The sequence below is a fragment of the Bos javanicus genome, chromosome 17 (genome assembly GCF_032452875.1).
Source record: "Bos javanicus breed banteng chromosome 17, ARS-OSU_banteng_1.0, whole genome shotgun sequence".
Lineage (NCBI taxonomy): Eukaryota > Metazoa > Chordata > Mammalia > Artiodactyla > Bovidae > Bos > Bos javanicus.
Genome location: NC_083884.1, coordinates 63,377,900 through 63,599,048, shown reverse-complemented (window position 1 = coordinate 63,599,048; position 221,149 = coordinate 63,377,900). Strand labels below are relative to the sequence as shown.

Sequence of the window (221,149 nt, the reverse complement as noted above, 5' to 3'; positions counted from 1 at the left end):
AAGCTGTGGGGTAGTTATGGAGCAATACAAAATAAAACTGGCGATAGTAAATGTGTGGATTAAATATTAAAAAGGCTTGTCTCCATTTCTTTAATGCATATAACAGCAAACATTTCTGACATCGTCTGGTAGACACTGTATGTGTTGTATGCTGTATAAAGATGAAATACCTATGACTTGGCATAAAATGTGTGCCCTTCCCCATACAGGACCCTATGCATCTGTCTCTCTGGCTGTTCCTGAGTTAATCTGCCTGTCACAACCTGTGTCCATTGATGGTGAAAGAATTTTAAAATATGATACACAGTGGAATACTACTCAGCTATAAAGAAGAGAAGTGATATTCTGCCATCTGTGACAGATGAATGGGCCTTGAAGGGAACACACGGTTGAGATTTATTAGTGCCAGCAGATCTTGACTCTTCAGGCAGATGGATAATGTGCGGGCTGAGGAATAGCATCTTGAGTTCACAGGTTCAGGAAAACTTGTCTGATTATCATGTAAGTCTGGGGGTGAGCTTTTCCTCCCAATGCTAATTCATCACACTGACCTTATCAAGTATACTACTAAATGAGATGCTAAAGAAATTAGCCTCTAACAATCTTGAGATGCTCCCCTTTGTTATCTTCCAACTGTTTTATTTCCCTCTGTCTTAACTACTTAAGTATAAATAATTATTTTTATGGAAGATAGAGAGAATAATAGCTTCAAGCAAAAGAAGATGTGAGGTTCATAATATTAAAGAAATGTATGGCAGCTATCACACAAGGTTGGAAGAGAGGAACATCAACATTCTTTATTACATATGAGGTAATATATTGTTTGAAAATAAACTGTGATAAAGAGGCATACTGTAAATCCTAGAGAAACACAAAGTCAGCCAGTGAAGGAGACAAAATGGAATCATAAAAATAATCCAAAAGAAGAAATGAGGCAAATAGGAAACACAATGCAGGAGGGTGGATATATAACGAAACATAAATATTCACATTGGACTACTTATATTTTAACACCCCAATTAAAAGGCAGAAGTTCTCAGATGGGATTTTAAAAGCAGGGTTCAATTATATGCTACTTTTGAGAAACCAACTTTAAGCATAAAGACATAAAGATTAAAAGAGTGGAAAAACATTTTCATGCTAACACCAATCATTAGAAAGATGGAGTGGCTATACTAATACGAAAATAGATTTCAGGACAAGGAATATTATTGAGACTAAAGCAGATCCCTCCATAATAATAAATTGGTTCATTTATCTGAAGTACATAATAATCCTAAATGTTTATGTAGCTAATAGTAAAACTTCAAAATATTTGAAGCAGAAACTGATATAAATAAGAAAAATAGTCCAACCCACAAGTATGGTTGAAATTTCAATACCCCTCTCTCACTAATCCATAAACGAAGTAGATAGAAAATGAGGAAGGACATAGAATTAACGTAGTCAAACTCCTTGACCTAATTAACATTTATAGAACATTCCAACCAGCAATAGCAGAATACATATTCCTTCCAAGTGCATGAAGAACATTTACCAGGATACACCATAGTCTGAGCAGTAAGATAATGAGAAAGTACTGAAACAATACGAAGTATGTCCTCTACAACAAAACTAAAAATAGAGAAAATCCTCAAATATTTGTAAGCTAAATAATGCACTTCTAATTCCCAGGTGGCACTAGTGGTAAAGAACCCACCTGCCAGTGCAGCAGACATAAGAGATGGGGGTTCGATCCCTGGGTCAGGAAGATCCCTTGGAAGAGGCCATGGCAACCCACTCCAGTATTCTTGCCTGGAGAATCCATGGACAGAGGGCCTTGGTGGGCCCCAGTCCATAGGATCACAAAGAGTTGGACGTGACAGAAGCAACTTGGCACAAATAACTCACGGCTCAAAACAGAATCACAGGAGAAGCTAGAAAAAAATACTTTGAATGGAAAGAAAAACATGACATGTCAAGCTTGTGGGATACTGCAAAAGCAGTGCTTACAGAGAATTCACATATGTGTGTGTCTGTGTGTATGTATATTGTACAGATTTTTTTCTTTTGGCCACCCAGCTTGGGGGAGTCTTAGTTCCCCAACCAGGGATCAAACCCCAGCCACAGCAGTGAACGTGCCAAGTCTTAATCAGAAGACTACCAGGGAAATCCCTGAAATGGACAAATTTCTTGAAAGATTAAAACTACCAAAGCTCAGTGAAGTGGAAATAGATAACCTGAAAAGCCCTAGATCTATTAAACTAAATTTCTAATTAAAAACCTTCCTACAAAAAAACTCCAGGTTCAGATATCATCAATTGTGAATTCTAACAAATATTTAAGAGAAATATTATCAATTCCGCCCATGGGGTTGGAAAGAGTTGGACACGACTGAGCAACTAAACTGATTATCAATTCTAAACAAATTCTTCCAGAAAATTAAACAAGGAAATACTTCCTCTATTAGGGAAGCATTTCCCTGGTAACAAAACCAGACAGATGGCTGCAACATCAGAAAACTACAGATCAGTATCCTTTATGAACCTGGACATACAAATCCTTAAACTTTTGGCAAACTGAATCCAGCAACATATAAAAAGGATAATGTATCACGACCAAGTGGAGTTTATTCAACAAATGCAGGTTTGGCTTAACATTCAATTATTCAGGGCTTTCCTGGTGGTCCAGTGGTTAAGAATCTGCCTTGCAAAACAGAGGACACAGGTTCAAGCCCTGGTCCGGGAAGATCACACATGGTGTGGAGCAACTAAGATGGTTCGCCACGACTAATGAGCCTGTGGTCTTGATCCAGCATACCACACGCTGCAACAATGACCCCGAGTGCCCTGGAGCCCGTGTTGTGAGCCCACACTCCATAACGGGAAAACCAGTACACCATATACTTTTTAAAAAACATTCATATCAACAGACTAAAGAAAAATTGCCGACACCCATTTAGGCATTTAACGAAATCCAACATCCATTCATTTTCAACGGTTTTGGCAAACTAGCAACAGAAAGGAACGTCCTTGTTTGCTAACAGCACCTACAAAAAATGAGTTATGCTTCATATCTATAGTACTGATACTATGTATAAAATAGATAATTAATGAGAACCTACTGGGAAGTCTATTCAGTACTCTGCACTGATCTAAAGGGAAGAAATCCAGAAGGAGAATATACGTGTACATACAGCTGATTCATTTGCTGTACAGTAAAAACTAACAACACTGTAAGGCAACAATGCTCCAATAAAAATTAATTTGAAATACGAGTCATACTAAATGTTGAAGGAAATCAACAGAAAATAGGAATCTGAGAAAATGTTATCCTGGAATTCATGTTTCTGGATGTGCACAAATAAGTGTTTCTCATGGTTTCCATCAGCATTGCCTTAAATCAGTCAACTATATAACTGTTACCATCAGATGTTTTATCTTATACATAGTTGTACTTGTGTTCTGGGAAAAACTTAGGCAGCATTAATCAGGGGGTAGTGTGAAAAATAGGAAAGTGAAGGTCAAGTGACTGGCAGTAATCCAGGAGGGAAAAAGTCATTTACTAGAAGAGAAAGTTCATATTCGACCAAAAAGATAAATCCAAACGCTTGTAAGTGACTCAATTCCAAAGTAAAAGAGAAAAGATACAGCAAGCACACACACGTGAGAAGGAAGGCCGTGACAGTCACACCCAGAAGAGCTGGAATTCAGTAACAAGCATGAAGCACAACAAAAGTTTCACAGTGTGAGGACCATACTCCACTCAGTATTTCATCATTCAGCTCAAGCTGTGAACCGGCACGATTTTCAGAAAGGGGAATGGGGCTGGGGGGGTGGCACAAATATGGACTGCCCATAATTTCAAATATTTGGTAACAGTCTCAGGCATTACTACAAGAATTAAATATAGAAATCTTAAGATCTGACATCGTTATGAACCTTAACTGTCAACATATCAAACTCTAAGAAGAAAATGCAAGACAAGAAACTGATAGAAATTAAAACGTGGTTGAAGAATTACATAATCTCAGTCCTGGACAAGTCAAGTAGGGATTGAGGAATAAAAGGAGTGTGCATTAAAAAAAAAAAAAAAAAAGTGTGCATAGAAAGGAAAAGCTCATCATGTCTGAGCCAGGTCAGTGCTCTCCCCAGCTCCACCTCTGACAGCTATGTCCCTCTACACAGCCGGACGAGCCCCGCTACCCCCATGACTAACCAATCCATCACTGAGTCCTGTCCACTTAACCTCCTGAATGCCCTTGGAATCTGTCCATTTCTCTCCATCACCTCTGTCTCCACTCTGATACCAGACACTAGGGTCTTGCCCCTAGATTATGACAGGAGCCTCCTAACTCACTCTGACAAACCTCCCCTTCCACCTCCCATCACCTGCTCTGCACCCCACAGCCAGAGCCATCTTTACAAAATGGAAACCTTTTACCACTCTGCTGGGTCCACGAGCCAAGGACTTGCCCTTGCTCTCAGGGTATGGCAGAAATCCATCCTGCAACCCTCAGGGCCGTGTCCACCATGGCCCTCCCTGCCTCTCCAGCTCCTCTCACACCAAGTATCACTACTCCGTCCTCTGGACATCCTTCCACTCCTTCAAGACCAGGCTCCTCTCCCACCTCTGGGCATTCATCTGCACCAGCCATATCCTGGACCTGGACTGCTTACCTCCGGCTCTGTCTCACTAAGGCCAAGTCATGCTTCAGATCTCAGCTCACCTGTCACCTTGCCAGGAAAGCCTTCTGTGACCTTCCATTCCAGCTCAGATGCCTCTGTGTTATGCCCCCAGAGAGCACGGCTCCTTTCCTGTGCAGGACTTCTCCCATTGAGGCTATTATCTGGTTAATGTCTGCCCCCACCACAACCTCCACCACCAGCCTATGAGAGTTCTGAGTAAAGGAATCCTGCTTTTGCTCACCTACCATTTCCCCCAGTGGCCTGCACAGTATCTCAAATATAGTAGGTGCTGCAATAAACATGGGAGCCGTAAATGAACCTGAATCAAAGTATCAATACTTATTAGATTGATCTGATTCAACTCATTTACTGTCACAGAAAACATAGCCTTCTTAGTTTCCCATGGAATAGCAATGGAAACTGATCATAAGTTAGACCCTCACAAAATCACATATTCTGTAATGTGCAAACAACTGATTGCTTTCTCTCCAAAGCACTAGAATATGCTAGCATAATTGCTTTGGAATATCACTAGAAACACATAGGAAAATTAGAAACAGCAAGGGCATAGACTTATTCACTGCTGTATCGCCGGCACTTAAAATAAGTGTTGATACATATTTGCAAATGAACACAAAAAAACATGGACATGAAATTGACAACCCCCCAAAGAGTAGGATGGAGAGACAAGAAGGAAGATAGGAGAGAAAATCAGAGGTTCAATCAAGAAGGAATAATCAGGAATTTTAGAAAGAAAACAGAATAAAATGATCAAAGAAATAATGTAATTTTCTAAGAAGTTGAGAACATGGATCTCCAGATTGAGAAAGCCCACAAGCACCCAACTAAATGGATAAAAAAAAAATGTGACATACACATACACACAATTGAATACTGCTCAGCCATAAAAAGGAATGAGATAATGCTATCTGCAGCAACAATGCTGGATCTAGAGACCATCATACTAAGATGGAAAAAAACATACATATGCTATCACAGGCAGATCTAAAATATGACTGATGAACTTGTTTATAAAACAGAAACAGACTCACAGACATAGAAAACAAACTGCTGGTTACAAAGGGGAAGAGGGGCAGACAATTCAGGAGTTTGGGATTCACAGATACACTCTACTATATATAAAACAGAAAAAGAACAAGGACCTGCTGTACAGCACAGGGAACTATGTTCAATATTATGTAATAACCTAAAATCAAAAATAACCTGAAAAAATGTATATTCACACATACATGTATGACTGAGTCACTTTGTTGTACACCACAAACTAACAACATTGTAAATCAAATATAGGTCAACTTAAAAAAAGGAAAATCACCCACACCCAAAATGACCACACATCGCCTTAACATTGCAGACACTGGAAACAGAAATGCTACAAGCTTTCCTAGAGAAAATAAAGGTCACCTACAAACATTCGAGAATCAAAAGGACTCTGCATTTCTAAGTCGTGTTCAACTCTGCAACCCTATGGACCCTAGCCTGCCAGGCTCCTCTGTCCGTGGGACTCTCCAAGTAAGAACATGGAGTGGGTGCCATGCCCTCCTCCAGGGGATCTTCCTGACCCAGGGATCAAACCCACATCTCCTATGTCTCCTATATTGGAAAGCAGGTTCTTTACCATTAGCGCTGCCTGAGAAGCCTAAATGGTAAAGCCTAAATGGTAAGCCTAAATGGAAGCTACGAGACAATGGATACCTTTAAAATTCTGAAGAAATATAGAAAACTAGAGTTCTACACCCAGCCAAACATACAAGGGGTTAATAAAGGACAGAATAAACACTGATACACAGGAGTTGCTTTTGCTTTTTTGGCCACACCATGCAGCTTGTGGGATCTTGTTCCCTGACCAGGGATTCAACCTGGGCCCCAGCAGTGAAAGTTCCTAGTCCTAACCACTGGACTGTCGGAGATTTCCTGAGAATTTATCTTTTAAATGCTTATAATTAAATGAAGAAAAGTCTCAAATTACCTAAGCTTCTGTCTTAAGAAAGTAGAATACAAAGACCACAGTCAGCACAAGAGGAAATAACACAGATAAAGGCACACAAATCAATGAAATCAAATACAGAAAAATAATAGAGACAGGGGTTAAACCAAAAGCCAATTATTTGAGAAGATCAAATTAAAATTCATAAACATCTAGGGCTTCCCTGGTGGCTCAGTGGTAAAGAATCCACTGGCCAATTCAGGAGACATGGGTTTGATTCCTGGTCCCAGAAGATTGCACATGCCACAGAGTAGCTGAGCCACAGCGCTACAGCTCCTGAGCCTGTGCTCTTGAGCCTGAGCCCCGTGACAGGAGAAGCCACCACAATGAGCAGCCCACACGCTGCAATGAAGAGCGGTCCCTGTTTGCCTCAACTAGAGAAAAATTCCTCACAGCAACAGAGACCTAACACAGCCAAAAATAAATAAATGTTAAAACTTATTAAAAAAAATTAATCTTCAAAATACACAGCTTATGCAGCTCAATACCCACCCCCCAAAAAAAACACAACCCCATCAAAAAATAGGCAAAAGACCTATTTTTTGCCTTAAAAAAAGTCATTTTTCCAAAGAGGAGATACAGATGGCCTCTTTGAGGCGCATGAAAATATGCTCAACATCGCTAATTATCAGTAGAATGCAAATCAGAACTACAGTGGGGTACTACCTCATGCCAGTCAGAACAGCCATCACCAAGAAAATCTAAAAACACTTAATCGAAAAATCTAAATGCCGGAGAGGCTATGGAGAAAAGGGAACCCTCCTGCACTATTGGTGGGAATAAAATGGATCCAGGCACTATGGAGAACAGTATGGTGATTCTGACTCCGGCGGGTAAGGGGCCCAGAGCCCGGCACAGCACATGGCCGTGAAGGAGCCACCTCGTGGGATGGCGTTCAGATTGGACACTGCCCAGAGGCAGCCGGAGGGGGGAGACACTGGAATAGCCTAAAGGCACAGCTGAAAGGCCAGCTGAGGAAGTGCTCTCATAGGATGAGTGCTGTCCATCCGGATGGGACTGTTTTATTAAATCAGAGGTTTCTACTAGTTCCTTCCCCCAAAGGAAGGACACAAGGCTCTTGGCTGAAACAGAGAAGGGCAACAGTGGCCCCACTCCCATTTCGCCACAACTCTGGGCTCTGCAGGGCTGGACGGCCCTGGGACCAACAGCCCGGATCCTATCGTGCTGCAAGCTGCAACTCCCGCCAGGACACGGTGGCTCCTGCTGCCTGAGGACGGGCGGGAGCAGAGAGGAACTGCCACGTGGGTGGGGGTGACCCTCAGCAGGCGGGGGGACGGGAGACGACGTGGGTGGACCTCAGGTGATCCACCTGGACGCGGCTGGTCTCCCCTCACCCCACCACAATGGCCAACAGATGTGCAGAACCCCCGCCGGAGACGCACGGTAAGTGTTCAGAGGCTTCAGAAAGGAAGGTCTGGGCTGCTCGTCCAGGCAGGCCCCCAGCGCCTGCTCGGGTGATGGCCGGGGGGTGAGAGGAGTTTGAAACGGACAGTGGGGGAGGGTGAGGATGAGCACACTTCAGGGTGTCCCCTGAGGAAAGAGGACCCACGGAAACCACGGGGTTGCAGCTCCCCAAACCTGTGGAGAAACGGAACTGAACACATGCCTCAAAGCCCTCCGATTTCACGGAGGATCCTTGACCAAGAGCCCCAGCCACTGCGGAGCTTTGAAACCCACCCTTCAGTCTGTGTCGAGGCCATGCCTCCCACGGGCCTCCCCGCTGCTGAGACCACAGGACATCAGGGATGCTGAGGCAGGCTGGTTGCTGGGGGACCCAGGACGCCTCTGAGCCAAATTTGGTTTGAGAACTCCCTGGCAGCTTTGCGGAAGCTTCCTGGGAGTGCACGGCCGTCTCGGGAGCTTCTGTCCACCCTTCTCTGCTGCTCATCTTCCCTGGAGTCCTTGCAGCCTTGACCAGCTCTTTCCTTGTCTCTCTGGGTATTTCCCCAGATAACCCACCCCCACCAACCCCGCACATTTAGTCTCACCCTGGTGTCCCTTCTTGAAGGTCCTGGACCAACACAGGAGGCCTTCTGAAGGGAAGGTACCAAGAAAAACTCAGATCCTATAGGACAAGTGATGTGTGTGAATATGCAGAAAATAGAATCAGAAGAGCTGTTTCCTTCTGATGCAGAGATGGAAAAACTCAGTGACAGATACACAGAGCTAATGAATGGGAAAATGAGGCAATTACTAACTCCAGGAAAAAAGAGCATTGTTTTAAAAAAAAAAAGGAAATCACAACTTGGTTCAGTGTGACAAGGGTTGACGCTGAGTACTAGCTAAGCCAAGAGTAGAGTCGGGAGCTAGACAGCGAATGTGAGGGAGAGGGTTGGGAGGATGCTTTGGGGAAAGAGTGCTACAATTTCAACCTTTACAACTGGGACACGAACAAGGAAATTCAAAAATTATAAATCCAGAAATGGACTAGGGGACTTCTCTGGTGGTCCAGCGGCTAGGACCATGTGCTCCCAATGCAGGGGGCCTGGTTCGATCCCTGGTCAGGGAACTAGATTCCACATGCTGCAACAAAAGACCCCACGTGCCACAGCTGCTGATGAGGGTAAAAGAAGAGCGGCAAAGCTGGCGTGAAATGCAATATCGGAAAAACCAAGATCGCAGCATCCAGTCCCATCACTGCATGGTGAACACAAGGGGGAAGTGGAAGCATTGACAGATGTTATTTTCTTGGGCTCCAAAATCACTGCAGCTGGTGACTGCAGCCATGAAATTGAAAGGCACTTGCTCCTCGGAAGGAAAGCTATGACCAACCTAGACAGCATATTAAAAAGCAGCAGAGACATCACTTAGCTGACAAAGGTCCATACAGTCAAAGCTATGTATGTATGTACAAAGTAGTCATGCATGAGGAGAGTTAGACTATAAAGAAGGCTGAGCACTGAAGAATTGATGCTTTTGAACTGTGGTGCTGGAGAAGACTCTTGAAAGTTCCTTGGACTGCAAGGAGATCAAACCAGTCAATCCTAAGGGAAATCAACCCTGAATATTCATTGGAAGGACTGATGCTGAAGCTGAAACTCCATTATGTTGGCCACCTGATGCAAAGAGCTGACTCATTGGAAAAGCCCCTGATGCCGGGAAAGACTGAGGCAAAAGGAGAAGGGGGTGGCACAAGATGAGATAGTTTGGTAGCATCACTGACTCAACGGACATGAATTTGAGCAAACTCCAGGAGATAGTGAGGACAGGGAAGCCTGAAGTGCTGTGTCCGTGGGATCGCAGAGTCAGACCCGACTTAGCGACAGACAACAACAACAAATGCCACGACTAAGACCAGATGCAACCAAGTAAATAAATATTTAAAAAAACAGCCTAAATGGAATAAATATGTAAACATCAGCATTCACTTATTTTTAAAACGCATATGTATATCAGTACGGAGCCAATCTGGGAAAGTGAGAAGGTGAGACAGGACACCGAGGGTTTTGTTTTGTTAGAAGACTTGCAATATGATTTAATCTTTGCATATTGTATTTTGGGAAAAAATTACTATAAAATGAAAACAGTATATGTCAAAACCTGTAAGTTACACCTGTGAAATTTTAAATCTACATAAATGGTCTATTTTCTGGGGAAACAGAAATTAACAGAATTTATCCTAGAAGAAGCAGGGGGGCAGAAAAAAGGACTAGACCAGTTAGTCTAGAACAAATTGAAAAAACAGTTAAGAACCTGCCCTCTGAGGGAAAACACCATATGATACTATAAAGGAGGGTCCATGTCATTATACACTTGTCCAAACTACGTAACACCAAGGGTGAACCTTGATATAAACTCTGGACTCTGGGTAAGTGTGTCTCACCCTAGGGCCGTGACTAGTGACAAAGTCCCCATCTCGTGGGCACAGTGACGATGGTGGAGGCTGCGAGTGTCGCGTTGGGGGGAGGGAAATGGGAAATCTCACTACTTTCCTCCCCATTTGACTAGGAACCTAAAACTGCTCTCAAATAAAGTCTTAGGTTCAGTTGTGCTTGCGGTTTGTTTGTTTGTTCATTTTTTACCACTAACTGCCTGTTCTCCTTTGCATGGCCCTGCAATAAATCTTTCTCTGCTCCAAATAAGAATAATGATAATAGGACTTCCCTGCCCTGATGGTCCATGGGTTAAGACTCCATGCTTCCAATGCAGGGAGGGCAGGTTCGATCCCTGGTCAGGAAACTAGATCCCACATGCCATGCCGTGAGGCCATAATAATAATAAAGTCTTAAAACTGAATTTTAAAAAAAGACCTGCCCCTTGCCCTGAAAAAGGCATCTCAAAACAAGGGTCAGCTGAGACATGGAGCCGCTGGAATTGTCCCTCTTGTGAGCAGGGGAGTAAATAGGTAGAACTGCTGTGGAGAAACAGTGCCCAGTAACCCCTAAACATATCCGTGCCCCGTGACTGGCAATTCCACCCCACCGGGCATACATCCAACACAACTGAGAGCTGTGTCTCAAAAGACACAGGCAAAAAAATGCTCATATCTGCATGACCTACATGAAAAACTAGGAACCACCCAAAAACCCATCAACGGTAGAATGCATAAACAGCTCATGGCATATTCACGCAGTAAATACACAGCTTGGAAAAAAGAATAAACTGCTCACCATACTTTGACATCACAGATGAATCTCACAGACAGTGCTGAGTGAAAAAAGACTGCAAAGAGTCCACATTGTACCGTAATTTCATGAAGTTCAAATGCAGGCAGAGGTCATCTGTGGTATAGCAATTAGGTTTTGTTGGTGGTGGTGTTCAGATGAAGTGGTTTTCACTTTTAAACCAACCGAACACATTTAATATAAAAACCTGAGGAGGGAAAGGCTACCCACTCCAGTATTCTGGCCTGGAGAATCCCATGGACTTTATAGTCCATGGGGTGGCAAGGAGTCGGACAGGACTGAGCGACTTTCACTTTGATGGCCCAGGGCTAAAGAATCTGCCTTGCAGTGCAGCAGGCATTGCTATCTGGTCAGAGGACAAAGATCCCATGTGCCTTGGAGAAACGAAGTCGACTCACGACAGCTACTGAAGCCTGAGCAGTCTCGGGATCTTTGCTTAAAGATCCTGCCTGACATGACCAAGATCCTGAGAGCCACAGCTAAGACCTGACACAGCCAAATAAATACAGTCATTTTAAAAAATCCACAATTATCTCAAACGCTATTAAAACATCCCTCCTTGGACTTCCCTAGTGGTCCAGTGGTTAAGAATCCACTTGCCAGAAGACCTAAACAGACATTTCTCCAAAGAAGACGTACAGATGGTTAATAAGCACGTGAAAAAATTGCTCAACATCACTTATCATTAGGGAAATGCAAACCAAAGCGAAAATGGGGTATCATCTCATACCAGTCAGAACGGCCTTCATCAGAAACTTGGCAAACAACAAATGCTGGAGAGGATGTAGAGACAAGGGAACCCTCTTGTACTGCTGATGAGAATGTACATTGATACAGCCACTATGGAGAAGAGTATGGAGATTTCTTTAAAAACTAGGAATAAAACTACCATGCTGCTAAGTCACTTTAGTCGTGCGACTCTGTGCGACCCCATAGATGGCAGCCCACCAGGCTCCCCCGTCCCTGGGATTCTCCAGGCAAGAACACTGGAGTGGGTTGCCATTTCCTTCTCCAATGCATGAAAGTGAAAAGTGAAAGTGAAGTCGCTCAGTCGTGTCCGACTCTTAGCAACCCCATGGACTGCAGCCTACCAGGCTCCTCTGCCCATGGGATTTTCCAGGCAAGAGTACTGGAGTGGGGTGCCATTGCCTTCTCCATAAAACTACCATATGACCCAACAATCCCACCACTGGGTATATACCCTGAGAAAACCACAATTCTAAAAGACACGTGTACCCCAATGTTCATTACAGCACTGTTTACAATAGCCAGGACATGGAAGCAACCTAGATGTCCATTAACAGATGAATGGATAAAGAAGTTGCGGGGGAGGTGTGTGTGTGTGTGTGTGGGTGTGGGTGTGGGTGTGTGTGTGTGTGTGTATGCAATGGAATATTACTCGGCCATGAAAAGGAATGGATTTGAATCAGTTCGAGTGACGAACCTAGAGCCTGTTATACAGAGTGAAGTAGGTCAGAAAAACAAATATCACTGAAAAATACACATTACCATATGTAAAATAGATAGCCATTGGGAATTTGCTGTGTGACTCAACGAACTCAACCTGGTTCTGTAATAACTTAGAGGGGTGGAAAGGAGGTTCAAGAGGGAGGGGACATATGCATACCTATGTTGATGTATTACAGAAACCAACACAACATTGTAAAGCAATTATCCTCTGGTTAAAAACTTTTTTTTAAAAAAAGAACCAAGTTCAGTTCAGTTGCTCAGTTGTGTCTGACTCTTTGCAACCCCATGAACCACAGCACGCCAGGCCTTCCTGTCCATCGCCAACTCCCAGAGTTCACCCAAACTCATGTCCATCGAGTCGGTGATGCCATCCAGCCATCTCATCCTCTGTTGTCCCGTTCTCCTCCTGCCCTCAATCTTTCCCAGCATCAAGGTCTTTTCAAATAAGTCAGCTCTTTGCATGAGGTGGCCAAAGTATTGGAGTTTCAGCTTCAACATCAGTCCTTCCAATGAACACCCAGGACTGATCTCCTTTAGGATGGACTGGTTGGATCTCTTTGCAGTCCGAGGGACTCTCAAGAGTCTTCTCCAACACCACAGTTCAAAAGCATCAATTCTTCAGCGCTCAGCTTTCTTTATAGTCCAACTCTCACATCCATACATGACTACTGGAAAGACCATAGCCTTGACTGGACAGACCTTTGTTGACAAAGTAATGTCTCTGCTTTTTAATATGCTATCTAGGTTGGTCATAATTTTCCTTCCAAGGAGTAAGTGTCTTTAAATTTCATGGCTGCAATCACCATCTGCAGTGATTTTGGAACCCAAAATAATAAAGTCAGCCGCTGTTTCCACTGTATCCCCATCTATTTTCCATGAAGTGATGGGACCAGATGCCATGATCTTAGTTTTCTGAATGTTGAGCTTTAAGCCAACTTTTTCACTCTCCTCTTTCACTTTCATCAAGAGGCCCTTTAGTTCTTCACTTTCTGCCATAAGGGTGGTGTCATCTGCATTATCTGAGATTATTGATATTTCTCCCGGCAATCTTGACTCCATCTTCTTCCAGCCCAGCGTTTCTCATGATGTACTCTGCATAGAAGTTAAATAAGCAGGGTGACAATATACAGCCTTGACGTACTCCTTTTCCAAAGTGGGGGAGAAAAAGAGTCCACCTGCCAATGCAGGAGACACGGGTCTGATCCCTGGACCAAGAAGATTCCACATGTTGCAGGGCAACTAAGCCGTCACCACAACTACTGAAGCCCCTGCCCTAGACCCGCACTCTGCAACAAGAGAAAGCACTGCCATGAAGAGGAAGGTAAACTTCCAAACTCATTCTATGAGGCCACCATCACCCTAATACCAAAACCTGACAAAGATGCCACAAAAAAAGAAAACTACAGGCCAATATCACTGATGAACATAGATGCAAAAATCCTTAACATACTTTTAGCAATCAGAATCCAACAACACATTAAAAAGATCATACACGATGACCAAGTGGGTTTTATCCCAGGAATGCAAGGATTCTTCAATATCCGCAAACCAATCAATGTAATACACCACATTAACAAATTGAAAAATAAAAACCATATGATTATCTCAATAGATGCAGAGAAAGCCTTCGACAAAATTCAACATCCATTTATGATAAAAAACTCTCCAGAAAGCAGGAATAGAAGGAACATACCTCAACATAATAAAAGCTATATATGACAAACCCACAGCAAACATTATCCTCAATGGTGAAAAATTGAAAGCATTTCCTCTAAAGTCAGGAACAAGACAAGGGTGCCCACTTTCACCATTACTATTCAACATAGTTTTGGAAGTTTTGGCCACAGCAATCAGAGCAGAAAAAGAAATAAAAGGAATCCAAATTGGAAAAGAAGAAGTAAAACTCTCACTGTTTGCAGATGACATGATCCTCTATATAGAAAACCCTAAAGACTCCACCAGAAAATTACTAGAACTAATCAATGAACATAGTAAAGTTGCAGGATATAAAATCAACATACAGAAATCCCTGGCATTCCTATACACTAATAATGAGAAAATAGAGAAATTAAGGAAACAATTCCATTCACCATTGCAACGAAAAGAATAAAATACTTAGGAATATATCTACCTAAAGAAACTAAAGACCTATATATAAAAAACTATAAAACACTGGTGAAAGAAATCAAAGAGGACACTAATAGATGGAGAAATATACCATGTTCATGGATTGGAAGAATCAATATAGTGAAAATGAGTATACTACCCAAAGCAAGTTATAAATTCAATGCAATCCCTATCAAGCTACCAACGGTATTCTTAACAGAGCTAGAACAAATAATTTCACAGTTTGTATGGAAATACAAAAAACCTTGAATAGCCAAAGCAATCTTGAGAAAGAAAAATGGAACTGGAGGAATCAACCTGCCTGACTTCAGGCTCTACTACAAAGCCACAGTCATCAAGACAGTATGGTACTGGCACAAAGACAGAAATATAAATCAATGGAACAAAATGGAAAGCCCAGAGATAAATCCACGCACATATGGACACCTTATCTTTGACAAAGGAGGCAGGAATATACAATAGATTAAAGACAATCTCTTTAACAAGTGGTGCTGGGAAAACTGGTCAACCACTTGTAAAAGAATGAAACTAGAACACTTTCTAACACCATACACAAAAATAGACTCAAAATGGATTAAAGATCTAAACATAAGACCAGAAACTATAAAACTCCTAGAGGAGAACATAGGCAAAGCACTCTCTGACATACATCACAGCAGGATCCTCTATGATCCACCTCCCAGAATATTGGAAATAAAAGCAAAAATAGACAAATGGGACCTAATTAAACTTAAAAGCTTCTGTGCAACAAAGGAAACTATAAGCAAGGTGAAAAGACAGACTTCAGAATGGGAGAAAATAATAGCAAATGAAGCAACTGACAAACAACTAATCTCAAAAATATACAAGCAACACCTACAGCTCAATTCCAGAAAAATAAATGACCCAATCAAAAAATGGGCCAAAGAACTAAATAGACATTTCTCCAAAGAAGACATACAGATGGCTAACAAACACATGAAAAGATGCTCAACATCACTCATTATCAGAGAAATGCAAATCAAAACCACTATGAGGTACCATTTCACACCAGTCAGAATGGCTGCGATCCAAAAGTCTGCAAGCAATAAATGCTGGAGAGGGTGTGGAGAAAAGGGAACCCTCTTACACTGTTGGTGGGAATGCAAACTAGTACAGCCACTATGGAGAACAGTGTGGAGATTCCTTAAAAAACTGGGAATAGAACTGCCTTATGATCCAGCAATCCCACTGCTGGACATACACACTGAGGAAACCAGAATTGAAAGATGTACCCAAATGTTCATTGCAGCACTGTTTATAATAGCCAGGACATGGAAGCAACCTAGATGTCCATCATCAGATGAATGGATAAGAAAGCTGTGGTACATATACACAGTGGAGTATTACTCAGCCATTAAAAAGAATGCATTTGAGTCAGTTCTAATGAGGTGGATGAAACTGGAGCCTATTATACAGAGTGAAGTAAGCCAGAAAGAAAAACACCAATACAGTATACTAACGCATATATATGGAATTTAGAAAGATGGTAACAATAACCCTGTATACAAGACAGCAAAAGAGACACTGATGTATAGAACAGTCTTTTTGACTCTGTGGGAGAGGGAGAGGGTGGGAAGATTTGGGAGAATGGCATTGAAACATGTATACTATCATGTATGAAATGAGTCGCCAGTCCAGGTGCGATGCACGATACTGGATGCTTGGGGCTGGTGCACTGGGACGACCCAGAGGGATGGTACGGGGAGGGAGGAGGGTTCAGGATGGGGAACACATGTATACCTGTGGCGGATTCATTTTGATATATGGCAAAACCAATACAATATTGTAAAGTTTAAAAATTAAATTAAATTAAATTTTTTAAAAAAAGCACTGCAATGAGAAGCCGCAACCAGAGAGCAGTCCCTGGCTCGCCGCAACTAGAGAAAAGCCCACGCAGCAGTGAAGACCCAGCACGGCCAAAATAAATAAATAAAAATGCCCCTCCCTTAAAAAAAAACCCTTCAATACACAAATGGCAATCATAACAGCATCCCCATGGCAGCCAGGAGCATGGCGAGGGGAGGGGAGGTTTTTACTCTCTCCTGCTCCCCTTGCCCACGCTCTGTGACCTGTGCGAGCATGAGGTCTTAGCGGAGGGCAGATCAAAGCCAGAAGAAGCATGGGAATTCCCTGGCGGTCCAATGGTTAGGACTCGGCACTTCCACTGCCATGGCCCAGGTTCAATCCCTGGTCGGGGAACTAAGATCCCTCAAGTGCTGGGGCATAGCCAAAAAAAAAAAGGGGGGGGGGTCAGCCAGAAGTAGGAGGGGTGGTTCCTGAAACTGATGTTGAGACAGACCAAGCACAGCAGGTCCCTCCAAAATGCCATGTCCCCACGTGGCAGCCTCCAGGGAAAGCCAGATCCAGTTAGGAGGTAGCGGAAGGTGGCTGTGATGGACAGGAGACTCAACCACCATTCCTCAGCATCCCGCTGGCCACATCTTTGGGGAACAGCGCTTTCCGAGGGCCTTCTGAGATTAGTTCCCTCTGTCAACCACAGACATGTGAGCTATCTGCCCGAGGAAAGCCGCTTAGGTCTTGGAACAGAGCTCTTATAAGAAGACAGGTCACACACAGGACTTCCCTGGTGGTCCAGCAATTAAAACTCCACACTCCCAGTGCAGGGGGCACAGGTTCGATCCCTGGTCAGGAAACTAGATCCTGTATGCTGCAACTAAGACCTGGAGCGACCAAATAAATAATTTAAACTTCTTTTTTTAAAAGAGTCAAGCTTACCAAAAAAAAAAAAAAAAAAGACTCACAAGATGGTCACACACACATGTTCCTGCTACATGACCAGCCGTGGTAACTAAAATGCAGGGCTCCAGAGCAGACATCAGGTGCACATTCTAAGTTTTAATGTTTACATGAAACATTCTGATATCTGATAATCTGCTCCATTGTACCCCTAATGCCCTAAGCCTACACAGTAACATCATTAATCAGGAGGATCCCTTAGACTGCAAGATCAAACCAGTCAATCCTAAAGGAAATCAATCCTGAATATTCATTGCAACGACTAACGCTGAAGCTGAAGCTCCAATACTTTGGCCACCTGATGCGAAGAGCCGGCTCACTGGAAAAGACCCTGATGCTCGGAGGGACTGGTGGCAGGAGGAGAAGGGGACAACAGAGGGTGAGATGGTTGGATGGCATCTCCGACTCAATGGACATGTGTTTGAGAAAGCTCCGGGAGTTGGTGATGGACAGGGAGGCCTGGAGTGCTGCGGTCCATGGGGTCACAAAGACTTGGACACGACTGAGCGACTGAACAACAATAACAACAACAATGAACATTCCTTGAGCTTAGTCTCAGAGCTGGTCCGGGTTAGGACCAGGGCTCCAGGTGCCACTGGAGAACAGCAAAGACAGTGAAGCAGGCGGACTGCATGAACTCTCCGCCTGCAGCAGACACGCAGACTGTGGGAAAGCCCTGGGCTCTGCACTGCTCCGTCTGCCTCTGCAGACGCCGCTCCACCCCTGAAGGACAGAGAATCATCCGAGGGAGCCCAGCCCCAAGCCAACACTGCGAAGGGACGACTGTGTAAAGAGTAGACAAGAACAGGCGTAGGAGGACGGTGCTGAGGCCATTCGATGGGGGGAAGGCAGTCTTTTCAATGATGGTGCTGGGAAAATTTAATATCCACAGGTGAAAGAAAGTAGCAGGACCCTTACCTTACACTAGACACAAAAGTTAACCCCAAAATAGATCAAAGTTCTAAGTATGAGAGTCCACACTACAAAACTCTAAAAGCTTCATGACACTGGATTTGGCAACAACTTCATGGATATGACACCGAAAGCACAGGCAACGGAAGACAAAAACAGGTAAGTGGGACTTCATCAAAACGAAAAGTTTTGTACATCAAAGGACACCATCAACAGAGTAAGAGGACCCTCCCTGGTGGTACGTGGCTAAGCCTCCATGCTCCCAGTGCAAGGGTCCCCAGTTTGAGCCCTAGTCAGGAAACTAGACCCCACACGCTGCAACTAAAAATCCTACATGCCACAGTGAGGATGGACGATCACACAGGCTGCAACCAACCCAGGGCAGCCAAATAAAGAAATAAATACAGACAACAACAATGCAAAAGTAAGAAGGCAGTCCACAAAAAGGGAGAAAATATTTGCAAATTACATATCTGATAAGAGATTAATACAAAGAACTCCTGCAATTCAGTGACAAATGATCCAGCTGAAAAATAGGCAAAGGTACTGAAATACACATTTCTCTGAAGAAGGTACACAAATGAGTAAGCACACGAAAGGTTGATCAACGTCCAGTGATGAAGGAAATAAAAATCAAAAGCACAGTGAGAGACCACTTCAGTCTATTAGGATGGTTATTATCAAACGAACAGCAACAACAACAAAACAAAACAGAAAATACCAAGTGTTGACGAGAACGTAGAGAAATTGAAACACTGGTGCATTGCTGGTAAAAATGGGAAATGGTGTAGTCACTATGCAAAACAGTATTCCTCAGAAAAAGTAAACATAGAATTACTATGAAAGTGAAAGTGAAGTCGCTCAGTCGACCCCATGGACTGTAGCACCCAGGTCTCTGGCATTGCGGGCAGATGCTTTACCATCTGAGCCACCAGGGAATGACTCAGCAATTTCACTTCTGGGTATACAAACAAAAGGACTGAAAGCAGGGAATCAAACAGATATTTATACAATCCACATTCACAGCAGTATTCTTCAGAATAGCTAAAAGGTAGAAACAATCCAAAGTCCATCAATAAATGAATGAACAACATGTGGTCTATTAGGAATTCTCTGGCAGTCCAGTGGTTAGGACTCTCACTGCCAAGGGCCCAGGTTCAATCCCTGGTTGGGGAGCTAAGATCCTGCAAACTGCTCAGTGTGGGGGGAAAAAAACGTCTATCCAAACAAAGGAATATTAAGTTCAGTTCAGTTCAGTCACTCAGTCGTGTCCGACTCTTTGCGACCCCATGAATTGCAGCACGCCAGGCCTCCCTGTCCATCACCAACTCCCAGAGTTCATTCAGACTCACATCCATCAAGTTGGTGATGCCATCCAGCCATCTCCTCCTCTGTCGTCCTCTTCTCCTCCTGCCCCCAATCCCTCCCAGCATCAGAGTCCTTTCCAATGAGTCAACTCTTCACATGAGGTGGCCAAAGTACTGGAGTTTCAGCTTTAGCATCATTCCTTCCAAACAAATCCCAGGGCTGATCTCCTTCAGAATGGACTGGTTGGATCTCCTTGCAGTCCAAGGAACTCTCAAGAGTCTTCTCCAACACCACAGTTCAAAAGCATCAATTCTTCAGTGCTCAGCCTTCTTCACAGTCCAACTCTCACATCCATACATGACCACAGGAAAAACCATAGCCTTGACTAGACGGACCTTTGTTGGCAAAGTAATATCTCTGCTTTTGAATATGCTATCTAGGTTGGTCATAACTTTTCTTCCAAGGAGTAAGCGTCTTTTAATTTCATGGCTGCAATCACCATCTGCAGTGATTTTGGAGCCCCCAAAAATAAAGTCTGACACTGTTTCCACATCTATTTCCCATGCAGTGATGGGACCAGCTGCCATAATCTTCGTTTTCTGAATGTTGAGCTTTAAGCCAACTTTTTCACTCTCCTCTTTCACTTTCATCAAGAAGCTTTTTAGTTCCTCTTCACTTTCTGCCATAAGGGTGGTGTCATCTGCATAACTGAGGTTATTGATATTTCTCCCGGCAATCTTGATTCCAGCTTGTGCTGGAATATTATTTAACCCTAAAAAAGAAGGCAATTCTGATACTCACTACAACACGAGTGAATCTTGAGGACATTATGCTAAGTGGAACAAGCCAGTCACAAAAGGCTAAGTACTGTATGATCATATTACATTAGGTTCCCAAAGGAGTCAAATCCATAGAGACAGAGAGTAGAAAGGTGGTTGTTAGGGGCTAAGAAAGGTAGGGAATGGGGAGGGATTGTTAAATGTACAAAGTTTCAGTTCGAGGAGAGAAGGTTCTGGAGATGGGCAGTGGTGATGGTTGCCCAAAAATGTGAATATGAAACTGCACAGCTCAGGTAGGACTCGAACTATGGCCAAAACCCACACTGGGACTTGAACCCAAGGGCTGGGATTCAAATCCACTGTCTTTAAATAAGATCACAAACCTGATCTCGGGACTTAACAAAGTTCAGGTTCTTTATGTCTCAGTGTAGAAGGAAACCAGTGAGGCAAAGTGATAAGAAGTGATGAAAGGTACGCAGTTCAGTATTTGCAAATGAAACAACTGACAAAGGATGAATCTCCAGAACACAGAAGCGGTTCATGCAGCTCAAGATCAAAGAAACAAACAACCCAGAACTTCCCTGGTGGTAACTGTGGTTAAGAATCTGCCTTGCAATGCAGGGGATATGGGTCTGATCCCTGATCAGGAAACTAAGATCCCACATGCAGCAGAGGAACTAAGCCCACCTGCCACAGCCAGAATGTTTGTGCACCTCAATGAAAGAGCCTACATGCTGCAACCAAGACCCCACACAGCCAAATAAATATTCTTTTAAAAATTTAAAAATGGGCGGGAGAATTAAATAGACATTTCTCCAAAGAAGACATACAGATGGCCATCAAACACATGAAAAGATGCTCAACATCACTAATTGTTAGAGAAATGCAAATCAAAACCACAAGGAGGTACCCCCTCACACTGGTCAGAAAGGCCATTATCAAAAAATTAGCAAACAATAAATTCTGGAGAGGGTGTGAGAAAAGGGAATCCTCTTACACTATTGGTGGGAATGTAAATTGATGTAGCCGTTATGGAGAACAGTACAGAGGTTCCTTAAAAAAAAAAACTAAAAATAGAACTACCATATGACCCAGCAATTCTACTACTGAGCATATACCCTGAGAAAAGTGTAATTTGAAAATATCCATGCACCCCAGTGTTCATGGCAGGCTTCCTTTTGTGGCTCAGTGGTAAAGAATCTACCTGCCAATGCAGGAGGCTTGGGTTCAATCCCTGGGTCAGGAAGGTCCCTTGGAGAAGGAAATGGCAACCCACTCCAGTATTCTTGCCTGGGAAATCCCATGGGCAGTCTGGTGGGCTACAGTCCACAGGGTCGTAAAAGAATCAGACATGACTTTGTGACTAAACAACAAATGTTTGTTGCAGTGCTATTTACAACAGCCAAGACATGGAAGCAACTTAAATGTCCATCAACAGAGAAATGGATAAGGAAGATGTAATACAGATATACAATGGAATATTATGCAAACATTAAAACGGAATGAAATTGGGTCACTTGTTGAGTCTGTCATATAGAGTGAAGTCAGGAAGAGAAAAACATCATATATTAACCCATATATATAGAATCTAGAAAGATGGTACCGATGAACCATCAGCTTGGCAGGGATACATGTGCAGACGTATGGACCCAGAGACTCGTGGACACAGAGGGGGAAGTGGATAGTGGGGCAGATTGAGAGAGTAGCCTTGACATATACACAGGACCATGTGTAAGACAGCCAGCCAGTGGGAAGCTGCCGCATAGCACAGGGAGCTCAGCTCAGTGCCCCGTGATGACTTAGAGGGGTGGGGTGGGAGGCGGGGTGGGCAGGAAGTATGTAGACATACAGCGGATTCACTTTGTTGTACAGCAGAAACTAACACAACATAGTTATACTTTAATTTAAAACAGAGAGAGACACACATTTCATAGACAGAATTCAAAAGGCAGGAGTGTCCCTGGGAGAAACAAACTTTGCAGACAGGGTGTGGGCCGTCTCAGAAGGCAAGAGGCCCTGAAAGAGAGGGTGGTAGTTTTTATGGGCTGGCTAATTTCATAGGCTAATCAATATGTGAACCGTGAACTTCCAGATGTTCAAGCTGGTTTTCGAAAAGGCAGAGGAACCAGAGATCAAATTGCCAACATCCGCTGGATCATGGAAAAAGCAAGAGAGTTCCAGAAAAACATCTATTTCTGCTTTATTGACTATGCCAAAGCCTTTCACTGTGTGGATCACAATAAACTGTGGAAAATTCTGAAAGACATGGGAATACCAGACCACCTGACCTGCCTCTTGAGAAATTTGTATGCAGGTCAGGAAGCAACAGTTAGAACTGGACATGGAACAACAGACTGGTTCCAAATAGGAAAAGGAGTACGTCAAGGCTGTATATTGTCACCCTGCTTATTTAACTTCTATGCAGAGCACATCATGAGAAACGCTGGGCTGGAATCAAGATTGCTGGGAGAAATATCAATCACCTCAGATATGCAGATGACACCACCCTTATGGCAGAAAGTGAAGAGGAACTAAAAAGCTTCTTGATGAAAGTGAAAGAGGAGAGTGAAAAAGTTGGCTTAAAGCTCAACATTCAGAAAACGAAGATTATGGCAGCCGGTCCCATCACTGCATGGGAAATAGATGTGGAAACAGTATCAGACTTTATTTTTTGGGGCTCCAAAATTACTGCAGATGGTGATTGCAGCCATGAAATTAAAAGACGCTTACTCCTTGGAAGAAAAGTTATGACCAACCTAGATAGCATATTCAAAAGCAGAGACATTACTTTGCCAACAAAGGTCCGTCTAGTCAAGGCTATGGTTTTTCCTGTGGTCATGTATGGATGTGAGAGTTGGACTGTGAAGAAGGCTGAGCACTGAAGAATTGATGCTTTTGAACTGTGGTGTTGGAGAAGACTCTTGCGAGTTCCTTGGACTGCAACCAGTCCATTCTGAAGGAGATCAGCCCTGGGATTTGTTTGGAAGGAATGATGCTAAAGCTGAAACTCCAGTACTTTGGCCACCTCATGTGAAGAGTTGACTCATTGGAAAGGACTCTGATGCTGGGAGGGATTGGGGGCAGGAGGAGAAGGGGACGACTGCTGGGGTCCAGCCCCAGCTGATCCAGGGTATTCGAAGCGGGGACGGCGTTGGCGAGGATCAGGATACAATAGCTTCAGTTAGATATTAATTAGAGATGTAAAGAGTAATAGAATGAGGATAGCTCAGTAGGAAAATTCAGTGGAGAAAAGAGGCTGAGTAGCTTGGTTTACGCGGGAGACCAATAAAACTTCAAGACAAGAAGCTTGCACCACTTACATAGGCCGCAGGCATCCTTCCGTTCTCCTGAAGGAGAGGAGACACTGAGGCCTCCCCGGTCGGATCTTAGAAGCCCAGGCATAATTAGTAAGCATGGTGGGTTCCGTGCTCCAGATGGAGACTCAGCCAGAGTGAGAGACAGAGCGACATGGGGAGACCAGTATTTCGAGAAACTGATCCCAGTTCTTTATTTTCCATGGTCTACTTTTATACACTGAGATGTTATGCAAAAGTCACGTGGGGTCAGCAGTCCTGACTTTTGTCAAAGTCAGGTGCTTCATACAAATGTATACAGAGGTCTTAGGGGTGTTACATCATCTTCTGGCCAGGGGGCCTGCTGACAATTTATGACCCTCTCCTTGTGACAGCGGTCAGTCAACCAGGACACTTATTTCTCCAGGGGTGATTATTCTTAAAACAGACGCCACCCAAATAAAGTTACATTCCTATAGGGTGAGGGTGTAGTGGGTTTTAGTTAAGGCAAGAATTTATTTAGCCTAAGGTCTAACGTGATTAATATCAAAGGTTAATACTTATTTCTTCTATATATTCATTAATGTGTGTAAGAGCAGGGGATATGGAGACTTAGCAACAAACATTGGCTCAACAAATGAAAAACCCTTCACCAATACAATTTCTAATCAGCCCATTATACTTATACTAATAGTTTTCTAACTTTTCTAAGGAACCTGTTTTTAGAAGGTTTAAAGCATCTCGTGCCTCTCACGGTTGGGAGGCTGTGAGCAATCACATGTGGCCGGACAAGCCTGTCAGGCAGGCTAGAGAACCTTCAGAGGAGTTTGTAAGTTAAAACACTCTTGTCATGCCCAGGAGTTTTTATTAACTGGAGCTCTAAATTAACTCCTTCTCTGAAAGAGGTGGTGGGGGACAGCCCCCCATAAAGTCAGGGGTGTAGGTGGGAGCACAAAGTAGTAAAGTAGGCAGGCTCTGGTTATGGGGGTAGATGCTCGAGAATTTCCAGGGGGACTCCTGAGGCTCGATCCCACCTTTGCGTATGTCGAGCCTCCTTCCTCATGACCTTTGCCATGGGCGGAGTGCCTCACTCTGGCCCCCAACAGACGACAGAGGAGGAGATGGCTGGATGGCATCACCAACTCGATGGATGTGAGTCTGAATGAACTCTGAGAGTTGGTGATGGACAGGGAGGCCTGGAGTGCTGCGATTCATGGGGTGGCAAAGAGTCGGACACGACTGAGCAACTGAACGGAACTGAATGAGTGGGAAAGTGCAATTCACTCATTCATGTCAGACTCTGTGGCCCCATGGACTATATAGTCCATGGAATTCTCCAGACCAGAATACTGGAGTGGGTAGCCATTCCCTTCTCCAGGGGATCTTCCCAACCCAGGGATCGAACCCAGGTCTCCCTCATTGCAGGCGAATTCTTAACCAGCTGAGCCACCAGGGAAACCCGATGAGTGGGAGGATTATTCCAAATATTTTGGAGAAGAAGTGGAGAGTTCCAGAAATGGGGCCACCACCCACGTTTTGGTCTTCTGTGGTTGCCCTCGGAACTGCCGTGGCACTTGTGGGTGTGTTGTTTAGTATATGCTAATATATTACAATGAGCGTATAATAAGGCTCAAGGTCAAGTTAAATCTTCCACCATCTAGGACCCCATCAGTTCTGACCAGTTTATGTCATTCTTTTAAAGGCTATGCCCTGCCCTTTTCCCTCCTGTTTCAAATATACATAAGGCCACTGAACTGAACACTTACAAATGGTTAAAATGGTAAATCCCATGTTACGCATATTTTACCACAACCTTTTTAAAAAGGAATATGTGTAGACAAGCTGGCTGGTTGGTTCTCTCTTTAGTGCTAGGCAACTCCTAGATCAGGGCGGAGCGGGGTGCTGGCAGGTTGTATATGTGTGTACGCATGTTATACATATGTTATACACATGTTATAACACATATGCCTATGTGTTATACACATATAGGCGTAGGGGGAATCTTTGTCCTCAGGAGAGGTACACAGGTCGCCTGGTGTAAAGGCCACATGATACCCAGAGCATTCATCCCATCTGCTGCTGCTGCTGCTAAGTCGCTTCAGTCGTGTCCGACTCTGCGCGACCCCATAGACGGCAGCCCACCAGGCTCCCCCGTCCCTGGGATTCTCCAGGCAAGAACACTGGAGTGGGTTGCCATTTCCTCCTCCAATGCATGAAAGTGAAAAGTGAAAGTGAAGTCGCTCACTCATGTCTGACTCCGAGCAACCCCATGGATTGCAGCCCACCAGGCTCCTCCACCCATGGGATTTGCCAGGCAAGAGTATTGGAGTAGGGTGCCATTGCCTTCTCCACATCCCATTTGAGAGGAAAGTAAATAACTGATCCTAGATGCACAGGAAAAGGTCTGGAAAGATGTACCCAAACTGCTCCCCAGAGGGAACCTGTCACTTTTTATCATGAAATGAGTGTCTGAAACATCTAGATAAAACTTCTGAAAGGTTTTTTTTTGTTTTTTTTTTTTAATTTTCAAAGTGGACATTAAAATGTAAGTGAAAATCACTCGGTCATGTCCGACTCTTTGCAACCCCATAGACTGTAGCCCGCCAGGCTCCTCTGTCCTTGGAATTCTCCAGGCAAGAATACTAGAGTGGGTAGCCATTCCCTTCTCCTGAAGATCTTCCCGACCCAGGGATCGAACCCGAGTCTCTTGCACTATAGGTGGATTCTTTCTCATCTGAGCCACCAGGTAAGCCCTTAAAATGTAAAACCACTTTAAAAAGTTTAAGGGTGTCCCTGTTGGCTCAGTCATAAAGAATCCACCTTCCAGAGTAGGAGACACGGGTTCCATCCCTGGTCCAGGAAGATTCCATGTGCGACCTCAGAGCGACGAAGCCCGTGCACCACAACTGTTGAACCTGTGCTCGAGAACCAGAAGCCACAACTGCTCAGGCCCTGTGCTCCAACCTCTGAAGTCCATGCACCCCAGAGCCCCTGCTTTGCATCAAGGGGGGGTGCCCTGCAACGAGAGGGCCGCCCACCGCAACTAGAGAAAATCCCCCACAGCAGCAAAGACCCAGCGCAGCCATAAATAAATATAAATCCATAAAAAAGTTGAAGTCACACAAGGAAGGAGTCTTTTGGCAACTCTACAGTTGGCAAGTGATTAGCATCCAAAACATGCACACGGAGGAACCTCCCTGGTGGTCCACTGACTAAGACCCTGCTCTCCCAATGCAGGGGGCCTGGGTTCGATCCCTGGTCAGGGAACTAGATCCCATGTGTCACAACTAAGACCCTATGCAGACAAACAACTAAAAATAAATATTAAAAAATCAACAAGGAGAAGACAACCCATGGAAGAAACAAAGGATGTAAATGGCAATTCACAGCAGAAACCAGAATAGCCAATAAACAGTGAAAAGCTGGGCAATTCCTCTATCGACCAGGGAAATGCAGGTTAAAATCACAATGAGGATGAAGAAAAATCGTCAAGTCTGCTGGTACCAAGAGACAGACACTCTCCTCCCCTGTTAGGAGGCTGTGTGCCAATGGAAGAACGATGCAGAGCAACCTGGCAGGCGCTGGTAAAGCTGAAGCAACCAACAGCGTCAGGCCAGCAAGCCCACTTCTATTTAAACACTCAGAAGCTCTCACACAGGAATAAGGAGACACATTCCAGAATGTTCGCCACATCATGGTTTATAACAGAGAAAAACCGGAAACTACCTAAATATATTTGCACAGGGAGACACCATAGAGAAATCAAAATAAACGAACTGGGGCTAAATGCACCAATGTGGGGAAAGAATCTTAAAAAAAACATTCAGTTTTTATAGAAGATGACTGGGGCCGTGACACAAATCTCAACATATTTCAAAGAATTAAAATAATGCAGAAAATGTTCTGAGATTACAATGCAACTAAGGTAAAAATCAGTGGTGATGGAGGAATTCCCTGGAGGTTCAGGGGTTAAGAATCAGTTTCCACCACAGGGGCAGGGTGGGGGTGGGGTGGGTGTTCCCACTCCTGTGCGGGGAGGGGAACTGGAGAACTAAGATCACACAAGGGGTCAAAAGAAAAAAAAAATCAATATCGATGGGTATGGGAGTTGCCCTCTGTTTGTTTTTTACTTTTTGGCATTCCAGCTGAGCTATTTCAAATCCTAAAAGATGATACTGTGAAAGTGCTGCACTCAATATGCCAGCAAATTTGGAAAAATCAGCAGTGGCCCCAGGACTGGAAAAGGTCAGTTTTCATTCCAATCCCAAAGAAAGGTAATGCCAAAGAATGTTCAGACTACCGTGCAATTGTGCTCATTTCACATGCTAGCAAAATAATGCTCAAAACCCTTCAAGCTAGGCTTCAACAGTATGTGAACTGAGAACTTCCAGATGTACAAGCTGGATTTAGAAAAGGCAGAGGAACCAGAGATCAAATTGCCAACATCCACTGGATCCTAAAAAAGACAAGGGAATCCCAGAAAAACATCTCCTTCTGCTTCACGGACTACGCTAAAGACTGTGACTGTGTGGACCACAACAAACCACCTGACCTGTCTCCTGAGAAACCTGTAGGCAGATCAAGAAGCAATAATTAGAACTGGACATGGAGAGACTGGTTCAGAATTGGGAAAGAGGTACGTGAAGGCTGTATATTGTCACCCTGTTTATTTAACTTCTATGCAGAGTATATCATGAGAAATGCTGGGCTGGATAAATTTCAAGCTGGAAACAAGATTGCTGGGAGAAATATCAATAACATCAGATACACAGTCTGCAAGATTAACCAGCCTGATCTACTTAAAAAAAAAAAAAAACCTATAATATACAGTGGAACTATTATGTAACCCTGTTCTGTATTTTCCAAGTCTCCTGTAAATGTGTTACGCTTTCATAATTCAAAAAGAAAATAAAAATTAACCTGTCTGTACACTTCAAAAATGCCAATGTCACAAAAAAACAAATTCACTCTGAGAAACCATCCTAGAATGAGAGGCACACAGCGACATGTTTGCAACCCACCTGTGTAGTTCAGGTTCAAGAGGACCTCACGTGGACTTCAACATTCAGTTCTGAGCTGCAGAAGCTTCCACTAAGGAAGGCCTGCTCCCTGCTCAAAACTGAGGGTTCATGGTTGACTCTCCCCACAAGCTGGAATCAAGATTTCTGGGAGAAATATCAATAACCTCAGATATGAAGAAGAACTAAAGAGCCTCTTGATGAAAGTGAAAGAGGACAGTGAAAAAGATGGCTTAAAACTCAACATTCAGAAAACTAAGATCATAGCATCTGGTCCCATCACTTCATGGCAAATAGATGGGGAAACAATGGAAATAGTGACAGCCTTTATTTTGGGGGGCTCCAAAATCACTGCAGATGGTGACTGCAGCCATGAAATTAAAAGACGTTTGCTCCTTGGAAGAAAAGTTATGACTAACTTGGACAGCATATTAAAAAGCAGAGATATGACTTTGCCAACAAAGGTCTGCCTAGTCAAAGCCAGTTTTTCCAGTAGTCATGTATGGGTGTGAGAGTTGGACTATAAAGAAAGCTGAGCACCGAAGAATTGATGCTTTTGAACTGTGGTGTTGGAGAAGACTCTTGAGAGTCCCTTGGACTGCAAGGAGATCCAACCAGTCCATCCTAAAGGAGATCAGTCCTGGGTGTTCATTGGAAGGACTGATGTTGAAGCTGAAACTCCAATACTTTGGCCACCTGATGCAAAGAGCTGACTCCTTGGAAAAGACCCTGATGCTGGGAAAGATTGAAGGAGGGAGGAGAAGGGGACGACAGAGGGTACGATGGTTGGATGGCATCACTGACTCAATGGACATGAGTTTGAGTAAATTCTGGGAGTTGGTGACCGACAGGGAAGCCTGGCGTGCTGCAGTCCATGGGGTTGCAAAGAGTCGGATACGACTGAGTGACTGAACTGACTTCTGCCTTCCCCCACCCCCAACTGGAAAGGGAGACCCGAGACCTGTGAGAGCTTTTGGAAGCCCAGGAGTGCATACACTCCTGGACGTTGGCTCAGAGACCCTGGCTTTTCACCTGCGCAATGGAGGGTGGTATGGCTCTATCTGGCCCTGTCGCTGAGGTTCTTCCCAGCCCCATCTGAGAAGAACACGGTCAGCTGGGGTGGCCACTGGACAAATCAGCATACTTCCCAGGTGGGGCTGACTCTGCTGGCCCAGCCCTGTGCCCTGCAGGAGCTCTGTGGCTCTGGCTGCCTGGCCCTTCAAGGTCTGGAGCCATTTCAGCAGGTAGGCCAGGCGGGCTTGATGCCAGGCCAGGAGGGGCCAGAGTCCAGAGCAGGAGAAGCAGGTTCCTAGCCTGGCGTCCCGCCTGGGACCGGGGCTCAGGTTGGGCCCCCTCTGTTCCCCTGTGAACCTCAAAGCCCCCTCACACTCCACCACTGCCTGGAGGAAAGGCCCAGAGACCGCCTCAACCTCGTGCCTGTCCCCACACCCTCACAGGGGCCAGGAGCCAGGGCTGCCTCGTTGGAGGCGTCGTGGTGTCATCTGGACGCCTGTGGTGCCCCAGTCACTGAGTCGGGGAGAGACCGTCCTTTCCCAGCCTCCCAGGTGGCTCAACCGTGGCTGCTCCGGGGCAGGAGCCCTGAATCCCAGGCTGTTCCCCGCACCTTCAGCTTGCCATCCCAACCCAGAGCCCCGCAGAGGGGTGCGCTGGCCGCTTACCTGGAGTAGGAGAAGGTGCAGCTCCGCAGACGCCGAGGCGGCAGCGAAGCGGTCCGCGCGCTCCTCGCGGCCGCATCCGTGCGCCTGGGCATCTCGGGATCCCGGGATCGCGCACCTGTTACCACTCACGCCCCGCCCGCCTGCGCAGCGGGGGAAACACGCCGCCGCCGCTGCGTCTCCCGGCCCAGCACTGCCAGGCTCCTCCATCCCGCGCACCTGGACCAGGTGCCCCGCCCCGCCCCCAAGGAACGTGTGCCCAGAGAGCCGCTCTCTCCTGCAGGAGCCTCGGCTCGGGCTCTGCCCGAAGGTCAAAAGCAAGGCCGGCCCTGGGCGCCCGGGGTCGGCGGGCTGGAGGCTGCCTCCCAAACCTGCACGGAAACCGCGCGCGGCGAGAGCCCGCGTGGTTGGGCGCCCACTGCATGGTGGCTCCAAATGGATCATGTCCCCATTCCCTCTGCCCTCCAGAGACCTCAAGTGTAAGTCTCAGCCCTTCCCGCTCGGCGGCGGAGGGCTGTCCCCACCTCCTCTGAAGCTCTCTTTGCGGGCTCTTCTCACCCCCACCCCACCCCCCTTTTCTGTCTTCTCCAGCAGCTCCACTCTCTTCTCTGCCTTGGGCCACAGCGGTGATCGTCGCGTGCTCCCCCGGACCCCACAGAGGTTCTTCCGTTCCAACGCCAGCCCCACAGCATAGGGACTGGAAACCCAACCCTCCTAAAACCCGTTTCCTTGCTGAGTTTATGATTAATCTCTCTCTCCAAAACTTTGCGCTTCCCTAGTGGCTCAGACGGTAATGAATCTGCCTGCAATGCAGGAGTCTCTGGTTCGATTCAGCCCGCCCCCCGCCCCCCACCCCGTCTCTCTTACACACACACACTCACACAGTGTAGGGGTTTGTAGAGAGCAGGCTAAAAGACCATCGTTCCCTCCCCAGCAGCAGCACTCAGGCAAGGACACACAGGTCAGGGGACAGGTATCCTTTATTACTCGGTTCCCACATATAATTGTCCCAAAGCACAAGTCAGACCCCTCACCTGTACTCATTTATACTTTACAAAGGTTATCGGTGCGCAGGAAGGCTTCCATAACGACCCAGCCCCAAGGCGGCGAAGGCCTCAGAGAACACAACTTCTGCGTCGAGATGTGGTCGTTCGGGCCTCCAACCCACTCCTCCAGACCCTGAACTCAGAGGAAACGGCAGACGCTGGGTCTCCTGCTGAGCGCCAGGACCCACAGGACGGAACCGGGGAGTCCCCGGGGGAATCATTTCTCCCTTCCCACGGCCAAGCCCCCAGATGAAGAAAATAAGGCACGGTCAACGGTGGAGAGGGTACAAAGTCAAGAAACAGCTGGAGATGGGCATCCTCAGGCCAGGTCGCAGCCAGCCTCCGCTCTTAGGAAGCCGGCTCTGGGGTGGAGAGAGGTAACGGAGGGCAGCAGGCCCACCCAGGAGCCTGGGCCTGGGAGGTGGGAGGGGTCCTGGCAAGAGGGGGCGTGGCCCCGCCCCGCAGGCTGCAGCGGGGGAGTCAGTGGGAAGGCCACGTGACTCCCTCCCCCTTTCCCAGGGTCCTCCGGCCAGCTCGGCTCCTCGGCCGGCACGGTCAGCCCTCCAGAAAGGGCTCAGCTCCGGTAGCTCTTGAGCAGGTGCCCGGCGACCACGAGCCTCTGGATCTCACTGGTGCCTTCATAAATCTCGGTGATGCGGGCGTCGCGGTAGTGCCGCTCGGCTGGCATCTCCTTCACGTAGCCCATGCCGCCCAGGATCTGCATGGCCTGAAGGGGAACGGGAGGGCTCAGGAAAGGAAGACCAACCCCCACTCCCCAACTCGTGGGGGAAAGACAGGGCAGGACCATCCACGCATAAGGGCCAGCGGGGAGGAAGAAGCAGCCGGCACACTCCCGCTTACCCAACCCTGGGGAGCTCACCCAGGCAGTGGGGACTCTCACCTGGTGGGTGATGGCAGTTGCGGCCTCCGATGCAGCCAGCTTGGCCATTGCCGCCTCCTAACCACAGAGGACGGTGGCGTCAGAAATTCTTAGCACCTGGCCTGTTCAACACGGCGGGCCTGGGGAAGCCGCCCCTTGGAGCGATAAACCCACAGGCTCAAGGAACTGGAACCCCGCCCAGACGGCTCCCTCAGTGCCTCTGCCGCCATAGAAGCTCTGGGCTGGGCCCGGGGAGACCCCTGCCCCACTGGCACCTTGGTGAAAGGCTTTTTGTTGTCCTTCAGCATGGCAGCGCGCCAGGTCAGCAGCCGGGCACTCTCCAGGGCGAGGGCCATGTCCGCCAACTTGAACTGCAACAACCCAGACCCGCCCCACCGTTGGTGCAGGCCCGCCCTCCCCTCTCCCTGAGGGGCGGGACAGAGGAGGGCGGAGGACGGAGCCGAGGCTGAAAGCCGTCTGGGAGGCAGAGAGGAAAGGCCGAACTCGCGTCCCTCTGGCGTCCAGGCAAGGCTGCGCGTCTGTTACCTGGATGGCCTGCAGCTTGGTGAGGGGCGCCCCGAAAGCACTGCGGTTCTCCGCGTAGGTCACAGCACAGTCCAGGGCGGCCTGGGCAATGCCCAGGGCCTGGGAGGCGATGCCGATGCGGCCCGTGTCCAGGGTTTGCTGTGAGGACCCACCTGTCAGGGGCCAGCCGTTCCCCAGGGCCTCACCCTAGGGAACCCCCACCCCCCGCTGCCAGGCTCACCATGGCGATCTTGAAGCCCAGCCCCGGCTCCCCCAGCAGGCTGTCCTTGGGGATGCGACAGTCCTCGAAGATGAGGTTGGCCGTGGACGAGGCCCGGATGCCCAGCTTGTCTTCCTTCTTCCCCAGCGTGAGGCCGGGTGTGGGCATGGGGACCAGGAAGGCACTGATGCCCTGGAGGCCGGGACACGCCCCTGACTTGCTCACCGGCCCGAGGCCACGCCCCTCAGACGAACCACCCAAGACTCCCATTCCGGTCGCCACCCCAATTTCCACCTCCCTCAGAACCTCGCTGTGACGTCCTCTGCTGGCTCCTCCCGGGACAGCGCCGCCCCGGGGCCGGAAAGAGTTGGCTGGCAAGAGCCCCAGAGCCCAAGCGGCTCGGTCAGACCACAGAGATGCAGCTGGACATACTGAACGGCTTGCCGCCCCTCCCTTGCGAGCCCCTCACCTTGTTATGCAAGGATCTGTCGGTGCTGGCGAAGACCACTACGGCCGAGGCCTCCCAGGCGTTGGTGATCCAGGCCTTGGTGCCACTCAGGACCCACGAGTCACCGTCTGCCCGCGCGGTGGTGGCCGCGGCCCCTGCGTCGCTGCCGTTCCCTGCCCCACACGCAGACTCAGAGTCCACCGCCGCCAGCTCGCCCAGGACCCAAACTCACACTTCCCACCAAACTCACACTTCCCACACCAAGCACCCCCCAGCCCTGCCAAGCAACCCCCCCATTCTGCGCCCCCCACCCCCCCAGCTGGTGAGCCAGACCCAGGCGCAGGGAATCAGGGTCTGGCTCCTGAGAGAAGGGGCTGGAGGGCCACACCAGCTCCCTCTCTAGAGGTGTGGGGACATGGCACCTGGCTGTCTCCAAGCCAAAGGGACAGCGGGGTCCAAGTCCCTCCGTCCCAGCTCAGGCAAGGTGGACCCCGGGCGGGGTGGGGGTGGGTGAGCCACGGTCCCAGGTGGTACCTGGTTCACTGAGGGCAAAGCAGCCAATTTTGTCACCACTAGTGAAGGGAGCAACCCACCGCTGCTTCTGCTCCTTGGTGCCGAACTTCAGGATGGGCCCTAAGTAGAGGGACTGGGGGGACCGTGGGGGGAGGTCATCGCAGGCCCCAGCACACCCGCATGCCCACCCCCAGGCCTCTTCTCTCCAGAGGCCCCATGCAAAGGACCAGGCCTAGCGGCGGTCAGGGGCGGGGAGCCAAGGGAGGGCTGTGCCTGGATGTGGGGCCGTCTGGAGCCCCCTCCCCCTCTGCCTGTGTGTCCGAGGCCCAGGCGGGAGGCTCACATTGTTGACACTCATGATGACTCCCGTGGAGGCACAGCCCCGGCTGATCTCCTCCATGGCGATGGAGTAGGCCAGGTAATCAAGGCCGGCTCCGCTGAGCTCCTCGGGCACATTCATGGCCATAAGCCCCAGCTCGCCCATCTTCTTCACCTGGCCCCAGGAAAGGATGTCATGGCAAGGGCAGCCCCCCGGGGGAGGGGGGTGGGGGTGGGGCCACAGGGCCCACCCTCTCCAACCCCAACCCACCTGCCCCCAGGCTGGTGCCCACAGAAACTCAGGTCGTGTGACCCTAACACCCACCCCGGAACCCCCAAGGCCGGATCTGTATGACAGCCCTGTTGTCTCAGGCAGTCCTGCCCCTGTACTCTGCCCTCACTCATCTCTGTGTCTACAGCCACGACCAGTGAGCATGCAGAAGGCACAAGGCTTCAGGGGCCTCCGAGGTGAAGGAGCAGGGCAGCACAGTGCCACACAGACCTTCTTCAGCCCCTAACGCTCACCGCACAGCCTGTCCTCCCCACCACAGGGCCCTTGCACATGCTGTTCCTCAGTGATGCCCTGTATCAACTGCTGTAGTCTCGTGCCAGTGAAAGATTCGATAAAGGGGAAGAGCCTGGAATGTTTGACTTGGAATCCAGGAGTGGCTGGGGTTAATTATCAAATGCCTTTGACATGCTCAGTGCTGGAAAGTGCTTCATGTGTATTCTTGGTCCAGTCTGTCTGAAGCTTGAAGCTTTGCTGAGTCAACCTCATGTCACAGGTGAGGAAGCTGGAGCTCAGGGAGGTGGAGCGCTTTGCACAGGGTGGACCTTGTAAATGGTGGGGCTGAGATTGAAACCTACCACTGACTCCAGGACTACAACCAGCTCAGTCTGCACAAGGTGAGTGATCCATGCACGGCATTTAAAAGAGAAAGTCTTATTGACCGCTAGTTGATCTACAATGTTGTGTGAATTTTCTGCTGTATAGCAAAGTAACTCTGCTATACGGATTCTTTTTCATATTCTTTTCCATATGGTTTACCGCAGGATCCTGAATATAGTTCCATGTGCTGTACAGAGGGCCTTGCTGTTTATCCATCCTATATACAATAGTTTGCACCTGCTAATCCAAAACTCCCAATTTGTCCCTCCCTCACCCCCTTCTCCTTGGCAACTACATGTCTGTTCTCCCTGTCTGTGAGTCTGTTTCTGTCCTGTATTAATAGATAGGTTCCGTTTGTGTTGTATTTTACATAACACATGTAAGTGATATCTTGTGGTATTTGTCTTTCTCTTTGACTTACTTCACTTAGTATGATAACCTCTAGGGCCACCACACTACTGCAAATGACATTATTTCATCCTTGTTTATGGCTGAGTAATATTCCACCATATGTATGTGCCACGTGTTCTTTACCCGTTCATCTGTCCATGGACAGGTTGTCTGCATGTCTTGGCTATTGTGGATAGTACTGCTATGAACACAGGGGTCCATGTATCTCTTCAAATTATAGCTTTGTCTGGATATATGCCCAGTACTGGGACTGCTGGACCATATGGCAACTCTACTTTCAGTTTTCTGAGGAGCCTCCCACTGTTATCCACTGCACCAATTTACATTCCCACCAACAGCATAGGAAGGTTCCCTTTTCTCCACACCCTCTCCAGCATTCATTATTCGGAGACTTTTGAATGGTGGCCATTCTGACCAGTGTGAGGTGGTACCTCTGTAGTTTCCATTTGCATTTCTCTAAGAATTAGAGTGGCATTTCTTATCATTAAGTGACTGAGACGTTCTTGACTCGACAGTGATGTCTGGGAAGAGGGGCATCGGTGAATTTGCTGAACTTTCACAATGATTTGTGTCTCTCTATGAAACTGGGTGTTTGATTCCACCTTGAGTTGTTCCCATGCGAGACAATTTGCAAGACTCTACGCTTGGGGTGGGCCTGACCCACCTCAGGGTCTCCCCTGTAATACAAGGGAGGAGATGGCCCGTGCGGAGGCAGAATGTCAGCCTCACAGGGACAAGCACACCCTAACCCCCAGGTTCAAAGAGACTGAGTATGTTCAAAGAGACTCTGCCAAGGAGATTAAGCAAAGGACCCTGAGGTGAGGAGGGGCTTCCCTGGATCATCCAGGGAGGCCAGTGTCCTCACAGGGTCCTTGTAAGGGAAAGAGGAGAAACCGGAAAAGGCCAGGCAGTGATTCTCCCTGGGGCCTGCCCAAAGGCCTGTCCACACCTTCATCAGAGCCCAGAGAGCCCAGCTTTGGATCTCCGCCCTCCAGGAACGGTCAGGCGCTAAGTGTGCACTGTTCTACGCCTGGAGAAGGCAATGGCACCCCACTCCAGTACTTTTGCCTGGAAAATCCCATGGACGGAGGAGCCTGGTGGGCTACAGTCCATGGGGTCGCTAAGAGTGGGACACAACTGAGCGACTTCACTTTCACTTTTCACTTTCATGCATTGGAGAAGGAAATGGCAACCCACTCCAGTGCTCTTGCCTGGAGAATCCCAGGGACGGGGGAGCCTGGTGGGCTGCTGTCTATGGGGTCGCACAGAGTCGGACACGACTGAAGCGACTTAGCAGCAGCAGCAGCAGCAGCTCTACGCCACTGCTTCTGGGGCCTGGTGCTGCAGCAGCAACAGGAAGCTAGTACACAGTGACGAATGGGATTCAGGGCCACCAGGGACGTGGCATTTCGAGAGTCACTAAAAAAAAAAAGAATTCTGTGGTCACCGCACACCTGGGGGCAGCAGGGGGTGACACTGCTCAGGAAGCCGGCGGGGATCGAGGAGTGGGTGAGGGTGGGAGGATCTGAGAGTCAATTTCTAGGTAAGTTGATAAGAAGTCAGTGGTCCCCGAGGAGGAGAGAGGGGTCTGGAGTTCTCAAGGAGGAGAAAGGGACACATTTTTTTTCCCCTATATTCCTTAGTCTTAGTCACATACGATGTTTTTTTCTTTAAGCCCAGAGCTGATAAAACAACTCAGCTTCAACTCTGTACTAAGGATTTTATATATAAAACAACAATGTATCCTGCTTGAGGATGTTTCTCTTGTCCGTGATCCTATTCTCTTGAACATGATGTTTCTCAGCCCTGTCTGACTTTGCGAACCCATGGACTGCAATATAGACTATATTATAGACTATATTCCATGGACTATCCAGTCCATGGGACTCTCCAGGCCAGAACACTGGAGTGGGTAGGCTTTCCCTTCTCCAGGGGATCTTCCCAACCCAGGGATCAAACCCAGCAGATTCTTTACCAGCTGAGCCACCAGGGAAACCCAAGAATACTGGAGTGGGTAGCCTATCCCTTCTCCAGTGGATCTTCCCAACCCAGGAATCAAACCAGGGTCTCCGGCAATGCAGGTGGATTCTTTACTAACAGAGCTATGAGGGAAGCCCAAGGATTACATGTATAACAACAATATATCCTGCTTGAGGACATGTTTCTCTTTCTTGAGAACCTTCTGACTAATCCTGTTATCTTAAAATGTATATTATGGGAGAGGCATCTAGTAAAATCTTTCTATTGTTAATTCTAATTCTGTCATCTTAAAATGTAAATTGTGGGAGTGGGTCTAGTAAGATCTTTACAACCTTGAGACATTCTTATGATTTATTGTAATAACCAATTAAAAAAGTATATAGCTCCCTTGCTAAGACTAGCATTCTCCGCCCCCTTCTGATGTCTGTGTCAGAAGCTTCCTCTGTCCCTTTTCACAAAAAGAGCTCTGAGTGGTCAAGCCTGGTCTCTGGTCCCGAAGCTAAATCTTCTTGGGAGGTCACTGAATCTGACATGGTTCACTGTAAGCTATCAGATCAAGGAGTGGGCGAAGGTGGGAAGTAGAGTGCAGTTGAGGCGCTGTCTGTCTCTGAGCACGACCTGGGGACTTAGAGCCCAGAGCCAGCCCCGGGGTGGCCTCAGAACAGAGCCCCTTTCGAGCCCACACTTAGGGCCTCTGGCAAACCTATTCCAGAGTGAGGTGGTGGTTTATTGGGGAGGCCTGTGCTGGCTTACCAGCTAGGGCTGCATTCTACCAGGAGCCAGAAATACGCAGGGTCCCCAAGATTCATGCTCAGGCCCAGACAGGAACCCCACTGGAGGGCTTTCTCTGGCCATTGAGCAAAAGAAACTGAAGTAGAAAAAAAAAAAAAAAGCCCCATTTGTCTCACCCTACATGCACCATCCAGCTTCTCTAGGCATTAAGACACACAGCCCCCTCTTTAGTCTCTCTCTCTCTCTGTCTCTCTCTCTGGTCCATGACCGTGGGATAAATGACACATCAGCCCATCACACCAAGAAGACTCCATTTCACCCCAGGAGACAGAAGGGGAACCGAAATTCCCAGGTGGAGTACCGGCAGGACAAGGATGACCCCGCGTTCCTGGGACGGGTGGGGCCTCTTGCGCAGATGGTGACGCTCCTGGGAGACACCCAGAGTCCGATGAGAAAGCCAGGGCCCCTGGCTCTCTGCCCCTCACCCCACCCTCTAGTGCTCTCTGTACCAGAAGAGAAAGCTGCCCGAGTCCACAGTGACTGCACCCAAGTGGCGGCCTCACCAGCATGCTATTTTCCCCCAACCTTTCTCACTCTCAAGTGTATCTGGAGATTGCTGGCAATACGCCATGGCCAGCTGCAGGAACATTCCAGGGAAAATGTGGAGACAGAAAGGCAGTGGAGAGAAGATGGCATGATCAAGAAGAAGAAAGTGAAGACAAAATAAAAAGCAGTACACACATACAAAGACCGTGTGTCCGGCTGTAGAAATCATTTCTGATCACGGCATGTTTAATGGTAACTGGCTAACAGCAGCCAGCCTCCCTAATATTTTTGCCAATATTTTTGCCAATTTTGAGCGATCTCAAGGAGAACCTCTCAGAGACACCACCCACAGTGGTTACTCTCCATGCCTGTGTCTGTGAACCAGGAGTGTGGACCTGCAACCCTGACCGGGCCAAGCCTAGTGGTCTCCAAACCCGCAAGAGAGGGACTTCCCTGGTGGTCTAGTGGTTAAGACTCCCCGTTTTCAAGGCAGGGGCTGCGGATTCAATTCCTGGTTGGGGAATTAAGGGTTCCCATGTGCTGCGTACATTCTCAGTTACTAAGTTGTATCCAACTCTTTTGCGACCCCATAGACTGTAGCCCACCAGGCTCCTTTGTGCATGGGATTTTCTTGGCAAGAAGACTGGAGTGGGTTGCCATTTCCTCCTCCAGGGGATCTTCCCAACCCAGGGATCGAACCCGCGACTCCTGCATTGCAGGCGGGTTCTTTACCACTGAGTCACCTGGGAAGCCCCACTTGCGTGGCCAAAAGTAAATAAATAAATATTTTAAATGCATGAAGTTTATTAAAAAAAAAAAAAAAAAACTCCCAAAGAACATGTGAGAAAGAGAAAGACCCCTTTCCTAGCAGAGCAAGCCTTCAGCACCTGCTGCCTTCATATGTGGGACCTGTTTTAGAGGGTGCTTCATATAGAAAGCAGTGCTTTTAAGTCACTTCTAAAGCTCACATTTCTAAAAAGTCACATTTGTCCTGAGTTTGCCGATGCTCATCAGAGTCCAAACTAACTCCCTTTAGAGAATCACACCTCCTTACTTGTTGAAGATCTGCTGCTTTATTCATGAGAAGGGGCCACGGGAAGCCACCCAGCTTCTACTCTGTGCCGGTGTGTGCCGAGTGCTGGGACAGTAAGAAATTCAGGATGACTTGACCAAAAAGTTCAAGTCCATAAATTCAGCAAACGTCTGCTGAATGCCAAGTGCTTACTTGGCAAGGAGGTGTTTCGCTGGGCCAGGAGGCAGGTGTTTGAACAAGCCTGGCCTTCAGGAAGGCAACCTTAGAAAATAACTGGGACACAGGACACACACAATAGCGTGATAAGCACACCCAGAGACCCAGGGATTATGAACACAGTGACAAATTCTTGGTGGGAGAGGTGAAAGGTGATGCTATTCAGGGGATGCCACCAGGGTGGCGTTAACAAGAGTCTGTGCATATGAATAAGAGGGAAAATGGAGTATGGTTCAAGAGGCTTCTATGTGGTAAACGATCATCTGAGATTAGGGCAAGAGGAGGAAAAGCAGATTTTGCACCCAATAAACTTACTCAATTCTTCTCCCCTTGACTCTTCCTCAGAAAACCCACTTTTCCTGGGAGAAAAAATTCTTCAGGAAAAAAACATTAGAAAACACTCACTAAGTATCTCCTGCAGGTTGGACAGAATCTACATCTGGCTCCTCCGATCCTAGCTGTCTGGCTTTACTGACTGAGAAATGTAATTCCTGGCTTCTGTTTCCTCATCCGGAAACTGGAGATCAGTGAAGAAACTGCCTGAGTGTTTTGTTGATGATTTAAGGGTAAGTACATGAAAATCACCAATTTAATGGACATGAATTTGAGCAAACTCCAGGAGGTAGTGGAGGACACAGGAGCCTGGCGGGCTACAGTCTGTGGGGTCGCAAAGAGTCAGACACGACTGAGCAACTGGACAGCAACCTGGAATATGGTAACCCCCAAATAAGAGTTACTCCTGTTATTATTACTACCGTCATTTTAAAACACGACTGGTATTATTTTAAATTTTGCAACCTGTCCTATTACCCCTGTGTCTACCGTTTTGACCCTTCTGCTTGTTTAAGTCCTGGATTTCCTTCTGTAACTATAGCTGAGCACCACCCATAGTAACAGAGACAGTGAGAAAAACAATGAGCCAATACGCTTCGATCCTCAGCGAAGGGACTCCCTGGGCAACCACCGCATCCCATCAGTGACCAAAATGAGAGCGTCCAATTCACGCGAGGCAGTGGCAAGATCAGAGATCAGAAGATTTACCGCTCTCTCTCCCCAAGCCCTAGAACCTCAGGCGATTCTTACAACTGTTCCTTTATCCTCTGCTGTTCAGTCACTAAGCCTGCAGCACGCCAGACTTCCCTGTCCTTCACCATCTCCTAGGGCTTGCTCAAACTCATGTCCATTCAGTCGGTGATGCTATCCAAACATATCCTCTGTTGTCCCCTTCTCATCCTGCCCTCAATCTTTCCCAGCATCAGGGTCTTTTCCAATGAGTCAGCTCTTCGCATCGGGTGGCCAAAGCATTGGAGTTTCAGCTTCAGTGAATATTCAGGGCTGATTTCCTTTAGGATTGACTGGTTTGATCTCGCAGTCCAAGGCACTCTCAAGAGTCTTCTCCAGCACAACACTTCAAAAGCATCAATTCTTTGGCAATCAGCCTTCTTTATGGTCTAACCCTCACATCTATACATGACTACTGGAAAAACCATAGCTTATATAAGGACTATACAGACCTTTGTAGGCAAAGTGATATCTCTGCTTCTTAATACGCTGTCTAGGCTTATCATAGCTTTTCTTCCAAGGAGCAAGCATCTTTTAATTTCATGGGTGCAGTCACCACCCACAGTGATTTTGGAGCCCAGGAAAAGAAAGTTTGTCACTGTTTCCATTGTTTCCCCATCTGTTTGCCATGACATGATGGGACTGGATGTCATGATCTTAGTTTTCTGAATGTTGAATTTTAAGCCAACTTTTTCACTCTTCTCTTTCACCTTCATCAAGCGGCTCTTTAGTTCCTCTTCGCCTTCTGCCATAAGGGGGTATCATCTGCATATCTGAGGTTACTGATATTTCTCCCAGTAATCTTGAATCCAGCTTATGATTCATCCAGCCCAGCGTTTCTCATGATGTACTCTGCATATAAGTTAAATAAGCAGGGTAACAATATACAGCCTTGATGTACTCCTTTTCCTATTTGGAACCAGTCTGTTGTTCCATGTCCAGTTCTAACTGTTGCTTCTTGACCTCTTTACAGATTTCTCAGGAGGCAGGTCAGGTGGTCTGGATTTCCCATCTCTTGAAGAATTTTCCACAGTTTGTTGTGATCCACACAAAGGCTTTAGCATGGTCAATGAAGCAGAAGTAGATGTTTTTCTGGAACTCTTGTGCTTTTTCAATGATCCAGCGGATGTTGGCAATTTGATCTCTGCCTTTTCTAAATCCAGCTTGCATATTTGGAAGTTCTCAGTTCATGTACTGTTGAAGCCTAGCTTGAAGGGTTTTGAGCAAGTGAAATGCTCGCAAGTGAAATGAGTGCAATTGTGTGGTAGTTTGGACATTCTTTGGCATTGCCCCTCTTTGGGATTGGAATGAAAACTGACCTTTTCCAGTCCTGTGGCCACTGCTGAGTTTTGCAAATTTGCTGGCATATCGAATGTAGCACTTTCACAGCATCATCTTTTAGGATCTGAAATGGCTCAGCTAGAATTCTGTCACCTCCACTAGCGTTGCTGGTAGTAATGCTTCCTAAGGCCCATCTGACTTTGCACTCCAGGACTTCTGGTTCTGGGTGAGTGACCATACCATAGTGGCTATCCAGGTCATTAAGACCTTTTTTGTACAGTTCTTTTTCAGGCATGACCTAAATCAAATCCCTTATGATTATACAGTGGAACTGAGAAACAGATTTAAGGGACTAGATCTGATAGACAGAGTGCCTGATGAACTATGGACAAAGGTTCATGACATTGTACAGGAGACAGGGATCAAGACCATCCCCATGGAAAAGAAATGCAAAAAAGCAAAATGGCTGTCTGAGGAGGCCTTACAAATTGCTGTGAAAAGAAGAGAAGCGAAAAGCAAAGGAGAAAAGGAAAGATATAAGCATCTGAATGCAGAGTTCCAAAGAATAGCAAGGAGAGATAAGAAAGCCTTCCTCAGTGATCAATGCAAAGAAATAGAGGAAAACAACAGAATGGGAAAGACTAGAAATCTCTTCAAGAAAATTAGCGATACCAAGGGAACATTTCATGCAAAGATGGGCTTGATAAAGGACAGAAATGGTATGGACCTAACAGAAGCAGAAGATATTAAGAAGAGGTGGCAAGATACACAGAAGAACTGTACAAAAAAGATCTTCACGAGCCAGATAATCACAATGGTGTGATCACTCACCTAGAGCCAGATATCCTGGAATGTGAAGTCAAGTGGGCCTTAGAAAGCATCACTACCAACAAAGCTAGTGGAGGTGATAGAATTCCAATTGAGCTATTTCAAATCCTGTTTGAAAGATGATGCTGTGAAAGTGTTGCACTCAATATGCCAACAAATTTGGAAAACTCAGCGGTGGCCACAGGACTGGAAAAGGTCAGTTTTCATTCCAATCCCAAAGAAAGGCAATGCCAAAGAATGCTCAAACTACCACATAATTGCACTCATCTCACACGCTATTAATGCTCAAAATTCTCCAAGCCAGGCTTCAGCAATACATGAACCGTGAACTTTCAGATGTTCAAGCTGGTTTTAGAAAAGGCAGAGAAACCAGAGATCAAATTGCCAACACCCACTGGATCAACGAAAAAGCAAGAGAGTTCCAGAAAAACATCTATTTCTGCTTTATTGACTATGCCAAAGCCTTTCACTGTGTGGATCACAATAAACTGTGGAAAATTCTTCAAGAGATGGGAATACCAGACCACCTGACCTGCCTCTTGAGAAACCTATATGCAAGTCAGGAAGCAACAGTTAGAACTGGACATGGAACAACAGACTGGTTCCAAATAGGAAAAGGAGTACATCAAGGCTGTATGTTGTCACCCTGCTTATTTAACTTATATGCAGAGTATGTCATGAGAAATGCTGGGCTAGAAGAAGCACAAGCTGGAATCAAGACTGCCGGGAGAAATACCAATAACCTCAGATATGCAGATGACACCACCCTTATGGCAGAAAGTGAAGAGGAACTAAAAAGCCTCTTGATGAAAGTGAAAGAAGAGAGTGAAAAAGTTGGCTTAAAGCTCAACATTCATGGCAGAAGATCATGGCATCTGTTTCCATCACTTCATGGGAAATAGATGGGGAAACAGTGGAAACAGTATCAGACTTAATTTTTTGGGGCTCCAAAATTATTGCAGATGGTGATTGCAGCCATGAAATTAAAAGACGCTTACTCCTTGGAAGAAAAGTTATGACCAACCTAGATAGTATATTGAAAAGCAGAGATATTACTTTGCCAACAAAGGTCCGTCTAGTCAAGGCTATAGTTTTTCTAGTGGTCATGTATGGATGTGAGAGTTGGACTGTGAAGAAAGCTGAGCACTGAAGAATTGATGCTTTTGAACTGCGGTGTTGGAGAAGACTCTTGAGAGTCCCTTGGACTGCAAGAAGATCCAACCAGTGCATCCTAAAGGAGATCAGCCCTGGGTGTTCATTGGAAGCACTGATGCTGAAGCTGAAACTCCAATGCTTTGGCCACCTCATGAGAAGAGCTGACTCCTTGGAAAAGACTCTGATGCTGGGAGGGATTGGGGGCAGGAGGAGAAGGGGACGACAGAGGATGAGATGGCTGGATGGCATCACTGACTCAATGGATATGAGTTTGGGTAGACTCTGGGAGTTGGTGATAGACAGGGAGGCCTGGCGTGCTGCGATTCATGGGGTCGCAAAGAGTTGGTCACGACTGAGTGACTGAACTGAACTGAACACTTGGGAGTATGAATTCTAGCCCCACAAGCTGGTAAGCCTTGGAAAATCACGTCCCCTCTCTGTGCTTCAACTTTCTCAACTGTAATAAAAATAATAATAGTATTAATAGCTTCTGTTTTTCACATGCACCATGGACTTAACATACACAATCGCCTACAATCCTTACAACCATTCCAGGAAGCCAAATGGAGATTAGACCTGCAGCTGGGGATGCCTTTAGTACTAAATGCGATGAAGACAACTTCAAGGCTTACCACATAAAAGTTGCCCAACTCATTTTGGTGCTCAGAATGCCACCCACCTACTACTTTGAGCTCTTTAGATGTTATATCCACAGTCCAGGCACAGTGCCTGTGAACACAGTGCACTGTGAGCACACAGCATGCACTAAGATGGGAAAACTGGCCCCAAGGCTGAAGAAGCATGTTAACAGCAACCACAGGTTCTGAATTCCCCAGACGGGCAGCCAGGGTGTGAAGGCCTGACAGAACCGCTTTATCACAAGTCATCTCAACAGCATCTACTAAGTGCAATCGTGTGCCAGACAGCTGGTTAAGTCCCACGGGAGGGTACAGCAGAAGCACTTGTCCTCACAGGAATGATACAGTGACACAGGGTGGACAGGACCGACTGGGATCTCAGCGGCTGGCAGAAGACAGATGTGGGTTGGAACCTTAGCTCTGTAACTCATTAGCTTCATGACCTTGTGCTCATTATTTAAGCCTCTCATCAATCTGAGTTTCATCAACTACACAACAGGATACGTAATAATGGCACCTTCATCTCATTGGACAGTTTTAAGAGACAGATAAGCCAGGCACTTCCCCAGTGGTCCAATGGTTAAGACTCCGAGCTGCCACTGAAGGGGGCATGAGTTCGATCACCGGTCAGGGAACTAAGATTCTGCATGACACATGGTGCAGCCAAAAAAAAGAAAAGAAAAGAAACAGGTGTGCTAACCCATCAGCACTTAGGTGAGTACCAAGCACATGTCAGCGTTTTATGTGTTAACTATTATTATCAACACAATGCCTGGTATACAGTAAGCATAGCAATCATCCACCATGACTACTGTTATTTCAGAAGTTATTATCCTGGCTACAGGCCTCATGCTGGACAGTGGAAACCTCCAGGGCATTTTCTGGCCCCCAGGACCACACACCCTGAGGGTTCCCTGACTGCAGTGTCACTGTCACCGGTTGTCACTGTCACCAGTTATCCTGGAGCAGAGGGCAGATTCCATCACTGGGTGCTGAGGTTGGAATTCTCACCTGAGCTGCTGGGAAGCGATGCTCCTTGTCCACCTGGGCTGCGATGGGAAAGAGCTCCTTCTCGGCAAAGTCGCGGCACGTCTGCCGCAGCATCTGGTGAGTCTCGGGCAGTTCAACAGACTGGTAGACGGTATGTAGGCGACGCCAGCCCCAAGGCCAGGGGGCTGCCAGAGAGAAAAGGAGTCAGTGGAAGAGGAATGCAAGAGGTCTCATGTAGTAATTAAAATAATAACAGTGATCCACTTACTGGGTGGGCTTCCCTGGTGACTCAGATGGTAAAGAAACTGCCTGCAACACAGGCGACCCAGGTTCAATCCCTGGGTTGGGAAGATCCCCTGGAGAAGGGAATGACTATCCACTCCAGTATTCTTGCCTAGAGAATTCCATGGACAGAGGAGCCTGGCAGGCTACAATCCATGGGGGTCACAGAGTTGGACACGACTGAATGATGAACACTTTTCCACTTTTTCACTTATGAGTGGTTCTCCACACAAATGACTCGTGTCCCCCAGGGGGACATCTGGCAATGTCCAGAGACATTTTTGGTTGTCTCAACCGAAGGGTGGTAGGGAGTGGGTAGAGGCCAGGAAAACTGCTAAACATTGTACAGGACAGAACCCATGATAAAGAACTAGGGGCCCAAAATGTCATTAACACTGCTGTTGAGAATAGAACGGAATGTTCACCATGCTTGCTGAACACTGTACAACAGTCCTCCTCAGTGGCCAGTATAAGACCAGAGACGTGAGAGCACAATTCTGTGACCTCAGGCCAGGATCTTAACTTCACTGGTTTCTCTAAATGTGGAGGACAACAGTACTCTGCTCCTGGGCTAGAACCATGAAAACTAACTGTAGCACTTAGCACTTAACCCTAACCTTGCTGAGAGCAGCGACAGCTCTCAAAGAGGGCTCCCTTTGTTATTATTCAGGGTGAGTGGGTCTTGACCAGGCAAAGGAAGCCCTGGCCACAGGTGCCACTGCTGCCACAGGGTAGAGAAATTAGAAGATGGGAAAGAGGATACCAGTGAGCTCCTGTCATCTGCCAGGCACCTGTATTTTAATCCTTGTTTAACAACTCTATGATTTCTGGGAGACCTGGGTTTGAACCCTGGGTCGGGAAAATCCTCTGGAGAAGGAAATGGCAACCCACTCCAGTACTCTTGCCTGGAAAATCCCATGGACGGAGGAGCTTGGTTAAGCTACAGTGTGTGGGGTCGCAAAGAGTCGGACACGTCTGAGCGACTTCACCTTACCTTCACCTTACCTAACAACTCTGAGAACAGCAGTATACTGTGGTCGTTTCACACAAGGGCCCAAGGTCACAGATGTACAGTTTGGGTTCAACCCCAGACCTGGCACCCTAGGAACGGCGTACCTTGAACCTCCTCCGAAGGTGCAATAAGTTTCGGGGTGAGAGTGGTGGGGTGGTGCAGCGTGAGAAGAGGGCCGGAGCAGGGGCCGCGGCCACGCAGGCGCAAGGAGCAGCCTAACTGGGGCAAAGGCCGCCCGGCCGCCCGCCCTGCTGCAGGGGTGAACCCGCTGCCCGGACCCATGCCCACCCGGACCCACGCCCGCCCCGCCCGCCGCCCCACCGTGCGGGGTCAGAACGCACTCACCTCCGCGGACAAGGCCACAGGCCCGGGCGAGCAGCATGGCAGCCATGGAGGACAGACACGGCGGGCCAGTACTGGGCTTCTTCCCGGCGACCTCCGGGCCGCAGCACGGGTTCCGGGCCGTGCGGGGAGGGACCTGCGCCTGTCAGGAGCCCCGCCCCTCGGGCCTCGGGGGCGGGCCCGGGGCCGGCCGCGGGTGCCCTGCCTCAGCCCGCCACCCCCACCGCGGAGATAATCCAACTCTTTAGGCAAAGTCTCCCAAGCTGGTTCTGTTCCGCCTGCTAAGTCGTATCCCGCTCTGCGACCCCATGAACTGAAGCCCGCTAGGCTTCCTTGTCTTTCACTATCTCCCGGAGTTTGCTCAAATTCATGTCCATTGAGTCGGTGGTGCTGTCCAACCATCTCATCCTCTGTCGTCCCCTTCTCTTCCTGCCTTCAATCGCCTTCAGGCTTTCCCGGCATCTGGGTCTTTTCCAATGAGTCGGCTCTTCTCATCAGGTGGCCAAAGTATTTGGAGCTTCAGCTTCGGTCCTTCCGATGAATATTCAGGGTTGATTTCCTGGTTCTAGGCTGACCTTAAAACTCTTCAGGGGGCGAGCCTGCTGTTGCTGCTAAGTCACTTAAAATCCAGTTCCGTGATCTAAAAAACTCCACTTGGCGTTCCCCGGCCCCAAACCCACCGCGCCCTCGCTGTCACTGCTGAAGCCTCACAGTGCAGCTTTTCTCCAGGATCTCTAGCTGCTTCCTGCCTCAGGACCTTTACAGTCACCATTCCCTCCGCTGGAAGACTCCTTCCCATCAACACCTCCCTGAGGAGGCTGGTGCTTCCCTTCACAAGCTCTCCATCCCATTGTTTTATTTCTGGCAGGTAGCATCTGAAATCTTATCAAGTCCCTTACTAGCCTGAGTGCCCAGTGGGGCAAGGGTCTTACGCTGCTGCTCATTATCTTGGCATAAGGAGTTGGGGTGCCAGGAGGTTGTGAAGGTGGGGTGACACTGCTGCTTCCCTGTCCCTCTGTGGTCCCGCGTCTCACTCCCAATTGTGGAGCAGAGAACCCCACCTATCCCTCCAATGGGAGCCTTGAATGCTGTGTCCTAATGTCCTGCATTTTGTCCTTAGTCAGGACCCCTCCACCCTGCGCCCCAAAATTACAGCGATTTCTCTTGCCTGACAAGCATCTTCCATGGGCCCAGGTGTGAGTCAGACTTCCACAGGCTCCAGGCACTGCCCACATGCACCCAGGAACCCAGTCCCTCCAGCTGCCTTTCTTCACCCATTAACTCAGCCAGGCGTCTGTCTCCAGCACAGACTGAAACCAGAACTTGATCTGATTTCTGAAGATCAATTAAAAGATGTGGCAGTCTTTCAAATGTTTTTTTCCTTAAGTCACTAAGTCATGTCCAATTCTTTGCAACCCCATGGACTGTGCCCACGAGGCTCCTCTGTCCTCTACTATCTTCCAGAGTTTGCTCAAATTCATGTCCACTGAGTTGATGCTTCTATATTTGCATTTAGAAGAAATGCATTCAAAAGCAAGCCTCTAAACCGACAGTACATTTACTGTCGTTGGCAAATGCTCCTCTGAGGCTTTCATACCTTTTACTACCGCACGTGGGCACCAGCCCTGGGTAGAAGAAAAGGGGGAAGAGAAGGGGAAAATCAATGAGTGTTTGTAGGCAGAGGCCAACAGACCTTCAGGTGCCACAAACTGTCTAAACCAGAGTTATTTTTAACTTGCATCGTTTGTGACCTTAAACATGAATGTAAGTGTTATATTAAAAATATGCATGTTTTCCAAAAAAGACAGGAATCAGAAGTTGGTTCCAAGGGGTTGCGTGGAGGGAGGGAACTGGCTGCAGACAGCAGGAACTTGAGGAAATTTTCCAAGGTGATGGAAACGTCCTTTATCATGACTGTGATCAGGTATCCATTTATCAAACTCATCAAACCATACTCTTAAATGGGTTGAATTGACTCTTAGATGAGGTATGGTTAAAACACACCTCAATGAACCTAACTTTAAAATACATATGCATTTAAAATTCTCAAACCATTTCATTAAATTGCAAAGCAAAGACACATGAAACCTAACACACAATACTGTGTCCTATCACTCTAGAAACCAGGGCTACCCTTTAAACCGAAAGGTTTACAGAAAGGCCACGTAAAGAAACTCAGAGCCCACCCCCACTCCATACCTACTCCCCCTGCAAAGCAAGAGGCCCAGTCAGGAGACACGAGAGGGCACACATACTGTGAAAATCTTTCTTTTATTACTGTCTCTTGTGGCAAAATAACATTTTATACAAATAAGTCACCTAGTTTACTTTGGACACAAAGACAATAGAAACTGGAACGAGGATCTTAGGTGAAGGAAGGGGAAAGGGAGGAAGGACAGATTTGGTCATTGACGTTTCTTGTATTCTGTGAAAAATAGACTTACAGGGGAAAAAAATAGACTTTCACAAGTTCAACGACTTTACGTGATCCTTTGTATACAACAAGGGGTAAATCCACCTCCATCAGATCCTTCTTGTGCCTAAGACGTTCCGTGACATGGAATGTGAGAAACAGGATCGACGCTTAGGTTCCTTCACCAGTAGACTGGCATCCTCTCCATCAGGGGTCCTCACCCACAGACACTGAGTCTGTGCTATAATTCTGAGAATGGTCCCCATTCCCCAATCTGAAATCATGGTGACAAAGGCCACCAGGAAGAAACTGACTTTACAGCAAAAAACTAAGAGGACACTGGGAGTACTCAACTGAGAGGATCAGGGTGGCAAGACACACCAGAGCAAGACACCCAACTGGCACACTGGACACAGCCTATTAAGGCTGTTCCAGAAGTGAGTTCCACTTCGACTAAAAAAACAAGTTGAAGATCCCCCCAGCTACTGCCGCATCAAGACTCTTCAGTCTAAGGAGCGCTCCAAGACCCCCAAATCACTGCCCGTATTTGAGAATCGGGTGGTCCATACTTTGAGTGCCTTCAGAAGTCCTGCAAAGCCCTGAATACTTGCGTTCCCTGCGAGACAGCTACGAGCTGATACATGAGGAGAGGATGACCTACTTTATCCCAGAACGACTTTTACTTATTTCCTGTTTACTCTTTAAAACACAGAATAAAATAAACCATGGTCTTCTCTGCAGAAGCTAAAAGGGCATCTCAGCCCAAAGGCGCCACAGGAAAAGAAAGGTGCTCTCCCAGGAGCCTCCAGGGCAGAAGGACAGGAGCGAGACAGGAGGAGGAGGGGTGCAGGCGGCAGCCCTCTGGCCACAGCTGGGTGAGCTGGTCTGCTGGGATGTGTTCCCTTCAGGAGCTGCCTCGCCAGTGCCAGGTCTGAACAGAGGGAGGGCGTGTCTCCCCGGCAGGCAGTTTCTGGCTGGCTGCCCCAGTGCCCACAGGTAACTGCTGCCCATAGTCCAAATTTCTCAACGCCACAGCCTCCTGATTCAGCTTCTGATGAGTTCAGCTACTTTCAGAGAAAGTATAATTTCCAATTCTCTCCCCAGTTCGGGTACAGAAGGATGAATTTCAAGCTTATCCTAGTCAACACCCCAGAGGCTCCTCAAGGTTTCCTGAGTAGCTGGACACAAGTATCTGGAGTCCCAGGTACAGACGCCAGACCTTCAAGTGCAGAAGGGGACCAACCCCTACCCTGCCTCACAGTGGTCTCCAGTGAAACTAAGGCAAACTCCTGGGAAAAGGGCGCAGCACTCTTCAAGCCAGAACACCCGCTTCCCCCTGCCCTCCTCCCAGCAACCACTAACACTGCAGCTGAGGGACAGCCTACGAGCCCACAAGACGGGATCTGTCTGGGACACACTCTCCTGAGCAGGGCTCTGGACAGCTCCAAACCATTTCCTAGATAATAATTAAACATCAAATAGTGGAAACTCTCCCGAGTGGGCTTGTCGCAGAGAGAAGAGCCCAGTGAACACAGATCTGTTGAAGGTGCCCCAGCGAGAGAGAAAGTGAAGAGGCAGCGCCGCGTCTGTCCGCCAGGGACGGGAAGGAGCCACACCTAAGGCACCTGGATTTGCAGCCGACTCCAGTTCTGGGGCTCATCAGGTCTGGGGTGAGCAGCCTGCCCTGCAGGGAGCCCAGTTTCTTCTTGCCTCGGGAGCTGGGTGCAGGGCTGGCACCCACGATGAAACCAGGGTGCTCTCAGTGAGCAAGTTGCTGGCCTCTGGCACAGCCCAGACTCTGGCCTGGCACAAAGCACTGGACCAAAGTTCAAGGCCACTCATGCTCTACAAACCAAACAGGGTGCAACACGGGGCAGCGAAAGGCCAGGTCCACCTGCGGCACAGCGCGGGCCCTCCTCTCCTGGCCCCGCCCGGCCTTTCTCCCCAACACCGGGGAGGCGGCGCTCCTGTCAGAGGTACCACGTGCCTGGGCCCTTCCTACTGCGACCTTCCTATGAACGCTGAGCCCTGGCCACGGCAAAAATCTCATCATAAGGACAGGAGTTAGGCCTGAGCACCTGAATCCACCCACACAGACAGCAGTTAGGGAACTAAGGCGGGGCGAGTCCGTCCAATGAGGGCCTGAGGGAAGTGCAGAGAGACACGTTTTGGAGAACACATGTCTCTGCCAGGCCACCTCAGCCCATTTCCCCCTTTTCCCAACACCGAGACCATTCCGACTAGCGGTCCACAGGACCAGAATCCGCCTTACTCAGGTGGGACCGGCCAGGATGGTTCCAGAGCAGCTTCAGTACAAAAGCAGAGAGGACAAGATCCAGAGGAGCCGTGGGAGTCTGATCGGCACTCGGGAGTCTAGCCACACATCACGTACGCTGGGAGCACCCCTGACATTTTGTAAAACCTCCCCACAAGCCTAGAAATAAAAAACCAGAACACAACGAGGCCTGTGCTGGCCTCGAGCGACACTACAGTTCCCAGAGAGAAAATGGACACATTCGATTTCAGGAGACACTCAAAAGGCAGGAGCTAGGAAAAGCAGAGCAAGCTCATCTTCCGTCTGGAAGGAGAACGGGAAGGCACGGCCAGGCTGAAACCTCGGGGGTGCGCCAGGAGCAGCAGCCAAGATCCCGGAAGTCAGACAGGTAAGGGCTCCCTAGGTTCGGCAGCCTTGCCCATCCCCGCGCCTCAACTCCTGGCCCCATCCTCTGCTCCACTCCGTTCAAGGTCCTCTCCAGCAGGTTAAGGACAATGCTCAGGCTGAGGTCTGAGTGTGCTGATGGCGGCCCTGCAGGTGAGGGAGGAGTCTCAGCTTCACAGAGGGCCCCTGAAGCTACAGAAGAGCCTTCTCTCCCTAGTACAGCTGTGCCTGCAGAGACCCAGGCTCATCAGGACATCCTGAAGGAGCCGGGAAAATAAACTTTCTTTCTATCTGGATTCCAGGAGTCTTATTTTAAGTTTGACTACCTCTGCAACCTAAGGGGCAGGGGGAAAAGGGAGGAAAAAATACAGGGGGAAAGAGACACAGCACTGCTTGGCACCTCTCTTGGAGCACAGGAAACTACCACCCCGGCCTCGGCTTCCGGGGGCCACGTTCCAGATATGTGTCAACAGACAGCAGCTTCAACCACCTCCGTGCGCCAGGACCTCGGGCCACAGCAAAGCACCTCCCCGTCTGCTCTGGCCGCTGCTACTGGCCCCCATTATAGGCATAGTCGGCCTTGTTGTGCATTATCAGCTTGTTGTCGACGAAGTAAAAGCTGTCAGAACGGGTCTCATAGGGATTTTCAATCATCAGACGAACTACAAGTTAGAAGGGAAAAAATGCAAACAGTTATGTGTGAGTCTGCCCTATGGACCAGGTGGGAAAAAACTCAGCATCCCCTCTAAATCCCCAGGTAACTCAGTGGTAAAGAACCCGCCAGCCAATGCAGGAGACAGAAGAGACGCAGGTCCGATCCCTGGGTCAGGAAGATCCCTTGGAGGAGGAAATGGCAACCCACTCCAGTGTTCTTGCCTAGGAAATCCCAAGGACAGAGGAGCCTGGTGGGGCTACAGTCCATGGGGCTGCAAAGAGTCAGGCGTGACTGAGCACCCACACACAAAAGTGCATAAACCAGCCCTTCCTGAAATGTGAGCGTGTGCTATCAGAATAATGAGGTCAGAACAGAGGGAGCCAGGCCTGGAGAGCTGGGGAGACCTGGGACCACAGAGGCCCCCAAACGGTGCGTGCCATCCACTTCCACAGCAGGAGGCCACAAGCGCTGGGCCTGGCCCTCCGTGGCCATCATCAGCCTGGTGCTCAGTCAGAACCCTAGGGAGAGGAGCTCGCCCGTCTGCCAACATGCATCAAAGCAGCTGACTGATTGGTGCTTCTGGCCCCCACGTCCAGACATTCTGGTCCAAATTTAGAAAGTGGTGCCTCACTGGGCCCACCCACAGGCACCCCTACAACAAAGGAATCCTAGGTGTGCAGGGGGGCAAGGTGTCTTCTCCAGAGATGGCGCGTGGTTGTTAACTCGCCAACGATCCTGCAAAGGCAAGCCTGCCCTGGGACCCAGACTTGAATTTTCTGTGTGTTGAGGCAGCTGCCCCAGGTCTTTAACTATAAATGGAGGGTCAAGGGACCTGCGAGCCACCACCCCTGGTTGATTCTGAGTCAGTGATCATGCGCTATTCTGAATCCTCTGGAGGAAACGCTGTCGCTGACCACAGTTCTCAAAAGGTGCGTTGACTGCTTCAAGTTCTCTGAACTCACCAACGTTATTTAGCTCACATCCAGAGGACTGACCCCCATCCCCTTTTAGCTTATCTGGTTTCAAGGAGAGAAAGTTAGATGGCTGGCCTTTGATAAAAAACTTGAAATGCTGTACTTAATCTCTTGCAAGTATCAACAATTCCAGCCCAGCTTGGGGAGCAGGCTTTATAAAAACAGGATCATGATGATAGCAGATATAGTTGACACCCTGCCCACTTCTCATCAATCCTCACTTTACCTGTGAATAGGACTGCTGCACAAGCACAGAGCACTTGTCAGAAAACAACACTCTCAAGGATCTGGGACTCTGAGAAAACTGGTCAGTGTATGCAGACCCTTGCCCACAATTCAACTAAACTCCACCACTACTCACAGATCCCATTGTATCTTCATTGCTCTAGAACAACTTACCCTCACGACTCACAGGCGATGCTAATGTCAAAGAGCCAGATGGAAACCACAGGACTACACATCCTGTTCGTCCTGTCATCGAGTCCATCTCCTCCCTGGCCTGGCCTTCCCTGCTTGGTGCCTCCCCCAGGTCTCCCTCCCCATATCTCTTCCTAAGACCTTGTTTCCATTCTGTCACTCCTGCTCCCACACCTCGACCAGCTCGCTATTTCCTGCCTGATCTATTCTGACAGTTTATCTCATGACCCTTCTACTGGCAGAGAATGAGAAAGAGGTGGTCCTCAGATTGAGAATCCCACTCAGCTTAGTTTCACCAGAGCTCTGATTAAGGAGGAAGCAAAGGGCCAGTGCAGTGCTGAGCAGGAACTGGGGTTCAGAACAGTGAAACCGTGACTGGCTGTGTATGGAATGGGCACCCCGGGGAGGGCCGGGGTCTCCTCTCATCTCCCTCCATTACACCCTTCCCTGCACAGGCTTCTTAAAGGATGGCCTGTATCAACAACTTCAGAGTCCCGCTGCCAGCAGAGCCAGAGTGTGAAACACGAGACAGGAGCGAAAGGAAATGAGAAGCCTGAGGTCAAGTGACTGGAAACCCATCACATCCCTGGTTCTCTGCCAACGAGATCGCCAGACCAGATGGATTTCACTTCAAGGTCCACTCCTGCTAAGCTGAAAGATCCAAAACGTTGCACAAGTCAGGGGATACCTACTGACATCCTCAGAAAGTTGGGGAAACTCATAGATGTGCTCGCAAGTGTTCCTGCTGCTGGGGATGCAGAAGCCGAAATCAAAGTCAAAATTTTTCAGCAGCCGTTCCCGGAAGTAGTGCCGCTCGATCATGCGGAAGTTTGACACAGGTTTGTCTCCCACGGTGAACTCCACCCTGCGAAACACAATCTCCGTAAGCTCGGCTTTGTTGCCTCCTCCCTCCGCTAGAGCCAACCCCAATCCAACACAGGACATTCTTCTCTGTGAACCAGAAGAAGGTGCTCCCCTCAGGAGATGCCGGGACTCACGTGGCGCCCACGGTGCGCAGGCGGAGAAACGCCGGTGTGAACTGGTAGCGGACGAAGCGGCCTGCGCTGACGTCCACATCTCCGCCTGCCTCCCCTTCCTCCTCCTCTTCCTCCTCCTGGTCTGAAAGGGCACACGGAACGCCAGCTCAGCAAAAAGCACGACCAGTCCGGGGTACCGACACCCGCAGCAGGACGGCCGTGCTCACTGAGCACCTGCTGAAGATTCCTGGCTCCATCCTGCACACCTCACAGGGTCCTAACAACCCTGGAGGTGTTGTCTGCATTTTATCTCCACTTTACAGACCCAGAGAGGTGAGCTTATGGGTCCAAACTCCCCCCAGTCTTCAATCAAAACCCCAGGGTTGAATCCCTGGTCAGGGAACTAGATCCCACATGCCACAACTAAGACTCAGAGCAGCCAAAGAAGTAAATTGAATAAATATAAATATTAAAAAAAAATTAAAATGAAAATAACGCTGCCGAGAATTCCCTGGTGGTCCAGTGGTTAGGACTCTGTGGTTCCACTGCAGGGGGCATGGGTTGGATCCCTGGTCAGGGAACTAAGATCCTGCAAAGCCATAGCAAAATATAAATAATGCTGCTACATACAATATCCTGTAATAAACCATAATGGGAAAGAAAATGAAAAAATATATAACTATACACCAGAAAGTAACACAACACTGTAAATCAACTATAAATTTAAAAAACTTTTAATGTTGTTGAAAAAATGGAGCCAACAGACTTACTCAATACAAAACTGCCATGAACTTTCAATTTATAAAAAAACACACTATCTCAATTTATAAAAAAACACACTATCTGTGAAGTTCAATAAAGCGAAGTGAGCCTACAGTAAATTAAGGGAGCAAGGATGTAGATCCAGGCCCATCAGACTCGAAGCCTATTCTTAAACACGAGGCTATTTGCCTTTTATATAACCTGAGGCCTTGGGCCATGTCCTAACGCTGAAGCCTGAACACCAGGTGGGTACCAGGCCCCTGAAGTGGTCTGTGCTTTACAGACCAGGTCGGCTGTTGACCAAGTTAATGTGCTTGCTGCTAAGCAAAATAAAGAGGCTGCAAAAGTTGAAACTATCGAGAAGGCACCTCCAAAGAATGCAGAAATTTCTGGCACAGCAAAGACAAATCCCTAGAAATAATTCTGCTATTTAAATGAAAGACAGTGACCTTCAGCCTTGGGGAACTGCACCTCCTTGGATTACTACCTATTCCAGGCCATACCAGGCCCAACACTCTGACCATCTGAGAAAGAGTGAAGCATGAAGCAGATGGGCCATGAACCAACACGCAGGACCCAAGAAAGAAGACGGTCCACACCAGTAATGATGGGCTCTGGTCTAGCCCATTCCTGAACCCAAAAGGAACTGGCAGACATTCTAATGTGAACCAGGAGTTAGCGCCCTCTCTAGCAGCCACCCAGTGTCCAGCAAGAGCATTTTTTTCCAGGTCTAGGCTGACCAATACAATAAGAGAAGTCTTTTTTAGCATCAAATATCCCAAGAGCAGTGGACAGCCAGACTGAGTGGGAGTTCAAAGGTAGACTCCAGAGGCCCGGCTCCAACTATGGGATTCAGAAAGAAACAGAGCAGATCTTCTTGGGGATTCGAGCTCATCAGAAAAGTGCTGCAGGAGGGCTCTGGTTCGGCGTGCACCTTAGTCAATCAAGGTCCTTAAAGGCTGGACGGGCTGAAAATCAAGGTATTTTTACAGTGTCTGGTGCTGACCTTCCTGTGACAGTTCAGTTTTGTACTGAAATGACCATTCTCAGTCCTGTCTCATCCAAATCCATATACCCGAAGTAGCCCTGGTGTTCCCTGGGTCCTGGGAACATCTTAACACAAGGACAGGAAGCTTAGAGATGCGAATGGCACAGACCCAGGAAACTAGGTGGCCCCGACCCTCCCAATACAAGATAAGTACCTACCAGCTCGAGCCTTAGTGCCCTGGTCAGTCCAGGATTATGGTAGCAATCTCACGTTGGGTCAATCAGCAAGGAATCTCAAGTGGGGTCAAGAGACGGATGCCTTAGTCTGGCTGAGACTTTTTCATGAAACCCTTTGACTTACTTGGTTACTAACAGCTGTCTTACCAAACTTACAGGCTCCTTCTGAATAGCAAATAGATGTGAAAAGCTTGGCAAAAAGAGGCATTAGCACAGACTGGCTGCAACTCTGGACTATCTGGGCTGGAGTTCTAAAAACAAACTCCAGGGGGCGCTCAATCTCCAGTGACATGCTCCCCAGACCTACAAGTGGTCCCCTAGTCAGAAATGAAGTGCCCTGGAACCACATCACAAGTACGAGCAGTATTCATTCAAGGCTAACTGAAGGGGTCCCAAGCAAATGAGTTCACAGGCCTGGGCCTTCTGATCATCCAGAAAATGCTGGAGATTAAAATCCAAACCGGGACTAACTAGGAAATCTGAGACACTATTCAATGGAAAGGGCGTGAGAAGAGAAAGAAACTGCCTCATGATGTGGACTGGAAGCCTCCCTATCGCCCTTCCAGAGAATCCCCACGACTCAAGGCTCGGGCAGGCTTTCCTCATTATACTTTCATTTCAAGGATTCCTTCCTAAGTGGAGGTGACGCGATCAGATCAAAGAGCATGGGACCTTAGGAAAGTCACTTGGAAATTCTGGGCCTGTTTCCTTATCTGGAAGATAAGGATAATAACTCCTCACAGAGGTGTGAGGATTCCATGAGATGATGTAAACAGAAAACCATGGAACTGATAACCAGTGCAGAGTAAATACTCAGCAAGCACAGCTTCAAACCTGTAGGCCAGGCTTTAGGAGGCGGCTCAGAGGCAGGCCTTGCGGCGTCCATGATACAGGATGCAATGGCACACAAAAACTCAAGCCTCAAAGACTCTGTGCTCCGACAGTCAACTGACTACTGTTGATGCGATACTGAGACCTACCTGAAACACAAGGTTTGGCAATTTCAAAAAGCACTGTCCCTGTCTCCAAATCCCGAATTTTGAAGCGGGTAAAATCAATACTGTAGATGTTGTCTTCAGGTTTACATAAATAATCTGAAAATGAAAGAGAGAGAGAGAGACCAATGCTGTTAAATAATCCTCCGAAACTACCATTTCCTTCTCAAGTTGTGAAGCAAACTCGGGTTGTTTTTTTTCTTACATAAAATATACCCCAAAACTTCCTCTTATGTTATAGCCAAAAGTTGCATGCAGAGAATTATGGGATCCAAGAAAGGAGAAAAGTGCATGGACTTGGTTTAGATGGAAGATTACCGTAACACTTAGAAACAGGAATGGTAGAAGGGAATTTCTCTGGAAACACTTCAAAAATGACCTAAAAACCTTTCATCAGAAGTCAAAACACAACAGAACTTTTTTAGAAATCCATTTAAAAACATGCTGACCCAAAAGTCAGACACGACTGAGCGAGCACACACGCATGCACGCAGTGGTGAATGTGGTGCATGCCTGCTGACCGTATCACAAAGCAGAGATCAGCCAACTTTCTCTGTAAAGGGTCAGAAAATGAGTAACTTAGTTTTTGAGGCCACACACTCACTATCAGAACTACTCAACTCCGTCACTGTAGCACAAATGCAGTCACACAACTATTTACAGACAAAAAAATACAAATTTTATATAACTGTGTGTCCCAAGAGATTTTTTTCCCCAACCATTTGAAAAGGTAAAAATCATTCTTGGATTGTGGGCTGCACAAAACCAGGCGGTGGGCCCTACCCACCCAGGTGGCAGGACAGATTTGCTGGAGAGGGCATGAGGCCAAAGGGAGATGGAGCCGCCAATAGCTTCATCTGTTAATCAAGACAGTGCTGACCAAAGATGATTTCATTTCTTTCTTTCCACCATGACTCCTGAGAGCATCATCTCCACAGTTCACTTTGGTACTGTATCTTATACTGCCTGCTGTGTTCGCTGTTTCATGTTTTACAAGCTGACTCTCCAATAAGATGGCAAAATTGAGAGCTACTGATTATTCCATAACTTCCCAAGGCACTGATATTGGTTCTGCACCTTTACAGGGGCCTCAATCAATACCCTGCTGAACGGAAGAGACTTTAAGAAAAGTAACAAACTCCAGAGGTCACCAAGCTGACTTATGACTTTCTCCAAGAAGCTGCGGAGGTGTTCTGAAACAACGGCACCAAGCTCAAGTTCCTACACAGGGCCTGAGTGCCCTCTGAGCATGCCACTTAGCGTCAGGCACTAGCGGCTAGATTCATCCTTGCTATCAAGAGAAAGCAGGAGGTGAGAAAAGGTGAGGTGGTGAGCATTTCCACACTTTCAGAACCCCTGGTGATAACTGGGTTGGAATAGAAGCAGCTTTTTCACAATGTTTCTATGAAACAGAAGAGCAAGACCTTCTAAAGCCACACTCAGGATAGTCCCAAGGCAAACAGTGATTGAAAACGGACACGTGACAATACTCAGAATCAAATTAAAACTGTCTTAGAAGATGGGAATTCTATTTCACACAGGTTGAACCAAGGCCTCAAACTGCCATCCTCAAATCACTGGGATGGCCTCCAGCTTCCTGAGGGCCACCTGAGCTGTGGACCAAAGCAAGTCAACAGATAAAAGGAGAGCAGCCTTAATCCATCAAGCTGGTGCTGGGGCTTCAAAGTTAGAAGTCCAGAGGATGGAGCAGGTGGGTGGGCTGGGCAAGCAGGATCTAACCTATGGACTGGAAACTCAGGGGGAAACAGCGGCAACAGAAAGGGCATCAAGTAAGAGGATGACCTGGAAGAGAACAGGAAGAGGGAGGAGAGCCAGGACAGGTGGCGGGCTATGTATTTCTTCTATCAATAAAAGGTGTAAAACCGTTGCATCCTATGCAAGAAATGCATCTCTGATACTCTGACATATTCATCAATCACTAGATCAAGTGTCAAAGGCAGGATTCACATTTAGGTTTTATACGTGGAACTGAAACTTTATTAATATATACATTACATACATATAAATGAGGCAGAAACTCCGCGGCAATGTACTTAAAGAAAAGAAAAGCCCACCTGCACACAAAAAGGGCAACGCTTGGGACCCAAAAGAGGCAGGGGGCCGAGGCAGGGAGCCACAGCAGGCTGGAGCCAGGAGGGGCTGTCCGGGGGGCCGGAGTGGAGGGAAACGCGGAGAAAGCAGGTAGGGTCTGGGCTGGCAGAGGGCAGCAGAAGCTGGCTCAGGTCGAGGGGGCCAAGCTGAGCAGGAACTTCTCTGATAGCAGCGAGCTGGGGGCTAAGGGAGTCGGGGAGAGGCAGCGGCCCACTTGCCAGGGTCAGGAGGAGCTAGTTAAGAAGCCAAGAGAGGGGGTCCCCACCCAAAGAGATCCAGCTGAGGAGGAGTACGGTCGGCCGGGCCTGAGGGCCCAACCGGGACGGGCCACAGGGAAGCCTGACGTGGCCGGAGTCAGGGGAGGGCAGTCGAGCTCAAGGGGACCCATCCCCTTGAGGTGTAGGTGAGGGAGGGGAGCGCCGACTCGGTCGGGCGGAGCAGTGGGCAGCGAGGCCTGGCCAGTCGGGGACGCCTGGGTGGACCCCCTGGGCCAGCCGAGCCGCGAGCGGCCGGCTCCGCGGAAGGCGACACGGGGTCCGGGGGCCCGGCGGCCCGACGCCGAGGGGAGGACGCGGCCGGCCCCGTACTCACTCTCGGTGACCTGGCTGAGGCGCAGGACGTGCTCGGGCCGGATGGTGTCCAGAGCCAGCAGCTCCTGCTCCGTGACCGCTGCCCCGATGCCGTCGTCTGCCGCGTGGTGGGGCGCCTGCCGCCGCCCCTTGAGCCTGTTCAGGACGCCGCCGCCAGCCTTCTTCTTCTCTTCCTTGCCAGTTACCAGCCCCGCGGGCCCAACGGCCGACCCCAAGGCCGCAGCCTTCGAATTCGACCCGCTCATCGCTCCGCCGCCAAGATGGCCGCCGCCTCCGCAGCGCCGTAACTATGGAGAGAGGGGGCGGGGCCGGGCTGGGACCTGAAGGCGGGGCCGAGGTGGGCGGGGCCTGCGAGCCGCGTCGCTGGCGCCCCCCGCCCCTACCCTCCCCCTCAAGCCCCGACTCCAGCACTGGTCCAGCCAGGTGGGCCGCCACGTTAGTACCCCGGACTCTCCACTTGGCCCCCGAAGTCACCCCAAACATCTAGCATATATTTCGTACGGTCAAATGACTTTCTAGCACATAAAATGCAAACAAGGCATCTTGAGAAAATGTGGTTTCATCTGCAGTCTAGAAGGTAAGTTAAGACTGTGTTTGCTGTGCAAAAGCAGCTGTCCGATTAGATTTCCATTCTTAAACCCTACTGCGTCAGGCTTTGGGCTAAACATTGAACTGGGCTGCAAGGAATATAAGAATATGAAAGGGGGCAGGGATTGAGTCTGCTGTATTCACCACTGTATTTGGGCAGCCTATAAAGAAAGCTGAACACCAAAGAATTGATGCTTTTGAACTGTGGTGTTGGAGAAGACTCTCGAGAGTCCCTTGGACTGCAAGGAGATTCAGCCAGTCCATCCTAAAGGAAATCAGTCCTGAATATACATTGGAAAGACTGATGTTGAAGCTGAAACTCCAATACTTTGGCCACTTGATGCGAAGAACTAACTCATTTGAAAAGACCCTGATGCTGGGAAAGATTGAAGGCAGGAGAAGAAGGGGATGACAGAGGATGAGATTTGTTGGATGCCATCACCAACTCAATGGACATGAGTTTGAGTAAACTCCAGGAGTTGGTGATGGACAGGGAGGCCTGGTGGCTGAGGTCCATGGTGTTGCAAAGAGTCAGACACGACTGAGCGACTGAACTGAACTGAGCTAATGCCTGTTGTTCAGTGGCTAAGTCATGTCTCTCGGAGACTCCATGGACTGCAGCACTCCAGGCTTTCCTGTCCTTCACTGCCTCCTGGAGTTAGCTCAAACTCATATCCATTGAGTTGGTGATGCTATCCAACCATCTCATCCTCTGTTGCACCCTTCCCCTGCCCTCAATCTTTCCCAGCCTCAGGGTCTTTTCCAGTGAGTCGACTGTTCGCAACAGGTGGCCAAAGTATTCGAGCTTTAGTCTTTCCAACAAATATTCAGGGTTGATTTCCTTTAGGATTGGCTGGTTTCATCTCCTTGCTAAGGGATTCTCAAGAGTCTTCTCCAGCAGCACAATTTGAAAGCACCAGGTGCTCAATAATGACTGACTGACAATGAATGAATGAGTGAAGGAAGGCTTGCACAGGAGGGTGCTATGGAAGAGCTCCCACTTTGTTGGGGAAGACTGTGAGGTACATAATTCACTACATGGCCCTTCCTCTTGACCAGCCTAGTGTAAATGAACTAGAAGAAAAACCAGACTGCTAACTGTAGCAGCAGAGGTGCTACCAGAGTACACAGGAGAGGTCTGGGGGGTGGGAGAGAGGCTTCAGGGGTAACGTCTGCACTGAAAATTGGAAATTCACCATTATGTCAACTGGAGGTGAGTGGGAGGGGGGAAGACGCTGCCCTCTTACACCCCAGGTGGCTCCTTTGCTCGAGTCAGGATCCACTTTCTTCTGTGTTGGAAGGCCCCCGGCCTGAGTGCTGCAAAATGTGTCTGCAAGGCTGATGTCACCTGTTAGGCTCAGGCCAAAGTGAAACTCTACCCATCTCTCTACGGTTAGCCTCAAAAGACTGGATTTATGCAGGACTTGCTGAGTCCTCTAACCTGATATGAGGGGTTTGGGAGCAGCTGATAAGCCTCATCTAGTTTCTGGATAAAATCCAAACCTGACTCCACCTCAGTTGCCCAGCAGGGTGAAACAGTATGTGGTCAAGTTCCTGTCAAAATACTGTCCTGTCTTGGAGAGATTACCCACCCCCACCTCTTCCCCCCACCCCGGGTGGGACTTCTCAAACAGTTCAGGGAATTTTAAGATGTGTACAGAGAATTAAGCTCTTTCCCTTTGCAAACAATTCTTTTCAAACTACTCAGCAGTAAGTAGCTACTGAAGAATTTCCTAAAATGTTAATATGCTACTTGATTGTGAATCACTAAGATGGTGATGGGCGGGGCGGGGGTGAGCATACAGCCACTTCCCACAATCACTTGCTCCATGAATCTTTGTTCTCAGAGCACCAGAACTCGAGTTACCTGGATCCCGGCTTTTCTCTTTTTAGGGATGATGACAAGCGTGTTGACCACTTTATTTGCAATTCCACATCCAGGAATTTAGCCGATATGTGTTCACAAAGATGAGGGACCATTCTAACACTGAAAAGTTACAGTAAGTTACAGTTGCATCTATTCATGTCATACAGCTATTAAAAAGACTGAGATCGGTCTCCATGTACTAGTATGGAGAGACCTCAAAGATAGATTAAGTTTGTGGGGGGAGGTGGACAAGGCATATAATCCCATTCACTTAAAATTTAAAAGTACATGAGTATTTGTATGTGACTGCAATGGAAGGGGTTTGGATATAATGTATTAAGTGACGTTCCCATTGGGAAGCAGTGTATCAGAAGGGACTGAAGGGGGATATATTCTCTTTCAACACTCTTGAGCTGCTTCTATGCTATTTTATCACAACAAGCACATGATCACGGGCTGCTTGTTTACTTTGAAATAAATAAATAACTTTGGATCTGTGTCTGGAAGGTAGATTCTAAGTCAAAGTAGCCTTATTATCTCTTAAAAACTTGAAAGCTACCTCAGACTGGATCACTTTTTTCTGTTCAAAAAGAAATTTAAATAAATACTGCCATATATGGGAGCTGAGGCCTGTACTCTTTCTGATCACTATCTGTAAACTGTGGTTAAAAAGATTATGTCTTTAGGAGAACAGTAAGCACCCCAAAAAGAAAGAAAAAATATCTGTAATTATTCCTTTTTAAAAAGGAGTTGGAAAAATCAGGGCTGTAAACTCCAATCAGCCTCTCCTCACCGAATCTTCCTAAGGTATGTCAAAAGGCTCTTAAATAAAAAGTGTTTTTTGAAAAGTACGTCTTCTCATTCCATTTGGTGGAAAAAGGAAAATAGAGATTTACTGCATTAAACAACAGCCCCCTTGTCTGCCTGGGCCAGAACATGGGAACACAGGAGTGGAGAGGCTGACCTCCCTTTCTTCCCGACTCAGTCCTCTTCAGGTCCCTCTCCTTCAGTGGGTTAGTTTCTTCCCTGTGAGAGCTGTGCCAGTGGCTGTTTTCCAGGACAGTCTCAGAGTTGCCAGGCAGTCGGCCTCAAATCAGGCCAGGCAGGTGGGGCCCAGAGCTGGTGCAGCCAAGGTAAGCGGGACATCACAGGGCTTTTTTCTGCTGAGACAGGGAAGTTCAGTCCTTCCTGCTGCCTCCCTGAGGTGGCATCCATTGAATCCTCGGGTCATGGCTGGGACTGCAGGCGGGCCTTGTGGTCTGGGAAACTGAGAGCTAGTAATTTCCCTAGTACCCAAGTCACTTCTCTCCCTGGCTGAGGGCTCTTTAAGTATTCATTTATTACTTTTATCCCACCTGCTTCCAAAAAAGATTCATGGTATATTCCAAAGTCATACAGCATAAGACTGGTGGGCAGACATTTGTGTAGTTTTCTTGAGGGCAGAAATTTCAGCATTTTAAGTGCATATATGGATTTTGGTTTGTACCACATGGCACACAGGATCTTAGTTTCCCAACCAGGGATCGAACCTGCAGTCCCTGCAGTGGAACTAAGGAGTCTTAACCATATACTGTTTGCATATACTGTTTTCAGTAATTCCTTAATGGAATTCAAAGGCACATTTGCCCATGTGCAAAATAAACACATACGTAAATATGTGTATGCATGCATGTTCAGTCGCTTCAGTCGTGTCTGACTTTTTGTGACTCCATGGACTGTATATGTACATATATAAATACTTATAAAATGGAAGATATAAACCAAACATAAACATGTGTATTATCCTCTAGGGATTAAAGAGGTAGGGCTAAGACCGATGAATATTTTTTACATCCTGTACCCCATATAAAATTTTTAAATGTACCTTTGCACTTTGTATCACTAAGCCTTAAAAGGTTACTTTTCTTTTTCAGAGAAAGAATAATATAATAAACCTCTGTGTAACCAACACCCAGCTTCCTCAGTTATCTACCCTCAAAAGGTTCCTTCTTAAAACTAGTACATCATGTTTTATGTCCCTTGATATGTTCCAGCGTATCCTGGTTTACAGTCTATGGGAACTTGAATACTGTATAAAATCTCAATTATGTGGAACTGGTTCACAGTGCTTTTCAAGTCCACTATATCCTTCTACTTCTCTGCATATTCATTCTATTAATTTTTGAGAGTTTGATACTGAAACAACAACTAAAAATCTTAAGTTTATCTACTTAAAAAGATAATTGTAATATGTAGAATGATATGTAACCTTGTTCTGTATTTTCCAAGTTTCCTGTGAATATTTTATCATACTTTCATAATTTAAAAAATTAAAAAAAATTTTAATAATAAACTCCATCTCAAAAAAAAAAAAAAGTCATACATCGATGTTAAAAGAACACAGGGTAGGTCGCGTATGCCCTCTGACCCTTTGTTTTCTTATTTACACGTCAGGCCAGTGACTGGTCTTTCCTGGGGTTGAGAGGAGATGAAAACAGCAATGAAAAGCACTGTGCTGGCGTCAGGGAGAGTGTCTCATGAACAGTCGCTATGGCAATACATTTAAGTGCCCACTTTCTCCACGACCCCTCTGCTGAAGGCAGGCACCCTGGGCAGGGAAAAGCCATGGAGCTGGATGGGCGAGTGCAGTGCAGTGACTAAAAGAACAGTCATGTCAGCACAGAAAGGAGATGTGTCAGGGACCAAGGTTTAAGGAAGCAACAGGTGGGAGGTCAAGTAGAAGCCATGAGAAAACCCACAAGAGGGGCTTCCCTGGTGATCCAGTGGTTAAGACTCAGCACTTCCAAGGCAGGGGGCTCAGGTTCAAACCCTGGTCAGGGAACTAAGATCCCACATGCCTCATGGCTAAAAAGTAAAACCCAGGAGAAGGAGTCTTAAGGCCCAAGCCAAAAAACAAGTGGGTTTGTTTTTCACTAATTAAGTGGTTAACAACAAACAAAACTAAGACTCTTGGGCCAAATAACTGTGGTGAGGTGCCTACCATTTCCGGTTGCTAGAGAGCAGAGGCCGTCTGCTCCGTGCTTCGCCTCTGTTCCGCCTTGACCTCTCGCCATTGCTATGGCAACAGGCATTCCAGTAAATGTTGGAAAAACTCTTTTCTTTCTTCCTCTATGGGGGTGGTGGAGGGGCGTGGGGTACTAAGTATGGAGAAAGGTCCGACACATCGGCTCCAGCCAACCGGGAGCCTGATTTCCTCAGCGAGATTAAGATCTGGACCCAAGAGTGGTTTAACCCAACCCCCGGCACTTGGCCCAAGACCTTCTGTCAGACAATTTCCCTCCCTGTGAGTCCCTAGAGTAGGGCTTCTTCAGGTCTCTTCCCCATTTGGCAGCTCACGCGAAGCTACTTGAAATAGTAACAGCCAAGTCTAAATTAGTCAAGAACTCTAGTTATGGGTGGGCTCAAGCTAAGAATGAGGCTCTGTGGGCCTCCTGGCTTATTTGAGCCCTGAGAACAGACTCCATCAACAGTGGTTTCATTCTTGGAGCTGAGCGCTGAATTCTGCCCTTCAAGGGATAACTGAGGGGAGGCAGGCCACACTCTCCCTCCCTCTCCCCATACCAGCAGCCTTGGTTCCTGCTTGGAGAATCACAGAACATGGCGTCAGGGGTGGGGGCGGGGGGGGGGTGTGTGGGAGAGTCATGGTCAAGAGCGAGAGAGTCCTGATTTAAAACCTCAGCCCTGCCTTTTGCTGGCTTTGTGACCTTCAGCAAGTCACTTCACCTCTTAAAGGTGAATACCAACTCGTTTGTTAAAGATTAAACAGATTAACGTCTGTGGAAGTGCTGGGCCTTCCTGCCAGGCCCATCTCAAAGGCTCAGTCAAAGGTATCTGTAATGATTATTGCTATAGCCTTAGCAAGATCATGGGCTTTCCAGCCAGACAGACTGGGTTTGAATCCTGGCTTGACCATTTACTGGCTAGTCTGGGGTAAATTTCTGAAGTTTTCTGAGCTTCGTGTTTCTGAGCTTATCAACACTGACAGCACACTATAAAAGGAGAAAGCAGAGAAAACCATCTCATGGCCGAGTCTGTCCACAGGTTATTGTGGAAGCTGAGGGGAAAACCGGAGGGGAAGCAGCAACGGGCTCAGTGTGTCTTGGAAATGAGAGTCCCGGCCTGGTGTTCCAGTGAAAGTGGAAACAAAACAAAATAATTGTTTATTTTTCCTTGAGAGAGCTGCTGCCAGTTGAAAAGGCCCAGCGGCATTTCACAAAACTTCGTTCCCTTAGCCAAACATCCTGGTGAAAAGAAAGCTCCCTGACACATCATGGGAGAACCCTTTGCAGCCAAGAGAACCCCTGGGTCTCCACCTCACTTCTTTGCGATCAAGTTCAAACTCAATCCCAACACTGAGTGTCACTGCAAATTGTTTATTAAAACACAAAGCAATGGACAGTGAAAAACATTCTGATTTTTTTTTTTTTCCACTTTTTGGTGGGAGTTGGGTGGGGGCATGGGAGGGGTAGGGCAGATGGAGAGAGCCCGGAAGGAAAGACAGCTCTGTGCGCCCCGGCAGCTTTCCCGGGCCAGCCAGGTTCAAAGCTCCTCAGTCACACCCCGCTGTGTTGCTATAAATGCATGTTGTGGCTACAGACAGAGCAGGTTTGGCCTCCGCAGGGAGAGGATGGGCTTCTAGAATAGGAGCTACAAGGGCTACCATGAACTGGACACTGTGGCTCCAGCACTTGGTACAGAATCGACCGACCAAGAGGGGCAGGCTGGTGTCCTAACAAGCCCAGCTTAGGCCGATGACAGTTGAAGAGGCTGCCCTGAGCTCTGAAGGGACAGCTGGTCCAAGCATGGGAGAGCTTGGGGGAAGGAAAATCCTCGGAGGGGACTGATCCAGGGTCCAATTTCTTTTCATTCCCCGGATCACGACGCAGCAGGGAAGAGAGGAGTCAAGGGTGTCTCATTCCCCGGTCTGTCCTCCCACCTGGCCCTGCAAACTCCCCTCTCCCACCTGACAACTCAGCCCTCCTTTCCTGACAGTTGTCCTTTGAAAGGACGGAAAGCGCACTTCAGATTGTTGTTGATTTTCCTTGTACTGAAATAAAGGCCCGAAGCTCAAAATAGAGGTGAGAATGGAGTCCTGCTTTTCCTGGTGCTGCGTGCCCCCATCTCACAAGACTGCCTGGATGCAAGAGGTGCCAAGCGCCTCTCTGCCAACTCCAACAGGCACTACTGTTTCCCTGGCTGCCAGCACCATCCTGGCTCCTTGTTTTTATACTCCTGGGGCGGGAGGGGGGGGGGGTGCGGGGCAGGAGCAGGGAACCCGTCCCAAGAGATCCATCTTGCTCTTTCCCTGCCAACCCAGCCAGGCCCCAAATTGCCAGCCCTCATCCAAATGGTCTGGCAGCTGAAAGCCAGCTAGCCAAAGGCTGCTAGGCAAGGACACACCAGATCGGCAGTGAGCCACCCACGTAACAGAGAAGAAACCACCCTCGCCGGGCAGTGGACCCATTGGTGCCAACCTAGTCTTGTAACAAAACGGGGAAATCTAGCCCTCTTGCCCCAGGAGAGGTCTAAATACAGAAGGAGCCCTAGCTCGGGCTGAAAGGGAGAAACGACTCCGATCTCTCTGAAGCTTGAACGATAAGGCTTCTTTGCAATTTTCTTAGAGCTCTTTCATCCCTAATCGTCTCTTCCCACAGAAGAGGAGCAGATTCCTTTTCTGGTTTCTGAACGGATCCCAGGTGTCTCTGGTTCTACTTCTGCACCATCCCTTAGGCTCCTTCCCCAGGGTCACAGCAGGAGGCCCTAAGCTTACCCTCCCTCCCCACCTTGTTTTTGTGACACAGGAGTATCTCTTATTAGTCTCTCATTCTGGAAAGCTCACCTGCTCTTCTAAGTCTTTTTGGAGAGGCGTGGAGGATAGCATTATATGTTGCCACTTGATGCCATTAAGGCTCCCCGAGGCAAGAAGACACTTGGACTAGGTCAGAGCCAGCCAGCAAAGGGGAAGGGAGAGAAGGGACGGGGAGGCAGCCCCACGGCAGGAACAGTGAGACCCCCTGCCCAGACCTGAATCTTGTGGGAACACCCATCCTGGCTCAGAGCAGGAGAGGAAAAGGCACTGTGCTGACCGGCTGGGTCTTTCCCCAACCCCCAGGGAGGGTGGAGAACCTACTGATTCTCCCCCTGGGCTTCCCAAGGTGAGCCCGTTTCTAGGAAAAGGAGCGTAAGAGCTAGGAAAGGGAAAATACTGCTGCTGCTTTCCGAAGTTCAACTCAGATCCTAGAAGCCACGGCCAGGCTTTCCCAGGAGAGCGCAGAAGCAGGATGCGAAGGGCGAGAAATTCCTTAAAACAGAAGCTTCTCCAAAAAGAAAAGAAGTCACAACGCGATTCTAAAACTGGATTAAACAGTCCCCAGGCACAGAAAGGGGGCGGGTAACGTAACTCAAACTTTACCCCATCTCTTCAAAGCCTAAGTGACTTCTAATATGATCCTCCAATTTTGGGCCAGTATCTCTTAGGCAAACGGTGGGAACGGGAAAACAAGATCACACTCTCCAAGCGACAGGTGGGCCCACAGGCCCTGTGGTCCTCCTGCGAGTCTAACACCACTGAAACAAAGAGGACCATCTTTCAAGTCGCCAAAACGCAAGGTAAACATTGAGCAGCTTCTTCTCGATCATACAGGTTTTTTTCTGTTTTGTTTTTCCCCCCCAGAACAACATATTTGGTTTAGGGTACCTGGGTCCCACAGACTGTTTCCTGGCATGATGTTCCCATCAGGGTTGAGTGAAGCCCCCTAAAAGTCTGATTGGAGGCCAGCTGGTCTCTGACCCCAATCAGGGCGACAATGCAGACTCAGCCCACCTCCCACGGACATTTGTGCCTGGTCCAACTGGAAACTGGACCTGAGCCACACTTCTGGCACCAGGAGTTTCATCTCAGTTAGCGTTTGCTCTTGGCTTTGGCCAGCTGGGCTGAGGAGGATCTCAGAAGCTCGGACAGAGTGTGGATCCCGTAGAGAAGAGTCGAGGTCTTTCCTTTCCCACCCCTAACAGGCCTGACTTCTCACCTCCCCAACCCCAGCCAGCAACTCCCCTACCGCGCAGACTCTCAGCCCTAGCACCAGCTCAAGACACAGACACAGGGACAAACAGTGCAAAGAGCAAAGGATAAACAACAGAGTAATTCTTGACACGCACAATACAAAAAATAAAAATAAACAGTACCCCGTTCCCACCCCTTTAACCTAAACTTCATGTACCTATAACATCTTGAAGGAGCAAAAAAAAAACAAACAAACCAAAAAGCTTTCAAGTTCAGCATCCCAAGCCAACCGTGACCAGCCCTGGGCGGCTTTGAGAGCTGGGTGGGCTTGGCTACAGGGTACTTGACCCCCGCCCCTGCCATACTTCTTCCTGTTTCCTCACTTCCCCTTTAGCTTTTATGAGCCACAGAAAGCTGTTCCTTCCTTTCAGACACGACCAAAAAGGAAAGCGCCCATCCCTGTCCCTGAGCTCAGGGAAAGGGTGGGCTGGGAAACAGAGGCAGAAGCGAGGCTGCTTGGCTTACAGTACCGTGAGGAAATGGCCCCAGGAGTCAGGGTTTCCTTCTGAGACTCTGAGTCACTGGAGGGAAGGGTTGAGGTGAGGAGGCGGGGAGCCCTCCTTCCTCAGAGAGACCCAGCAAACGAATGGACAAGGCAAGATGGCGGCCGCAAGCCCTCCCGCATCCTGTTTACCCCGTGGCGTGGGCAGTGGCCTCAGGAGAGCAGCGATGGGACGGGAATCCAAGCCACCGTCAGAAGCCTGAGTGACCGTCGGGACGCCCACTGCCCCAGGCAGGCGGTCCCCAGGACAGAGGCTTCAGGACGTCCCTGCGAAATGCAGGAGGCTTTGTGATGCACTCCAAGTGCGCCTCTAGTCATAGCTTCAGGCCGCAGCCACCCGGCAGCCTGACTCTTGCCCGAGGACGGACGTCTAAGTCACAACTGAAATGAAGGGCTTTGACTCTCTCGAAGGACTAAAAGGCGGACCTGGAGTAACTTCGGTCAGAACCCAAAACCCAGGATGGGAGCCCAGGGGCTACTTCCTTTGTCCCAAAACTACCAGTTCAAATATGCAGAGCTCTTGGAAACCAGAAACAAAAAAAACCCTCAAAATTCAACAGGTTCTAAAGATGGGCCTGGCCTGAGAGTCTGTGCTGTTCCAGCCCCAGCAGCGGCTCATCCTGTGGCTCTCCATCCACAAAACTCCTTGTAGCTTGCCTGGGTCCCAGCTCAGTGCTCCGCTAATGGGGAAAAGGCTGACTGGGATCAGAAAGGTGGGCAACAGGGGAGCCTCACTTCCCTCAGAAAATTTTCGCAGGGAATTCAAGACAGACATATCCGGGGCTGCCAGGCCTAGGGCTGCCTGTTAACCTTCCTGCCCCATCACACCAAGAACTTGGCAGTGACCTGGACAGGGGAAATGAAAGGTCATAAGGGCGCACTCTTAAGGTCAGTGAGAGGCGTCACTGGGCCAGATACAATTATTCTAGCTCCTTGGGGCAGCTCTAGCCTTAAGCCAAAACTGGCTGAACCATGACGTAGGACGAGGAGGGAATCAATGAACGTCGGATACTAGATACTCTCAACAGTGGTCAGTCACTTAGTAGGGCTCAGGTCTCTGAGGTTGCTCTTAAGTTATGCTAACGTAAGCCTTTTCCAATCCAAAGACCAGAAGAGACTTTTAAGGTCAAGTGTTCTGTGTCTGCAGGCTGGAAAGCCTCTGTGTCCCCTGGCAGCAAGCCCCTACAAAGGGGCCAGTAAAAGAGCTGCTCGGTCAGGTCCTCCTGGCTGCTGGCTCAGAGATCCAGGGAGGGAGGTACCAGTAAGGTGAGGTGGTGCAGGAGAAGACATTCAAGCAGAGGGAACTCCAGATCCCCAATGTCTCCTTCCCTTCTTGGCAATAACTTAGCAGGATGGTTGAGAGAGAGCGAGAAGAGATTTCCAAATGGGCCAGGTTCAGAAAAATAAGAGAGAGAGAGGAAATCAAATCCCCAACAGGCACTGAAATCAAAATGATCTGCTGTGGTAAGAAGTCATAGGCAACTCGAGGACCTGATAGAAACGAATCGCCTTGGATACCAGACAGTCCTCTAACTGGCGCGTGTCAAGGAGAAAAGCGATGACAAAGCTCAAACACTTAAGGTGGAACCGTCACTGGGCTAAAACCAGACAGGCTTCCATGTAAGGAAGTATTAACTTTTCCTCTTTTGAATCCCCCTTCCATTTTTGTCTTATCATACAAATTATACACCTTCACACACACACACAGACCACACACCCACTTGGAATCCCAGGACATCTGAAAACTTCTCTGGACGTCACTTCAGAACATACCCAACTCCCAGCGCTGGTCTTCTGGAGTAAGAAGATCGTATTTGCCTGCTGTTAATTTCTAACCTAAGAAAAGGAACCAGGTCAGCTCTGAGTTCAGAGTTCCTTCCACTGGACGAAGACCCTTGGCCAGGTGGGATCGAGTTTACCCTCCGTACCCGAGAGAGGAAAGAGACAGCTGGGGGCTGCCCCAGGGAGAGGATGAGGACTAGAGCAGGTCTGGGACCAGGTGGTGGATGAGGGCTGCTCTCTAGTCACTCTGCCTCTTTTCATCTCCTTTAATTGTGTGTGTGTGTGTGTGTGTGTGTGTGTGTGTGTGTTTTCTCACGTTTTTGTTAATCACTATAAAAAATACAGAAACCCAAACCAACACGTTCGGTTTCTTTCCCACACCCCTCCACCTGTTCAGGATGGTGATCGGTTCTCACAACCGGCAGAGGCAGAAGAGGGTTGGAATGAAGACTCCAAAGGCCACCAGGATGGGAAACATGAGGCTGCTGTTGTCCGAGGCGTAGGGGTTGGGCGTGCGGGGGCCCGACTGCACTCGGTTCTTATTGGTCTGTCTCTTGAGATTAGACCCTTCATCGTATTCTTCTTCCTCCTCCTCTTCTTCTTTCTTTTCCAGTCCTGGATGAGGCTGCAGCTTTGGCACATCTGACACGAGAACAAGAACACCTTTTAAGTAAGACTCACGGCATTTAAATGAGGCCCTTAAGGGAAGTAAATGAGCCACAAGAGACCCTATGACCTAAAGCAGGATCCACAGGAAGGAGCAGCCACAGTTCCCAGCCTGGAGAACAGCAGATGGCTGCAAACATGGGTCTTCCTGAGATTTAACTAAAACGGAGTAGAAGTCTTGCACCCTGAGAGACTCCCTGTCTCCCTTCCCTGTCCTACTTCTTTAGAGCCTGGGGAGAACCAGACTGGATGAGGACAGTGACCCAACATCCCAAGCTTAACCTTTTCAAATCTCTCCTTCTCCCTCCTCCAACCCCACATTCCCTTCTGATGCACACAGCAACCGAGGAAAAGCTGATCCACGGAGTTCTGGGTTCTCCGCACACCCTCCCCCTCTGTTCACTGTCCCCTCCCAAGGGATTCTGTTTACCCATCAGTCTGGGAGTAAGACATCCTCTGGGATGTGCCTCCAGATGAGGTGGGGAAAGGCATGGAGGTGGGATGGGGGAGCAAAGTCACCGAGGCAGATGCCTTCCCTGCAAAAACCGGCCTGGGGAAGCTGGCAGCCAGGACCTTCAACCCCAAGAAAGAGATGGACTTTGGGGCTGGATCCCAGAACAAGGAGACATTAAGTGAACTTCTGCTAAGTGCAGCCCAGCAACAGTGTGCTCTTAGAGCACACCACTCAGGGCCCTTCCTCTGCCTTTTTCCTCTTTCTATCTACCTGCCCCGCACCTCATTCACAGAAGTCAAAGAAACAGAATAAGAGTAAGGTTTAGGCAATTCCAAATGACTACAAGGGTCAGGGCACACCCAGTCCTGATTTACAGAGCAGTTAAAAGGATTTTTGTCTAAAACCAACTCACTGATTAAATGGTGACAGGAAGATCTGAACACAGACCCTGCTGCAAAGCTTAGGGCTAGCACCGTGCTTGCTACACTTCAGCCTGGGCCACCTGACTCTGGGTTCCTCATATTAAGGCTTTAAGTGTTAGGGGTTTCAGAACAGTGATCAGCTAAATCACCCCTAGCGGTTCCCTCAATCATATCCTTCAGCTCACGTCAAAAAGCAGATCAGAGGAGCTGCCCAGGTGGCTCAGTGTAGAGAATCTACCTGCCGATGCAGGAGACATGGGTTTGATTCCTGGTCCAGGAAGATCCCACGTGCTGGGGACAACTAAGCCCCTGAGCCACAGCTACTGAGCCTGCGCCCTAGAGCCCAGGAGCTACAGCTACTGAGCCTGCGCCCTAGAGCCCAGGAGCCACAGCTACTGAGCCTGCGCCCTAGAGCCCAGGAGCCACAGCTACTGAGCCTGTGCCCTAGAGCCCAGGAGCCACAGCTACTGAGTCCACCTGGGGAGCAACTGCTGAAGCCTGAGTACCTAAGACCGTGCTCCATAAAAGAGAAGCCACCACAATGAGGAGCCTGCATACCACAACTAGAGAGGAGCCTCCGCTTGCCCCAACTAGAGAAAAGCCCTCACCGCAATGAAGAGCCGGCATAGCCAAAAATAAATAATTAAAAAAAAAAAAAAAGCAGACCAGAAACACAACTTACCATCCACTGTCCCAGCCATGATGTAGAGTGCACAGACTTTGGGGTTGTCATAGTATCCCTAAAATAAGGGAAACAGCGGTTACCGCCACACAGCAGCAAATAGCTTCCCGCTGCCCCTGGCACCCATCCTTTTGAGCTCGTCCTCGGCTGCAAGGGGGCAGAGGAGGAGCGTTACCTTGACAAATTCGATGTAGAGTTTGCCTGTGAAGGTGGACACCTCGCCCTGGACGCTCAGCTTCCCCTTCCGGATGCTCATCGGGATGATCTCATCATGGGCAGTACTGTGCCCTACACGATCAAAGATATCCAGGTCCTTCACCACCACGTGGCCGTTCAACCGCACGTCAAACACCTGCCAAGATGAGACAAGCAGACTGTCAAAACCACCTGCTTCAGACTTTAAGGCTCTGTGCTTCTAACGTACGGGTTGCAGGTTCGACCCCTGGTAGGGCACGTTCTCCATGCCACTCGACACAGCCAAAACAAACAAAAAACCATCTGCTTCACACTCCTTCAGCAGCTGGACATTAGCCACCTGCCTGGGCTTCAAGTTCAAAAGTAATTTAAGGAATGACAGGCAGGGCTGGATAGACTTCAGGGTGGCTAGAGACCTTTACCTGAGCCAAACCAAAGGCACATTCCTTCACTGTCAAGGTTGCTAACTGGGAAGAGTGCAAACAAAAAACTCAAGGCAGAAAGAAGGAAAGTCAGAAGAAGGGACAGGAAAATATCACAGCGAAAAACAAGAAGGTGCAGACAACCAAGAAGGGAGAGGTTATAACCAGGAGGACCTTAAGAAGATTAGTTAATTGCTAAGATCTAGGATTCTGGCATTGCCTTCTGTCAGTTCAGTTCAGTCACTCACTCGTGTCTGACTCTTTGCAACCCCATGGACTGCAGCACGCCAGGCTTCCCTGTCTATCACCAACTCCCGGAGTTTGTTCAAATTCATGTCCATCGCATTGGTGATGCCATCCAACCATCTCATCCTCTGTCGTCCCCTTTTCCTCCCTCAATCTTTCCTAGCATCAGGTTCTTTCTGTCACAGGTACCTTCTGTCAACCACGAGGCAAATGCAGCCTCGTGGTTACGGGACACAGCTGGGCAAGAGGAATAATGCAGCTTTGGGAGTTCCCTGGTGGCCTAGTCATTAGGATTCTGGGCTTTCACTGGGGTTCAGTCCTTGGTCAGGGAACTGAGATCCCACAAGCCACATGGCGTGACCTTAAAAAGAAAACCCAGCTTTTCCTCAAACGTCAATTATTCCTCTCTCCTAAGCACCTACATTCTCTGGGAGCTTTCTCCCAGAGTGGCGGGGTCCCACTGGTCAAGTGGGGGCCTGAGCCACCTCACCTTCTGCTGGGACTGCGCGAAGTAGACCTCAGCAAACTTCAGCACTAGCACGTAGTCCCCCTCCTCCTTGATGGGCACTTCGTAGCCAAAGGTCTCCTCGTTGTACCGCTCTGTCTGATATAGGATCTGGTCCTCCGGGTTGGAACGCAGGATTGGTAGCTTCATGCCATAGTCAGAGGCTGGCGACAAAAGATACAAGAGAAACCACATCAGAGGCCAAACACAAAAGCAGACTGGAGACCCCAGAATGGCCAGGGGCATTTCCCCGGGCAAAGCTAATAACCCTCCCCCATTGCACCTGGCTCCAAAGAGACCAGCCACAAAGGCAGGAGTCAGGGAGCTGTTACCAAGGAAGAGTAAAATGAAAGAAACCAACACAGAAATCACCCCAACAAGCTCCCATCACCCTCACAGCAAAACTTTCAAACATTCATGAAATTGACTTTTCCCCAGCCATATTCAGAGTGATGGGAATGGAACAAGTCTAACTCATTATTACAACAAAGCACTGCCCTACAGCTGCTGGGCTTCAGAGAAACCTCGTAAAAGCAGGAGGATGGCCAGGAACACTGCAAGATGATTAAGTTCAAAGAATTTTTTTTCCTCATTTGGAAGAGCTCAGTCTAAGTAAAAAAAAAAAAAACAGGATATGTGTTAGGAAAGTCATTCTTCATTGTCTTTACTGCAAATAAGAAACCAGCTTTCGTTGCTTTTTACAACGTTTTCATTCAAAAAGTTCCAGGGCTGGTCAAAAGCAACAAGGTCGTTAGAAAGAGGATGTGATGCTCTCTAATTTCCTCTGGGTCTAACACCTTACTTCCCACAGACTCACGAACTCAACCTCACCCGTGGTCTCAAACATGCCCCCAGACAAACTGAAAGAAGAAACAAGATTCCCGCTGTATCCCCAGGACATAACGTCGTCCTGGGCACGTTCATCAGCGCGCTCAGTGTGATCCACTGAACAAACAAATGGCAACAAAGGAGGTGCCCGCAGCGTAGTCAAGTCACATGCTCCTCTCCACAGGAGAGCCATCCTAGCAGGGAAGGAAAATGGTCCACGGTCCCGTTGCACCTCTGGCCTCAGATTCCCAGCTCCAGAAGGAGCCACCTTCCCCATTTGGGACAGATGAGGAATGTGTGCATGCGCGTGCTCAGTCACTCAGTCGTGTCTGACTCTTTGCAACCCCACGGACTCTAGCCTACCAGGCTCCTCTGTCCAGCTAACAATACTGGAGTGGGTTGCCATTTCCTCCTCCAGAGGATCTTCCCAACCCAGGGACTGAAACTGCTTCTCCACTGGTGGGCTGATTCTTTACCACTGAGCCACCTTTCCCATTTTAAACAGATGAGGAAGAAGGCAGAGTAAAAAGTTGTTTTTTGTGGGTGGGTATCAGAAGAGCCAAAATCCTCTACTGCCCTCAGCTATGACTCTGTGTATGTTTTTCTTTCTCCCACACAACAAACTAACCCGGGTCCTTCCTCAAATATGCTTCCACACTCAGGGCCAAGACGTGAACACTATGCCTTCCAGAGCTCTATCCATCTACCTTCCAAACCACAGACTCGGCAGTGATTTTGGTACACGGGCCTAGTCTCTCCTCCACCTGGGAGGAGGAGTCTTGGAGCTAAGATGTCAAGACCACCTTCCAGTTTCACACGGTGGCTCTGAAGACATCTGGCACCTGGATCCCCAGGGTGATGTTTGAGAGCGGTCACTCTGGCAGCTTTATCTTCCGAGAATCCAAGAGACAGGATCTTTTATCTCCACAGGAGGTAAGAGAGTAACTAGAAGATCCAGTGGCTGAGGTCAAGCCTTCCAGAAAAATAAACAGAACTGTTAACAGTTCCTGTAAGTGAATAGCAGCCAGATCAGATGGACTGATGAGACAATGAACAGGAAACTCATTGCACTTTTGTCTCCAGACATTTTTTCTTCCTATTTCTCCTTGAAAAATCAAAGGGGCTGGGGTGCTGAGTAGCTCTACAAAGGATGTGCTGCCAACTGCCCCAGATACAACCCCCAGGCTCAGACCACAAACCTATAAAGATATAAAGATTGCCGATCCTCTTCCAAATGAGTTCTAAGAATCTCCCTCTTTCACAAAGACCGTGATCCTTACAAATTTGGAATGGTCACTCGATTTGCTTTTCGGAGACACAGAAAATGTTATGCATGTGTGGAGAATCTATTTTCCCCCCTTCTGGCATGGAAAAAGTGAGAAACTGACGGTAACATAATCTGTGGCAGTCTCAGTCTCACAGCTAAGAAAACTCAGCAAAAAACTACTCAACAACCTTGGAATTACCTTTAAAAGCTTTTCCAAGTGGCTTGCCCACGAAATTCCCCACATGCAAAGCTGAATTTGCCCAAGTCTCAAGAGAGACAATAGCAACTTCCCCTCCGAGCCTTTATGCCTTCATGGCTACCTTAACAGTGAAGTGAACACGGGGAACATACAATGGCAGCTGGAATTAGAATTTCGAGTTAGCCCGACAGAGGTCAGACGGTTAACCAAAGATGGAACGGGGCCAGAGGGTCCACACTCTGTCCACAGCTTCTTAGCTCTAGACAATAGAGTCACCAGGCTACTTGAAAAACTCAGTCCAGGTTTGAGGGGAAGATGGGCCTGGATTTGAATCCTGGCTCTGCTACCTACTATGTGATGTAGAACATGTTGTTGTCTCTAGGCGTTTTTTCATCTGGAAAACAGGGTACCATCTACCTAAATTCTCTGCTAGTGAACTGCTCCTAGGAGGGCCTGCAAATGAAATTGGCCTCTTATGTAGCAGTATATTAAAGTGCTAGTCATTCAATCATGTCTGACTCTTTGTGACCCCAGACTGTAGCCCGCCAGGTTCCTCTGTCCATGGGATTCTCCAGGCAAGAATACTGGAGTGGGTTGCATTCCCTTCTCCAGGGGATCTTCCCAACCCAGGGATCGAACCCAAGTCTTTGCACTGCAGGCAGATTCTTAACCGTCTGAGCCACCAAGAAAGCAGTATAAGAAGAGAATTTTAAACAAATCCCTTGGCCTTAAGCAAATGAGAAGTACCAGTGTCTCTCTCACATTATCTTTCAAGCTCTTATTTCCCCAAAGCCAGATCCTTCCCCAGCCAAAAGGGAAGAGTCTTCTTTGTTGTTCTTTAATTGCTCAGTCCTGTCTGAATCTTTTGCAACCTCATGGACTGTAGCCCACTGGGTTCCTCTGTCCATGGAATTTCCCAGGCAAGAATACTGGAGTGGGTTGCCATTTCCTTCTCCAGGGGATCTTCCCGATCCAGTAATCAAACCTGCATCTCCTGCATTAGCAGGCGGATTCCTTACCACTGCCACCAGGGAAGCCCCTGCAGGGTCTTCCTTAGGTCCTAGAGAATTAGTAATCTGATGGGCTCAGACCCCTGGCCAGCTTTTTCCCCTCCAGAGCCACATTCTGCTCCACTTGTAATTCCTTGTAAAAGATCTTCAAGCAAAGAAAAAGACAGACACTTAAACCTACTCTGGACAGAATTTTCAGACTCATGTCACTGATTCCTAAAGCATGACAAGTTTTATGAAGGAAAACAAGGTTCAGAGAGGGAACGCAAATTCATCAAGGCCATACAAATAACTAGCGGGCATCTTTCTATGAAGAAGAAATAGCCTTTTTCCTAAAACCGAGCCAATCTCTATGCCTTCAGGCCAAATAACCAAGTCTTTTCCAGAAGAGTCCAGAAGAACCCACAGAGAGCAAGTTACAAAGAACCTGGGATGCAGAGCACGCCAGAATCCCACACAGAAAGCTTCTGAATCACTCTCCATAGTGGTACCTCTGTCTGCTGAAGCACACAGGTGAAAAAAGCCTTTCCCAGGCTGTCAGCATCTTCCATGAGCCCTAGCTATCCTCAAGGCAGAAATGAAATTCAATACACAATGTGAAGTGCCTTTGAAAGCAAAACCCACTAGGTGCCTTGGGCCACTCACAGTTTCCGAGAATGCCAAACTACAAAGACACTATAGAGAGACAGCAAGTTCAAAAGCAGGCCAAACTCTTATCTGGATTAACTTGGCAACAAACATCTGAATTCATTAAACACAAAAATGGACTTTCCTTGGGTGCTGAAAACATCACGGGCGTATGGAAAATAAAGACGTTCAGCTCCAAAGGAAATTAGTGTAAATAGCAGCAGGGTTCGGGGGGTGGGGAGCAAGGGTCTCCAAATACTTGGCACACCCTTATCCAAACAGAAGGAGCAGCTGCACTTCCCTTCGTGGTACTGACTCCCCTGCACAGAAAGAATCTAAAGAGCTGCTTTCCGAGAGAGAAAGACTAATCACTTCTCAGCCCGACCTACAGCCAGCAAAATGCTGCTCTCAGGAGCCCTCCAAGTGCAACGTCGCAACTGGCTGGGTCAAGCTACATCAACCTAAAGGCTGACAACCAGCCTCCACCCTCATTCAACCCTTAACACTGCTGCAATTCATACCCAAGTGGACTACCAGTGTGGAGCAGGGAACCTCCATTTAGAGTGCCAGGGTTCCAGCCAGGATTCCAGAACAAGTGAGCTTTCGTAATATGGTAAGTTGCACAATTTTACCTGCTACAATAAATTCTTCCAAAGGCACTGCAACTATGATCCAGTAACCTAAGGACAGACAGCCTGACTGACTGCTGATCAGACTCAAAAAAAAAAAAACCAAACCCACTGGTACCAGCAAATGAAAACCAGGATTTCTGAATAAGGGAAGTAAAGTAGCTGGGGACTAAACCTGTGTGCTCTCAGCTCCCTCCTCCCCACTAGGGACCAAAGAGAATAAGGTCACCTATGAAAAGCCTGGAATTTGTTAATTGAAAAGGAACCATCTGTACATGGCCTCACCACAGCTATCTCTAGAGGCGAAGTCCACAAACGGTCTCTAATTTCCTCAAGGGCTTCTTCCGCCCTGCCCACACCCATGAAGAAAGAGGAAGGGTCCAGGCTGAAGATAACAACCACCTCCTGCTATTAAGTCTGCCTTTGGCTGCTGTGATGGCTGCTGAAGACCAGGGCCCTGACTCAGCTGAACCCAGGCTACTGAGACCTACATGCCAGGGCTAAATAAATTCCAGAGCTAAACTGAAGACAAACGTGGAGCTTTGGAAAACTGCTCTGTGCCCCAACACCCCCAGGTCTATGGAAGCAATAAACACCCCCCAATACAACAAATTCCAAGCAGGCCAGGGCAATTAATTTGGTTGAAAGAACCAAGTTAAACCTTTTAGGAAAAGCAAGAGCCAAATCTGGGCATCGTGGAAAAAAGAGTGAGAAAGTCTGTTTCCTACTTTTCTGGAGATGGCCTGTTGCCAAGCTGGCAGCCTCTGAACCCAGCCGACAGCATAAACCTCCTTCCAACACATGAAACGGGGAACTTCCTTCTTAAACCTGTTTTCCAATCCTAAGAACAGAAGAAACAAAGTCTAGATTTTCCAAAAGAGTGGTCTGCAGATGACCTACATCAGAAGCCCCAGGGGTGCAGAAACCTGGGTTTAATCTACAGGTCTAGAATTTGTATTTTTAACTAGCTCCCCCAGCAATTCTCACACTGAGAACTGTGCAGCTCTTGCAAAACTACTGTTGCTCAATCAGTTAAGCCAAAAGCAATTTTCCCATAACCTGGAATCACACCTCTCAGGACCACTGAGGGGTAGGCTCTCCGCACAGGCAGGCAGAATATTCAGACCTTACGCTGCTGACACACCACCAGCCCCGTGTGCAGTAGGGTTGGCGACATAACCACCCTCTGGGAAGGGCCTTAAAGCTTCTACTTTTAAGCACACATATGCCCCGCTCCAAAAGGGGGGGGGGGGGGCGGGGGAGGAGGCTACCATCAAACTTTCCTGGCCCATCCTCTTCGAAGATTCCTTTCCATTCTGGCTAAGAATCAAGACCCGCTCCTGCAGAGAGGGTAAAGAGAGCGGCCGATTTCTGGGTCGGCAGAAATCTACCAGAAACTGACCACCAGGCTAGGAACAGCGAAAACCGAAAAACCCGTGAGGCCTAGAGGTGGCAATAGGCCGCCCCCGACTTTACTTTCCCAGCGCGGTTGGAGGTGAGGGGTTAAGAAAATACAAGATGCGAGGTCCAAATATAACTTCTCGCCAACTCTCTGCCTCGATGGCTCTTGGCTGCTTCGAGCCAGTGCCAGTCTCTAGGCTCTGATCGGGTCCCCGAGGAAACTGTAGAGAGAAACTTCGCTCCAGAGACGTGGCCCCGGGGTCGAGGAAGGGGTTCGGGGCCCGCAGCCCTCGGCGCGCTGCGCCCGGCACGGCAGGCCCGGGATCCCGCGGCTCGGCCGAGGGGCTCTCACCTCTGCCCACCCGGCCTTCCAAAGGGTCCTTGCGGAAGTGGATCCCGTGCACGTCCACATGCGCCTCCCCGCCCGCGTTGACGGCCCAAATCACGCTCTCGGGCAGCCCGGCCCCCGCCAAGCGGACCACGCCGAGAGCCGGCAGCAGCAGAAGCAGCAGTCGCAGGAGCGCCACGGCGGCTCCCTCAACCGCCCGAGCGCCTAGCATGGCGGCCTTCACAGCGGGGGCAGCCTCCGCCGAGTGTTGTCCTCAGCCGGCCGCCAGGCCGCCCCAGACTCAGAAAAACAGCGCCACGGGCCGCTGTGCCTCAGCCGCCGGGGACATGTCGCTCTCAGGCCTCCTTCTCAGCCACGGGTGCCGCCTCCCACCTTAGGAACAACCTACCCCACCGCCCAGCCCCCGGCCACGACCCCGTAACCAATCAGCTCCCGGCCCTCATTAATTACCCACCACCCCGCCGGGAGGCGCCCGCCCATTGGCTGCCAGGAGCAGGAGAGGGCGTGGCTACTCTCAGGCGTCGGCCCAACCATCAGGCATGAAAGGGAGCGCGCGCAGAGGCTGGGAGTTCGGTTGAAGCGGCGGTTCAATGCGGAAGTGGCGGGGTGCAGCGCCGAGGCGGCCCCGGAATCCCGTATCTGAATAGGAAAGGTGGCCTAGGGGGGAAGGTTTAGGATAGGGCGCACTGACACGTCGCCAGCACTTCCGGTGCTCCAGATTTTGGGGGCCGAATAGGCTCTCGAGGGGGGCGTTACCGACTTTCCCGATCCCCGCTTTCTTTCTCAGGGAGAGGCATGAACATAAGATCTAGTAGGAGAAGCAGTGATCACGCTTCCGACCTGATACCCAGCCTTTGTCCCCACGCCAGGCAGAGAACCCATCCTCCCCTAGAGAGGCCACATGAACAGGTTTTCAGGGCAAGGGTCCCACGAGGACAAGATCCCGCCCCCACCCCTTAGCGGGCTCTGGGCTGGTGGTAGCGTCCAGATGGCCGTCCAATCAGGAGGCTCCAACGCAGCGGAAACGCGTGGCCTGGCGGGGAGGGGCTCCAGGCTACCGTATCTCCATGGCGACAGCCTCAGGCTAGCCCCAGCTTGGAGGGGCGGGACTGGGGCTTCCCCGGCCCCGGCAGAAGGACTTGAGAGCGCTACCCAGTCTGGAGGTCCAGACTGTCCCACACAGAGGTGACGCTAGCTTCCTCCTTTTCTTTGGCAGTTCACACCACGCTCTCCTGCCTTGGCGATCCCTGCGCTGTGGTCGCTGCCCGAACTCCCACCTGTCAGAGAAACGGGCCCAGAGAGGGACCGAGCATTGCTCAAATGGTCAAACCACAAGTTTAGGGCGGAGCCAAGGCAAAACCTCCTTTATCCATTTGTTCCACAAATATTTATCGAGACCCTACTCCTAGGGTTGTCAGATTTAGGTAAAATACAGGAAGCACAGTTAAATTTGAATTTCAAATAAATGAACATACACTAAAAATAATTTATTGCTTGTCTAAAACTGAAATTTAACTGGGCTTTTTGGGTTTTTTTCTGACAATGCTGCCTACTACCTGCCAGGCAATGAGTTTTTGGCAGCAGTGAACAAAACTACACTCAGGATCTCACATGAGAATCACAGTCCTTACTCAATTATTTAGTTAGACCAGTGATGAGTACTCTAAAGGAACAAAGTGAGGTACCAAAGTGAAGTATAGTTGGGGAAATTTTTCTTTTTTGACCCGGCGGGTGGAATGCCTGCCGGGAAACACGGCAGGTTCTTAGTTCCCTGACCAGGGATGGAACCTGTGGCCCCTGCAATGGGAGAACAGAGTCTTAAACACTGGACTGCCAGAGAAGTGCTCGGTAGAAAATTTAAATTCACCTGAATTGCTTCCCCAGCCCCTAAGAGCAGATTCCCACAGAGATAATTTTTGAAGTATCCTCTTCTTAGTCCTATTTTTCCCCCCTTCTTTTGCAAGAATATGAACTTGTTTCCTTCTGGGGACCTGTTTCACCTCCCAAGGCCTCTGGGGTCCTGCTCTGGAGCTTCTAATCCTCCTTTCCTCTGAAAACTGTCATCTTTGGAGGAACCTGACAAGTCAGAGCTTATAGAGCCCAGAGAGCAGGGTGTGGTGCAAGTGGGGGAATACAGGCACAGAGAGGTGATGGGGACTTCTTCCCTTCTGGGCAGCTGACCTGTAAAGCCCACGTGCTGGCCATTTACTACACTGCTTCCAGAAACTCATGTTTATTTCATCCTCAAGGCAGTCTAGCCTAGAGGAAACTATCACAAAAACCATTAAACTTTTTTTTTTTTTAGAAACCGTTAAACTTTTTTTTTTTTTTTAACTTTTAAAGAGGACCCAGGTTGCACAATGGTAAAGAATCTGCCTGCCAACACAGGAAACACAAGAGACTGGGGGTCGATTCCTAGGTCAGGAAGATCCCGTGGAGTAGAAAATAGTAACCCACTCCACTCCATAACAGCATTATTTGTTATTCCCATTCTTGCCTGGGAAATCTCATAGACAGAGAGCCTGGTGGGCTACAGTCAATGGGTTTATGAAGAGTCGGACATGACTGACCACACACACACACAGAAAGCCTAAACGTAAGCCTTCTCTCAGTACCTTAGATCCTTGGTCACCCCAGGCGATGAACAAGATACCTGATTTTTCTCCACCCCAAACCCCTCCCCAAAACTAGGCTCTTCAGAGTTCATTCCTGGCTGGGCTATCCTAGTACGCAGAGGCCTAGCCCCATTTTTGAGATTCAGATGCTTGTAGTTGGGGCTACCTCTTAGGTGAAACAGAAGTTCTAAGACCCTGAAGGTGGGATGAGAAGCATGGGATCTGAGTTAGACTGCCTGAGTTCCAAGTCCTGCTCCACCATTCACTCACCATATGGTCTTAGGCAACCTCTCTGAGTTTCAAGTTTCCTCAATTGTGACTTAGAGATAGTTTCGACTTCAAAGGGTAGATGTAGAATTAGAGAAGGTAATGCAATCATTTGACTCAGAAATTTCACTCCATTTCACCCAAAAGAAATGAAAACACATGTTCACATCAACAGTTGTACATGAATGTTCATAGCAGCATTACTCATAATGACCAAAAACTGGAAGCAACCCAGAGGCCCATGAACTAATGAAAGGGTTTTAAACGTGGTATATCTATACAATAGACTGTTCAGCCAGAAAAAGTAACAAAGTTCTGGTACAGACTATAACATGGATGACCCTTGAACACATTGTACTGAGAGAAAGAAGCCAGAAAAAAGAAAGGCTATAAAATCTAATACTGCATTTATGTAAAATGTCCGGAATAGGCAAATCTATAGTGACAGAAAGTAGATTAGTGGTTGCCTGGGGCTGGGGAAGCAGGGAGATTGGGGTGTGATAACTAAAGGGTATGGGGTGTCCTTTTGGGTAACAAAAATATCTAAAATGGGTTGTGGTATGGTTGCACAAATTCTGTGAATGTACTAAACCACTGATTTGTACATGTTAAACATGAATTGCCTGGTATGTGAATTTATATTTAAATAAAACTGATACCAAAAAGAAGATGAAGGAGGGAGAGGAGGGGGCAGAGGAGGAAGAGGAGAAGGTGATGTACTTTAGAGTAGAGATTAGAGTAGTGCCTGGCACAAGTCAAGCACTCAGCCAATTGTTATCCTGGAATGAAAGGGTCCCTGAGTTCTTGCTTTCTGCAATTTGTACCCCGACCTGTCCTGTGAAAGGTTGCCAGTCAGGCTTTTTTTAGGAATGCCAGGAGTGGTAAGTATAATCACTGAGGCTGCAGCCTCCTCAAATTCCTTTCTGCTGAAAGACCCTATGCCCCTTAAGGGTGACCATGTCTTCTGTAGGTGACACCCCATAACCAATTTTGGTGAAATCGGTGGTACTATTTAACAGGGGATTTCCTAACAGAAGTATTGGGCCGCTTGACTCACCAAGCTATTTCTCTTTTCTTATCTCATGAGATTCTTGTTGTTTAGTCGCTAAGTCATGTCTGACTCTTTTGCGACCCTATGCACTATAGATTGCCAGGCTCCTCTGTCCATGGGATTCTCCAGGCAAGAATACTGTAATGGGTTGCCATGTCCTCCTCCATATGATCTTCCTGACACAGGGATCAAACCTGAGTCTCCTGCATTAGCAGGCTGATTCTTTACCATTGAGCCACCAGGGAAGCCCTGTGAGATTCTTACAGCGTTTGAAAGCCCCATACCTACTCTCCTCATATAACTGAGGAAGCAAGCCTGCAGGGATAGGAGCCAGCAGATTTCAAATGGCAGACATTGCTTCTGCAAGAAGAAGCTGGCACCTATACAGTGGGTCTCATCTGAGATAGTGTGATTCAGGGGCAGTTTTATGGGAGCAAGTGGTGATAGAGGTTGGAGGAGTTAAGATTCTAAGCAGCTGAAGAGTTATCATGAGCGGGACTCAGGGCTGGGATGCCAGTGGTGGTGAATGAATGCATTAGTGGCTCAGTTGTGTGCGACTCTTTGCAACCCCATGTACTGTAGCCTGCCCTGCTCTTCCGTCCATGGGGTTCTCCAGGCAAGAATACTGGAGTGGATTGCCACTCCAGGGGATCTTCCCAACCCAGGGATCGAACCCAGGTCTCCTGCATTGCAGGCAGATTCTTTACCATCTAAGCCACAGGGAAGCCCCCTGAGATGGGGGTAGTGGGGGGAGACAAAAGTGTTAGGGTCCCAGCTGCCAAGCCAGACTGGAGGGCCTGACTCCGAGGCAGGATTACATCCAAAGTCTCTGACCTAGGAGTCCCCAAATAGCCCTGGACCTCCTCTCAAGGCTGGCTGTCCACACGGCAGGGAGTGCGAGCTCTAGGAAAGCAGAGAAGGGTGTCAGTTCCCTGGTGGCACCGGGCCCAGGCAATCCTCTCCAGCTTCCAATGTCTCCTGCCTGCTGTGGAAGGTCAGCCCCATCTCAGAGCACAAGGACTCTCAGAGTGGCTGCATCCCCGCCCCCTTTAGCTGGGGCTGGTTTTCTCCAAAAACTGCTTCAGCTCTTCAGAGGAGGAGAAGTGCTCATTCACTGCTGGTGAGAATGGTAAGCCGCTTTGGAAAACAGTTTGGCAGCTTCTTACTACTCAGCGTGCTCTTACTGTGATATTCAGCCATCAAACTCCTGGGTGTTTATCCAAAGGCGGTGAACACCCACATCGACGCAAAAACCCGCACACAGATGCTGACAGCAGCTTTGTTTATAACTGACAGTATGTGGAGGCAACCAAGATGTCCTTCAGTAGGTGAATGGATAAATAAACTATGGTACCTCCAAACAATGCAATACTCTAATATTATTCAGTGCTAAAAAAGAAATGAGCTATCAAGCCATAAAAAGATGTGGAAGAACCTTACATGCATAGTACTAAGTGAAAGAAGCCAATCTGAAAAGGCTACATACTGTATGATGCCAAAACTATGGAGACACTAAGATCCGTGGTTGCCGAGGGTTGTTGTGGGGAATGGAGGAATGAATAAGCAAAGGACAGGGAACTTTTGCACGCATGCCTGCATGCTAAGTTGCTTCAGTCATGTCACAGCAGCGAAACTACTCTGTATAATATTGTAATGGTGGACACATGTCATTATGTGTGTGTGTGTGTGTGTGTGTGTTTGCTAAGTTGTTTCAGTCCTGTTCAACTCTTTGCGACCCTATGGACCGTGGCGCTCCAGACTCTTCTGTCCATGGGATTCTCCAGGCAAGAATACTGGAGTGGGTCGCCTTGCCCTCCTCCAGGGACATGTCATTATACTTTTGGTTAAAGCCATAGAATATACAGCACTAAAGAGTGAACCTCAGTATAAACTGGACTTTGGGTGATAATGACACGTCAGTGTAGGTTCATCAGTTGTAACAAATGGACCACTCTGATGAGAGATGTTGATGGCAGAACAACTGTGTATGGAGTGAGGATGGGGAGTAATATGGGAACTCTAAGTGCTTTCCATTCGGCTTTGCTGTGAACCTAAAACTGCTCTAAAATATAAAGTCTATCTAAAAAAACAAACAAACACTACAAACCCTCCAGAACCTTCTCACAATGGAGAATTTGCCCTCCATGGAGTGATGTGCGTGGAGATTTGACGGTCAAACAGAACTGGGCTCCCTTGCTTCCTCAGCAGCTCCCAGCTGTCACTCCTTTTCCTTCTAATCGCCTCTCTCCTAAAATGCAAAAAAGAGCATCCATCTCATGGCCGTTGTGGGGATTGAATGAGATGGTTTAAAAAAGGACATAGATTATTCTTCTCTGTTCGTGGAAGAAAGATACACATTTTGTTGGAAAACTCAGAAGAGAATTTCACAAAGACAAAATTTACCACAATTCCATCCAAAACTGGGATAAACTCAGGCCCTGAGGGAACAGTTCTCAAGAACCACTGTTTCTGAGCCATTTGATTCTCACAACCACCACAAGAAGTTAGGAAAACAAAATGTCCCCATTTCGCAGATAAGAAATGAAGTTCAGAAGGCTTAAGTGGATTGCCCATACAATGAGGAACCAAAATCTGTGCGGGGTTTTGGCTTCTAATCTACTGCTTTTCCAAGCTACCTATCAGACACAGCTCGGTGCAAATCACAGCTCCACCATTGATTGCTGTGTGACTTTGGGTAAATGAATTCACCTCTCTGAGCCAAAGTTTCCTCATCTGTGAAATGGTGAGAATAATTATACATGCCTTGTAGGACTGTAAGAAGTAAAAAGAGAGGTTTTAAACAAGGAAAGTAAAAAGGACATGTTTTAGACCCTTGAGCCCAGAGCTAAGCAGTCAGTAAAATATTAGTCATGGGTGTGTGGAGGCATGGAGCCTAGATTCAAAGCCAAGCTCCACATCTTAGAGTTGTGCAGCGTTGGGAAAGTCATTTTTCCTCTTTGGGCCTGTTTCCATCTGTAAAATGGAAATAAGATCTACCATGTAAGAGTGTTAGGAGCCCTTAACAGAGTAGGTCTTCAATGCACAGTAGCTATTAATCACATGAGAAGAAATAATTGAAACATGTAAGACTAGTGATAGGGTAAAAAGAAAAGGCCTTGGTGAAATCCTTAGGCGAACGAGATGAGAAAAGCCTTTCCACCCCAAGGAGGGAAAAGCCAAAGGGTCTCAGAGTTCAAAAGTAGAAAATGAAGCAGCTGTTTGGAAGCCCCCAGGGGTAATTTCACCTTGACCCACAAAACCAAAAAGGGGTGGGTCTTCCTGTACGGATAAGGATCAGAAGAACAAAGCATGCTATTAATTAAGTCTTGCCTATTTTAAGTTTATGGAATATTTTTCCACTTTAAAGATAAGCTCACAATAAAAGTTCAAAAGGTAAACACAGAGAGGGGGCGGGGGCCAGCCCTGCCTTCTGCTCAGCCCGCCCTGCCAGCCCTTGGTCTTGGAGGTGGGTGGTCTGGTCCCAAAGCCAAGTTTCCACGCTCAGGGCCTCCAGCAGTTAGACAGCAAGGAGACCAGAGCCACCCAGAGAGGAGGGGAACCAGCCCATGGTGTCTCCTGGTCCTGTCCCAAATAGGCAGCTTGGACCAAGAGAAACCTGGCTGGGTCTCCAACTTCACGGGAGGGAGTATGGACTTGGCTTTTCTTGGCTTCCCCCAGGAGGATATGAGTCACGGGGAAGTTGCCTGGGACAAGGTCAGAGACAACAAGCGTCTTCCCATCTGGTAGCCATGGGCAAGTCACTTCCTCTCTGCGCTTTTAGCTTCCTCACCTGTAAATGAAGTGGTGAGAACGCTCAGCCGCCCAGGGTTGGGATGAGATTTATATAAAGCGAATTTCCAAGAGAGCCTCACACGGCCATCATCAGCGCTTCCTACGTATTAGCTGTTCTTACTATCTCCCAGACTCCTCTTGTGTTAAGGACACAATTTTTTGGAGTTGGGAACACCAGGGACAGTCTTGACAGGTCATAAACTCTCTTTGAACCCCAGTTTCCTTGTGGTAAAATAGAGTGGTTGTATAGATGGAGTGAAATAAGGAATGGAAAGGACTTAACATACCCAACAACACTGTAAAGCAGCTGCTGTATCCTTTCCACTCCTTCCCCATGAGATGGGCAAACTAGGGAAGCAAGAAGAAATGTAGTAACCAGTGCTTGCATGCCAGTTTACTTGTCAGCTGTTCCTTTAGACTTGAACTTCCCACCGTGATGGAAATGTACCATATCTGCACCATCTAACACAGCGAACCCCTGCCACACGCGGCTATTGAACACATGAGATGTGGCTAGTACACCTAGGGAAGTAAATTTTTACTGAGTTTGCCTTCACTTAAATAGCCACACCCTATTGGACAATGTTACAGATGAGAAAACTGAAGCTTCAGCAACTGACTCAAGGTCCCAGAGACTGTTAGTGATTGATCATCAGAGACTAGTGTCTAGGTCTGCCCAACTCCCAATCCTCTGTCTGTTTTCCCAATATAGGGCACTGCCTATCACTTTGAGGGGCCTGCAGCACAAAGAAATGGTCCGCAAAAATGCAGCATTGGAACAGAGTGTGGCCTAAGTCAAGAAGCCACCAGGGACAGGGCCTGGAGTGCTTCCTGCGCCTGAGAGCAGTGCTCACAGACGACTGCCGCCCTCCACACCGCCAGCCATGTTCCCCTGCCAAGTATTTACAGGTCATGCAATGCACACTGACCAGGGCGAGGGGCTCAGGAGACACAGCAGAGAACAAGCCTGACTAGGCTTGTGCTTATGTCCCTCACAAACCAGTCAGAGAAGACAGACCACAGAGAAGCGAATAATGCATATTTATAGATTTGTGGGTTTTTTTCATTTTTTTCAGTAAATAATTGTCAGGTACCTACTAGACACTGGAGATACTGCAGTGAACAAGGTAGAGGTGGTCCCTGCCAACATGGAGATTCTCAATTCTAGTGAGGGGCAGGGGGTGTCAAAGAATGAAAGGAAGAATATATTGTAATCTAATAAAGTATGTCAGGCCAGAAATGTCACATATGCTCTAAAGAATATGAACGAGATGTGACAGTGGCTTCCTTTCTTCCTTTAGAAGGGAAGCCAAGGAACTATTTAAGCCCAACCCCAAGAAATGAGAAAGATCCAGCCACTCAATGAATGTAGGGAAAAGCATTCTAGGCAGAGCCCTGAGCCTGGCCCTCTATTAAGCACTATGCATGGGGTATTTCTCCAAATCACCCCCCCACCCAGGTACATGCACTTATTATCATAACTAATGGATAACAAGGCTCACAGAGAAGGCAATGGCACCCCACTCCAGTACTCTTGCCTGGAAAATCCGATGGATGGAAGAGCCTGGTTGGCTTCAGTCCATGGGGTCGCTAAGAGTCGAGCACGACTGACCGACTTTACTTCATTTTTCACTTCCATGTATTGGAGAAGGAAATGGCAACCCACTCCAGTGTTCTTGCCTGGAGAATCCCAGGGATGGGGGAGCCTGGTGGGCTGCCGTCTATGGGGTCGCACAGAGTTGGACACGACCGAAGCGACTTAGCAGCAGCAGCAGCAACAAGGCTCAAAGAGGAAGAGGGACTCCCTTAACACCTATATCCCTTAACTTGGTTAAATGGCAGAGACGGGTTAAGCAAGTTCATATTATCATCAAAGCCCATGCCTTGATCATGAACCTCAGCCCCTTTGTCCTTCTTCTAGGAAAGACAGACATCAGCAAGATCATGGGAGCAGGTGGCAGATACCTCCAGAGGGGTGAAGGGATATCCTGGCCCCTCAGCCTAAGCCGCAAGCACAGCCAAGAGCATCAGGACCGCTTTGCAGGTCCACACCATGCAGACTGTCACTGCCTGGTCATAGAGCCAGATCCCAGACTTCTTCTGTGATTAGCTTGTCACTGTCAACGAGAGGTTCAGCCACAGCCATTAAGGCATGCCAAGGCTAGTTCTCCATTCCCCTTTCCTTGAGAGGGAATCACGGAGGCATGAAGACACATGGGAGAGAGGGATAGGGGAAAAAGGAATAACAACACAATAGTAACAAAAATAGCATAAACATGTACCAGACTTCCTGTGTGCCAGGCACTGTTCCAAGGGCTTCGAGTACAGTAGCGTGTTTTATCCTCAGAACAACACTGTAACATCATCCCCATTTTGCAGATGAGGAAACTGTGGCCCAGCGTGGTTTTTTTTTTTTTTTCAGCCACATCTTGAGGCCTGTGGGATCTTAGTTCCCTCATCAGGGATGGAACCCATGTCCCCTGCAGTGAAAGTGCAAATTTATTCTTTTTTTTTTTTTAATTTATTCAGATTCATTCTTAACCACTGGACCACCGGGGAAATCCCCAGAGGATCTTATAACTTACCCAAAATGACACAGCTTGTAAGTGGCAGAGCTGAGATTTGAAAACTAGTGGCTGACTTCTGAGCTCATACTTAAAAAAAAACACCAAACTTTTATCGTAAAATAAGAAAAACTGAAAAATACCCTGGCATAAATGTACAACTAAGTGAGAGACAAACAACCTTGTAACAACCATATGGATCAAGAAATAGAACTTTGCAGACTTCTCTGGTGGTCCATGGCTGAGACTCCTTGTGCCCAATGTGTGTCCGGGTTTGATCCCTGGTCAGGGAACTAGATCCCTCATGCTGCAGCTAGGACCCAGAGCAACCAAATAAATAAATAAGTATTTTTGAAAAAACAGAAGTTTGTCAGACTCCCCAGAAGCCCCTCTCTGTGCGTTGTCCCAATCACAGTCCCTTCCCTCTCTCTCGCTAAGTGTGTTAATTGGGCAATTGTGTCCGAATCTTTGCGACCCCATGGACTCTGCTAGGACCCCTCTAGGCTCCTCTGCCCATGGAATTTCCCAGGCAAGAATACTGGAGTGGGTTGCCATTTCCTTTTCCGAGGGATCTTCCCCACCCAGGGATTGAACCCACATCTCCTGCATTGCAGGCGGATTCTTCACTGTCTGACCCACCAAGGAAGCTCGATCACAGTCCCCTCCCTCTCTCTCGCCCTAAAAGGAACCACTATTCAGACTTTTACAAGAATAATTCTCTTCTATTTATGTTTTTTTTTTTTTTCCCAACTCAAGTGCACATCTCTAAAACTGTCATTTATTTAGGCCCACTTAAAAAAACCAAAAACTTGACACCTTTTAAGTCTCTTTTCATCTACAAGCCCTCCGTCCATCCCTTTCTTTTTCTTGTCATTTATATGTTGAAGCTTTTGAGCCCTTTGACCTGTGAAGCTTCCCAGGTCTGAATTTTGCTGATGGAATACTCACGGTATGTCTCAACGTGTTTTTCCGTACTCCGAATTTCCTGCCACTTGCCTGCTGGAGCTAGAGGCACACTCCGGCTCAGCTCGGCTCCGGCTAGGGTTCTTTCCTCTCAGCAACACCCCCAAGGGGTGTGTTCTTCTATTAAGGGCACGGGATGTCTGTTTTTCTCCGTCTTTTGGTCAGAACCAGACTCTCAACCATGCTGCTATAAGGATGCTTCCTGGCAGCCCCTGGCTGCCCCCGAGCTGCCCTGTGAATTTGTTCCATGCTCTGGACCTATCTGTTAAATATGGGCCCTTTCTAAGCTAAGCACCAGGTATTCTGTTGCCGTGGGCCTGGCTCACACAAGGATGCTGCCCCTCATAAGTCCCCCCTGAGCCCTGTCCCAATCAAGCTCCACTCTCCAAGGTCTGGGTGGGATCAGGCCTTTCCTCTCTGACCAGCATCATCTCTGCTCCTTCCTCCAGCCCTGTACACCAGCCAAGTGGAATTCTGCTTCATTTCCCGAAGAAGCCACACTCTCTCTTATCCCTGGGCCTTTGCTTCTGCTGTTCCCTTAACTAGAAACACTCCACTCCTCACCTCAATTCCTCTGACTGGGCACAGCTGATCCTTGAGGTCCTAGCACACCTGTCCCTTCCACCCCACCAGATTGGTGGGTAGATTCTAGTACACTCACTCCTCCTAGGCTAACCTCATAAGTAAGCTGGTAAATAGCACTTCTACCAGTACATTAGCCTTGTCTGCCTTCTTATTCGTTTCCTCTACTAGAGTCTGAGCTTCTAGGAGACAGGGACTTAGGCAGAGGACCTGGTGCAGACTAGGTGCTCAATAAAAATCAGTTGAATGCATGCTTGAATGAGTGAATGTATTGGATTTTACAGGTCCAAGGAGGCACATCCAGGCTCAGTTTCAGACCTCACAGACAATGAGAACTCTTCTAAGATGACACACCTGCCTGGGAAGAACATATAGAAAGAGTTCCTGCCTGGGATAGGGTTCATCTAGGAAAGTGAGCCTCGGTTCTTGGAAAGGAAGAGAACCTCTTCTTCAAATGATCTTATTAGGAATGCCTAGATATACAACAAGTTCAAGGGGTTTCAGCACTGGAGGAGGCAGAAGCCCCGCCTCTGGGCTTCCCCTGGTCCTGGGCATGAGGGCTCCTCTGAACAGTGGCCTGACACCTTCTCAAGTCCGTTTATCATAGCCGCTGTGTCTGTGACTCTAGCAAACCACAGAACTGAGGACAGTGTCCTCAGTTGACACCCTAACTCTATTTTCTCCCTGTGGTGCCCTCAAGGGCTCATCCCTGTCAGCTGACAGGGATGCCCCCCAGACACGCTCTTTCTACAAGTGGCTCTGGGCCATTGGATTTCTGAAACAGTGTGGATCTGGAGTCTCTGGGCAGAGCTAGGTACAGGAGCAGGCAAGGCTGCAGATCTGCCCACCAGGGCACAAAGCCAAGGGCTTAGTCTCCGAATTGGATTATTCCAGTGAATTTGGAGCTCCCAGCCCCTCTGGCTCTGGGGATTTGGGGATTACCCAAGCCTCTAGGGGGTGGAGCCGGGGGGGGGGGGGCGGAGCCCACCATCCTCTAATGGATCTGATAACACGGATCCTCTCTCAGTGGCTACAGAAAGGCAGGGGAGTGTCTACTTACCTCCCGCTTCCAGCCTGCAGCCCACAGCCTCCACTAGCTACGTCCCGTGTGTCTGGGATGTTCAGCTGTGTTATTCCCATTGAGGTCCTGAAAGCATCAGCATCCCCTGGTAGCTTGTGAGAGATGCAAATTCACAAAGTCTGTCCCAAACAGTGGATCTGAATCATTGGGATGGGGATGCCTAATAAACCCTCCAGGTACTCCTGATGCGCAAACTCAAGTTTGAGAACCCCTGGCTTGGAGTCCATGGGTCCATCCCACACACCAATCAGATTATGCCTCAAGCCTATCAAAAGATTCTGGGCAACTTCTGCCCACAAACTTCTCCTTCAGACTTCTTTAAGCCTTCAATTATAGAAATTAATAACAGTGATTACAATGGATCCTGTTTAGTAATGCCACCTTGCACTATTTCGAGGCCTCTGGAGGTGGGCACTGCAATACCCCAAGATCATTTACAGTGGGCTTTATTATCCCCTTAATGCACATGAGGAAACTGAGGTTCAGAGAGGGGATGTGGCTGGCCCAAAGTCACACAATGAGCATAATAAATCCAGGACCCAACACTATCCTGCTTCTCGCTCGGCGGAGAGAATGAAGGCTGATTCTACATCTGTCTCTTCACACACTCTGGGATTTCCTCCTGGGCAAAAACCGTGTTATCACTTCCTCAGGAAAGCCTCTCCTGACCTCCCGGGAGAGTAGTCCAGACCTCCTTATTCTACCCCACTGAAGGTCCCCACATTTTTCCTTAAAAGCAGGATCACAATTTATAATCACATATGGATGTGATTAACTCCTGTCGGTCTCCCCAACCAGTGTGAAAGCTCCAGGGAGGTGGGAAGTGAGGCAGACCCCGTTCCAGGGCTTGCACAAGCCGTATCCAGTCTCCTTTCCTTACAGAACTTGACTGTTTGGGGCAGCGGTGCATTCAGCTACATCTGTATATGCCCCAGTCTCCCTTTCAGTTAAAGGTACCAGGTTCTGGCTTCTGAGATGAGTGTGGAAGAGGCTGGGGACCTCATGGAACTCAACACAAGGCGAGGGCAGGGAGGTTTTTCAGCCAGTTCCCTGTGTGCAGCTGGTACTCAGGAAATGCATGTACCCATCTAACCAGGCAGGAGAAGCAAAGAACCCCCAGAGCCGCCTTCCTCTTGGAAATATTTTTATTGGTTCTGAGATAACAGGGCTGAGGCGAGCTGGAACGGGCACAGAGCTAAGGAAGGTGGTGAGAGGCTCTGCCCTGGGGCAGACATGCTGTGTGGGCCCCCCGACCCCAGCCAGCAGCGGCTTGGTCCCTGGCACTCGGCGCCCGGCCTGACCTCTGCCGGCCTGGCATGGTGGCCTCCTCGTTGGCGGGCGCCCCCCCCTTTCCAGTTGCAAGAGTCGTGAGTCTTTTTCACAGTGCGGAGGGGTGGGGGTCCGGGGTGGGCACCTCCCCGGGGTGCAGGCAGGCCCCGTCCGCCAGTACATCCTGGGCTCTGGGCGGCGGCGGCGGCGGCGGTGGCGGCGGCGGCAGGGTGAGGCGAGCTCAGGCTCTTCTTCTCCCGCCCCGCGGAGTTTGGCGGTCCTGGAGGGGCCCTGGCGGCCTCAGCGGGACATCATCCGGACAAACTCTGCGGTGGGGGCGGGTGGGATGGGCGGGGGTGGGGAGAAAGCAGCAGTCAGGGTCCAGGACACTGCGCCTCACCTTCCTCAGATTGATGCCTCCCTCCCGGTCTGTGGCCACCATCTCTGACCCGTGCTGGTCCCCAGTGTCGATCCGGAATTTTTTTTTTTTTTTTTGGTCTCGCCCACCACGTGGCATGCAGGATCTTAGTTCCCTGACCAGGGATTGAACCCAGGCTCCCTGCAGTGGGAGCATGGAATCCTAGCTGCCCCAACCACCAGGGAGGTCCCCCATCCAGCATCTTCCAATCCCTCTTCTTTGCAGCAGCCAGCAGGATCTTTCTATCTGTACGTGTGACCCCTTTCAAACCTCTCATGGTCCCCACAGGACAACGGGCACAACCCCAAGGCCTTCCTGTTCTGGCCCCAGCTGACAGCTCCAGCCTCACCTGTCACTACTCACCTCCCACCACGAAGTTCAACTCCATGGAGGTGGAGCTGACTTCCCCCTCCCCTCCCGTCTTAGCTTTCCTGCAACCTGTCCCACTCCCTTCTCTTTTAACTAGACTTTGTTTTTTAGAGCAGTTTTAGGTTCACAGCAAAATTGAGCAGGAAGTCCAGATTTTTCCATCTACCCCCTGCCTCTATACACACACACACACACACACATACACAGCCTCCTCCATCACCAACATCCCTGAGCAGAGTAGGATGTTGCTTACAGATGAACCTATCTTGACTCATCATTATTACCCCACGTCCATGGTTACATTAGGATTTATCCTTGGTGTTGGAGACTCTCTGTGCGTATGCATGTGCTAAGTCGCTTCAGTCGTGTCCAACTCTGTATGACCCTATGGACTGTAGTCCCCCAGGCTTCTCTGTCCATGAGGATTCTCCAGGCAAGAATACTGGAGCGGGTTGCCATGCCCTCCTCCAGGGGATCTTCCCCAACCAGGCATCAAACCCGCCTCTCTGAGTCTGCTGCATCAGCGAGCAGGTTCTTTACCACGAGCACCACCTGGGAAGGCCTGGAGGCTCTATGGGTTTGGACAAATGTATAATGACATGTATCCCTATTACAGTATCACACGGAATAGTTTTACTTGCCTAAAAATCCTCTGTGTTCCCCCTATTCATCCCTCCTGCCACGAACAACTCCTGGCAACCACTGATCTTTTCATTGTCTCCGGTCTCCATAGTTCTGCCTTTTCCTGAATGTCATATCGTTGGAATCACAGAGTATGCAACCTTTTCAGATTTTCTTTCGCTAACTGTGCATTTAAGTTTCTTCCATGTCTTTTCATCACTTGATAGCACATTTCTTTTCCAACGCTGCATAATATTCCATTGCCTGGGTATACCATAGTTTTATTTATGTATTCACCTAGTGAAGGGCATGTTGGTTGTTTCCAAATTTTGGCAATTATAAGTAAGGCTGCTATAAACAGTAAATCTGTTTGTAGGTTTTTGTGTAGATATGAGTTTTCAATTCCATAAGGCAAATATCTCTTCCTTCTTTTTCACCTGGTGACTCCTACTTGTCTCTTAGGGCTCTGCTTACTTACAGCCTCCTCCAGGAAGCCTTCCTTAATCCTTGCCACTTTGGCAAAGGTGCCCCCACTGTATGCAACAGCCTGCTGTACTTTCCCCCAAATGGCATGGACTGTACTGCCGGCTTCTCTTTTCCTTGCTGGTCATGGGCTCCTCAAGGTGGGGATCAGGTCTTGGCACACAGCTGATGTACAACACATGCTGGTAGAATTAATGGGAGATACTGGGCTTTCAGGGAAGAGCTGTCATCTATGGCGGTCACTGCCTGGACGCAGGGTACCTGAAATGTTCAGCTCTGGTGGTAGCCAAGCCTTTGGTAGCCAAGCCTCTCCATTGCCACACTCTCCTGACCTTGAAGATCAAGATGAAGATCTGGGACCTTGAAGGCCTCAGAAAAGGCCTCCCAGCCTTTGTGTTCTGGACATATTCACAGTCTAGCTCATGTTTATCTTGCCTTTCTGCTCAGCATGCAAGTTCATGGAGTTTAGAATCAGTGTTTTGCTGTGTTTTTTTTCCCCCTGTATCCCATGGTGCCTTGGATGCTGTCATGAACAGTATAATGTATGGAATGGCTGAGATTCCAGGCCTGAGTTCATGACCCAGCTCTGCTTCTCTGTAAGAGAAGCAAGTTATCTTACTTCTTTGAGGCTCAGTTTACTCAATTGTAACATGAGGTAATAATAGTGCAGTCCCTGGAGTCATTGTAAAAATTAAATGGGATAATACATGTAAAGGTACTTAGTACAGTGACTGGTACATAATAAATGTTCAGTTCAGTTCAGTTCAGTCGCTCAGTCGTGTCCGACTCTTTGCAATCCCATGAATCGAAGCACGCCAGGCCTCCCTGTCCATCACCAACTCCCAGAGTTCACTCAAACTCACGTCCATTGAGTCAGTGATGCCATCCAGCCATCTCATCCTCTGTCATCCTTTTCTCCTCCTGCCTTCAACCTTTCCCAACATCAGGGTCTTTTCCAATGAGTCAGTTCTTCACATCAGGTGGCCAAAGTATTGGAATTTCAGCTTCAGCATCAGTACTTCCAATGAATATTCAGGACCGATCTCCTTTAGGATGGACTGGTTGGATCTCTTTGCAGTCCAAGGGACTCTCAAGAGTCTTTTCCAACACCACAGTTCAAAAGCATCAATTCTTTGGCGCTCAGCTTTCTTTATGATCCAACTCTCACATCCATATATGACTACTGGAAAATCCATAGCTTTGAATAGATGGACTTTTGTAGGCAAAGTAATGTCTCTGCTTTTTAATATGCTGTCTAGGTTGGTCATAACTTTCCTTCCAGGGAGTAAGCGTCTTTTAATTTCAAGGCTACAGTAACCATCTGCAGTGATTTTGGAGCCCAAGAAAAGAAAGTCTGTCACTGTTTCCATTGTTTCCCCATCTATTTGCCATGAAGTGATGGGACCGGATGCCATGATCTTCGTTTTTTGAATGTTGAGCTTTAAGCCAACTTTTTCACTCTCCTCTTTCACTTTCATCAAGAGGCTCTTTAGTTTCTGCCATAAGGATGGCATCATCTGCGTATCTGAGGTATTTGATAATTCTCCTGGAAATCTTGATTCCAGCTTGAACTTTATCCAGCCTGGCATTTTGCATGATGCACTCTGCTTAGAAGTTAAATAAACAGGGTGACAATATACAGCCTTGATGTACTCTTTCCCCAATTTGGAACCAATCTGTTGTTCCATGTCTGGCTCTAACTCTTGCTTGTTGACTTGCATACAGATTTCTCAGGAGGCAGGTCAGGTGGTCTGGTATTCCCATCTCTTTAAGAAATTTTCACAGTTTGTTGTAATCCACACAGTCAAAGCCTTTAGCATAGTCAATAAAGCAGAAATAGATGTTTTTCTGGAACTCTCTTGCTTTTTCCATGATCCAACAGATGTGGGCAATTTGATCTCTGGTTCCTCTGCCTTTTCTAAATCCAGCTTGAACATCTAGAAGTTCATGGTTCATGTATTGTTGAAGCCTGGCTTGGAGAATTTTGAGCATTACTTTGCTAGCGTGTGAGATGAGTGTAATTGTGTGGTAGTTTGAACATTCTTTGGAATTATCTTTCTTTGGGATTGGAATGAAAATTGATCTTTTCCAGTCCTGTGGCCACCGCTGAGTTTTCCAGATTTGCTGGCATGTTGAGTGCAGCACTTTCACAGCATCATCTTTTAGGATTTGGAATAGCTCAGCTGGAATTCCATCACCTCCACTAGTTTTGTTCATAGTGATGCTTCCTAAGGCCAACTTGACTTCACACACCAGGATGTCTGGCTGTAAGTGAATGATCACACCATTGTGGTTATCTGGGTCATGGAGACCTTTTTTATATAGTTCTTCTGTGTATTCTTGCCACCTCTTCTTAATATCTCCTGCTTCTGTTAGATCCATACCATTTCTGTCCTTTATTGTGCCCATCTTTGCATGAAATGTTCCCTTGGGATCTCTAATTTTCTTTAAGAGATCTCTAGTGTTTCCCCTTCTATTATTTTCCTCTATTTCTTTGCATTGATCACTGAGAAAGGCTTTCTTATCTCTCCTTGCTATTCTTTGGAACTCTGCATTCAAATGGGTGTATCTTTCCTTTTCTCCTTTGCCTTTTGCTTCTCTTTTCACAGTTATTTGTAAGGCCTCCTCAGACAACTATTTTGCTTTTTTGCATTTCTTTTTCTTGAGAATGGTCTTGATCACTGCCTCCTGTACAATGTCATGAACCTCTGTCCATAGTTCTTCAGGCACTCTATCTGATCTAATCCCTTGAATCTATTTGTCACATCCACTATATAATCGTAAGGGATCTGATTTACATCATACCTGGTCTAGTAGTTTACTCTACTTTCTTCAATGTAAGTCTGAATTTTACAATAAGGAGTTCATGATCTGAGCCACAGTCAGCTCCCAGTCTTGTTTTTGCTGACTGTATAGAGCATGTACAGTTAGGATGATCACTAATTATGATTATTACTATTTTAAAAACACTTTTACTGAGCATTCGCTATGTGTCAGGTACTGAGTTCTGTGGGAATCTCAGAGATAAAGTAAGTAGGGTTCCTCTTTTCTCCAAAAGTTCAGAATTCAGTGGAGATATAACTAGCGCTTAGGGGCCAGTGTGAAGAATGAGGGTAAGCCTGAGGTGCTGTGAAAGCCCAGAAAAGAGGAAGCTCAGTCTGGGGACGGAGGGAAGTGGCCCCACTGCTGGGTCTTAAAGATGGAATAGACTTTAACCCCAGGGAAGAATAGAATACAAGGCATCCTGACAAAAAGAATAGTGTAATCAAATGAGAGCTTGGCAGGCTTTTGGATCACCTGTGGTTTTAAGGTGGAGTGTGAGTGAAGGAATGGTGAAAGCTGTGGCCAGAGAGGTGAGTTGTGGATAGATCTTAAGGGGTCTGAGTGTCAGGTTGAGGAATGTGGTGTTCAGAAAATACCTCCATGGATGGATACAGGAGAAGGTGGGCCAGTAGACATGGAATGAGATGGGTGGGGGCAGAGGGACACAGGAGTGGACAGACGGGTGATTCGATGGATACAGATGGGGAAAGGCCTGTGCACACAACCAACAGGTCCATGGGAGTACGGGTGGAGATACCGGCGGACGGGTAGAGAATAAATGTGTAAATGGACGTTGATGCATGGATAGATGGGAGGAGGTATACGGGTAGATGGAGGCATGGGTGAATGTACAGAATGAATAGATGCCTGGATGGCTAGGTAAGGCCACAGGTAAATGATTCTATGGATAATTATTTGGAGATCCATTAGTGGATAAATAGGCACCTGGACAGAAAAAGAGACAGATGGATGAACACATGGAAAGAGAGATCTGGAAAGATGGATGGATGGATGGATGGGTGTAGGAACAGACAATGGATTAGAGGGGTGGAAGGATGGAAGGGTAAGGGGATGAGAAGTTGGGGCAGATTGATGACTGCATGGTGGACTCACATGTGGAGGGGTGCTCTCTGTGGATGCCCACTCCTGTCTTGGTTCTTCTTTCACTCTCAAGACCCGCCTACCTTCAAAGTCCACTCGTCCATCCCCATTGAGGTCCACGTCCCGGATAATCTCTTCTATGTCTCGATGTCCCACCTGATGACCCAGGAGTTTCCTCATGGCCTCTCGTAACTCACTGGTGCTTATCTCCCCATCACCATTGGTGTCAAACTAGAGAGGGCATGAAGGAGGGAAGAGTTGCTACAACAGAAAGTCTGTCAGAAGCAGATCCCAAGGTTGAACCCCTTCTTCAGCATCATTGTCCCCCCCGACCCTTTCCCCAGAGTGCCTCTCTGTCCAAGCTTCTTCCCCTGGGGTGGGATCCAGAGGTCCAGTCTCCGTTCAGGTTGGGAATTCTAACAAGTCCCCCTGCCCCGCCTGTCCACTGTCCACCACTCACCTCTCGGAAGGCATCTCGCAGTTCCTTTACTCCAATCATATCTGCCGTTTCCGCCAGGAGTTTAGGTCCCATTAGCTCTACAAAGTCATCAAAATCCACGTGGCCACCCACTGGGGACAGAGGAACAGGCTAGGTCATCCATCTAACTACCGCCCACCTCCAACTAGACAACCAGGGGAGCTTTCAGCCCTCCCTGACCTTCCCAGCGACAGGCCCAGGGTAAAAGCAGAGGCCAAATGAGGACAGAGAAGTGACCATGGACAGGGGGGTTATCGCAAAAGAGCTCAGAGGAGTGGCCGGGGGCTAACTAAAGGAACAAGTCAGGAACTAGACAGGGGTACAGAGGGGAGAAAGAAACATGAGGTCACAGAGATAGGCAAAGAATTTCAGAGCAGGAGAGAGACAGAGACAAACACACAGAAAGACTGAGAGGGAAGCAGGAGTCATGAGCGCCTGGCGCACTTGCCCCCCTCTCTCCCTCACTGTGCAAGTGGAACTCACCTTCCAACCAGCCTTCAGAGGGTGGAAATACAGGAGACCTGCCCCTGGGGCCTGCTCACAACACTTGCAGCCGGTGACTGAGCTTGGGGGATAAATACCCAGCCCGAGAGACAGCTCCATGTGGGCCTTCGACACCAGCACCCTGAGCTCGATCACCCACAGTGGCAGCTCCTCGAGTGCCTTCTGCCTTGGTGCCCTGTCTTCACCCTCCTGCCTCCCTACTCTCTATCGACTCTGTCCTGCCCCTACTAAGTAAACTGCACACTCAAACCCTTGTCTCCTGGTCTGCTCCTGGGAGAAGCCAAAGGGAGACAGAGAAAAACACAATAATGATAGCGTCCTCTGTTCAAGTCTTACTGAGTGCCAGGTATTGATTATTGGGCTGTTTAGAATATTACAGCTCAACAGTGTCTAGGGACTTCTTTCCTGGTGGTCCAGTGGTTGGGAGTCCCACCGGCCAATCCAGGGGACATGATCCCTGGTCTGGGAAGGTCCCACCTGCCATGGGGCAGCTGAGCCCGTGCACCACAACTACTGAAGCTCGCGCTCTAGAGCCCATGCTCTGCAACAAGAAAAGCCACCGCAACGAGAAGCCCACACACCGCAACCAGAAAGTAGCCCCTGCTCAATGCACTAGAGAGAGTCTGCAAGTAGCAACAAAGACCCAACACAGCCAAGATAAATAAATAATTTTTTAAAAAATAAAATATGTCCCCTAAAGAGAAACAGGCTCACAGATACAGAAAACAAACCAGCAGTCACCAGTGAGAAAGGGGGGTTGGGGGAGGGGCAACATAGAGGCTGGGGATTAAGAGATGTCAACTACTCTGTGGAAAATAAAAAAGCCATAGGAGTATATTGTACAGCACAGGGAATAGAGCCAATATTCTACAATAGCTTTAAATACAGTATAATCTATAAAAATTTGGAATCACTATGCTGTACACCTGAATGTAATACTGTAAATCAACCACACTTCAACTCAAAAAAAGAAATGCCCGGAATAGGCAAATCTGCTTAGTGCTTGCCCAGGGCTGGGGAGGGACTTGGGGGTGATGGCAGAGTGGTATAGGACTTCTTTGGTGGAGGGGGCATGAAAATATTTTAAAGTTGATTGGGGTGATGGTTGCACAACTCTGAATATACTAAAAGACACTGAATTCTATACTTTAATTCCCCAACCAGGGATCAAACCCATGCCCCCTGCAGTGAGAATAAGGAGTCCTAACCACTGGACCACCACAGAAGTCCCTGAAGGGAAGGCTTTAAGTGAGTCAACTGTATGATATATGAATATCTCGATAAAGCTGTTTCCCAAAAAAATGAATGAATAAATAAGCCAAGAAAAAACAATAAATAAATAAACATACCCCCAGTTAACTCCCCATTCCACCCCTCATTTTACAGGTGAAGAAACTGAGGCAGGCACAGGGAGGGTAAGTGGTTTGCCTGCAGGTCACAGAGCTAGGAAGAAGGGGGAGCTCAGAACTTGAACCCAGGCAGAGGACAGCAAGGGCGAGGCCAGGGAGGGAAGGGGGTGCCTGGCGGAGGGACTCACGGTTCATGTTGATCTGCTGAGACAGCTCGATGAGCTCCATCTCGGTGGGCATGTAGCCCATGGTGCGCATACAGTTACCCAGGTCTCGGCAGTTGATGTAGCCATCTTTGTCCTTGTCAAATTCTCTGAAGGCCTCCCTGAGCTCTGGGGAAGAGAAGGAAGGTGAACGTGGTGCAGGGGGAGGACCCGCAGAGTCTCCAGGGCAGAGGCGGCCCCGAGGGACCCATCGACTCATGCATTCCTCCAACGCCCGGCTCCCCAGAGGATGCCTGGCCCTGCACCAGACCCTGTTCACAGGAAGCCAAGACGTCTCTGCCCCTCTTCCCACCCACCTCCCTCCCCTCATCTTCCTGGATGGCTGAGCAACACCCTCCTCTAAGAGGCCAGGTCTCACCTTCAATCTCCTCTGGCCGCAGAGATCTGTCCTGAAACAAAAGAACATGTGCCATTAGCAGCTGGGAGGGGCCCGGAAGTCATCCAGTGCCCAGCTGAGGGCCATCCCAGTGGCAGCAGGCACTGGCTGGGAGGTGATGGGCAGCAGCGGAGGTGTGCCTGGACCATGTCCTGGAGGGGAAAAGTGCAGCCCCACTTGTCCAACACACATGGGAGAGGCCAGGGAGCCAGAAGCCCCTTCCACGGCCCAGAACCTCTGCACCCCTAACCCCTTATTCCAGACACAAGCATGTGGTCAAGGAACAGAGCTGATCTGGAGGCCAAAACCTGTAAATAAAATAGGGTTATTGGAAGGATTCCAACAGGCAGAAGAGGGCTCTACCCAATAAAACCAAAGGCTTCCCCAGTGGCTCAGTTGGTAAAGAACCCGCCTGCCAGTGCAGGGACACGAGACGCTGGTTCAATCCTTGGGTTGGGAAGATCCCCTGGAGAAGGAAATGGCAACCCACTCCAGTATTCTTGCCTGGAAAATTCTATAGTCAGAGGACCTTGAGGGCTACAGTCCATGGGGTCGCAAAGAGTCGGACATGATTGAGCATGCACACACACATGCCCAGTGAAACCAGGAAGAGTGGGGGAGAAGAGGGGCTGAGGGGGCGCAATGGGAGAAGCAAGAGGCTGGGAGAGGGAGAGTGGGGTCCAGACAGGCGCACAAGAGGGAGGAAGAGAAGGAGCAGGAGTGGAGGCAGGATTAGGGCTGCGCCCTGCTTCCTGGGCACCGCCCCACCTTCTCCAGTTGGGCTCCCATCGCAGACCTTGCCCCGTCACAGGACACAGCATAGGACCCTGGGGGCTGCCAGTGCCTCTGGCGGCTGCCAGGGTCCAAAGTACACGTCTCCAGCCTCAAGCAGTGCCCAGGTCTCCTTGGGGAGTCAAGGAAGCCCCAGGGTGAGGCATCCGAACAGATGGCAGAGAAGTCTCCAAAGAGTGGGCCCGGAGGGAGCAGAGGGCAGGCTCCGGCTGGTGACGTGCCAGCTGCCTCAGGCCTGCCCAGGAGAGAAACAGACTGGCATGAAATGGATGCGGTGCCCAGCTGGACATGCCTAGCAGGCTCCAAAACTGGTCCACAGTGCTCATCCTGCCCATATGTCATAGCTCCCTGCCCAAAGGGGCAGGGTGTGCCCGTCCTGAGGAAGCGCACACCAGGTGTGGGTAAACCATTCAGGGAAACAGACATGTGGGCGTGCCATAGCTGTGCACACAGGTTGTTCTAGCCCACTGGGCCAGGGCAGGTGAGAAGTTGCTGCCCACCTGCTCCAAACTGGCCCCAGGGCAAGGGATCCCAATGCCAGAAAACCCGGGAATCTTCTAGAAAGGGGCTGTTGAGCAACATTTTGCAGGACCACCAGCTGCACAGGAAGGACTCGGCTCTTGGAAGGGGCCATACATGGCAGGACCATGCTGAGAGTGTACATGAACTTGGCATGAGTAGTCTGCAGGCTCCCAGGTCCTGCCAGCAGCATTTCTAGCTGAAGCTGTCTGTCTCTGTGAGATGACTGAAAGGACTTCCACTTAAAAAGCCTGTCACCATGCACAGGGAGGGGTTGTCACTCTCTCTAACACCTACCCATTCCTACCTCTATCCCTACTAGCTGTTCTTAGTCAGACTGGGATCTTGAGTGACCACCCCTGGCATTTTCTCAATGCCTGGTACCCCCCATAAGTGAAAGCATCAGCGAGAATATGCATGTACACACACATGCAGGGTATGCTCACTAGGAGAGGCGACAAGTCCCTTCCCACCCTGCAGCCTCTCACATCTCCAGGATCAGCTCTGCAGCCCCCTCTCTGCTTCTTATAAACCCAGAACCAGGGTGCAGAAAAGCCAGTACCCCTTTGCCATGTGCCTGTGGCCAGAGCTGGTCCGGCTGAGTCCTGGTGGCTGGTCCCTGAATCACACGCTCCCCAGGGCAGAGTGGCGGGGGATGTGGAACAGAGCCAGGGATGCTCACTGACATGACAGGGAAACCATGAACACCGATTCAGGGGGTCAGGTGGGAACAGAGCCCACCACGGCCCTCACTCCCCAACTTATGCAGTCGAGGGATGAGTTTGGCCTCTAAAGTCAGATGGACTCAAGGACAAAGCCCGGATCTGCTGCTTCCTAGATGTAGGACGTTGGACAGGTCATTTCCACTGTATGAGCCACAGATTCCTCATCTGTAAAATGGGTTAATACCAGAAACCACCTTACAGGGTCTTTGTTAGCATCTGTGAGGCAAGATACGTAAAGTGTTTAGCAGGTGGCATTCAATAAACCCCGGAGAAGGAAATGACAACTCACTCCAACATTCTTCCCTGGGAAATTCCATGGACAGAGGAGCCTGGTGGGCTACAGTCCATCAGGTCGCAAGAGTCGGACACAACTTAGCAACTCAACCACCACCATTCAATAAACCTACTGATGTTTGAATCTATAACATCATCAATACCCTCCTCTCTGTGACTGTTCAGATACGTACGAGAGGCCGTTCAAGGCAGTGGCCACGTGTGACAATTTAAATTGGAATTGGAATCAAAGAAAATTAATAATCTACTTCCTCAGTTGCACTAGCCACATTTCAAGAGCTAGTGGCTACTGTAGAGGGCCGTACTAATTAGGAAAATGTTTCTATCATCATAAAAAGTTCTAGTGGTTGGTGCCGTGCATTCAGTACTGTTGTTCAGAAGACAGGGGGCCCTTGAGGCAGGCTCCCTGAGTCTGAATCCTACCGCTAATGCCCACCAGCTGTTACTTTGAGCATGTTACACTCTCCAACTCAATTTCTTCATCTGCAGATGGGGAAGATAATAGTACCTACCTCCTGGGGTTGCTCTGAGGCTTAAGCACCAAAGCACTGAGCACAGTGCCTGGCACATATTAAGTGCTCAAAAAAAAAAAAAAAAAAAAAACCCAAACCCCAACTATAGCTTCTATTATTATTTTTTTGCTGGTGGATGTGGACTCACCAGGGCTCTGCAGCCATGAGTGGGAAACTCTGGGGGTCAGGTTCACAAGTTGAGGGTGTGAGGTGCGTCTGCCGGGGGATGCACACCACTGTGTACAGAGCCCCTCTTCTTCTCAGCACCTCCTTCCTCATGCCCCGTGAAGCCAAGTCGAACACGGCTCCACCGGGGCCAACTTACGTACAGGCTGCCTGTTCTCCGCGAAGCCCTTACGCAGGAAGATGCAGGCCGGGCCCAGCAGGTTGTGCATGACCGCGCAGTTCTGAGCCAGCATCAGGAGTGGTCCAGGGAGCTCGCCGCTGGCCGCCAGGCCCTCCTCGCTTGTCTGCACCACCGTGTAGCTGGTCTCCTCCTGGCGCATCTTCAGCCAGCACCAAGCAAATACAAAACAGAGGCAAGGTGTCACCTCTCTGGCCTAGCTGAGTCCTCCAGGCCCCAGCCTGGCTCCCAGTCCTAGAAGGGGCCCTTCTCAAGAGAAGACCTTGAGAGGCAAACACCAGGGTGCAAAGAGCCCTCAGGATGCACGGGGGGCAGGCGGCAAACTGGTCCGACAGACGGAGTCCCGGATCTTTGGCCAAAATAGATGCTCCAGGAAGAGCTGGGTGTGATACCCACTGTGTGGCACACCTGCAGACACACACACACACACACACATACTCACACATGCATAGAAACACACCCTTGTGTGCAAACAGAAGCTCAGAGAGAGGAGCAGGCAGAGGGAGGCTTCTGTTCATTCAGGGAATAATGTCCTTTCCTAAGATACTCCCAACATCCCAGCACAATCCTCAGGGCTAAGCTCCCCAATGGACCTCTGATCCTACCCCTGCTGGAACCCACTGGAGGGTAGCGAGGACCATCAGAGCTGGCAGCAGAGCGTGACAGCTGGACACAGGGGCCATGGCAAACAGAAATAAAGCAGGCAGGTGTGAGAGGCGGGGCCTGGGGTAAGATGGATGCTCTGCATCCCCTCTGAAGGGACAGCATGACGTAACTCCAGCCTGGTTTTGCCAGACCTTCCGATTTAAAGCACTGGGTGGGGTAAACAAAGCACTTCTGTCGGTCAGCTTCCACCCAGCTTGTGGCCTCAAGACTAGACGCTGTCTCCCATCAGCAATCCTCCTCGTCCCTCCCTCCTTTGCTGGCTCCGTGCCTGGTCCAGAGACCTCTGGAGGCTGAGGCAGAGGCCCTCTGTGCTGACCAAATATAGCCGTGCTCCCTGGCCCCGGCCAACCCATCCTCCTCCCTGATAGTTCCCATGCAGCTATAAAAAGTCAGCACTGCCCACAGACCGTCCCCTTAGGACAACAGCAGCGTCCAGACACAACATTCTCTCCTAGCCCAGCCTCCCCGCCAGGATGCCCAGCATCCCCCTAGGTCGGGGTGGTCTGCCTTCAGCCCCCAGCTCGCATGCCTCCACCCCCAGAGTAAGGAGCTGGAGCCAAACCTTCCAAGGAAAGAGCAGTGAAAACTTAGAGGGCTGCCTCTGTCCAGGGACCCCAGAGTTGCATGTCCCACACATCCATTCTGCTGCATCCTCTTCCTGTCAGTTTCCTCCAGCTCCAAGAAGGTCACACTCAGGAGAAGACGCTAAGACCCAAGGGGTAACCTGCCCTCCCAGGTGGACAAGCAGAGCAGTCTCCCACATCTCGCCCTGTCCTCATGCTCCTTCTCCTCAAAGCCCCACAGTGTGGGACTACAGTCTAGACTCGTGTCCAACTTCTAAACTTCTTCCAGGCCTAGAGAGGAAGGAGCCATTTTCTGGTTCCTCTAAGGGCAAGCAGCCACACAGACCCAAGGTACGGGACCTCAGTGCAAGGCCCGAGTTCAGGGAGTGCAATAAGGGTCACCCTGGGTAGTCTTAGAACTTGAGGGGTGATCAGGGTCCATTCTGGTTTGATGACCAAAAGAGGTTCAGAGCCTCGGCCACTCTCACAGGCTACAGGGACCTGGCTAGAATGAGGGCAGGACCAGAGAGACCTTCTGGACAGAGGGAGCCAGGGAGTCAACTGTGGTTAAGCCCCAGTTATAATCTCAGAAGAGATTTTTGCAGAGAATCAGCCTTTTTGTTTCTGGCTCACTCTCACTCACTTGGCTCAGAGGAGCACACCCAGGAGGAGGAGGCAGCAGGCCGCAGGGAACTCAGAGAGGAGATTGAGTATAACTGGCTTTGGACTCAGACAGTCTTGGGGACAAATTCTGGCTCTGCCACTTGCTCCTGTGTGACCTTGGGCAGGTCACTTCACCTCTCTGGGCTCTGGTTTCCTTCTCTGTCCAGCGGGGGATGATCAGGGCCACTCACAGGATTCTGTGAGAGGCAACTGAGCCGTTGCGCAGTGCCTAGAGCATGGCAAGAGCCGAATATGTGGAGTTGCCATGGTGATGACAATGATGATGACAATGATGATGACGACGATGATGATGATGCAACTTGAGAGATGCTAGGCGCCAGAAGGCATTTACTTCTGGCTACAGAAGAAGTGGGAGAATATTTGCCAATCAGGAAAGAAGTGAGGAGGACAGAGAAAAATTTGCTCCCACGAAGCAAGAACCAGCGATGGCTGGGGAATTTCCACTGAATCTCTTGATCTTAACCCAGTCTGGCACCCAGTTGCCCCGGAAGGCAGCTGTTCTTCCCTGGCCAGTGATGGTACCTGACAGCCCAGTTCTGCCCAGCTCAGAGCCTGGAGGAGGCCACCTCTCTCCATCACCAATTCCCAGTCACCACACAGGAAGCCAACTGGGCAGCAGCCTATGGGATGACAATGTTTCCTGGCACCAGGGGGACATGTCCTGAGTGTGGCAGGGCAACAGGAGGAACCAGCGGGCCTCCTGACCTAACAGCTTTCTAACAACACAAGCTAGCCAAGACTGTGCTCCCTCTCATCGAAGGTATTCACAGGAGGAGGAGATGAGTAAGGAAGCACTTGATGTGGTGGGAGAGGGCATTGCCCAGCGAGTGGGAATTTGGACTAAGATGATCTGTACGGTCAGGTTCACGAATCTATGAATAACATCTCTGACAGCAGGAGAAAAAGAGAGAGGCAAAATTAAAAACAAAACCCCGCCTCTAGATTCACACAGATCAGGGTTTACATCTCAGCCCTGCTTCCAGTCAGCGATGGCATCTCAGGAACACTCTTATCTTTGAGTCTCGTTCCTTTCTCTAGAAAATAGGCAAGAGAACCACTCGGTGGAAAAGAGCAAATGAGATAACAGATGTTGGAGATCTTGTAGATATTCAGGAAAAAGCAATGTTTACTATTATTTTTTAAATGAAATTGAATGTAATATCTACTATGATCTTGTGCCTTATTCCATGGACTCAAAACCTCTCCTATTTCCTTTTCCTCATCTCCCTTCTCAGAAAATTTATGATTATGATTGTGATGATATGATTTTATGATTGTGAATCATAAAATTATGATTCTAATGCTATTAACACCAGCTAACATATACTGAGTACTGCATCCCAGACAGTGATCCCAGCTCTTTCTTTAGGCCCCATAATCACCTTAGGAGGTAGATGTTAGTATTTCCACTTGATAGACCAGGGAACTGAGACCCAGCAGGGGTCAAATAACTTACCCAAGGTCACATGGCTAGAAAGAGGAGACCTAAGAAGTCTGAGTCATGGGTGGGGTAGGACAGAAGGACAGCTCTTGTTCTTTGAGTTCACCTCTTGAAGGTCTGGACAGAACTCAGGGAAAGGGCATTCGCCCGATGGTCCTCTAGACTAATTCAGATCCATTTCTACTTCTCTGCAACAGTGTGGAGGCCACGTCTGATGCAATGGACTCTCCTTTAAGATGACAGATGACTGGGGGTGGGGGGTGTGCACAGAAGAAACAGTCAACCCTCGGAAAGATCCAAGGAACAGCGAAGATTAAAAGGAATTTGATGTGAGCAGCTTAGCTAAATGAGGAAGAAGATGAGCAGAAAAGCCTGAAATGTCCTAAATTGAGAGGCTGTCAAACTAACAGAGGGGGTAGGAACGGGTTGGGGGTGGAGGAGCCATTAGCAAACCTGAGACCTTGGATAAGTCACTTAACCTGAGTGGCAATCAAGTTCCTTCTCTGCAAAATGAAAGAATTGGAGGAAACCATCCCTCATATTTCTTGTTCCTTTACGAAATATCTGTGGATTTCTTCTACGGCCTGACTACAGAGGGCCAGAAATACAGGCAGAGCCCACCTAAAGCAAGATCCTTCAGACGTAAGCCCAGGCTTGCAGGAAGATGATTATTTGCTTTCCAAAAGGGATTCTTGCAAAAGGATATTATCCTGGTGTATAAGCAATGCATCCACTGCAGAACGCAATTGACAGACACCTTTGCTGTATACTCCATTTCTCGATGGAAACAACCCTGGGGCCCTGAGCCAGACTGGCCCTATTTGTGAGTCTCTGACCTGACTCAAGAATTCTCAAGGGTAGAAGGGGATGTCCAGCTTGTTTCCTCTCAGTAACAATGGGATCTACTTCAAAACCCACAACTCTGAAGACCTTAGAGACCACCAGAGAGGGTCAGAGTCTCTCAGAGGAGATGAACGAACCCCTCCTCCACCGCTGGGAAAGAACCACCAGCAGCAGAGTCAAAGTCCAGCTTAACCCTCTTCTCATCCTGTGTATCCCGAGGCATTCTGTCCATGCACATCCTAAGGACCCTACATGGTTTCTTTCCTAAATCTTATGCAAATTCCCAATCAAAGGCCCCCATGCATCTCTAAGTCCCAACTTCAGCTCAGAGCCCCGGGACACAGACAACTGTGATAGGAAGGAATGCAGAGGCAGGAACAGGGAAGCGGCCCAAGACAGAACCACCCTCTCCGCCCCCAACCTCTGGGACAGGTGGCAGGATGCCCCAATCTCCCACCCCAGGTCTTAAGAACTCCAGAAACATACCTTCCTTGAGAGATTTCTCAGTGGAGACTTGACACAGTTGCCCATCCTAAGCTGAGGCAGCCCCTTTCAGGATCCCTGGGTCCATGAAGGAGGCTCCCGGGGGCTAAGAGACCTGAGTCCCGGTCCCTGCCAACCCCAGCCTCCCTCTGCCTGCGCCGTGCTTCCTCCAAGACCGGCTGAGCCCTCTCTCCTGCGCGCGTGCTCTCTTACTCGTCTGCCTGTTCCTGCTCCCTGATTTTTTTTTTTTTTGGTGGATTGTGTGTGTGTTCGTGTGTGTGGGTTTAACTTTCTGGACACTTTCTTAAGGAGATGAAGGCAGGAGGGGAGAGTGCAGGCACAGAGAAAACCGCCTGAAGAGCTGATGGCAGAGGGCAGCCGAGCTGGAGAAGGCTGCGGGATCAGCTACATGAGATTACAGCCGAGTCCTCTCCCGGTTCACTCCCCTTCCCTCGGCCCCTCCCCTCCCGCTGTCAAATCTGCGGGGAGATTGCCTCGGGGAGGGGAGCCCAGAATGGCAGCTGCAGCTGGGAATTAGGCCAGCAGACCCAGAAGGGGAAGCAGGCTAGTTTGGGCCCCCAAATCCACGGGGCTTCGCAGCTCCCAACCTTGTGTGTGCAGTCTCTCTCTCTCTCCCTCTCTCTCTCTCTCTCTCTCTCTCTCTCTCTCTCTCTCTCTCTCTCTCTCTCTCTCTCTCATACACACACACACACACACACACACACACGCACCCAGGGACGAACAGGCATCTTAATCACCCCCGGCCATCGCAGCTAGATCGAGAGATGGCGGCTCCAGTCGAGGCCCTGGAGATCTTGTGACGACTCTCCATCACGCTCCATTTTTCACACTTGCCTCCTCACTGAAATGGGATGAGGCTTCGGGGCTGGAAGCACAGTTGAGCCAAAAGCAGCTCCTTCCGCTGGCTCCCTTCACCGTGTGCGGTCTTTCCGACCCAGGGGAAATCAAGAGCCGGCCCTGAGGGGGTCCTGACGGAGGCAGTGCTGGCCCAGCAGGCGTGAGCGAGCAAGGGCGACGAACCTTCTCCCAAACCCTCTGCCTGACCCTGACAGAGCATCTTTCATCGGCTTCCTCGGGGCGCAAAGCAGAGAGGCCGCCCTTTGCAAAGGGATCGTCACAGTCCCATGAATGGAACTTCTTAGGTAGCCGGCAAGTCCTCGTCCCTCCGGGTTCCAGCTTTGATGTGAATTCATCTCAAGCCTCAGATGTCACCATCGAGACCTACAGCCCGGAGCCAGATGACCCAGGAGAGTCTGTATCCACGTTTCCCTGCACCCCTGCTTTTCTCAGCAGGGGGCACCAGAGACAGGCTGGAACTTCAAGCTCCTTCCGGGCCCTGATGGAAAAACCCTTCCGCGCACTGCTCTGAGTTTCAGTCCGGAGAGGGTCCTTTCGCAGGAATTTTTTTTTTTTTTTGGTCCAGTTTTGGGTGGCTGATCAGAGCTCCCGTTAGGGATAGATGGGTGGGGACGCTGACCAGAAGCTGCCACAGGCCAGCTCCCAGGAAACTGGGAAGGCAGGTCCCTGGGTGGCTCTTGACAACCGAGCAGTGACGGCAATGGAATGGCTTAATCAGGGGAGTCATTCAGCAGCCTGGTTTGGCCTCCGGAGAGGGATGTGGAGGAGGAGGGGCACCCCCTGGGGACACAAGGAGAAGCCTGGGGTGGGGGAGAGGTTGTTGACGTCTAAAGGGTAGGAAAGGGGAGTGAAGATACTTGGAGGGTGGGGCGTGGAGAGCTGGTATGGGAAGAGCCAACAAAAATGCCTTCTTCAAAGACCTGTTTCTTGGAAGCAAAGCGTGAAGGCAGGGTTGTGAGAAGAGCAATGAACTCAGATGAAAGGGAAGGGTCTGGAGGCCTAGGATGAGTCCTGGCTCTGCCGGCTTCTGAACATTCACCTGGCAGGGCTCAGTTCCCTCACCTGGTTATAAGACGTGTGTGACGCAGAACAGGTACTGGAATGAGGAATTATTAACATGGAAGGAGGAAGTATCATTTGTCCCATGTGCTTGGCTCTTGGAATGTTGTAGGAACAAGATACACACAGTCCCTGTTTTTAGATTTGATTCCTGGGTCAAGAAGTTCCCCTGGAGAAGGGAATGGCAACTCACTCCAGTATTCTTACCTGGCGAATTCCATGGACAGAGCAGCCTGGAGGGTTACAGTCTGTGGGGTCACAAAGAGTCAGGACACGGCTGAGCAACTAACACTTTCACTTTCACTGCTTGCAGGGAGCTTACATTCTAGCAGGGGGGCAGGAGATACTAAAGAGCTATCAACTTACTGAATCACAGTTCAGGTCAATGCCATGAAGGGGAAACACAAACACTCTGAGAATGAGCCAGAGGGATCTTAGTGTAGGGGGATCAGGAAAAAAAAGACTTGCACACAAAATCTAGAGTCTTGCAGACTCTTTTGAAAAGCTAGGGGCTTACCACAGACCCCAGAGGGGAGATGAGTTAGGCTCCAGGTAAGGTACAAACCCAATTTGTATGAGCTAAATGGATGGATATATGAAAAGACCGGACAGGGTGAACCAGGCGCGTTCTCAGTGCTGGCTGCAGACTAGAATCACCGGGGAACTTCCCCGAAGATGCTGATGGAATAGGTGTAGGTGAGTCCCGGGCACCGGTGTTGTTTAATACTCCAGGTAATTCTAACCTCCAGCCAGTGTTGAGAACCACTGATCTAGAGGTAAAGAGTTCAGCATGTGGAGTTGGACAGACCTGAGTTCAAATCTTGCCCTGCTGCCTACCAACCATGTGACCTTGAGGACTTGTTCATCTTTCTGAGCCTCGGTTTCTTTATTTATAAAACGGGTACTCTAATAACCCTTCCCTGTAAGACTTATGAGGAGTTAATGACATCACACCTGCAAATGGCTTGGCACAGTGCCCAGCACCTGGAAGGTGCCCTGTCCCCTGCCCAGCAGCCTTGGTCTAGCAGGACCCCCACTAGGTCAGACCTGGTGACTCCTGCCCCCTGCAGTCCAGTCCAGGACACAGCACCCATTTGTCAACCTTGGGATTTGCTTCTGTCCTTGGAGACAGGAGACAGGACTTTTCCCCCTATGGAAAAATCTGCCTACTTTGAAGAAATCCCATCCTTCTTTAGCAGAGGGGGTGCCGACAGTAGCCTGGGGGCTTAACAGAAGAAAGGGATTTGGGATTCAAACCCAGAGCTCGCTTAAGCTATTTTAGGTTGGACAGATGGGGTGGTGGTGGTTCTGCATGACAGGAGTAGCTACTGATCTTGACGAGGAAGATGGCTTGACCTTCAGCAGAAAATTTTATAAAGGGCTGAATGGTGGAGGCTTCCTTAAGGAGCAAAGCACATTGCATGGCCCCCACCTTCCCATCCCTGTGCACTGTGGCAGCAGGCCTGGGCCTTCGGAAGCCACACTTAGAGTTCTGGAATGGGATAATAGGATCAGAGGGATGAGAAGGATAAACCCGTTGCTGATTATTCCTGATTAGGAGGGAAGCTGGCTTTGGGCCCTGAGCAGTCCTAACGCCAGCATTTGAACTTGGGATGGCAGCCCAGTGTTAAGACACTTGGGGAAAGCTGGGTTGTAACCTGAGAGGTGCTTTGTGGACGCTTCTGACAAACAGGAAACACACTTCTGTGACTTTCTACCAGCCAGTATGGTGTGGCACTGGCAGACTGGAGAGACACAGCATGTCACAATCCTGCCTTTTACTTACTCTGGGACCTTTGGTCAACCTACTTCTCCTCTCTTGAGCCTGTCTCTTCATCTCTAAAATGGGGGGAGATGATGCTACATTTCACAGTTTGCTATGGAGATAAGATAATGAGAAGATGCTTATAATGAGAAGATGCTTATAATGAGAAGAGGCTTTGTCCATTTTTTACTGGGCTCTAGACAGAGATCTAAAGTGCCAGTGTTGCTTCTGCAAAACCTACGAACTGACACCAAGACACTAGTATCATCTATAATCTATGTCAACCACAAACAGGCCTTCTCTTCCCCTTTCCCAGGCCCCAGAGAAAGGCCACAGGGGCTCCCAGCCCTCTAAGAGAGCAGTAGGAAGTGACCTGACCGGGAAGGAGTAAGTAATACACCCGAGCCGTCATCCTAGGCACACAGGCCTAGTGCACTTGAATCTGTTAGGACCCAAATTGTCATGGTCTGTCTCCCTCATCTTAACTATGGGAACTAAGAAACTCTAAAGTCCAGAGGCTGGAGATACCCATCATTCATTCATTCATACATTAAGTATCTTTGATCCTGTTATGCACAAAGCAGTTTAGGAATTGTTCTGGCCTACTCAAATCAGAAGAGATGTCCCTATAGTTAGAGAAAGGGGAAGGATGGGACGGATCTATGGGTTTTATTCATATTTGCCTCCTCTAAAGAGGTTTCTCTTCCCAAACTTAAAATAAGGAACAGAAAGACTATCCTTTGGGTAGTTTTCTGGACTTCCCTGATGGTTCAGTGGTTAAGATGGTGTGCTTCCTATTGCAGGGGTGCAGGCTCAATCCCTGGTGAAGGAACTAAAATCTCATATGCTGCGCAGCCGAAAAAATTTTTAATTAGTTTTCCAGGACCCAGTGCCAAGAGTTGCCTGGTACCACATCTTCCCTCTAGGCAGTTGGGTGGTGCGCCATTAGCTGGCCACAAAGAGGATACCAGGGAAGGTCCTTGGTTGTTCAGCTCCTTCCTTTAGTGGCCTTCCTCACTTGGCTCAGAGACAGCTTTCAGACTACCTTATGCAGGCCCTCATTTTGACAATCACTCTATTAATAATAATAATAACATGAATGAAGCCTGAGCCCTCTTCCAGCACCCACTCTGAGCCAGGCCATTTGGCATCCTTAACCTTGTATAACCCTCATGAGAGTTCTGCAAGGTAGCTTTTTGTTGTTGTTGTTAGTCTCATTTCTGGATGAAGAAACCCAGACCAGAGAGAGAAAATAACAGGCCCAAGGTCACAGCAGTGGGAAGTGACATTGCTGGAATAGGAATCTTCAGCTCTATCTCCCAACCCACCATTCCACGCCTTAGCCTCAAAACCACATGCTCTCCCTGCAGGCAGTAAGGATGCTCTGTGAGGTCACTGGGAGAACCCTAATTCCCACTCCCCCTCGTGAGGGAGTCTATCTTGATACCCTCAGTGTCACTTTGGGCCCTGGCCCTCCCTGACTCTGTTACAAATGGAAACAGGTTCTGACACAGCCCTTGGTAGTGAGTCAACAACAACAATAATAACATCCATAGACCCTTGCTCTAGGCCAAGCTCTGTGTATATCTTCATATCCCCTTTAATTCCGCCCCAAACCCATTGAGATACTCTGTGTGTGTATGCTCAGTCACGTCTGACTCTTTGGGACCCTATGGATTGTAACCTGCCAGACTCCTCTGTTCATGGAATTTTCCAGGCAAGAATACCGGAGTAGGTTATCATTTCCTTCTCCAGGGGATCTTCCCGACCCAGAGATTGGACCCGAGTCTCCTGCATTGGCAGACAGGTTCTTTACCACTGCACCACCTGAGATACTATGATTATCCCAAATATGCAGATAAGGAAACATAGGTTTACTGAGGTTGAGCGATTCACCAAAGGTTAAAAAAAAGAAGAACTTGGGAGACATGAAAAATATATTTCCCTAGGGCTATATTTTGCCCAAAGCAGATCCTATCTGAAAGTTTCTATATTCAGAACCTCATTTCCCTTCTCTTGGTTCTGACCTAAGGACAGAAATCTCCATGCAGAGAGAAGGGACAGAAAGACTAATTCTTGCGGGAGACTGGAGACTCTGACCCAAAGTCCCAGGCTGGGTTTTATTGTTGTCGTTGTCGTTGGAGCAGATGTCTTAGAGCCATCAGCAGGAAGCCCAGACTGGATGTGCCCAGCTTTAAAGAGAAAGTCGGCAGCTCCAGAGGCAAGAGCTTCCAGGGGGAGGTAGTAAATATTTGATGGGACCTTCCAGCTTCTCCTGACTCAGGTGACCCTGGTGACATTTCAGAACACTGGACGGAGAACAGCCTTCATTTCATGACTGAGAAAGTAGAAGAAAGAAAAGCACATGAGCTGAAATGCTCTGTGCTCACAAAGGGCCCAGGCAGACAAATTCTGCAAGGCTGGAAAGAAAGGGCTCCTTTTCTAGGAACGAAGTCGGATCACTGGCAAACTAAATAACCAGAAAGTGTGTGATCCTCAATGACCTACGCTTCCAAGCTTCTAGACTGCTAATCTCCAAAACAGTCAGGACCCCACTACCCTCTCTATTTTCATCTCCATAGTGCCCAGCAAACGCCTGGACAAAGCAGGTGATCAAAAAATATTTGATAAGTGCAACCGATAGTTGTCACCGATTCAACTGGCACGGTATCCCTTTCGCAAGCCAGCCCACTCCTGCCCTAACACCTGACACCCCCTCAGTCATACAGAAGCCACCGCAGTCAACACAGCGCTGCACTGTCACAGCTCTGCATCCACATCTCTACTCTGGAGAAACTGTTTCCAACTGCCTCAACTAACGAGGGCTCCTGGCAGGAACAAAGCCAGACTGCTGCCCTATCACACCACCACCACAGCCCCGCGCAACCCGAGCCTACGTGCAGCCGCCTTCATGTCAGACCTCCACCGGCATCAGCCGCAGCGGAGTAGTATTTTGAAAAGGAACTGTGCACATCTGAAGCAAAACACACACGGCCTCCTTGGAGTTCTGATCCAGCCTGGCAAGCCAGGAGCTTGAAACGGCTTCTTTACGCTACATCCCAGCACAGAAACGCACAGGCCCGCCCCCACCCTCCATCCCCCACACACCATGCAAACACTCTGATCACATCTATGCACTACACCCCTCCTCGGCTGCCGCAGAACAGTGTCCACGCCGTGCCAACGAGTTCAACTTAATTATGGACTTGGAACTAGACAAAATCCTGGCTTCGCTCGGGAGTTCACAGGTCCGTTTCTGCTGAGCTTCTCTCCCCAGCAGCACGGCCTCAAACTGTAGATCTGGATTATGACTACGGGGCCATTTCTAAAGGGCAGGTGCCCAGCTGCTTGGGGCTCTTCAGAGAAAAGAAACAAAATGAGCCACTCGAGACCCCTTAGCGACCTTTCTGACCCTAGAATGCACACTAACTCAGACCAGGGATCTCTGGGTGTTCTTCCACGTCTCACAACTCGACAACTGCCCGCGGCCATCCTTGTGGCATTCCTAGATGACAACCTCCTTGAAATACCCTCAAAGTTCCAGTTTGAGCCATAGTTCTTACAGCCCTCCATGTCTACCCACACACTTCTCTTTTCTCATATTTTTTAGTTCTCCTAACTTTTCCCAGGTCTTTGGGGCCACCACAAGCAATGGCTAGGGTCCCTCATCGCCTGACAAGGCTGTGTACCCCAAAGTCCCCTCTCTTGACCCCCAGACTCCATGCTCATTCATTGGTCTTCTCGGTCAGAGGCCAAAAGAGTGGGTTTGGCGCCACCTGCTCGGAGCACCCCTCCTTGACCCCTGCAAATTTCCAAGCGGTTTGTGGAGGTCGCTCCTTTCCAAGACTGGCCCGTTCTGGCAGGTGGAGGGAGTCTAAGCGGTGGTGCCTGGCCCGGAAGAGGCCCGGAGCGTGGACAGCGCACAGGGTGCTGAATCAGGCACGGGGGAGGAGGCGGCGCGCGGACTAGGGCGCCAGGCGGCGGGAGGACCAGAGGAGCGTGACCTGGGGGGCCGCGGGCAGCGGGAGGAGGGCTGTGGGCGCGCAGTCGCGGCAGGGTCCCGAGCGCCTCTCCAGGGAGCGGGTGGGAGGCGCGGCCCTTACCTGGCCGAAGGCGGAGCTGAGCATGGGGCGCAGCTGGTGGAGGAACGGGTCTGCCTCGGACGCGGCGGCTGGAGCGGAGTCCCCGCGACCCGGGGCTCGCAGTGAGCCCCGGAGGCCGAGCGCCGGGGACAGACCCCGTTCCTCCCCATCCCGCCCGCGGGCCGGCGGCAGCGGCGACGGCGGCGAAGGTCGGGACGCCGCGGCCGGCGGCGCCTCCCGGGGCCTGCAGTGCGCCTGGGGGAGCCCGCGCCGGCTCCCCCGCGCGCCCTCCTCTCGCGGCGCCGGCCGGCACAGGGGCCTCCGCGAACTGGGGTCCCCGGACGGCGACGGCGTGCCAGGGCAGGGGCCGGGCAGCCGGCGACTGGGCAGCACTGGCTCCCGGGCAGGGCCGTGGCGGGGAGCCCGGCTGCCCCCGCTCGCCGCCGCCGCCGCCGCCTTCAGCAGAGACGTCTTGGACTCGCTTTTGGCGATGTGCGAGCTCATCGCGGCGGGGCCCGCGCTCGCATGGCCCGGCGGGGGCGGCGCGGTGCGGCGCGGCGCTGGGCCCCCGGCGGGTAGAGAGCGGGGCGCCCGGCGGGAGCCGAGCCCGAGGACGCGCTGGAGGCGGGCGCCGTCCCCCGGCCGCTTAAATGCGGCCCCGTCGCCGCCGCCCATGTGACAGCGCAGCCTCTACGCCCGGAGCCCCGAGCTCCCCGGCGGCTGGCGGTGCGAATCTGGGGGGGCCGCCGGCTGTCCCCGAAGAGTCCACCCCCGGCTCCCCGGCGGCCCAGGTACCGCCGCGCCCCGCCCCTTGCCCCGCCCCGCGCTCGAGGAGCCCCGCTTCCGGGCGGCCCCTGGCGGCGGAGGGGGCGCTGCGGCGGAGTCGCACGCGCGAGGGAAGGGGCTCGGCGAAGGGCCCCGAAGACGCCCAGACCTTGGTGGCGCCGGCAGTGCCCGGGAGCACACCCGGAGGTTCCCAAATAACCCACAACCGCCGGAACCTCCAGAAATGCTGGCGGGGTGCACTGTCCAGGGGATACAACTTTCGAAAAGATGACGAGAGAAGTGAAGGAAGTAAACTCGATACGCAAGGAGGGTGAAGGCAGGCTGTGTATGACACCGTCACCCTGAACCCCGGAGCCAGAATGGCGTGGAAGGATACTGCTGGAAGGAACGGCTCCCCTCTATGGGGGCTTCACCCATTCCCAGTACCCTGGAATGGAACCAGGATGACAGTTCTCAGAACCGAAGAGAAGCCAGGTGGCACCCGCATAACCTGGACTTTGCAGGGTCTGGTGATGCTCAAGTCTCAGGTAGGACCCATCTGCTGCCTCTCCAGCTCTTGTCCTCCTCCTGCCCTCTTGCCCGTATAGATGGTAAAGAAATTTCTGCTCTTGGTAGGCAGGCAGGAAGTCCCGTAGGCCTGGTTTGAATCTCAGACCCCAGCTCTGCCACTTACCATCTGGGTATCTTGGGCAAATGTCATCAGCCTCTCTGAACCTTCTTTTCCTGTTCTGTAAAATGCAGATAATAATCATAACTAATTTCTCGGTAACATCTGATGACACTATCACATAAAGGCCTAGCCCAGTGTTCACAGCAGGACCGCAAGTGCAGTTCAGGAAGTTCCCTTCCCTCTGCACCTTATGAGGCCCCATCCCCCACTCTTGTTTAGTAATGGGATACCAGAGACTTGAAAGGATGGGGTGTGAACCTCCCAGGCTCTCCCTGTTCTGGTCTCTCCAAATCACACGGATGATGCCATCCATGCAGGAAAGTGTGAAAGTCTCTCAGTCGTGTCCAACTCTTTGCGACTGTATAGTCCATGGAATTCTCTAGGCCAGAATACTGGAGTGGGTAGCCTTTCCCTTCTCCAAGGGATCTTCCCAACCCAGGGATCAAACCCAGGTCTCCCACATTACAGGCAGATTCTTTACCAGCTGAGCCACCAGGGAAACCCATCCATGCAGGCGAACAGGGCAAGTCTGATCACAGCTTCGACTCCACAGAAGGACAGATGGACAGATTGCCAATAAGCTACACTTCACCCCTGCTGAGGGTTCACCCCTCTCTGTACTGTCTGCCTATGCAAACATCTCATTCCATACGCAAGGTTTTAAGAAAAACAGGATGGGAGAAACCGCTGCCCAGAAGCCAAAGTGAACAAGGGAAATTCCTTTTGTTCCCCGCAGCCAATCCCACTGACAGAGGAACCTGGCAGGGTTCCATGGGGTCGCAGAGTGGGACATGACTGGGCGACTAGCACTTTCACTCTTCACTTTCGCCTACTCTCAGGGCCTGAATTGCCACATCAAAGCCATCAGGTTCCTGGAGCACAAATGCTGAGGCAGGCTCGGGTGCCTCATTGCCAAGTCCACTCTCTCGGAGTCCCAGGTCAGTCCGTGTCTTACCTGTTCCAGCCCTCAGAGTAATCAGTGTTGGGCAGGATTAAAAACCAATGTCCATTCTGGATAAATCACAGGAGATAAAGTACCTTATCCGAATCCTTCCAGAGCTCCTGAAAGCAGTGGGCTGAAGGGTATTCTAAATCCCCACTGTGCCCCCTCTTGATGAGCTTTCTGATATTCCCTCAATATTCTTGGGCAAGACCTCTGTTAGTGACCAGTTTCTGAAAAAGTGAAGAATCTGGTTGCATCACTTATGATCTTAAATAAAACAAATTAAGATTATGTTCACAGGACAGATGGATGAAACACTTGCCCTCAGATCCTAGATTATCCTGGATATAGACCAAGATGCCATTTCATCTGTAAAATTTGTTAATTTGGACATTCACTTGACAAATCCTTCTAGAACCAGGTGCTGTGTTAGTCACCTGGGATATAAAGATTCATCCACTCATTCCACAAACACTTGAGTGCCTGCTGTTTGCCAGGCACCATGTTAGGTACCAGGGACATGGTGGTAAACAAAAACTCTGTATCCCTAGCAACAGATAGACAACTGGAGATGCACAGATAATTAATGGTGACCAACTGGTGGCATTTAGTGCAGTGAAGAGATATAAAGCGGGTAGGAGAGGAAGACTTAATGGAGGGTGTTACCTTTGACTGTAGTTAGGAAGGCAGTTTCTAAGGAGGGGACGTTTGAGCAGAGATCAAAGTGAAGTAAGGGAGTAAGCCAGGCATATATCCAGAGCCGGCAGTTTTCTGGCAGAGAGGAGACAGGTTGAAGGTCCCAAGAAGGGAGACTTCCCTGGTTGTCCAGTGGTTAAGATTCAAGCTTCCAATGCAGGGGTGAGAGTTCGATCCCTGGTCAGAGAACTAAGATCTTACATGCCTCATGATGTGGCCAAAAAGTTAAAAAGAAAGAAAGAAAGAAAGTCCCAAAGAGGGAATGACTTGGCACATTCCCGGAGAAGAAGAGACAAGTGGGGCTGGGGTGAGCAAGCAGGAGAGTGATAGAGATGAAACTGGAGAGGAAGGCAGGGGCCAGAGAGTCCAGGGCTTTGGGAGTTTTTAAATATCAAGGGGAAACCACTAGCAGGTCTGTGGTAGAGACGAGGCACCTGGTTGCTCGAGGAGCATTGGTGGCTTCACAGCAAGTCTGTCGCCCGGATGGAGACATGGCAGTGTGAGCTGGCCAGGTGCTGTTTCGTGGAGCAGGTGAGGGAGCAGGGTGGCTTGGACTAGGCCAAAAATGGGGGAGGCAGGAAGGGACGGTCAGAGTCAGGAGATTCGTAAAGAATCACGGTAAGCTTCTGTTCCTGCTGTCCAGGAATTTGCACACACACAAAAGCAAAAACAAAAAGAAAGGATAAACCCTGCTATAATATCATGGGAAATGTGCAATAAGGGCAGGACAAGCTAGGTTATGTGGGAGCACCAAGCAGAACCCTTAAGGGAGCTGGAGAAGCATCAGAGAAGGTGACATTTGAGCTGCGTTTTGAAGAAGTGAAATTCCACCAGGTGAATAAGGAAGGTAAAAGGAAGGTCATTCCAAGGAAGGGGGACAGCTTCTGTGAAGGCTTGAGAGTGTGAACCTGCAGAGGGATTTTGGGAACTATCTATGGTTTGTGGGGAGGAGGAGTAAGGGCTGGAAGACAGGCCTGGAAAGGTGATTGGACGAAACTGTGAAGGCTCTGGAATGTGATATAGTCAAGAATCTGTCCTTTAGTCTACAGACAAGACAGATGCCTTGACGGTTGTGTTTTTGAAGAAAATGATGATGCATTGTGGAATAGATTAAAAGGACACTGAAGGCAGGACCAACCAGGAAATTAGGTCCATTTCTTTAACATAAATGCTCAAGTCCCCACCATGTGCTAGGCATTGGAAACAGAGCAGTAATAATGGGAACACTGTGCCTTTCTTTATGGATTGTAAGTCTGATGGGGAGGTAATAAGGACTAAAAGTAGACTCTGGGTCAGATTCAGGAAATATTTCAGAAATGTCACTGTTAAGCCATGGGAAGTTCTGGATATAGAAAATAAGAATGGCTTGCCTCTCTGTTTTTTGCCATTAATGGGGGTATAGTTACTGCAAAGTATCCTGCCATGTAGAAATAATTTTTTAAATAATCCTTTTGGATTATACATATTTTTATAGCTTTAAAAGCATTAAAAGCATTGTCACATAAAGCCTCTCACTTGCCTTTAAATATTATACAAATTGCAATTATTAACTAATTATATGTTGTGTTATTTGACTGCATAACCCTTGATGGAAGTTATCAAAATAAGAGCTGTTGTGGAGTGCTGGAAAGACAAAAGGACAGTTAAAAAGAGAAGATGGGTCTGGGACCACATCAGTCTAGAGAGAACAGTGTGTTTAGCTGTCTTGGTGTCTCATTTCTAGCAGCATGCATTCAGAGGAGCAAAGCAGGATTAAGGGCAAAGTTTTTAAAATGTACACGGATCTCTCATTTAAAATGCCTCAGTCTGATGATGTCATGTCCCTGTAGCAAACTCCTTTAAAAACTGTTGTGTCCTGACCAGAACTTATGTCATGTTCAGAGTCATGAAAAAGGTGGACAGCGGTGCTCGGATTAAGTCTCGTGACGTTTCCTGCCGAGCTGGCTCCTTTCTGCCACTGTCAGAACCAAATTTGTACTTAATCTCTCCCTTGTTTTCAGATGACAAAATCTCTCTGTTAGGTTTCAGAAAGCTGGGATTACAAAATGTTCTTATGGCTTTAAGTCCTCTGTGGTGATTGGGGAACTCGAGAAAGGATTAGATGAGAATTTTTTTTTCAAGTGGTTGGGCGGCAGGGAGGGGACAGTCAGTGAACTGAATAGGGGGTTCCTTTTCAGATATCTGCCTTTGGACCCAAATGTTCATCACTTAAGAGGATTCCAAGATTTTTAAAATAAAATGAAAAGGGATGTGGATTATAAGAATATATATGCAGATGTCAACACTGAACTGTACGTTTGAAACTAGACCTCCTGCTGTGTATAAATTATAACTCAATACAAAGAAAAATCAAGCAAGTAGGACAGACAGAACAAAAATAATTAACACTGACAAGTAGAACCAACTACCAGACTGTCTTAGGGACATGAATTATGATTTTCAAAATAGTGGGGACTGAATTCCATTGGAAGAGGCTCTGATGGTGGGGCCAGGGTTTTCACCAACTGATTCCTATGTAGGCCATTAGCCATCCATGGTTTTGGGGGTGCAGTTTGTACCCCTCCTCCTAGCTAGCAAATTCTTTGTTTACTTGTTCACTTGTTTCAAGGGCAAAGGAGATAAAAAGCATAGATGAGGGAAATTCATGGGGTCGCAAAGAGTCTGACACGACTGAGCAACTGAACTGAACTGAACAGATGACTGGTCAGAGGTTACCATTTTCTTTTAAGGACAGCCTATCTGATCTCCAGGTATTAAATATATCATCACCATCATTCTTATTCAGAGCATTCCTCTTTGTCTTCCCCTAACCCAAAGCAGTTCTCAGCCTCTCTCAGATCTTGGCTGGATACAGGAAGTGATCTCACCCCCTACCCTCGCCCTGCCATGTGTTATTCCTTTAATACGATTGCCACACACCCCTGGCACACCCCTACACTGCGTAGACACATACACTCCATATACAACACACCGGAAATCACCATTACATCCATACAGTTTCCATCAGCTGAAATGCAACCCATGTTGAGACAACCTAAGGACATTCCAACCATGCTGGCCTCCTTTATAATCTATCTCCCCCACTCGACTGTGTGTTCCATGAAAGCAGAGACAGGCTTTTATTCACTACTGGAGATCCAGCATCTAGCAAGGTGACCGACACAGAATAGCACAGTAGGTGCTCACCTGACGTTGAGTGAACGAGTCACAAATTGAAAGCAGCAAAACATTTGTTGTTTTTAGAGAAATTAGTTCCCTCTGTTTGGACTCAGTGGTGGGGAAATGGAACTGAAGAACATTCCACGTGGTTTGCTTTGTTTTCCCCCAGCAGACAGATCGTGTCTATCCTCTGTATGTGCAGCCCGGATCCTGAGTGACCAGCCAGCGTAAAGGTACTTGTGACCTTTTAAGGACCAGGCATGTTTTTGCCACAGGCAGGAGGGTTCTATGTTTTAATTGCCTGGAGGTTCCATCCAAAATTCGAGTCAGCCAACAGTGCAGTCTGTGAGCAGGGCGGTTACATCTGCGGCACTTGGAGTCGAGCCTGGCTCGGCACCCGAGCAGACCTCCAGGTTCTGCACAGTTGAAAACTAAGTAGCAATGGCCACTCACAGTGCTGCATGGAAAGGTAGAGCTTGCTCATGCGATCACCTAAAATAACAGCCTCTCAACAGACTTAAAAATTAGCAGAAGGATGTGAGGCACTTGGAAGCGCAAAGGTAGAACTGTTTACCAATTGATATGGAAGTATTTCAGTATTTTCACAACTGGAGCATATCAGCTCATTTCCGGTCCTAAGTATTAATATCAGTAGAACTGCCTCCACCACAGGTTGCTGGAGAAGCCTTTGTTACCTTTTAGATGAGTTACATAGGCAGCATCTTTGCCTGGACACCTAAACACCGTGGTTTCGCTGACAGGGCCTTGCTGGGAAGCTCCTTCCCTTACAGAGTGCTGAGATAATTTTCCTTAAGCAAAGATGACATCACTGACCTGAAGGCGGATCCAGGCAACTGCCCTATCTGGGGAACAATCATTCCTGCAGGTATGTGACTCACACGAGCAAGAGAGAAAGAGAAAGAAATTCAGAGACCTTAACAAGCAGATCTCTGCTCTCCCCACTCTGACACAGCCAGCGCCATCCCCAGGCTATGTGTAACCCGGCAACAAGGATGGTCCCGGGGACCGGGCTGGGTGAGGAAGGTCTGGAGCTAAAATTGCCAAAGATGCTTCAGACTTTAACAGAGGAGGGCGTTTAGAAGAGATGCGGCAAATTCTCTGCCCTGGCAACTTCACTTTCTGTTCTCTTTTTATCTGCTTTCAGTATTTCCAATTAATCTTGGAATGAGAGCCCCAGGCAAGAAGCCAGCGGTGCCTGAGGAATGCTAAAGAGCAGACTGAGCCAGGGAAACAAATGCCAGCGAGGGACCCCACAGCAAAGAGACAGACACCGTGAGCAACTCTCCCATTACCATGAGGCTCGCGAGGCGTGTGTGCGGGTCTCCGCGTTGGCACCATCTGCCAATTCCTCAGGAGGACAGAACAAACCAGCGAGGCATGAAGATTAGATTATGTAATGCTAGAGGATTGCTGTTTTCAAAGAGGAAACAAATGGAACGAATTGATTTGCTTGTCAGAGTCATGTCAGTAAAGGAGACCCATTCCCTCCTCTTCTAAGAGGACTTCATTAAAGAGGGGGATGATTTCACAGAATCAGAAAATGTGAGACCACGATGCACTCCATTCACAAGAGCAAGTCCAGTTTCCGGAACTGCACTGACAAACCCACTTCTGGTCCTCTGGCCTGAAAAATGACTATTCAGCCACTACCTAAGAGGTACCAACACACAAGGAACATAATTGCCAATTGCCAGCCACGAGATTCAGATCCTGGGCGCTTTGCCTGAACTGAACTCGCTCGCTTCTGGGGAGGGAAGCAGCATCTACTTTTGAGTCCAGTAGGGTCATAGGTATATTCCAAGCTCTAAACAAGTGCTTCTTTGATAGGGTGGGCAGGTGTTCTGAAAAATACGTGCATCGGGAAGAAGAATTCCTTGCATTTCTGGGATTCTTTTGTCAAAGCTGGGCTTCTATCAAAATGTCCAGCTTAATTCTTTTTATAGAATGTTCAGTAGATCCAAAGAATAAACACATGATAACCTTGAACCTCCTGCCACGGGGCCATCCCTAAAGGTTTCATTGTCTAAGACATCAAGATTTAAATGTCAGGTATTTATTCAGCTTGGAAATGAAGCCTGCTGTACCAGATATTTTTCCATTTGCCCTTCCTGTTCTACTGTCTGACCTGGGATGCTCCCCTGTACAGACTCCATAGACTTGACACTCTAGCTTCCATTTGGGTACAGCCAGTGGGAGGTGGCAGCGGCAGACCGGAGGGCAGGAGGACACTGAGGGTGATGTATTTATTTCCCTGGTTCCCTCTCTGCCAGGTGGCCTCAGGTTGGTTATGTCTTTTGATAAAAGGTCACTGCTCCCTCTCAAGGCAGCCCTTTCCACACAGCTCTCTTTCTGGGTTCTGGAATTTCTCCCTCCCTTTCAACTTTTAGCTCTAGGAATGGTAAAGACCCCAGTTATTCCTAGCCCCCTGGATACTGCACTCAGTTCAGTACTGTCCAACTCTTTGCGACCCCATGGACTGCAGCATGCCAGGCTTCCCTGTCCATCACCAACTCCCGGAGCTTGCTCAAACTTGTGTCCATTGAGTCGGTGATGCCACCCAACCATCTCATCCTCTGTCGTCCCCTTCTCCTCCTGCCCTCAGTCTTTCCCAGCATCAGGGTCTTTTCAAATGAGTCAGTTCTTCGCATCAGGTAGCCAAAGTATTAGAGTTTCAGCTTCAGCATCAGTCCTTCCAATGAATATTCAGGACTGATCTCCTTTAGGATGGACTAGTTGGATCTCCTTGCAGTCCAAGGGACTCTCAAGAGTCTTCTCCAACACCACAGTTCTAAAGGATCAGTTTTTTGGTGCTCAGCTTTATGGACACTGCACTACCCCTATGATTTCCCTACACTTTACCCAAACCTTTGTAAATAGTCCCTGTGTTAAGCCCTCCTCTAATTTCTAATTGAGCATGCCATCCGCTCCTTATACAGAGCCTGACTGATACACCTACACGCGTGTCGGTCTCTTCCAGGCCCTGCACCACAGTTGTTTCTTTTTTTAAGAGTATCCAAATGAATAATACAATATGCTACTACTTTATAGTTATTCTCAATGTTCACCTTTCCACAACGCTATAATAACAACTTAAAGATAAAACCTAATTCCTCCTTACAACATAATTGTGCAGTAGTGTTTGTATGAGCTAAATATAAATCAAGAACAAGATTTTTCATGCCATCAAAATTCATGTGAACAACTATAAAGAGAGAGCTATAGAACTGATGCCCCCAACTTGAGATTTAGCAGATTTTTTCCAGTATTTAAATCAACCACGCAAGTACTCAAATGTCTACTACATGGCCAGAAAGAGGGAAATCTCACAGTGAGGAATAACATCGCCATGGGCTCTGACATGGTGAAATGTGGTCTTGTTTTATGCAACAAATGTGTTCCTAAAAAGTTGAATAGGGACTGTATTTCCATAAATCAAGTAATAAGTTGGATCAGGGGGACCTCACTATTTGAATAACAATTTTGTAAAATAATCACCCTTTGATCTTATGAACCAATTCCACTTTTTTCATCCATCCAGAATACTTCAAATGAAATTTATCTTTAGTCTGTAGGGAGACTTGGTCTCCTTCCGTGCTCTCCGAATAGCAGGATTTGTGAAATGGAATTCAGAAGAAAGATAAGGGAACTACCATTTATAGACCACATAGAATGCTAGGCAATTTGCATCTGTTAGCACATTTAATCCTGGAGGTAAATGCATATTCTATCATTCCCTTATTTTCTCCTTCTGAAAAAAAAATTATTTTGGCAGGTATGGAATTGAAAAATCCACTTTTTTTTTTTAAATGAGAAAACAAGGCAAAAATATTGTCCAGTGCAGGGCCATAACACTGCGTTATTCCCCAACCTGAATGGCTTCCCACTGCTCATAGGATCAAGCCCAAAATTCTTCAGCGTGCCACTGTTCCGCCTCAGTTCTTTCAACCATCCCGGCTTCTCCCCACTCGAAGGCCCTGCTCTGTTCCCATATCTGTCAGCAGCCCCCCTCTCCCCTCTTCTCCAGACTGAGACGCATCCGTCCGGTTTCCACTCGGCTGACACTTGCCAGGAAATGTGTGTCTCCCCAGCTGGGGGTGTCACTGCACCCCCAGATCGGAACACCAGTGAAGAGCTGAATGCTCAGTTGTTGCCTAACTGAACCCAGGAGGCCTGCCCTGCCTGGTGATGGCCATTTCTCTACCAATTTTTTGGACCCAGGTTTCCTTTGGTCCCCGGGGCCTGGCAAAGCATCCCTCAATAATGAAAAAGGTCAAAAGCACCTCTAGGTTCTACAAGGCGTCTGCTTTCTCTCTTCCCCTCAGGCGTATACCCAGGCACTCCGAGATCTGAGATGAGGGGAGAACACGACAGTGCCCAGTGTCCCAGGGGGAGCATAACGTGCCTCCCGCTTGGCGCCTTGGACTCGTCTGGCTTCCGGCCCCATGGCTTGTGGATGCTGCGCGTGCGCGAGAGGATGATTTATTGTGTTATCTCTCCACCCTCGGCCAGTTGTTGGAGCTGCACATTTCAGCCTGGTCCGACTGAAAACAGGAGGCAGTGTTGGAATGGGAGACAGATTCAGAAGGTCACTGAGGCGGGCTTGGGCTGTAGTGAGCATCACCCAGTGACAGGCATTGGACTAAATGACCTCAAGGACTTTGTGTAGTAGGGACCAATGTGTCCATTTTACAGATAGAGAAAATGAGGCTCCTGTGGCTTGGGGGACTTGTCCACAGCCACCGGTAATGACAGTCCTGGGATTTGAACCCAAGTTTCTCTAGATCCCCAACACCCAAGCTCTCTTAGGCCCTTGTTCCTCCTTCAAAAGTAAAGTTTGTTTTCCTGAAGTGTGGTCATCACTGGACAGGAGTTCCTGCTCTCCTTCCCTAGTAACGCAGAGCCGCCTGCCTGCCTTGGTTCATGTCTTACCTGTATTACTTTGAACTAGTCATGTCACCACTGAGCCTCATCATTGTTATAAAATGACACTCCTGCCTGCCTTCCACTACTCAGAAAAATGAATTCTACCCACCAGATGCCAGGTACTGTGTTAGGTAATTTCGGGGTGTGCAAAAACGGAAGCAATCGTGTGAGTAAATGAGATAGTGTATGAACAAGCTAATAAACTCCAAAGCCCTTTCGTAATGTATGTAATGGGCTCTGGGACTTCCTCGGCTGTCTAGTGATCAAGACTCTGTGCTTCCATGGCAGGGAATGCAGGTTTCATCCCTAGTTAAGAAACAGATTCCTGAATGCCCCTTGGTGTAATATTTTTGGAAGGACTGATGCTGAAGCTGAAACTCCAATACTTTGGCCACCTGATGGGAAGAACTAACTCATTTGAAAAGACCCTGATGCTGGGAAAGATTGAAGGTGGGAAGAGAAGGGAACGACAGAGGATGAAATGGTTGAATGGCATCACCAACACGATGGACATGAGTTTGAGTAGGCTCGGGGGTTGGTGATGGACAGGGAAGCCTGACATGCTGCAGTCCATGGGGTCGCAAAGAGTCGGACACAACTGAGTGAACTGAATTGTAGCCAAAAAAAAAATGGGAGGGGGCTTTCCTGGTGAATGAAGAATCCACCTGCCAATGCAGGAGACACAGGTTTGATCCCTGATCTGGGAAGATCCCACATGCCACAGAGCAACTAAGCCCATGTGCACAACTACTGCTGAGTCAGTGCTCTAGAACCCGGGAGCCGCAACTACTGAAGCCTGTGTGCCCTAGAGTCTGAGCTCCACAGCAAGAGAAGCCACCTCAGTGAGAAGCCTGCACACCACAACTAGAGCGGCCCCTGCTTGCTGCAACTAGAGCAAAAGCCCGTGCAAAAGTGGAGACCCAGAACAACCAAAAATAAAATTTTTTAAAAAAGGGTTCTGCCAGTATATGTAGTGAGTTAGATGATAGCAAGTACCATGCAGAAAAATGAAGCAAGGAGAGGGAATAAGGAGTGTGTTGCATGGGTAAGATTTTAAGTAGAAGGGTCAGGGCTAGGTCTCTCCTGAGATGTCAGGATTTGAGGAAAAAAAAAAAAAACCTGAGGAGATGAGGGAAGAAAACTGGGCAAGTTTGGATCCATTTCCCCTTAAGAACAGATGAGATCTAAATGGGGCCTGGCGTCCCCGTGAAGCCTGCCGTGCGCCAGTGGGCCTCCGTCATCCAACAGTGGGCAGCGCTGCAGTGGGTTCCTCTCAGGAACTACCCACAGCCTGTTACAGGTATGAGGATTCACAGCCAACAAGCTCTTCCCTTGCATCTCCAGAGAAGTGGGTGTTCCCATCAGTGAATTGCAGAAGGGTCTGCCATGCCCTTGGAAATGTCTGATTTTTGCTCCATTGAGAACAAAGAAGCAGGAAGATGTCAGCGTGTGCTGACATTTTGCTGCCATGTCCCATCTCTGCCTGAACACATGTAGAGGCTCATTCACACAGATGCATCTGCTCAAAGTCCCTAATGTAGGTTCAAGAGTGTTGGTATATGCCTGCTTCCAGGCCCCAGAGCTCTTCAGAGAGAAGCCTAGTCTGGGAGAAAAATATCAAGCCGGCCTTGGCCAGCTCTCCTTTCGGCACACATGTTTTTTAAAAAAGTATATCACAGGAACCAGGATGATGGGATAGAGCCCAATGACTATCCAAACTGGGAGCCCACTGAGGCCCAGAGGGGTGAAATTAGCTGTCCAAGGTCACACAGCAAGTCTGTGAAAAATCCCAGTGAATTCATGCTGCCAACGAATACTCTTTGAGTGCCATATATGTGCCAGGCACTAGGGTTACGGCAGTAATCAAAATGGACAAAAATTTCTGTTCCCCTGAAGCTGATGTTCTAATGGAAGGAAACAGACAATAAAATGATAAATTAGTAATGTATGTAATGTGTTGGATGATGGCAGCCACCATGGAGAGAAATGAAACAGGAGAGGGGATCAGGAGTATTCTGTGTAGGTGCAGTTTGAAGTCGAAGGGTCAAGGAAAGCAGCACTAAGAAGCTGGCATTGAAGCAAAGACCTGAAGGAGGTGAGGGAGGAAGACGGGCCAGGATCTAGGGAAGAGGGTCCCAGGAGGAGGAAGCAGAGCGAGACCCCAAGACAGGGATGTTCCACCCGCGCTCCCAGGAGAAGGAAAGGAGCCATGTCAGGTAGGAGCTTTGTAGGCTGCTGGTAAGGCCTATGGCTTTTACTCCAGATGAGATGGAAAATCACTGGAGAGTCTGGGGCAGAGAAATGACGTCATCAGGCCCAAGAAAAAAGTCTGAAGCGATGATCGCTCATTTGTTAATTCATTCATTCAAGCTTCTTAGGTACCAGGTACTCTGCTGATGACACCCCCAGAGTGAACCACAGGGCACTTGAGGGTGTATTTTGTGCTGACTGGAGAGTCCAGAGCAAGGAGAAGGGAGGCCGGGCCATGGCCTTCCCCGACCACTTGCCTTCCCCGACCACTTGCCTTCCCTGACCACTTGCCTTCCCTCTCTGCCCTGCAGGCCAGGGCCAAGGGCCCCAGGTAGCTGCAGGGCTCCGTGATCTGGAGGCTGCTAGAACCTGCAGGTTATAAATAGTATCTCCTGCGGCTGGGAGTCAAGATGCTCAGTCTGAATGAGTCAGAGACTCAGAGCCAGAGCCCCCCAAACTGCAGCATCACTACTGAATCCCACCATTCCATCCCGGGCTCCCCCGCTGACCTCCTAATCAAGGCCTGGCCTCTGCTTTTTACCATGACTCTCTCTGACCCTGTCACTCTCCCCTGACCCCAGGCTCAACCCCCCTGGAGCACCAGAAGACCCACTGGTTCATTAGTTCTGGGAGGCAGGATTGTATAATATTTAAAAGCTCAAGATCTGCACTTGGGCTTACCTGGATTCCAGGCCCAACTCAGCTACTTCCTGGCTGTGTGACCTTTGGCAAGTCACTTCACTCTGGGAGCCCCATATTCCTCATTCAATAATGAGGAATAATAACAGTAATAGTATGATGGTAATAATACTACTGTGATATTAGATGATAATAACGGCACCTACTTCATGGAACTGATATGGGGAATTCACAAGATACTCCACATAGAGCGCTTAGCCCAGAGCCTGGCATGTAATGGCCATCAATTAATGGAGTGACTGTCGCTGTGCTCAATTAGATTCTAATCTGGAGAAGGGTAATAATAAATTAGAAAATGACAGCTTTCATCTAGTCTACAGAGCATCTTCCAGGCGTTTGTAGTATGGGTTCCTGACATATAATGCTGTATCTCTCATCTTCATAACCAAGCAAATTTCACCATCTCCATTCACACAGGAAGAAACCGAGACTCAGAGAGAGCTGGATGACTTGTCCAAGCCCCACGGGCCCTGATGAGGCAACATCTGACGTCAGCAGAAAGGCTTAGCCAGCCCCCTCTGACTCTGGGGACATGTGCAGACACTCTCTCCTAGCCCACCCCACACGTGATGTGCCAGTGAGCGGAAGTGGAGGGGTCAAGGGAAAGAAGGGAGGCAGGTGGGCAGGGGTGCAAGGTATCTCTGCTTCTCTAACCATCCCTCCCACCTCCTGAGATGAGAAGCCCTCTCTGTGCCACCTCCCTAAAGTCTGGACTAGCTCTCCTTTGGGTGATACTGAATAAAACTCTCTCTGCCTAACGGCTGCCAAAAGATTGTCTGCTTAATAATTTTTATATGTTACATACATTAAGGATGAAGGTGATGGTGACATTCCGACTTCCCTGACACCATCCCCCAGCTTTGATCCTCCAGGGTTTTTTGTCTGGTCATCCTCCAAAACTTCCAAGTTCCAGAAAAATCTCCGTAAGTCCCTGTTCCCCTGCCCCCACCATGCTAGGAGCCTTATAAAATAGTAGAAAGGGCACACATTTGGCAGTGAGGTAAATCTGGGCTCCCTCCTGTCTCTGTCACTTCCTAGCTGTGTGACCTTGGGCAAGTCACTTCACCTCTCTGAGCCTCAATCATTTAGCTAATGCATATTTAGCAATGTGGTCAGACAGGAAGCGACATTTATTCTGAGACCTGAATGATGAGAAGACCTAGAGACCTGACTAGCTGAGAGATCTAGAGGCAAGGAAAGAGGAGGCAGGGAGACCTCGAGAAGGGAATAAGCTTGATGTGTGAAGCTTGTGTGGTGGGACTGGAGTGAGCCAGGGTGGGGAGAGAGGGAGGTGAGGTCAGACAGGTAGGCAGGGGCTAGTCTGCAGAGCTCCCAGTGACGAGCGTCCCAACTCCTCATGCTTGTCTGCATTTGGGGAGATGATGCATAGATCTAGCACAGAGCCTGGCATATAGTGGGCGCTCAATATGCAGTCACTATCACGATGATGAGTGTTCCTCGCCCTCCTCCTCCTCCTCCCAGGGACCCTCATGTCCTTCGCCTGCGTCTTACCCACCTCTGCCCCACCGTCTCTTCCTGGTCCCGGGAAAAGGACCGGGAGTTGGCAAGTGTCACAGCAGGAAGGAGGAAGCATTCCCCGTTCTCTTTCTCAATCCCTCCCCCCCCAAAAAACCCTCCCACCGCAGCCCAGTGATTTTCCTGCCTCTCACAAGGCGATTTTATTAAACATCTTGAAAAAATATTCTCTCACTCCCTCTCTCTTTATTTATAAAAATCAACTTAACACCCTGCTCCTTTGTTCTATTTGGAAACTGGAACAGCCTGGTTTATATTTAGCTGAAATCCTGCTCCTTTCCCCACAGATTCCGGCACAGCCCGATGAGCTAGAGGGGCTAAGGAAGGAGGAGGACAGGGGTAGGAGAGGAAAGAGCCATGGGAGGGACAGACAGTGCCGTCTCCCGGGGGCCCGGGTCTCCACCAAGTCCGAAGGACCTGGAAGAGTAGGAGCTGAACTCTTCCCAGGACTTGGGGTGATCCAAGTCCAGGCTTTGCCCATCATCCTCTCACTCTCTAGTCCCGTCCAGGTATCCCTGAAGAAAAGACGAGGGGACGGAATATGGAGAAGAAAGACCCCAGCGTTAATCTGGAGCCAGGCTTGGAAAGACCGTGTAAGGCATTTATTAAGAGTGGGGGTCTGGGTTCACATCCAGTCTCTCCTCTGCCCCTCAGGAGCTGGCTGCCCCCCGGGAGGTTGATGTGCTCATTACCATGCCCGGCACACAAATAGTGGCTGTCATTATCAGTCACTGTGGGCTGAAGGAAACCTCTCAACTCCTCAAACTTTAAGACTCCCCGCAAAAGCTGCTTCCTCCATGAAGCCTTCCCAGATTAAAACTTGTCTTTTCAGGTGACAGCACTGGGTTAGACACTGGGGCTATGGAGACAAATGAGCAAGAACACTTGGGGCCTCCAGTGTGATCAAAGATGGACACACATAATTGCCACAGAGAGGACTAAGTTCCAGAAGATTCTTTTTTGTTGTTTTAGTTCCAAAAAATTCTTAAGCTCCCTTTGGGCAAAGGTAGTTTTCACTTTCATGCATTGGAGAAGGAAATGGCAACCCACTCCAGTGTTCTTGCCTGGAGAATCCCAGGGACGGGGGAGCCTGGTGGGCTGCTGTCTATGGGGTCGCACAGAGTTGGACACGACTGAAGCGACTTAGCAGCAGCAGCAACAGCAGCAGCAGCAGCAGTTTTCCTTGGTTTCCCATTATATCTGTAGAGCTAAAGACACCACCTGGCACACTGAGAGACAGCATAGAATAGTGGTTAAGGATCTACCTGGGAGGAGCTTCCCTGATGGTCCAGTGGTTAAGAATCCACCCTGCAATGCAGGGGACATGGGTTAAACCCCTGGTCAGAGATCTAAGATCCAACATGCCACGAAGCAACAGAGACTTGTACACCATAACTAGACAGTCTATGCACTACAGTGAAAGATCCCTCACGACCCAACGGAGATCCTGATTGCTGCAACTAAGACTCGACGCGGCCACGCAACCCTAGGTTTACAGAAACACTGCTCACAATAGCCAAGACATAGAAACAACTTGAATGTCCATTGACAAGTGAATGGGTAAAGAAGGTGTAGTGCATATATACAGTGGAATACTACTCAGCCATAAAAAGAACAAAATAATAGCATTTGCAGCAACAAGGATGGCCCCAGAGATTATCATACTAAGTGAAGTGAGTCAGAAAGAAAAAGACAAATATCATATGATGTCACATATATGCAGAATCTAAATATGACACAAATGAGCCTGTCTATGAAACAGGGACAGAATCATGGACTTAGAGAGCAGACTGGTAGTTGCCAAGGGGGAAGATACTAGGGGAGGGCTGGAGTGGGAAGATGGGGTTAGCGGGTGTAAGCTTTTATATATAGAATGGATAAACAACAAGACCCTACTATACACTGGAGTGGGTTGCCATTTCTTTCTCCAATGCATGAAAGTGAAAAGTGAAAGTGAAGTCGCCCTGTCGTGCCCGACTCTAAGCGACCCCATGGACTGCAGCCTTCCAGGCTCCTCCGTCCATGGGACTTTCCAGGCAAGAGTACTGGAGTGGGGTGCCATTGCCTTCTCCAATTATACAGCCCAGGAAACTATATTCAATATCCTATGATAAACCATAATGGAAGGAATATAAAAAAGAATGTATATATAACTCAATCCCTTTGCTATACAGAAGCAATTAACACAGTATTATAAATCAGCTATACTTCAATTTAAAAAAATTGTGGTGGTCCATATAATGGAATATTATTCATCCATGAAAAGGGATGAAGTACTGACCATGCTACAATGTGGATAGACCTCAAAAATATACTAAGTGGAAAGAAGCCAGACATGAAAGGTCGAACATTCCATTTATATGAAGTTCCAGAATAGGCAAACCCGTAGAGACAGAATGCAAATTGATGGTTACCACATCCTTGGGGAGACGGAATGGGGCATAATAATCACTTACTGGGTGCAGGATTTCCTTTTGTATTGACTAAAGATATTTTGTCTTTATAGACTGGAGAGAGATGGTGGTCATGCAATGCCACTGAATTGTTTGCTTTAAAATTATTAATTGTATGGGACTTCCCTGGCAGTCCAGTGGTTAGGACTCCATGCTTCCACTGCAGGGGCCACAGGTTTGATACCGGTTGGGGAACAAAGATCTGGAATGCTGTGTGGTGCAGCCAAAAATATAAATAAAAGATTAATTGTGTGTTAATCTTATGTTCATCTCAATTTACATATATACACACACATAGTGGCTGACTACATGGTATTGATATGAAAAGCATTTGATAAAAGTTAATGCCTAGTCATTATTTAAAAACAAACAAACTTGAGCAGTGTCAGAAGAGAACTTCCTTAACCTATTGCAAAATACCTCACATATATAATGCTGAAAATCTACACACTTTCCTCCCTGAGGGCCTCCCTGGTGGCTCAGCTGGTAAAGAATCTGCCTGCCATGCAGGAAACCTGGGTTCGATCTCTGGGTTGGGAAGATCCCCTGGAGAAGGGAAAGGCTACCCACTGCAGTATTCTGGCCTGGAGAATTCCATAGACCGTATAGTCCATGGGGTCACAAAGAGTTAGACACCACTGAGTGACTTTCACTTTCATTTTTCCTCCCTGAGATTGGGAACAAGGCAAGAATATCTGCTCTTACCACTTCATGCAACACTGGGAGGTCCTAGCCAAGACAATAAGAAAAAAAAGGGAGAAGGGGTAAAGTGAAATGATCTTTATTTGCAGATGACATGATGATGTGTGTAGAAAACCCTAAAGAACTTACAAAACAAAACTAGAATTAATCATTTTATTTAATAAGATCAAAGGATATAAGGTAACTATAGAAAAATGTAATTCTCTATATAGTCATCCCTTGGTATCCATGGGGGATTGGATCTGGGAACCACCTGCCCATGGATACTGAAATCCACAGATGCTCAGGTCCCTTATACAAAAATGAGATAATACAGCCAGCTCTTCCTATTTGCAGCTGCAGAACATGCAGATATAGGAGGGCAGACTATACTAGTAACAAACAATTGAGAAGTTAAATATATAAAAACATTTCCAATAGCATGAAAAAATGTAGAATATTTAGGGATACATTTAACATAACATGTAAGATCTGCAGTCTGAAAAGTACAAAACCTTCCTGAGAGAAATTAAAGAGCTAAATAAATGGAGAGATATACCACGTTCATGTGTAAACTGTCATTCTCTCCATATTGATCTACAGATTCAATACAATCCTGATCAAAATTCCAGCAGAGTTTTTTTTTTTTGTAGAAATTATCAAGTAGATTATAAAATACATATGAAAATAAAGAGTTGCCAAAACAATTTTTGAAAACAGGAATGAATTTGCAGCAGTTAATGCTACTTGATTTTGAGAATTACTATAAATCTGTAGTAACCAAGACAATGTAGTATTAATATAAGAATACACATATAGATCAACAAAACAGAATAAAGTCCAAAAGTAAATCCACATACATACAATCAATTGATTATTTTACTGAAATGCCACGATGATTCAGTGGAAAAAGGAAGCTAGTTTTGAAATATATCAACACAGAAGGAAAAACAGAGCTATGACCCCTGCATCATATCATACATAAAAACTTTTAGGAGAAAACATAAGAAAAAACTTGTGACCTAGGGGTAGGCAAAAATTGCTTAGGACACAAAAAAGAGTAAACAATAAAAGTAATTGATTGATAAGTAGAATTTAATCAAAATTTCAAACTTCTGTTCTTCAAAAAAAGACTATTAAAAAATGAAACTGTAAGCCACAGACTAAGCAAAAATATTAATTATGTGTGTGTCTCTCACAAGGACTTCTCTATCCAGAAATATAAAGAAATCTTACAACTAAATAACAAGAAGACAAATAACCCAATAAAACATAGGCAAAAGAATTAAACAAACACTTTCTGAAAGAAGACAAACAAATGGCCAATATGCGTGTGAAAAGATGCTCAGTGGTTGACAGGGAAGTACAAACTTAAGCCACAATAAGGAACACTGCACACAGACGGAAGGGCTAAAATTAACATGACCGATGGTACAAAATGTTGGTGAGAATATGGAGTAACTGGAACTCCAATATACTTCTGGTGGGAGTATAAGATGGTAGAATTACGTTGGAAAAGTTCGGCAGCTTCTTATGACATTAAATATAAACTTACCATATGGTTTGGCTATAGGAGTAGACTCCTACCTATTTACCTGAAATAAACAAAAAACATATGTCCATATAAAGACATTTACATGAAGTTCATAGCGCCTTTATTCATAATAGCCCCAAACTGGAAACAACCCAAATGCCATTGAACAGGAGAATTGGATAAAATATTTACATCATATCTATGCAGTGGAATACTACTCAGCAATTTAAAAAAGAATTACCAATACATGTAACAAGGTAGATGTATCTCATAAACATTTAGTTCAACAAAAGAAGCAAGTTGGACTTCCTTGTTCTCCAGTGGTTAAGAATCCACCTGCCAATGCGGCGGACATGGGTTCCATCCCTAGTTTGGGAAGATTTCACATGCCGCAGAGCAACTAAGCCTGTGTGCCCTAGAGAGCCTGTGCTCTTCAGCAAGAGAAACCACCGCAGTGAGAAGCCTGCCCATCACAATGAAGAGTAGTAGCACCCGGCTCACTGCAACCAGAGAAAGCCTGCATACGGCAACAAAGACCCAGTGCAGCAAAAAATAAAAATAAACAAAAAAGAAGCAAGTTACAAAAAAGGACATACTGTATGGTTTTATTTATATGAAGTCCTAGAACAGACAAAGCAAAAATCTATAGTCACAGAAATCAGATCAGAGATTGCCTGGAGCAGGGCCCAGGAGGATTAACTGCAAAGGGAGTTAATTTCTGCAAGAGACAAAATTTGGGGGAACAAAAATGCTTATATCTATATTGGAGTGTTTTTACTGTAGCCCAACAATCATTGGAAGGCCTGATGCTGAAGCTGAAACTCCAATACTTTGGCCACTTGATGCAAAGAACTGACTTATTGGAAAAGACCCTGATGTTGGGAAAGATTGAAGGCAGGAGGGGAAGGGGACGACAGAGGCTGAGATGGTTGGATGGCATCACCGACTTGATGGACATGAGTTTGAGCAAGCTTCGGGAGTTGGTGATGGACAGGGAAGCCTGGCGTGCTGCAGTCCACGGGGTCACAAAGAGTCAGACACGACTGAGCGACTGAACTGAACTGAATAAAATTGATTGAAAAAAAATACTCCATGTGGGTTTGGTTCCTGGCTTGGCTGTATAATTAGCTGTATAATTCTGGACAAGTTATTTCACTTTTCTGTGCCTGTGTTTCCTCAACAGAAAAGTGACAATAATAATAATATTCAGAGGGTTTCTGTTTCATTTTCTTTGGATAACCTCCTAGGACTTTTGTTGTTGTTGTTCAGTCACTCAGTCGTGTCCAACCTTTGCAGCCCCATAGACTATACACTTCCCTGTCCTTCACCATCTCCTGGAGCTTGCTCAAACTCATGACCATCAAGTCGGTAATGCCGTCCATCCTCTGTTGTCCTCTTCTCTTCCTGCCTTCTATCTTTCCCAGCATTAGGGTCTTTTCCAATGAGTCGGCTCTTCACATCAGGGATTTGGAAGGGATTAAATGAGTGAATGTATTGCGAACTGTGGTGGCCAACCTCCAAGAAGGCTTGCAATGATTCCTGCCTCCTGGCATTCCTTCCTGCTTGCCCCTCCCTGGCACCCCACCCCTGTCCATATTGAATAGGCTGACCTGTAAAACCTACAGGGTATTGTTGAAATGATGATCTGTGGATTTCCAGACAAGGTCAGAAAACATCTTGAGGATTGTGCTCTTGGCTCATTCTTTCTGAGGGAAGCAAGCCACCCACCACACCATGAGGACTCTCAAGCAGCCCTGTGGAGAAATCTGGATGGCAAAGAAGTTGAAGCCTCCTGCCAACAGCCAGCACCGCCTCGCCAGCCTCAGGAGTGAACTGCTTGAGATGAGTGGCCGACAGCTTGGCTGTAACCTCAGGAGAGACAGAGTCAGGACCGTCCAGCGAAGCTGTTCCAGCTGACCCATAGGAACTATGTGAGGTAATATGTATTCGTTTTAAGCCACTAAGTTCTTCAGTAACTTGGAGGTTTGTGTGGGACAAAAATGCACATGTATAAATTATCAGACAACGTTTTGGGTTTGTTTTTTGTTTTTTTTTTTGGCCACACCACACTGTGCAGCCTGTAGGATCTTAGTTCCCTGATCAGGAATCGAACCCAGGGCCTCAGCAGTGGAAATCGTGGAGTCCTAACCACTGGACCACCAGGGACTCCTCTGGGGTAACTTGTTACACAATAGTAAATAACTAAATATGAGCACTAATAATAGTAGCTGACATTTATTGAGCATGTGTCATGAGATCTACTGTGACTCCTACTGTTTACTACCAGATGGTGATCAAGTTGATGACCCTCCGTCCGTCCGTCCATCCAGGAGCAGGCTCCACTTTCCCCCAACCTGCTTTGTGCCCAGGGAGACCGACCACTTCAGACTCAACAATCTCCCATGTCCTTTGGCTTCTAATCAGGTTTGGCCAATGGGGAGCCCTCAGGAGGAGGTGGAGATGGGAAGGGAAAAGGAAGTCAGGATGCTTATTCCTCTGTACCTCCAACTGCAGGACACCTCAGGCTGGCTGCTCCTGCAAAAGAAGGTCACAGCTTCTCTGAAAGGTGGCCCTCTGCACACAACTCCTTCTGGGAAGAACTGCTCCTAGCAAGGTGGCAGCAATTTCCCTACCCTCTGCTCACACCTAAACTGTCCTTTATTCGGTCTTTCTCAAGTTGCCCAATTCTGAGCACGCCATCTGTTTCCTTGTGGGACGACTGGCCACCCTAATTAAGATCCCCTACTTTAGAGAAGGAAGTGGGAATTCAAAGAGAAGCAAAAACAAAGGAGGGAAGAATAGAGGCCACCCAGAGGTGAGTTCTGCAGCCAGCGGGCACTAATGATGCTTGTTGAATGAATGAATGAATGACCTGGTGGGCACCAGGGAGGACCCTGCTTCCTTGAAGGTAAAAGATGCTAGACCCGGATGCTGGCATCTGAACTACTTCAGACAGACCACCGAAGACCTTCCCCCCAACCGGCCCAACCTGAGCTGGCTTCTTGCCTTGAAAGGATTAACTCACAGCCTGGGACACCAAGGAAGAGGCCCCCCACCTCAGGAAGAGACTCCGGAGTTATTTTTGAAAAGCAAGCAAGGCCTGCGGGCAGCCCTGGCAGAGCTCAGAGGTGGAAAGGAGAGCAAGAAGCAGAGAGGACAGACAGCGACAGCAGAACCACACCACGCCCCTGTGACGCCGACCCGGCGCTCTGCCACATAACACGGGCAACCCCCTCCCCCATCCTGCGTCCCTTTGGGGATTTTTTAAATTGTGGCAAAATATACATACCATACAATTTAGCCTTGGAAATTTCTGAGCTATTCCCACCACGTGCTGAACGACACTGGGGACTCAATAGGGAGAAAATTATTTGCATCCAAATGGTGCGTGAGGTTTGGCTGGAAAAACCCTGAAGTTGGAGGGAGGGTCACCGCTCTGAGGCAAAGTCTTGGGGGGCCAAGGATTAGGAGAGAGTTGACTTCCATCACCCCTACCAAATAGAAGTGGCTGTGGGGCGGGAGAGGGGAGCAGAGAGCAGGTGTTGGGCTAGAGTCTGAGCCGCAGGGGCAGAAAGTGAGCGGCGGGGAGGCAGCTAATGAACCCTAAACGAACTGACAGAGGTGTTTGCAACTGTTGGGGGGTGGTGAGGGGAGGTCAGAGGCAGCCAGAGGGAGCCATCAAGTCCCCAAAATAACTTGTGCCTCTGCTGGGAGACTCTGAAACTAATCAAGGAAGGGATAATCCGAAAATCTCATCAGAGAGAGGTTGTGAGAGCCCTCCAAGTGGGGATTGGAGGGGAGGAAAATGAAGGAAAGATGTGGTTTGCAGTGCTCTTGTCCTCGAAGATGGTGCCAGCCTCAAACGAGGTCTTCCTAGGAGCGCAATCAGGGGGTACCTACCTGTAACTACCCTCTGTTGGATGTCTACCATCTGCCTAGGATGGAGTGCCCAGCTGAGAACGGGAGCTCTGTAGTCAGCCTGCTGGATTTGAATCCCTGCGCTCTTTCTTGCTGGCTCTGGCATCTTGGACAAGTCATTTTGCCCCCATTCTGAGCCTTGGTTTCCTTATCCAGAAGCTGGGCATAAAATTCATTCCTGCCCCAAGGAGTAGTTGCGAATACGTGCTCAATGCATGAGGGCTTTTAATGCAAATATTCCCAGCGACTCCAGAAGGTGGGTTTCCATCTCCTCATCTTCCAGGGGTGTAAACTGAGGCTCAGAGAGTCCAAGGCCACAAGATTATGAAGTAGAAGAGTCAGAAGTGTGTCCCTTCACTAGGCCCAGCTGCCCTGGCCCCTCCTTCCCGGGGCAGAGGGCAGTAGCCAAAGCCCCTCACTCGCCACCTGTCTCCGGCCCCATGCAGGGAGGCGGGACCAGCATTGACACTGGAAGGGACCTCCAGGTGACATACCAGGGCATCCAATGGTTCAAAGGTTGCCCTCAACTGGCTGCAAGACCTTGGCCCAGTCCTTTCTCCTCTCTGGGCCAGTTTCCCCAGCTCCAGAACAAGAAGGTAGTAAGAGGTGATTCTAGTTCCAGAGAGTCTAGATTCTCACTCCCTGCTCTCTTGTGGGTGCCTCATGCAGAAGGCAGTGGAGGAGAGGGTAAGAGGGAAGCCTGGATGGCTGCAAGGCAGTCTTTCTTCATTGCTCTGCTCCCTTCCTCTGGGGGATGGCTCCATGCAGAGGGAACAGCAAACACCAAGGTCGAGAAATGAGAGGGAGCACGGCATGTTCAGGGAGCTGCAAGCAGAATCATCCAGCAGGCCTGGCTTATTTGTCCATTCAGTTCATTCAACCCACATGTATTACCGTGGGCCAGGCCCTTACTGGGCGCAGAGCAGTGAACCAACATAGACAGATTCAATGTGCAGGGCTCACATTCTTTTTCTTATAGTTTTTTAAATTTTTATTATTTATTTTTGGTTGGGTGGGATCTTCATGTTGCTGCAGGCCAGCTTTCTCTGGTTGTGGCGAACGAGGCTACTCTCTAGTTGAGGTGCGTGGGCTTCTCCTTGCAGTGGCTTCTGTTGTTGCAGAGCTCAGGCTTTAGGGCGCAAGGGCTCAGTAGTTGTGGCGCACACGACCTGCGGCATCTGGAATCTTCCTGGACCTGGGATCAAACCCGTGTCTCCTGCATTGGCAGGCAGACTCCCAACTACTGGACCACCGGGGAAGTCCAGAGCTCACATTCTAATTGGGGTAACAAGTAAATCAGTAATAGGGATAATTTCAGAATGGGATGAGTGCTCTGTGAATAACAGCACATTTTTATAAAGCATCTAACACGAGCAACACATTTTTAGAAAGTATCATCCTTACTACAACTCTATGAGCTAGGCACTATTGTTATCAGCCCCATTTATAGCTGAGGAAACTGGCACAGAAAGGTTAAGTAACTTGCCCAGTGCCACCCAGCTAATAAGCAGCAGAGCCGAGATTCAAACCCAGGCCATCTGGCTCCTTTGTGCTGGCTGGTAGGAAGGGCATTAAGTAGGGCAACTTGTGCAGGAAGGATCACTCTGGAGATGCATGATAAGACGCCAGCCCTAGGAAGTCCAGGAGGCAGAAGGATCCAGATGGAGGGAACATTGAGTACAAAGGCCCTGAGGCGGGAAGGAGCTTGACAGGTTGGAAAGAAAGCAAGGAGGTCAGTTTTAGCCGAAGCAGAGGGACAGGAGAAGAGGTCAGGGTTGGGAGGGGGCGTTGCAGGGCGGACACATGGAGGTGGGAAGAGGTGCCGAGGACACTCCTGGGGTCCTCCCAGCTGCTCCAGGGATGCTGAGGAAATGGTCCAGAGCCCCCTCCTCCCCTCACTTCGGGCCAATCAGTTCCAGACAGAGCTGAACTTTTTCCCCCAGGGGCTTATTTCTGGGCAAGGGCCCCAGCTGGACTCCTGCCCGCTGTTCATCCTCTGTGACTGATGGGGACGGGGCACAAGGAAGAGCTCATTGCATTCCTCCCTCCTCATCCTAAATCCGCCTCCTCCTTGGCCCCACAAAGCCACAGATCCGCCTCCCATCCTTCAGCAGAGGCCAGCTCCTGCCCTCAAGAACCAACCCCCCACCAGGTCTGAGTCCAGTTCCAGCCCCGTGAGGGGTGAGGTGGTCCTCAACGTGGCCTCAGAGGGCGTGAGTCTGGGCTTTTGCCTTCAGGAGAAATCTTGGGGTGGAGGGGAGGTAGAAAAGACTTTAAGCTCCTAGTCCTATAGGTCTGAGTTAGAATCCAGATTCCACCACCCCACCTCCTGTGGTGGGGGGCGGGTCATGGGCATGTGGTCTTACCTCTCTAAGCCTCAGTTTCCTCATCTGAAGAATGGGGACAATAATAATACCTACCTCCTAGTGTTACCATAGGAATTAAATATGCCTGAGAGGGAGCTTTCTAGGGGGCTGGAAATGTTCTATGTCTGTACCTGGGAGGTGGCATATACAAAATTTGATGAACAAACTCAAGATTTGTTCAGTTCACTGTATGTACGTTATAGCTCAACGTTTAAAATTGTATTTACTTACTTATTTTGGGTTGCACCGGGTCTTCACTGATGTGTGCAGGCTTTCTCTGGTGCAGCAAGTGGGGGCTACTCTCTTGTTGCGGAGCACAGGCTCTAGGGCACTTGGGCCTCAGTAGTCCAGCGCTCAGCTCCGTAGTTGTGGTGCACAGGCTTAGTTGCCACGTGACACGTGGGATCGTTCCAGACCAGGGATTGAACCTGAGTCCCTTGCACTGGCAGGTGGACTCTCAACCACTGGACCACCTGGGGTGCTTTCCCAGTGGCTCAGATGGTAAAGAATCTGCCTGCAATTCAGGATACCAGGGTTTGATCCCTGGGTTGGGAAGATCCCCTGGAGAAGGAAATGGCAACCCACTCCAGTATTCTTGCCTGGAGAATTCCATGGACAGAGGAGCCTGGTGGGCTATGGTCTAAGGGGTCGAAAAGAGTTCGATACAACTGAGGGATAACACAGGGAAGGACTACAGCTCAATTTTTTGAAAAGTGAGAAAGCTCAGATCTTACAGACAGAAGGTCTGCAATTAAATTCTGGCTCTGCTGCTAACTTGCTATGCAACTTTGGACAAGTTAAGGAGCCAAACTGAGCTTCAGTTTTCTCACATGAAAAATGGAGCTAGGAATATCCATCACTCTGAATTTTGTAAGAATTTTAGATAATATTTGTAAAGTACCAGGCAATGAGCACACAGTAAATGTTAAAAAAAAAAAAAAGTGCCATGTGCCTGGCCCATGGTTGGCACCACGTAAATGTTACCTGGTGTTAGTATTAGGTGCCCCATAGCAATTCGCTGGATGAATGAGAACCTTAGCATCCTTCTGTGTTTCCTTTAGCGTTTGGTGCCTGGATGACTCAGGGGGCTCAAACTCAACATGCCCAGGACTGAGTTCTTTCCTTCGCCTATGTCTTGCTCTTCCCTCAGGCTTCCCCATCTGCCCAATGACAGTAACTCAATCCAGAAATATGGATGGCATCCTGCCTGCCTTCTCCATTTTCCCTCCCCAAGCCTTCATGGCCAACTCATCACCAAGACCTGCTGGGTTGGATTGTCTCCAAAGATGGCTCCTAACTATACCTCCCCTTCCGGTAAGGGCATGCTGACTATTCGTCAAGGGATAGAGCTTAACCACATGCCAAAGAATGGAGCTAGACCCCTACTTCACTCCATATACACAGCCTCCTGGACTTCCCATGACTGATGTCTATGCGTCTCCACTCAACCGTCACATCTTTAGAGTATTCTTCCCTGAACAAATTGCCCTATTTAATGCTCTCCCCACCAGTCAGCACAATGAAGCCTGATGGCCTGGGTTTGAGTCTCAGCTCTGCTGCTTATTAGCTAGGTGGCATTGGGTAAGTTACTCAACCTCTCTGTGCCTCAAAATTAACACAAAATGGATCAATGACCTAAAGAGCTAAAACTATAAAACAATTAGAAGAATATATAGGGGTGAATCTACGTGACTTTGGATTTGGCAATGAATTCTTAGATTTGACACCAAAAACATGAGAAAGAAAATAAAAAATAAACGGGACTTCATGAAAAGTAAAAACTTTTGTGCACCAAAGGACGAAGAAAATGAGGTTACCTATAGGATGGGAGAAATATTCATAAATCAGATAAAGGTCTAGTGTTCAGAATATGCGAAGAACTCAAACTCAGCAACAGAAAAGACAAACAATCCAACTAAAAAATGAACAAAGTACATTTCTCCAAAGAAGATAAACAAATGGTCAAAAAGCACATAAAGAGATGTTCAAGATCACTGGTTGTTAAGTAAGTATAAATCAAAACCACAATGACATTATCATCTCACACCCACTAGAATTGCTTCAATTAAAAAAAAAAGTGTTAGCAAGTATCTGGAAAAATAGTAATTCCCATTGCTGATGGGAATATACAATGGTACAGCTGCTATGAAAAAAAGTTTGTTGGGGCCTCAAAAAGTTAAGCATGGAATGACCATATGACCCAGCTCCCAGGTAAAGAACTGAAAACAGGTATTCAGACAAAAACTTATACACAAATGATCATTTGTATATTCACAATTCACAATCACCAAAAGATGGAAACAACCCAAATGTCCTTCAGATAAACGGATTAGCAAATTGCATTATGTCCATACAGTGGAATACAACTAAGCCATAAAATAAATGAAGCACTGATTCTTGCTACACATAGATGAACTTCAAAAACTTTAGGCTACAGAAATCAGACACAAAAGGTCACATTTTATGATTTCTTTTATATGAAATATGTAGAATGGGCAAATCCATAGAGACAGAAGACAGACTAGTGATTGCCAGGGGCTGGAAAGAAGGGGAATGGAGAGCAATGGCATAATGGGTATAGGATGTTCTTATGAGATGATGAAAGTTAAAATTAGGGAGAAGTGCTGGTTACACAACATTGTGAATGCACTAAATGTCTCTAAATTGCACTAATTGCACTAAATTGTGCAATAATAAAGAGAGAGTGCTTACTTCCTCTCCCCTTGAATGAGGCTGGTCTTAGGACTGACCATTATGATGCAGCAGAAGTGATGTTCTGGGACTTCGGAGACAGGCCTTAAGGAACAAGGCAACTTCCACTTCTTGGAAGCCAGCTGCTATGCTGTAAGAAGCCCAAGCCTCATGGACAGGCCACATGGAGATGAATTGAGGCCCTCCCAGCACCGACTACCAGGCTTATGTGAGTGAGGCTGCTTCAGAAACTTCCAGCTATCCCAGTGCCCCCAGCCACACAAAGAACTGTACTGTCATAGAATCGTGAAAAATAATAGCTTGCTGTTTTATAATAAATTGCTATTTTAAGTGAAAAGGCCCTGGTAACTAGGAGGGGCCTGGAGAAGAAAGAAGTCAGGGAGAGGCTGCTGGGGGCAGGGGTGATAAGCTAAAGGCTGGCAGAGCCCTCCTCCATGCACCCAACACTTTCTACCCAGATGGTCCTGGTGGTCCAGGGGTTAAAGATGCTGCTTCTACTTCAAGAGACGCAGGTTCAATCCCTGGTCGGGGAACTAAGATCCTGCATGGCTGTGAGGTGTGACCAAAAACAAAAAAACACCTTGTACCCAATCTCTGGACTGTACCTACTGAACGACTTTGGCCATCTCCCCAGTAAAGAGACAGCGTCATGCATTCGTTTGCATGAGCTCTGCAGGCAGGTAGTCCAGATTTCAAATCCTAGCTCTGCAACCTCCTGGCAATGTGACCCTGGAGAAGTGACTTCACCTCTCTGAGCCTCACTCCCTTCACGCATAAAATAGGGCATGACAATGGCTCCTCTTCTGTTGCCATGAGGAATAAATGAGGTGCTCTAGGTAAAAAATACTTTGTATAGTAGCTGGCACCTGGCAGGTTCCCTGAAATATCAACCAATCTCCTGTTGCCACACCATGAGCTACACTGCTCTAGGCCTAGAACGGTGCCTGGCACAGGGCAGGTATTCAGCCAATGCCTTAGGGATGAACAACTGAGGAAACTAATGAGAAAACACTAACAATCATAATAGCCACCAGTATGAATTCATCCAGTCCTCCAGAAGCACTAAAGAAGATGGGAACTATTATCGTGCCCATTTTACAGGCAATGGGATTGAGGTCCAAGAGAACGTATACAGGTCATAAGTAGTGGAGGCTGGATCTGAACCCAGATAGTCTGAGTCCTTTAACCTTTTAATCACCATGCTATAAAGCCACTCAAAGCCCCAGGGTCTGCTTCTTCTGTTAGCTTTGGTTTCTAACCAGTGTTGTGATCTCAAGCATGTGAACTTCTCTCCTGGCCTCAGTTTCCCTACTTGTCAAGAGAGGACTGCAGGAGTCAATGTTGAAGGGCACTTCCTATTGGTCTAAGAGTCCAGGCCACGGCCAGTATCTAGCCAGTGCTGGTGGCCTGTTTGACCCCCCAGCCCAGCTGGGGTGACACTTTGCAGGGGCTGGACTGTCACGGGGGGGTCGCTGCATATTGACAGCTGCACTATCCACCTCCCCACCCGGGGGGGAGTCTGGCCTCTGCCTATTCCCGGTCCCTTAGGGCTCCTGAGGGAAGCTGAGGCGGCCACCCCCAGATGTCTATTCCTGTCCCTGGCCTAGCGCCGTGCTGGGGAAGCAACAGCTATTTTGAGACCCTTCTCCCTCCAAGCATGAGCGGTGGGAAGGCGCTGGGAACATCCCGAACTGGGAGGCTGCCCGTCTCAGCCTCACCCTGGATCTGGGCCACACCAGCCCTGCAGCTCTGCCCCTTTTTCCAGCTCTGGTGATGTGATCAATTCTGATCACAGCACACCACAGTGGGATAACCCAGGAGAACCAATCCTGAAGGACTTCTGCTGGAGGCTGGGGTGCAGCGGGGGTTGGGCCTCTCCCTTCAGGGAGGGGGCTAGAACAGCCATAGCTGAACCCACCAGCTGGGAGACAGGACTGCTCTGAGCTTGAAACTGGGGAAGACAGCATTCAGGACAATATGTAAAAATATTCAACATTTCTTGAGTATCTACAATTAGATAGGCTCTAAGTACTTGACAAGGAAGTATATGTGTGTGAAAGACTCTTTGCGACCCCATGGACTGTAGCCTGCCAGGCTCCTTGATTCTCCAGGCAAGAATACTGGAGTGGGTTGCCATTCCCTTCTCTAGGGGATCTTTCTGACTCAGGGATTAAACCTGGGTTTCCTGCGTTGCAGACAGATTCTTTACTGTCTGAGCCACCAGGGAAGCCCTAGCATGGAGGTAAGTCATTTAATTCTCACAGAGAGGAAACTGAGGTTCAGAGAGGAGAAGTGACTTGCCCAAGGGCACACAGTGAGTGAGTGGCTGAGTCAGGACTTGAACTCCATAGGCTCTGGGGTCTGTTTTCAACTACTTTTCTGCCCTCTGGACCTTCCCTTCCCTCTTCACCAAGAGGCTAGTATGAATTAGGGGAATGAGCACTGGCTTGATGATCAGTGCTTTGCCATTCCCAGAGTGTCGCTGAGCAAAACCGCCTAGGTGAGCTCAGCTTCCTCACCTGCAAGACGAGGCTCATGACAGAACCCATGACCAGAGTTGAGGGAAGGATTATTAATAACACACTGTGGCAACGGGGGCTCAATAACTGCTCTAAATTATGAAACTAACATATGCTCATGGTAAAATAATATGATCCAATGAGGGACACAGTAAAAAGTGACATTCCCCTTCTATTTTGCACCTATAATTCTACTCCCCAGAGGTAACCACTATTAAAGCTTTTGTGTGACCTTCTGGAAATTTTTCAAGCACATAAAGATAGAGAGGCTGACTAGGACAGTGGTTAAGGACAAGAACTGCCTGGGTCAAAGCCCGGCCCTGCTGCTTACCAGCTAGCCACTGAGCACATGTCCTTCTACTCTGCCATCTTCAGCCAACCTTCCTTATGAGCTATGTGAAGCTTCAGCAAGTCCCTAGTTCTCCTTGAGCCTCGGTGTCCTCATCTGTTAAAGGGGTTAATAAAATTAAGTCCTGGGCTTCCCTGGTGGCTCAGTGGTTAAAGACTCTGCCTGCCAGTGCAGGAGATGCAGGTTCAATCCCTGATCCGGGAAGATCCCGCATGCCAAGGAGCCACTAAGCCTGTGCACCACAAATCTTGAGACTGTGCTCTAGAGCCCTAGAGCCCGGGGAGCCATAATTACTGCACCCACGTGCCACAACTGCTGAAGCCCTCACACCCTAGAGCCCATGCTCCGCAACAAGAAAAGACATCGCTATGAGAAGCCCATGTGCAATTAGAGAGTAGCCCCTGCCTGCCACAACTAGAGAAAAGCCCAGGTAGCAAGGAAGACCCAGCACAGCCCGAAATAGATAAATGGATAAAATGAAAAAAAAGAAAAAAACGACTAAGTCCCTGACTTATGGGGTAGCTGTGAGGATTAAATGAGTCAATCTATGTGAAGCATATGACCAAGCTATGACCAACCTAGACAGCATAGTAAAAAGCAGAGACATTACTTTGCTGACAAAGGTCCGTTTAGTCAAAGCCATGGTTTTTCCAGTAGTCATGTATGGATGTGAGAGTTGGATCATAAAGAAGGCTGATGCTTTTGAACTGTGGTGTTGGAGAAGACTCTTTTTTTATGTTTTTTTTTTTAATTTTTAATTTATTTTTTATGTTTTTATTTTAAAATTATTTTTATTTATTTATTTATTTTTAGAAGACTTGAGAGTTCCTTGAATGGCAAGGAGATTAAACCAGTCAATTCTAAAGGAAATCAGTCCTGAATATTCATTGGAAGGACTGATGCTGAAGCTGAAGCTCCAATACTTTGGCCACTTGATGCGAAGAACTGACTCCTTGGAAAAGACCGCAGTGCTGGAAAAGATTGAAGGCAGAGGGAGAAGGGGATGATAGAGGATCAGATGGTTGGATGACATCACCAACTCAATGGACATGAGTTTGAGCAAGCTCCAGGAGTTAGTGATGGACAAGGAAGCCTGGTGTGCTGCAGTCCATGGGGTCGCAACAAGCTGCACATGACTGAGCAACTGAACTGAACTGATGTGAAGCATTTAGCAAATTCTCTGGCACATGGTTGTCCAATAAATGTAGACATACAGTGGATCCTTTCTGGTGGACACTAAGGTAGCCTTTTACTATCACAAACAACGATGCAAGACACACTCTGGTCTACTTGTCATTGGGTACAAGCCCAAGAATCTCAATGAGATAAATTGCTGGTGGAGAAATTGCTGGGTCAAACAGTAGTGCCCTTGTAATTTCAATTAATTTGGGGATAAGTGAATCCTCATGGCAGGCAGGGCAAAGAGAAGGAGGTCCACAAGGCAGGGAGGATGAGGGAGAAGCACGATGTTCTGTCTCTGAGGCTCAGGGAGGGCTGTGCCTGCCCCAGCAACCCAGAGTGTGCAGCAGCCCCCCAGGCCCCAGGCCAAGCAGATGGAAGGTTTAATTTTATCCAGATTGTCCCCATGAAGGTTTTATAGGGAACTGGTTGATTGGATCAGAGGAGCAGGAGCCCCTAATGAGCAGCTGCTGCTTAACAAGATGCTGACACGGAACCATTTTTCTTTGCCACCATCCACTGTGGCAGCATGCAGGCTCCAGTCAGCACCCCCTAGATGCCAAAGATACTTCAGAATGGCATCCCAACTGCATATACCTCCTTTGAACATCCTTCTAGGTCCCAGACATCCCAGAAGAGGTAGAGAGCAAGAGGTCAAGAGCGCAGGTTTGAGGAGTAAGACAAAAGGTCTCTTCTGAAATTGTTACAGAAACTCAAATCCATGTGCCCAACACAGAGTAAGGCCAAACGATACCAAAATGTCAGAGTTTGGAACAGAGAAAGTTTGGTGCAGGGTCCTAAAGGAGACCAGTGGCTTGTGCCTTTAAAACCCCAAATTCCCAGAAAGCTCTCAGCAAAGCCCTTTTCTAGGAAAGGTGAGGAAGGGGCATGGTGAGTTGCAAACGTCTTGGTGTCAGATCCTTTGTTCCTGAGGTCAGGTCGCAATCAGGTAAAAACGTTCCTATAAATCTCCACCAAACAAATGCTATTCTCTGTTCTGAAAAGAAAGGGCAAGGTCCCAAAGGCACACCTGTCACTCTCCAAGGTCCAGGCCCTGGTTAAGAGGAAGGGGTCCCTGCAGGAGCTGTCACCCTGTCCCAAAGTCTTCGTCCAGCATCCAGTCTGGGTCCTCTCGCCAGTGCTCAGGCCCAGCTGAGGTGGCAGGTCTCAGCTGGTGGCACCCTCAGGGCCAGGTCCCCAGGCCCTGCCCAGCCATCATCGCTGAGGGACCCAGGCATCCGGACCCAGCCAGCCCTCAGGCTCCTCAGTTCAGTTCAGTTCAGTCCCTCAGTCGTGTCCAACTCTTTGCGAACCCATGGACTGCAGCACGCCAGGCCTCCCTGTCCATCACCAACTCCTAGAATTTACTCAAATTCATGTCCATTGAGTCGGTGATGCCATCCAACCATTTCATCCTCTGTTGTCTCCTTCTCCTGTCTTCAGTCTTTCCCAGCATCAGGGTCTTTTCAAATGAGTCAGTTCTTCGCATCAGGTGGCCAAAGTATTGGAGTTTCAGCTTCAGCATCAGTCCTTCTAATGAATATTCTGGGTTGATTTCTTTTAGGATTGACTGGTTGGATCTCCTTGTAGTCCAGGGGACTCTCAAGAGTCTTCTCCAATACCACAGTTTAAAAGCATCAACCCAGCCAGCCCTCGGGCTCCTCACGCCACCCAAATGGCCAGGGCCAGGTCCCGCAGACGGCATCACACACAGCCGGCCACTGCCAGTAGGTCGCAGCCTAGAGGCGGGGAAGGGGGAGAGGGTCCTTGCCACCTCAAGGCTTGGGCCCGGCCATGGATGGCCATAGTGAGGGCTCTGGAGCCCTGCAGGACACAGCCAGTTCCCTGGGTTCCCTGTTCGCTGGCCCGAGGCCAGGTGAGCTGGAGCACCCCGGAGAGCAGGTGGTGATCGGTCTCTTACCTCACTCTCCTCCTGACGGACCACCACTCCAATGACTGTTGGCTGAATAGCCCATGAAGGGTCGCTCGGTGACAGTTGCTCGCTTGGGAGAGGGGCCTGCTGTGGCGCCGCCCAGGGGCTGATGGGACTTCTAACCGCCATCTAACTGGCCCACGTTACTGGTCTCTCGATAACCACTGCCTGGTAATGGGTGGCACAGCAATGGCACCCTGCAAGGGCTGCCACTGCCTGCTCGAATACAAAATTACTGTGTGACCTTGGGAAAGTCACTTTCCTTCCTGAGCCTCGGAGAATAATGGGGTCTATGTTCATGGGGTTATTGTGAGGACTAAAGGAAGTCAAGCCCACAAAGTGCTCAGGACAGTGTCTGGCTCATAGTGAGAGCCTAATAAGTGGCAGCCCAGAACATAAGGATGAAGAATAGAGACAGCTAGGGACTTCCTGAGTGGTCCAGTGGTTAAGAATCTGCTTCCGATTCAAGGGATTCAGGTTTCATCCCTGGTCAGGGAACTGCCGGGAGCCGGCATATTGTATATTGAGTGCATATTGCATATTGAGTGCAGCACTTTCCACAGCATCATCTTTCAGGATCTGGAATAGCTCAACTGGAATTCTATCACTGCCGGGAGCCAGCGTGAGGAGCTCCACCCATGACAAAGGTCATGAGGAAGGAGGCTCGGCATACGCAAAGGCGGGATCGAGCCTCAGGAGTCCCCCTGGAAATTCTCGAGCATCTACCCCCAAAACCAGAGTCTGCCTACTTTCTGCTTTGTGCTTTCACCTACACCTCTGACTTTACTGGGGGCTGTCCCCCACTACCTCTCTCTGAAAAAAGGAGTTAGCTTACAGCTCCAGTTAATAATTCCTGGGTGTGACAGTGTTTAACCTACAAACTCCTTTGGAAATCCTCTAGCCTGCCTGAATAGGTTTTTCCGGCCACATGTGATTGTTCAGAGCCTCCCAACTGTGAGAGGCAGGAGATGTTCTAAACTGTCTAAACACAGATTCTTTTGAGTAGTTAAAAGATTGATTAGAAATTGTATTGGTGAAGGGTTTTTCACTTATTGGGCCAATGTTTGCTGCTAAGTCTCCATACCCCTTACCTACTGTGTCCTTGGCAGTGTATTGATTGATATAATGGATGTATAGAAATGTAAGTAGTAGCCTCAATGTTTGTAACCTTGGACCCTTGAGTTAATTCTTTTCTTGATTGAGCCCACCTCACCTTTGCCCTATAGGAATGCAGCTTTGTCCAATGCTTTTTTGGAGGCTGGTGCCTGACTTTCGAATAATCACCTTTAGAGAAAAATAAGTTTCTTAAAATGTTAACAGGCCTCCTGGCCAGAAGATGATGTAATTCACCTGAACTTTTGCATATGATAAGTTTGAAAGCCTGGCTTCGATTAGAACCAGGAACTGCTGTCCTTGCATGACTCCACCCCTTCCCCCATTATCCTCTATGCATAACTTAAGGTATAAAAACTACTTTGGAAAATAAAGTGCGGGCCTTGTTCACCAAAACTTGGTCTCCCCATGTCGCTCTCTCTCCCAAATTCTGGCTGAGTCTCCATTTGGAGCGAGGAACCCACCGTGCTTGCTAATTATGCCTGGGCTTCTAAGATCCGACCAGGGAGGCCTCAGTGTCTCCTCTCCTTCGGGAGAACGGAAGGACGCCTGCGGCCTACGTAAGTGGTGCAAGCTTCTTGTCTTGAAGTTTTATTGGTCTCCCGCGTAAACCAAGCTACTCAGCCTCTCTTCTCCACTGAATTTTCCTACTGAGCTATCCTCATTCTATTACTCTTTATATCTTTGATAAATATTTAAATAAATAGGTCGCCTATGCCATCTCTCCTTCGAATACCCTGGATCAGCCGGGGCTGGACCCCGGCAGGGAACTAAGATCCCACATGCCATGGGGCAACTAAACCCTCAGGACACAACTAGAGAGAACCCTGGGCAGTGCAACTAAGACCTGATGCAGTCAAAAATAAATAAATATTAAAAAAAAAAAAAAGAAGGAAAGCAGCTACTCTGGATCCCATCCCAGAAGAGAACAAGAAACACAGTTGTAGCTTTCTACCCTCAGGTTGAACCTCTGAACTGTGTGCTCAGCTGTGTTTGATTCTTTGTGACCCCATGGACTGTAGCCCGCCAGGCTCCTCTGTCCATGGGATTTTTCAGGCAAGAATACTGGAATGGATTGCTGTTCCTCCTTCAGGGGATGTTCCCCACCCAGGGGTCCTGCATTCCCTGGTGGTAAAGCGTCTGTCTACAGTGTGGGAGACCTGGGTTCGATCCCTGGGTCGGGAAGATTCCCTGGAGAAGGAAATGGCAACCCACTCCAGTACTCTTGCCTAGAAAATCCCATAGTCAGAGGAGCCTGGTCCATGGCGTTGCAAAGAGTTGGACACGACTGAGCGACTTCACTTTCACTTTTTCTTTAGGCTGAGCCATCCTGGAAGCCCATCTTGATGTTATGGGAGCTTTTATTCCCCCCCTAGCCACCCCACATGGCTTGCAGGATCTTAGTTCCCCGACCAGGGATTGAACCTGGGCCGTCAGCAGTAAAAGCAGCGAGTCTTAACCACTGGATCACCAGGGAATTCACGGTACTAGGCGTTTGCCCATTGTATCTCATTTAAATCTCACATGCACCCACATGCATCACTATGGGAGCATTTTAGCAGTAGCCCCAACCACCTCCTAGGAAATGCACCAGGTTTCCCAGTCTGTGAAATGGGTTGTGTGATTTACCTTTCCAAGTAAACTTTAAAGGCCTTACTGGAGCTGATACTCGGTTTTGTGCCTGATCCAAAAGGGCAAATTGATGGTGAGAACCTTCAAATGGGAAGCAAGAAAAGAGCTCAAAGGAAGTCCCCCTCTACGCCCGCACCACGCCCTCCCCCCGCCCCCCGCCTCCGCCACCTCTTTTATCTGATCTGGGACCTAAGCATCTGAAAGTCCCAGGAGTCACAACAGCAAGTACCCCGTTGATCCAGGCCGTACCGTGTTAAGAGCACTGGATTAGATTATTTCAGCTTGAGTTTTGCGCCTGAGTTCGCTTTTCCGAGCCTCAGCCCCCTTCCTCATCTGTAAAGTGGGATGATAATGATTCCAAAGACTGAGCCAGGCGCACATGGCGTAGCAGACGCCGCCGGGGCGCACCCCCGCCTCCGCCCAGCGGATCTAGCGGTCCCGGGCTGCAACCGCCGTCCACGCCCCCGCGGGCGGATTCCCCCACGGCCTCCCGCGCCGCGCGGCGGGGACCCAAGTGATTGCAAACAGCCGCCGGCCTCATTAGGAGACGTGTAATTAGCGGCTGGCGAGGCGGGAGCAGACACCGGCTAATTACCGCCGGGAACGGCCTGTGCCGCTGACGCCTCCCCTCCCTGCAGCCCCGCCCGCGGGTGTCGGGACCCTGGTCGGTCGGGAACGCAGGGCGCCGGGCGCCGGGCAGGATCCGAGGAGAGGAGGCCCAGGACGGACCCAGTGTGCTTCCCCCGGGGCTGTGCCTGCGGGTGGCAGTAAATCATTCGCTCAAAATCGTGTTTACAGTACACTCAAGGTGCTAGCTACGCGTTTGCCCGTGGTATCTCGTTTAAACCTCATATGCACCACGCACGAGGGAGGAACCATTATTATCCCATTACACAGATGAGGAAATTGAGATCTGGAGACATGAATTAATCGCCCCGACAGCACGTGTCTGGTAAATGACGGAGAGATTCTAACTTACACCTGTAGTCTCGCCAATGTATATACAAAGTGGACGGCGAAACCGCTCACAGGAAGACTTCAGCGGTGTGGACCAGAGAGCCAGGACCCCGAAGTCGGATGGCCTGGAATTGGAATTCTGATCTTGCTTCTGACTGAACGTGTGACTTTGGTCAGAGCCCCAGCTACATCTATGAAATGGCGCGATTTGGGGATTAAATGAGTTGAAGGCTGGAGTTAGGGAGTTATTTTAAGGATGGAAGGGGAGGCGGGAAACGCAGAGGCCGAGACTTTCTCCACACATTACGAGCATCTGCCGCCCCCTGCTGGCCAAAGGAGGACGCTGGCGAGGACCGTTTTCAGATAATGAGGTGGTTCTTGGGTGAGAAGGAAAGAGCCCTCGGCAGGGCCACAGCTGTCCCCCCTTTAAGGTGATTTAGAGTGAGAGATGGAAAAATTGAGAACTCATTCCAAATACTGCAAACATTCGGTTGTGAAATCCGACTCCCTTCATGGTTCTCACAGGGCCTGCCAGGTCCCTGACAGGTCTACAAATAAATAGTCAAGGATGGCTACAAAGAGTTAGATATAAGGCTGAGCATCAAAGCACTGGGTATAACAAGAAATTCTGGAACAAATTTAAATGTCCATCATGGAAATATAGACCTGTTTAGCAGTGGTAAAACTAAACAATGCCATCTGGGGCAGCTGAAAAATAACCTTGAAGAATTGTTGTTGTTGTGGCTCAGTCACTACATCGTAAACAGTTGACATGAAAATATAGTCAAAAGACAGAATGAATCTAAAGACAATATGATAAGAGAAAGGAGCCATACACACAGGCACACACAAACATGCTGTTGGAGATTTATATTTATATAAAGTTCAAGAACATGGGAAAACTGTTGTTCAAGTGGTAAAAAATCTGCCTGCAATGCCAGAGACCCGGGTTCAATCCCTGGGTCAGGAAGATCCTCTGGAGAAGGGCATGGCAACCCACTCCAGTATCCTTGCCTGGAGAATCCCATGGACAGAGGAGCCTGGCAGGCTACAGTCCATGGGGTCACAAAGAGTCGGACACGACTGAGCGACTAACACACACATATACACAAAGTTCAAGAACAGACAAAGTTTATCAATCATGATAGAAATCAGAATAGAGATCACTTCTGAGAAGGTTTTTGGCTGAGAAGAGGGCACAGGAACCTTCTTGGGCACTGGAAATGTTTTTATCTGGGCAATAGTTGCAAAAGTCTATACATTTGTAAAAATTCACTTAATATGCTCTTTATGTATGTTATGCCTCACTAAGATAACTTTTATTTTTTAAAGGATATTCGGGCAGGGGGGGCAAAGAATACTAAACTGTATGATTCTATTGTTAAAAAGAAAATAAAAGGAAAAATATAATTTAACATACAGGAGAAGTTCTCATCTCAGTTTTTTTTTTTTTTGGTCTCAGGACACTTTTTCACTCATTAAATTATTGAGGATCCCAAAAAGCTTTTGTTTCATGGAATATGTTGATATTTACCATGTTTATTAAACTGAGAAATATCTAAAACACAATGCACAATTCTTTTCACCATCAGAGCAATAATGTCAGTACATGTCATGTGGCCTCTGGAAAACTTTACTGTCCACTCTGAGAAAGTGAAACAAATACCATCTTAGTACTATTATGAAAGTAACTTGATCCTGGAGACTCTCTGAAAGAATCTCAGAAAACTCAATGGTTCCTGGACCTCACACAGAGAACTGCAGGCATGGGGGAAAACTAGGGAAGAAAACCCACTACATGATAAATTATGCTCTCTTGATGCTGGGGTTATAACTTATCTTTGCTTCTTTGTGCTTTTCTGTTTAAAAAACGAGTACACACAGAATAAACAGAAACAAAATATAATGATCACAGATGGTTTTTGCACAAAAAATGAGACAATACACCTGACTCCATAAGGTTGTTGAAAGGCCTAAACAGTAATAACATATTTGGCTGTAAGGTGGAATTGAACCGAGCTGTAATCTGAATATAAGAGTCCTAATTTCCCCTCTGTGAATCCTTGGCTTGTGAGTGCAAGATCTTGCCCTCAAGACCTTCCAGCATGGGGAGAAAATATAAATGCACACACGACTGTGTTGCAAGGTAATAGAAAGAAAACATCGTGGAGGCTCCAAATGCCGCGGGTGCATCCTACAAAATTAATGAGTGGGCACAACCACCCATCACAGGCACAAAAAAGGAATCAATCGCGCAGCCTACCTCCCAACAGCTGCGCGAGCTCCATCAGCTCAGAACTGAGCAGGACGCCTGCGCACCGTAGAGAGAGGCGGAGTTCAGGGGAGACTGACACAGGGCTCCGTCTACATTCTAGCTCCGCCTCCCTGAGTGGCTGCCAGGCCAACTTCCTATTGGCCGCCGAGGAGAAAGCAGACATCCGGTTTGCGCGTCTGGCCGCCGGAGGTGGAGGCAGCCATGGTGCGGTTCAAGCATAGGTAAGCAGTCTCTTGCCAACAGCCCCTTGCCCGGACCCCTTGGGCCTGGCCCCATGCTCACTTCCCTCCCTCCCGCCCGCCACAGGTACCTGCTCTGCGAAGTGGTGTCTGACGACCCCCGCTGCCGCCTGACTCTGGAGGACCGAGTGCTGGGCACCCTGGTACGGGACACGATCGCCCGCGTGCACGGGACTTTCGGTGCTGCCGCCTGTTCCATCGGCTTCGCGGGTGCGAGGGTGCTTGGGAACCGGGTGGACGGCGGGGCTTGGAGGGGGCGGTGGCCACAGGAGGGAGAAAGAAGGGGCACGAACGACCCCGGGAACTGCCAAGCCTTGTGTACTGCGTCCTATGTAAGATACCGTTCTTTTTAGCAGGGTCGCATCCCGAGGTCTGGGTGAATCGTTAGGCAGAGAGCTAGCTAATAGTAGGCCACGAGTTCAGTCCTTGAGTTGGGAAGATCCCCTGGAGAAGGGTATTCTTTCCTGGAGAATCCCATGGACAGAGAGAGCTTGGCGGGTTACAGCCCATAGGGTCACAAAAGAGCCGGACATGAGTGAAGCGACTTAGTAGGCAGTGGGACATTGGGCAAGAAGCCCTTGTATCTAATTACCCTTGAAAAGGGCCTGTACAGGACGCATAGTTGCGTGTATGTAAATAGGAGCAGGCCCTCTCAACATCCACACTACTGCCATTCACTTTTACCATATTCTTTGAAATTGAATTCCATAGGTGCTTCACATAGGCATAGCTGTCCTACCTCAGGTGAGACTGAGTTGACTGTTTGAAAAACCTACATAGCCCAGTTACAGGACAACTTGGTTTTCAGCCAGGGGTTTTCTGAGGAAGGTGGATCTCTGCACTCCCCACCCATTTATTAACTAGTCAATGCATTAGAAGAACATTTTAAATTCTAAATTCACCAATTCTGAGTGGTGTTCAAGGCACTGGATGTTTCTCCCTTCTGTAAATGAAGTGTTAAGTTGCTCAGTCTTGTCCGACCGAGGCTCCTATCCGATTCATGAAATTCTCCAGGTAAGAATACTGGAGTGGATAGCCGTTACTTCTCCAGGGGATCGTCCCGACCCAGGGATCAAACCTGGGTCTTTTGCATTACAGGGGGATTCTTTACCATCTGTAAGTGAGCTGTCCTACTAATTTTTTTCCCCCTTCAGAAATGAAGTTTTTACTTACTGATGAATTCATTCCAAGTGCCACTGTCTTTAGCCATTTCTGATCTCTAGCACATAGGCGTTTAATTATCCAAAGATTTTTAACCCATTCCTGACAGTCCAAATGATTTTTTCTTCCCCCTGCTGTAGTGCGATACCTCAATGCCTATACCGGAATAGTGCTACTTCGATGCAGGAAGGAATTCTATCGGCTTGTGTGGTCAGCTCTTCCCTTCATCACATCCTTGGAGAACAAAGGACACCGCTACCCGTGTTTTCTCAACACCTTACACGTGGGAGGTAGGGGTGCATGGGATATGGCTGGTTTTGTAGCAGGTTCAGCATTCGGTCTTCTGTGGTAGGTGGCTATTCCTGCTCTCCTGCTAAAGGCAAGATACTTTTTCCGAGCTCTCAAGACTCTGAGGCAAATACTTTCCACAAGCTGCTGACCACAAAGCTCTTACCTATGCCAGGTACAATTAGAACATGCCAGAAGTTCCTGATTCAGTACAACAGGAGACAGCTGCTGATCCTGTTGCAGAACTGTACTGATGAAGGTAAGGGATGCTAGCCCTGTGCCCACTGAGCAGGGACTGGCCATGGCCTCTGGCTGAATGAGAACTCACTCATGCTCTTCACCATGCTCTTTCTCCAGGAGAGCGGGAGGCTATCCAGAAGTCTGTCACTAAAAGCTGTTTACTAGAGGAGGAGTCGGCTGGGGAGGAGCTTTCTGATAGTGGCGGCGAGGAGACTGCTGAGCCAATGGAGTGAACCTTTGCACGTTATGCTGTGCCCAGGCCTTGGGGTCCACCCGCTGGGATGGGACATTCTGAGAGGCAGCAGCATCTTCTGCAGTTCCCAAACTGGATGACTGCGGACCAGAGGCCAGGTGACCAGCTCAAAATGGACTTACGTAAAACTAATCAAAGTCACCTTTACCCAGCATTGCCCGGTTAAGTTGTTCTGCAGGTTGTGAACCCCCTGTCCTTATACACACCTTTGTATCTAACTGCCTGGCAGAGCAGGTTTAATAAATGTATTTGGTTTCTGTTAGCACTTAGTGTGCATGTGAAGTTCATGGTTGGCCTAGTCTCTTTCCCTTTCTATCCCTGGCCTCAGTAGCAAGACCAGCTCCCTGTGTGGTACTAGATGTATAGGCTCCCACTGGAGACCCGATAGCCCTGCCCCTCGGTTGGGCCCTAAGCAATCCAGGTCATTCGGACTAGCAGTTTTGAAGTTTACCTGTCCACAGTGCAGGGCGTGTAGGATCTCAGCTCCTCGACCAGGGATTGATCCCAGGCCCCTCACAGTGGAAACTCAGAGTCTTAACCACTAGACATCTATGGAAGTCCCCAGAGTAATAGTGTTAGTGAGACACAGCAACTAAACCGGCACAGATCTAGAGCTGGTCTCAATGACCCAAAGGACCTTAAAAATAAACAGATTCTTTGCCAATACTTTACCAGGTAACCTGACAAAAAAATAAATAATACAATTCTTACACTTTTGAGTGGGGGAAAATATCTTTGTAATAATGATGTCACCTGACCTCATTATTACAAAGTCAAATAGCAGCTGCCAACATCTGGTGGTTCTCTGCAGTTCCACCCTCTCTATTGCCTTATACCTGCCTGGCACCTGAAGGTAGGTGAGACAATACACTCACAGGAATTAGGAGACGAGACATGACCCATTTTGATCTGCTACCTACTAAAGACACCTTCGGAGAAGGCAGTGGCACCCCACTCCAGTACTCTTGCCTGGAAAATCCCATGGACGGAGGAGCCTGGTAAGCTGCAGTCCATGGGGTCGCTAGGAGTCGGACACGACTCAGCGACTTCACTTTCATTTTTCAGGCGTTGGAGAAGGACATGGCAAGCCACTCCAGTGTTCTTGCCTGGAGAATCCCAGGGACGGGGAGCCTGGTGGGCTGCCGTCTCTGGGGTTGCACAGTTGGACACGACTGAAGTGACTCAGCAGCAGCAGCAAAGACACTTCAAGGAGATATTCTCTCCTTCATAAAATGGACATCACTCAAAAGTCCCTTACATATTATAATACATTTAACAAACATCTGTCATTTTAAAAATGGGAGGGTAGAATTAATGAGCCCAGATCAAGAACCCTTTAGGCCTGACACTAGGAAAGACATGACTCCATGAAAACAGATTTGCTCAAGTTCACAGCAGCCGTTACCTTAACCTATTAAGAAATAGACGTCTAGCTGACCTGAAATAAATCTTAAAGAAACCAGAAAGCTCACAATGCTTATGCAGGTGATTTATTGCAACTATTTGCCTTCATAGTCTATTATACCTAGAGGTCACTTTATTAAGCAGCAAAATAATTCACATCACTCAAATTCATTCAGCTCAAACCAAGGCATAAGACTGCTCTAGACAACAGGGAGGCAGTGGGGGGCAGGGGTTGGGGAGGCATCCCACTGCTTTCAAACCTGTCCTGCTCTGCCTCCGGGTGTGCCAGACTCCTCCATTTCTGTAATTCATTCAGGCCACTGTCGCTTGAAACAGGCTTGACCTAAAGGCTATCAGGTCCTAGGGCCTCCTTAGTCAGTGACAGTTACAACTTTCTGTGCCCAACAGAAGATAAAACCCTCCAGCACACATACAAGTGCAACCTGGGTCTGACACCACAGCCTGGTTGTTGTAAGAAAAACTACAATTCAAGCTGGGTATCCTGCATCCATTTTATTCCCATCCCTGTTTCTTTAACAAGAGGAGTACTGAACAGATAGAAAAGATTCAACTATTTTTAAAAGACACACCAATAGGTGTGCTGAAAGCAAGGTGCCCTAACACTGGTTTGGGCTGCTCCAAGAGACTAAAACTTAAGTTGGGGTTGAAAAAACTAATTACACATGGGTCAAAAAGACTACCTGGCGACAAACTAAAACCTTGGCAGGAAGAGCTCTCTTGTGAGTGTCAATACTTTATTTTGGTGTAAAGACGGGAAGCTGGAAAATACACTGTATTTAAAATTTTCTTGGTTCCCCCTCACATTGTGGAAACCCCCTCCCCCCCAGAGCTAATCTGTTCAAACTCAAATACTTAAAAATTACAGCAGCAAAACAAAAGCGCAAATAAAAAGAAAACCAGATGGAGAAGTTAGCCTGGGCCAGTAGTGTCACTTGGTGTGGACGACGGAGGTGCTGAACAGCAGCTTCTGTTTCTGTTTTTTTCTTTTCTTTCCTCCTTTCTCTTCTAAACAAAACACAGAAAGAACTTAGCTTAGAATGCCACCCCGTTGCCCCCTGGCCAGTTTCCACTGATGGGAGTCATAGGCAATGTGAGTGCAGGCTCTGGAGTTAGACTGCCTGGAGTCAAATACCGGACCTTGCACTCTCTGGGTGTTTGTCTTCAGACACATCACTTAGATGCCCAGCCCAGCTCATCTGTAATGTGAATTCTACCCATTTAATATGGTTACTGGGAGAATAAAATTAGCACAATGCTAGGCGTGTAGGAAGCATATCATAAATGCTAGTCGTGAATACCACAGGGGTGTACTTTTGAGTTTGACCTCCATCTATCTATTAGCCACCTTCACCACCTCAGGATTCAGAAATCTATAAGGCTGGGGGGAAAAAGTTACACAGAATTTCACAAAGGCCTCAAAAATTAATCTGGGGTGCAAAAAGGAGCCATCTGATATACCAGATGGAATGTTAGTTAACACTAGAACGTGAGCCCTGAGGTTCAGAGGGAAAGTGCCAAGTGATTAGTGATCAGTGCCCCTGGATCCAGGAGGAAACCACAGCCCTGAGCTGAGCACCCCGCTCCTGTGCCTTTACCAGAGAGCGGATCTGAAGTCACCGGTGTGTCCAGTTTCATGAAGGCTGCTTCAATAGCTTGGCTGAAGGAATTCTGGAAACTGGGCACAGGAACGCGGTCTGAGTTATCACTCTCCCCATCGCTGTCCACAGGGGCAGGAGGACCTAAGGTGTTTTCATCTAAAAAAGACCAGTGTTAAAATTGCAGAAACAACTCCACAGCCTTCTACTTTCTGAAAGGGCCCAAGCTTCCCCTTTATCAGCGGGCCATTCTCACCTTTTTTTGGAGCAGTTTTGGGCCATACATCTGCTTTTGCTTTTCCAACTCTCAGCATCTGCCGAAGTGGGAAAAGGAAGGGAAAGAATTTAAGTTACTGATCCTATTTCTTCTCCAGACTGCTACCTTGACACTGACTGGTACAGGGGACAAAGAATCAACTACCCCCACTGGGAAAAAATTTTCTGGATACTTCTTTCCCTAACACAGTGTTTTCTTCATGTCCCCTATATCCTGAACTGGCAGTGAAACTAACAAGGTGGGAAACCAGAACCTGTTCTGTTCCTTGGGAAACAGGTAAAGAATACTGCAAAGAATGCACAAGAGATTTATACTCTGATTTTGAAGTGGGGAATCCTGACTTTGTGTCATTCCTTTCTTCTGGACAAAATTTCCCTCCTCTTCTGGAGATGCCTAAAAACATCAACATTACTCCTCTTGCAGTAAGGAGTGTACAGGACCTTCCAAATTTAAAACAAACCGCCTGCCGCGCAAACCTCAGTTACCTAAGGCCACAAAAACCAATTTAACTTTATCCCGAAACTGCTCCCACAGCTCTCATTACCTTTCAGTCTTTGCTTTTCCAATAGCTCCTTAACTATTAACATTTAGATTCAGCCATAAACCAGATTCCTGAAAGTATAGTAACATCAGAACAATCCCTCCCGAAAGAGGAATTTTTCATCTCAGTTGGCCAAGGCCAGCTCTGTAAGTGCTGAGGGTCACTTTGCATCCTATCTACCACACATGACATGCCACCAAAAGCAGGGTGTATTGTACCAAGAAACAAACCCCACAAGATTCACGTCAGCATGCCTGTCCCGAATGTGTCCCAACCTGGGGCTTGCATATTATGCAAAATGACTTCAACTGGCAGATACTGATTTCACTGATGAACTTTCTTCATCATATACTACTGTGAAAATCTGCTCCCTTGGTCCCCAAGAGTTTGGGGTCTAACACAGTACAACATCTGAATCATCTTATAAGATCATTAAAATCGCACCTATATTTTAATCTCACCAAAAATGTTTAAATGTTTAGCCTGGGTCCACTCATGAAGAAACAATCAGAAAATCTACAGTGTAGGATCATTTATAGAACAGGCCTAGATGCTTCAAAAATACCCATGTGGTTTAGCCACTAAGTCGTGTCCAACTCTTGTGACCTCATGGACTGTAGCCTGCCTTCTCTATCCATGGGATTTCCCAGGCAAGAATACTGGAGTGGGTTGCCATGCCCTCTTCCAGGGCATCTTCCCGACCCAGGAATCGAACCAGGGACTCCTGCATTGCAGGCAGATTATTTACCAACTGAGCTATGAGGCAAGCCCCCAAAATATCCATGCCACATGTTAAAAAAAAAAAAAAAAACAGAAGCCAGGGGAACTGTTATGGGTCAAAGGAGACTGAAGAGAGTTGAAACACTAAATGCAATGAACAGTCTGACTGAATCTGACTGAAAACAATATAGGACACTGAGACAAAAGGGAAAATAGAAATATGTGCCATCTTAGACAGTATTAAATCAGCTGAATGTCTTTGATGTAACAATGATAACTGCGGGCATATAGGAGAATGTCATTTGAGTGGTATGTATCTCCCAAGTATTTAGTGGTGAAATGTCATTCATGAGGTCTGTATCTTATTTTCAACACAGCAAAAAAAGAGAGAAAAAGCAAATATAGCAAAACAGTAACTACTGGTCAATCTGAGTGAAAAGTATGAATATTCATTACACTATCCTTTCAACTCTTTAAGTTTGAAGTTTTTCAAAATATAATGATGAAAAATGCAATGGCAGTAAAACCTAGCTAAAAAAACAACTCAGACATTGACCTAACTCCTGGGAGCCACTTGCTTATACCTCTGAAACCAGGTAGTTCATTTTCAGGATCACTCTCAATTATTTCATCCTCGACTTCAAGGACTCTCCTCACCAAAGTTGAATTCCTGCTCATTTCTCAGCACAAACTTCCATCTATATGTGAGAAACGTCTGTATCAACTACCTGCTTTAAAGAACTATTAAGCAAATGAGTCCAAACTAGTCCCAAAGAAATGAACACTAACTTCCTACGGGGTGCTTGTCAGCTGTCTGTCCATCTTCCTCAGTTATCAAATGCAGGAATGCTGACTGTTTGCTTATTTTAAAGATTGATACTGATTTGACATCAAATCTTACTAGCCTAGTGCTCCCTTCAACCCATCTCAGCCACTTTGGCTAGTTAGTTACAGGATAACCAAAACAACCTTCCCCTTCCCAAAGCAAAGAATGGTTTATTATATTTCATACCACCAAGTCAGAGGTCCCAGAACTAGGGGCCAGTTAAAATTGACTGACATATCCCCAGCCCCTAGATCAGTGTTAGTACACGAATAATCTAGTGACTTGTTAAATAATTAAAACTCTGATTCTTCCTCAGCTATTCTTGGCTTCTGTCCTTGGTAAGTTTATGGTAGTATCTGAGACTAAATCCATGAGCTTCTCTTTAAAGCGCCTTGCATGATTTTGAAAGTCAGGGTGACATTAGCCTGTAAATCTCCCGTCTCCAGCAGAGATTTCCAGGAAGAACAAGCAGCAGAGTTCATGTTAAATGCCCGTGGGCTGCTTTAAAAGCAGTGGGTGTACCTGGGCAAAGGAAGGGAAGGGAGAGTCTTCTTCCAGACTCCCAACGCAGAATGAAGGACTGCCCTGACTGGCAGTGGGTGACAGAGGGGTCAGCAGGAAGTCTGAAAGGGAACCAGAGACCTGATTATATAAGTCAACTTAATAAAACAGAAGAGAAAAAAATAAATAAATAAAACAGAAGAGATTAACACCAAATCAGGTCTGGATAATTACCAACACTGCCTCAAAACGCTAAACCTTGATCTACCTTCAGCTCTGCCATGTGCTTATAAAGCCAAGAACATGGCCTACTGTTCACACAAGTGATCAGAATAGGGAGAGAAAAGTTTCAAGGTTATGAGAACACTAGAAAGCACTGCAAAATCCATTCCCACAGTAAAAAAACCCTTTCCACGTGAGCCAGCTCTCAAGGCCTAGGTACTGGATGTCATGGACTAGTTTTATATGGATAAAAAGCTTCAAGAAAAAGAAATGAAATGTAATCAGGTCAGCCTTTATGTTCCAGCCAGCAGATGTCTATGACCTGGGGAATATTCAGTTAGAATTCAAAACACACACAGCAACAAAATCCAGCAAAACGCAAGCTCTTCCGTGCTACTCCCTTCCCTAGGTTGTCGTCTTCTCCATCCTTTCGGAACCAGAGCGAACATTTCCCACAGATCAGCCCACCCACTGCCCTGATCACTGCTGGCAGGGAGAGGCCTTTCCAGTCAGCCAGGGCTCTGCGGTACTTTTATTTCTAGGCCCATCCAACTGCTCTTGCCTGAAGGTGTTGAAGCCCACATACCTTCAGGAAAACTAGTGTGTGAAAATACAATCTCTGTGTCACAGATGATGCAGTCAATGTTTTGCCATGTTCCTTTGTACAGTAGGTCTCATCTCAGTTAAACTGAAGAGCATGATGGCTGTGTAGCCCTTAGACTCTAGTCCCAGTCCCTGACACTAACCAAGCCCTGGCCTTCATCTCAGGCTCCTAAATCTGCGAAGTGACAGGCAAATGATCACAAGAGTCACCAAATGTTCTGATCTTGGACATTCACTGAAAATGCCTGAGAAAAATAAATTTTAAGTATCAAAAACGATCTGCCAGGTGGATGAAGATCAGAAGACAGCTCTCTGAAATTATAACTGTTTAATTTCATAACACAGTAATATATTCTATACATAAGCAAAACTGTTTTTAAAAAGCTGACAGCCTCTTAATCCTGGTCTCAGTCCCTAGAGTGGAACACTGTTAGTGGTCTGGAACACAATCATCCCAGGATTTTTCTATACATTTAGATATATAAACCTACACTGAAATGCTTTGTGTGGCATTTTTAACCCAAAAATGGTGTCATGCTTTGTCTTTTTCTACAAATTCCTTTCATCTTAAAGGTTCAGGAAGTGAGCTATCTCCCTTTTCAGTAGGTGTAAAGAATTTCATAGTAAAAATGATGTAATTGAGCCATTTCCCTACCAGTAGACTTTGTAGGCTGTTCCCTCCACCCCTCACCATAAACAATGTTATAATAAGACAAATATAAAGATGTTCACACATACAGAGGGAGTACTTCAAAGGCAGAACTAGAAATAAAACAGCTGGGCTGCAGAGAAGAATCTAGGTTTAACTGTCCTGCTGTAGGGTCTGCCTGAGTTATTCAGAAGCTAACAGGGCATAAAGCAGTCCATACGTGAATCAAATGTTAAGAATTTAGTGTTTCTCAGGAATCTATTAACTACGCAAATAAAATCAGTCCCCTAAAGACCCCACCATGCTGAGGTCACTATTGTAAATTCAGACACTAGGGCTCAACTTAAGGTCTACGGCTGGTGGTCAACTTTATTCTCTAAGTCCCAACCCCATTTACCTGCTTGGGAACCTGGACTTCTGCTAAGAGGAGAAAGGGAGAGCGCCCCACGGCCCTCAGTGCTGGTGGAACCCAAAGCAGAATCAGAGGAGCAGGTGTAGGAATTGAAGGCAGGAAACTGCTGTAGATTCTCCAGGGGAATGTGGACTTCCGGGTCTGCAAAGACAAGATGAGAACAGCAAGCCCACTTACAGAATTCTTCGAATCTTTTCCAACAGTTATGGATGGTCAATATCAATCTCCCAGGTGTATGAAGGATGGAGACAGCTTTAAAACCAAAATTTGTAATATTTGCCACTTTATGTCTTTAATATAAAACCCTTGTTTTAACTATTCATGTTAAAGCTGGGTGATAAACCTGAGGGTTAATCATACTGTTCTATATAATTTTTAATTATTCCCATAAAAGTCTTTGTTCTTGAAACATCAGTTTTCTCAGCTGTTTAAGACTTGTGCCAAACAGCTACACAACATCAGGATGCCAGATACATACTTATCCCAGTTAGAGAAGTAAAATTTGTATTTACCATACCATGTGGATTCAAAATAGTCAAGTCTTTTCCCTAGCCAAGGATTCAACTCCTTGTTCCTGGAGGTTAAGCAGGCCCTCATGTCACAAAATCCTTAGTTCAGTGAAGCTTATGTTGCGGAACCAGATTAAAAGACTCTACTTATTGGTATGAAAGAGCTCAAGTCTAACTCCCTGCATGTATTTCCTAGTATGTCAACAGGTTTCTACTATTTCAGACTCTCCTGGTAGACTAGCTATGTATAGATGTCTCCAGAGTTGAAGGCGAGGCCAACAACATACCCAGAGAGCACATGGGCCAATTATCCCCAGCATTCAGCAGATGTCCAATTCCCTAGCCACACACCCGCCCCGGGTTTTTTCCACCCACTTTGCCAAGGATGAACTCACTCTTACTCCTTACTATGTGCTATGCACTTTGACCCGCGCCAATTCCAATTCTCTCAGGAAGCCCATGAGGGAGGTGCTCTCACAACTCACGTTTAGAAGTTGAAGAAACCAAGTGGCAGAGCTGAGCTACGACTGGGCCGGGCCTGGGGCCTCTGTACAGTGATGCACAGCTGTGCTAGTCACAGATGAGCGCTCCTGAACTTACACTTGCCCTGCTTCTTGTTCTCCTCCATCTCAATCCGGCGCTCTCGGCGGCGTTCCTCCCGGGCCTTCTTCTGACGCTGCCGCTTCCTCTTCTCAATGTCATCTGCGGGGTGGTGAGGTGGTCAGGAGGCAGACCCAGGACAACCTGGCAATTAACTCCTCCCAGGTGACTAGCAGCTAAGGGCACAAGGGAGGGCCCAGCTGGACTGGATGGAGAGTATCAGGAGTTCGGAGACTCATGACAGAAGTCCTTACCTCCTTCTACACTGGGTTTTTAGTCATAAGAATCCCTGAATTCCACTAAAAAAGGGAAGCAAAGTAGAGCATTCTCACCTGAGAATATCTCTAGGGTTTCCTTAGAGACCAGAGGAGGCTGAAGAGCCAGTTCACAGATGCTGAACTCGCAGGTGAGCGGCAAGTGAGAGAGGTATCTATGACGCTGTCGCATATCCTGCAAGGGAAAAGGGGCCGACGCTCAACTAAGACCAGCCATGACTCTGAGAGCAGAGGTTCCCACCCAGATATCCAGCAGGGAAACACACTCACTCAGATGGCACTACGGCTCAACTTATCGCCATTTTGGAAAGCTGAACAGAAATTGTCAATTAACCTACAGTAAGGTAGAATAACCAAATTGCAAACCAAAATTGCAACCAAAAGCAATTATTGGGTTTGTGATGCAAATGAATTAACTAAGCCCAGTAATGCATGATACAAAGCTGATCAGCTGTTTCTGATTTTCTGGGGGGTCCACAATAAACAGGGAGAATAAGGAAGACAAGAGTTACTTATTGGCAAAAAATCTGAGAACCTCTGACAGAATTAATGGTAACTGGGAAGGCAGACAAAGCAGGTTTCCCTATTGAACAAAACTTGGCCTAAAACAATAAAAATGAAGCTGATTTAATTTTCTTTTTATCCTTTTTCTTCACATTAGATAGAAAGGTTATAGTACATAAAAAGTCTCTTAATGTTAAGCTTTTGAACTGTGATCAATACAAGGGTAATTCTCAAAGGGCAAATATTCACATATGTAAATTATCAGACAATAATTCACAGGTATCTGCTAAGCCAAAACTCATAAGCTACCTTAAAGCCTCCAAGGACTTTGTTTTCTTGGCCATTTCTCCCAAGCAGTAGGAAGAAAGAGAAACAAAAACAAACTCATCTCAAATGAAAGCAGTGGAGACATCTCTATCCCCAAACCACAATAAAGGAACCTGTGATACAGACAGCAGTGGCGGACTGACCTAACAGAACCCCCGCATGGCAGGGGAGCCCCATTTAAGTTTTTAAAAATTCACAGGCTCCAAAACACAAACTCACACACACAAAAACTAAAGGCCTTTGAAGGTCTGTGAACCTGATCGGCTAGGCCTAGCACAGAGAGATGAGGTTAATGCGGCTCCCTGCCCGTCCACCTCGCAAGGCAGGCCCTTACCTCAGACATGGAGTAGCCGGAGATCTCCACCACTGTGGCCGAGATCTTCTCAGGGCTCTGCTCCAGGCTGCCATACTCCCGCACGAGGCAGCGCACGTTCACAGGGTGCAGGAACATGTGCTGCCCGTCCTCCGCTGAAGACAAGCGGATCCGTCACACCATGCTCCCGGCCAGTCCTCAAGTCGGGGCCCTCCTGGTACCCGACCCGACTCTCCCTCCCCAGGCTGAAAGGCACAACAGGCCCAGCCACCTAGGGTCTGTGCCACTGCCTCCCTCTGCTTAGAGAGCCAGACCACTTCTCTGAAACATCCAGCGGCACCCAGCCGGCCCCTCAGGGAGGCTCACCTTGGTAAAAGTAGTAACAAGGAGAGCTGCTCAGGTGAGTGACGCTTGGTTTGCTGACGGGTTCCTGCTGGCTGGACTCGGTACAAATGGTCCCTTCTCCAAGATTGTCTTCTACTAACTCCAGGTCCTCACAGGCCTCTGACAAGCCCTCAGGCTCTGGTTCAGACACTGTTTCCTCCTCCTCTACCAGAGGGAGAGCAACAGGATGAGGAGGACCCAGAGAACAAACTTCGGTGGCGTCTTCATCAAAAGCAGACAAGTACTCCAACACGCCCTGTTGGGACAAACTGCAGGTTACAGAAAGAACATGTGGCAAAGGCAGGAACCAAGCTCTAGAGGTCTATCTTAGCAGTCACTGACTTAACATCGCTAAGGAAAGAACACACATGAGACAGCACATAGGAAAAATTTAAAAATAACTTTTTTTTAAAAAAGCACATAGGAAATACTCATAGTTCCCTTTTCTCCAGATCTAACAGTGCCTACCAGCTGGAGAAGAATGGTGGCCACTCAGTCGGTAACAAAGACACCAACCTTCCTGGGTTGAAAAACGGACTCCTTCGCCAAGGGAGCCATCAGCACCAGTTGTTCCAGAGCAGCCACAACACCAGGGACCTCCCCTCTGCTTTCAGCCAATCCTGACAGAGCCTCTTCCCGAGCCTAGAGCACCAGAGAGAAAACCAGAAACATATTGAGTCTGAAGGACCAAAGTTTACAATGGCCTCTCGACAGGAGCAAAAGTTAAAAGGCCAAAAACAAGTCTAAGTACTTAAAATTCTCACTCTTTAAAGAAAGCAGGAAGCAAAAGGTATCTGGTACTCCAATGGGATGGTATTCTGCTTAACGTCTCTGGCAGTGATAATGACAACACTACACAAAAGCTTCCTGAACAGAAATTCAAGGACACAGAAGTGGTCTTCTAGTTTTTATGAACTAAGCTTAGAGAGAGAGAACCATTGTGGGAAACAAGGGTTTGTGCAACCCCCATCTCAACCTAGACAGATCTACTTATATGAAGCTTTCCTATAAGCTCCCTGAAATGCATTTGAACTAATGCCCTGCATTACAGAAAGAAAATGAAAAGTAAATACAGAATCCTGCCCAAAGAGGACTTGTGAGTCAAACAGAAAGGAATTCAAATACCAGCTTCACCTCTTACTAGCTGTATGTCCTCAAGTCAATTACCTAACCCATGATTCCACTTTAAAGGGGACAGCTGTTCTATCACACCTAGTTATGAAGCTACATGATAAATAAGAGCAGTACGCCAGCACAGGGCCTGTCACAGGCCCTTCCATCAGGGCTTTCACTGTTCTAACAGATCACTGATTCTCAAAGTGTGACCTGGGGGTGAGCAGCACCAGACTCCCCTGGAACTTGTGATAATGCAAAGTATTAACCTTACTGAGCCTAGACCTACTGAATCAGTCTCTTAGGGCACAGCCCAACAACTAGCGATTCTGCTGCCTCTTAAAGTTTAAGAATTCCTATTGTAGAGGACACAGGGCATAGGGAATTCTCTATTTGGACACTGCTGCTCCAAAATCCTCAGCAGGCATTGGTAGAGCCTGCTTGAGAGGCCATAATAATTTCTTCACAATGTTCCTTAAATAAAACATCTCCAAAAATTAATCCAGGTGCTTTCCTAAAAAGCAAACAAAAGCCTATGTTGCTTAATTAAGGGCACAGCTGGAGAAGGAAATGGCAACCCACTCCAGTACTCTTGCCTGGAGAATCCCATGGAGGGAGGAGCCTGGTAGGCTACAGTCCAGGCAGTTGCAAAGAGTTGGGACACGACTGAGCGACTTCACTTTCTTTCTTTACTTTCTTTCTTAGGGCTTTCCTGGTGGTCCAGTGGTTAAGAATCCATGTGCCAATACAGAGGACACAGGTTCAATCCCTGGTCAGGGAAGATCCCACATGCCACGGCACAACTACTGAAGCCCGAGGGCGCTAGAGTCTATGCTTAGCAACAAGAAAAGCCACTGCAGTGAGAAGCCCACAAGAGTAGCCCCTCCTGGCCACAACTACAGAAAAGCCCACGCACAGCAATGAAGACCCAGAGCAGCCAAAAATAAATAAATCTTAGAACAAAAAAAAGAACACAGCTAATCCAAGACACTCCAGAGTTTTAAGATCACCCTGACTTGATCTTTTCAGTCCCAGGAAGCACCTGAAAAACCACTAGGTTACCCTCTCCCTCCCATCACCAAAGCCCAGAGCAAATCTGCTTTCTCAGCTGTTCCCTACTCATCATCTCAAACGTGGGTGGGGCTGAAGTAGCCAATTTCCAACCCCTGCCCCCACTCCCAGGGCTTCCCGTCACCTTGAGCTCCTGGATAGCTGCCTCAATAAAGCAGGACTCGGGCGTGTGCTTCTCCTCTGCCAGCTGCCGCTCCAGCGCCGCTTTCTCTTCCTGCACCACCCGGCGCAGCACCTGCTCCTTGGAGGCCAGCAGCAGCTTGGAGTACTGGCTGTGCTGCTCATCTGCAACAACACCAACGAGATCACAGAGAGGCAAAACTCAGAGCTCACGGCTGTGTGGCTAAATAGCAACTTTCATATACAGCTTTTTTCTAGGATGAAAATAGAATGACTTAGTGTATCTTCCTTAAAAGAAAAATATTTAGCAATGACCCTTAACTTAAAATTTACAACTTGGACTCCATAACACAAGAAAGCTATCCTAAGAAAACCAAAGATGTAGAAAAAAAAATTAATGTTCTGAGAATTCCCTAGTAGTCCATACTTTCACTGCTGAAGGTCGGGGTTCAATTCCTGGTTGGGAACTAAGATTCAAAAAGTAATATGATGCGCACCCCCTCCCCTACACACACACAAAAAAACTTTAGTAACAGAAAAGCTGCAACCAACTAGTAAGTCCAATAAAGAAACAGTGACATGATGGTATATTCATTAAAGAGAATTTTGCAGACATTAAAAATGCTCTTCTAAGAAGGAAGCATTTAGTGACATGGAGAAATATCCACATTACATGGGGGGAGAAAAAACAGATGCCAAACAAGAAAACAATTCCAATCTCACAAAAATATACATGTATAGGAAAAAACTCTACAATTAACATTTTGGGGTACCTCTGGGTAAAAGGATCCAGGATGATTTACTTCCTTCACATCCATCTCTCAAATTTTATGGACTTAAAAAACCCTGAGATAACTACTTACAAATCTGAATGTGTGTCCTTCACACTTTTTCCTATACATTTATATATCCACATTCATAAATAAAGGTCTCGATCTATTTCTTTTTTTACCTTCTATATTATATTGTGTTAGAAATGGAAGATATACTCTAATGAGTTAAGTTTCCTGTGGACATTTAGGTTATTGCCAATTTCTATTACGACTGTAACAAACAAAAAAACAACTATAACAAAAAAATTCCTATACATGCTCTTTGGTACAAATGATTTCTTTATGATACTGAATCAAAGGTTGGGTCTATTTTATATACTATCCGCCTCCCCACATACACACTAAAGGCTGTATCAATTTAAACTCCAAGAACAAGAGTACCCACTTCCCCACCCCTGCCGAAACCCAGCACAGGCATACCTCAGTGATATGCTTGTTTGGTTCCACTGTAATAAAGTGAGCATCACAATAAAGCAGGTCACAGATTTTTGTTTCTCAGTGCATACAAAAGTTATTCTTACACTATTCTGCAGTTTATATGCTAGCAATAGCATTAAAACAATGTAGATACTTTAATTACAAAACACTGTTAAAAAACGCTAACCATGGGCTTCCCTGGTGGTTCAGTGGTAAGGAATCCACCTGCAAATGCAGGAGACACAGACTCAATCCCTGGTCTGGGAAGATCCCACATGCCTCAGAGCAACTAAGCCCGTATACCCCAACCACTGAGCCTGTGCTCCAGAGCCTGGTAGCTGCAACTACTGAGCCCATGTGCCACAACTACTGAAGCCTGAACGCCCTGAAGCATGTGCTCCACAACAAGAGAAGCCACACAATGAGGAGCCCACACACCGCAACTAGAGAAAAGCCCACGTAGCAACGAAGACCCAGCACGAGGAGCAAAAAAATGCTAACCATCACCTGACAATGCAGGGTTGCCACAAACCTTCAATCTGTAAAAACTGCCTATCTGTGAAGCACAGTAAAATGAGGTATGCCTGTATTTGCCTCATCCTGGGTGTGTGTGTGTGTCACTGTTACAGGCATTTGTGTAACTCTAGGCAAAGTTAAACTTCTGTAGATACTTGGGAAGTTATTCAGATATCCTCTCCTGGGAAATACTTTGCCACATGCTTAGCCTATTCTTCTACTTGACTGTTAATTTATAGAACATCTGTATGTTCTAGACATTAATCTTTATTTTAAATGTGAAAATCTTCCCCTATTTATCACCTGTTGACTTTAAGGAATTTTGCTGAATCTTAATTCTCATAAAATCAAATTTATCAATCTTTTATTTTATAGCATTGATGGTTTCAGCTTGGTTCAAACACCTTCCCAGGTAAAACCCCAAATAAAGATATTTTCCTATATTTTCTTTTAAAAGTTTTGAATTTTGTTATATTTGATTTTTCAATCCATCAGGAATTGATTTTTATGAATGGTATGAGATACGGATCTAATTTTTTTTTTCCGTAACAGTCAACTGTTTATACCATTTATTGAAAATCCTCTTCTGCCCAAAAACTGAAATGTCACTTTAATGCTCATCTCCATTGGAATACAGAGAATACAACCCCTTGCACTTTCCTACCATAAGCACTGACCACACTCTAGATCCAAATGTCTGGCTACCAGTCTGTCTCTTCGATTAGACTACTGAGTTCCTTGATGACAGGTGTCAAGACTGGCTGACTGTGGAATCCCCCCAAAACTGGGCACAGGGCTAGATACTACTCAACAAAGCCTTATATGTATTTTAATTTTTCATTTCACAAATGAACTAAACTCGAAATCAAGAGTTAAATCATTTTCTGCAAACTTCACCCCCAACCTACTGGAATCCCATGTCTAATTTGGCAATGCTAGAATTGGCTAGCTTAAAGGCTCAGTTTTTGACAGTAGAAAGACATACTCAAGTAGCCTTAACAGATATACCCACCATTATGTGTTCCCCAAATTAACGAAACTCACCTCCAAGATGAATAGGATGGTCTACATTCATCCACTTGGATTTGGGCAAGGCCACCAACACCCCTTTCTCCCTCTTCATCAGCTGCATTGTAATGGTATCACCAACAACATACTGACGTGACTCTGTGGCAACAACACTGTAACATGGACATTCATATGTAGAAGGGCAAGCAGTTGGTAGACTGAGGTCTAATCTGGTAAACACCTCCATCTTACCTCTTTAGATCCTTCTTATGCACAGAACTGTAACAGATGGGACATTTACTCCAGGTCTTCTCACTCAGTGAAAGATAGTGCAGGATGCACGCCCAGCAGAAGATGTGTCCACAACGGGTTATCTTGGCTGCAGTAGGTGGATATAGGCATATTGGGCAAGATGGCACTTCATGGCTACAAATGCGCTGAAACAAACACCACCACAGGTTAAACTGCTTTCAGAACTGACTAGGGACTGTCAGAGCCTCTTCCATCCCCCTCCGCATCCCTATACATCTCTAACAACACATCTTCATAATACAGTTCAACAGTGCAGGTATATCCAAAAGAGCACCTCAAGCAAATCATTAAGGAAACCAAAATAATAATATAATAAAACCACCATATAACAGGTATTTTCAGAGTTCGACATCAAAAGGAAAAAATGACAATCAATATAGATCCCATTAACAAAAAAAGACTTATATGTACACATACATAAAGGCAGGATTCCCTGGTGGCTAAGATGGTAAAGAATCTGCCTGCAATGCAGGAGACCCAGGTTTGATCCTGGGTCAGGAAGATCTCCTGGAGAAGGGAATGGCAACCCACTCCAGTGTTCCTGCCTGAAGAATCCCACAGAGAGAGGAGCCTGGTGGACTACAGTCCATGGAATCGCAAAGAATTGGACACAACCAAGTGACTCATGCACACGCACACACACACACATGCATAAAAAGGATCTAGAAGTAATGTACCAGGAGGAGTCAGTGAGGCTTCTACATTATGTCTGTTTTTTCCCTAAACCAATGCATATAGAACTTAAGTTTCATAGGCTTTCCATGTCACTTTCAGATGATTTTATGAATTTTCACAGTAATGAGAGTGCAGGCCTTGGAGTCTATCACTTTGAAAGGTATTCTACATCACATAACTAGGGGTAACAAAGGGATACCCAGAGCCTGTAACTTCAAGAGAAGACAAGTGCAGCAGTAGCTTGGACTGCAGTACAGCTGTGGGGCTCATTTCATCTGTCACAAGGCCAAGGCCAAATCTCATACTGATGACTACACATGACTACCAATGAAGCAGTGTACATGTTATGAGCCCTTCCAGGGTCAGGAGGATAACCAGAGTTCTCTATTCCCCTGCTTATGTCTTCCCAGAGGAGAGGAGGTAGCAGACAGGACTGTTATTACCCTCTTACCCTGCAATGCCTAGTCCTGCAGGAGCCAATTAGCAGAAAATCAACTTTAGACGAAACCAGCAGTGAGCTCTGGAAAATGCCCACAGTAAGGCTAGACAGAAAGATGGATCAGCAGTGCACTCAGCCAAAAGCTGCTGTCACCACAGTCCCTCTCTTTAGTTCACTCTGCCACGCTCAGCTCACAGCTGAGCTGAACTACTCACCACTTGTTCCACAAAGTCCCAGTTGACTAAGGTATCAGGATCAGCAAAATGAACTGTGTAGTCTTGGTCTTCAGACACCACAAACTGGCAGCTAGAAACAGGGAGAGACAAGAAAAGGGCAGACTGTCAGAAATCATTGACAAGCCCTCAGCAGAAAGTCACCATCTCTTCATTTAGAAATCAAACGCAGGAATTAGCAGCCAGGGTCTGTGAGGCACTGAACTAGGACTTCAGCCTGAGTTCCAAGTCCTGACTTTGGAGGGAATCCAAAGACTCAGCGGGTAGGAGTCCAAATCCATGAACTCTGTTTCCTTTGCTCCTGGGCCCAGCCAAGCTGCCTGTAGGCCCTCCCCTCGAACTAAAATTAGCCTAGACAGTGGCTCCATCAACGAGAAGGGAAGCCAGATGTCCTTCCTCACCACCAGAAACCACCAGTCTTCAAGGCAGCAGCAAAGACTGTCCCCACTCAGTCATCTGAGTACCAGGATTTTTTGTTGTTGTTTGTTTGTTTGGGGTTTTTTTGGGCCACGCAGTATGGCTTGGGGATATCTCACTTCCCCAATCAGGGATTTAACCCAGGCCACATCAGTGAAAGCCCAGAATCCTAACCACTATACCACCAGAAACTCCCACCAGTTTTTTTACATAAAATACTAAATGGTTACTTCAGTCTAGACCCAAGGTCAAACTTTACATGAACTAAGGTCACACAAAAGGAAAACAAAAGAGAATCAGTATCTGAACAAATGCATGCCAAACACTCCAGCGTGGCATTCGATTCTCCCGTAATTAATTTCTCCTCCTCTATATGTAAGAGGAATAGCTGAATCTCAAAGTGGTTAGGTAAGTTACTCAAAGTCTAAAGCCAAAATAAGATTCAAATCTGGATTCAATTCCAAAGGAAACATTTTTACTACCTCATCACAATACTAAAGCATTAACTTATTTAAGTATTATATTATTTTAAACACCAAGAACACGTGCTTGAAACACATATGTGTTTTCAAGGCCAGGTGAGAAACAGAGGGAGCAATCAACTCCCTTTCCACCTCTCCCACAGTTGCTTAAAAGAGGCCTCTCAGTACCACAAACGCCCAGAGGCTCATTTCACTCCCCTCCTAAGAGTAGAGGTACTCACTTGGCTTGCAAAAAGAGTTCCTTATTAAAAGGCTTATGTCCCCACTTGTTCCTTTTTCCCCAGCTGCCATGTCCACTGCCTTCAAAATGACCAGCCTGGCCACGGGGTTCAAAAGTGAAATTCAACAAGTGGTTCAGGTTGATCTTCTTCGGACCAGAGAACTGGGCAGGGCTAAACTCTGCCCGTTGAGCCTCTGCTACCTAGAGAGAATGAGAGCAAAGCAGAGGATTTCCAGTTAGGATGACACTTGCTACATGACAGCAGAAGCCAGCACACCCCTCCTCCTACACGGCTTAACCTATGAGCTAAGTAAAACACAGGCTTTTATTTGGTAAACAATCTTCCCAAGAGGGGGTAATGAAAAGGCCACCCAAGATCTAGACGGGGGTGGAAAAAGAGAAAAAGAGCCTCAAACATACAATTACAGATACTTATAAACTGTTTAGTCTACCCTAAGTGGCAATTAACCATTACATGACAAAACCCAGCATGAGCTCCTCTAGCTATCTTGAAGCACAGAGATTTACTTACTGGATTAATGTTTTCACAGTCCCATAAGATTCCGATACCTTCACTCTTGCTAGCTACTTGCTCCCTGGTCTGTTTCTGGCCAACGTTGAGTCTGTGGAACTACACTCTGGAGGCGGCCTGCAGGCAGCTGCTAACTACCAAAGGCTTCAGGATCCTGCCAGAGACCTCCCATCTAAGACACACTCTGCTATTCACTGTTAATTAAAACTGACAGAATTAGAACACGTAGGCAGACTAAGCTCTGTGTCCAGAAATAAATCCAATCAGCACATTCCAAAACAGTTTAGCAAGAAACCAGCTATGAGAAATGCCACTGCACACAGAGATGGAATCTTTATCATGCTGGGGCTTTTGGAGTCCACTTGACATTCCCAGACTGAAGTGGTACACGTACCTGCTGTGAATCAGTCAGTGCATTTTCTAACCCCACTTTTACACTTAAATTTCAAAAGCACTTGGCCCTGTCACTAAATACTAGTAAACAGTCGCCTTACAAGACTATATACCATTACATGAGTCTCCTATTATGCTTTAGTATCGGATGCAGACTGTTCATGGCTTTTCCAGTGTTAACAAAATAATGCTATGATAAATACACTTAACAGACCTTTGTGCACAAATATTTGAGCGCCTACGATTATTTCTTCTGAATGTATAGTAGGAATTATTGAATCAAAGGAAATTCAAATTTAAGGGTTTTGCTGCTTATTAGTGTATAAGCAGCACCTGCACATACGTGATAAAGAAATCTAAAGAGTACAGACAGGATACAGTCAAAGATACCTTCCATTCCAGAGCCAACCAATATATCCTCTTGAGATCTTTTATGCTTATAGAATCAGAGTACATGACCTTTATGATTAAATCCAGCAGCACAAGATATAGTCAGACAAGCTCTTATCGTAACAAACACTCCACACACACACACCTCCACCCCATCACTGTTTATGTAACTCACCACAGGAAGCGCAGGACTTCCTGGTCATCTCTTACTCTTACTCCCTAGATTCTCATCTCCAATTGGCTCCACTTCCCCTAATCAGTCTTCTGCTCCAATGCCCCAAACCTGGATAAGAGCTTGTGTTCATGCAACAAAACCCCCCCAATTCTCATCCTCTACCTTCATCTTTTTACTCTAACTGGCCCACTGTCTCCGACACTGCCCATCATAATTCCTGATTACAACTTCCAACCTGTCGCCTCTTAGTTCCTTGACATCTTCTCCTCTGATCTGCTTACCCTCTACCCTACCTCTGCTGCCCACTCCCATGAGCACACCACCTAGAGCTGGACTGTCCAATAAAGCAGCCACTGCTATCCAGGCATGTTGGCTACTGAGCACTTGATATGTGGCCAGTACCACATTGTTAAACAGCATTTTAGCTATATGGGATTACCTATATTAACATTAATTTCACTGTTTTTACTGTGGCAACTAGTCTATGGGGTCGCACAGAGTCGGACACAAATGAAGCGACTTAGCAGCAGCAGAAAACTTTGTTACATATGTGGCTTATTTAGCCTTTTTTTTGCACTGGAGGATAATTGCTTTAAAATGTTGTGTTGGTTTCTCCTATACAACATGAATCAGCCATAAGTATACATCTACCCCTTCCCTCTTGAGCCTCCCTCCCTCCCTCCCGCAATGGCTTAGCATCTCAACTGGACGGCACCGCTCTACAGTCCAGACTGCGGTGGTAACAATTCTACCTCTTCCACCATCTTAGCTTTGAGCACCCTACCAGAATCTCACTCCTTTCCCGGCTTGTTTCTGTTAGTTCTGAATCTGACAACAATTTCACCTCCACTGGGATCTCCAAACCAGTGATCCAATCCCCGTCTCCCCAAACTTTTTCCCTTGGCTCTGATTTTATGGTCCATCGCCCCATTCTCCTTGTTGACTGTACTCATCTGGCAGAACGTCCCCCTGATTAATCCACACCAGCATCAGAGCAAGTAAACACGGCTGAAGCTGTGCTGTGCCAACCATACCGTGCCAACCAGCCTCAGTAAAGCAGACTTTTGTGCTGCCCAGCAGTCACACTACAATCTGATTACACTTCTGTGCTCCACTGATTCCCCCCAGTCCCCGAGACAACTCCTCCAGTCCTCAGGCTTCCAAACCTTCTCTCTCACCTCCTCTTTGATATGTCTCTGAGATAGTAAGAACAATCAGAGAACTCCTACGCTTTCCTTCCAGTCGCCTGCCTTCCTCTATTACTGTGGATGAACTGGGGAAGCTCCTAAGCCAATTCCTCAAAAACTCAAGGTCACTTTCAGCAACTCTCTCCCTTTTCTCTCCATCACCTTTTCCCTCTCACCAGAACAATTCCATGAGCAGAGGTATGCTGCAATTTCTTGAACCTTAAAATCTCTTTTGAGTTCACATTCCCCTCAAGCCACTGCCTCTCTGGTCCCCTACAAGAGCAAAACCTCTAGAAACTAATTATCTAAACTTGCTCTTTCTTCTTCCCATTCTCTCTAAATCTATGTCAATCAGGTTTTGTCCTCGTCCACTCCACCAAAGCAGCACAAGGCCCACAACCTGATCCACCTTCATATTTCCAAATCTAATAGTCAGCTTTCCAACTCAATCTTCTTACCCAGCCTAGAAGCACAAGACAAAAACTGATCACTTTCTCCAAACGGTTTTTAGTTCTCTTTCTCCTTTTTTGCAGGTTCCTTATCATCCTGACTCCAGGCTCAGTCCTTGAATCCACTCCCTTTTTGCAACACTCACTCCTTCAAGATCATACTTAGTTCCACAGCTGCAAACACCAAGTGTACCTGGACAGCTCTCTAGCCAAGGTCTTCTCCTTGAACTCTAGATTCAGTTACTAAGAGCCTAGCTCTACTTAGAGATCCAATACACAACACTTCTAAATGAAGTTCTTTATCTCAACACCCCGTCTCCTCCCCAGCCCAAAACCTTGTACCTCTTGAGACTGCCCCCATTTCAGCACATGGTACCTGAATCAGGCCCTTGTCAAAAACATTAGCCACTATTTCCCTGCTTAGACCCCACATCTAGTCTATTTAAAAATCCTGCTGGCTCTTTCTGCAAATATCTCCCCAAATCTGCTCATCTCGAATCATTACCACTCTGTTTCCATCACTTGAACCAGGGATACCTTAATAAGCTCCTAACCAGTCTCCCTGTTCCCACTCTCCCCTTTAAACTCAAGGGCACGTTCGTTACCTCACTTCTCTTTTGAAGCCCCCAACAGCTTCCCATCTCTCTGAACAAAAGCCAGTGTCCTTCAAGGGCCCATGTGATCTGACCCTCTCGCTCCCGTTCTGGCTTCATTTCCACTTCTCCATCCACGGCAGCCTATCTGCTTTACCTTGAACATAGCAAAAGCACTACCACCTCTGGTCCTACATATGTGTAAACTCACTCTTCCTAACGCACCCTTCCTCAAAACTGTACTGGGTGCTCCCTGCTTCCTTCAGGACTCAGAAGCCTCAGAGAAGCTTTTACCTTCTCAGGGCAGCTTTCCTCACTCACCTCCTAAAACTTGTCTTTATTACTCTCTATACCTCTCCCTCTCAGTCTACTGTGCTTCAATAAGCACTTACCATTGTATTTATTACAAAACGATTTGTCTCCCCAAACTAAAATATAAACCCCACCCAATGTTGTATTTCAAGCTCTAAACGGTATTTAGTGCACATTAAGTGAGGAATAAATTTCTGGTGAATGAATGAATTCTTCCATGAGTGCATCCATTAAATCTTATTCTATACTGGCTACACAGTATGGAATGTTATGTATGGAACACAGTATGGAACAACAGGATAATACATTTAACCAATAATATATTTAACTTTGAGAGCAGTTGGGCTGTTTCCTAAATCACACAATTACAATGTGGCAGTGAACTCCCTTGTACATAAGTCTTCATGCACTTTCAGAAGATATCTAAGGAACTCCTAAAATCAGAGTACCTGGGACTGCTAGATACTATACATGGTTCAGATGGTAAAGAAACCACCTGCAATGCAGGAGACTCAGTTTCAATCCCTAGGTCATGGAAGATCCTCTGAAGGAGGGAATGGCTACCCACTCCAGTATTCCTGCCTGGAGAATTCCACGGACACAGGAGCCTACTGGGCTTTAATTCATGAGGTCGAAAAGAGTTGACCCCAACTGAGTGACTAACACTTTCACTTCACTTCATATGTCAAATTAATGTCATTAAGTAATGGTATTTTATTACCTAAATATTCCAAAGGGTACCTACAAATCAAGAGTAGTAATAAAAGGATGATACAAATTAAGGTACCCTAAATTTGCTACAGAGGGTATCAGAGGATGAGATGGCTGGATGGCATCACCATGCAATGAACATGAACTTGGGCAAACTCCGGGAGATGGTGGAGGACAGGGAAGCCTGGCGTGCTGAAGGCCATGCAGTCACTAAGAGTCGGACACCACTGGGGCACTGAGCAACAACAACAAATTTGCTACAATGTCTCACAATCCATGATTATAATGTCTTCTTTCTCTAAGGAAATTTTCTTAATCTTTAAGAGAAGAAAGGAGGCAAAGTTCCAAAATAAGTTAACCCTCAACTACTCAAAACTGCTCCTTCTGGTTCTTCAACTACTCAAACAGTCTGAGAAGTGGGGACCTCTTGCTCCACACCTTCTCCAACCACTAATAAACTGGGGGTGGGGGAGTCAGACCTCATGCTTCTTATGCTCTAGAAAGGACATTCTAAAATTCCGTACCTCATCTCGTCTTCCACCATTAAAAGAAGAGCTAAAGAGTTTGCTGCTGCTGCCGCCGCCCCTTTGAGGAGGCATCTTATTAAAAGTTTTGCTTTTCTGTGAATTGGAGCGACGGGACTGGTTGATAAAATTTTCATTTTTGGGGTAGGAAGGTTCACGTTTGCGATTGTAACGCTTGGATCCACTTGAGTTCTTTCCATCTGAAAGCAATAAATGTGAAAAAATTAGTTAAGAAATGATACACATACTTGGCCAATTACCCTCCACCTCCCATTGAAATTGTATTTAAACAAAGGTAAATGGGCCCTTCCATGACCTCCAAGAAATCTGGTTGGCCCAGACCATTAGTGCTTTGGACAAGACATTACACAGTAAGGCGGATTTCCTTTTTTATTTTAATGAAGCCTAAAGGGTCCCTCCCTGAGAAGGGACACACTACAGATCAAACTGCGTAGACTCAGTTCACAAGCTCTCTTTATAACAGAGCTTAACCACTGCTCTTGCAAAAGTCCATTCAGACACAGTGATAGAAAAGGAACAGGAAAAAGTCTGTCTGTATCAGGAAAAAGTACTTTATCTGGAGGCAGGAAACAAAACATTCTTCTTAACTTACTGCAGCACAGCTAGATCCTATACTGCAATGGTGTGGTCTCGTTTCCAGCACATATATATTCAAGAGGCACAAAAACAAAACAGTAATTACATGTTTTAGAGGTCAAACTGAGAGGCTACTAAATTCACAAAGGACTCTAACGTGTATCAGCCTAAGTTATATCCTTTTAAAAACTGCTTCCTGCTTTTCTTCCTCCAGTTACCAGAACATATGTTCAATTTTGGAATTCAGAAAGAAAAAATTTGTCAGTGCCCACAGAATACCAAACTATAGTGTTTAATTTCCTTTTAGTCTCCATTTTATACACTCATCACACACTTCCACAAAATGATAGGCATATAAGATATACTGTCTTCCACTTATTAATCCATGAGCTAGTTCATGCAGCCCTAGGCTTCAAAAGCAAGATTAACGGCCACATTGTACCTACTGTATGCTTACATACATACAAACATAACATAACCAATTTGCTTTGTAGCTTTTGACTGCAACTCTTTGTGACCCCATGGACTGCAGCCCGCCAGGCTCCTCTGTCCATGGAATTTTCCAGACAAGAATACTGGAGTAGGTTGCCATTTCCTTCTCCAGGGGACCTGACCCAGGGATTGAACCCAAGTCTCTGGCATCTCCTGCAGGGCAAGCGGATTCTTTCACCACGGTGCCAGAGCCTCTTCATACAGACCTGTGTGCATGATTATGTCAAAGTCTCAGAGTAGAATTAGCAGACCAAGTATGCTCATAAAGGCTTTTACAAAATCCTCAGGTTGCTTTCTAGAATCACCGCACCAGTTTATTTATATTCTAACAGCACTACAAAAGAGGATATCTTACTACGCTCTTTATAATACTGAGGTGGATAAACTGTGCTAAATTGAAAGGTCAAAATAATTTGTTTTAAACGTGAATTTCTGAAGACTAGCAGCAAACATTTTTTCTATTAACCGTTTGTATTTCGTGTAAAGAGTTCGTTTGTATTTTTTGCCCCATTTTTTTCTACTGGAGAACAAAGAACTCTGACCAGACAGTTAACATGTGCCAAAGTTTGCCAGCTTAAAGGGGGGCAAAATAAAACCTGAGAACCACACCAAGTAAGAAAAGGTGAATAAAGGTGGAAGGACCCAGATTAGTCTTTGGAAAAAAAAAAAAGACTAATTTTTTTTCTTGTCCCTTCAATACTCACTCCAGTTTGCCTTATTTCAACATAGAGATCTGACCAAATCAATTCTGTACACTAATTCAATGGCTTTAAAAGCAATAACAGGACTCCTGGTTCAAGATGGTGGAGCAGAAGGACGTGCGTTCCTCTTCTCCCGCAAGAGCACCAAAACGGCAATTAGCTGTTGAACAACATCAACAGGACGACGCTGGAACCCACCAAAAAAAGATACCCCACGTCCAAAGACAAAGAAGCAGCCACAGTGAGACGGTAGGAGGGGCACAATCACGATAAACTCAAATCCCATACCTCCGTATGGGTGGGTGACCCACAGACTGGAGAACAGTAATACCAAAGAAGTTCTTGCAGTGCTGTGAAGATTGTGAACCCCAAGTCAGGCTTCCCAGTCTGGGGATCCGGCAAAGGGACTGGGAATCCCCAGGAAATCTGACCTTGCGGGCCAGCAGCATTTGATTATAGAATTCCCACACGATTGTGGGAAACAGACTCCAGTCTCAGAGGGAAGAAAAAAATTTTTGCAAGGACCAAGACCCAGAGGAGAGGAGCAGTGACCCCACAGGAGACTGAACCAGAACTACCTGGTAGTGTTGGAGGGTCTCCTGTGGAGCATGGGTTAGCAGGGGCTCACCACAGTGATGGGGGCACTGGAAGGTCCCCCTGGCGTAAACCTTCTTGGAGTTTGCCATTAACCCTACCATAGAGCCCGCTGACTGCAGGGCTGGGTCGCCTCAGGCCAAACAACTACCTGGGAAGGAGTGCAACCCCACCAATCAACAGATAATTGAATTAAAGCTTTATTGAGCAAGGCCCTACCCACCAGAACAAGACCCAGTTTTTCCCATCACCAGTCCCTCCCATCAGGAAGCTTACACAAGCCTCTTAGCCTCATCCATCAGAGGGCAGACAGAAGCAGCAAGAAGCACCATCTCACAGGAACTAAAACAAAAACCATGTTACAGAAAGTTAATTACGAAAAAGCAGAAAGTTATGTCCCAGAAGAAGGGACAAGATAAAACCCCAGAAAAACAACTAAATGAAGTGGAGATAGGCAACCTTCCGGAAAAAGAATTCAGAATAATGGAGTGAATATAATCCAAGATCTTGGGAAAAGAATAGAGGCAAAGATTAAGATGCGAGAAATGTTTACCAAAGACCTAGAAGAACTAAAGATCAAAGAGATGAATAATACACTACAAGGAACCAACAGCAGAATAACTGAAACAGAAGAATGGATAAATGACCTGGAGGACAGAATGATGGAAATCACTGCCACGGAACAGAATATAGAAAAAAGAATGAAAAGAAATGAAGACAGCCTAAGAGACTTCGGGGACAACATTAAATGCACCAACATTCACATTATAGGGGTCCCAGAAAGAGGCGAGAGAGAGAAAGGATCTGAGAAAATATCTGAGGAGACAAGAGCTGAAAACTTCTGGAACATGGGAAAGGAAATAGTCAGCCAAGTCCAGGAAGTACAGCGAGTCCCATGCAGTATAAACCCAAGGAGGAACACACAGAGACACATAGAAACCAAACTGACAAAAATTAAAGATAGAGATAAGGGAACTCCCGTCCAAGCTAGCTGATTTCTCAACAGAAACTCTACAAATCAGAAGAGAATGGTGGGATACATTTAAAGTGATGAAAGGGAAGAACCTACAGCCAAGAAGATTCCACCCAGCAAGACTCTCCTTCAGATTTGATGGAGAAATCAAAAGCTTTCCAGACAAGCAAAAGTTAAGAGAAGTCAGCACCACCAAACCAGTTTTACAACAGATGCTAAAAGGAACTTCTTTAGGCAGGAAACACAAAAGAAGGAAAAGACCTACAGAAAATAAACCCCAAACAATTAAAACGGTAATAGGATCATACATATCGATAAATACCTTAAATGTAAATGGACTAAATGCACCAACGAAAATGCAGAGACTGGCTGGGGAGATGAAAGCATGTGCATGTACGCACTTCCACTTACCACATCACTCTGCTTGACCCCCTCCAAGTTGTAGGCAATTATATTGTTAAGTTAATCATGTTCTCATTATGGCTTGCAACTGTAATTATCTCTTATTTTTTCTCTAGCTATTGATTGGGAAAACTGATTCAGAATTATCTTGAAAACTTTTGAAAAATACACACACTCAGGTATCGCTTTTTTTCTCCAGAGCTCCAGATATGTTTCTAATGAGCAGTCATGTTTAAACTGGACTACATAATGATGTTTTACTTTTACCTAATTTGTTTCATTTTTTCATTTCATATTCAGTGCTCCCATTTCATTTAGTTTATGTTCTCCAATTTCTCTTCTCTTTTTGACGTTTCCTCTCAAGCCTTTATCAAGTGTAGTAGAGAAGCTTTTGTATATACATATATAAATATGTATAATATATACAGTTTAGAAAACTTACCAATTTTTGCCTAACTAAAAAAGTTATGACATTTTGACTCCACGTGTCTGACTTAGTATGAATAGAATGCTAGATTACTACTTAAAAAATAGATATGCAACAAAGCTTTACTATACAGCATAGGGAACTATAGTCAATATCTTGTAATAACCCATGATGGAAAATAATTTTAAAAAATAACATGTGTGTTTATATAACTGAACCACCTTGCTGTGCACCTGAAACATTCTAAGTCGTCTATACGTCAATAAATTTTTCCTTTTAACAGAAACAGAGAAAACAGAAGTTGGAGGGACAACTAATGAAATCCACTAGGCTTACCCTCAAACTTTAAGGTGGTGGTTAATTTCAACGTCAAGAAGACTCCAGCATGAGCCTCAGAAACCACAAATCCTCGCCCCCCCCCCCCAGTTTAATCCTGTTTATGTTAAAATGTACAATTAATAGAAATATGTCTGCAAAGACAACACAGCAGGCTGTTGATGACAGTAACCTTTGGGAAACAAAACTATCCACTTTGGCCTAATACAATGGTTCTCAATCCTGACAATTGGCAGGAATCACCGAGATGAGCTTTTAAGGGATTCTTGTGCTGAGGTCTCACCCTCTAAGATTCTGACTTAAACAAACAGTCTTACTGTTCTGTATACTAATAATTTGGATAATTTAGTAACTATAAGTACCTAGAAGAAATTATTTCCAACAAGATGACCAGCTTCTTTACAGCAGACTAAATAAATCCAAAGCATATCCTCAGAGAAAAGGAAATGGCAGCTGATAAACCAGAATCCAAATTTTGAAAGCAACCACCTCACACTCAGTTTTCCAGCAACATAGAAAATAGATGAGAGGTACACCATCCTCTTCAAACCTGACCAAACAGTCCTGTGAGATGGCAGCACTATAAACAGAGAACAGATGGTCCAAGAAACACTGCCAGGCTAGGGTTCACTCCTGTCCGTCACCTTTTAATCCCAGTCAGGGAAAGTGGCCAGAGTTTAATCTTAAATTAGAATTTAAGAACTAGACTTTTACCTACTATTGCAGTTAGCAACAGTTACTGTCAAACATGGCCATCAGTAGTAACAACTAGAAGGTGAGGCTTCCAACTCATACAAACGTTGCCTTGCTCTCAACCCATGGAATTAGTTCATAGTAACATTTCAAACAAACAGAATTCACAGGGATACAGAACTCCAGCTAACCTTACCATGAAAATAAGAGAGATTTTATGAAGAGGATAGGCATATAGGGAAAACGTATGTTCCCCAAACCTTACTATCCAAGACTATTTCAGATGACCTGGCATTGACCCTGTTGTTTCCAAAGCTTAACAGATTTAGACTGTGCAGATTTAGGTAAAGTCAGGTTCTACACTGCAAGGGCTCAAGAAAGCAAGCTGGAACTCTGAAGAAGGGCTGTTTTCATTTCTTCACTTGTTACCACACTGGCAAGGAAACAGTTTCGTAACGCTTACAGAACTCCTCTGACAGTGAAAACTGCTCACTCCTAAAACATTTCAACATCTGACCACATAAAGATTCATGATTTTAGTTGCTAAAACCAACTCTTTCATCTTATATTTACCTACAGGTATGAAGTCAGATGGACAGGGAAGCCTGGTGTGCTGCAGTCCATGGGGTTGCAAAGTCAGACACGACTGAGTGACTGAACGACAATAATGAAGTCAGACATCTAAAGTGAGAGGCTGCCTCTTATCTCTAGACCCAGCCAACAGGCAGCTAAAGACTGAAGGAACAGTCAGGCCTGGGCCCCAGAGATAAAACTCAAGAGTGTTGTTTTTGAGGTGTCCTATAGGCAACTTGCCAGAATCTACACGTGAATAACTTGGGGGTTGAACTTGGCCTCCCTTCTCTGATAGGTGACAGCAACGAGATGATCTGCTTTACATTTTGGAAAACAGACAAAATAGTCACACTAAAGCTCCTAGGACAAACATATTCCCTGTTGAAAGTTTTAGATTTCAAAGTGGTTGTTCTCTGTCCTGGCTGCATAAGAGAAATCACCTGCAGAAACTTTTAAAACTATGGATGTCAGGGCCCAACCTAGATGTAAAGAATCAGAAAGAACTGCTAGAGAACATTCCCACACATCCTTACTTTAAAAAAAAAAAGGTCCTTAGGAGATTCTAATGCATACCCAGAGCCGAGAACTGCCAAAAACTACCGTCGAGACACATTCCAAACCGGACCATTAGTTAAATGGCTCAAATTCAGCACTCAGGATCCCAGAGTCAACAAGAGACTTGAAAACTTAATTGGTGTGTCTCAGCTGTTCCACATTTCCCTCCGAGAAAGGTCTCTTCAGGTAAAAGGAAGCATATCTCAGTCTCTTCCCCATTACCAAATCACAGTCCATAAATTTTTCAGTGAAAACAATTGGCATTATCAACATTTCTAGTTCTAACAGGTGGCACAACCTAGAGGTCAGAATAGCAGCCAGGAAGTTTCTGCTGCTGATTCATACCATAGCCACAAGCAGATTGCTTATCCATCATCCAGAGTGATTGACAAGCACCTCCAGAGGGGCAGCGTATGGTTTACTACAGAATCCACTGATAACAAACTGACTCCAGCTGAAATTAGTCATTCTGAATGAAAGGAAGGGGGCGGGGCAGATACCAGTAAGTTACATGCCTGCTAAGTGAATTTATACAAAGTGTATTCAGGAATATTGCCTAGGACTTCCTACGAATTTACTTGGACAAGCACTCTAACTAAGCCCTAGTTTTCTTATCAGTTAAAATAGGGTTAATCCTCTCTCCTCTCTCCTCATTGGGTCATAAGGATTAAGAGAAAATTTCTGTAAAATGCCTACCATGGTGGCTGGTAGGCATTTTACCTACCGTGGTGGTGACAGTTGCTACTGTCATTTGAAAGTCTACTTTTTTTTTTTTTTTGGAAAGCCTACTGTTACAGCTTGCAAACTCTTGTAACTTCCCTAAATGGTGTTTATTGAAGGTTTCAAGTCACCTCAATATTCAAATCCATCTAAAACCTCCAGGTCCATTTACAGCTCAAAGGCTTTCTTCAAGGTAGATTACCACCAGGCACCCGGCTTCTGGTACCAGAACAAGAGGAAGAGTGTCAGGACAGTGCTTCATATCGCTAACCTCAAAATAACTGCTTCATAATACCTGACCTTCCTTTAACCTCCATGGCAGTACCATCCCCCACCCAGGAGGATGGAGCAAGAACCTGGTTCTGGGCCAGGGTCCATTGTTTGCCCATAAACAGCCAGGTCTCTCTCTTGCCTCTTTTTGCTTTCTTTGCTCTTTCTAAACAACCTTCCCCAAACTCTAACCCACCTCTCTCCTCTGGGCTACATTCCTGGGATATTCACTGTTGAACATTCTTAGAACTACATCTTAACCCTACTGGAACAAAACTGTAGGAAGAGAGCCAAGAAAAGAAGTATTATGTGACTGTTTGAAGCAATTAATCAAAGCAAAGAAACTGCTATGCCAATCTGGCCGGAAAGATCAAGTAAATCCTAGTAGCCAAATTGACTTATTTCCTGTGTGCATGAAGGACAAACTTAAGCCAGTCGCAGGAACAAAACCTCAAGTATATTAATCATGTAACTAGGAAGCAAATAACCATTTACGACAGGCATGGTTTAGAGACTAGAAACCAAAGGTTTTTTTTCTCATGGGAAGCAGGGAAAGGGAAGCGGAAAAGGGAATTAAATAGTTAAAAACTGAAAAACTTGTTCTTGTTACTTTGGTGACAGAAAGACAAGTTATGTCTTTTCACCTTACTTTTCCTTTTCTTCCTTCAACTTAGTACTCTTAAACTCAAGAGGTCCTTTCAACAATTTCCAGCTCAATCAAGTACATCCAAGTGTTGAGCCAGCTTTTGAAATCCTACAGAAACCCTTTTACGGAATTATGCCGAATTTGAATCTAGTGTTTTGTTAGAGTGGCCACCTAGAAGTCACTGGGTAAGAGGCGCTGAGTGCTATCTGCTGTGGTAGCACTGGTCTTAGCTGCAATCTTCTTAGGGCAGAATATGCTATGAAGAATTCTATTTAGCTACAGACCTATCCTTCCCTTTTGCTAAGGGAATATATTAATAAATAACAGTAGTCAGAAAAGTAGGCAATAGCAATGGCAAACATTCAAGCTCTCTCACAAACACATTAAACAAAAACTAATGCTACAGGGGGACACCTGTGTATTGCATAAAACCCAGCAAAGAACTCCTTGAACTGAGTTTCTACTTCCTTCCTCAGAAGCTTTCAATTAATAAACGGAATAGTGTTTTAAGAGTATTTTTATAGAGTGTTGTTTTTTTTGGGGGGGAGGGGGCAGTTTTTTGGTTTTTGGCTGTGCCACATGGCATGCAGGATCTTAGTTCCCAGACCAGGGATCAAATCCGTGCCCCTGCAATTGAAGCAGTGTCTTAACCACTGGACAGTCAGGGAAGTCTCTTTATGTATTTGTTAAAAAAAAATTCACTTTAGTCAGAATGAACCCAACAACTTATATTTACTCTGTACAAGTCTGACAAATACCGGCTTTTGTCAAACCACACAGAACTGTTATCATCCTGTGGGTTAACGACAGCTGCACTAGTCAGCACAGTCACCAAGTCAGAGATCACATGAGGGAAATGCCTTACATGCCTCAGTTTTTTGTTGCTATTTTGTCTGAAAGTGAAGTCGTTCAGTCTTGTCTGACTCTTTGCGACCCCATGGACTGTAGCCTACCAGGCTCCTCCGTCCATGGGATTTTCCAGGCAAGGGTACTTACTGGAGGGGGTTGCCATTTCCTTCTCCAATTTACTTTGTCTAGGTTCTGGTAAACTTTCACCTGCGGCCTCACTGAACAGTAAAACAACTTCAGGCATTTATTGCAACTGGCTCATGACCGTATGTTAGTGGCTTAAACAGGAGCGCCCGGAAAAATTAGTTGAGAATTCATATAGCTATAAAACCAGAATCTTTAACATCTAGGAACAGAATGCAAAAGTAATTTATCAACTACACTGAAAATTAGGCAGACCACTCACTCTAAACCAGCTCCAACATGGGCCAAGAGGACTGACAAATCCCTAGATCTTGGGGGATCTGTGATAAACCTACACATGTGCAAAATTCCAAAAGTAGTCTCCATAATACTGCCTGACGTGGCCTGAGAGTCTACACTAATCTCTGCTTAAGATATTAAAAGCATTCATTTCTTATCCAGACAACTGGTTTCCACCTGAGTTCCAAAAGCAAACTCTAGAAACCCTCAACATACCAGGTAAATAAGTTTGCTCTATCGAGTAGATTAACTCTGAACCACAGTCAGCATTACGGCTGTTTATGTGGTTTCTAAGTTAGGTCTGCAGTTTTCTTAACCTTTTTACCCTTTAAACAACTGGAGTTCCACATTTCAGGGCTCCAAATGTTCCCCTCTCTGCCACACATCCCCCCTATTCCCACGGAAAATATTTTCCTATTACTGCTAATATAATCAGAAATACAAAAGAGCAGAGACAAGTGTCTCTGCCTTTGAAGTAAGGCAGAGAATATTCAACTCCAGACTCTGCCAACTCCTGAACTGCTGGTCTCTCACCTTTTTCCTTCTTCAGATGTGAACAATTCCACCCTGCTGGACACGTTAGTGACTGGAGTATTGGGGAAAAAAAGTAAAAGCCTAGTCCAGTGCTTGGCACATGGTAAGCCCTCATAAATGGTAGCTATAACCATCATGATGGTTGAAATTCAATACTGAGAGACATGGTTACAGAAATGACAAAATATTTCCCCTAAAAGGACACAACCCTAGCCTAACAGGTTATGTCCATGCACATTTGGTACCTAACAGGTGTCAGGTACTCTCCTGAGCCATCAGTTAGTTCATTTGTTTGCTAATTTATTTTCTCACCATCTCCAACATACAGGTAAGAAAACAGAGACATTCACTCAAGGTCTAAACCTAAAAAGACTGAATCCAGAGCCTGTGCTCTTAACTCCTACTCCACACTAAACAAAGCCATTCCAAGATGAGTCCTCTTCGTCTGAGCGGAATCTGGGGTCAACTTATTCAACATGAAAATTTGAGTTTAACAAATATTTAGGCGAGCCTCCTCCGTTTATACTTGAATACTACCCAATGCTAACTCAACATTAAAGGGTAGATCAACTTGGTGGTTTTAGGAGCTGCACACTGATGCGTCTTCGGGCCTGGCTGTATAGACTAGCTGGGTGACTTGACCTTTTCTGAACCTCAGTTCTCAGAAACAGCAATTATCTCCCCGAAGTGTTTCCAGCCTTAATGCAAGGATTTATGTAAACCAGGCAGTTCTCATTAAGTGTTAACTGTAAGTAATGGAAGCCATGGAAAAGAGACCGGAATAGCAGAAAGCGGAGCCTTACCCTGGGTGACCCAGGAGACATCCGAGGAAGGATTCTGCACCCCCACCCCAGCATTAGGGGCAGTCGCCCCCCGCCCACCGCCTTGGGAACCCGCCCTTACCGCTCTTGGGTTTAGACTCGCCGGCCGGCCCCGCCGAGGCGGAGCGAGGCGGCTGTTGCCCTTTGCTGCTGCCCGAAGAGGCGGAGGAGCTGCTGGAGCCGCTGTTCTTGTCCATGTCGGAGGCGGTGGCGGCGGCGCTGGGAGAGCTCTGCGGCATCAACGGGGGCCTTGGCGGCGGCGGCGGTCGGAGCGGAGCGGGCGCGGCGGGGACCCAGGCTCATGGCGTTCGGGGCCGGCGGGGGTCGGCGGCGGCAGCGGTTCTCGGCCTTCATGGCGACATTTTTCCCTGTTTCCTTTCTCGGCTTCTCAAACTGGAAGGAGAAGCGGCTAGAGGGGCTGCTGAGCCCGACGGCGGCGGTGACCAAGAAGGAGGAGGAGGCCGGGGCTCGGAGGTCCGGGCCGGGCCTGGCGGGGCGGAGGCTGCGGGGGAAGGGGAGGCGAGAAGGGAGGGTGCGCGAGCCCCGCCGGCCGGCCGGACACGCTCTCCCGCCGCGGGGCAGCGGAGAGGGCTGGCTGTCTTGGTGTCGGGGACAGCTGTCTCCGACACAGCGACCGACACTCGCCTCTGGGCCGAGGCCGAGCTGCTCCGGGAATGGCGACGAGTCGCCAAACAGCATCTCGAAGAACCCGGATGGACTATATATATAGTGGAGGTGTGAGAGTGAAGCATGCTGGGAGATGTAGTTTTCTGTCTACATCCGGGTCCAATGATTCTTTTTTTCTTCCTTCCTCCTCGCTGTGTGAGAGAACTTACAGCGTGGTTGGACTTGCAGTCCAGGTTTTAGTCTTATTACACTAATGCACGTAATAATAATATAAACTACTAATCAGTTCAGTTCAGTCGCTCAGTCGTGTCCGACTCTTTGCGACCCCATGGGCTGTAGCACGCCAGGCTTTCCTGTCCATCACGAACTCCCAGAGCCTTCTCAAACTCATGTCCATCCAGTCGGTGATGCCATCCAACCATCTCAGCCTCTGTCGTCCCCTTCTCCTCCTGCCTTCAGTCTTTCCCAACATCAGGGTATTTTCTAATGAGTCAGTTCTTTGCATCAGGTGGCCAAAGTATTGGAGCTTCAACTTCAGCATCAGTCCTTATAATAATGCATCAAAACATCGGACTACCTGTGGAATTCCTTTACTGACTCATTATTTTATAGTTCTTATTCTAATATTAATATCAATTTATTTATGGCTCTTATTCAGTCTCCTAATAATAATAATAGTGACAATAATGACAATACCTTACATTTAATATCACTTCCTCGTACAATTACTTCATTTTATTGTGACTTATTAATATAAATCATTGTTAATATTTCATTTCGTTGTTAATAATAATAGTTATCCAACTTTTTGGGACCCCATGGACTGTAGCCTACCAGGCTCCTCTGTCCATGTGATTTTCCAGGCAAGGGTACTGCAGTGGGTTGCCATTTCCTTCTCTGGGGATCCTCCTAACCCAGGGATTGAACTGGGGTCTCCCTCATTGCAGGCAGACACTTTACCATCTGAGCCACCAGGGAAGCCCTAATAGTTATCATTGAGCGCTTATTATTAGCAGACACTGCTCTGTGAAGTTTATATGAAGTTATCACATCTTTCCTCACAATAACTCAAACTTAAAGACGAGGAAATGGGATCAGACAGCTAATAAGTGAAGTTCTCAACTACCTGTAAGATAAGCAGTTCTCCCTTTTACAGATAAGGACATTGAGACTTAGAAAATTATATATGTATTTTAGAAATCATATGACACCCACCCATACTTTGAAACATTATAAATGATTCCTTCCAACCATAGCATTTTTAGATTCAAAGGATCACAGAAAAACACTGTGAAAAAGATAAATAACTCTTATAACAGTAAATAAGGTTAACCTTAGCTAGTTAGAAACCTATTATATGCCAGGCACTGTGCTGAGAACAAAGAATTCCAAAATACGCTAATGGGAGAATGTGATAAGGACTATAATAAAGTTAACACAAAATGCTGACCAGAGGAGAGGCCTGAAGGAGAGAAGTACAAAAAGGTAGGAGGAGTAAAGGAGGGCTTCCCCAGAGGTGATGTTAGTTAAGCTGAGCATAGAAAGATGAGTGGAATTTCAGCAGTCATACATGAACAAATTAATAAACAGACAAAATCCTAGACATCTCCTAATTAGGCCCTTTGGGGCTTCTTTTTAATCATTATATGTTATAAAAAATATGAATAAGTATATAGAAGTCAATTTCTTGAACTTAACAGTTTTAGCTGGGATAAAAGAAATTAGATACTAATCTCAAATTTTTTTAATGTTTCTTAAATGCCCTCCACCAGTCCTTATCTTGTTTTTTCTTTTCCAGTTTTTTCCCCCACAAATCATACTGAAATGAGAGAATGGCTACATAATGCATCAAATTAAGTCTAGAAAATCCTAAAAGTCCATTTTTATGTATGACTAGATTTGGAAGATACACTAAGTTTCCTGGGTGATTTTTTATTTCCTTTAACAAAGATGTGGGAACTCTGATGACATGAGTAAATCATTTCTTTCTTCTAGCACTCTTAAAAGGGAGAAAAAGAGAGAAAGCCCCGTGCAGTTGTTCCCAAATAAAGCAGTAGGTGTCCATCTGTTAGGCTACATTAAGCCAAGAAAAGATTTTCCACTTTCAAAGTAGTTTCTTAGGGGCCTTGGCACTTTCTCCTTGTGAAACATTTACAGGAAACATATATTTACAGAGAAGTAAAGCAAAAACACAAAGAAATCCAAATAAAACTCACCACCTCCATCTTCTTTTCCGCAAGATGGTCTACGTTACCCTTTCCATAGAAAATAATGGGAAAGTCTGAGGTTACAGTAAAGCACTCATTGTGTGCCAGCTGGAGCTAGAAATGTAGCTTTGTGATAGTAGGAGACAGGCTGAATGGTGCTTGGTTGTGACTTACTAAATAGATGGATACCAGAAGGACTTCCCTGGTGGTCCAGTGGTTAAGACTCCAGCTTCCATTGCAGGTGGCACAGATTGGATCCCAGGTCCAGGAACTAAGATCCTGCGTGCTGCAGGGCATAGCCAAAAAGTAAATAAATAAAAGTAAGTTAAATACATACCAGAGTTTTCCTTCCCATTTATGAGTTTCCTAGGTTCATAAGATGGAAAGACCAGAGAACTGTCTTTCCTATGTCTATCATTCAGAGTAATCTAGCACAAGTTTCTCAAGATTATTCTGCACATCCCTCTCATACAAATCACCAGAGAATTTCCATCAAAAAGATTCCTAGAATCCATGCCCAGTGTCATTTACTGATTCAAAAGCTCCTTTTGCCCTCTTCCGCACCGGAAAAAGGGAGCTACCTGATATCTCCAGAGTTAGTACTACCGATTAGTAGTACTAATCTACTAATCTACTAATGAGATTCCCTGATGGCTCAGATGGTAAAGAATCCGCCTGTAATGCAGGAGACGCAAGAGACGCGGATTCGATCCGGACATGTAAGAGATGGGGGTTTGATCCCTGGATTGGGAAGATCCCCTGGAGAAGGGAATGGCTACCCACTCCAGTATTCTCGCCTAGAGAATTCCATAGACAGAGGAGCCTGGCGGACTACAGTCCGTGGGATCGCAGGGTCGAACACGACTGAGCGACACTAACACACTACAGATTGGCAGGATTCAGAGACCTGGTATCTGAAGTGACTGGGGCTCTCCCTAAGGTCCGTTGATTCCTTGTGAATTCTATATTTAATTTAAAGACAGAGAGAAAGGGATTTCGCGTACTCAAAGACTAAACAGCCTCAGGATCCCAGAGATCCCGCAGAGCTACTTAGCATCAGATTTCAAGACGCGTTCAGCTAATAATGTCTCCGGTCGGCCGCCGTCAGCCATCTAGCGATGCTACGCTACGTCCTGTCTGACAGCGGTCACCCGACTGTCAAGATGGCAGCCCCCAGGAGCTGGGCTCTATGGAGCTTCTGCGGCTGTGGGTGGTCGAGGGCAGTGTCGGGCTGCAGGCTCCCCGGGCTTCGTAGCTCCTCGCCCAGGGGCCCCCTGGGTGCACGGCTCTTGTCCCAAGAGAAGGAGGCAACCGAAACGCACTTTGGGTTTGAGACTGTGTCGGAAGAGGAGAAGGGGGGCAAAGGTAAAAGGGGTGAGAGGGTGAATGGGAAGGATCTGACCGTCTATGGTCTAGTTTCTTCTGCCCAAACCAAGGATTGATTTAACGTCCTGTGAGCTCCGCTGAGGAGCTTCCCAGGTGGCGCTAGTGGTAAACAATCCACTGGGTCGGGAAGATCCTCTGGAGAAGGGCAAGGGAACCCACTGCAGTATTATTGTCTGGAGAATCCCTGTGGGCAGAGGAGCCTGGCAGGCGGACACGACTGCTTCAAGCCACTTAGCACGCACGCACGCGCCTCTGATGCATTAACTTGTGCAGTCCTGACCTCCAAAGAGTACCCTTAGTCTGTCTCTGCCAAAATTAGAGCCTTCTCTTTTCAATTATCTCAGAACCCCTTCAATTGAGCATTTATGATGTGCCAGGCAGTGTGCAGACATTATTTACAATTCTCATTTCAACTTCCTGATGGTGAGTATTGTTATTCCATCTTACTCATGAGGAAATAGAGACTTAAAGGTTAAGCAGAACCTTGCCCAGTTTAACGTAGTTAACTGGTGGTGGCACTGCTATTCCAACCTAGTTCGATCTGACTACTGAGCCCATATTGTTAATCTCTTGCTAAAGGGATAGGCCGTCTTTTATAGAAAGAAAGGAGGAGACTATTTTATCTATTAATATGTGCCTCAGCTTCCAAATTTGCCAGATAGGGAAGATAGTAATTTCTTTCATGGAGTTCTTGTGAAGATTATATTACTTCACACACTAAAGAATTTTGAATAATGCCTGGCACTTCATAATTGCTCAATAAGTGTTAGATATTGTTCAGCACTTTCTTTGTTTTCACCATAAGACTTGGGAAAGGAAAAGACCTGTTTTAAAATTCCAGCTGTACCATTTGTAATGAGAAAGGTATTATGCTCACATTACAGATAGATAAGGTGAGGCTCTGAGAGGTTCCTTAACTTGGCCTGTAGTCACCCAGGAAATAACAAAAAGAGCCTACAATTGAATTTTTGATCCTCTTATAGGCTAGTATATTGTATTACCTTCCACCTCAACCTTACTAAATACATAGCTCTACTATAATTCCTTGAATATCAAATTTAAATTAACACATTTCATTGTGAATCCCCAGAAAGTTAAGACTCATTCATAACTGTGTTCTCAACATTTGATGCACATTAGGAGCTTGATAACTGATTGTGGGGTGAAATAAGTGGAGCCAGGTAAAATGATAGTAAACGCCATAAGTTCATCTTCCCAAAGTTCCTGTGGCTGCAATTCCAAAATGTCTGGGGTGGCAGTATCAACATCCCCATGGTCATGTTTCTCCTATGATTCCATTGACATTCTGTTCAAATTTCACCTCTAAGGTTATCCCTTTTCATTATTTTGTTGCACTTTCATTTTTGTAGCCCAGTTTCCTCTTTCAGTTATCTAGTTTTGTAAAATGCTACAGAGATTCACAACTGAGATCAGAAGGTAAAACAGCTACATGCTTTGCTGTCTGCATGTGAATAAGGGATGTATAGTGACCAACCCCCTACAGACTCTGAGAGAAGTGACCTAATTGGTTTCTGATCGTGATGCATATCTCTTATTTATGCATGATTTGTGGACTGAAGGACTACTAGCAAGATTTGTACTTTATGCAACTACTCACAGTTAATATACCATTGTATTTCAATGATGTTGCTAGAGGACTGGTGTTATTGAACTAAACCACAATAACTGAAATTCTTGCATATTAGAACCACATAAAGCAAGAAGGGCTTATACTCAGTGGGTTGAGCCTCAGTGTCCCTCTAAATATCCCAGATGTTCAAAAGCAAAGAGCAAGCTTATAAGATCCCAGGATTGAGAATAGGTGTTCAAGATTGAGTGAAAGGAGGAGGGCTCTATTGTCTGCTGATTCAGCAGAGGACAGTAATGTTTTGGGTCTTAGCAGCACATTTCATCTGAGGAACTCAACATATCTCCCCTTCTTTACCTGATTCAGTCCTTTTGGCAGGTAGGTAGGAGGCTCGCACTGATATTGTTATCTGATGAACAGAAATGGAGATGCAAAGAAGTTAAATGTAGCCTGTACTTTGAAGCATCTTAGATAGTAAATCCCTTAACTCTTCAGCCAGTCCATATTCCACATTCTTCCTTGGTCCTGTGGAGTCATGAGAACCTTCTACAATTCAACTTGGCCGTGACTCACGTCCTACCATTCATCTGCCCACCAAGTTGAACCTGAGGTTTTTCTCAGTGACACAGGCAGAGATGAGCTGAGGTCTTCCCATCCATTTTTCATGTCTTTCTAATGGATTTTGTTGTCTTTAATTATGATACTTTTAGAAAAATTCCAATCCCCCCACCCCTTCCTCTAAGAAATGGAAACTGGGGAACTCCCTGGTGGTCCAGTGGTTAGGACTCAGCTTGGGGCTGATCCTTGGTTAGGGAACTAAGATCCCGCAAGCCATGCAGTATGGCCAAAAAAGAAAGCGATTTACTACTAAGTATGTGCATGGCATTATTGCAAGGTAATGGTCCTATGTGAAGCTAAGATAACAGAAAAGAGGTTGACTTATTTCTTACTTGAAGCAGTTTAAGCCTTTTTAAATTCTTTATTTATTTGGATACACTGGGTCTTAGTTGCGGCAGGCAGGATCTTTCGTCTTCCTTGTGGTATGCAAACTCTTAGTTGTGGCATGTGGGACGTAGTTTCCCAATCATGGATCAAACAAGGGTGCCCTGCATTGGGAGTGTGGAGTCCTAGCCACTAGACCACCAGGGAAGTCCCTAGTTAAGCCTTTTTTTTTAAGCGGTAATGTGCAGATTTGGGCATAAGCACTATGACTTGGTTCCACCTTGCAGATAGTTAATTTTATGGGGGAACGGGGAACTTTCTTACATTTAGGACTTTTCCAGGTTAATATTATTAGTAGCCCAGTCATGTTGTATTTCTCTCATGTCAAGTCTATCAGGTGTTTGAAAGTGTGGCCAAGAAGTATGATGTGATGAATGATATGATGAGTCTCGGTATCCATCGTGTTTGGAAGGATTTGCTGCTCTGGAAGATGCGCCCGTTTCCTGGGACCCAGCTTCTGGATGTTGCTGGAGGCACAGGTAATGTCCAGTTTGGTCTCCTTGGGTAACACTGAACTCTTTTCATAAAAACTAGTTTCTCTTGTTGTAATGAGCTAGCTCACCTTCCATTAGGCTGAACATGGTGATTGAAAATCAATACACTTCTCAGAAAGATTTACTCTTTCCTTTTTTCTTATTTTAGTTTTATTTATTTAGGCTGTGCTGGGTCTTCACTGAAGCTCAGGCTTTTCTTTAATTGTAGCAAGCAGGGGCTACTCTCTAGCTATGGGCGTGGACTTCTTACTGTGGTGGCTTCTCTTGTTGCAGAGCACAGGCTCTAGGGTGCACAGACTTCGGTAGCTGTAGTGCGTGGGCTCAGCAGTTGCGGCTCCCTGGCTCTACAGCATGGGCTCAATAGTTGTGGCTTAGTTGCTCCACAGCATGTGGGATCTTCCAGGATCAGGAAGTGAACTCTTGTCTGCTGCAGTGGCAGGTGGATTCTTTACCACTAAGCCACCAGGGAAGCCCTACTGAATGCCAATCAAAAACACAGAATATCAACTTTGTGCCTGTCATTTTTCTTTTTTTTTTTTTTTTCATCTACTCTATTTATTGTTGCACTTTTTTTTTTTTTTGGTTTTTTATTTTTATTTTTTTAATTTTATTTTATTTTTAAACTTTATATAATTGTATTAGTTTTGCCATTTTGATATTTGGCAAAACCTGTCATTTTTCTAAAATTCAGAGGATTACAAAGTAAACTGAGCAATTTTTTTCCTCCAGTGTCCTTTCCCCATCTAAACAACTATTTTTGCTTTCTGTTTAACCTTTAGCCCACTTGCCGTCTTTCTTTGCTGAGGAAGGGAGGGGCTTTTATCATATAAGTTTTCAAGGCAGCCTTTTCTGCCTAATGTACTATCATATCAGATATTGAAAGCTTTTTTATTGGAAAAAAAAGCCTCTTTTTATTTATGCATGGTCCTTTGTCTCCTGGTGCACACTAGGCATTTGGAGAGGAAAATGTCATATAATGTAATAATGTAATAATCTATACTAATAGAATAATACATAATAATAAATTGCAATAGAATAATGTCCATGTTTATGTTTGGCTTTGTTGGTGTGGTCCTCTCCCCAAAAAGAAGCACAGAGGAAAGTGAGGTAGAGGACATTAGCAGAATCTATCAAAATCTAAAATGCTTTTTAGTCTAGGATCCCACAATTCCAATTCTAGACATTTAATCTGAAAAAAAAAAAAAAAACCTTGCACAGAGATACAGCTACAGAAAAGTTTCAGAGCTGCCACTACCTCCAGTGCATCCCAGCCAGTAACATTACCACATGCCAACAACTGCCCATTTAGAAAATGCAATTAAAAAGTAAGCCCATACATTTAAAAAGACATTTAAAACATACAGTTACAAATATGCTCACACTACATAATTTTTAGTAATAGTGAAAAGTTGGAAGTAACCTGTTTCTACCTCAGTGAAAAATGACTTTAAGATACATCAATACTATAAAATATTAATATTAGGTAGCTATTTAAAAGAATGAGAAAAGCCTATGAATACTGATGGAACAGTATCAAGGACATATTAAGTGGGAAGGAAAAGAAAAGTTACATACAATGGATATAATTTAACCCTCATTTATGTTTTTAAGTTGTTTCATGTGAGTACATATAATTATATTTAAATTTATAGGAAAGTGACTGAAGAATACCTAATTGGATGGAGAAAATGGAAAACCTAAGGCTGTATTTCTTACAAGAAATAAACAAAGAAGAAAACAAAGACAAGGAAAAAAAAAAAAGAAAACAAAGACAAGGAAACAGCATTATAAAAAAGGAAATATGATCCTGAAAGCACTGGCTTTGCCTAAACAGTATTTACGACATGGTCACAATAATGTAAACACTTGATCTTCTGCTTTTAAACTCAAACCATCAACAAAGCACAGAAAACTTAGAGCTATAGAACAAATACAATGTTATCAGGCTTGACAGAACACACACACACACACACACACACACACACATATATATATAAAATGGAAGGTTGAAAGGAGTCGAAAGTTACTATCTATAGTTGATGGAATAATAAAACAAGGTAGGAGGGATAAACTTGGAATGGGATTAATAGATATATACTGCTGCTAAGTCGCTTCAGTCGTGTCCAACTCTGTGCGACCCCAGAGATGGCAGCCCACCAAGCTCCCCCGTCCCTGGGATTCTCCAGGCAAGAACACTGGAGTGGGTTGCCATTTCCTTCTCCAATGCATGAAAGTGAAAAGTGAAAGTGAAGTCGCTCAGTCGTGTCTGACTCTTAGCGACCCCATGGACTGCAGCCTACCAGGCTCCTCCATCCATGGGATTTTCCAGGCAAGAGTACTGGAGTGGGGTGCCATTGCCTTCTCCAGATATATACTACTACATATAAAATAAGCAAAAGGGACCTACTATATAGCACAAGGAACTATAGTCAATATCTTGTAATAAGCCATAATGGAAAAGACTCTGAAAATGAAAATATATGTGTAACTGAGTCATCTTGCTATATACCTGAAATACTATAAATCAACTGTACCCCTAATTAAAAAATAAAAATTAAAAAAAAAGAAAATATAGATTAGCTTATTACTCTAGGTTACACAGGTATCTGTGAGGAACTATTAAAAGTGATATAAATATATTGGGAGGACAGAGGCAAGCAGAGATGGGGGCAGGATAGCTTTATAAATTTTGTGAGTAAAGAAATAGCTGTAACCAACAGAAGAAACCACTAAAGGGATTGGGAAAGATGGTCTTTGGGGAACTGAGCTGGTTATGGGGAGTGGTGGGGCAGTGAGTTGTTGTTGCTTGTGAGTATACCTTCATGTTACTGTCAAAAAATTATTAGAAAAAGACTAGGAAGCAGTACACTCAGCTCTTCCCACTTGTCATGTCTGGAGAGTGTGGAGATGGCAACTTTCATGTTTTATTCTATATATTTAAGTATTGAGCCTTTTAGAGTAAGAATGTGTCCATGCACTACATATGCAGTTTTTAAAGGTTTTTTATTTAAAGAATCTTAGCAGTTAAAAAATTGCTGTTAAAAACAAAATGAACTATTGAAATGAGTACAGCCTTTCAGTTTTCATACACTCCTCAACCCCTGTATCTTTGCTGCTCCTTTTGGGTTTAAGAAATGCTACAGTTGTGTTTGTGTTTGATCTTTCCTCCTGTTGGCTTCCCACAGGTGACATTGCATTCCGGTTCCTTAATTATGTTCAGGCGCAGCATCAGAGAACGCAGAAGAGGCAGCTAAGGGCCCAACAAAATTTATCCTGGGAAGAAATTGCCAGAAAGTACCAGAATGAAGAGGATTCCTTGGGTGGTTCTCATGTCATGGTCTGTGACATCAACAAGGAGATGCTAAAGATTGGAAAACAGAAAGCCCGTGCTCAAGGATACAAAGCTGGTAAGTCCTGCAGAAAGTGGACCTGGAGGAGATGTTTATAAATGGAATGTGTACAATGCTGAAGTGCTTTCTTTTCCAGATTTCAGAAACTAATAGATACATAGGAGTGGACTTTGTGGGGCCGAGCCTAGCATGTGTACTATTGCATAAGTTATTTCAGCAACCAGTTACCAGCCTCAAGTGACAGGGGAGACAATCCAGACCCAAAGAGGTTAAGTATCTTATTCAAGTCATGCAGTTTAAATGGCAGATCCGAAATGTGGACTGACTCTTTGGGTCTCAGCTCTTGGACCCTGAGACAGAAGTTTGGCTTTCAATTCCCAGCAGCTCTCTGATGACCCCAGCACCCTATTCTTGAGCCATTTCATCCCCCTCCCAAAACTAAGCTCTGCCTCAGCTTTCCAACCTGGTGGCACCCAGCCAGTGACCAAGGATCCATGGGGCACCCAGGCCTGAACATATGCCATGTGGGCTCTCTTCACAGGCAGTCTTTGTTCCAGAACCCCCTCTTGGGTTGGCTGGGGCTTTCTCAGATCTGCGTCAAGGTCTCATGGCTCTTCCCACACACATCCTTGCTTCCTCTTCTTTTTATTTTTTTTCCGGGTATCTCCCCTCACCCCCCAACCAACCCACCCCCCCGCCAGAAAAGAAAACTTTGCCCTCCTATCTCTATTTCAGCATGGGTTTCTCAGAGGGCGCAGCTGATGCTGTTGAAGAATCACCCGTAAATGGTACTCTTCAAACTTCCCTCGCACGGTCTGCTCTTCAGCCAAGGGGAAAGTGACTGGCTATCTCCAGGCAGCTGCTGCAGCTCCCAAATGGACAGTTTCTGCTCTAGCTTAAAGATACACATTTTACATTTGGCTTTCTCTTTTTATATTTTGAAATACTTTTGCCCCCAGTATTTTGCCCTAGTAGATGTATTGATCTGGCAGCTGCAGCACGTTTACCCAGCTTTTCAGAGCCACTGTACTGCCCTCTTCCACACTGGCCGAGCACTGCAGGCAGCCCCAGTGAGAGGCAGTGGTACCCAACAAAGAACCCAAGTCCCTCGGGTCAACATCAGCACTTCTCTCCTCTCCCACCACCTCCCCACCACGAGTGTCTGTGGTTGTTTTAGGTTAATTCTTCCTCCTCCTACTTCCACCCCCAGAACGAGCTGCCTAGACGAACTGCAGCCCACTTGGCCCCCCAGATGAAGGGCTCTTTTGTTAACCATCAGCACTGATCAGAAGGCGGACAGTCACTAGTGTTTCTAGACAAAGGCACTGTGTTCTTACTCCTACTGAGAAACGTGTTTCCCTTCTCTCTGGTGCTCAGCCATGAAGAGTGGAGAACAAAGATGGGAATGATGGGTAACGTTCCACTTCTGGAATCATCTCTGCCATAGCATAGCTTGCCTTTCAGGGTCTCCTAACAGCCAAGACAGATCCACCTGTGTAGGAATCATTAGGTGCTGCAGAGTTTGGTTTTATTTTTCCTCTGCTTTGAAAGTGAAATGAAAGTCACTCAGTTATGTCCGACTCTTTGCGACCCCATGGAGTCCTTGGAATTCTCCAGGCCAGAATACTGGAGTGGGTAGCCTTTCCCTTCTCCAGGGGAGCTTCCCGACCCAGGAATTGAACCAGGGTCTCCTGCATTGCAGGCAAATTCTTTACCAGCTGAGTTACAAGGTACCAGTCTCCAATAATAATGCCTTTGCAACACCTATCATGCCAAAATAAATTTGAAACTAAATAGAAGGATCCTAGAAATTATTTAATAACTATAAAAGTTAATGTAGAAAGGCATTTTTGTGTGTAGCACCATTACATGTTGTATTTACATGCAGCACTTCCTCCCAAAGTAGAAGCTTGGAGGGCAGAAACCTTAAAAAGATTTGATGGATTATAAAAGTGATATATTTGGGAAAATTTGGGATGTTAGAAATCAAACATTTGAAAAGTTACATTATGAAGAGGTAAATATTAACCATAGTTCCAGCATCCAGAGATGACCCTCAGTATTTTAGTATATTTGCTCCCTAGCTTTTTCCTAATCATTTCCTTTTTATAATATTGACAACATCTTGGAGATATAATTTAGTATTCTGCTTTGTTTAATTTAGCATTGTATCATGAGATTTTTCCATGTTATTGAAAATTTCTGGGGACTTCCCTGGTACTCCAGGGTTAACACATTGCCTTCCAATGCAGGAGGTAGGAGTTCGATCCATGGTCAGGGAGCTAAGATTCTTTCATGCCCCTCACAGTCAAAAAAACCAAAGCATAAAACACAATGAATATTGTAACCAAATTCAATAAAGACTTTAAAAATGGTCCACATTAAAAAAAAAATAAGTCTTAAAAAAAAATATTCCTGGGAATTCCAGTGGTCCAGTGGTTAAGACTCTGCATTCTCACTGCAGAGGGCCTGTAGAAGCTAATGTATGTAAAGTGATTACATAGACCTCATCATCGTGGGCTTAGTAAGCAGTAGCTTTGATGATAATGTTGTTAGTGTCTTCCTCTGAAAAATTTCCTCCAAAAAATCAAATGGCTATGTTAAAGGGCATGCTCATTGCTGAGGTTCTTGTTAAATACTGTTAGTGTGCCTCACAGGAAGATTATTTCCATTTACCTTCCTCTATGAAGCCTCCTATGAAGTCTGAGGAGGCCTTACAAATAGCTGTGAAAAGAAGAGAAGTGAAAAGCAAAGGAGAAAAGGAAACATAAGCATCTGAATGCAGAGTTCCAAAGAATAGCAAGGAGAGATAAAAAAAGCCTTCCTCAGAGATCAATGCAAAGAAATAGAGGAAAACAACAGAATGGTAAAGACTAGAGATCTATTCAAGAAAACTAGAGATACCAAAGAACATTTCATGCAAAGATGGGCACTATAAAGGACAGAATGGTATGGACCTAACAGAAGCAGAAGATATTAAGAAGAGGTGGCAAGAATACACAGAAGAACTGTACAAAAAAGATCTTCACAACCCAGATAATCACGGTGGTGTGATCACTCACCTAGAGCCAGACATCCTGGAATGAGAAGTCAAGTGTGCCCTAGGAAGCATCACTATGAACAAAGCTAGTGGAGGTGATGGAATTCCAGTGGAGCTATTTCAAATCCTGAAAGATGATGTTGTGAAAGTGCTGCACTCAATATGCCAGCAAATTTGGAAAACTCAGCAGTGGCCACAGGACTGGAAAAGGTCAGTTTTCATTCCAATCCCAAAGAAAGGCAATGCCAAAGAATGCTCAAACTACCGCACAATTGCACTCATCTCACACGCTAGTCAAGTAATGCTCAAAATTCTCCAAGCCAGGCTTCAGCAATACGTGAACCATGAACTTCCAGATGTTCAAGCTAGTTTTAGAAAAGGCAGATGAATCAGAGATCAAATTGCCAACATCCGCTGGATCATCGAAAAAGCAAGAGAATTCCAGAAAAACATCTATTTCTGCTTTATTGACTATGCCAAAGCCTTTGACTGTGTGGATCACAATAAACTGTGGAAAATTCTTCAAGAGATGGGAATACCAGACCACCTGACCTGCCTCTTGAGAAACCTATATGCAGGTCAGGAAGCAACAGTTAGAACTGGACATGGAACAACAGACTGGTTCCAAATAGGAAAAGGGGTACATCAAGGCTGTATATTGTCACCCTGCTTATTTAACTTCTATGCAGAGTACATCATGAGAAACGCTGGGCTGGAAGAAGCACAAGCTGGAATCAAGATTGCCAGGAGAAATATCAATCACCTCAGATATGCAGATGACACCACCCTTATGGCAGAAAGTGAAGAGGAACTAAAAAGCCTATTGATGAAAGTGAAAGTGGAGAGTGAAAAAGTTGGCTTAAAGCTCAATATTCAGAAAACGAAGATCATGGCATCTGGTCCTATCACTTCATGGGAAATAGATGGGGAAACAGTATCAGACTTTATTTTTTGGGGCTCCAAAATCACTGCAGATGGTGATTGCAGCCATGAAATTAAAAGACACTTACTACTTGGAAGGAAAGTTATGACCAATCTAGATAGCATATTGAAAAGCAGAGACATTACTTTGCCAACAAAGGTCCGTCTAGTCAAGGCTGTGGTTTTTCCAGTGGTCATGTATGGATGTGAGAGTTGGACTGTGAAGAAGGCTGAGTGCTGAAGAATTGATGCTTTTGAACTGTGATGTTGGAGAAGACTCTTGAGAGCCCCTTGGACTGCAAGGAGATCCAACCAGTCCATCCTAAAGGAGATCAGTCCTGGGTGTTCATTGGAAGGACTGATGCTGAAGCTGAAACTCCAATACTTTGGCCACCTCATGCGAAGAGTTGACTCATTGGAAAAGACTCTGATGCTGGGAGGGATTGGGGGCAGGAGGAGAAGGGGACGACAGAGGATGAGATGGGTAGATGGCATCACTGACTCGATGGACATGAGTTTGGGTAAACTCCGGGAGTTGGTGATGGACAGGGAGGCCTGGCGTGCTGCAGTTCATGGGGTCGCAAAGAGTCAGACACGACTGAGCGACTGAACTGACCTGAACTGATGAAGCCTCCCTACTGAATCATACTTCGTGTCTGATTCACTGCATGTCGAATAATACTGAAGCTGAATCAGGATTCTTGGAGGATATAGCCACCCTGATAGGCAGCTCCCTTGGGTGGTTTCTGAATTCATGACCAGACTTGGGGTCAAGACACTCTGCTTCTCTGTGAGTCCAGTAGAACCAATATAACTATGCTAAATTATGTACTTAGAATAAATTCTGATGACTATCTGAAGTAGGTACTATTATTGACTCCACTTTACACATGAGGAAACTGAGGCAACGTAGTTTATCCAAAATTATATAGCTAGGGGCTTCCCTGGTGGCTCAGTGGTAAAGAATCTGCCTACCAGTACAGAAGACATGAGTTTGATCCTTGGTACGGGATGATCCCACAGGCCATGAAGCAGCTAAGCCTATGCTCCACAACTGCTGAGCCTGTGCTCTAAAGCCCAGGAGCTGCAGCTACTGAAACCATGCACTGCAGCTACTGAAGCCCGGGAGCCTAGAGTTTGCGCTCCGCAACAAGAGAAGCCACCACAGTGAGAAGCCCATGCACCACAACTAGAGAGTAGCCCCTGCTCTCTGAAACTAGAGAAAAGCCCACACAGCAACGAAGACCCAGCACAGCCAAAAATAAAAAATGACTCTATTCAAAAACTTGTATTATTTAAAAAAAGAAAAAGGTTATATAGCTAATAATTGGGAAAGCTGGCATTAGAACCCAGGCAACACCAGGACCTGGGCTCGTAAGCATACTGCTTTACACCTCGTTGGATAAAAATTGGTTAAGAGTAAGGCATAACTATGGAGAAGGCAATGGCACCCCACTCCAGTACTCTTGCCTGGAAAATCCCATGGACGAAGGAGCCTAGTGCGCTGCAGTCCATGGGGTTGCTAGGAGTCAGACACGACTGAGCTACTTCACTTTCACTTTTCACTTTCATGCATTGGAAAAGGAAATGGCAACCCACTCTAGTGTTCTTGCCTGGAGAATCCCAGGGACAGGGGAGTCTGGTGGGCTGCCGTCTATGGGGTCGCACAGAGTTGGACACGACTGAAGTGACTTAGTAGTAAGGCATAAGTAAGTAACCAGTGTCTACTCTGAGAACCTTGGGGGAAACTTTCTTCTAAACTTCAAGGACACCAGAAACTTCAAATTCTCAGGACTGAAGGACACCCTGAAGACGGTGGCCAGGAATCCACTGGAGAAGGCAGGTGTGCGTTTTCTGACACCGCTTCAGATACCGAATGTGTGATGTTCCCCCAGCACCATCAGTTCAGTTCAGTTCAGTCGCTCAGTCGTGTCCGACTCCTTGCAACCCCGTGAATCGCAGCACGCCAGTCCTCCCTGTCCATCACCATCTCCCGGAGTTCACTCAGACTCACACCCATCGAGTCAGAGATGCCATCTAGCCATCTTATCCTCTGTCGTCCCCTTCTCCTCCTGCCCCCAATCCCTTCCAGCATCAGTCTTTTCCAATGAGTCAACTCTTTGCATGAGGTGGCCAAAGTACTGGAGTTTCAGCTTTAGCATCATTTCTTCCAAAGAAATCCCAGGGCTGATCTCCTTCAGAATGGACTGGCTGGATCTCCTTGCACTCCAAGGGACTCTCAAGAGTCTTCTCTAACACCACAGTTCAAAAGCTTCAATTCTTCGGCACTCAGCTTTCTTCACAGTCCAACTTTCACATCCATACATGACCACTGGAAAAACCATAGCCTTGACTAGACGGACCTTTGTTGTCAAAGTAATGTCTCTGCTTTTCAATATGCTATCTAGGTTGGTCATAACTTTTCTTCTTTTAATTTCATGGCTGCAGTCACCATCTGCAGTGATCTTGGAGCCCCCAAAAATAAAGTCTGACACTGTTTCCACTGTTTCTCCATCTATTTCCCATGAAGTGATGGGACCAGATGCCGTGATCTCCATTTTCTGAATGTTGAGCTTTAAACCAACTTTTTCACTCTCCACTTTCACTTTCATCAAGAGCTTTTTAGTTCCTTTTCACTTTCTGCCGTAAGCGTGGTGTCATCTACATATCTGAGGTTATTGATATTTCTCCCAGCAGTCTTGATTCCAGCTTGGGCTTCTTCCAGCCCAGCGTTTCTCATGATGTACTCTGCAGCACCGTACAGTTCTCCAATTCTCCAGCACCAGCCAGCTGTCCAACAATTCAATTCAGTTCTAACACTAGTTACCAGAGTTAGCATCAGATTCCACAGGTTTAGGGCTTATTGCCACAAGACTGCCCCCAGTTCACAAGACAGCCACAAACAGGGTGTTCAGGGTACCCATACTTCTGTCCAGCTGACTACAAATTCAGGGGTTCCCACAACCCTCTTCTCAGGTTTGACAGTTCCCTGGGTGCAGAGGAGACAGCAGTCCAGGCTGAGGCCAGAACTGCTTTTCTCTTTCAGGACTTGCCTGGATATTGGGAGATGCAGAAGAACTGCCCTTCGACGATAACAAGTTTGATGTTTACACCATTGCCTTTGGGATCCGGAACGTCACACACATTGATCAGGTTAACCATGGCCGAATCTGCTGGTGTGACTCAGGATATTAGCTCTCTGGGGGTGGCTCCACAGTGAATGAGGAAAGGGAGAGATTCTTCTCCGGGCCCAGCTCCTGAGTTGAATGTTTCAGGCTGAGAGGTCTTAATCCTTTTAATTGCCAATTTTCCTGCTCACAAAATTAAAAAAAACAAAACCACAGAGCAGATCCCCATAGAAGCCTTTGTTGCTTGAGTTGGTATTCATATCTTCGAGCCCGTCAGTCTTGCTCTCTCTCCATGAAGCCTCCTGACTCAGAGTTCACAGATCAGAGCAATTCCCAAGGCTGACACAAGAAAAGGCACTCAGCCCCTATTTTGGCAGAAGGTGGCTAGATTCACGGATCCTCTGTTGGAAGAAGGGAATGTTCAGCCCTTAATTTGATGCAGCTCTTCTTTTATTTCTACTTGAACATTCTGTCCAAACATTTGAAGATGACAGGCAAGGCCCCCAGTTTCATTTCTGTACCGTGGACTCCAGTTGCCTGGTTGCCAGCTTTGGGTGGGATGTTGTTTATGGTGTGTTTTAATTTCATTTTTTTCCTGTGTCTATAGCCAGTTTATTATTCTTTGTAAATTAAAAAAAAAATTTAATAAATTCAAGGCTCAAGCAGCACAAAAGGGATATATCCCTAAAAAATCTTCATCCTTGTGTGCTAACCATTGAGTGATCCTCCCTCTGTGGTCACCAATTTCTGAGTGGCGTATCTTTGGAAAGATGTCTTGGGCATATTAAGTGTATTCATTTCCTTTCTTTTTTTAATAAAAATATTAGCATATGAAACATTTTGCCCATTGCTTTTTTCCCTTAAAAATATACCTGCAAAAACAATTTTATATATATATATATATATCTGCAAACTTTTCCATGTCTGCACATAAAGAACTCTGGCTCTTCCTTTTTTAAATAGCTGCATAGATTCCATTTGTATATATATTCCCTAATATAACCAGTCTCTCATTGATGATTAAGATGCTTCTGCTCTTAGGCTGTTCAAATCGTGCTGTAATGAATAACCCCACGTCATTTCCACGGTAGAAACATTTCTGTAAGATAGACTCTTTGAAGGAAAATTGCTGGATCACAGAGGGATAGCCATCATGATTTTGAGAAGTAATTCAAAAATTGCCCTGCCCCAATCTGAGTCAGTTACTAGAGAAGATTACTCCAGGTAACCTTCTCTAGTCATGGGCAGCGGAATGGCTAAAAGATTTAGGAAACTGGGTTTGTTCTGCTGTTAAAGCTTCCCAACTGAGATTGAACACGGGGTCTGTGGGAAACACGCTTTGTAACGCCCACAGAAGCTAGTGCCGCCTCAGCCTTCCAGAGACGAGTGAGGGTTGCTGAGGGGTGTGTCCTATTGTTCTTGTCTTGCTCAGGCACTACAGGAAGCCCACCGTGTCCTGAAACCAGGAGGAAGGTTTCTCTGTCTGGAGTTCAGCCAAGTAAACAATCCCCTCCTATCCAGGTTGGTATTGTTAACAGGGCTTGATTTTCACCATCCAGCCAAGGGTTTCCCATTCCCAAATGGATAGAAAACAGCCAGTAGCTTTAAGCAGGAACCTCTGAGTCCCTGAGTCCCTGAAGGACAGTGCCACTTCTGTGGTCAGCCAATTCTGAATGATAACACCTAGACCAGAAGAGTCTCAAACCAGTGACCAGAGACTCAAGTGGGCCTGCATATGTATTTTGTTTGGCTCATGGTTAACTTTAGAAAATTGACTTAGATGTCTATATTTTAAAATTGAGAAATTTTACATAAAAATTTGGATTTCCAACTTCAGCTGAGAAATCAGGAATATGGCAACCCTGGTTAAGCCCATATTCCCACATGGCAATAATCAGAGCTGGGTAGTAACTGCCCCTTCCCCACTTTTCTACTGCTGCTGCTAAGTCGATTCAGTCATGTCCGACTCTGGGCGACCCCATAGACGGCAGCCCACCAGGCTCCCCCGTCCCTGGGATTCTCCAGGCAAGAACACTGGAGTGAGTTGCCATTTCCTTCTCCAATGCATGAAAGTGAACAGTGAAAGTGAAGTCGCTCAGTCGTGTCCGACTCTCAGCGACCCCATGCACTGCAGCCCACCAGGCTCCTCCGCCCATGGGATTTTCCAGGCAAGAGTACTGGAGTGGGGTGCCATTGCCTTCTCCAGTTTTCTGGACCTTCCTAACTGTGCCTGTCACCACACCCTCAACTGGGTCACTTATTTCAGGTACTTGCTTGACCGCTATAGGCATTTTTGAGTTTATAATCCCAGGCTTAGACCTTCTTGCTTATTAACGGTCATGTTCTAATCTTAATCTTTTGCCTTTTTGTTTAGGCTCTATGATGTATATAGCTTCCAGGTCATTCCTGTCCTGGGAGAAGTCATTGCAGGAGATTGGAAGTCCTACCAATACCTTGTAGAGAGTATCCGACAGTTCCCATCTCAGGTACAAAAAAATCTATAGCTTACAACCCAAGGCTCCACAGTTGAAATCCAGGCAATTTCTGCTGTATCTTTCTTTGTGTTTTAGGAGGAATTCAAGGAGATGATAGAAGATGCAGGTTTTCAGAAGGTGACTTATGAAAATCTCACATCAGGCATTGTAGCCATTCACTCTGGTTTCAAACTTTATCTCCGTTAAGATTCTGAAGCGTGAACCAGTCACATCCTGTCAGAAGTCTGGAGCTGGAGGATAATCCAGTTAGTGTGACCAGCAGCAGGACATCTCTGCTTGAGGCTATGTGCCTTGGACCCACGTTCTGATGTGACCAATCTCAAAGTGAAAGAACCAAGTTCCTGTCACTTGACTGCAGCTTTCCTTAGGGGCTGCTTCAGGCCTTCTCCCAGAGTTATTTGTCTGTACTTTTACTTAAGTCCTATTTTTTTTGGGTGTGCAATATGTGGTTAAGGTAAAACCAGCACTAAAACTCAATTTTGAAGTGTATTTGTAGTTTCTCTGCCAGTGCTGCCTTCCAGAGGGATAATGAATCATTTGAATCCAATGATGATTTGAACCAGAAAACTTGCTAGCTATACCCAAGTTCACCTTTCAGCCTAGGACTAAGTCTGGGGCCAAAAGCCAAGGCCCAAAGTATAGGGCTAAGGATCACAACTAGAACTGTGCAACTGAAACACTAAATGAGTTTACAATTTTCGTGGATTTTGTCAGTTTCTTCTTGAGGGAGGTGAAAGAAATACACTTTCTTCATTATTCATTCAGTACTCTTCCACCAAAAGCCAGTATTGTGTCCTCGGTTCGAGTCATGAAGAAAACAACTTGACAAATCCTTGTTGAAAGAATAAATGTACCAGCAGACTTCTGCTTTCACATCTAAAAAATTGAGAGCTTGTCAGAATA

The 221,149-nt window shown here is 47.2% G+C and overlaps 7 protein-coding genes, 1 long non-coding RNA gene and 1 other non-coding gene across 16 annotated transcripts; 4 read left to right on the top strand and 5 right to left on the bottom strand.

Annotated features, from left to right (window-relative positions):
* The first annotated feature begins 17,066 nt into the window (after positions 1-17,066).
* Positions 17,067-17,138, top strand: TRNAG-UCC (transfer RNA glycine (anticodon UCC)). The gene has a single exon. It is a non-coding gene; the product is annotated as a tRNA-Gly (tRNA).
* Positions 17,139-31,644: 14,506 nt separating this feature from the next.
* Positions 31,645-48,193, bottom strand: ACADS (acyl-CoA dehydrogenase short chain). 2 transcript variants are annotated; one of them, XM_061385058.1, is made up of 10 exons: positions 48,033-48,193; positions 46,415-46,578; positions 34,658-34,807; positions 34,336-34,447; positions 33,823-33,974; positions 33,375-33,545; positions 33,155-33,292; positions 32,884-32,979; positions 32,630-32,686; positions 31,645-32,455 (listed from the first exon to the last, which is right to left on the bottom strand). In XM_061385058.1, the coding sequence occupies exons 1-10, from the start codon at positions 48,076-48,078 to the stop codon at positions 32,303-32,305; spliced, it is 1,239 nt and encodes a 412-aa protein (XP_061241042.1). In that variant the 5' UTR covers positions 48,079-48,193; the 3' UTR covers positions 31,645-32,302. The 2 variants fall into 2 exon arrangements, with proteins under 2 accessions (XP_061241042.1, XP_061241043.1); XM_061385059.1 differs by lacking the exon at positions 32,884-32,979 and having other exon boundaries at positions 48,033-48,166.
* A 2,088-nt stretch (positions 48,194-50,281) lies between these two features.
* On the bottom strand, positions 50,282-62,104 carry UNC119B (unc-119 lipid binding chaperone B). Its single transcript, XM_061385062.1, has 5 exons — positions 61,809-62,104; positions 59,091-59,204; positions 56,146-56,266; positions 55,840-56,012; positions 50,282-53,763 (listed from the first exon to the last, which is right to left on the bottom strand). The coding sequence occupies exons 1-5, from the start codon at positions 62,050-62,052 to the stop codon at positions 53,651-53,653; spliced, it is 765 nt and encodes a 254-aa protein (XP_061241046.1). The 5' UTR covers positions 62,053-62,104; the 3' UTR covers positions 50,282-53,650.
* A 6,515-nt stretch (positions 62,105-68,619) lies between these two features.
* MLEC (malectin) lies at positions 68,620-83,920 on the bottom strand. The gene is made up of 5 exons (XM_061385060.1): positions 83,515-83,920; positions 77,187-77,365; positions 76,009-76,185; positions 75,834-75,891; positions 68,620-74,251 (listed from the first exon to the last, which is right to left on the bottom strand). The coding sequence occupies exons 1-5, from the start codon at positions 83,720-83,722 to the stop codon at positions 74,022-74,024; spliced, it is 852 nt and encodes a 283-aa protein (XP_061241044.1). The 5' UTR covers positions 83,723-83,920; the 3' UTR covers positions 68,620-74,021.
* Positions 83,921-97,553: 13,633 nt separating this feature from the next.
* On the bottom strand, positions 97,554-158,928 carry CABP1 (calcium binding protein 1). 6 transcript variants are annotated; one of them, XM_061385051.1, is made up of 7 exons: positions 157,428-158,928; positions 109,613-109,789; positions 106,424-106,454; positions 106,030-106,173; positions 103,971-104,080; positions 103,594-103,741; positions 97,554-98,021 (listed from the first exon to the last, which is right to left on the bottom strand). In XM_061385051.1, the coding sequence occupies exons 1-7, from the start codon at positions 157,566-157,568 to the stop codon at positions 97,996-97,998; spliced, it is 777 nt and encodes a 258-aa protein (XP_061241035.1). In that variant the 5' UTR covers positions 157,569-158,928; the 3' UTR covers positions 97,554-97,995. The 6 variants fall into 6 exon arrangements, with proteins under 6 accessions (XP_061241035.1, XP_061241033.1, XP_061241036.1 ...); XM_061385049.1 differs by lacking the exon at positions 157,428-158,928 and adding an exon at positions 122,134-122,845; XM_061385052.1 differs by lacking the exon at positions 157,428-158,928 and adding an exon at positions 114,331-114,782.
* LOC133228952 (uncharacterized) lies at positions 122,975-135,258 on the top strand. Its single transcript, XR_009730424.1, has 2 exons — positions 122,975-123,425; positions 129,532-135,258. It is a non-coding gene; the product is annotated as an uncharacterized LOC133228952 (long non-coding RNA).
* A 4,603-nt stretch (positions 158,929-163,531) lies between the features above and the next one.
* POP5 (POP5 homolog, ribonuclease P/MRP subunit) lies at positions 163,532-165,859 on the top strand. Its single transcript, XM_061385056.1, has 5 exons — positions 163,532-163,637; positions 163,723-163,865; positions 164,957-165,106; positions 165,280-165,363; positions 165,462-165,859. The coding sequence occupies exons 1-5, from the start codon at positions 163,618-163,620 to the stop codon at positions 165,575-165,577; spliced, it is 513 nt and encodes a 170-aa protein (XP_061241040.1). The 5' UTR covers positions 163,532-163,617; the 3' UTR covers positions 165,578-165,859.
* Positions 165,860-167,071: 1,212 nt separating this feature from the next.
* RNF10 (ring finger protein 10) lies at positions 167,072-200,247 on the bottom strand. Of its 2 annotated transcripts, XM_061385046.1 has the most exons (17): positions 200,091-200,247; positions 189,403-189,602; positions 184,138-184,337; positions 183,000-183,090; positions 181,611-181,795; positions 181,395-181,531; positions 178,589-178,749; positions 176,797-176,922; positions 176,263-176,536; positions 175,918-176,051; positions 174,810-174,927; positions 174,478-174,579; positions 173,354-173,509; positions 171,504-171,604; positions 168,874-168,931; positions 168,618-168,776; positions 167,072-168,027 (listed from the first exon to the last, which is right to left on the bottom strand). In XM_061385046.1, exons 1-17 carry the CDS (start codon positions 200,245-200,247, stop codon positions 167,951-167,953), a joined length of 2,436 nt encoding a protein of 811 aa, XP_061241030.1. In that variant the 3' UTR covers positions 167,072-167,950. The 2 variants fall into 2 exon arrangements, with proteins under 2 accessions (XP_061241030.1, XP_061241031.1); XM_061385047.1 differs by lacking the exon at positions 167,072-168,027 and having other exon boundaries at positions 171,504-171,623.
* Positions 200,248-203,945: 3,698 nt separating this feature from the next.
* On the top strand, positions 203,946-220,946 carry COQ5 (coenzyme Q5, methyltransferase). The gene is made up of 7 exons (XM_061385055.1): positions 203,946-204,207; positions 207,148-207,297; positions 210,498-210,719; positions 217,670-217,776; positions 219,184-219,272; positions 220,126-220,237; positions 220,322-220,946. The coding sequence occupies exons 1-7, from the start codon at positions 203,961-203,963 to the stop codon at positions 220,430-220,432; spliced, it is 1,038 nt and encodes a 345-aa protein (XP_061241039.1). The 5' UTR covers positions 203,946-203,960; the 3' UTR covers positions 220,433-220,946.
* The last annotated feature ends 203 nt before the right edge of the window (positions 220,947-221,149 follow it).

Bases quoted from the DNA above. Each gene is read 5' to 3' on its own strand.
- MLEC (XM_061385060.1), bottom strand. From the start codon at position 83,722: ATGCTAGGCGCTCGGGCGGTTGAGGGAGCCGCCGTGGCGCTCCTGCGA. The intron at 77,366-83,514 runs GTGAGAGCCCCT...TTTTGTCGCCAG, and splicing joins GGAAGGCCGGGTGGGCAGAG to CCTCTGACTATGGCATGAAG. The intron at 74,252-75,833 runs GTAAGTTGTGTT...TTCTCGTGTCAG, and splicing joins CATGGCTGGGACAGTGGATG to ATGTGCCAAAGCTGCAGCCT.
- RNF10 (XM_061385046.1), bottom strand. From the start codon at position 200,247: ATGCCGCAGAGCTCTCCCAGCGCCGCCGCCACCGCCTCCGACATGGAC. The intron at 184,338-189,402 runs GTACGGAATTTT...CATTCTCTCTAG, and splicing joins ATGGTGGAAGACGAGATGAG to GTAGCAGAGGCTCAACGGGC. The intron at 174,580-174,809 runs GTGAGAATGCTC...ACCACCCCGCAG, and splicing joins AACCCTAGAGATATTCTCAG to ATGACATTGAGAAGAGGAAG.
- COQ5 (XM_061385055.1), top strand. From the start codon at position 203,961: ATGCTACGCTACGTCCTGTCTGACAGCGGTCACCCGACTGTCAAGATG. The intron at 210,720-217,669 runs GTAAGTCCTGCA...TTTCTCTTTCAG, and splicing joins TGCTCAAGGATACAAAGCTG to GACTTGCCTGGATATTGGGA. The intron at 220,238-220,321 runs GTACAAAAAAAT...TTTGTGTTTTAG, and splicing joins TCCGACAGTTCCCATCTCAG to GAGGAATTCAAGGAGATGAT.
- POP5 (XM_061385056.1), top strand. From the start codon at position 163,618: ATGGTGCGGTTCAAGCATAG. The intron at 163,638-163,722 runs GTAAGCAGTCTC...CGCCCGCCACAG, and splicing joins ATGGTGCGGTTCAAGCATAG to GTACCTGCTCTGCGAAGTGG. The intron at 165,364-165,461 runs GTAAGGGATGCT...CTCTTTCTCCAG, and splicing joins GCAGAACTGTACTGATGAAG to GAGAGCGGGAGGCTATCCAG.
- CABP1 (XM_061385049.1), bottom strand. From the start codon at position 122,787: ATGGGCGGCGGCGACGGGGCCGCATTTAAGCGGCCGGGGGACGGCGCC. The intron at 109,790-122,133 runs GTAAGGGCCGCG...TGCTGGCTGAAG, and splicing joins TCAGCTCCGCCTTCGGCCAG to ATGCGCCAGGAGGAGACCAG. The intron at 98,022-103,593 runs GTAGGCGGGTCT...CCCCCACCGCAG, and splicing joins TGGACGAGTGGACTTTGAAG to AGTTTGTCCGGATGATGTCC.
- UNC119B (XM_061385062.1), bottom strand. From the start codon at position 62,052: ATGAGCGGGTCGAATTCGAAGGCTGCGGCCTTGGGGTCGGCCGTTGGG. The intron at 59,205-61,808 runs GTGAGTACGGGG...TTTCATTTTCAG, and splicing joins CCTCAGCCAGGTCACCGAGA to ATTATTTATGTAAACCTGAA. The intron at 53,764-55,839 runs GTAGGTATCCCC...TCTAACTTGTAG, and splicing joins CCAACTTTCTGAGGATGTCA to TTCGTCTGATGATTGAAAAT.
- ACADS (XM_061385058.1), bottom strand. From the start codon at position 48,078: ATGGCTGCCATGCTGCTCGCCCGGGCCTGTGGCCTTGTCCGCGGAG. The intron at 33,975-34,335 runs GTACCACCTGGG...CGTGTGGGGCAG, and splicing joins CTTTGCCCTCAGTGAACCAG to GGAACGGCAGCGACGCAGGG. The intron at 32,687-32,883 runs GTGCCAGTGGGG...CTCTGTGGTTAG, and splicing joins ACAAAAAGCCTTTCACCAAG to GAGGCGGCAATGGCCAAGCT.